General features: G+C 45.5%; 1 protein-coding gene across 1 annotated transcript; it reads right to left on the reverse strand.

Annotated features, from left to right (window-relative positions):
• Positions 1–18,648: 18,648 nt before the first annotated feature.
• On the reverse strand, positions 18,649–164,578 carry COL8A1 (collagen type VIII alpha 1 chain). The gene is made up of 4 exons (XM_069637210.1): positions 164,444–164,578; positions 90,682–90,803; positions 24,703–25,030; positions 18,649–21,984 (listed from the first exon to the last, which is right to left on the reverse strand). Exons 3-4 carry the CDS (start codon positions 25,025–25,027, stop codon positions 20,069–20,071), a joined length of 2,241 nt encoding a protein of 746 aa, XP_069493311.1. The 5' UTR covers positions 25,028–25,030; positions 90,682–90,803; positions 164,444–164,578; the 3' UTR covers positions 18,649–20,068.
• Positions 164,579–288,358: the final 123,780 nt, after the last annotated feature.

Below are 288,358 nucleotides of genomic sequence, written 5' to 3' on the forward strand. Positions count from 1 at the left end.
GAAAGCGCATTGTCAAATTGGCCCGACTCGTGATCACGAGGCCTGGTAGAAGAACTCGAAGTGTAGCCGTTGAGTTCTTCCTACCAATGTGTCCCTTTGTATTTCTAAGTAAAATTACAAAGGAACCAATTAGTCAAAAAATGGTTCTACTGTTGCAGCTAGAGATGGAGACAGACGCCGTGGAGCGTAGACAAGCAGGTGATCAAGGAACACTGTAACGATGGCTGATGTACACTGAGAATAGAGGCTGTAGGGGTTAAACCATATATCAGAAGACTCAGAGCATAGAGCGGAAAACAAACAATTTCAGGAAAGGACAAAAACGACAATCAGGAATCAGATAATAGGCAGTGAGACTTACCAATGGTAGACAAGGGAAGGACACTACTGAGCAAACTCTGCAAACCCAACCTATCCTAAGTCACGACGAAACAAGGACGATTAGACGAAGTTTGGCAGTCTCAAGTCCACAGACTATCCTGACGAAACGAGGATGCCTAACGACCTGAGCGCCGGGAATCAGTCTCTAGTTCGTTGAGCTATTCTTTCGGGCATGCAGATTTGCTCAGGTAGGTGATGATAGTGCCACAGTGTAAAAACAGTTGCTGTTCCTTAATCCGGCGTGTTGAATCCGAAATGTTGAAAAGGACTTTGCTGGAAAGCCGGTGTGAACAGTAGAGGCAGAGCAGGTCCAATAACGTTCCGGGGTTCGGCAGCGTGCGGACAATAAGGCAGGACAGAATCAGCAGGCAAGGCAGGTCAAATTTCGTTCCGGGGTTTGTCAGCGTGCAGACAGAGATGCAGATCAGAATCAGCAGGCAAAGCAGGTCAAATAACGTTGCGGGGTCTGGCAATGTGAAAACAGTTCAGGAGGTAACAAACAGTAAATAGACAAGGAAGCAAGAGTTCAAGAAACAGAGACTGCGGTCAAAAAAGGCCAAGACGTGGGTTTGGGAGCTTGCAGCGATTTTGACGAAATTCAGAAGCAGCGAGTACAGCTACTCGGAAGCGTTATAACGGGTAGCCGTGAACTTGATTGGCCCCTCCTCTTCCTTAGCGCGTGATAGTTTGTTTGTGGAGAGGACGCCATAGTCGCCATGGCAACATCGCAGCACGGGTTCGGAAAGGGTGTTTTGGCTTTTTAACAAAGGAACGGAATTTCTTTGAAATGGGCAAGAGCCGTCGTTGAACACTTTGGGTTGGATGTTTTGCGGTGATCTTGACACGCATATACCCCTGAACTAGAGACTACCGTTCACCCCATGGTTAGATGCTCCCAAGTAGCGGATGCAGCCACAGCAACGCTGGTGCAACTTGACCAGTGACAAACATTGCTCCTTGCTATTCACCTGCACCTGTAAATTACAAACTGCCACCTGAACCAATTCTGCCCACTTGACAGCTGAGGCACGATATATGACCTAAACCTTCTTCTGCACATGCAGGATGTGGAGTAGTAAATCATATTGCACAACAACCGTACCATAATTTAATCCCTCTCTCTATCTCTCACATATGCAGGTTGTTGCATATATTGTTAGAATTGTGTAGGGAATTTCCTTAATGTTGCCCACCATTGACCACTCTGAAGCACTATGCAACCAATTTCTCCACTCTATAAGAAGACCCAGACATTTTGGAGCACAGGTCGGGATGGAGAGGCATTGCCATAATTTTGTGTCCGCCACAGCACTGGAATAGCAGAGGCGGTGCAGATTTACTATGGTGTCTTTTGGTTGAGCCATGTGCATCCCGCAGCTGAAATAAGATAGCAGGTAGTTATGGGCCAGACGTAGGGTGCATTGCATAGCAGCATTAATGTGGCAGAGCTGTGGCTGGTGCCACCTCTGGATTAGAATGTGGGTTGCAGATTAGTTGTGAGCTTTGTATGCAGGACTTTTTTTTGGGCGTGTTAGTACTGGAACAGCAAAGGAAGCCTCAGTGGGTGGAACAGTTGGGATAGCGATAGGTAGGACCAAAGCACCTTAGGCATATGGCAATTTTAGTGCAGTGGGGCAGATAGTGAAACCTGTCGACACTTAGTGTGTTGCTCTGTCTAGCAAGGAGAAGTTGAACGTAGATTGATGCTTGATTTATTTAGATGATGTGCTGGTATTTCAGTTAATGTGGGTAAACATTCTTGTTTTATCAAAGAATGCTGTCAACTATTTTTGTTTTTGTGTGTATATATTAGTCAGCTGCCATTTGTTTCATGCAACATGTGCTTTATCAAGGCCATAATCCTGTATACCATACATGTTTAATTCCACTGTCTACTATAAACATGTTTTCATTAACACTCTCTTGCTGCCTGTCTTGTGTCTGGCAAGATTTGCCTTGTCACATATGATAGCAAAGCCCACTTTCCCATCTGACAAGTGGAAAGAACACTCCAAACATATGACCGATCACACTGGCATGAACAACAGTGATCTACAATGCCTCGTAGGGACACACAAAGAATTAGCTGTAGCTCTGTCAGGGGATTCACTACTCATGAGAGTAACAAGGCGTGTTATCCCTGCAGCGCAGCAGAAAACCATAATAGACATTGCACATGAGGAACACTGCAGAACAGTAAATATCAAGAGACTTTTACGTTGTCAAGTTTGGTTCCCCAAGATGGATGACATGATGCTATCAATGATACAACACTATGAAACATGCCAAATAAAGGCTCAAGTCAAACACACCAACTTCACTAAGACTCTGTAGGGCACACCCTGGCTTCGATTTCTATGGCCCAACATAAGAGGGAGTGTACGTACTAGTCCTCATTGATGAATATTCCAGATTTCCTATCATGATAATACTGTCCACCGATTTCAAAATGACAGCACAAACATTTGATGAGATTTTAAGTGAATGGGGTATTCTGGCAATAGTCAAATATGACAATGGACACCTTTCAACAGCCATGATTTTCAGAGAGGAGCAGATCATCTGGGTTTTACATAGCAGAAAATAACACTGCTCTGGCCACAGGCCCCTGGCATGGCAAAGAGGTATTATGATTAAAAGGAGGGCTCAAAGAGCATAACGTGACAACAACAAGTGTTGTGCAAGCTACTGCAACAATATTGTGAACCCCACATGATGCTATAGGTCTGACTCTAGTGTTGACCATGATAGTCTGAGCATTAATAACCATGTTGCCCCACCAGTGTGTTTTTCAGCATGCCAAGGACAAGGACATTGGTGAGAGAGATGCAAGAAGACAGTGGCTGAAGAATATCCAGACGGACATGCAGCTGACAAAAATGTTGAGATTAGAGATGAAGTTCTGATATAACAACGGTATATGCCTGACCTTGCCTAATAGTATCCCAAAAATGTACCATGGTTACTGCCATTTCAGATTGCAAAGAGGAAACATGTGTTGCATTTCAGACATTTTAGAAGATCAGAGAACGTCAGAGGAAATTACAACATCATACAGCAAACTGGAGAAGAAAGAGACAACCTAATCACGAAATGCAGAACAGACTCTACACTTAGCAAAGATGCGAGTCAAGCACATCAATTCCGATCAGGAAGAAAGATATGGACATGTCACCAATGGATGGAGGAGATATAGACCTGGACAGATGGGAGAGTGGAAGATGCTGTGTCCTCTAATAGCTACTAGCACTTCTCCTCTCAACTCCTCCTAATGGGTAATCTTAACATCCATCTGGACTCTCCTGACTCCTCAGCTCCTTTCTTCAACCTTTGCGTCTCTCTTGCCCTTTCTATTCTTCCCTCTGCCTCCACACACACTGCACGCCATACCTTGGATGCTCTCATCTCTACTGACATCCCCCTCTCTATCCCTCTCACTAGATCCCTCTCTTGGACTGACCACACTCTTCTCTCAATACACCTGAAGCTCCCCTCCCCTCTTGCAGCAATACATCTGGTGCAGCCACTTGACTTCAAAACCACCAGATCCATGAAAAAAAGTGACAGTGGCTGCTTTTACATCCTCCTACTCTCCTCCACCCACTCCTTCAGCTGACTCCCACCCTGATACAGCCATTGCTAACCTTAATTTCTCTATCTCTTGACATTCTTGCCCTGTCATGAGGATCCAACTGAAGCCTTCCAGAAAGTGCAACTTTTTATACGACTCTGACCTGACTGCCCCTAAACGCAAGTGTAGGGCAGGTGAGCAGAAATGTAATGCATTGGGAGAACCATTTGACAAACTGACCTGCCACCTCCTTCAAAGGCATTATTGACTCTGCATCCGCACAAATTGATATTGATATTGATATTTTATTTTTATTGCGCTCGTACACAAGTGTTCCAGAATAAGACAAGGAAAGTGAGGGGAACTAGGGAGAACAAAACAATGATCTTAATAGGCCCAGTGACATTGAGAACGCGCAAGTGCATGGGAGAGGGGGGGAAGTGCAGGGAAGGGGGGAGAAGTGGAAAGTGCGGAGCAAAGGAGAAACAGAGAAATAATAATAAATAATAAAGGCAACAAACAGTGGTAGTGCAGCCAGCAAGTGGCAAGTGCTGGGTTTAAGGCAGCAGACAGGGTAGGTCTGATAAGTGCAGGAAGAAAAGGGGGGGCTGTATGGGTACAGATACAGACCCCAGTGCAGGGGTGGCCCGGAGGCAGTGTGGGAGGGTGGCAGGGTGAGCAGGTACCTGGGCCCGGAGGACAGAGGGTGCCCAGGTGCACGGGCCAAGAGAAAACAGATCAGCAGGGGGTAGGGGGAGCGAAGGCAGAGGCAAGGAGGAAGGTTTTGAGGTGCTTCAGGAACTGGAGATGCTTCTCCTCAAGCTTTAGAGTGGCAGGGAGGTTGTTCCAGAGGGGGAACCCAGCCGAAGTCAGAGATCTACCCACGGCTTGTTTCTTTGAAAAATGGCTGACCCTGAGAGAGTTAGAGGTAGAGGAGTGAAGAGCTCGAGAGGGGAGGCATTTGCGGAGAGATAGCTGAATTTTCTTTGGACCCAAACCCCAGAAAGCCTTGTGGACATTATAGAGGGTTTTGAATTTAATCCTTGCATCCACTGGGAACCAATGGAGAGATTTCAGAGCTGGAGAGATACGATCCCAGGGCTTGAGGCCAAGGAAAGTCTCACAGTCCTGTTCTGGATTAGTTGCAAAGGGCGGCGAGTAGAGGCAGGTAGATTTAGAAGAGGCTGTTACAATAGTCCAACCTAGAGAAAACAAGAGCTTGGGAGACCATGAGCTTCTGGGGGAAGGAAAGACAGAGTAAATCTGAGGTGGTGCAGTAGGAAGTTTGTCTTTTTAGAGACATCAGAGATGTGGGTGGGGAAGGAAAGTGTGGAGTCAAAGATGACCCTGAGGTTCTTAGCCTCGCAGGTGGGGGTAGGAGGAGGGCCAAGGGAGGCTGGCAAGAGAGTGAGGGGAAAGGATGGTGAAGGTGTGCCGATGAGGAGGATCTCCATCTTGTTGGCATTCAGACAAAATCATGGTGGCACACCAATCGTGAATGGCAGTTAGGCAATCAGAGATGAGAGAGGGAGAGGAGGTGGCAGAGGGCAGCCTGAAAATGAGTTGACTGTCGTCAGCGTAGAATTTCAGATTTGAGCAGAAAATGGCAATGCAGTGGGCAAGAGTTGCCAGGTATTGGTTGAAAAACCAGGGCGAGAGGTTAGACCCCTGGGGAACACCACAAGTAGAGAGGAAGATAGATGGTAGATGATAGGAAGGACCCAAGTTGGGAGTGTTGATCAGAGAGGAAACAGGTCAGCCAGGCCAGAGCCTGATCAGTGATACCAAGGTTATCTCGAGACGGTTGAGCAGGATAGTATTGTTGACTGTGTTAATGGCAGGCGAGAGATCGAGTAGGATGAGGACAGAGGGAATGTTAGAGTCAAGGTTGGAGAGCAGATCTTCACTGATGTTCAGGAAAGCAGTTTCCGTGCTTCTGGCAGAAGTTTGCCCAGAAAGGGAGTAATGGAAATTGAGCAATGGTTAGCCGGACAAGAAGGATCAGCTGTGGGTTTCTTGACAAGAGGATGCACAAGGGAGGCTTCAGTGGGGAAAGGAAGGATCCTGGGGCAAAGGAGTGGTTGCAAAAATCAGCAAGGGCCAGAGCGAGGGTGTCAATGTGGTCCTTGATGGTTTTAGAGGAACAGGGATGAACCTGTCATGACGAGGCTTTCATAGATCGGACTTGTCTAGCGACCTCATCAGGGGAGAAAAGAGGAAAGGATGTGAAGGAGGTTGGGGGGTGGTTGAAGGAGGGTCAGCAAGCACAGACGGAGAGGGGAGAGTAGGGGGAGGGGTGGAGAGGGTGCACAGGATGTCCTGGGTTTTTGAGATAAAGTGAGTGGCAAGGGCATTGCAAAGAGCCTGGGAGGCAACAGGAGGGGTAGAGACTGCAGCAGGGATCGCCAGCTTCTTGCAGATTTTAAAGACTTCGGCCGAGTTGTTAGAGGCCGCAGAGTCACGAGCTTCAATGTGGACTCTCTTCTTGTTGAGGACAGAGAGTCGGTATTGCCTTTGGAGCAGGTGACAGGCCAGTTTGTCAGAGGATGAACAAGAAGCCCTCCATTTCTTCTCAGCCACCCTACACTTACGTTTAAGTGTAGCTAGGTCAGAGTCATACCAGGAATTGCACTAGGCTTTGGACTTCAAACGGATCCTCATGACAGTGCAAGAGCATCAAGAGTATCAGAAATTGAAGAGTAGAGCAGAGACAGGGCTGTGTCAGGATGTGAGACAGTCAGAGGTAGATTGGGGCGAAAGCCTCAACTGACACACGTTTCATGGGCCGTATGTACGAGAAGGTAGGTGGCAGTGTTGGGGTATGCTTGGCTTGGGGGGAAGAGAGGGAGAGATGAGAGGAGAGGAGAGAATGATCGCTCCAGGAGAGATGAGTCGTCAGAGGGATGGAGAGGGGGAGGTCAGAGGAGATCAACACATTGCGTGTGTGCCCTGCAGAGTGAGTCGGGCCAGAGGGAAGGATGGACAGGGAGAGGGAGTCGCAGAGGTCACAGAAGAGTACAGAGGAGGAACAAGGAGAGTCTAAATGGATATTGAGGTCACCGAGGAGGAGGTGTCCTTAGAACGACTTATGAGAAGGTGTATGGTTTATTTGCACCAAAATAAAAAGCATAAAAAGCTTTCAAATAATCATAAGCACAGGTAATTTGGTCCTTTCTGTCACCCCAAAAAGACAGTCCAGACGTACCTGCTAGGTCACATTCTTTCTAATATGTTTCTCTAACTTGGTATTGGTAGGAGTGTGCAAGTCTGTGGTAAGAGGTCATTACTTTGTTACAAGATGTTAGTAAAGCTAGACCACCTCACCCATCGGTCTAGTGCCACTGGTCTTCTACAACTGAACGGACAATTACCGCCTTTTGAATTTTCCCCACTCGATTGTCCATTCTGATCTCACATACTCCATCACTGCATTGCACCCCAGAACACCTACCTACGTCACCATAGGTTTCCACCTGGCATTAGTGCTTGATGAGACTCCTTTCATATGGCTTCCACTCCTGCAGTTGGGAGGCCATGGCCAGTAACGGCCTGCCAGCCCGAGCCTCGGCGAGAGCTGTGGGATCTTACAGGCCATGGCAGGCCCCTCACTGCGGGGGTGTAAGCCATATGAAAGGAGTCTCATCAAGCACTCATTTTGGGAGGGGTGGGAAGGCAGCAGGGAGAGGCTCCCTGTTGCCTCCCCACATTGAAAACAAAAAAAAAAATGCCCGCCAGTCTGGGTCAAACCTTGAGTGGCTGGAACGGCGGGGGCGGAGAATGTGGATTCTCACCCGCTGTCCCAGCCACCTGATCGACTAAACTGTCTTCCCTGGGTGTGAATGTAAAATTTCCTCAATTCTTGAGAAATAGATAATCTAAATCGTTCTCGTGTATTTTCCTCATGTAATGAGATCTTTCACAATCACAGTTTTTTAAAATTCCACCAGTCCATGTAGGGAGCATTTTTCTAATTGGTCCCTCAGTTGAATGTATCCATCTTCTCCCAAAAGCAGTGGCAGGTGTGAGTCAAACCTTCCTTATTATATGGAGCTCTCTTCACTCCCATGGTTGCCACTTGAAGAATTTCTTCTGGATCCTCAGTCCCTGCTTTTGCCATATTGAGGCTTCCAGGCAGGATTGTGGTGTGTCTTTGTACAGGGGGGCAGTCCTGTCCGCAAACGTTTACTCTACAATGAGTTGTTGCTGTGATAATTCAAACAGACCTCCATATTAGTTCTTATACATCAAAACAAGTATGCATTATTGGAAGAAGGTTCTGATCCAGATACTGGAGGAAAACTACGGTGTCCTTTATTAATTAGGCCACACATGTAGGAATTGAAAATTGAAAAGGATTGTGGTGTGTGGCATATCCCAGAAGTAGGCATTAGCATGCATCAAATGCTGGTTGAACATGTCTTCAAGTCAGCGGTTATGTATCATGATCCATCCTAAGTTTGGGTTCAGTAGTGCCTCTAGAATGTGTTGGCTTGAGGGCAGTTGGACAGCTTGGTCTACCTTGTTCTGGCCCACAGTGTCTTGTAAACTGCCCACAAGCACGTTATCAAGCCACTAAATACGACTAAAACCGCAATATTTTAGATTTGAGGCTAACCATGGGAATCCAAACTCTTGTTTGTCCCTGTGTGCCACTGTGGGATTTGAGCCTCAAGCCTTACATTTATCCTAGCCTATTTAGCATCTTGGGTATAGTGAAAACTCACTATGTTTGGCTGGCATTTATGGAGGTTGCACATTAGCTAAGGTGAGTAAGATGGCAGTCACATTTAATGAGGCCTGCACATGCTGCCACTGTGCCTGTTCCATTAGTGGCCTATCAACCTATGCTCAAAGGGTAGAGGTTGCAAGGCAGGTTGAAAAAGGAGGTGGAATATCGGGTGCTGTCCTCTAGCCCTTTCCACCCTGAACAGATTCGTGACCCTGCCTCCGCAGTGAACCCTGACAGTAGGTCGATGAACTTGGGGGTAATGGCCCAAAATGTCACCCTCACAATTATGACGGCCGAAAATGACGACTTTACGACTTTTTTTTACCCCCTTACACCACCTATATATGTGGGGGGGTATATGATATAATATTAATATGGGGGCTATGGGGGTCTCCCCCGAATCTATATCTGGTGTAAAGGGGGTTTTAAAAAAAAGACGCAAAAAAAAGTTGCCCTTTTCGGCTGTCGTAATTATGACGGTCGCAGTGATCACATAGATCCAACTTGGGGGCTATGTCAAATCTAGGGAAAGCTCTGTACAGGTTCTCAAAGACCTCTACAGTGTCGAATGATGGGATGAAGCTAAGATGATCCTTTTCCTGACGGAGCAAGTTCTCAGTCCTGCCCAGGACCCTTGTCTACAACCTGCGAGATCATGCTTCCTAATCGGTTTGAACAAAGCTTCCCAAATAATGTAATGCTTGGATTAATAAACACATATTTACCTTCACTGGGGCGTTTAGTGTGTTCTCTGCTGGAGTTTTGGAATTGCTTCTGTACATTTTCGCAAGTTGTCTATTGTGGGGTTGGACAAATATTGACGAGTTGATATTCTGATGGTCTCCCAAGATGGGGTTGTGCAGTCTTGAACTGCTTGCTCTTCTGTGCCACAGTCTGCAACATCCTGGCCTTGGCGCAGTCCTTATATGCAGCCCGTTATATATCCATATGTTGTACCGAAAGCATATTCATGTCCAAGTAATGCTTGCAAATATCTCTTAAAGTGTTTATTTGTCTATGGAGTCTTCTAGACAATGCCATGCATTCTCCTTCTGGTATATTTGGGCCTCTTAATGAGGGGCATATTGCCATTAGAACTGTGTAGTTCAGTGAACGGGCGCTAATGGTGTCTTTTTAAAAAAAAGAAACGTACCTTTTCTGCACGGCCCGGCGCTGCATCTGTGGTTCACAGTCCATTTTTAAATGTTGATGAGTGTGACGTCATCAACATTGACCACGGAATCCGGGAACCACAGTGCAGTGATGGGCGACATAGAAAAGCTAAGTTTATATTTTTATATTAAAAAATGACACTCTTAGCACCCTCGTAGGTAACTATGTGGGTGCTGAGAGGTGAGCGGGAGGGTGGGGAAAGGAAGGAAGAGCAGGCAAGGGAAGGGGATGCTGGCCAACAGCACCCAGGCTGCTCAGAAAGCAGGCTTGTATCATACAATACAGCCTACTTTTTGAGCATCCTGATTGGCTGGTGCTCCCTTCCAGGGTGCTAATGACTACTATAACTACAGTGGGTAATGGGTCATGGTCACGGCCAACAGGGGAGCAGGTCACTTTAACGCAGAAATGTTTCACTGCAAACTTACTTTGCATTCCTTTTTTAAAAACAATGTTTTAACGTCACTGGTGTGTCTGCCGTGTAATGGGTAGGGGCGGAGTGACAAGTAACACCCATTCAAACAGGGAAGGGAGAGGATGGAACAGGAGCAGAAAAGGGGGTTGTGAAAAGATTACACACGACATAGTGATCCCAATTCGTTCTATGTCATTATGATAGGAGCAGTGAGCTGGCATTTGTCCAGTCCATTCTTTTTCATGAAAACAAAAAAGTAGAGCGCCTGCTACCTTTTTTGAAATATTTGCAAGGAACTTGGCGGTGGTCACCCTGAGTTACCTGGGGGAAACCAGACGTGGACTCCCTGCTTACTGTGCTCAGAGAGGCTCAGCTTCACCTCACTGATGAGGCCCAACAAGGCTGAAACATGTGTATAGGGTTGCTGTTGGTACTCTTGTTCAGATGGGATTTGCCATAGCATTTCAGGACTGGACTGCCCATGTGGGCGGGACAAAGACTGACATGCAAATGGATATTTCCCATCTGTGGAAGGTACAGTGAGCAAAAAGCGTGTGCTGTAAACTCTCATCTCAGAACAGGTTATCATGTTCTTTCTGGAGAGAAGCGCCGGCTACCTTTTTTGAAACATTCTTTTTCATGAGCTTGCTCTACCTTTACAAAAGGTGAAAACATTTTCAAATCAGTCTTGATCTCACCCCAAAAGGGGCAATGCAGACTGAACACCTAGCTCACATTCCTTCTCATTGCCACAGGAAACCCATGACACGTTTCAGCCTTGTTGGGTGTCGCCAATGAGGTGAGGATCCTAGACATACCTGGGGTTTCCTGTGTTCCCATGCACGGAGTACTTGTTCTAGCAAAGCTGGGCACGACTGCTCCCTTTGGGGGCGGGACTAAACAGATTTACATATTGCTGGTTCCTTCTGTAATCTCACAGACAAGCTAAAGCACAATGGTGGTTACTTATCATGAAGGTACAGATTGACATTCACAGTTATTAAGGTTAATTCAAAGCTTTCCATCCATCAATGTTTGAATCTCTCTTAATGGAAGAAGATACTGTGACACAGTCACTTTGGAGAGGATAGAGGGGTGAGTATTGGAGAATCCGGAAGCCGAGAACAGCTGCCTGCTCTGCAATGTGACCAATGAGGCGGTAAACATAAGATCTCGCATGACCTCTATCCTGACCGTAGCACAATGTGTTGTACCACCCGTAGTGATGGCCCATGCTGCAGGTTAGAAGATAAGACTGTGGAGGCCATTATACCCGGATTTTAACCTCCTTCCAAACTTAACACTATCTGTTTAGCAAAACCCTAACCTTCAAGTTAAAGAAAGTGAAGAAACTAGAGAATCCGAAACTAGTTTCAAGTTGCCTGTGGATCCCTTTGGCCTTTACAGTACACACAGGCATGATTTGCTTGCTCACTGTGCCTAAACAATGGAGATGCAGCTCACTGATGAGGCGCAGTGTTAGGGATTTTGTCAGTGGGCTATTACATAATCTTGTGGTATTTTCTTATGGTGGTATAGTGGTATGGCGTTATTCTGATGATACCCTCTATCATGTGACAAGAGTTCCCTCTATCACCTGTATTCTATTTGGGTTCAACTCTGAATACAGATTTCTGGGCCTCACACACTTGAAATGTTGACACTGCTAACTGTCTGTCCAGCAACTTATTTACGAGGCTGGACAACTGTCTTTGACAGATCTGCTCAGCTGTAAGCATGCACAGCCAAAACAACACACTCACATTCTATCTATAAAACGCACAGTAAATCAAATGACACAACCCGAGCACCATGAAGAATGTATCACGACATGCAGTAACTTTTAAAATGTGCATTTATAAGTGAACTTACCGATCATAGAACAGCAACATTGAATAGCGATACAAATAATAATGTGAATGTGATTCAGTAAAAAAAAGCAGCAAGAAAGAACATTTCAACATGAGCTCAGCTCACTGACACAACATGTGTTTCACCCACTTCGACCTTTGGTTGTGAATATTTGGCAAGAACCACGCTTAGTACAAAAATGTAATTTCTCCAAATAACATTTGAAAGGTGCTGAATTCTTTTACATAAAAATAAAACTTCCCTGGCTGTCTCAGAAAACATTTGCACATGTGCACCTGACTTATAACAGATATCCTCACATTATATATGAGTGAGATTTCGGCCCTGTTATCACAGGAAACCCTTCCTTGTTGTCCTGGAAGCATGCAGCAGTATCGCAATTCCCACACCCAGACAATCCAGATAGAAGGCCACAACCTCCCTCCGACTACGGCTCATCTTCTCAGTCTGCTGCTTGGGGAAATCTTGCCCCTCTGCACTGCACGATCCCAGCCAGCCACTCGCTCATCTGTCGATCAAATCCCACACCACTTCTGTCTCTTGAATTTATATGCTACAATTAAAGGTATTCATGCTGTATTTCTGATGTATCTATATTGTAGCCGATGGTCTCTGGGCATTTTCATTGCAATTGAAGTACATTTTCAAGTGTAAGCGAGTGAGGGCTAGCAGGGTTTACTACATGAGAAATTTCATATTCATGCCTGCCGGTTTTTCATACATGCGTGAGATCTCTGATTGAGAAGCTTGCTGAGGTGAAGTCGAGCCATCTAACAATGCCACCAGCAACATGCAAGTGTGAGGCTCCCCCTTTGGCTCTTTATTTCATGGGAATGTGTCCACATGCACTGAGGAAGGACTTGAGTCTCCCATCAAACAAGGTAACCACAGTTCGATCAGTATACTGTGCTATCTGCTGCACTCTGGCATTAAGGTATGATATAATATGATATAGCATTTATAACGTGCCTATACACAAGTGTTTCAAGGTGCAACAAGGCAAGGGAGGGGGAACAGAGGGAAGACAGACAAGAATCCTACTACGCCAGGTGTCTTTCAGCTCGTGCAAGTGCATGGGAAGGGGGAATGGGGAAGGGGAAAGTGCAGGAGGGATGAGGGAGGGGACATTGCAGTACATGGGATAAAAGAATAAATAATAATAGAAAAGTACGGCCAGCAGGTGGCAAGTGCAAGGGTAAATGCAGGCATCAGGTGTCAAGTGTTGTTGCTGGGACTGTAGGGATACAGAAAACAGTCCCCAAGTAAGGGGGTTGTTGGGAGGGCAGTGCAGGTGTGCGACTGGCGGAGAAGGGGACCTGGGCCTGGGCTCAGAGGGTGGCCAGGTTAATCAGTGCAGTTTCAGTATCAGCCAGGAAATCAGCAGGGGAGAGGAGGAGAGAAAGCAGAAGCAAAGAGAAAGGTTTTGAGGTGCTCCCGGAACCAGAGATGGTCCTCCTCAAGTTTCAGGGGGGCAGGGAGGCTGTTCCAGAGGGAGGAACCGGCTGAAAAAAGTGATCTACCACCAACTCGTTGCTTGGAGAAGCGACTGACCCTGAGAGAGTTGGAGGCAGATGAGTGAAGAGCTCGAGAAGGAAGATATTTAGGAAGAGAGAGTTGAAGGTATTGAGGCCCCAGGCCCGGGAAGGCCTTGTGGACAATCTAGAGCGTTTTTAACTTAATCCTCGCAGCCACTTGTGTTACCTGATTGGACCACTCACATGTTCTACTCGGGTTTACCTTGCTCTGCTGGGAGACTTTTCCCTCCTGTTTGGTGGGTGCAACCTGAGGGCGATTAAGGAAAGGACACTTGACTATGCTCTTGGAAAGGTCAAAGGAAGGTCTGAGGGTTTGCGATCACTTTCCCATACGCTATAGTTATAGCTAGATAGTTATATGGTTAGATGAAAGGGCATGGAATAAGAATTTTGAGTTTCACAATGATAATTGGTTTTGGTAGCAGGCAGCGAGATAAAGATATCGGAAGGAAAATGCCTTCTGAATGTTGAGCCAGAGAAGGCATGGCAAGGCCAGCCTGCCAAGAACACAGATGGAGTGACATTGTTTAGGATTCTTCTAGCACTGCCTGGAGGGAGTGGCTAACCAGTTGGCATAGTTTTATGGCATGGCATGCTAGATGATGCAATTTGGAGATGGCGAACTATCTGTTGGCAAGGTGCCCTCATGTCCTGAAATAATTTCCTATGCTAGATCCGCCTCCTTCAGTCTGGCCAATCTGACTTCATACCCAGATGCAGCACAGAAATGGCTACCATCAAGGTGATTAACAATTCCCTTAAAATCCTCTATGATAGTCATCTTTACTGCCTGGTTCTCCATAACCGTTCAGCAGCATTTGACACTGTAGACCACCAGACACTCTTCGACAATCTATATTGCAGCACAGGGGTCAACAAGAATGTCCTCAGCTGGTTCAAATCCTACCTTGCTAATCACCCCCAATTCACACAAATGGATTCCTCCAGATTACCAACTCTACCCATCACCTCTGAAGTCTTGCAAGGATCTACCCTCTCCCCTTTAATCATCAATATATAAATGGAGCTGCCCAAAACCCTTCGGGCTCCACACAGCATCCATATCCACCAATACACAGATGGGACACAGCTATATCTCAAGATATCCTCTATTGAAGGCATCCACAGGCTTAAGGCCCGCCTCACATTGATCCACTCCTGGATGTCCATTGCTCACTGCGTCCTGCCCGCTAGGATTTGTAAAGTGCTCCATTGCTTCCCAAATTAGGTACATGCTCAATAAATACCCTAATAATAATCATCATTTGATGCCTCAAATTTGCTTTTTTCTGCTAGATTAATGGTTTGATAGAATTGATTATTTTATTGGCAATGTATAAGGCGCGAATACCGTTGCTCCATAGCACCCAAAATGGAAATGAGCAAAAAGGCTAGGGGATGGTATGTGGGTAGGGATCTGATCATTCTTATTCTTGGAATGCCCCGGATCAGTTAAGTGGTGACCGGGGGGTAGTAGTAGAAGTGCCAGTTCATACAAGTAGGAAAAACACAATGTGCCTCATTACAAGTCTGGCAGTCTGGAAATAAGGTGAAATGATCCTCCTCACACAGGAGGGCAGTGAAGATTATTTATTTAGATAAACTTAAGATCTGCAATATGCCTCACCGGCCTTGTCCACAGCTCCTTTCAACCCACCAGATAAACACTGACATTCTCATTCCACCCTTGTCTGTTCCATATTCCACATTTTATATATACAACATTCCCAGTAGCATCACAGGATGCTACACATCTCCCTTTTTCCCTTAACAGCAAAAATAATAATAAAGAAAAGCAGAAAATGAAATGAACAGCTGCCTGAGCATTATTAAAAGCAACAACATAAAATGAAGAACTTACCTAAGAACATTGCATTGGAACTGAATAACTGCAGTGATGCACAGATAGGTAAATAACTAACAGTCATGAATACTGAGAGATACTTTGTGAAAGCTCATGCAGATAAAGATCATGTTTTTCATTCCTTGATGGCCTTCATGAGCCATTTCAAGAATTTTCTTCCTAACACCTGTTGGGGTAATATCTTATAAACATTTAATATCAAACCCCCTTTTATGCATATTTCATCGAAAACATGCCTAAAGAGATCACACACCACCCCTTTTCTTAATTCATCACCTTTCATACCACACTCCAAACTTTCCTTAACATTGATGAGGACCTCATCAGCCAACATAGCCTCACACCATTCACTACTGCCTGGTCTATACTCAAAATGTGTTAATTTTTTTCCTCATCATCTTTCTCATTCTCAACCACATTAGTGAGCCTGGGTAAACAATCTACTGCCTTATTCTTAACACCAGGTAGGTACTCAATATACCAATTGAAGTCTTGTAATCCAGCCACACACTTGCGAATCCTGGATGACACCTTATCCAATCCCTTAGACATAAGAATTTCCTTCAAAGGCTTATGGTCCGATTTAATGACAAACTTTATCCCCCACAAAAAGGGACAAAACTTCTTTATTGCCCATTTTATGGCTAAATGTTCTTTCTTTATCGTGGAATATTTTTTTTCAGTAGCCCTCAACACCCAAGATGCAAATACAATAGTGTGCTCCTCTTTCTCACCCTTTTGTGACAGCACTGCACCCAGACCATGGACACTAGCATCAGTGCTTATTAAGGTACTTCTCCTAGAATCAAAGTTTTTCAACGTGGGTGCCTTGGTGAGAGCAAGCTTAATCTCTTGGAATTATCTTTCACACTGATTGGACCAATGGAATCTTACTCCTTTCTTTACTAATTCCCTCATGTTAATGGATTTCCTCGCTGGACCTGGCACAAACTTGGAATAGTATTCCACCATGCCTAAAAAAGGTACTATTTTCTCCTTGTCAGAAGGACTGGGAAAATGTATAATATTGTCCACTAGCTCAGCCTTGAGCTCATGGCCCCTTTCAGATATAGCATGTCCCAAATATTGGATAGCAGTCTTACTAAACTTACATTTGTCCTTACACGAGGTTAAACCTGCTTCCATAAAAATATGTACCACTTTCTTCAACCTCTTATCATGTTCCTCCTGATCTTTAGCATATACCAACACATTGTCCTGGAAACACAGAACGTCATTCATATTGTGAAATAACTGGTATATAATGCCTTGAAAGACTGATGCAGCTGAAACTAATCCGAAAGGCATGCATTTCCATTGGAATAGGCCTTCCGGCATAATGAATGCTTTCATATTCCTGGAAGAAGGATGGAGTACAATCTGATGATAGGCAGACCTCAAATCCAGTGTGCTCATAATCTTTGCTTTTTTAGCCAACATTTCTGAGATGCTGGGTAAGGATGTCTATCTGGGATTATACAATGATTAACAGATCTTAAATCAATGCATAATCTCAGTTATCCATTAGGCTTATTCACCCCTACTAAAAGAGAGACCCATTGTGCTTCCTCTAGCCTTTCAATAACATCATTCTTCTCCATGGTAAGCAATTCCTCTTTAACTGCATCCCTGGTGGCTAGAGGCACACACCTGAGTTTATATACAATAGGAACAGATTCTGGTTTTAATCTTATTTTGTGCATAAAATCCTTGAGGCTGCCTAACTCATCACGAAACACAGCATGTTGGGACATATCAACATTGCCTTCTACAGCATACACAGTTTCCTCACCATTAGGATCTAATGTTATCTTAAGCTGTTTCTGATGGTACCAACTTAGTAGATGATTGCTACCTCTCTTAGAAATGCACACTTTGCAATTTGCTGACCTGTATTTGAACTTCAATAAAGCCCAGAACCAACCCTCCCAATCTATTCTCTTTCCACTATAGGCAACAGGGCGGATATCAACTGCATTGAGGGATATGGAACTTTGAAATGATCCTTCTCACACAGGAGGGCAGTGAAGATTATTTATTTACATACACTTAAGATCTGCAATATGCCCCACCGGCCTTGTCCAGAGCTCCTTTCAACCGATCAGATAAACACTGACATTCTCATTCCACCCTTGTCAGTTCCACATTCCACATGTTACATATACAACATTCCCAGTAGCATCACAGGATGCTACATAAGGGGGTACATGTGTTTATCTGATTGGTTGAAAGGAGCTCTGGACAGTAGCAACGTACTGGTACCCTTTCCAGACCGCCAGACTACGATTATGCCTGAAGGGCCCAGTCCTCCGGGCATGTCTGACCTGCCGGGAGCACCGGCCCCTGCAGGCATGGTTTTCATGGAAGCACCAGCACTGTTAGCAACGGTGCCTGTGCTTCCGTGTCCCAATCCCCTGGAGTCCTATAGTATGCCGATTCATCCCCTTCTTTGCGACGGTCCCGCGCCCCCGTTGGTATACCATTTTCAATCAATGGTATCTACCTAACTGTCTGAAACAGCCTTTACCTGGCCCTGCCTGCTACCCATATCAGCCAATAACAAGGTGCCTAAAACACAGATTCTCACTATGTGAATCATTCTGACCACTGGGATCAAGGTGGTCCTCAAGGTCTTCCATGGCTCCTGGAGTGTCATTTTTAAGTCCCTCTGTAAGGCCCTTCCTAACGCTGCAGCAAAGTTTGCAGTTCCACTCTGTCACACTGCCTCTGCTCCTCTTCCTACAATTCATCAGTGACTTATGGCATCCTCGTGAAAAACAGGGTCAGGCGAGCACTGTGTGTCCCATCCCCCTGGACCTTCTCCAGCCTTCACTCCTGCATACTGAACATTGCTATGAATGTTGGTGACAATTAGAAACCTAGCTGTTCAGTTAATAATCTCCCCCCACCCACAGTACCCTCATGCATCTTGTCTCCAGCACCCGGGTGGCACTTTGGTGGCATGTCCTTTCCAGAGAGAAATGCATGTGGGACAACATAATGAAAATGGCAAGGTGAGTCTGTAATCAAGAGGATATCGAAAAGATGTTAACACAAATGCTGTGCGGCGAGACTGTATCAACAGAAGAGACATAAACAGCGGAGAAGAAATCTTTTCATATATTTAATGAGATACTTTTCAAATCAGTACAAAAACTTAAATAATAAACAAATGTTTCATTATCGTGTCAATTGTATCGCTAGCCAACTGTGGTAAATTGCTCACATTCATTGGGGCATCTCTTTATAATCATCGTTGCCTAGCGATTGATGCTGTATTCTGAAATGTTCTACTTTCTTTTATAATTCAACCAGGGTACTAAATTCAGCACTCCCTAATATATAATTTGGTTAGCTGAAAAACAACCAAATATTTTTTAAGGGGTTTTGTCAGGAGTAGCTACCATTATTTTGGAACATATTTGCTGATGCAGTTAAGCCTGCTACATTTGGTACTTAACAGCATTTGACAAGACTAAATTAGTCAGATTTGATTTCCTTTGCTAAAACATTTTCTTTGAAAATAAAAAAGGTAGCTGGCCACAGTGTAACATAATATGAAAAGGGAACGAAAAGCATTACACTGCGTTTTTCTTCTTTAAATTATATATATTTCAGCAAATCGATTTACTTCAAGTTTAGCACCATGTTTATTCATACAGTACCTTTCATATGTTTCATTTGAAGCCAGATATTTGTGCAGATTTAGGCAGTCTTTAACAATAATAAATTACCATAAGTCAATGAATATCTAGTGAGATGTCATGATAGAGGTTTCCACTGTACTGTTTTCAAAATGATTGTGTGGTTTGGTCCTCCAAATTAATTGTGTTGCTCTAAACAGATATTCTGTCCCACGCAATCTTCACTTAATTTGATCCTAACTTGTGCTCCATAATCTACACACATATGCAAATCTACATATCTATCTACCTTTGATACAATACGCCTGTTTGTCAGATAGACATCGAGATACAGCAAATGTACATACATATATATATTGAGTTTCCTTATTCCTCTGGGGGTAAACAGACAAAAATATTTCACACAAGACTATCCTTCACATTGAAATCTGAACAAAAAAGTAGTCACAATTGTATATTTGAAAAACGGAATGTGCAGATCCACATGAGGTACACAATATGCTGTTCCCAAACTGTAGTGCGGAAGAGACCAACCTGAAAAAACAGATGACTATATAGTGTAGTGGGATAGAACACACACCACGTGATTATGAGTTCTTTGGGTCATTCCTTGGCTTGTGCAGGCCCATTCATAAAGCCACCGTGGACTGGCATAGATGTGGTCAGGCTATGTGCGGATATTGTTCTGACCTGAATGCACAGTGAATCGGATCCTCAAACTGTTCACATAGCCCACTGTACACATGGTAGTTGCTCAAAGCGATGCCTCTGTTTATAAAATGCAGATCAAACTTTTCTGAACCGGAGTTTTCATTGATATAAAAGTATGAAGAAATACATGTTCAGAGTTTTGCATGTTGCCTTTTTCCTCTTTTTTTTTTTTTTTACATTGGATACAATAAATATCCAGAGAATGATGAATGAACATATTGCCCGGCATATAGTCCCGATGCTTGCTCCGATGGCATCTGGATATACACGTTGTCTCCGTGCATTAACTGAAGCACTGCACTCCCAGAAGCTTGGTCGAGGAAGCCTTTCTTGTATTCGTCATAAGTGTACATTAACGGGTCATTGTTTTTGTAAAGAGCCACCCACACATTAGCGCCTTTGCAGTGAACGTGATAGGCAAAATAGTAAACGCCGGGAATTTCACAGGTGAAAATTCCAGTGTGTGGGTTGTAGTTTTGTCTGCCATTGTGCAATAATTTATCAAACTTCACAGGTGCACCAACTGGTGGGAAAGGTGTGGTTAGTTGTGCTGTAAATGCTGGCATCTCATACATTGCCCCTACATTTGTGCCTTTCTTGTTTTTGTAGTCCTGGGGTGTTTTCACTCCATCAATTGCCGGTCCCATCTCTGGCAAGTATTGCCCCATGCTTGGTGGTGTTGGTGGAATAACTACCGGAAGGCCGGGCATGCCTGGGGGTCCTGGGGGGCCAGGTGGACCGGGCTGTCCTGGAGGACCCAAAGGTCCAGGTTTACCAATTGGCCCTTCTGGTCCTTTTATGCCAGGTGTGCCAACTCCAGGAAGCCCAGGGTTTCCTGAAACGCCCTGTTCACCTTTAGGTCCAGCGGGGCCAGGTTCTCCAATTGGCCCACCTGGTCCCACAATTCCTGGAATTCCAGCTGGGCCTTGTGGCCCTTGGTCACCTGGGATTCCAGAATCTCCTTTAGGTCCAGGGAACCCAGTACCACCAGGAAGACCAGGTAAACCCTTGTGACCACCTTCCCCTTTTGGTCCAATTGGTCCTGGTTGACCTCTTAGACCCTCAGGTCCTACCTCACCGGGAAATCCTTGTTTTCCTGGAGGTCCTGGCAAACCTGTCTCCCCTTTAGGGCCAAGTTGGCCCTGAGGACCGTCTGTTCCACCATCTCCTTTAGGTCCTGGGAAGCCATTTACACCTGGAGGCCCTACTAATCCTGGTTGTCCAACTGGACCTGGCTCTCCTGGAGGGCCACCCATGCCAGGTTCCCCGAGGTGACCTTTCTCACCTTTTGGTCCAATTACACCAGGTGCCCCACCTAAACCTTGGTCACCTTTTGGACCTGGTAGTCCTGGCTTGCCGAAACCTGGTATGCCAGGTGATCCTGGTAAACCTGGTGGCCCTTGCTCACCTTTTCCACCTGGAAATCCATTTTGTCCAGGAAGTCCATCTTGTCCTGGTTTTCCAATTCCTGGTGGGCCAGGAGGTCCCTGAAGTCCTGGTTGACCAAGTGGTCCTTGCAAACCTACCAACCCTAGTGGTCCGGGTTTACCTGGTGGCCCTTGTTGTCCTGGATTTCCATTTGTTCCAGGTGTGCCAATTCCTGGAAGCCCTATTGGTCCAGCAGGACCAGGCAACCCAGGCGGGCCTTTCAATCCTGGTAATCCTGGTAATCCAATTCCTTTGTCTCCCTTTGGCCCTGGAAGACCAGGCATTCCTGGATGTCCTTTCAATCCTGGTTCACCCCTTGGCCCTGGCTGTCCTGGCAAGCCTTGGTTGCCTGGTTTACCAATTCCAGGATGACCAGGAGGCCCGATCGGGCCTTGTAACCCTGGCAATCCCATATGCCCTTTCTCTCCCTTCATCCCGGGTTCGCCCTTTGGTCCTGTCATGCCCATGCCACCAGGCTTTCCTGACATTCCTGGCATTCCTGGTTTGCCAACTCCGGGATAGCCTGCTGGACCTTGAGGGCCTGGTTTTCCTTTCTGTCCTGGAATTCCATGTCCTGGTAGACCTGGAGGTCCCGGTGGCCCTCTCACTCCGGGCTCTCCGGGGGGACCTTGTTCTCCTCTTTGAGCAGAGAGTGGAAGTTCTAGAAGAAAGCAAAGAAAAAAAGTTAACTACCTTATTGAAAATATATACTTCAATGAATAAATTATAATTCATCCGCTGGATTTAAAAGGAATGTGAGACATTTAAGTTGAGCTGGATGTTTGTATCATTTACGTTTATTGTGGTATTACTCTTTCATTCTTTGCATAAGCATTGGTCATACTCCCAGCACAATAGTAAGATAAAATGAAGTACATAAAATAGATTGTTTCTGACCTCTTACTAGTCACTTGCATTTTGTCAATGGGAGCAGACCTTTGAAATTGCACTGGTTTCTTTAAAAACAGAACAAGGGCATGGAGTTGGGTTACTTTATTGTTTTATTTTAAGTCTTCTAATGCGACTAAATGCTACAAGTACACAAGCAAGATGGACACACAGGGAGGAGGCAAGAAGAAGAGTTTAAGGATTAGCTTCAGTAGAGCCAGGTCTTCAGAATATTTCTAAATGTGACTATGTGGTTTCCAAGCAAAATATGGTGGAGATAGAATATGTGGTTAACACTGCCACACTTTTGGCCTATTTCATGTTGCACAAACATTAAAACTGGTGCAAATGCATTTGCATAATTAATCTGGATCCAGGTAGACAAACACATTGCCTTATGGAAAAGTGCACGAAGCATGGCCATCGCAAACACAAACAGTTGGCTTGATCCTTGGTTTGTCCTTGGTGACCATATCATTTCTGAGACCTACCTTCATAATCTAAATTTTGGTTCTCAATGTTTTTCAAAGAATCGCACTTTATTTAGATAGTCGGTGAAATTTACAAATGCTATGATCCGATTCGTCCTTGAGTGCTTGAACCCCAAAACCCTTATCTGACCATGACATATTGTCCACATTCCCCCATTGTGCACTCGGATTTGCTCTGAGAATTTCTGCTTCTGTCCACCTCGATCTGTCTTACTTCCTGGTCTATTATATTATCATTACCTTTTCATCATTCCAAATTCGCCCATATATCCACCTGTGCAATCCTTAGCACAAGTATAGATAGAAATGATGTTGTCCAAGTTGGCTACAGGTAATAGGCCATGCCAAATGGAATGTTTTGGAATAATGTGCCCGGGCAAATATAATGCTCTTAAGAGGGGGAACTAAATATAATTTAGCAGGAAAATATATCAGAGCAAAGACAATGTTTGCTAATACTGGGTGCGAGCAAAGACAATATGCTGGAAAATATGCAACATGACGAAAAAATCAATAATGAGGCGATATGCTCCGAGCCAACCCGCTCAGTAACATCAGTGCCGAAAGTGTCAGCCGCCGCCTCGGGGCATATCGCTGTTAGCACCTGTGAGTAATTACTTGCAGCGCTAAAGGTGATGTCAACATTAAGAAAAGGGAAAATCTTATCTTTACTCCATTCTGCGACGCTGGGTTGGGACAGAAATCCGTCTTCAGTGTTGAAACAACACTGAAGACGGACTTCAGTTCCCGACGCAATGTCGCTTGATGGAGTAAGCTATGCCGGGGTGAGGTGCGCACTGCCGTGGTGTGGGAGAGCTCAGAAGGCGGACTTATACCAAAAGATTCAGCTAGCTTTCCGAGCTCTCTGAGTGGCTGGTGTCTCCGCCAAGGGTGCTAACCGCAGTTATTAACATTTTTGTTAACAAATTAACACAATACACCAATCCATCACGTTGTGACTATCGTTGCTTACAATATAGTATACTTTACAGTGATGTTACCTGGGTGCATTCTCCGGATTGGGGAGGCATGAGCGACTACAGTCAAGGCCCAGCCTGTTTCCCTATAATCATGATGCCAGTCTCAGGTGGCTACATTTTGAGACTCTGTGCTTGCACCCATGATTGAATGGCCTGCAAACAATCAGTAAAGGATGGACCGATGAATGTGTGTGCACCAGAGACAAGCAGAGGGAACATTCCATCTTAGTGGAACATCAGCAAAGGCAGCTCGCACTAGAGAACTTCAGTGGGTGCCATTTTGCTTTCAACTTCCTATCAGTGCAGTGTACGGCGTCCATTAGCCGTGGTGTTGCTGCATTCTGTTCTACCAGCTTTTGAACCAACACACTAATGAGCGAGTCACTGTTAAAGGAAGCATCCTCTGCAGTAAGTAATAGCAAGAAGTTGCAGCTGAGACATCATGGATAAGGAGGGTCATGGCTGGAGTGTGGTTATGAAATTAGAGCACCATGGATTTTCTGGAAGGGCCTATTATAAGAGTATTTAGGAGAAGTGACTCATTGGAAATGACTGCCCCATGTTTGGAAGGTGGGTTTACATTTTCAGTGTAGTGCATGAGAATACCAAATGTGTTTTGGAAGTTGAAAGGCACCTGAGGAAGATAGGTAGGCAGGGAGGGGACTGGGAACCTGAAATACCCTGCAAATAATGTTCTAAGTACCCCCATAGTCGACATTTTCAGCAAGCCCAAACCTTTTCCTATGAGACCATTTCGAAATAAAATAGGTCAGCACACAAAAGAGGCCCGGGGTGCAGAGGCCTACCAGGAAATCTCCAGAGTTCCCTGTAGGCCAGCCTACCCCTGAGGTAGATAGGAACTAGCATGTCAAACACCATGGGTCTGCAACCTTTGGCACTCCAGACTACAACTCCCATCAGCCCTATACAGCATAAACCATGCTGAGGGATCTTTGGTGCTGTGCAGACAATCCAAAATAACCACAGAGGTATAAGTGCTTTTAAGCTATGTTGCCATACCTTGGTTACCTTTCCCGTCTTTCCTTGGCATCATATCCTTCCCGAGCATAGGCATTTGTGGAAACTCCTTTCCGTACTGTGGCATGTGGGGAATTTCCTTTCCATACGGCAAGTGGGGCATCTCCTTGCCCAGGCGCCCCATTGGAGGGCCTTCTTTCCCCAAGGGAATGTGCGGTAGGTGCTGGGAATGCGCCTGGTACTGAGGAACTTGCGGTTGCATCTGCTTCATCCCATAGTAGGCTCCTGCTTGGATGGGTCTCACCAGTGCCAGATACATCACCACAATCAATGCAAGGAGCTGCATCTGGGGTGACGACAAAGCCATGACCTGCAGGGACAAAAGGGAAGAGTGAGCAATCCTCTACCACAGCAGGAAAACACATTAGTCAGCGCTTTCAGAAAGGAAAGGGTTTGTGTGATTGTTTGTTTGTTTGTTTTATTTGCTTATATAGCGCACCAAGCCCGTAGGTATCTCAGCGCTTTTTCTTCAGGTACATGGTTACATGGATTATATACAGTGCACATATAAGAACATTGAGTTACACAGTGGGGAGATAGCAGTACATATATACAGGTCATAAAAATTTACAGGATTTACAAAATGTTACAGAATAAACAAGAGAAAGGGTCAATAATAGTGCCTAGGTAGGAATACACTTGGCAATGGGTGGCCTATGTGGGAATCTTACCAGAGCACATGGCAAAAGTCAGGGGAGTTGCTGAGGTCTTGAAGTCACGATAGTACACGGTGGATTTAGTTGGCTTGCGCAAATAACCAGCATTTTGTTTTGTTCCTGAACGAGAGGAACACAGGGTCACTTCTTAGTGCAAGTGGAAGTTTACTCCAGGTCTTGGCTGCTAACACTGGGAAGCTTGAGCCTGCTGCTTTGTTTAGTTTGAAGGATGGGATGTTTAGGCAGTGGGCGTAGGAGGGTCTTGTGGGTCTGGTAGATTCTTTTCTGGAGAATTTGTTCATCAGGTACTTGGGGGCTGAGTTGTTAAGGCACTTGTGGGTGATCATAAGAGTTCTGAAGGTAATCCTGTCTTGGATGGGTAGCCAATTTGCAGATTGTCTAATTTGTGTCATGCGGTTAGATCGGGGGATGTTGAGGGCTGCCCTAAGGGCATTGGTTTGCATAATGTGTAGTTTGTGCAGATTCCTTTGGCTGGAGCCCAAGTAAATTGTCCTGTCACACTGATTCCACCTGTCTCAAATTCATGGATTATGCCACCCGTCAGCCAGAACCAAAGGGGCTTGCAAAAGGCTATGGTGAGCTGTCCTGGTTGGGGCAGATCAGTCCATTCTTAGTCCCATCCATTTTAGTAAGGCTGAGCATGAAGGTAGCAGGGCCACCAAACTATAGACTTTGGGTTACTAAAGGGTAGTGAGAAGTCAATAACAATTTTGGAAGGAAGGAGCCAATCATGTAATCTATATCCCTGATCATCCCTTTTTCCTGGTGTTTCTTGCAGTCTAGTTCAGCTATGAAGGAATACATTCCATGTGAAACGTTCACAGAGGGAGGTTTCTCTGCTTGAATCACTATAGAACACCAGTCTTCAATCTGGGTCCCTCCACATGTTTGGACTTCAACTCCTATCGGCCTCATCCAGCATAGCCAATTGTGAGGGATTGTGGGAGTCGTAGTTCAAAACATTTGGTGAGCTAAAGCTTGGAGGACCCTGCTTTAGAAAGTAAAGTGTACCTTAACAGAAGCACATGATTAGGACAGATGTTTATCCAACTGCACTCATCCTTCCATGGCACTAATGTAGCCCCCCCTTTAGACTTTGAGGATGAGCGCACCCGAGTATTTTAAATGCTTACCTTGTATAAGGGTCAGGGGGCTTGCACTCAGGGACATGTTGGATGCCATCCCTCAATAAGCTGATGCTCCCAACTCTTTCAGGGTTGCAATACTTTCATAATGCCCCATCGCCCATAATCTGTACTAATGCCTAACTCATCAAAATTCAAAGTGGTGGCTGTATTTGAGGAATGTGCACATGCCTGCAGTATCCTCTATGGGTACTGATGAGCTAAAGGGGTATTTAATAAGCCCGAGGCAATACATTCTGCCAACCCCCAAATTACCCAAATTGTATTCAGATGGCTCATGTTCAGTCAAACTCTTCAGAGATGCGGGCAACAGATTAAGGTTACGGTCATGGCAATTGGTGCTGATGAAATGGTGCTGTAAACATTGGGTTGAATGGGCCGACCTTTCCCTGTCAGCACATGATCAAAGCAGACAAAGTTTACACTTAATGGAATAGGTCAGAAGATCGGAACCTTTCCTGGCAAGGACCCGCAAAGAAAGCAGTGTCTCAATGACTAATGGCTTGCACTTGGCTGTTTCTCTAATATCCATACCAAAATGGACCCTTTCTTTGGAGCTGACAAAAACATTAAAATGTTTTTAAATCAAAGCAATGCTGAATTCAGACAAAGTCATTTAACTAAAACAATGCACAGAGGATATTTTTTTGATTGCATTGCTTTGAGAAATGCTCGGGTCACTTTATTCTCAAAGGCGCCCGCACGCTTCCAGCGGGATGCGCGCAGCATGAAAGATTCCCTGGCCCGCTCCCTTGCACACAGTAGTGCCGGGAGCAAGTATGGCGCTTCCCACATGGAGGCTGGGAGTGCATTTCATCTCAACAGGTTTTTGAAGGGCCTGTTATTGTGAAATGTGCAGAAAAACCCCCTTATTTGTGCAAATGTGCAAAAGGGATGAAATGGGGACTCTGGATGTGTGCACCTATCATGCACACGTTCAAAGGAACATTATGAAAAAGGCACATCTTGTTTGGGTGCAAGCGATTTTCTGCACTAGCACATCACTTGCGCCAACAAACGTTTTGCAAAAAGGCCTCTTACTGTAGATATTTAAATGTCTGTCATGTGACTGACTCTTCTTTGGCCCTATTGGCATTTCTACGGTCATTGCCATGCTGCTGTGGACTCCCCTTATCATTAAATAAATAAGCACAGCAGCAGTCCTCTTGGAAACATACTCGGCAGGATAAAACTTCATGCACCCCTAATACAGGACTGGCACTACCCCAGCCCTATAGGCTTTTCCAGGAGTCCATGATTGTCATGAATGCCCTGTCTTGCAACATAATAAAAACTCAATAATTCTCACTGTATCGACCCCTGAATGATGAAAAGTAGACTTGGGCATTCCTGACATGTGCCTGACTCTTGGTCTGACATGCAACCCTTCAAATCCCAGCTTCAACTTTATTAACTTGATCAACTTCAGAAGGATGGAAGACTGGGTCTTCTTATCCAGAGGCAAATCTGGCACCTGCAGGTTACACATATATCGCTGTGATAGGTGCATTAATCCACTGAGATATCTCACTGCATAGTTGAATGTGCTTTCCTACTTGGAAAACATTCAAAGATGCACAAGACCCAGACTCCCCCAGCCCTCTCCTTTTCACCTATCTTTTCTCTGCATTCTTGAATCCTTTTAAGGAAGTTTGTGTATGATTTTCCCCAAGTAACGGCTCAAACCTGCCCAAACCTCTCTAAACTTCCTTGCAGGTGTATTGCTCTTAAAGGCGATTCCAACAGATTGGGTCTTGAAGAACAATATTCGAAAACCCTGCAAACCTCCTCGAATCTCAATAGGAGGATTGCAGGAGGCCCTGGGTAACTTTTCAAAATGTTTGCTCTGGCTTACTATATAGGACCTTTAAAGAAAAGCAGGGCCATTAGGTTGCACATAGGCTGTATTTGCGATTATAGTCCTGTCCTGTTGTTTCAGAGGCACATATTCTGGAAGAGCAATATGCTGTTGCACATTGTAACTCTCACCCCATCAATGGTTGCACCAATGGCTGGGATGTTGACAATTTTGTTGAGTCATCCTCAGGCAGAGCAGTAATCGGGTGCAAAGTGTCCTGGCCCAGTTCGCTCATATGTCCTCATGCAGGCATGTGTTTTTCCACCCGGCGTGTTTGTTTGCTTAACTGCAGGAGTGGGTGGAGCCTACAATGACTCCTTATGGGAATTCAGGGCAAACATACACGCCCTTAGCACTCAAGAGGTTAAAAGTGCATGTGTAATAGAGAGCAGTTTTAAAAGAGGAATGAAGCCTGGTCGGACCTGGCGGGCAGAAAGGCACCCACGAGCACAGCATGTCGGATGCACCGGCCCCGTTATAAACGGTGTCGGTGCGTCCAACCTCCCCATTCCCATTCAGTCCTATGGGGCCGAATGGGAATGGGGAGCATCTTTTTTCCGGCGCCCTCAAATGGGCAATTACCGGGTCCGGCAGGGCCGTAATGACCCGGTAATTGCCCATTGGCGGGTGCCGGAAAAAGAATTACACCGGCGGCAGCCGTGCCTGTGTTACGTCATAATGAGGCCCATTGTCTTGCTTCCAAGACAGACTTGTTGCCCCTGAGCTATTCTTCCCGCCGGTAATACCGGCACCAGTAAAACCAGCAAATCCGCCATGGAGTCCTATGGGGCGCCATGAATGGGGATTTACATTCTCACCTGACACTACTGCTGAACTGAGTGCCAGTAACAGTTATTCCCTTTGCCGGTATCCTGGCCGATTTACCGCCAGGATACTGGCAAAGTTGTAATGAGGCCCATCTGCTCCAACATAATTTGAATCACAAATTGAAGTTTATATAATTTTCTGGCCATGCACTTCTTGTCTGACAGGCAAAAAATGTATTCATCATTTTTGTGGAACGTCAAATTATGTTCATATCATACATAGCACACTAGACACTTGTATAAAATTATTGACCTGGTTCATCTAGAATTGCACCCGCTCAATCCGAAGACCCCTGGGGCATCTCCGAAATGCTCACGAGTAAACGTTTTTCACAAAGATTTGGTGCCTTTTTTCCCAAAGATTTGGCGACAGGCATCTCAGAGATGTTCCAGGCGTACGAGATTTTCTACAGTCTCAGGGCCCGATTCATGGAATTATTTGCACGGTTCAAAGTGACTTTGTACTGCTGAAAAGTGACTTTGAACTACCAATACAATCCCTGATTCATGAAACTGCGCAAAGTGTATTTTTGCTGTGCAAAGTCAGTGCAAAGATATTTTGTACTGCAAAAATGATTTTGCACTGACTTTGCACTGCAAAAATACACTTTGCACAGTTCCATGAATCAGGGTTTGTGTCGGCAGGACAAAGTCACTTTTCAGCAGTGCAAATAATTCCATGAACCGGGACCTCAGGCTTCATAAATCAGGTATAAGGGGACATGTGCAAATCTGAGATGCTGACTGACACCTCCTGATCTGCTCCAGTGAACATCTTTGTAATTCAGGCCCAGTGACTACTATTTTTTTTCTCGCAAAGGCTCTTCTGGGCTACGTATAAATCATGTAAGAAGTAAAACACATGGTAGAGTTTCCAGAGATGCGTGTTGTCCCGCATGTGTGAGGTAAGCAGCCAGTCCTGGATGTAGCTCATCTTACTGCATTGTGATGTGGCAAATCCATGTCCAATGTGAAAACAATACAGGTTTAATAGAAGAATGCGTTATGCGCTGCCATAAAAAACCATGGGCCTCATTACTTGTGTTGGTAGTGGTAAAAAAGGCGGTATTTCCGAATACCACCTGTTTTACGACATCAGCTGCTTACGGGCTTGGAAACGCATCTGCCAAAAAATCTGCTTGTGAGTGGATGATTTGGGAGGCCATTATAAGTTTGGTGCTGCAGTAAAAACTACAGCTTTGCCAGTGGGGGTCACTGATTTACCTCCAGCCAAAAGTTGGAGGTAAATCAGGCCCCCACCGGCAAGAAGATGGAGGAATTACTGGCACCGGTAAGACCTCCTTGTCCTGGATCCCTTTTGTGATGGAAACCTGCACTCCTCTTGCCTCTGCTGGACCTCTTCTCTGCATAGGGAGTGTGTGCATTTGCTGTTGCCCGGATGTACCTGCTCGGTTGTGCAGTGCAGCCGCCAGTGCTGTTCCTAGTATTGCAACGGGGATTTTAGCAAAGTAGATTTCTAGAAACTGGTATATCATTGAGTGCTTAACTGGGCATGTGAGGTTGACCCGAGGCATGTGACGCTATTTCTGGCATGCAGGTCCGTTCATGGCTGTACCTGAGCATTCAAGGTTGCAGTCATTCATGCCAAGTTGCACATGGGTATATTAAACTGTTCCTGATCTATGAGACTGTATGCAGACATGTGGCATTGCGCCTACTAGGCCAAAGCTAAAACTGTGAAGTTGCTCTGGCGTGTGGTGGTGTATCTTCGAGGAGATGCTGGGGTAATAAATACACTCATTCAACACAGCATTGTAGGCTGAGTCTGGGCCTATAGTGTGTTCCCAGCATATGATAGCGCTTGATGGGCATACCTGTGCGAACCTGGGCTTCTGAATGTGCTCCAGGTGACAGTAGGACAGCATGCAAGACTGATCTGAGATATGCTGGCTGGGGCTGATGGGTGTTGTAGTTCAAAACATCTGGAGAGCCGAAGGCTGCCGACCCCTGGATGAGAATGTTGTGCCATAGTAAATGGCAAGCCGGGCCCGAGAGTGGTATTGGGTAATCACTCAGACTCCCCTTTAGTGCCACATAAAGATGGCAGGCTGGAGAACACTACTGATGTGTGCAGGTGATCGGCCTCAAAAAGGACTTGTCAAATTGCTCACACTGGACATTCTAAAGAAATATGAGCATTGGGAAGTTTGGGCTGTTTCGATGAAGGGCGCTTCAATGAATCTCCATTAAATGTTGTCAACAAAAAAAAGTAAACCGACCATCATTAGGACCTGGGCGACAGCATATGGTATCATCATCTTGGAAAGGGCTCTTCTCTTTGGAATGGGATGTGAACCTTACTAACCCATGAACAAGTAGGATTAGAATTTAGTTGTTTAAAAAAAATAACAGATAATTGCAGCCTTAGACTAGGTATGCTATTTATTTATGTATTTATTTATTGTAGTTGTTCGTAGCGCCCAGACATGGAGGTATCACGGCACTAAGAAGCCTGAAACTTTTAAAACATGTTATTACATTGCAGTGTACAATAAACAATTTACTAACACGATGAAATATGCAGCAATTTTGTTGTGCTAATTCACTATAAATTTAACAGTTATTGTAAAGTGGATTAAATAATCTTCAAGTATGTCTTTACTAGCAAAGATATCTATCAAAGGACATGTGTTTATAAATTACACTGGGATTGATCGTGTAGGGTTCAAGGAGGGCCTGCAATGCCGTAAAACGGACGCTAGGTGGCAAAGGTAGCACAGAAATGATTCGTATAATCTATATTGACTTCTGTATGCAAATTCATTATTGACAGTACGCTGAAGGCAAATTTATATTCTAAATTTATTAAGAAAGCAACATCTATCCTATATGCACTCACACACACGACTTTTATGTAACAGAACATACATATACCAAACGAGCATTAACCACATTTCCTTAAATATGGTGTACAGAGTAAAAGCGACGAGATGCTTCCCTATTCAACCTATAGTGATGTCTTATCACAGTAAATCAAATGATTATAAATGAAGGTATAGAACTTGCCAGCGATATTTGCAAAATTACTTGACATGCGATATATTCTTTGCGTGCAATAGGATACTCTGCATGTATCTCACCATCGATACACCTAAAAGAAAACTCGCTGCACCTCTGCCCTCACTGCACCTCCGCCCTCACTGCACGTTGTGGAGCTGAAGGAACACTACACGGATGTTGCACAAGCGCTAGCCGTAAGCAACATGGTGCAATATCTACTCTCCTGCCGTTTAGGAACTGAATCCCATCCCTGGCGCATAGTAGCATACCTTGTTGGATTTAAGGTTATACATACTTGTGCACACTTTCCAACCACCGCATCACCAGTGTAGAGGATTACGCTGGGATCTGAGAAGAAGGTCCGACAGGAGTAACGTTTAGCACATCCACTGCAATTTTGTTTTGTAACCAAGTCTCAGACATTTTTCTGCTGGCCTTGTGTCCATCGCCATACCCATGTTATCAGAGCAGGTGCTCCTTGGGGTTATGCCAGTAGCTATCAGATCCTTGGGGGTGCCTAATTTCACCACCTAAGGCATTCTGGGATTCCGTAAATGACATGGCTGACATGCACCAGCCGCTTCATTCTCTTGCCTGGACCTGGCACGGCTGACCCGTTTCTAGTTTTCTTTCCGTTATTAAATTGCCTGTCTCCACTTCCCCTCTGATATGCGTCCCGGGTTGACTCTGCTTCTGAGTGGGAGATTCCATGGTCTCCCCCTTCTAACTGTTGCCTATAATAACCATATTTTCCCCGTCCTAGTCTGTCTTCGCTTTCCATGTGGTCTCCCCCTTCTAACTGTTGCCTATAATAACCATATTTTCCCCGTCCTAGTCTGTCTTCGCTTTCCATGTGGTCTCCCCCTTCTAACTGTTGCCTATAATAACCATATTTTCCCCGTCCTAGTCTTTCTTCGCTTTCCATGTTTTCGAAAGCCATGGCATGTGCATCTTGCAGTGATGTCAGCCGCTCACTGCTACTTTAGAGGACTGTAAAGCACCACTCCTGGAGCAGGGGTGGACTGGGAACCAATAGAGGCCCTGAAAATTGTTTTCAAAGTGGCCCCGTTTTACACATTTTCAGCAAGTCCAACCCTTTTCCTATGGGAACATTTGGAAATAGCACACAAAAGAGGCCCAGTGTGCAGAGGTCTACCGGGAAATTTCCAGAGTTCCCTGTAGGCCAGTCCACCCCTGTCCTGGAGGAATTCTCAGCTTCATTGCAGTCACTTTACACACTCGACTCGTTTCCTTTTTTTCCAGCGCGCCTGATGATTCTTGGCCTCTTTTAGTTTAGTTTGATTTCATAATGCTTTATTTCGACAGTAATGTCATAAACACCAGCAAGCATATTATACAATACATAAACAAGACGATATACATTAAGAAATATAACAGAAGAAATCAAACTCGCAGAACTAAAAGAATCTGCTAAAAGGGAATAAAATATCACAATATGATTATCAATGCATTTATACCTTTTATGCATGTGCCCTCTGTACCCATAAAAGATATTGACAGGTAGCAAAAACTGCTAAAACATTGCTAGAGTTAGAGCAAATCTGCAGGGCTTCATCAATCAAAAATAAAGGCCTTTAAATTGCGTATCCAGCAAGGCAATGTGGCCGGGCACATTAACAAGAAATGAATCACAGTTTCATTTGTCTAACCACACAGCGGACGCACGGAAGGCACATTGATAGTTTAGTTTCCATTTTGTTCATTATTTCTAACAACTTTCTCAAACTGCACCTATGAAAACTTAAATTGTGACTATCGCACTGCAGTCTCCTACAAGTGCACCGTGCGTAGTATGAAGCAATTTGCCCATCTCCTTATTTTGTGTTTGAGAATCATTCTACCGCTACGGGATGATGAACTAATCATGCTTAACCCCTAAGCACCGCCGACTGAGCTACATACGAGTCCATTCACTCTAAACCGTCCATCTCAACTCCCAAGCTACCCATTTCCCCTTTTACACTCTAGTTTTTGAACAAACGCGGCCATCTTAGTAAAGGATCGAATTCCTGTTTTGTTCCTCTTTTCACATTGTCCTGACTTTATTTGCAGAATTGAATCTTGGCTCTCCTCCTGCTCTGGCCCAACACTGGTGCAAGCAATACATGGTAGTAATGGATTTACAACTGGGTGTATTTCCTCTAGAAAAATTGAGGAATTCTTCAAAATTCAATGGAGCCCAGTGGACTCCATGATGGGGATTTGCACCGCCTACCACCAATCATAATGTGGTGGATTTATCGACAAATATGGTGGCAGTAACAATATGCAAGATTGGTGGAATTAACCCCGGACAAGTCTGACAAACGCGCAGTGAGGCCTATCATCTTTCAGGAATTCCTTAAAGCAAAGCTGATCCACTTGTCTTGATCTGAAGCCATGATGGACCGTAGGTTTGCTTGGTTTCGGACCTCCATGTCAGATTGCCTCATTTTTTATTGATCGTATTCTCGTAGTCTCCATAGCCCACCCTATGCCCCCTTACTTGCTGTAGCTTTTGTTTCTTCTACGCTGGACCTTGTTTTCAACAAACTAATCACAGTAGGAGATTTTAACTTAGAGGTTTACCAAGGCTTAACTCCTGTACTATCTGCCCTCCAATCCAATTCCGACATTCTTGGCGTTCAATGAATGTCCATGCATCGCAGGCCGTTTGTTACATTTCATTTTTTCACAGCATCATTCATCAACAGTAGCTGTTCCTTGACCTCTGGTTTCACCCGGTTACATGCGAAGAATGCATTTTTAACGAATCCAAAACAACGAAAAAATATTGATTTCTTTTTTTAATTATTTTTTTAAATTTAATTCTTCATTTTCAATTTGTTAAAATCACTGCATACAGTTTCACCCAACCTTGTGCCTCTTAACTTTTATCACATTTTTCCATACTGGCGTCTTCCTCACCAGACACTAAACGTGTACCCGGTGTAACATGTAACCTATGAAAATGGACCCAGGAAACACACGGGTGACCCACATGCACTCCAATATGGGCACAGTGCCCTTTCTGAAAGTTAGTCATGAAAAATACAACTGAGTCAATGCAACGTAAATATCAAGTGCATGCACCTGTATATGTAATCACACATTTATGTTGAATGTCAAAGAATATCAACCTCCGCGATTCCGCCTCAAGGCTCTCAATGTGGTTTCACAGTAGCCTATTGCTTCTCCATGCGTAGTTCACAACTTAGATAAACAAGGATACATTCAGTCTGTACAAGGTAAAAAATACTACATGATGTAAGATCCCAAAGGACCGATCTAACAGACAGTGTCAGAACCAAACAAATAAGTTGGATCGTCAAAGTGATTCCTGAAAAAAAACAACGTGTTTCGGACAGCAAATCCTATCCATCTTCAGGGGGTACACCGCTGTTATTTAATGGTATCCTACAAGAGACATTTTATAAGTTTTAGTGATTCAAAAGTAGTACTTAAATTTGGGATCATTAGGCTTAAGGTACTAAATAGCCCATCAAACTGACTGTGCTGAAGTCCAAGTATCCCAAGGCACGTGGGCCTAAAACCAAAAGTGGTATTGGGTGATCACTCAGACTCCCCTTTAGATCTCTGTTCACTTCCACTAAGCATCTGCCGCTGCCAACAAGTTTTCCACTCACCCCATTCCCGCCACTCCCGCTAGCAATTCTTCCAACAATCTTTCGTCCGAATTGGCACTTCAAAGGATCTAAACAAAAAAGGGACCAATCACTGTAAAGTACCGTCACCTATCCTTAAGCCCCATTACCCTACTCAGTGCGGTATCGGCCTGTCACCTACTTGAAATCCTTTGTAACGGGACATGGTAGCGACTAGCTCCATGCTCCGCGCCCGGAATATCCACTCAGCTATTCAGACCCACCCTCAGGGTCTTTTAGTCCCGGTGTCTCCTGATGCCTTCAACAGACTTCAGACCCGCTGTCCCGGGCCTGCTCTGTTGCCGCTGGGTCAAGGGAAATGCTCCGTAAACCCGAGCCCAGCGGGGGCACGCCCATGGCTGGCAATAGGGTGGTGTTCCCCCCCCCCCCCCCCCCGTTACTTTTTGGGACCCTTCAGGCCCCCTGAAGGTAACAAGACAAAAGAACCGAAAAACATATATTTATATTATGGAGCGAGTGATTTTAACTTGATGATGTCAATGTAAATGTACTATTTGCATTTACAAAGACTCTAAAACATTTTTTATAATTTAAATGTAAAGACTGCTGGTGTCCCTTATGCTTTATAAAGAACTTCACATGGGTGAAGGCAGGTGAATAAAATGCTCATGTGTTCACTCAGGTAACTCTCTAGGAAAGGCATTCCAGAGACCACGGGTGACGTTATGCCGTTCAGGATGCGTCATGGGTGCTGGAAAACCAGTGCATTCTGAAGGCATCTGAACCCTTCTCTCTGCCTCCCTGTCTCCTGGGAGTGGGGGGCGAGAGGGGGGCTCAGAATGCTGAACCTGCCCTCTGCCTGATACAAGGGTAGGCAGGAGGCGGGGTAAAGGGTAGCTCCTGATCCCTGACCGCCTTCCTCCAATGGGATGACCTCTGGAGGAAGAGGAAGGAATCCCAGGATGAAGAAAAGACATCACCACTGCAGCCACCCATGTCCATTTTAAAGTGTGCGAGAGTGTATGTTACAGAGTGTATCTGCATGAGTGAAGTGTTCTGGTGGGTCCCATGTAAATGAGTGAGAGCGGCTGTATGGGGGTACATGACAGCTTGTGTGATGGTGTATATGAATGTGTGTGTGTATCGGTGGGTGCCTTGTGAATGATTGAGAGAAGCCGTATGGTGCGTATCTGCTTGTGTGATTGCGTGTGTGAAAGTGCATAGCTGCGTGTGTGAAGTGTTCTTGTGGGTACCGTGTGAATGATTGAGAAGCTGTATGGGTGCGTGACTGCTTGTGTGACTATGTGTATGGATGGTTGTGTGTGAGAAGGCTAGGGCTTGCAAGGGATATTGGTACAGGGCAATAAAAAGGTAATATTACATGCTCTTGCTGGCTGCATGCAGTGCACGTATTCAGCAAGAACATGTTTTCTTACTATGTCATGGCATTTCTTTCTGAACATCTATGATAACTTAAGCTTGATAAGTGTTACTATGTGGCTAAACTGGCATATTTTGCTGCAGCATGTATTGCTATAATTTTCACTGTAGAGTGGTATTTTTTTAGTAGGCATCTACGAATAAGCAAACATGATAAGTGCTATTACGTGGCTAGACTTGCATGTTTTGGTGCAGCCAGTCTAGCTTTGATTACTTAATGCGGCATTGCATTTTTTTTTACTGGGCATCAATTTTAAAGCAAGCATGGTAAGTGTTATTAATTGCCTAGGCTGACCTACTAGTGAAACCAGCTTGGACACTTTTTTTTATCATGTGAAGGCATTTTTAATGGCAAAGGCATCATCAGTATTTTCTTATGAGTGGATACTGGCATTATGTGCAAAGCAAACATGAGTATATTGTTACATGGGAATACTGGCATATATTGCTACCGTGTGCATGGACATGTAATGGCACAGCCAGAGTGAAAATGTTTTTTTATACTGGCATATATTGTGGAGGAAGGCATAGTGAACATTTTTGGGGAAATACTCTTGTGCACTGTTGGTGGTTTGCATATATTGGGAAGAGTGCTGTGTAATACACCATGTTAACCCATTATGCAAATAATGTTCACCCACATATGCACTTTCCCCAGTACCCAATCCTTGAGATCCTTTGTTGTTATTGGCTCCCTCGCTATGTTCGGTCGTTCTCACAAATTTGTGGGGACTTTTTATGACCCTCCAATTAAAAAAAATCACTAGACACCAACACCTCAAACCTGCGCTCCCCCTTGGCCCCATTAAAAGCTAGCACGCGGCTGCCATCAGTCTCTTCACAGGACATACGACCTAAGAACACATCTCTCCAACCTTCCAAAGTGCTGCATTGGTTACCAATGAAGCAAACTATAGATACAAGGTGCTGAAAGTTCCAGTCCTCGTGGCAGAGCAACTCTAGACATCTCTTCAGCCAGAAGCCACAACATCATCAGAATAAAAGATAGGAGAAGCAAGTAGAAAAGAACCTGAAAACAGGCCTTCTCCTGCAATTCACCCATACATGGTATGCGTCATATTGGTACTATCTCTCCAGCACTTCAGGAGGGAAGTGAAGACCTTGCTTCTCAAAGGTCACCTCATCTCCCATTGACTCCGGAATAAGAAACACCAATTCCCCCATTACCTTTCCCCCGCTATCCGTGCCATTTTCCATCTGTATTTTCCCAGAGTTTTGACTATTAAGAGGTTGTTTTCGCACCATCTGTAAGCTGAAACTATTGAGTTGGAATATGGATAGAAGGGAGAGGAAATATGAGGAGGGTCACACAGCCTGCACACTTGGTTTGGTTATCTACCCACCTATTGACTGAACATGGTCATGCTAATCCCTATGTCCATACCCACCTACTATCTGCTTTGTCCCACCTACACCAACCCCACTCCTGGGATCTTTTTGAGGTTGCTCTTTCATGCAGTAATGTCAAACGTCGTGCTGCATAGAGCATGCCCGTGTTATCTCTAGTATTCTACTGAGAGTTAATGTTTAATTGTCAATGGTGTACTAAACAGGTCTTAAACTAGTATGCCTTCAGCCACTGGATGTAAAGAAACGTGGATGTCCTCGCCTGTGCTCCTTTCACTGAGTTTGTTTTAAGAACAAACACTGGCAAAGCCAACAATTCTGGCTTGTGTGTAGATAATAGGTAGGCATTTGCCAGGCACTGATATGATATGCCAGTTTCACGTGTTTTAATCGTGGCTTTTCTCACTGTGGCTATTTTCACAGTGGTGTTTTCACCTTGGCCATTTTTGGGGATTTATTTTGTTTGAATGTGGGGGTTCCCCCTCCAGCCCCATCTAACCCACCCCCACCATCTCACCCTGCCATCCACCACCCCCAAATCCAGTACTGAAACACATAAAACATATATATATATATTTTTAAAGCAATCGCCAAAAATGGCCGGGGTGAAAACACCATGGTTAAAATAGCCGCGGTGAAAACCGTCGCGATTAAAACAAGTTAAGTGGATATGCCCAGATTCTCACAGCATTTTGCATCTTTTGCCAAATTATGGCTATGGACCGCTTTGTTGGCACTTGACAAATGACTATCCTATGACTACACAAAATCCAAAACTGTTGGCTTTGCCATTGCTTGTTTATACATGGCTAGCTAACATGAAACTATTTTGTTAAAGAAATATGTGCCTTGCATGCCCCTTAAGGAGTCAGGGGTTACATAGGCGCCATCCATGCTCATTTGTATTCTACTATCCTTACATGGACTTGTTGTTTAGCAGGTGGGTGAGGGAGGAGTGAGGGAGGGATGAGCAGTAAGTGGGACCTCAACTATAAGCCTGATGGTGGTCACCCATCTCAGGTCACAGCAGCATGTGGAGCTGCCTGGGTGCATGCGCTCTGGACCTGCAGCAGCCACGCGTGCACACCTCTAAGCAGGAAGCATTCACCCAGGTCAAGCTGCCTGTTAACATATAGGGCCTCATTACAACCCAGGCGTTAAGGGTTTAACGGCGCCGTCGGCGCCGTTAACCCTTAACGCCTGATTACCATTTTAACGCCTGCTTTTAGCAGGTGTTAAAATGCAAGGCGCTAACCCGCCTTGGTGCTAATTACGGCACCGTAATTTACGGTGCCGTAATTAGCGCCTTCCCCACTCACATTATGCCCTATGGGGCAAAAATGGGAATGGGGAAGGGTAAATGGGGAATGGGGATTTACCGCCCCACTCACCTTGGAATGGGGCGGTAAATCCGGAGTTTACACCATGGTGGTAAAGTAGGGAACTTACCGCCTGGGTTGTAATGAGGCCCATAGACTTTGAGGCAGTGGGCCTCCTTACGACCCTGGCGGAGATCCATGGTGCAATTTGCACCATGGTCCATGGCGCTAAGCTGCCAACTCCGCCATGGTGGTTGGCGGACTTACCGCCCCATTCCGACCTTGGCGGGGCGGTAAGTCCCCAATCCCCATTTACCCTTCCCCATTCCCATTTTTGCCCCATAGGGTATAATGGGAGTGGGGAAGGCGTTAATTACGCCACCGTAAATTACGGTGGCGTAATTAACAACAAGTCCCGTAGCGCCATGGATTTTTCCGCCTGCAAAAAGCAGGCGTAAAAATCACCATGGCGCTACGGGAACTCGTAGTCAGGCGGAAAGGGGCGCCATGGTTTACGCCGGCGTAAACCCCTTTCCGCCAGGGTCGTAATGAGGGCCAGTGTCTTTTTCTGTCAGGATCACATTGAAAGAGTAGGGAGAGTGTGTTTCAGGGTAGAGCAATCAAGAGTGTTCAAACCTGCAAGAATTACAGACCAGACGAATCTTTACCTTCAAGCACAGGATGCATGGACTAATTATAATGATACATTTGATTATAGAATGTCACCCCCTAGAGATATGTTAGGCACTTATTACTAAAAACAAAACAATTTCTATGAAATATATGGTTCTTTTAAAGATTAATTCTTATGAATGTATCAATCCATGTTAAATGTTTTTGTTCCATTTTGAGCCAAATGGGCATTTTATGCTTGTAGGCACAAAAGTCAAAAGAAATATATAATACCAAAAAGTTTATCATCATAAAACTGTTAAATAACAGCCAGCACTACTGCAACCTTGAAAAAGCTGGGCAAAAATGCTGGACGTGTGCTGGTGGCGAAATCTGCAAATCACCTCAAATCACCGGGGGCCAGCTGGTTTGTAAAACGGTGATGCTCTTGAAGTCAACAGCAAGGTCATCCTAAAATCATCCCCAAATCATCAAGCAGCCTTTCTGAATCATTGCTGGTGGCTTTAAGAGCAAGTCGATGTTTGCTGATGTGAGAATGACTGATGAAGCCAACATTAGATACAAGTACTGAAAGTTGCATTCCCCATGGCAGAACAACTCTGGGCTTCTCTTCAGCCAGAAACCACATCATCACAAATAAACAGGGTCTGCAACCTGTTGCCTGCCAGATGTTTTGGACTACAATTCCCAAGCAGTTCAATAGTCATCTAATGGCCGCAGGATGGTCTCTAAAGTCATCCTTTTAAGCTAGGCTAGGTTTGCACTATGCCGTGATGCCATACATACTCTCTGGCACAACTAGACTTGTGAAAAGAGCTGTCAGTGCCATTCTGCATGATGTCATTGAATCCATCAAGGCCCGTGTTTTTTTTCCCGCCAGGATTTAAGAGGATGCAAGTAACTGAATCCATGATGATTTGTAGATGGTGGATGACCTCTGATTGGCTTCTGACTCGAGCAGCCTGATTATGTTAGGCCTGTGCCAAAAACTGTCAATCACAGGACGCAGGAATCACAGACACTGCTCTTGCATAGACCCCATGTAGGTGTTTTGCTTCTCTTTTTTTCTGTTCTGTAAACGTTGCTGTTCCTTGCTTTATCGGTTGCATTCGAAGCCTTCAGCATGACTGATCCCACCCGATTGTCCTCTGGTATTAATCATGTGTGGGCGAGACACAGGTTCTCATGGCACTTGAAATGGATGCGAGAAATTATACTTGTTGCTTCTGTGAATGCGTGAGTTCCCTTGAATTGTGGATGTTGTGTCACTGGATCAAACTCAACTTGGAAAACCTATTTTGGTCGCTGCCAGCCCACATTTTTTCTTGAAATAATAATTTTGGGTTCCTGGTATAGGAGACCACCATTCACAGGAGCAACTCTTTCTGATCCTGGTTGTAAGTTTGATAAAGCACTGCCTCGATACTGACGTCATGGGGTAACAAGCCCGTGTTCCTACCGGATCTGTACACTCCGAAACATCTTTTCGCTATTTCCACCTGGATGAAAAAGCCTCATTGTGAGAGCCACAGCATCGTTGAGAACCTGTTATGCCATTTCGGACAATCCAAGTCTTCCAGAGTTCCTTCATCTTCTGCAGCTGGGGCAAATGCCTGACTGACCACTGACCTAGCTCATGGAGACCATGTGACATTTGCCATGCGCTGTGTGCGCCTGTGGATACTTCTCAAACACCGTGCATGGCCCATCGTGCTTTTTGTTGGCCAGTTCTGTCATTTCACCTGGACACACAAATGCATCATACTCCTGTCTGTACCATTCCATCATCTAACCTACTTATAAAGGATGTTCCTGTCCACTGTTTGATACATAGGAGAGGCAGTTCCTTTTCAATCCTGGCACCCTTCCTCCGGAACTCTCTTCCCCTCATGATACCCTCTCTGCAGAATTACTTGGCTTTTAGGTGGGCACAAAACACCTGCTTTTTCCTCCATTATCAAGAGTGACTCTTCTTGTGTCCTAGCCAAATGCCACAGCCCCAACATGGCCCAAAGTGAATGCTGTGCGTATAGTTATGAATATTCAAATATACCTTGCAATTATGTTGAAATATGATGGAGCGCGCGTGGCTGTCTAAATGGCACAACGGAAGTACACCAACTACCAGGACGCTTTTGGAAAGGGCAGCTACTCACAGAAATGTGCAGGAAATATGTAAATCTTCTTATGATCGGAGAAAAGGGTCAACACGGTGTCATCTCTTTTGAGCAGCGTGTTTTTTTTCAACTGTGCATCAGGGGAACGTGTTCGGGGCTTGCAATGCCAGATTCATCAAGTTAAAGAAGCTTCCAACTCTGCACTGGGGGGATAGTCATTAGTTATGGTTCATTTCCCTCTTTAGTGCCACCTGCTGCGAGCCTGGCATTGACAAATTGATATAAATCTGTGGCGTGCTTTGCTGGGTATACAGTGTTTATATCGAATCCTTCAAATCATTTACCTTGAAAGCCTTTATAGTGGCTTTGCTGTGTTCTAGCTGTGTCCACATTCATGTAACAAATGCATTAGTGTAGGGTGACCAGATTTCCAAAACGAAAAACCTGGACGACCAACAACATAAAAGAGGGACTACTCCATTGCAGCCCAACAATTACCACCCCTCCCCCAACACGCCCCCACAACCACCACCTAATCATATTTCCAGCCCTTCTCCTTTCTATAAAGTGTATTTGAACTCATTTGTGCAGTTTTGCCCTTGAACCTTGCTATGTTAATTCAAAACAAGCGTTTGCTCTCATTGATATAACATGGCTTGCTGTACAATCACTTCCAAGCCAGTCTCTGTGGCACAGCCAGTAAGTGTTGTGGCTTGACCCTGAAAGGTTGGGGGTTTCCAATCCTCCAACTTCAAAATTTTGAAAGGTTGTGAAAAATAACTACAATTTTAATTACAGTAGCCAGCCAACCATGCAAACCCCAGACGGAGTTTCTAAACTGAACAAACTCCCGGGACCCCGGGCCTGAGGGTGATTTCCCCGGACAGTCCCTGGAAAACCGGGACGTCTGGTCACCCTAGATTAGTGGCACCTGTCACAAAAGGATCTCGGCGCTACGGTGTGGGATCCTAAATGCAGCATTCCAGTCAAAATGGCAGCTGACATAGTCACTGCTTATCCAATGATCCTGGCACTGTCCCTACTTCCTGCAGCCTCTAGACCTCTAAGAACCACTTGCTCTGTAAGTACCTCAATGCCCCATGAATGAGAGACTCCTAACTTTGCTAGGTGGTTCCACAGAAGGCGAGAGGGTGTATGTGGGAGAGGTACACCAGATTATGGAAGCACATACAGAGCGCCTTGTCATCCCGTACCTCACTGATGTTTGGTTCCTCTGCTATTTTGTATCATGTCCCCACTTCCTGGTCTCCCCCATGGCGCTTTGATATTGCACTTTCCAGCACCATTTACACCACATTTCTCATGCTGGAAATGGAAGGCATTCTGCATCCAGTTCAGGAATATGTTGGCGTTCCTGTAGGGTATCTACCCAGACAACCACTGCCTCTTTCAATCACTTTAGCAGGAGACAGACTGGGCAGGTAAATCCTCCTGCCTCCACACTTTATTGCAAAGTAGCCTCCCTGTTTCTCTTAGTTCACTCGTATGCTCCCTGTTTCTCCTACTTCACTCGTCTGCTCCCTGCACAGGCTCACAATCCAGTCTCAGCAGCTCTCCGTGCTCTCTGCACAGGTCCAGGTCAACCAATGGCTGACTCTGAGGGTGCAATCTCATTACTGCTTGGGGTGCCGTCATATCGTGCAACTATACTTAAGCGTTTCCCCTCTCTGTTTCCATGACACGGCCACCACTGCACACAATGTTGGTGGGCAACTCTGGATCTTCTTTTTAATGTGGCAGAGCAAAAAATATATCCAGACTGGCCCACCAATGTAGGCCAGTCTTTCCACATAATACCAAAATGGACATCAAGAATACAGCAAACATGAATCACGCTTGATTTGTATTGCTTTATTTTTGGTGCCCTTAAAACATGCCATGCCAGTTGGCATCAAGAGTAAAGGAAACATGGTTCATGATTGTTTTACTCTTGATGCATATTTTACTATTAGTGGCAATACTGGCCTATGTCGGTGGCCCAGGCCACTCTGGGTATAATTTTCCCTCCATAGTAAAATATATCCAAGCTGCCGACCAACATAGGCTAGTTTTGCCATATAATCACAAAATTGATCTTTTTTGTTATTCTGTGGAAAGAATGGCCTGCGTTGGTGGGCCAGTCTGGATATATATATTTTTTTTATTTCGCACTGTTCATTACTTCAGTCTATTGGGTGTTTTTACATGAGTTGCCCAACAAAAGCAAGTGCAAACACTGTGGCTTTTTACCTAATTTATCCAAAATGTCTAATGTAAATGGCACCCTTTTAACCTATTATTTTAAAATAAATTCTCAGGGGAGATGTACCCCGTACTGCCCTATGTTGATTCAGGCTCCCTGGCTTCGCTTGGTTGCTCACACTCAATATTGTGGGAAAGATGTGCGTCCCTCCAGTTAAACAATTCACCAGCTGCCACTGCACAGGGTTAAATCATAACATTTGGTGAATATCACAGACTTGGGATGCCAATCGGCAGGCTTTTTGAGGCAGCTCTTGTCATGTCTTGGCATCACCTAGACATGTAGGCCATAACATATGTGTGGTAACTAACTATAGCAGGCATATAAAGATATTTTTGGGGAATTTAGGCTCCACTTTTGGCATATGATGGCAGTACCTGTGAGCTATAAGTTAAATATGCCCCGCCCCCACATCCAGCTCCTTCCCACTGCACATACACTTTCACAATGTGCAATAACCCGCAAAATGCACAGTCTGACCCACACAATAAAAATACTCCCACAATCTGAGCATACACGTGCACCTGCGAACCCAAAAAACATGCTGTTACAAAGTCACACAGTTTTGGAGTTGTCAATGCCTTTGTTGTTGGTTAACATGCCCCAGTTGAGTTGTGTTCACTCCGATACCTCTGCCAACCAGGCTGGCCTCAAACAGTTCATGTAAAGTATATTGTTTGCTTTCATGGACAGAAAGAAGTTCTCACTGGCCAATCAGATTGGTTCTGGCTTTCTGAGAGTCTCTTCTTAAGCGTGCTAAATGGGCCTTATCCACCATCAATCATCTCACCACATCAAGCTTCCGGCTTATTCGGTATTTGTGTAGCATGCGTACTGCGTTTATTACCTACCGGAATGTTGCGTGAACCATGGAACCTGAAGAACCTGTAGGTTCTAGGTTTGACGGTTTACCTGGACTTTCAGGATGGGAGCTAGACCTGTGTGGGTGCCACCCTACCAACCTCCTGTTCCCCAGCTATTCTATACCCTGCAACTAATAAAACAAGTTTCTTTTGTACCCCCTGATGCCAGCCTCATTCACAGCCCCAGTGGGAGTTACCCGAGGAAGTATGATACTTCATTTGGCGACGAGATTCATAGTACCCACGGAAGAGAAGCTGAGAGGATGCTCAGCGGTGGAAGGCTGGAAAGAGTAGAGGCAGCTAAAGCCAAGTCTGTTCTGGAAGGCGGGAGTGCAAAGCAGATATGCAGTTTCCTTTAGGAAAAGCCACGTGAAAGTCCATCACATTCATTGACTTGGGAGGTGCTAAATACCCAGTGGAGATGCCAGGAGGAAGAGGTGTTGGTCCTGCATTGAGACATCATAGAGATTGGTGGAGGGCCACAGCAACGCAGCCCCCACCGCAGCAGAGGAAAAGAGGTATGGTGATGAAGCGCTATTGCGCTCCGGTGGCTGCATCTTGTGAGATGCAGCCACCATATAAGCGGTGGTTCAGGGTGCCAGCCTCTGCATTACGCCCAATCCCCTTTGCTCTGGAGTGAAGTTGGAGGAGAGCAAGGAGGGGACTAGCCAGGGGTGAGCCAGCAGCAATAGAGCCCCCACCGCAGCAGAGTAATGTACGCTGTTGTGCCCATGTAGCTGCATCATGGGACATGTAGTCCCCCCGACCTTTGACTCAGGCATGCAGAGGTGGTACAGCCAGACAAAAAAAGAAGAAGTATGAAGGCACTTGAGAATAGGATCTTGCAACGTGATGTGCGTGTGATGTGAGACACACACAAGTTTTGAATGGAGTTTAGAACTGTGGTCCGAGAAATAATGATGAGGCATTGATGAAGTGGGGGCTCTACAGAAGGGAATGCCATGTGTAGGAGTATCGATTGTTCGGCTGCATGTTCTCAGTGTTTGTCGTTTTGACATGGATCCTGCGGGGTGGCAGGCTGGGCTGCCAAACATCATTGACAGTGGACATCTGATGAACGGCGCTGGGCTGTTGAGGTGTAGGGGGCAACAGTGGTGTAGCTGTTAAATGTTAAATACATTTGTACCGTGCAGCGTCACCAACGGAATTGGTCCCCAGGCGCTCAGGCAGACCTGCAAACAAGAAGGTCGTGTGGGCGGGGGGTAATCGGGTGAAGAGGGAGTAGTAAAGTGAGAAAGGTGATGTCCTGTTGGCAGCTTCAGTTTGGCTTTCACTGTGCGCTGAGCTTGTGTGTGAATATCCAAGCGATGTAAATCCTTGAGTTCTGTTGGTGCGAGTTATGTGTTGTTTGTTGAAGTGCGGGCGGTTTGCCGTGCGAGAAGGCTGGTTGCGTGGATTTTTGTGTGAGTTAAGTATGCAGAAATTCGAGCTTTTGGGTTAGGGGGTTACATGTCTCTTAGTCCTTATAGTTCGTGCTCTATGCATCCTGTTGTCCTATGGGTAGGCATATTCTTTCTCTCTTTCTTTCCTGTCCGTCTCATTGTTAGAAGTGATGGCGTGGCAAGTTCCCAGCTGTGTTATTTCTGACCTTTGTGTACCAGGTTGCGTATCACAAGTATCAGTACGCGCGGGTATTGCGCTTGCCCATTAGTGAATACGCAGCATCTAAGCCATACTAGTATTTCAGTGATTGTGGGCCATTCAAATTGCATTGATATTTACTCTTCAAAAAGGGTTTGTAATTAGGGGACACTGGGAGACATTTTCCTTATGGGAAGCAAGTTTTTAAAATGTGTAATGCGGTTTTATGCTGCACAAAAGTGAAGCAGTGCTGGGATGGGATTTGTTCAGCGTTCGAGGTCATTTCACTTTTGCTGCAGACTTTCCTTGCAGCAAACATTTTTTTTAAAGTGCATTTTGTTCTAATGCTGTAGTCTTAGCTTTCCATATGCTGATAGGCAGTTAGGGAAACGTTAGGATGTAAGTGCTAATGAGAGCACGTGTGAGTGATAGTAAGTCATTTGAAATGCATTTTTCGGTAGCAGTGCACATACCAAATGCAGATAATGAATGGGGATTCGGATTTGAGAATTTCTAAATGTCATTTTGATGCCATGGTTAGATATGGCATTCATGAAATTGTGTGGGGCAGCGCTATGTGAGTGATGTATGTAGTATGTTGGCTATATCTTATCTGAGTAATGGATGGTTGATTATATTCTGACTGTCTGTACAGCTGGTCCCAGGATGTCCGTGATTATTTCGATTATGAACATTTTCAATCTGAAAATTACACATTCAAAATGTTCGAAATCGCAATAATATCTAACATCACCCAGCAGCAACATGGCACGCTTGTACCCCGTTCCCCTTCCCAACCCCTTACTTGCCTTTTGGCGCCACACTTTGCTGTCTGCCGCTAACTCCCCTTCTCCCTGCAACGCCAGTTCACTTACGTGGATGGGAACCGGTGCCGCAGGGTCCTTTTCTTTTTTAAATTTTCTTTTTTTAAACTTTGTTTGCCCCCGCTTTCCTTTTTATGGAAGTGAGGGACACCCCCCAAAAGTTCCACAATGTCAATCAAGTGGAATGGGGGACACCCCCTCCACTCCCTTTGATCGACATAATGGGAATTCATTCTTTTTTCCAGTGCCGAATTCAGCATTTTCGGTGATTCTTTTTATTTTATTTTAATTGTATACAGATACCCTGGTTCCCTACTAATAGTGGGGATTGATCACCACTGCTAATGGAAGTAGTTAATGCATTTCTAGTTTGTGTACAGTGTGTTGAATGCAGAGTGGAAGCGTTGTATGGATATTTGATGTTGGGTGATGAGAACGTGAATGATTATTGAGCTGTTATTATATAGTGCTTTAAAGAATTTTAACATTTTAAGCACCCTAGAAGTTTGAAAATATAGACACATATTTTGTAAAAGGTTTTTGCCCTGAGTGCTTAAGCAGTCTAATAATACACTATGGTGAATGGGTGTGGACAAATTGAAACATTACAAAGAAATATTTTCATATTATAGAACGATAGGGCACACTAAGTGCATGTCAAAACTGTAAACTGCATGCACTAAATGCTGTTGTTCCATTAGGACATTACATATGTATATTGGGAGTAGCTTACCCATGACTGTACATTTACTGATGCACTAATTTAGTGCAATTTAAGGATGATTAATTGAATTGTGAAAGGTGAAGGTTTGCTGAATTGCATTTGGACTTCCGACACTGGAGGTCCAGTGACGTGTTTGTGAGTGTAAGGATCCAGCACTAATGGTGTGGAAGAGTGGTTGGATATATGTAGTACATTTAGGTTGTGCACACTTTGGAGCTGATTCATGGAATTATTTGTGCGGAAAAACGGGGATTTGTGCGCCATTCTGCCCGCAAATCCCTGTTTAACAAATGGGGATTTGCGGGCAGAATGACGCACAAATCCCCGTTTTTCGGCACAAATAATTCCATGAATCGGCCCCTTTATATACTGTTAAAAATGTATAAGGTGTATGGCGGTGCAAATAGGTGTTTTAAATACCAAAGTGGAGAGTTTCCATCTTACACATTAGCAATGGATTAATTTTGTTCACCCATTGTTTATGTGCTGTACTGTGCAATCTTGATGCGCATGCGCGAATATGCGCCGCTTCCATTGGCTTCTTGTCCGTGTGACGAGCGGAGCTCGCCTTCTAATTTAACGGTACCTGTAAGGACACAGTTAAATTAGAAGACGAGCTCCGCTCGTCACACGTACAAGAAGCCAATGGAAGCAGTGCATATTCGCGTACGAGCATCAAGATTGTACCGCGCTCTGCAGTTCGCGGGCGTGAGGGAATAAAACTGGTCGTATTACAAGCTGTCTCTTGGCCTTTTCTTTCCCGTTCACTTTTCCCCTCAATGCTCCAATGGCACGCTCTGTTCCCTCTACCCAGGGAAACCCCTTTTATAACCATGAAAATGGTGATGAGGATGGGATCGGAGATCCCACAGCACCGGCTGTGAAGCTGCGAGCAAGTCCAAGTGCAAGTCACTGCATATCCACACAGGGGGGCAAAAAAACTTTAACAATAAAAAAAAAGAACACGTGAGACACAGAACAGACTGAAGATGATGCGCCCAGTGCAGCTGCGTTCCGCAGGGCAGTGTCTTTTGACATGATTGATCAGGAAGCCCTTTGATCGCGATCGGAGCACTGGCTTCGATGATTTAGGAACTACCTGGCAGCCCATGATGAGCAGGCACCCGAAGAATTTGCCAGAATACTGCTGGTAAACTTGGTAGGAGTTGAAGATCTAATACCCATTTTCCTAGGAGATGAAGTAAAAACTAAGTGGAGCTCAAGGAAGCGATGAGCGCTTATTCCAACCCAAACTAAACATGGACCACAAATGGTACACTTTCAAAACTGCAGGCCAAATAGTGGTGAATCCATGGACGCCTTAGCAATCCAACTTCACAAGATAGTGGCACCTTGTGACTTTCATAAGTTTACGAACGAAGAGACAATCAGGCTGAGAATCATTGGAGGCTGCCTGCCATCCTTGTTCCAAAAGAAATTGCTTGGTGAACCGCTCCCTTTGGCAACCATATCAGTTATGGCCTGAACAGAAGCCAGAGCAGAATTCCAAGCATCGCAATTTGAAATGAACAAAATGCCTGCGAAGGAGCAAGTATATCAAATTACGCATTGAGACAGAGAACGAAACATTGCAGGCAATCCTTTGAGAAGATACTCCTCGACAAGAAGATGCTACCGGTGTGGTCTACCATTCCCTCATGAAGAAGGTTCGAGATGCCCTGCATTTGGCTGCAAGTGCACCAACTCTGGCAGGGAGAATCACACAGCGACTGTTTGTAACGCTCTACCCAGCAGAATGCAAGGGAGAAACTTCACGCCTGCCCGACAAGAAAACGACATGCGCGAGTCAGCCCCAAGAATAGACACAACTGTAAGAAGAGATCTGGTAAGCAATGTGAGACAAATTACAGGATGATCTCCCTCACCTCCACAATCCAAAGAAAGAAGTCAAAATGACTATGCATACATGAGGCAGGATGTAGGAACAGCAACTGAAAGCAATGTCGACATTCAGATAGGGGAACATCAACCCAAGTTGGTCATTGACACAGGTGCAATGCTGAATATTATGTGCCTGTCAGAATTCTGCAAAATGTTGCATCCACCACTGTTAACACCATTGAACCTGCAAGTTTTTTAGTGGGCAGCGAAAGGTCTGGTAATAATAAATCATGGGAAGTTGCCATTGCAGAACTCCATGTGCTATAAGGAAAGGTCCCTGGAAGCAAGCTGCTAGGCCACCCCACAGCCATTGAGATGAACGTTGCAGCAGCGACTTATGCGATGCAGCATGAGAGATCACACAAGCCTGTCCTGAACTCTTCACTGGGCCTAGGATGCCTCAAAGGAGATCCAGTCACTCTTCACATCAATGAATCCATAGATCCAATTGCTCTGCACCCGAGGAGGATCCCCATTCATCTCCAACCTCAGGTTGAAAGGGAGATGCAATGCTTACTAGACGCTGATATCATTGAACCAGCCATTGGTCCAACAAAATGGGCATCACACATTGCGACGGTACCCAAAAAGAGGACAATCGACAAAATACACATCTGTGTAGACCCGACACAAGCAAACAGAGCAATCGGGCATGAAAGAAAGCCTACTAAATGGAGCCAAGATATTCACGAAGCTTGACTTGAACAAGGACTACCACCAGATCAAATTATACAAACAATGCTGATACATCACTATATACGCCATGAACATTGGTTTATTCAGATACAAGAGACTTAGTTTCAGCCTATCCTCTGCCGCCGAGATCTTTCCAGAAAGGTTTCGGAAGGTAATTAATCAGAAACAACATAACCAAGTGCTGCAACAAGTATGCACTGCACTAGTGGAGGCACAGTTAACTCTAAGCTTTGAGAAGTGCGCATTCCACAAATTGCATCTAACATTCTTTGGGCATATTTTCTCACACAACGGAATGAGTCCTGACTCTGAGAAAGTGGCTTCCATCTCTGAGATTTCATCACCATAAAACGTCAGCAAAGTTAGACCATTTCTAGGAATGGTATATTACTGTAGTCGATATCTCAGGGACTTTGAACCACCAGTACCGCACTCAAGATTTTCACCAAGCAGGGGATGGACTGCAATTGGTCTCCTGAGTGCGTAAGTGTTTGAGCAAATAAAGACTAAAATAAGACCTCATTACGAGTTTGGAGGTAGCCTCCAAAACTTGAGTCTGGGTCCTTGGTCCCTGAATGGGGAAATACCGGGCCATTACGACTGTGGAGGGCCAGGTATTTCCCCATTCAGGGAACACAGACCCGGACCATTCCCATTCCCATTTGAGCCCCCATAGGGCTCAATGGGAATGGGGAGCATGCTAACAACGGGCCGTTAATGACGGGCCCGTTGTTAGCATGCTGGTCCCCACGCGGGACCCGCAAAGGACATCTGGTCTGACCAGACGTCCAGAGCGGGTCCCGCGAGGGGACCTTGTAATGAGGCATACAGGGTTAATGGCGCTGGCACCTTTACCGGTGCCGTTAACGCCTTACCACCTCACTTGTAATGAGGCTCATAGTGTCAGATGAGCATATGGCATATTTTGACCCCACTAAATACACCGAGCTAACGGTTGACACCACTCTGGTGGGGTTAGGAGCCATTTGAGCTCAACATCATCCTGGGCGAGAAGCGCCCAGAACAATAGTCGCATAAACCAGCAAGAAATGATCAGATGTGGAAAGGCAGTACTCGCAGCCCGAAAAGGAAGGTCTCGCAGTTGTCTGAGCCTGCAAACATTTTGAAATGTTTCGCTTAGGAAAACCTTTTACCATCGGCATGGGCCGCCAGGCCCTTGTGACCATATATGAAAACCCTCAGTGTAAGATGCCACCAAGGATTGAACGATGGGGGCTGCGGTTGCAGGATTTAAACTTCACAATTATACACAAGACAGGAAAGGAATATAATCCAGACGATTTCTTGTCACGACAACCAGTTTCAGATGGTTCAACCACAATGTCCATGGCAGAAGAATACGTGAACTTTCTCACTTAGCAAGCGCCTCTAAAACCACTCACACTAGAAATCGTCAAAGAACACAGCATGAGAGACTGGATAATAAGGAAAGTTCAAGAACTAATTGAATGCAGAAGATGGAGAGAGATGGGTTTTGAAGGTACTGGAAGTGAGTGACCTTGCACACAGGAACTGCAGGCATTTAAACAAATGATAAATATGCTCTTGGTGACCACTGAAGGGCTCATCATGAGAGGTCATTGACTCGTCATACTAACCAATCTATGAAAACAGGTGGTGGACCTTACCCACAAAGGTCATCGAGGAATGTTGGCCACCAAGTGCCAAATCAGAGATTCCATGTGGTTTCTCGGAATAGATTCAATGGTAGAAAGCCCGATTGAGATATCATCTGTGCCAGAGCACCTCCAAGGCCAATAACCCAGAACCCCTCCAAATGTCTGGCATGCCGGAGTCCGCCTGGACTCACCTAGCCGTCAATTTCTTCTCACCCTTCGGGGGTGGAAAATACTTGATGGTCGTGATGGATGAGTACTCTCGATTTCCTCTAGTGCAAATGATTTCATCCACGTCGGCCGGCACAGTCATTCCTGAGCTGGACAACATGTTCTCAGCTTGTTGTATTCCAGAGGTAATAAAAATGGTCAATGGCCACCATTAAGCAGTTTGGAATTCGCTTTTTTCATGCAGTATATGGGAATACAGCAAAGGAAAATTACCCCTCTATTGCTTCAGGGCAATGGCATGATGGAGAAATTCATGGGTTGTATAAAGAAGGTACTTCAACAAAACGAGCTGCGCTCCATGTCCTTGAATCAAGCAGTGTGCAGCATGCTTTGTGACTACAGGAACTCACCACATGGAACAACAGGGAGATATCCCTAAGAACTGCCCTTGGGCCGAATGGTGAAGAAAAGGATTCCCCACTTGGCGAGTCCCCCCGGCAGGGAGAGTGAAACTCTTCTATTTATGGACGCCTATAAGAAACAAAAGATGAAGAGCTACAATGACACAAGATGGAAGGCAAAAAGTTTGGCATTTCAAGCAGGAGAGTAGGTTCTCATGTGCAGGAGGCAGGAAAGGAAGTCAGACTCCAAGTTTGATTCCAATCACATGATTGTCTCTCATGTAAAGGGGTTGATGGTGGCGGCCCATTCCCCTGGGTGGGTCGTCACCCGGAATGTTTCTCACTTCATATTGTATAGGGAAGAAGAAGACAAGAACCAGGAAGAAAATATTTGAAAGATGGTCGTGAGAGTGTTACAAGGAGTGAAGACTCAGAAGCAGCAGACACGTAGACCTCTACGAGGCCAACACGATGCATCAGGAGACCAGTAAGGTTGATTGAAGAAATCTAGAGAGAGAAAAACTGTGAGTAAAGAAATCTTTTGCCCAATGGGGGAGTTGTTGTGTCCTGGCAAGGACACAGTTAAATCAGGAGACCAGCTCTGCTAATCACAGGGACAAGGAGCCAATGGATGCAGCGTCTAATTGTGCATGCGCAACAAGATTGTATCGTGCTCGGCAGTTCGCCGGCGTGAGGGAATACAACTGATGGCATTCCAAGCTCTCTCTTGGTATTTTCTTTCTGGTGCCCTTTTCTACTCCAGGCTCCTACGGCACACTCTGTTCACTCTACTCGGGGAAACCCCTTTTATTGTCAGGAACACGAAAATATGGATTTAGATTTTCTTACAATCCCCCAAAAGGTATGAATATGAAAGGGTGCAATGCTTGCAAAGGAAATAATGTTAAGACCACCAGTGGTCATCCGGTATCTCCCCAAAGTTTAAGCATTGGGCATTGCCATCTCACCACATCCAGGATGAAGTGGGCCATTGTTGGACACAGGTTAACTTTAATTTACTTTATGCTTGATACGCGCCGATAGCCCGCACAGGTGCATTTGTAGCATGCTCTTTTTATGGACCTCAGACGTATATGGGGCTGAGTAGATATGCCACCATTCACACCTGTGCAAAAAGAGGGGAGGAATGTATTTTTCGGCACATGTAGACACTTAGGGCCTGATTTACAGTAGCATTTTATAATGGCACAATCCCATAGGAAAACGTTCTGTGAACCAGACCCTATCCTTGCATTGTATGGCTTGTCTCCTTAATTTGGTGTTCCCTCATATCTCTACTTCTTAAGTGACTCCTTTGCAAATGCCTCCTTTCCCCTTGCATTTAGATTTAATTTCTAGAATTCTACAATTAATGTCAATGTTTCATTGTTTATTCCTGGCATCTACATGTATAGACCCCTTTTTAGTTTTGGTTTATGGAAGGCCATAGACAGCAGCATAAGAACAAAGTATTGGAATCGTAAGTATATGTGGGCACTGCTTTTTGTTCTGGCATTTGCGGATGGATACATTTTCACCAGTGCCAGGGTCAGTAGCAAATTCTCTGTTACCTACATTTTTTGTCACATTTTGGTGATTTAAAACAGAAATTCCTACCTGTCAAAAAAGTTGTCTGAAAGATAGTGGGTTAAATACAGCTGATCGTTGTCAAGATTCATGTCACATACAGGTGATTTAAAACAGCATGTTTTGCCAGCTAAAGCAGCTGTCTGAAAGTCAATGGGCTGATTTCAGATATCAATAAGCTTCTGGTGTAATACAACTCCTTAACAAGTGTGCCTCCAGACACTTCATTTCTAATCATAACTTCGTCCAAGAAGTCTGCCCTGAGTGATAACTACGCTTGTCTATTTTTTGTTCACCTGTAATGTCATGTAATGTGGTTTTGCATACTGCAACCTCTGCCATTTCGGTGCACTCTTTCCTCTAAATAGAAGACATAAAGACTAGTACTGTGCTAACATGTTGTTTTGTCTATAAAGAAGAGATTAAGACTGGAAATAACATGTTATTGCATACAGATAATTGTGAAACATGTGCTGTATGAAAGTTGTAATGTTGAAGATATCTGAATAGCACCTCTGCTGTGTTTAGCTTCTTTGCGGGCCCCATAGTAGTGAACGAAAGCTAGCTGGGGAAAGACTAGGACTATAGTAAGGGGGTAGCTTGGTCAGTATTATTGGGGGCAGAGGGCGAGTGTGTCTAGGATCTCCCAACAAGCAACACACTGTACCTAACTAAATAGTGCATTCCAGGGTTCCTTGTTAGCGCTATTAGGGAAATTAGTACAAGAAGCATCGTCAGCAGCATTAGGACAAATTGTCCTGCTGGTGATGAAAATGACCCCTGTAACACAGGCCAGGCCTTAGTGGGGTGCGAGCCGGGTGACCGAACGGGGTGCCATGCCCCCCAGGGCACCTTAGCCCCCCCCGTGCCAGCTCGGGGGAGTCTTTCAAGGGCTCTCCTGAGCTGGCGTGATGGGAAAATGCACGTGGTTGCTGTTGGATGCGCCTGCGGCGGCGGGTGCATTTGGTGACATGGGTGCTCAGCAGCCTATTGTTATTCGGTGCGCCCCTCCGCCGCTCTTGATAGCAAAAGGCGCCATTAGCCCCAACCGTGCCAGCTCGGGGGAGTCTTTCAAGGGCTCTCCTGAGCTGGCATGGTGGGAGAAGGCGTGCGGTTGCTGTTGGATGCGCCCGCGGCGGTGGGTGCATTTGGTGACAGGGGTGCTCAGCAGCCTATTGTTATTCGGTGCGCCCCTCTGCCGCTCTTGATAGCAAAAGGCGCCATTAGCCCCAACCGTGCCAGCTCTGGGGAGTCTTTCAAGGGCTCCCCCGAGCTGGCGTGTTGGCAGAAGGCGTGGCAGGCGCCTCATTGTTGTTGAATGCGGCTGCGGCAGCGGACCGCATTTAACAACAATAGGGTGCTAATGCACCTATTCATATCATTACCTCACTCGCCGAAGTGAGGAGGCTATAAAAAAAATAAAAAAGTTGCACATCCTGTTGACCAGGGGCACGCTGGGGCAGGGGGGGCGCCAATTCGCCCAGGGCGCTGCTGCCCCTAAGGCCGGCCCTCCTGTAACATTAGGCGGCTGAGAGCACAGCTTGTATTCAAGGAGATTCTGGACCACAAACAAGCGGGTGGGGGCTCAGGGGAGCCTGCCCAGCGGGCACAATAGTATTCTGATCAACGCGTGATGGCTTGCCTTCACTCAAGTGGCATGTCGCATTGAAACACAGCCACATGCTGCATGACTGACAACAGAGTCGACCCAAACATGGGCACCCGCCTGATCAAACAAAGTCTGACTGGAGTGTAATCCCGGGAGCAGTGTGCCGCCCTCCGTCGAAAGGTGCTCTCATGGCTATGTTCAGAAAAGTTTCAGAAGGGCAGACAAATTACTCACGGCCCCCCGTCATGCTCTTGCCCCACGCGCTGCATGATATTTGGCTTTAGGGGGTTTATTCGTGACGCACCAGACGGTGTCGCTGCTACGCCATATTTCTAACCGTCTGATAATGTGAGCCCGGTGTAATTTTACTCAGTGCGCCTGAGGCTTTAGGTGTTTGCTTTCAACGGACATCATGGCCGGGCTGCGTCTTTTCAAAGAGACAAGTGCCGACCCCCACTTGCTGTTTCCTTTGGCTCGCCTCTGATGCTTTACTGAAAAGGCTGCTAATATTATGAGACTCGAAAGCAAACTGTCTGGCAAATGGCTTGGTCACAAAATAAAACAATGACAACCCGCACGTGCAAATCTCTTGCAGACACTATGAAGCCTTCCCTCTGCGTTTTCTTAGCAGGCGTCCCTCAATGTTTTTAAAGCGACGGCGCTCCACGACTGTATTCTTACTGCCGCATATGTTGTCAATGTTTACGTTTGTTTTGCCCCTACTGGGCATCCATCTTGTTCCGTCGTCATCTCCATGAGCATGCAACAATTCACCTGATTGTCTAGATCCCTTCATGATGCTGAAGCTCGCACTTAGTAGACACACATTGTACTCATTACCCGACTGCTTTTACCACTGATAACAGTAGGAGACCTTTCACTACCGAATACAGATTCTCAAAGAAAAATAAAATCCAGAACTAATAACATAAACTAGCAGATAGAAGTCAATGTTGACCTCTTCTTCGCCAATCAGAATGCACTCAATAATCTCTATTGCAGACCTCGTTGAAACCGATATGCCGTTGTTTCTCCAACAGGCATTTTTATGACTGCCTTTCTTACGTGGACACTATTTGGATAAAGTATTCGAAATTTGGGGGGGGGCAGATAAGGGGTTAGGGGAGTCAGGAATAGTTAAAAATAGGTGGGGGAGTGGTGGCTTGGGGGGAAACCCTCCCAAAAAAAACATTCAATGACTTTTTTCGTAATAGTGTCCACGTAAAAAAAGGCAGTCGTAAAAACATGCAACCGTTGAAACCATCCTGACTTCAGCAGTAGCCTAGCAGCTGTTTGTGCATGCACTTTTGAATTTGGCCACAAAGTGCTAATAGCGCTTGGGATTATGCCTTTATCAAATGCAAGCCCTGAAGCAGGAGCAGGCATTATGCCATTATGTTGGCCCCTCCCTTGATCTATAAGGCTTATCCAGGTGCTGCTTTATCTTTACCGTGACATCTTTAGAATCAGTTTCACAGGTTTGTTTTTTTCCTCATACCTTTTCATTATGGGTATCCTGAAATCCCATCTGGGTATGAGTGTCCTTTGTCTCAGACCTGTTCCTTTTGCATCATCAGTGCTGGTTGTGGGGCCAGCCCACTGAAGCAGCTTCCTATGGCGGCAACGGCAGTACACCAGCAGGGGGCACCAGACAGGCCCTACAAACAGCTTATCTCACCCACTTGCCAGGGAGTGATGCCATCACATTCCTTCCCACAATCCTATCCATTGATGTGCCCACGTTCGTTCAACTGCCAGGCTATTATACAAGTCTATGCAAAAAGGACAAGCATACTCGTCCTTGGCACTTAAGGGGTGCCATGTCGGTGTTGTGTCAGTGCAGAGCCCAGTCGATGCAATCCTTTTCTTCACATACACACACTCTGCTGCATTTGTACGCGTAAATTCATCTCCTTGCATAGGGCTGTTCAAGGTATCCATTTCACTAAAACAAGACGAAGAAACCTTAGTTGCCGAACTTAGTGTAATTGATTCAATTTCAGTATTCAACGTAATCGGTTGTGACAGACTGCAATATATTTTTGTTGGAACCACATCCTTACACTAATGAAATCTGACTGCCTGGTCAAAAAAAACTCTCTTCTAACCCACACTGAGACATGTCAAGGTTCACAGGAGTGAAATCCCCTCTCATCCTAGATCAATCAGTCTACAGAGGACGGGAACTCAACAAAGCCGGTCAACATTCCCACAGCCTACTGCGACCAATGGCATTCATGCTGGAAACAGATGCAAAGGTTGGTTGTCTCGAAAGGGGACCCGATTTCCCTTGTCATCAGTGCGCTTTTCTGAGAAGATCTCAGCGAAGGAAATTCCCGGGCATTCTATCTTGGATTGTTACTCTGTCTGGTTATTTGAAACCTCTTACAAAGCCATCTTTTCATTTGTCTGTGCACATAATTATTGGTGGGGCCTATACACTGAACCATAGATCTAAAACCAAGAAGGAGGAGGGAGGATTAAGACGGGTCTCTTCAACCTTTGGCCCTCCAGATGTTTTGGACCGCAACTCTCATCAGCTCTAGCCAGCATAGGCAATGGTGGGGGATCCTGGCAAGCCTAATCCCAAACATCTGGAGAGTTCCAGGCGGCAGACCCCTGATTTAAGATAAGGCCAGGCCTAAAAAGAACACTACATTTGAATTAAATGCTTACAGAAATATGTCAAGTGATGGATTCATACTGTAAATAAGAGATAAGGGTCTATATTTGGCGAAGATCACAAGGCTGCACTGCAAAGCAATCATGTCACCTGCCAGTGGGCTATGGGCTAGGCTGCTTCAGACACATTCTGGAGTGTATTCTGATGTGGTCTGTCGCGTGCACTGTATGGATCTTTTCCTTATTTTGGTGCAACGTTAAAGTTGTTGGAGCCCAGCAGCTAATCTTGGGATAATGGTCAGCTATTGGCAGATTCCCTTGCCTGCAACTGAAAACGTAACTTTTGGTTGTAAATGTGCCGCTGAGCTACTCCAAATGCTGCACCTAAGCTGTGAACTTCCTTGTAACCTCTGCACTCTGATACCTTTGGGTCTGATGCGCAATACAAATAAACAAACAAACAAAACAAACAAACAAACCTTCTAAAGCAAATATGTTTTGCATTGATAAACAATTAATGCACCCTGATGGTTGAATAAATACCTTCCTGCAAATGTGAAGGTTCTCCACAGAGCCGCTCCTGCAAGTGCAGTCTAAAGTAATATAAAATATTTGAGTTCTTACAGTGCCATCATGTGCTTGGAATAGATTGGGCCAGCAGGTGCGGGAGGATAGCTCAGGGGCAACAGGCACGCCTTGAAACAAGACGACATGGTGCAACACAGGTTCGATCCCCCAGGTCCGTGCGTTAAAAATAACCAATTACATTAACTTCGATTACAGCACTAGTAAAATGCTGAAAATTGAAATGAAAATCCGTGCATAAGAGCAGGCTGAAATGCAGTGGTAAGAACTAAACAAGTCGGAATGAGAAAAGGCCTGTATTTTTGCAGAATATGAAAATTACCCACCAATTATTAAACCGGTTCTAAACCCTTTTACAACACAATTGTAAAACTGCATGACAAGTAGTGACATAGCAAGGAGGGATGACTGTTTCAGTGAAATGTGTTTGTGTATCACATATGAAGATGTGTTGGCAACTGATCCAGGCCATGGCCAGCAGGAAGCGACCGCTGCCGCACGTGGAGGTTGAGGCACGCAACACTACTCATAAAGGCCCAAGATATGGTCATTTGCATGTTGATAGACTAGGCCCAAGCCATTTTGAGATCCATCTGTGAATGGCCGCTTCCATTGTCCACAGAGTGGACAAGACATCAATGTGCCAATCAGCAGGGGACAAAACACCATTTTTAAAGTCCACCACTGAAACAGAGCTTACAGCAGGATGCACTCATTGTGTATTACAGAGTGGCTGACTGACAGCAGATTACCTCTAAAGTTATATCTGCAAGAGCTCTGGCAGAGAGTAGTTTTCTCTAGCCCGACCTAAAAAGAGTCTTGCATTGAACAAATCTTGCTCTTGATGTCCATCTGTGAATGATCGCCTCCATTTACTTCTCCTATGCTGCTCCTGAGTTGTGGTTGTGTTCTGTGCACCACATCCCTGCAGCTGTCCACAACATAATAAAAACAAAGAGTGGACAACACATCAATCTGCCAAGCAGCAGGGGGCAAAACACAGTTTTCAAAGCATTGTTTCCAAATCGATCACCTTCTTAGACGGTTCCACGCACTACTACAAAATGCCCGCCCCTAAAACAGAGATTTCAGCAGAATGCACTCATTGTGCATTACAGAGTGTCTGACTGACACCGGAGTACCGCTACTTTTATACCTATAGCAAGATTGCTGGCAGAGAATAGCTTTCTATAGCCCGACCTAAAAAGATTCTTGCAGTAAACACTGTTTAAGAGATATCTACCTCTCCAGCAGCGCACAGATTAACCCCTGTGCTTTGGAACCTATTGGGTCTCTCAAACCCCATTTGCCCCATTGGAAGTGGCTCTCATGGGACTGGCATGGGACATGGAACTGGCAGCCCGGCTGTTTTTCTACATTTTTTGTCTCTTTTAGACATACAATTAACTTCCCTGATATAAGTGCATTAATCAGGCCAGCAGGTTTGCTTATACCAGCAACATCACTGCTTTGTGCAGACAAGACAGAGCACCACACGTGAAATGGGCCGACAATCCGGGAAACCTGTCCAAGCAGGTACGCCGTCATGCGTGTGGAGTAAAATAAAAGCATCCAATTCAATGTGGACAAATCTGCAGGAATATTGCAGGTCAGGAGGGACCTGATTGAATGCATGAACCAACACCGACTGACCCCAATGCATATCAACCAGGTTTAACTTGAAGAAGGCCCTTGCATTGCTGGATTCTACCTTGGCATAGAAAGTGGTGAGAGAGAGAGCTATCACCACCCAAGATTTGGTACACTTAGGTCTTCCACATGACCTTGACCATGTCCACAATATCTCCACAGTGAAACACTGCAGAAAAAAACAAGCCCTTCCAGTTGTTGCTACAGGCCGGTATGGTAGCTGGGATTCACGACCCCCTTAGTAACGCAGAACGTGACCTAGTGTTGCGATCCACCCAATTCCTCTAGCAGGTCTTCTATAAATGGGAAAGAACATGGAAATGTTGACCTGTCCATTTGACTGTTAAAAAAGTGACAGGAATGAAAGTAGCTTTCACAGGCAGCAGGGACCTACGCGATGTTGCACCTGATTTCGGATGGTCATACCTGACCCCTTTGGTTCTGTGACTTTAAATCCACCCTAAGACCTATGTCTTAGCATCTGGGTAAAAGCATCATTGCAGTGGTATCTTTTTGTTTAAATGCAGGGCAAGTCCACTTAAACCATTTTCTTTTTACTACTCCTTTTCCACTTTTTATGTCTGATTTCTTGTTCCCTGATTTACTTTCTTAAAAACTGTTTTTATGCACTTATACTTTCCCCCGACGCTAAGACTTACCCCTATGTTAGCACAGATGTTAAGACATGACACAACTCCATATGTCAGGTTGACTACTCCTAATTACTCGCTAAAGTCACTGATGGCTGTCAAGAGACTGCAGCATGACGTTCCAGCTTGAGTCCTTCTGACTTCTCTTGCAAGATCAGCCGGGTCTTTGGGCAGTCGAAGCGCCGTGCTTGGATATCGGTGACACATGCTGCCATTATTGATCCAGCAGAGCACGGCACCTCTTCACATTCCCATGGGATCGCTCTGATGTAGGGCCTGAATTGAAGTTACCCCTTAATGGATACCATTGTTATTTGAGCATCCGTGGTGCAAGCCATTGTAGAGTGGAATGTGTCCACGGGGTTCTGCGGAGAGCAACGTGTGTTCTGTTCAGGCACACTTTCACAAATACGCGTCTAAGTCTCCAAACAAAGACTCTTGTGCCCGAGCTTATGAAATCAGATTTGGCGAGGGAGACTTCACTGGCTCTACTCTTCATACGTACCCAATGTGCATGCCTGACGCACTTCCTTTGTGCCAACAAAACCATCAGCAAGGCATGGTCACGTGACCTCCTACCAACCAAGTCTAGCCACAAATGTTATAGTGAAGAATTGACTTTGAGACAAATAACTTTGCCCAAATAGATGGGATTAATCATTTGAAGTTCAGAGAGGGGTTGCGTCTGTGCTCTGTTCTATAGTCTGAGGGGGATAGGTCAGGGGCAACGTGCTCGCCTTGGAAGCAAGAGGACACGGAGCAAACACAGGTTCGATCCCCGGGTCCGTGCTTAGAATATCATATCATATCATATTTTGATTCTCAAATTAGTCAGTGGCAAGGTAAGCCATGGAGCAAAAGCAATCTTTTCTCTGAAGGGTTTGGATACAAGGAGAAAGTGGAGAGTGCACAGTCTGCACCTCAAAGGTGGGATCAAGAGGAACAACGAAGCCCTAGGATTGGGGACACAAGGACCTGCCATTAACAATGTGCCTTTCTACTGGAATCAACAGGGTCCGCCAATGTTCTGTCGGGAGGAAGTGCCTCTTAGGCACGAATCAAGTTGCCATTGTATCATTGGAGTACTATTGAAACAAGCACATCAATAAAATAAGTATTGGATTACGACAATATCTGGACCACAGGAACCAAGAAGAACATTATGTTTCGATCAAATAATGTTCCCTGCTAGATTACTTCTCTACAGATTTGCCTCTAAGCACTAATATGAAATTCATTGTTTTAGAGGATATTTATTTTATAGGAAGGATTTAAAAATTCAGTAAACATTTTTTGACATGAAATCAAAATGAATACTGACAATACACAATGTTCAAAGATGAAAATATAACAACATAACAAAAATTCAACAGAAAAGGGATTGACACAAAATTACATAAGAATAAGGTACGGCTTCCAGATGGTCTAACATTTAGAAATCAATTCAATGTATGATTTCAATGTTTTTTGGAGCTCCTATGCACAGGTTCATGATGTCTATTTTATAAGATGAATTCATTTCTGAATGTGAGATCATCAGCCTGATGCAATGAGTCTCATTTGTCAATAGATAGGACTGTTGTTGTCAATGTCCTATTGAATTTCTGTTATGCTTCAATAGTGTTAAGGAGAGACATGCCTCATTCCAAGTTTGGCGGTGCAGTGAAAAGGTGGTGGCAACTCTATTGCCGCCACTTTTGTGGGTGGTAACAGAATTACTGTTGTTTTTACCGCAACACCAAACTCTGAGTTTGACCTTAAAGTAGAGAATGTACCTCCAGCACCATGCTGGAGGTGAATCCTACACTGTAAGGTAACACATTGGTGGAATTATCACTGTGGAATCACTGCAGTCCTCATGGAGTGCTATGGAATGTGGATTATCACCACCCTTTCACCGCTTGCAATCCGGGATCAAACATGTGGGAGAGTTTTGGAGGTGCTATTATGCGTGTGTGCTTTTCAGCCATTTATGCGAGGGTGGCCAAGACCCTGGTAGTCACCCATGTCGAATTATATAGTATATGGGTGCAGCGATGAATACTATGGGTTAAAGCGGTGGGGGGGTAAGAAGATATAGATGTATGTGGGCAGCTACAGCAATGTGCATATGAACAAGAGAAAACACCATTAACATAAGCAAAATGATCAGAGCGCAGGAGCAGGTAGTAGGGGGTCTTTGCCAATAAAATGTGTTAAGTATTCCCTACCCTACCGTATAAGGATATTGCGGGTCAATGAGGGAGTCCTGCTTAGAAATAGAGGAATGAAGCTAAAGGATGAAATCCTTAATAAGGTCATACAGCTCAGAGGTGACTTGCAGTGCACTCTGTATTTGTGTTATGGGGTATTATGCGGTTTATAATAAGTGGGGACATGGACATAGTTGACAACACTCCTGTCCTAAACTTCAGCTGTGCACTAAATAAACATTCTGCCATACCTGCCTCCTTATCAACTAATGGCTCTGCATTGTTGCAGGCCGTTCAGATTAAAAGAATTAATCAGATTAAAAGAATCGTAAAAGTCGAGAAGGTCTTCGATTAAATGCTTCACTGGCAGATGCATGTCTGGGCTGTGCTGGCTCAGGCAGCAGCATTGCAAGGCCACAACTAATTTGTAAAAAGGTATTCAAGTTGAGAAGTGATGTAATTTTCTTATTACAGGTGAGTAACTGGGAGGTCAGAAGATAATGTTTTGCAGATTTTTGAAAGGCATTGCAAAATTCCATGTGCTATGAATAAGGCTTCCGGTTCTATGGCATTTATCTTTCCACCATTTGCATCTGTATTTATCCATATTTATTTTTGGGCATTTTTACTGTATTTATCTCCATTTATTTTTTGTCATATAAAAAGATAATCTGCAACCAGCATTTTTCTGCATTTATTCTAATTAGAAAAGGCATTTATTAAAGCCCACATGCAGCGATATAGGAAAGAAATGCTAGCTCGATTTTTTCCATAACCACAAACGGTTGCTCCTGTGACTGCTGCTGCCTTAAGATTTGTGCTGTCAGCAATTTGAAGGACATAATGCTATTTTTATACAATTTTTACATTCTCCATGCTGCTAATTGCAGGCCAATCGCATTGCAGATGTATGATGACATCATAGAGAACCAAACAGAAAGATCTGTTTTTCCGTTTTTTTCCATTGTTATAAATAAATACAGACAGAAAGAAGATTCTGTATTTAAGTGTAAAAATCAGTAAAGACGGAAAACTGGTAGCCTTCGTTATGATATAATAACGTCATGCTGATTTATATAGTGCGCTTCGACGGATTCTTCCCTCGTCTGACCCCTCGGAGAATAGATGGTGCTATGGCCAAATGTAAAGATTCTCTGTTTATCTACCACATAAGCATGAAGGGCTGAGTCAGCTCTGCTGGGTTCATGCAAGTTGAACACGGATGACTGGAATGGGTGCTTAACTCTCTGATTGATCAAATTTGAGTTAATTCTACCACTACTGGCAGCCCACTATAAGAATATGCATGATAGAATACAGAGTTCATACTTCCAGAGGTCTCAAGGTTCCCATTTCCATGCTTCAGAGAGCCACCCAGTCCTGTTTTTTTTCTTGTCTTTTTTTCCTTGGAAATATGAGACTTGCAGTTTTGTCTTTAACATGTTAAATTTAGGACTACAAATTCCAGAATGCCAAGAGAAAATGGGAACTGGATGGCTTTCTCACTCATGGAACTGGGAAACCTCAGTGCTCTGCTCTTTTAATAACGACGCACTTATAGACTTTGTTCTCCAGGCATTACTGTTCTATGAATTCAGCATTTTTCTCTAGCATTGCCTGGCTGCAAACGTCCCAAAACATGTATTTTTGGCTGCTTTTGGGGGCACCCCCACCCGACTTTTGAAGGTCGTTGGAGCTAAGCCCCAAGATCAGATGCTGCAAAATAACAGAGAGTGGTTGCAGATTGTATGCTCTTTTATTCGTGATTCATTATTTCATTGTCTGTTATTTCTGGTGTTCCTTGGAGCTGATTTTTGGTTACTGTGGGCGACAAAACATTGTTATACATGAAATGAAATGTGAGAGGATGTGCAGTTTTCTCCAAATCCATCCTGGGCTTCTATAACACAATACAAGCAAATGCTGGGCTGGCTGGTAATGGGACAGTTGGAAAACCATCACTGGATCTCTAGGATGGGATGCTAGGCTGCCACAGCTCCTGGGAGCACCTTTGTACTCATTGCAAATTAGGTTGTATGGACCCACGAGCATTCCAATGACAATGAGCCTCATTACGAGTTTGGAGGTAGCCATGCCGTTTTTAGCAGCATGGCTACCCCCAAACTCAGGTCCGGGTCCCGCAGAGGGGACTTACCGGGCCATTCCGACCTTGGAGGGCCCGTTAATTCCCTTTCGCGGGACCCGGACCCAGTACGTCCCCATTCCCATTGAGCCCCCATAGGGCTCAATGGGAACGGGGAGGATGCTAACAACAGGCCCGTTGTTATCATCCTGTACTGCTAGAGGGTCCCGCTCTGCACGTCTGGTCTGACCAGGCGTACAGAGTGGGACCCTCTGCAGACCTCATAATGTGGCGGCCCGGAATGAACAGTGCTGGTGCCTTACCGGCGCCGTTCATTCCGCAGCCGCCAGCCTCACAACGAGGCCCAATGTCTTTACATTTGCATCCCCTAAAAGACAGGTCCAACAAGTCAGTGGTCATATTGTGCGATGATGTGCAGTGAGGCAGCTCTCACATAGGGGAACGTGGGATAATTTGAATGTTTTCTGCTTCCTAATGTTGTTATACCAGTATTGTCAGCTTAACCATAAGTCGCTCAAGAGTTTATCCGTTGCAGAAGAATAGTTTAAGCAGTTTAATAAATTGCACCTAAATATGTTTTTGTTTTGTGCTTTAAAATAAGTAATGACATACAGATTCATGGTCTCACGTGTTTAGCTCCAGCAGTGCAAAACATGCTACCATAAACAATTCTTTATCAGGTAATGGCTGTAAAGTTTCACAGAAAGCTATTTTATGACAAGGAAATTTGAAAAGTTAGTTACAGTTGTAATTAATTGCTGCATTGGCAGTTGGAATTCTGCTCTCTGCGGGCTCAAGCAGGGAGCAGTGTGCTGGCATAAATGAATTGTAATGACTAATTACTACTTTGTTAACTGATTACAGCGCAGTAGTGGTGTCATTTTCTTATTAAATGTCAGCAATTATGCCTCAACTAGCCTGTACTAATAACATTATGTACATGTTTAAGATATTGCAGGCCGCCATGAGTGATCGAAATAGTAGCACCCATTTCATATTTCAATACACTGTTGCTGTGGATACATTCAGGACTGGTCATTGGGCTGGGTTTTCCCAGATCTGGAATCCAGCAAAAAATGTCTCCACAGATCTGGGAAATACATTTGATTTGCACCCTTCACCCTTTTGATTTGCTTTTGTTTCCGCTGGGGGTATCAAATCTCGGTCCTCTAGACCAAAGGCGAGATACTTACCCACTGCAACACCTGATCAGGGCCCTTGTGAATACGCTTGTTAGTCTTGTACTCGGCAGAAAACATTTAAGCACAGCTTTGTATTTTTAAAGACGTATTATTGGTGAGAGTACTGAAAGGCTGACCCCATTATGTCAACCTTACATTGTGTGTAAAACAATAACAGAAATGCATGGGACTTACTATCACATGTCACGGACAAATAACGTTTTAGTGATACAAGTCCATAGCCACTCTCAAGCCATACGTGTCGCCTGATTCTATGCAAGTGCCAACACTGAAAGAAATTAGAAACCGATTGAATCAAAAGAACAATGTCAATCTTCAAAATAGCCGCTAGATGGCAGTGTCGGCCCGTCTAAATTCCGATGAAAGACTGCTAATTATAATGATGTGTTTTTTTTTTTATATGAAACTAAAATATATGGCACTCCATAGGTAGGGGCACTTCAAAGATGAATTTGATATATTTTTCCATCCACATCAATCCAGGGTAAAGCAAAGAAAGTAGATGAAGTTTTTATGAGTCTACTGAAAAAACTGAGTTTGGAACAAAAAAGAGGACCTTCTTAAAGCCCACCACATTCTGGCAGCTCCATCTTTGAGGGATGATTTCACCTGTCAGGATTCCATCTCGACTTTGATTCACCTGTACGTCAGAAGTCTGCGACCGTCGCTGTTTGGCTCTATATGAATACACCTGACTGCAATGTGTAGAGAATCCCGTTCCAGGGTGGACCTAGCCTTGTTGATAATCCGAAATCGCGTATCAGTGGCAGGCTCGTAAATACACCGAGGGCCTGATTTACAAAGCATTTTGTTAATGGGACTGCGTCATTGTACAGCACGTTTGTAAATCAGGCCCCCGCGACTGTTACCAGGACGACTGGTCTAAACCTTCGTTTTAGTATAAATATAACGTTATAGGTTTAAGACAATCTGACTGAGAGATATTGCCACACTTTAACCCTCGTGCCAACCGGATTACACCTTGCCCGAAATTTTCTCTAACGACCTTGGGCTAGATTACAGAAATGTTGCACTGGTGCAAAGTAGGAAGACCAGATTAAACAAAAATAAAACCACGGACCGGGCTACTAACATAAAAGTAGGACTAACTTTCGAAAGTGGCTGTCAAGGCACTAAACTTCAGTAGCAGTTGGACAATGGGGTTAAGTGTTACTGTTTGAATAAACACATATTATAATTAATTTATCACAAACTACCACTATCTTAAATTGTAAAATGCAGCATGTCTTCTGTGCGAGATTGTGCTTTTCTGCCTGCCAGCTATGAAGACCTACTACCAAAGACTGGAACCACTGGGTTTTCCAATGGAAAAATAATCTTGAGAAAGGGGGACAGAGCACCCAATTACGGGACAGTCCTGACAAAACCGGGACGTCTGGTCACCCTAGTGCAAGTACAAGGTTGCACCGCATTAGCACTAGGGCAAACATTGGGGCCCTATTTGAAAACATTTACACTGGTACATTTGTATTTCTTCATGGGATGGACACCAGGGCAAACATTTCCCTAGAGCAAAAAATGTGCACTTTTTTGCACCTGTCAATGTTGCCCTAGTCCTAATACGGTGCAATTTTGCACTTGAACTGGTGCAAAGATTCTGTAATCTGGCCCCTGGACTTCTCACCCTGGATCCAAATTCTACAATGTATTGCCACAGCTCTTAACATCCGGGACAGTCTCTGTGTGAAAAGAAGAAAGAGGCGCAGCATTCGCCTCTCTCCTGAACTACGTAATGCAGACGTCTCCAGGCAGACCTGGGGCTTCTTTCAGCTCTGTTGCCTGGAAGGGTTGCTTCCTATTGCTTAGTTCATCTGAGTATTCCTCTACCCGTATCCCCCTTGTTAAAAGTACCGCACAGCGCCTGCAATTGCGGCTAAAGGACGCTTGGCCGCATGGGGGCGCTATGCGCCGGCATGCTGCAGTTTTGTATTCAACACGTCTCTTTCCCTCTGTTCCTTTGATATAGTGATAGCCTTCCCGCATCCTTTGCTAACTGCATATCTCGCGGAGCCCAGTCTTTTAACGTCAACCAGCAACTTAAGCCCTGCTTCTTGGATTGGCTATCCAGAAACCCAGCCTTCCGCCTCATGGAGCCGTCTGCTGTTTACACTGCGTTTCCGGTATTTTCTCTATGAAGCTAGGCTGCCAGAGGTCAACGGGAAAAGGGACATTCCTGCTGTGGGAGTGACCCAGTCACCCCATTTTTGACTGAAGGTCAGGGGATGAAAGGGAACCCGCCCTCGCACTCCAAAAGTTGACTGAAGACATAAAGTTTACAGCCGACCTTTGACGCCTGTCACCTTTACGGCACTTCTCGCACCACGGTGCTCTTTTTATGAGGAAAACTAAGGAACTTTCTCTTCTTGTGTTCTCTTATTAGCCAATGGCCGTAAATCAAAGACTACCTACATGCACGGTAGGGCAGGGCAAACTGAACTCATAAAAACATAGATGAACTTACTCCTCACCAAGCCAGACTCAGGGTTCTCCAATCCTGCTCCTTGAATGACCAATGGACACCGGGTTTTCAGAACAACCACTAACCTAGTGAGGAGCTTCCATTGAGATTCACTGTACTCAAGCGCTTTCTGTGTGGCTATCCTTAAAACACAGAGTGGATATCCATTTTGGGAACCTGTCTTGAGACACCATGCCTACATTCCACTCACCCTAAATTCTGCTGAACCACAATTGCAAATGTTATGCTATTTGGTGATCTAGTTTAGATCTAGTTATATGAACCAGGAAGCACTGGAACCTTAACTGGTACACTCAACTGTACAGTTGTTTTTCTATGAAGTTGCATTGCGCACCTCTTCAAATTGAGGCACGGGTTGTTATTTGCCCAAAATAAGACAAGTATTTGGCCAAGTGCTTAAACCAGGGTTCGAGCATATATCTCAGTTTCCAAAGTAAGCCAAAGGGTTATTACATTTAATTTGGTGATTTTATATCACTCTGCTGAGAGAAAATACTTAAGAAATGATAAAATCAAGGTAAACATTACCAGGTTTGCATCGTCTTTTCAGAGATGTAGATTGAGGACTGTTTTGAGATGCATTGCCCCTACAGACTTTGAGTTACACTAGTGAACTCTCACAAAGGACGATTCATGTGCATACTGTTCACCATTAATTGCTTGTTACCACACATTTTTCCTAGATTATGTTAGCATGCCCGTAATGGAAAGGCTTTGACATCCCTGTGGTAATTTCATTCCACAGCTTGATAATGTGGGTGCTTCTTTCTTTCTTTCTTTCTTTCTTTCTTTCTTTCTTTCTTTCTTTCTTTCTTTCTTTCTTTCTTTCTTTCTTTCTTTCTTTCTTTCTTTCTTTCTTTCTTTCTTTCTTTCTTTCTTTTTTTCTTTCTTTCTTTCCTTTCCTCTTGCTCGCTTTCTTTCCCTTTCTCTTGTCTCTTTCTTTCTTTTTCTCTTGTCGCTTTCTTTCTTTTTCTCTTGTAGCTTTCTTTCTTTTCTCTTACTTTCCTTCCTTTTCTTTGTTCCCTTTTCTTTCCTTCTACCTTTCCTTCTGAAATAAAACATCCCGACAAGATATAACATAATGACGCCGGTTGGGAACTTACTGGCAAGCCCTGAGGTTCACCACACCTCGCTAGAACCACCCCCACTCCTACGAAATGATGGTTCAGACTCACGCCCAGTACCCATAATGCACATTCCGGGGAAAGGATCACGGGGCATATATCAGTATGTTTCTGGCATGTTCAGGGAACCCCTTGTTGACTCCACTGGAAGCATGGTATACCGATCCAGCGGTATGCTCAAGAAAGCCATCTTTAGCTCGGCGCAAGAGTGTAACTTGACGTCACTGTACGCATAGAGCTGGAAGGATCACCCTTAGCTGCAGTCAATCCCTCGAAAACAAGTACCCGGTCTGCCCTCAGTTCCCCTTCACCTCACCATCTTAAATGTAACCTCTCGGCCGTGGGGGATGCCTCAATTCTTGCTGTCAAACCCCCTATGCTTTTTTCTAAATAGTAAATTGCATCTTAACCCTCAAATCAAAATATGATATGATATTTATAAAGCACTTAATACCCAGAGGTTTCTAAACGCAGACCCGGGATCGAACCTGTGGTGCCCTGTGTCCTCTTGCTTTCAAGGCGAGCATGTTGCCCCTGAGTAATCCTCCCGAGAATTTAGTGAAAATGTAGTGAAAAGGACACACTTTCAATGGGCGCCCCAGAGAACCGAAGCAAAGTTAATTCCAGAACGACCTGCCTTCAGTTGTGCCCGCACTGGTGTTGCCCAGGCAGGACTATGGCAGCACAGAGTCGATTGGTGAACCTTTAAAGTACCGAATCATGAATGTTGTCTCTGATCTGGCGCAAGAGGCTCCAAATCCACCCAGATATCCTGGCACATAATACAGGCCAATTCATTGGTGCAGCTCAATGGCAACGTTATTAAGAATAGAATTGACAGTTTGCATGGCAGAAACAACAGGCTGGCTTGATGTTGTCACTTGAATAATTGGCCCTGTGATTGTCCAACTCAATGGCACTACTTTTTTCACCTCGGAGGGATGATAATACTAACCCTATGTTGATTTATATAACATTGCATGTTGATGTGAGGATATAAGAGTGAGCCAGTCTACACGCATTCATATCTGTGACTTTTCAAATTATGACCGATTTCAGTAGCAGGGGCTTGATTCGATCACCTATTGGTCCAAAAGTCTAATCCCTCATTGGGAGGTGGGTTTGAAGTTTAGAAAAAATCCAGAAAGACAGGGCAAACATGTTTCTGCAGGGCTGCTTTGCCAATCCAGGCGTTATGGCAGAATGCTCATTACGATCCTAGTGGGGGGAGCCAATCAGGTGGCTAGGAACGTGGGCTTGAACCGCCAGTAAAAGCCTGCGTTCCATCCCGCCTGATGGCCAGCTCCTCCGCTGCCATCTTCCCCCCACCCTCCATCCTGTTTTTTTTCTTCCCCACCCCACATTGATCATATTTCTGCGGTGTCAGTACTCTGAGCCGCCGCCGCGACCTTCCTCTGCGCTCCTGCAGGCCGCCATGAAATGGGAAGAGAGGCTCCATATGGAGCCCTGCTTCTCTTTCCATGGCGGCTATCTTGGCAAAGCATTTTCCTTCATTCAACGGGTCATGCGTGGCATCCCGTTTAACAAAGGGAACCATTTTCTTTTTTTATTTAGCCGCCTTGGTTACCACTTTGGCATCCCAGTGTGCTAATAGCCTTAATCCCCCATTCCAAGTGCTGGAACGGGGGTAACAGCCTGGTGCCCTTGTTATATGCCCTCGCTTTACATGGGCTGACAACTTTGGCTGCTGGGCCGTTAACCCCCGTTCAAGCCCTTGCTACAGGGGATTTATGCCATATTAGCAACCAAATAAGAAGCAAAAGGCAAACAGTGAAGACAAAGTTAGGAAGATGCAACCCTAGCTGCAAACATAGGCGAAGGTTGTGATTGAGTGAGGATTTACTGGAAATTGACAGCAGCTTCAATAAACACTGACCTAAGAAACTTTGTGAGTGCATGCTTCCGATTGGTCAGCCAGCTAGTAGGCCCATTTGGAAAATGGAAGATGATGATGAGGTTTGAGTGGATAGAAGGCGATGGAGGAGGGAGCAGCACAGCCATAAAGGAAACTCAGGAGATGAAATGAGGTAGGGGGTCAGGACACAGGGAAACTCCCAGTATCCCACCGGTAATTTTTGACGGGATACCTGGTAATTACCATACTGTCTCTGCCACCTGATATCCCGTGTTACTGGGATATTATGATATGATATGATATTTTATTTGTATTGCGCTGGTACACAAGTGTTTCCGAGCGCGGCAGCGGAGACAGTGACAATGGTAACACCCCATTCCATGGAATCACGTAGAACTCCATGGGATGGGGTTGCCCGAATTCCCGGGACCGCTAGTAACAATGTCAGTGATTCAGGCATTTGTCTGCTGGTATGGGCCTGATCAGAGCCCCTACCGGCAGACTTGTAGTTTGCCGATCTGGAAAGGCAGTGGTCGGAGTGAGCGGGAGCGGTGCTCCTCTACATTTTCAAATTAAGTTTGACCGTTCCTATACTTTTATTTGAAAAAGAAACCTTTCCGGAATGGTTTCGTTTTTAAAATAAAAGTATAGGAAGAACTTGAAACTTGCACTTTAACTGCAACTGACTGAATGTTTCCTTAAGCAGCAGGTGCGTGTGTTAGGGGTTTGTATTGGTGACGGAGGGGGCGTGGTGATGGGATTTGTGGGGAGTGGGTGCAGGCCAGCAGGGAACATACGTCCACTACTTCTTTTTGTACACTTTGACCACTGTGGAAAGGTGCCAGTATACGTTATTATCAGGACCTTATTTCCAGACCGGCAAACTTGTAATGAGCTAATTTGTGTGAAAGTGAGGGTGAGCGGAGTTACTGGAAAGGTGGGCGAGCCTATTTATAAGAAGTGTCTTGGCCACTTTCAAGCAGAAATTAGGTCTTTATTGAGTGAATGAACTGCAGCCATTTTGAATTGCTCAAATTCTTTTCTTTGGGTGTATATGTGAGTGCGCGGCTGCTTCTGGCACTGCATCTCTACGTGGATGCTCATTCCCTGACAAGTTATTGACAGGTTTGCTGTTGGGAGAAACACACATTTTCATAGGTTCCTGATAAGTGCTTCGAATGTAAAGTGCATAACACAGAATGGGGCTTTCTGATTGCATCTGTCTTTGCACCTAAGATAAAAAACAGAGGGCGGTTGGAGGGACACAAATGCACTTGCGCAATCTGAATGACACCTGGCCTACTAGGATCGTTGTCTGTCCTCCCCTTGTTTCCCCCCTCCCTGCCTCGTCGCGCCTTGAAACACTTGTGTATAGGCGCATTACAAATGCCATATCATATCATATCATAAAGTGAATCAGGGATGATTTTCAATGCCTCATTTTTGGACATGTTACATTAAGCATTTAACGGATGTTTCACAAAGCTCTTTCCAGGAGTAAGTTTGACTTAGCCTTGGAAAAAGTAGCAACGTCGAAGGGTAGAAAACCTCTGAAAACCTCTCTCTTCAACTAACTCACCACCTTCCTCTGTATCTAGGCCTCTGTAACAAGCGCTAAACCCGACCATGAATATGTAACGTAGCATTCAGCTCATGTAAAAAATTGCTAAATGGTCGCCCCGTTATTTAACTAAGCTAATCTTGCATGTAACAAGCGCCACGTTGCTTACGGGCTGCTGTGTGCTCTACAAATGTAAATAAATAAATAAAATAAATAACGTACTAATGTGTTAGTTGCTCTGAACTCACAAACGGATTAGAAGTGAATCACACACGGATTTGTGTATTTTTTATTGGTTTTCTGTAAGACCAGTAAAAGGGGATGCTTCTAGCGTGTGTTTTGGGGAGTCCATTTGTGTGTCAACAGGTGTCTGAAGGGGGATGAAGGGCACGCCCAGAAAAAAGCATCTTTACATGTATTCGCAAAACTTCAAAGTGGTCTGAGAACCTTTTATCAACGCACTTAAGCTACACATGAACCTTCTAGGTTCAGCTGTTGGAGGTGAAGTGTGAACGTGAAAGAAAATGTGTGGGATGTGTTGCGCTTATAGGTGTATCTGGAGCAAATATATTTTAGAGTAATTTGAGTAATGTTAACTTTTCTCCCCTCACCCCCTGTCTGACTTGGAACAAGTTACTCAAGAGCAAGCTACTCCACCTCGGATCGCCAATTCGGGGCGCACGTGGGCCTTTCTTTAGAATCGGGTGTCTCTTGCACATTCTTTCCAACAGTAGTTAGCCACACCTAGTTTCTTAGTGAGTGCTGTTTTCAGGAGTGAGTTACATCCACATTTAGGAGTGACTTAGACCTGTTGCTTACATCAAAAAGGGGATTCTTTGTGAATGTGGCCCTTATTTCGTGCTCATTTAGGGCCTCATTCATGGAATTTCTTTTGCAGTGCAAAGTGACTTGTCACTGAATTTGCACTGGTGCAAAGTCACTTTGCACTGTACAAATACACTTTGAACCAATCAGGGTGTTCATTGGCAGTGCAAAGTCACTTTTCACCGCACTAAAAACTGTATGAATCAGGCCCTTAGTCTTCCCAGGCTGCAAAAGAATGAAAGTATATGACAGCATTGTAATCGCTTCTTATTCTCCTTGCCCCTATTGGCTATAGTGCCTCTGGTAATCATTCAGTGATGTCATTAGTGTGAGACAGTATTTGATGACGACATCCTGTCACAGCATGAGATCGTTGACTTTCCACGTTTTTTGAAGGTCAGGATTGTTCATATACATCCTAGGGACATGCCAAGTGGGCAAGTTGCACCCATGTTTGGAGAAGATGTTCTAGGTGTGACTGTTGCCCAAACCATGCAATTTCTTGGCATGCTGAGGGAGAAGAGGCTGCCAAGCAAGCACCCAAGGGTCAAGCACAGGTTTAGGCACAGGCCTGAGGCCTCCCTAACCTGCTGAACATATGGATGTCCCCACAATAGTTACACAGAGACTAGCAGCTCACACTCTCTGGGAGAGCACCAGCTAGTACCGCCTTGCCCTGTGCGCAACTAACACCATACAAACTCTACACCTCTCCCACCAGCTTATCGCAACGCCCTCAACCTCGTCCCGGGAGGATAGCTCAGGGGCAACGTGCTCGCCTTGGAAACACGACGACACAGAGCAACACAGGTTCGATCCCCGGGTCTGCGCTTAGAAACCTCTGGGTATTAAGCTTTTTATAAATAACCTATCATATCATATCATATCCCCCCAACAACCCTCGACTCGTCATGACTTCCAGGGGAGACTGTGCAGGCTACCTATACTTGGGGCTCCCTTCTGGATTCAGACATCCTAACTGCCCTCACTCACTGCAGCGCACTTACAATACTAGTACATGGAGCAGGGGTTCTTCCGGTCTGCGCCCATCAGCAATAGGGCTTTTCGCTTCTTGTCTCTCCTTCTCCGTCCAAAGATTTTCTACTACCCCAGCTCTTACAGGCGATACAGCGCCAAGAGGCTGCCAAAATGGCAGAAGTTGTGCTATTCAAGATCCCTTTACCTTACATTAATAGCTGGGCGAGTTAGCGTGCATAGAAAAACGGAGTTGATCAGTACTGGAATTGCTCTGCATGGGTACAGGTGGGCACTCGAATGGAGGGGCGTGGGGGCGGCCATCAGTGTTCATGCACGACAACACATCTGCTGAGCACCAAACCTTTCTGTCAGGTGAGGACCGTGAGCCTTGCAGACTTTCTGGCAACGCAATGTTTCTAAAGATGCTGCGTCGGTCAGAAAATGTGATACGCTGCGAATTCCTGGTTTATTCTCACATGGCCAAATCACCGGTTCCACAGCGGCTGCACCTTGTGCAGAGGATGCTCTTGAAGCGTGGTGCTTGGCCTGCTTCTAATTACATAATTCTGGGCCATTCCTTTGCGGTGCTGGAAAAGTAGGGAGCGAGTGACTGGGCAATTTCTGGCAATTATGGTCACAGTAAAAAAATGAAAATAAAATGACGATTCCCTGCCAGACCTCAAAAGCTGTTTGGCTTGAATGTATGAACACCTTCAGAAGCCAGTGAAATGGGATGTGATATGAGTTGGCGAGCCATAACCCGGTTCTCACAGCACTAGATCTTTGCGTAACCCTGGTGTTTTTTATCAGCTGGGCCATGCTTTTCAGGAAGTATCCAATTCACATCATTACATGCACTCAAAATGTTCCAGTGGAATAAACCATTTTTTAGACCTCATTCCAAGCCAACACCCACATCATCAAAAAAGGGGCCGCAGAGTTCAGGTTGCGCAATCCTTTGTGTGGGGGAATGGTTGATGATTTGTGAGGAGGCCCCAAATCTGGAAAGAGAGAGAGGAATACATTTTTGCTGATTTTGCTCTTTTGGGGGGATTAGTTTAGGCTGGCAAAAAAAACAAAGTTCATATGTTGCTGGCCATATGAAATATGAGCGTCCTGCTAAGGTATGGAGTTCATACAAGCAAAATACAATTAAAAAAGAAATGTAGCCTACAAATGTTATTGCACAGTGAATAGGGAGGGGATTGTGCCCGATACCCATGACTTGCATATTACAATGTACCTCAAAGGTTCCAAAGCTCATTCTACAAGACCCACCAGCGGTCCCTACACCAACCGCCTACTTCCACCCAAAGTCAAACGAGCCAAAGCCGGTGGCTCCAGTTTCCCCCACATCGAAGCCCAACAGTGGACTCTCCGCCCCACCTGCACATAGGACAGCCAAATCTTATTTGGTATTCCAAAAAGCGCTAAAGACACAGCTGTTCTCCTAATCTGTAACACCTATGTACCTGCTATCTGTACTTTGCTCACTCGACCAAATGCAACATATGTTTGAACACCTAATGCAAACTCACATGTACCTGTAACAGCGCCTCAATGCCTTCGGGCTGTTTGTGCACTTTACAAATGAAATAAATTAATAAATAAATAAAGGTGCATTTCCTCCAAATGTTTAATGTATTTAAACTGAACTTTAAACTATAAAAAATTTACTTTCACATGTCTGTACAGAACTCCGCAACTCTACTAGCCCACGAGCATTGGTGAGTAATTTGTACGAAGGGCGAGTATCATTTGAATGATACTCAACCCTGCTGGCGAGTATGGGGATGTTAGAAACGTATTTTCATTTACTGCAAAGACACTTTGTTTGCAGGAAATGACAAATACAAGTTTCATTGTGCATCCTTGACAGCGTTGCAGCAAATATGGAGTGTGCTTATGGAGACAGACACCATTTTACTGGTAAATATGTTGTCACCAGTCACCTGGGGCAAGTACATTTCCCTTAGGTCGAGTATTTAAACTAAGAACTCACCCTGCAGGTCTAGTGGGATTTTTAAGACTGTGCAAGGCCTGCTGTACATAAAGTGCCTAAAATGTAAAGGCTGCAAGCGTGTCAACGTTAAAGTTTCCACAGTCTGTCCAAATAAGCCATGTCCCAAATATGAGGTCAGACTTTAGCCGGGCATAGGAGACTGATTTCCAACGTCTCCTCCATCTGAACTTTTATCCTGTGTTTTCTACACTCATTGGCATGAAACATTTTTTCTCACTAACAAACTGCCAGTTAAAATGTACAAATGAATGCTGTATTTATCATGCCTTTGACTTTTACATTGATGTCATAGTGAATGTTTAACTATGCTTCTGTGTTCCACAATGAACATTATAGATTGTCATATATAAAAAAATCTACTAAAATGCTTTGCACAAAGAAAATAAGCATCAGCTAAATTAATAAAAAGCTGCAAATTTTGTATAAAAGAATTGGAATTTTGTACATGATTACTGTATTAGAGATATCTGTTAGACAGCAGCAAGCATGCATTTTCCTCCAACGGTTGCCCAAACTGCACGGGCACCCATAAGGGTCTAAAACCAGTGTGCACTGAATCCACCCTGCGCACCCCTAAGATCCATAGAGGGTAGGACAACCCCCCTTGTTATAACGTTAAAGTTTCCATAGTCTGTCCCAATATGCCATGTCCCCAATATCAGCAAAGTTAATCGGACTACAAATCAAGCCATAACCCACACTACTGCACAACTTTCTACCGCTTAATGATACTGTAGTAATGACGTAAGCTGCCTAATGTTTAAAGTGAATGCTGTGACATAGTGCTCTAGTGTGAGTTAAAGTTTGATAGGTAATCTGATGGACTTCCTGTATAATTGGGAAATAGTACATGTGGACTGACTGTTGTAAGCTTGCTTTACACACTGCCAAAGTTGCCAGACTTGACTTATTATAGGTCATGATCTCAACTGTTTGAAAAAGAAATCAGCTAATTCCCTCCTTTTTCAAAATTGTAAAATGTCTGTGGTCATTTTCCTATGCCCAGATATTTTCTTGTTGTGCTGCTGGAAAGGTTTTCTGCGTGTAGTGCGGATGGCCAAATTGTGTGTTTCATTTGCTGATTGGTGAGTGTGCATGCACAAGCATGTTTAGTTTTCAGATGTGGTTCTGCTTTTCCCTTACTGTTTCCTTTTCATAATTTACACCTCTGTGTGTGGGCGAGGGGAGGGTTAGGTGGGTGCAGGGTCCACATGAGGTGCACATGCCCGAATTTTGAGATGCCAATCACATTACGGTGTGTGTTTTGTCTGTTAAATGTTTGTATTTTCCGCGTATGTTTCTGAAAATGACTTTTACGCGTGTTTGCACATGACCGAATTGTAGATTATCTGTAATTGAATGGCGTATGTGGCATTCTTTTATTTTCCCATTAAACTTTGGCCCTCATTATGAGTTTGCCGGTCTGGAAATTACAGACTGTCCTGTCGCTCCAGGTGTGTGTTTCTGATGATATCACACACACTGGCTGACACATTGGAGCCAATTTTCAGTAGGTAAATGAACAGCATTAAATCAGTGGTCTATCCATTCACATTAAAATTAGGAAAACGATACTCTTTACAGCACGTAAGTGTTGCAGATTGAGAAAGAACACGTGCACATTTCGTAATTTGCAATACGACGATGAGACCTCATGCCTTCCTTTTAAAATCAAAAAACGAAGCCCCACACTGGGGAGGGCCACATGACCTTAGCTGCTGTAAAAGAAATGAAGGCACGCTGGATAGGGTACGGCACTTGGGCACCAATATGACAATTATTATAGCTGGTAAAATGGCTCTGCTAGTGAAGCGCTTGTTGCTGTGATCTGTGTTTGATTTGCAGCTCGCCGGTTCAAATCTGGTAAGACCAACTCAGCCTTTTATCATTCTGAGGTCGATAAATGAGTACCAAGTTCGATTGGGTAATAATAGTAATGTATGTAAATATATCCTATCTAAAGCACTTTAGATTAAAGCGCTATATAAAAAAAAACATATTATAATGAAAGTAGAATTAGGATCTAGCTTCTTACCCCTCTGGCTGTAGAGACCCAGAATCTAGACTCTGGCATGAAGGGATTCAAAGACCCTGCAAGGCAGTAGGGCCAATTCACAAGGGCACAAAGGGTGGCTCACATCCGTCGGGGCCAAATTGTTCCTATCCTTCATCCACTAAAGGTCTGCATGGCCTTTAGTGGATGAAGGATAGAGACTTCAACAGGCGCTGGGGACCCACAGCCAACCCCTTCATGGATACCGAAGTGTTGGGCACTTTCCTGACACTTAGGTGTGGTTCGGCTGACTAAAGTGTACTCAGTGATAGCCCTACTTTATAATTTGCAACTGTTTAATTGTTATACCAGTTTCGTTTTGTAATCCTCCAGAGTCGGTATCTGTTTATGTTTTTCCCCTCAGAGATTTGAAGTGGGTGGCAGAGGGTTAACTTGTCTGACTTCCTGGACTTCTGTATGACATCACTAGTGTTTCACTGGACAGCCAGCGTGAAATGTGGGGCGGGCTATTCACCTTAGTGAGAGAGTAGTCTCCAGAGATATTGTAACATGGAAGGACCAATGGCTACAAGCTTGTAAATGGCAGGGGATAGGACCAATTGACTGAAGGACACAATGGGCCTCATTACGAGTTTGGCGGTAACCCGCCGGTGCTACCAGCATGTTGCTGTCGACCTCTTAACACCGTTTCCTTTGCCTGATATCCCAGTGCCCCCGGGATATTGCAAGTGGCGGCGGATCAGGATGTCAGGCGGTGGAAAGCAGCAAGTCCCCATTCCCGTGGAGTCCCACGAGAATGGGGACACGGAAGCACTGGCACCATTGCTAACGGTGCTCCTACTTCTGTGAAAACCATGCCTGCAGGGGCCAGTACTCCGGGCAAGTCAGACCTAGCAATCTCGTAGTCTGGCGGTCTAGAAAGGGTGCCGGTACTTTGCTACCGGCACCCTTATTTCCGGACCACCAGACTTGACTGGGGGACTTTGTTGTCAGGCTACCGTGAGCTAAAACCTGACAGAGTAACAGGCAGGAGAACTCAGCAAGCGGCATTTGATAATCTGTTGTGAGAGTGGGGTCCATTAGTAGCAAGTGCCCTGAAGTTGATTAAAGATCCCCCTCATTAATTCTCTCATATTTGAATGTACCACTTCTGTAAATGGGCCAGTTAATTCCAGTCTGGCTGGAGTGGGGTGTTCCATAAGTTTTGGTTCAATGCCCAGATACATTTATTAGTCACCAGCATTCCTAGACCCACATGCATATGAGTGGAATGACCCAACTGCCATGCAGATACGTGTGGTTGTCATGTCTGTGGTACAGCCTTTAACCAGTTATTATGCAATGAGATCTGCTTTTTGTGCATGCAAGAGGTCTCACAGTCATTTTAGAAGTAATTTCCGTCTAGGGCCACTATAGCCCCGTAATTTGGTATGGGTGGAGCCGATCATTCAATATTGGAGGACCTGGGATGCGAAGTTGCCTGCCTCCCCAGGTGGTGTGAGGCATGTGGCCTTCAGGTTTATGACAATGTAGCATGGGCGAGGAACACTAATACAGCTCTGTGAGCACCTGCACCTGCAACAGACCACAATCAAAGCACCTTGGTTGTTATCAGAGAGATGAAAAAATCCTAAATGCTGCTCAGAAAAAAGGCGCAAAGAAGGGCGGTGGGAGGCATCAGAGACACATACAACTGCATTGCTGTATCTTGGGACCTTAGTTCACCAGGTTTATTTTATTTATTTATTTATTGCATTTGTTACATGCCCAAACCCAAAGGTATCACGCGCTGATTACTGGATCACTTAAATAAATTGGCCGCATGAAAACCCCATTCCCGTGGTCCGCAAAAGCCGAGCTCTCTGAGATGAACTTTTCTATTTGCATAGTTATCGATTTGAGTCCTACCTAAAGGCACCCTGAACACAATAAAGTTCTGTCTTTGTGTATGAGTCGTGCAAGTTTTAGGGGACCGCAGCTTTGCCTGGCAACACCGCAGGATGCACACGGGGAATTTGGAAGGTTGCACGGTGCGCATTGAACAGTACGCCATGCATTTGTGTGCAATGCAACCTGTGTTTGATATTGAAGTGAGGGGGGGTTGAACGCCTGTTAGTGCGCCACTGGTTATGGGTATCGTGGTGGGAGGACGAGTCAAGCTCACCTAAGAAATCCTGGACATATATGTCTTACAACCCCTATAGACATAGCATAATTAACATAAGAAACTGTTCCAAGACTAGCGCACTCAATTCTTATTTTCGTCGCGAAGTTTAATAATTATGAAACTCAAAATCTGTTGCAGTTGGTTATGTGCTCTGATCTTTGCTAGTAATGCTCGTGGTACGTTTTTTCCTGTTTCAAGTATAGCTCATAATAATAATTTAGCATTTATACAGCACTACGAACCCTGGGGTATCTGAGCGCTGCTTATTTCCCACAGTGTGTCGTGCTCATTTATCAACCTCGGATGGATGAAAGGCTGAGTTTGGCTCTGCCCGGATGCCAATGCGAGCGCTCTACTCGCTGTGCTATCTGACTGGCTAATTGCTTGCTTCATCATTAAGTAAGTGATTTTATGTCATAGAGTATCCCCTTGACCAAATCAAATGGATATTCTATAAATCACTTACTATGTTGTGATCTTTGAGTAAAAAAAAAAAATCAAAAAACTTACATAATACAAACAAAAATTGTTGTATGAAGAATAAATCTCCACTAGTGATTGGCTTATCTAGATGTCTGTAGTATAGCCAGGGCTCAAGACGAGGGTACACACGGGTGGACAGAGTCCCCCTACTTTTTTCAGAAGTCCACCGCCTTTTTTCAGAGGGCATCTTGATATGCTAATTTCTTGTGACACCACATTCAATTGGTATGTTAATGAGTTCCCCAACTTTTCTTTAGGACTTGTCCCCTGAGTATAGCTTATTTAACGATCTGAAGCTAATCTGGAGATTTGAAGATTTTTGCTTCACCCCAAAAACATTTTAATGTAGTAATTTGATGTGTTTGATATGGGTTTATATGTAATTCGAGCAACTGCTCGCTTTGAGAAATGCTGCTTGAAATAGGGGCAAATGAACACCGTGAAAAGCAAAATAGTCTACATGTTTCAGCCCACGGCAAGACAATTAATCAACACGCTACTTATCTAGATGCGGCTGTCCTCAACAGCGTGCGCAAAGCTTGCAGCAAACGGTCTGCTGCTACTTTTTTAGCAAGTCTCTGCGGGTTGCTGCATGGAGGTGCGCTTCAACACATCTAGATGCAGTTGACCGCAGCAGCTTGTGCAAAGCTTGCAGCAAACGGTCTGCTGCAACTTTTTTAGCAAGTCTCTGCGGGGTGCTGCATGGAGGTGCGCTTCCACACATCTAGATGCAGCTGACAGCAGCAGCGTGCGCAAAGCTTGCAGCAAACGGTCTGCTGCTACTTTTTTAGCAAGTCTCTGTGGGTTGCTGCATGGAGGTGCGCTTCAACACATCTAGATGCAGTTGACCGCAGCAGCTTGTGCAAAGCTTGCAGCAAACGGTCTGCTGCTACTTTTTTAGCAAGTCTCTGCGGGGTGCTGCATGGAGGTGCGCTTTCACACATCTAGATGCAGCTGACCGCAGCAGCTTGTGCAAAGCTTGCAGCAAACGGTCTGCTGCAACTTTTTTAGCAAGTCTCTGCGGGGTGCTGCATGGAGGTGCGCTTCCACACATCTAGATGCAGCTGACAGCAGCAGCTTGTGCAAAGCTTGCAGCAAACGGTCTGCTGCTACTTTTTTAGCAAGTCTCTGCGGGGTGCTGCATGGAGGTGCGCTTCCACACATCTAGATGCAGCTGACCGCAGCAGCTTGTGCAAAGTCTGTAGGGCAAGGGTTGCTGCACTTTTTGGACAAGTCTCAGCTGTCTACTTCATCAATGTGTGCTGGTGCTGCTTCTTTGAAATCACAAAAGGTGCGAAATGCAGCATCACATGAAATCCTTGCATGGCACTATGCAGCCCTCACCCCACGTAGAGCCAAAACAATGCAAAGCACGTGTTTGTCCCCACTCCATTACACCCTCATGCAGTTGACTGCCGCACAGGCTACTTCATGAAAGTGACACTGATGTCCATTTCCTTGGAGCAGCACTGTGCTACGGAGGTCTGGGAGAAGGGCCACGTTTTGCACAGCCCTCCTTGGGTAAAGTCATATTTTGAATACTTCCTTCCAAATTGCTGACTGTTTGTTAACAACCTCAACTAAAGTTAAGACCTGTGGAGTAGTTATTGACCAAGAGCTCTCCAGCTTAGTTTGTCTTATTACATCAAGCTCTTTGCTCAAATTTGACCATGTCTCAACCCATCTACCGTGCGACTCTCCTGCAAGGCGTGGGAAAAGGTGAACTCAACCGCCTGCAAGTTGTCCAAAACAATGCGGTTAGGGTAGTCCTGGGTCTGCAAAGGACCGATCATGTGTCAGCAGCCAGGAGATCTCTACGCTGGCTTCCTATTGGGAAAAGGATCGTGTTTCGGACTCTGTTCATCTCCAAGGCCCGCCTTTATGGAAAGAGGCCTACTCATCTCTCTGATCAGTTAACCTGGCTTCCTGATAGGCGCACACGGAGATCTAACAACTCAGGACTATTGCAAACACCTAAATCCGGACTATCTCTGGTGAAAGAAGGGTGCCTCCCCGTAGAAGCACTGCGGCTCCGGAATGCACGTCCCCCTGATCTGAGGGCCTGTTCCTCATTGTTAACTTTTAAACAAAAATTGAAAACTATTCTTTTCGAATGATTTCTTGCCTGCGGCTGATCCCGGTTCTCCTATTTATGTTTTTTGTGAGTTAGTCAGTCCCAGCGCTTCAATGCCTACGGGCCCTGTTCAAGCGCTTTAGAAATAAATGAAAACAAAATAAATAAAATAATATACTGTCCAGCCCTTAAGCAAATGGAATAAGGCTGTTTTCTGTGCCATGCCCCTGTTATGACTTAGCAACCTCCAATGCATTGTGGCATAGTGAGGCATAGGTATGGGCCACCAGCCTGAGAACTTACAATCTGCACCTTGATGTTTGCTCTCCCATGTTTTCCATAAAAAGGCTCTGAATAGACCGTTTTGAACATCAAAAAAATGTGCAGGATGGGTATGAACCACTTTCGATTGGGTTACACCCTCTTGTCTTGTTGCACCTTGAAACACATTGTGTATAGGCGCATTATAAATATCCAATAAATAAAAAATAAAAAAAATAGTAATGTAGGCAAACTTGTCCTATGTAAAGCGCTTTAGATAAAAGCGCTATATGAAAAACAAACACAGAAAGAAAAACAAACACATTCTGAACACTATCTATTTGTACCATCAAAACAAAGTTGTAAATGGATAGGAAAATATTTTTCAAAGTGAATGCATTTTCTGGAATACCACCAGTAGGATTCCAGGAAAACCATTACGGATGCACCAGTGGTTATGCTGTTACTGGGTGCGACTAGTCACATTAGCAATGATGGCATTACTTTTTTCCTTCAAATGATTTTCTGCAGGTAACGCCTCCAAAGCTGGCATAAAAAAATGTTAATTGAAAAGAAAATCACAAATCAGCCTGGAAGGCGTGAAGTAGGGATATATTGAGGTGGTGGTGGATATACCGAGGTGGTGGGCAGCCCCTGCCAGTTCGTGGGTCTTAAAGTTGGGCGGCCGTGTCGTTGGCTGTGTGGTCGGCCCACCACCGAGGGTTGTATCGTCATTAGCACCGGCGAGTAACCACACGCAGGTGCTAAAGGCGAAGTAAACATTTTAAAAAACCAACAAAAACTGACCTTTCTTCAGTCCTGTGATGCCGCGTCGTGAACAGTGTTGGCTATGAATCAACACGGGAAATTGCCTTTTTTCTTTTTCCTTCGCCTTTAGCACATGTGTGTGGTTATTCACTGGTGATAAAGGTGGTATGGGGGAACAGGACCGGCAAAGGAGGTACAGGACTTGGGGCGCATCGCTGTCAAGGAGCTTGGAAACATGGGCTCATGCCAGAGTTCCGAGCTCCCTGATTTTCTAGCGCCTCACCCTGGGTCCTAATGGTCAGCCATGGTTGAGTGGGGTGACTTAGCATGAGACTAGGACTGGGAGCTCGGAACACAGGCTCATGCCAGAGTTCCGAGCTCCCTGATTCTCTAGCGCCTCACCCTGGGTCCTAATGGTCAGCCATGGTTGAGTGGGGTGACTTAGCATGAGACTAGGACTGGGAGCTCGGAACACAGGCTCATGCCAGAGTTCCGAGCTCCCCGATTCTCTAGCGCCTCACCCTGGGTCCTAATGGTCAGCCATGGTTGAGTGGGGTGACTTAGCATGAGACTAGGACTGGGAGCTCGGAACACAGGCTCATGCCAGAGTTCCGAGCTCCCTGATTCTCTAGCGCCCCACCCTGGGTCCTAATGGTCGGCAGGGGTGTTGCTAGGTCTGGAAAAGACCCGGGGCTACGCTGATGTCGGAACTGTTGGGACTGGGGGCTAGCTAGCCTTTTGGTTGTAGCTCCTGAGATTCTATCCGGGGCTACAACCAAAAGACCAGGGGCTATAGCCCCTTAGCCACCCCCTAGCAACGCCTCTGATGGTCGGCCATGGTTGAGTGGGGTGACTTAGCATGAGAATGGGACTGGGAGCTCGGAACACAGGCTCATGCCAGAGTTCCGAGCTCCCTGATTCTCTAGCGCCCCACCCCGGGTCCTAATGGTCAGCCATGGTTGAGTGGGGTGACTTAGCATGAGACTAGGACTGGGAGCTCGGAACACAGGCTCATGCCAGAGTTCCGAGCTCCCTGATTCTCTAGCGCCCCACCCCGGGCCCTAATGGTCGGCAGGGGTGTTGCTAGGTCTGGAAAAGACCCGGGGCTACGCTGATGTCGGAACTGTCGGGACTCAGGGCTAGCTAGCCTTTTGGTTGTAGCTCCTGAGATTCTATCCGGGGCTACAACCAAAAGACCAGGGGCTATAGCCCCTTAGCCACCCCCTAGCAACGCCTCTGATGGTCGGCCATGGTTGAGTGGGGTGACTTAGCATGAGAATGGGACTGGGAGCTCGGAACACAGGCTCATGCCAGAGTTCTGAGCTCCCTGATTCTCTAGCGCCCCACCCCGGGTCCTAATGGTCAGCCATGGTTGAGTGGGGTGACTTAGCATGAGACTAGGACTGGGAGCTCGGAACACAGGCTCATGCCAGAGTTCCGAGCTCCCTGATTCTCTAGCGCCCCACCCCGGGCCCTAATGGTCGGCAGGGGTGTTGCTAGGTCTGGAAAAGACCCGGGGCTACGCTGATGTCGGAACTGTCGGGACTCAGGGCTAGCTAGCCTTTTGGTTGTAGCTCCTGAGATTCTATCCGGGGCTGCAACCAAAAGATCAGGGGCTATAGCCCCTTAGCCACCCCCTAGCAACGCCTCTGATGGTCGGCCATGGTTGAGTGGGGTGACTTAGCATGAGAATGGGACTGGGAGCTCGGAACACAGGCTCATGCCAGAGTTCCGAGCTCCCCGATTCTCTAGCGCCTCACCCTGGGTCCTAATGGTCAGCCATGGTTGAGTGGGGTGACTTAGCATGAGACTAGGACTGGGAGCTCGGAACACAGGCTCATGCCAGAGTTCCGAGCTCCCTGATTCTCTAACGCCCCACCCCGGGCCCTAATGGTCGGCAGGGGTGTTGCTAGGTCTGGAAAAGACCCGGGGCTACGCTGATGTCGGAACTGTTGGGACTGGGGGCTAGCTAGCCTTTTGGTTGTAGCTCCTGAGATTCTATCCGGGGCTGCAACCAAAAGATCAGGGGCTATAGCCCCCTTAGCCACCCCCTAGCAACGCCTCTGATGGTCGGCCATGGTTGAGTGGGGTGACTTAGCATGAGAATGGGACTGGGAGCTTGGAACACAGGCTCATGCCAGAGTTCCGAGCTCCCCGATTCTCTAGCGCCTCACCCTGGGTCCTAATGGTCAGCCATGGTTGAGTGGGGTGACTTAGCATGAGACTAGGACTGGGAGCTCGGAACACAGGCTCATGCCAGAGTTCCGAGCTCCCTGATTCTCTAGCGCCCCACCCCGGGCCCTAATGGTCGGCAGGGGTGTTGCTAGGTCTGGAAAAGACCCGGGGCTACGCTGATGTCGGAACTGTCGGGACTCAGGGCTAGCTAGCCTTTTGGTTGTAGCTCCTGAGATTCTATCCGGGGCTGCAACCAAAAGATCAGGGGCTATAGCCCCCTTAGCCACCCCCTAGCAACGCCTCTGATGGTCGGCCATGGTTGAGTTGGGTGACTTAGCATGAGAATGGGACTGGGAGCTCGGAACATGGGCTTATGCCAGAGCCAAACTCCCCGATTCTCTAGCGCCCGACCCAGGGTCCTAATGGTCAGCCATGGTTGAGTGGGGTGACTTAGCATGAGAATGGGACTGGGAGCTCGGAACACAGGCTCATGCCAGAGTTCCAAGCTCCCCGATTCTCTAGCGCCTTACCCTGGGTCCTAATGGTCAGCCATGGTTGAGTGGGGTGACTTAGCATGAGACTAGGACTGGGAGCTCGGAACACAGGCTCATGCCAGAGTTCCGAGCTCCCTGATTCTCTAGCGCCCCACCCAGGGTCCTAATGGTCAGCCATGGTTGAGTGGGGTGACTTAGCATGAGAATGGGACTGGGAGCTCGGAACACAGGCTCATGCCAGAGTTCCGAGCTCCCCGATTCTCTAGCGCCTCACCCTGGGTCCTAATGGTCAGCCATGGTTGAGTGGGGTGACTTAGCATGAGACTGGGACTGGGAGCTCGGAACACAGGCTCATGCCAGAGTTCCGAGCTCCCTGATTCTCTAGCGCCCCACCCAGGGTCCTAATGGTCGGCCATGGTTGAGTGGGGTGACTTAGCATGAGAATGGGACTGGGAGCTCGGAACACAGGCTCATGCCAGAGTTCCGAGCTCCCCGATTCTCTAGCGCCTCACCCTGGGTCCTAATGGTCAGCCATGGTTGAGTGGGGTGACTTAGCATGAGACTAGGACTGGGAGCTCGGAACACAGGCTCATGCCAGAGTTCCGAGCTCCCTGATTCTCTAGCGCCCCACCCAGGGTCCTAATGATCAGCCATGGTTGAGTGGGGTGACTTAGCATGAGAATGGGACTGGGAGCTCGGAACACAGGCTCATGCCAGAGTTCCGAGCTCCCCGATTCTCTAGCGCCTCACCCTGGGTCCTAATGGTCAGCCATGGTTGAGTGGGGTGACTTAGCATGAGACTAGGACTGGGAGCTCGGAGCACAGGCTCATGCCAGAGTTCCGAGCTCCTTGATTCTCTAGCGCCCCACCCAGGGTCCTAATGGTCGGCCATGGTTGAGTGGGGTGACTTAGCATGAGAATGGGACTGGGAGCTCGGAACACGGGCTCATGCCAGAGTTCCGAGCTCCCCAATTGTCTAGTGCCCCACCCCGGGTCCTAATGGTCAGCCAGGGTTGAGTGGGGTGACTTAGCATGAGAATAGGACTCCTGTAAAAAGCAACCAAATGAAACACGTGCATTGACGTCACACAGCCCAGTAGTTAACACAAACGCTTGTGTTTCATGAAGAAGGAAGGGTGCTTGGGCATTTCTGGAACAGTTTCTGCGTTACATTGACCAGCAACCATACCCCGTACCACAATGAGTTTTTATGTCACAAACATTATATGCAATATTTGATCATAAAAAACACTTGGACTATTATTCTGGTCCACTAACAAGATCAAGGCGCCCTTTTGCCTAAGCGGTTAAGCTTATACTCACATGAAGTCTTTGGGCGCAGGACAGAATGACGGATCGGCGCGCCTCTACCACACCTGTGCACGCCTGAGAGTTACGCAATGTTCAGGTAGACGATGAGTTGTCACTTGCTTCTGAGGCAGCGCCTAGAAGAAAACAGAGGAAGCCATGTTACGCTAAGTGCCCTTGGAAGTGTTTCATGCAGCTAGGGAGAGGGTCAAGTGGGAATGGTGGAAGTTGCTTCTGCATGGGTCTGGAAGCCAAGGAACTTACCTTGGAAACAATACTTTGGAATTAAGACACGTTTGAGAAGGACTGACTATAATGTGAAAATAGAATGTTTGCACACCCGTCAGAGATCCGAAGAAGACTGATCTCAAATGCCCTGCTCTAAAAAAGATCCATATGATGGATTTCATTGCTTGGGTCTGACTGGTGCACACAATTGGCTCAGGTCCCAATGAAAAAGTGTCTCACAGTTGCAAAAGGTGGTGTGTTCCTTTTGTGACAGACTGTTTGAGTAATACACCCGGGGTAGTTTTTGGGTAAAATGTACTGCAAGTAGTGCATTAAAAGAAACATCTCTTCAGCAAGACTGGTCAAACCTACCAGCTGCTCTGTGAAGTAACTTAAACTGGCTTAAGCTGCCTAAAACACTTGGCCGCTTTCACCAAATAACTGGCCGCCGCTAGCAAGTTGGACCTGCACTTCGGGCATTGACCTATTGCCCAATAGGCCAGTCCAAGCCAGCACACCACGCGTTTGGTGGTTATTCCAGAGGGATTACACCCAAACTTGATTACGTTTGCCGCCGCGTCTAGATGGGCATAAGCCTCCCAATTACAAGTGGCAGAATGACAGAGCTAATCCCCATTTTTCATATCCATAGGACTCTCTGCTGATTTTTGAGGAATTTGGGGGGGGTGGAGTCATTTCGCCAGAGTAATTCCTCCAGATATTGGTGCTAATGTGAAGGCGATACTTCAAGCCAAGTGCTGGAGGCCTCTCCTCAACATTATCCCCAAACTCATAATATGGCAGTGCAGTAGAAGTGGCAGGCATTCTGTCACCACCGCTTTTTTTCCTCACCACAATATTCGTAATACGCCTTCATGGCTGAGATTTGGGAAAATAACAATAAAGCATGGCACCCTAATATGAATAACAATGCACAGGTTTCAAATGCATGCTTCGATGAGGTCTTCACCTTCTAATAGGCACATGCTATGAAAATCATATATATTTCTTTACTCTAAGCATAGAAGCTGACAGAATTCTCCAGAACTGTGAAGTCACTGGTACAACGAGTTATGAGACACTCAACTAAAATGTTGCTTTAGTGCCTAAAACAGGGCGTGTGTGTATTTTATTGCGCGTTTGGTACATCACCAGACCACCGTCTTTACACACATACTATCATGACGTGGGGTGTCGTCAGTGGCACCCCCACACATTTTTCATAAGAGCGGCCTGATGAGGTCACTGGGGTGGCACACCAAACCAAACACATTGCTGAATTTCAGGCCAGTGGCGGGGCAGCGTTTTTATAAGGGTGGTCGTGGCCCAACTTGGCCACCCCTTGGTGGCGCCTCTGGGTGTTGTTCTGTGGAAGAACGCCACTCTGAACGCCCAAAATGCCCGTATGAGTGCCCGTATGAGACTGAGCCTACCCATTGGGAAAGAAAAGCTTGTTGTCCCAAACTTCAAGAGCCCTTTCTGGTCTGCAATTCCTAAACTATGCTACGTCACCAGCCATATCAGGGACGGTTTGTTATTGGCATGCTATTTACATTAGGATGTCAGTATGTTCCTTCCAACTGGGACACCACATGTAAGCTTCCATACAGAGAAAGAAGATCCAGAAATGAAGTTTCGACATATTCAACAAATTAGAGGGCAAGATTTGGGACTGATATTTTTGCCGCATTAAAAAAAGAATCAACCTGCTTACCCGGCCTTTCTTCCTGATCACAAGCGTGCATTTAATATTGCCCACCCCCTGCAATAAGACTTTCCTGCTGCCCCCTGCATAGCTGATTATCCGCTAAACACCTGCTGCATGTCTAGTTACACCCTCCATGCGTGTTTTTCCTTTTCCTTTGCATGTCCAATTCAGTTTTGTCACTCTACGCCAGGGGTGCACAACTGATTTTGACAGAGGGCCGAAAGTACCTTACATGAGGGCTATAGTGGGCCGAAAAGGAAAAGTGGGCAGGGCGGTGGGCGGGACATGTCAGGAGGCTTTTTCAACCCCCAATTTGTATTAAACACATCGAAAAAGAATATGTTTTTGAGGGATAACGATTTTTATTGCATTTCAAACTTACATTTTGTACTACACATTTTCCATTGTTATCATTTATTTCGATTTAGTTATTGTATATCGTTCTGTTTAATTAAATTATATATATTTTATTGATCCTTGATTGGACATTCCGTTACTTTGGACTGCTATAGTTTGCTGTTTGGGTTGCCCAAGAGGAGTATGGCCTTCGTTGAGTCAGGTTTCCTCAAAAAAGCAATGGATGTACATCTCCTAACTGTGCCTGTTTTAGCTTTATTATTGGGTTCACTCTTGGAGTGCAACACTATGCCCCATGGCTCCCACCCCCAACCAAACACTATGCCCCATGGCCCCTTCACCCCCAGCCAAACACTATGCCCCATGGCCCCCTCACCCCCAACCAAACACTATGCCCCATGGCTCCCACCCCCCAACCAAACACTATGACCCCCTGTCCCTCACCCTCAACCAAACACTATTCCCCATGGCCCCCTCACCCCCAACCAAACACTATGCCCCAAACACACTCAAGCATGCACCCATACAGACCGGAACCCCCCAACTCAGCACACACACTCTCAAGCATGCACCCATACAGACCCAAACCCCCCAACTCAGCACACAAACTCTGAAGCATGCACCCATACATGCATCTCAACATACACAACACAAACACTCAAAAACAAACATTCATACACATCCGACACGCCGCCCCCACCCCCCATCTCAACATAAACAACACAAACACTCAAAAACAAACATTCATAAACATCCAACACGCCTCCCCACCCCCAACTCAACATACACAACACAAGCACTCAAAAACAAACATTCATAAACATCCGACACACCCCCCCACCCCCAACTCAACATACACAACACAAACACTCAAAAACAAGCATTCATACACATCCGACACACCCCCTCAGCCCCCCATCTCAACATACACAACACAAACATACAGCAGAACAGACCCGACACACAAACACAAACTAACAGACCACTTACCGGACGTTCTGGAAGGCAGGTAAGCTGGAGCACTGGCGAGGTGAGTGGTACTACGGCTGGTGTGGCCAGCAAGGCTGAAATGCCTTCCGGCATCTCAGCCTTACTGGCCACGCCAGCCGTAGTGCTGGCACTCCATTGGTGCAGCACACACGCACTACGTGGCTCGTAGGAGTGATGTGGTGCGTGTGTGCTGAGCCAATGATGGCCAGTGTTTTGTCCGTCCCGGAAGACAACAAAGACTTTCCTAATGGAGGGCGGCCGATGCTGCTTGCGGGCCGCCCTCCATTAGAAAAGTCATTGTGCCTCGCGGGCCAGAAAAAACAGCATGGCGGGCCGCAACTGGCCCGCGGGCCGTATGTTGTGCACCCATGCTCTACGCCATGTCAGTTTCTCCGGTGGGCCTGCAAGAGGTCACCAAACTGTACACCAGGCATCACTCACCTGCTGCTGCCCTGCCTTAGCGGGCAGCTGAGGATGCCTGATGATTAACACCCCCAGCTGAGCTTTTATTCTGAAAGTATTGGGAGCCACTCTGGAAACCCCCTTGCTGAATTAGAAAATGTGACATGCTCAGGTGATTAAGGGCCTAATTCGCATTACCTTTAGCGAGGTGCAGAGTGAGTTTGCACAGCAAAAATACACTTTGCACGGGGCCTAATTCACAGAGCGGAGCAAAGTGACTTTGCACTGCAAAAGTACTCTTTGCACTGCGCTAAATGGGCCTAATGCACACAAAAAAGCACTAAGTAGCGCAGACTTAGTGTTTTTTTTGTGATTTACGCCCATTTAGCACAGTGCAGAGTCCTTTTGCAGTGCAAAGTCACTTTGCTCCGCTCTGTGAATTTGGCCCAGTGCAAAGTGTTTGTTTGCAGTCCAAACTCACTTTGCACTGCGCTACACGTTCCCTGAATTAGGAACTTTCCCTAAAAAAGAAGTTAAAATATAAGTCAGGTGGGCAAACAGATGAAAGCAGCAGCAGTGCTATCTGTCCAGTGGAAGTGAGGACATGAAGGTAGTCCAAGGGACTCGGATTTTAAGCCACCGGATCCGGTGATAAGGTGCTAAAGGCAGGTGTTACACATTATCATCTGTCTGAATACCTTTTTCTCCAATCCAGAGGATTTGCTTCGTTTTTGCAGGTGGAGCGCGCGGTGTATGTTCCCACAATATGTTCCCACTCCACCTGTAGACACGTTTGGTTTGACAGAAGCATGTAATTTACAAGTTGGGATTAGGCTCATGGAATCTAGCTGTCTTTACACCGGCTGAAAGCTGGGTGATTCCATAGTGATCCATTGTAAATGCCTCCTCCAATAATGATCATGATCTGTTATTTATATAGCGCCTTAATCCAAAGTGCTTTACAGAGAACATATTTACATACAATTTTACCCAACTGAAATTGGTACTCATTTATTGACCTCGGAAGGATGAAAGGCTGAGTTGGCCTTGCTGGGATTCGTACCTGCAGATCATGCTCAGATCTCAGCAGCGAGCGCTCAACCCGCTGAGCTATCTTACCGGCCGATAAGTACTACAAGAGAGACTGTGTTATCCAGGAAGCCCCAGGTTAAACAATTTTAGTTTACACTACCTCTTGGAAAGGAACACATTGGAAGTGCAAACATAGCCGGTCACCTCTTTGCAAGGACCATCATTAGGAATTGACATTTTTTTTTATCTGTCTTGGTATTTTTATAGAGCACAGTCCTAACCCTCAGGAGGCGCAGCAGAGAACATTGATGTTGTAAACAGGAGAATCGTGTTCACGAGGTGCTGCATGTGTGCTAACACGGCGTGTGTAAGGCCTGAATTGGGACCAAGATTATGCCACGGTCGGTTATGGAATGACATAGAGGCTAGACATGTCCATGGCCAGTTCAGGTGACAGTCGCAGTTTCTTCACACGATTCTTTAGGGAAGTGGAATTACACCCAGGTGTCTGCTTTCCAAGATGAGCAACTGAACCACTAATCAAAACTCCTCAACCACCAGAAGGAAACCTCTCTATAACGTTAGACTATTCAGATGGAATGAGGCATGACGTACTGTTCAGCCGAGCTTCGCTCTTATGGCCATAGCTCTTCCCGCTACCACAGGTAGGGAGAAGCTTGAAGCTATGCTTCACCCTTGAGACTTCTGGCAATGATCACTTCACATGTGCTAGAGGTTTCAACACTACATGAGCAACCAGACTGTAAGTGTGATGTGACATTGTCAAACCACACTGAACAGCACATTTTTAGACCCTTTTTATATGCAGGTGTGGGCAGGAAAGACAGATGTTGAACAACATTCTCATTTGGGATCAACATCTGCTTCCAAAATGCCATTGTGTGTGCCATACAAATGGTCACACATAAACCAGCAGAAATGACACTCAATGATGCCCCTACAAGTACACATTGCGCATCCATTGTGTCTAAAGTTTATATAGGTTTATATATGTGCTGCTCTTCAAAATACCTGAATGTGTTATACAATTTAAAGTTAGAGTTTTCTCTTATCGCACCTGAAGGATGCTCCACTGCACATACTTCACAACATGTGTACAACTTAGGTAGAGCAACAATTGCTTACATCTTCAATCATATACATTTGTGAACCTTGTCATTTTACATGTTTATTTTTTTATGTATATGGGAATTCTGTTCTGGATCCAAATTTATAGGCCCCTGTGGGTTTTGTTGATGACCATTTTTAATTTACCAGTGGTCTTGGTGAAAGTAGCTAGTTCATGATTTTTTTTTTATATAACACGCTTAATACTGGAGACCAGGCTCTAAACACGGGATTCAAACCTGTGCTGCTCTGCATGGCCTTGTTTCCAAGGTAAGCACGTTGCGCATGGCCTATCTTCCCAGACAAAGTCGACTTTTTATTGTTGGTGCCTTTGAGACGGTAACCAGGGAATATTGACTGACTGGTCTCTTAAGATCATTAGTACCCGGCACGCGTGGCTGAACAGCAATACTGTGTGATGATTGGCTCATTTGCGAGCCATACCACACGGTATTCCATCCACGGAGTGTGTGCCGGCTACTCTGTTCCCGGCGGGGGGCGTGGCAGCCCCTCAGCCAATGAGGAGGCTCGAAACGGGGCAATCCCCGCTCCGAGCCTCCCCATGGCTGGAGGCTTCCTTTGTCCCCCGCCGGGGACTCAGGTAAGAATTTTTTTTCCCTCCCTCCTCCCACCTCCCACCCCACCCGACTTACCTTCTATCCTGCGATCTCCGGCGGGGGCGATGGAAGGCTCCAGCCGTGTGGAGACTCGGAGCGATCCCCGCTCCAAGCGTCCACACGGCTGGAGGCTTCCATCGGCCCCCGCTGGAGACCGCGTGACGTTTTTTTTTTCTTCCTCCCCATCCCCTCCCTTCCGCCCTCCCGACCCCACTTACCTTCTTTTTTCTTCTGCTCTTGGAAGCGAACGCGCTGGGAACACTTCTGTTCCCAGCGCATCTGCTCCCGATGGCCGCCATGGAAAGGGAAAACGGACTACGTTTTCCCTTTCCATGGCGGCGGCCATTTTTTTTGCCGTTTTCTTTTTGTTTGTTCCGAAACGTGTTTCGGAACAGAAAAAAAAGCAATTAGTACCCCGGTCTAACGGGCTGGGGTACTAATGGCAATAAGCCCCTCGGTGGCGGGCCAATACTGCCCAAAGTAATGCCCCCGGGGCACCATTATAACTCGCCCCAGGGGCATTACCTGGGGCGGTATTGGCCCGCCACCTCGTGGCTTATTGCCACAATATCCAATTGTAGAACATGTACGTGTTTACTTGGAATTGTACGAAGTTGCCTTCTTTCGTAGCTGATCGGTTTAACATTAGATTTCATACCTGATTTCTTGTGCCTTGTGGCCAATCATGATTCTCTATGTACCTGTTTAACTTCTTTAACTACTTTGTCCAAACTGTCTACCTTATAGCCACATTTCAAGAGTCTATGGTACATCAGTCTCTATTCTTGTTCATATATCTAGGGTAATGTGTGTGTGTTCCTCAAATGGCTGCCCACTGATTGTCTTGCCAGCCAAACCACATACTTCAAATCCCGCCCACCGATCATCCGCACTGTGACCCTTTCTTCGATTCTAGTCCCCTGACTCGCCCAGCTCGGTCTTCCTCCCTCTTAATTGTGGGCGATGCCTCCCATAGCCCTCTCCCACGTTCCAACTCCTCTTTGTCACTCAATGTAGGCTTCAACCCAAGGTGCCTGCCCCTTTACCCACCCTGCACCCAGTGCTTTAAGTGGGGTAAGAAATTGAGGGGGGGTGGCTCGTTTGGGGGCGAGTCTTCCATTTTGGGCGTGGCCTAAAAAGTGCTGAAATCATAGCAAGGTGCACAAACAAATATATAAATGTATGTGAGCATTTATATGTTTGTATGCGTACTACTTTGCTTTGTGTACTTTTCAAAGCATCTTTTATAAACATAGCAATGTTACATATGTCTATGTTTATAAAAGGTGGCTTGAAAAGTGCACAAACCATGGTAAATTATGCACACTTTGTGTGCTTACTTTAGTATGGTTTGTGCACTTTTTAAAATGTGGCTTGAAAAGTGTGCAAACCATAGTAAGTTACGCACTATGGTTTGTGCACTTTTTAAAAGGTGGCTTGAAAAATGCGCAAACCATAGTAAGTTACCCACACTTGTGTGCTTACCTTGCTATGGTTTGTGCACTTTTCAAGCCACCTTTTATAAACAGACATTTGGAACATATTTCTATGTTCATAAAAGATCGCATGAAACGTACACAATTCAAGGCATCTTTTATAAAGCGTTGAGGACGGACACATCCCACGGTGTCTTTGTCCGTCGACAAAGCGTTATAAAAGATGCCTTGAATTGTGCACGTTTCAAGCCGTCTGTTATAAACATAGAAGTATTTCTACGTTTATAAATGATGGCTTGAAATGTGCACAATTCAAGGCATCTTTTATAAAGCTTTGCCAACGGAGATAGGCGCCTCGGGCTCAGTGATCTCTGCTCAGAGCAGATAGATCACAGAGCCCGAGGTGCCTTTCACCCTCTGTGAACCCGCGGACTCCGTGATCTAATCTGCATATTAGATCACAAAGCCCGCGGGTTCGCTTGTGTCAGTGACCTGGGGAGGGCAAACAAAAGGACAGTAACTTCCTCTGATGACCCTGATGAGGGGTCATCAGAGGAAGTTACACTGACTGACTGAAGTGCCAGCCAGGCTCAGTGTCACTGTGGCTGGCTGGCACTTCTGTCAGCTCGCCTGACTTAATGCGGGCGCATCTCCCGTCGCGGCTGCAGCAGGATAATGCGTCCCGCCAATGTTGTGTGGGACCGGGTGCCCCGGCAGGGCCCCGGCTCAGCTCCACTTTTCGGAGACTGCCGGGGCCCAGCCCCGGCAGGCCCCGGCCCTCTTAAAGCACTGCCTGCACCATGCTCCATAACCCTAATCCTTCCCTCTCCACCACCGTTAGCTACCCCTTCCTCTCTAACCCAACTACCATGCACACCTTACCTCTCCGAAGAGTACCTCCTCATGGTTTGCAGCTTCTTCAGTATCCAGAACAACAGACTGACTGTTCGCGGCCAACACTGCACATAGAATGAGGACCATGCCTTCTACCACCGTTTGATCACTGTGCAGGCCAGATGGCGCGACAGGCTTTTGGTTCCGTGGGATTCAGTGAATCCATCTTTGACGTAGATAAGAAAACTCATAATGATCTGAGCATTTCAGTTTCACCCTCAATATTACTCCTTTGAGATGTTATTTATCACCGTTTGTGGTGACCAGTGGATGCATAATAATAAACTGCATTTACGGCAGTCAACTTCGGATGAATCCTGGCCTTTATCGGGTTATCTTTAATGCATATTTCTAAATCCAGAAAGTTTATACTTGACTGACTTGCTGTCATATTGAGCTCTCATTTCAATGGGTTGGTGCTAAGCCTTATATGCCATTCCTGTGTATTGTGTGTGATATCATCAATTAATCTGATCCACATGATTACGTGTAGGGATAGTTTGTGTGATTTTCGTCTGTCCGTAGTTAACCATAACCCATTGGGCGCCATTGAGAATATGCTCCTATGTTATGCGAATACCACACCATTTTAGAATGCAGTTCACGTTATGACGAGGAAACCGCTGTGGACTGTGGTTTTCTTTGCCTCCTCCCATATTAACCAATAACCCATACATGGGTTTACAAAGGTGGCTGCACGTTGATCCAACATTGTGTATATCCGAAATGCTTTCGATGTACATGTTTACTTAATTAATAATTAACTCAATAATAATGTATACAATGACTTTTATAAGAAGGGTTGAAAACGATTTGAAAGGAGTGCGGTCATGTTTTTAAGTTTACACTTATTTTGACGTTGATTTTGCAGAGCAATATTACACTTAGACTAGATAAACAAGCCTACTGCAAAAGCACAACACTAAGCAAGTAGAAGAGATGGGGTTGGCACAAACACATGGCACGGCCATCAAGCAGTTCTGCAGTGGTATCAACAATGTTGCATTAATACTGAACCCACATTTGCATTGACTGACCAGAACAAAGATGGCATCTGACTAACTGGGCACATGTAGGTGCATCATTGGAAAACCTTCACAACGCTGTTTCAAGATTGCTCAGGAAGGGGGAGGAAACTTTGGAATGTACAGAGCACTGCCTGCAGATGTACACACAGGGAGAGGAGGGATGGCGCTATGCGCAGAGAGGGAGAAAAATAACGACTGAAGCTTTCTTCATAGCAGTCCAGTATTGGACAGAGGCTCACACATGCGCAGCTAGATCTGGTAGGATCCACTTGGAAGTAGCCGATTGAACTTGATACCAGTTCATACTGTCCCAGGTGAGAAACATGAGCCAGAAGAGGCTAATACAGCACAGGCGGGATATCTCAAACCACTCCTTGCGAGCATTCACTAAATAGAGTTCTGGCATTTGGACTTTAGGATGATGCATTGAACACAGAAGACTTGGTGGCCACACAGCCTGAGCCTGGAGAGATAGCATTCAAAAAACCAGAGGCCACTAGGGAGCAGAAGATATGATTAATGTAAATTAGCCATCCGTGTTTACAAAGGATGCCAAGTCCTTTGTCAAGGAATTATTTACATATAAAATTAGAGAGACTGGAAGAAAAACCACCTTCCAAAAGTGTCTGCACTCAAGAGGAATGTTTTCTTCAATTGAAGACTACAAGGCTCATCATTTTGTTTGTTTCCCAAATGTCTGGCTTGCATGGATGGCACCAGCGAACTGACGCGTTTCACCCCTGTGGGCTACCGCAGAACTCTCTCAGAGCTTTCTCTCTTTTATATATAGATTTGCAAAACAGAGCGTGATAGAGAGGGATAGAGAGATAGAGAGGGGAGAGAGAGGGAGTTACAGCTGCAATAATCACTGGAACCTCCTTCAAAGCATTTGAAAAGATGTTCTCAAATCCGTAGGTCAGCAATTGGATCAAGTGGAATCCCACCAAGTGTCCTGCAATCGCACTGTTGAAGCTGATTTCAGGGAAGCGAGTAAGTTTGAGCATTCATAGCCCTTCTTTGGAATCTAAGTAAAGAAGCCGTACAACCTTCTCCTCGGTGGATGAAAATAATGGAGAAGCCAAGACTAGTGAAGAGAAGCCAGAGAGCTAGTGCTCTCTAAAATTGACTATTGTAACACTCTCTTTCTCGGCACCTCAGAACGCAATTTGAACAAACTATAGGTGCTCCAGAAAAAAGCCCTTAGAGCTGCCCTGAGCATCCCACGAGACACTCACATCTCCTGCATCAGACATGATGCTCACTGGCTCCCTGTACGAGACAGAATCATTCTCAGATCCCCTGTTATTGTCCACAAATGCCTCTCTAATGACGCTCCCAAATACTTGGCAGACAAGTTCTCTAAACAACACCTCAACTAGACCAACCAGAACGCCTTATACACACTGCCTCTCCATCCCCAAATTCTCCCTAAAAAAAGCAGGCGGCTCCAGCTTTCCGGTCCTTGCCGCCAAAGCTTGGAACGCCACACCACTGAACATCAGAGCAGAGCCCTCCTTTTGGACTTTCAGAGCCAAAACTAAAGCTTGGCTTGCCAACAAGATTTTCACCGCCATCTGATCCTCCTCTTAAACATACTCGGCTATTGCCGATCATCATGTAACCTGGTCAGTCGCACTTACTGTTATTTTTACTGTATGTATATACTACGTTGTAACCTTACCTACGTCTCCGGCACCCAGTTACCCCAGGGTCTGGCACGCGGTATAAACAAAGAAACTAAACTAAAGACACTCCGGGATTTTACTCAAATGGAGCCACTCTCCTTTAATCCTACATCACCAAAGCTTGCGAGGGATAACGTTGGAGCGCTTGAGCCTGACATATATATAAAAGAGAAACATCCAAGAACTTCGTCAGAAAGCGTGGGGGTGTGTAGCTCCATTGTATGTGTTACCTTTTGGTCCCTAAAGGACTCTGCCACTCAGTCCAGCTCTTCTTGGGTAGGTTGAGTGGAGAGGGAGGCAGAAAACACGTGTAAATAACTGTGCTCAGGAGCTGGAAGCCCTTGTGAGATTGCGTGAGGGGTAATGCGTTGCAGAGAATCAAAGGAGCATTTATAGAGACTTATCTCTGTCTACTGCCTGCCAGGAACTCATTGCTCGTGTTCTCTTTTTAGATCCTGGAATCGCCCGCTTATGTTTTCCCTGTGAATGTGGTCATTGAGATGTATCGGCTTCCATTACGTCCACTCGCATGGGGCTGGGAGCTCTTTCAGGACAAATTAATCATCAGGCATTTATCAGTCTACGATAATACCCCCCCACCCCCCCCCCCCGGGGTATTATGTCACCTCCATTTGCTTGACTTGAGACAACTGGCTCTTGCCTCTGTGTATTAAAGCCAGATTAGTTCACTCACAAATAAGAACCTGGAACAGACTCGGGCTTTGCAGATGTGCCTGGAAACTGAAGGAGTTTTATTGGAGTCCTGTCCAGGGAACAACACGACTCTTGGAATGCAATAACAAATCAAGGTTGCAGTTAATCAATAAAGCTCTTAAAATGGTTTGCCTTTTTATCTGGCTTAAAGTTAAGTTCTCTTCTGTAAACCATTGTCACCCGTTGGACGAGGAAAGGCAACGCATGCCAGACAGGAGGTAAGTCATATGGACCAGGCTGTGTCTGGCGGATTGATTTTACAACTCCAGCCTCAGCCAAACAGAAACATGTACAAGTTTGAAAAATGTAGACTATGTGTATGGAGTCACCAGTTGGCCTACTCAAAGAACCTCAAAGCATGTTTTTGAACGAGACCGTGTTCTGTTCTCAGAAAAAGCCTTACACTTATAAACTTATGTTTTTGGAGGTGTGTGGGATGCGCGGCAGTGGTTCCAAGAAAAATGTGACCCCCATTTTTTCCATCTGCGGTATTAAGGTTGCCGTCCAGTCCTGTCAAAAGAGTCAACTGTTCCATTCAGACCATAGCCAGGTGCTTGCTGTCGGCTAAGAGAAGAGACACCAGGGAGCTGAGAAACACCCCACTGCTGGTTGCTACAAGCACCGCCACTGCATTCCAAATACTGAACAGGGCTTTCAGTGCTCCCTCTCCTTAATGTGCCGCCTGGCTGTACACAATAGAATTGGCGGATTAATGGCTACTGCAGTTACCAAAATGGGGCATTTGCTCAATGCAAGTACCATGCACGCACACACCTGCGCACGTGCACGCAAGCGCACACACACACAGCCACACGCCCCCTTCCCCAAAGCAACCATAATGCAGGAACAACCAGTATTTTGTAGGTGCACTTGGTAACACCGCAAAAACTGGCAATACATGTATGTGTTCAGTACAGCAGGAATACACCCAGTACAACTGTATGAAGCGCAAAGCTTGACAACACATAGCCGAGAAAGAGGGGCGGCATTCACAAACCATGTTTGCAACGAGAGCCTGATCCATGCCTGTAAACACAGAGAAAATGTGCAATCTACACTCGCCATGAATCACAAAGCACAACTGAGCAAGGAATGCTCTTTGTGCCTAAATAACTTGGCGGGTGTGCTGTACGGCTTGTGCAAGAGAAGTCAGCACGGACCCCCTACTCCATATTAAGCATGTAATCATCACTTTTGCAGGGGTGACCGGGAAACATTTACACTCGGCCCTCCCACACAACGGTAACCCGATTTCTCGTGATGATGTAAGTGCAACTCGATGATACAGAGTGATATTGCAATTCCCTATATAACCACAACAAGGTTGCCCTGAAGACGGACTCGTGGCATTACCTCGTGGGAGACACACTGTGCTCCTCATTGATTGAATACATATCGTTTTGTGCAACTTTTATGACTACACGAGCCATATTTATTTGTCCACAACATTGTGTTCAATTGTATACAGTATAATATTGCCATTAGCTCTTTTTGAGCACACAAGGTAGAGCCTGTGGTTTCTTTGGACCGTTTTCCTCTGAATCCTCTCTTGATTATCCTTAGGCCACCCAGTTCCTGGGAGTGCTACAAGCCCTTGAAACCCACATCGAGTAGAAACCCCATGCAGCCTGGTACTCTCATTCTCGCGCCTAGGGAAACTCAAGTCCGCATGCCCGCCAGATACACCAGAACCCTCGTTCAGGAACCTTTCTTTTCTATACGGGATTTGGGAAACACTTTGCTGACCGCTACCTGACCTCCTTACTGGACCCTCTGAATTCTTTGCAGCATGCCACAGAACATTTCATCAAAGGGCTGCAGAAATACATCCAGATCCATCTACCTATCAGGGAGCTGCACCGGATGCCCCTCCTATGCTCCATCATCTTTGAAAGGGGTTGATGCACAAACAAGACTATTCTACCTGGCTGAGATGTTCACCATCTTTGGAGGCCCCCAAAGCACCAGAAGCCACTACATCACCAGACAAGATTCTGAGATTTCAGAAAGTCAAGAAGGAAAGCATCAGAAAACAGGCCTTCTCCTGCTACGTATCCTGCCTCTGGAATGATGTACAGAGGCACATCCAATTGGCTTCATCTTTCTTGCAGTTCAGGATGGAACTTAAGACCTACTCTTCCAAGGACTATCTTGCCAGTCACTGACACCCTGATAGCACCCCTTTCACCTGCAATTTCCTCCACTCCTAAGCTCTGCCTGGTCTTTGCTCTCTTTGGTCTCCCATTTTTGCTTGCGAGATTTGAGCTATATAATTCCCACGCATGCACAGGTACAGTCCTTCAGCTTTTGCAGGCTTCTTCGTGAGCACTTAGATGTGGGTTCCGACCTTGAATACAAGACATCACTCGCGCTGCTGTCCTATCTGGTCCTGGTAGCCCCCTCTCTTTGCATAAAGTAGTAGACATACCCATTAAATGGCGGTATATGTATTGCGCATGCTCATTTGAAGGGCACAACATCTTGCTGTTCGATATGGTGGTGGAGCTTCACAAGGATACCTGCTAGGGATACCCCCAGGGTATAGATGGTTGTAACTCAATATATTTCATGAAGGCTCAGGGTATTTTCCGATCCACAGACATCAACATAATAGTAAAGTTTCCTGCATGTTACCTCTCTCCCCACTAGCCTCGCCTACCCCTTCTTTTACAGATCTTCTAGAACACCTGGAGGCCATGAAAATGGTAGTGATGGGCAGTATAAATCCCACTGGCACCCTGAAGGGGGGCGGCAGCCAATCAGTATGGTACAAGCCCACGTTCTGAGCTGCCTGGGCAGCCAGCACCGCCTTCCCATACCCCAGGGATCCCCAACGTGTAGCTCGGGAGCAACATGTTGCTCGCGGCACCCTAAATTGTTGCTCGCCAGTTGCTCTGGGCCATGATGTGGAGGCCTAGAAGGAGGTGCTGAATGGATGAGACCTCAGTAGCACTGTGCAAGAATGTTGGCCAATAAGCCCCTGTGCTTCCAGCTGGCTTATTTTTATACATGCAAGATTTGTGTTTGGTGCCACCATGCACACAATTCTTCAGTAAATATCCTTACTTGTTATGGTAGTGTCATTGCTAAAACCCTGTCATCACCAGTTACTTTGTCCAGCTGACACATGTATTAATGAGTACAATATTTGATCCATCTTTGTGTCATGGAGAAAATTGGCATATTATTTTCCTTGGTACAGCTAGTATGAGCATATTGGACAAGGAAGTGGTATGCATACCCAACATTCCTTTATTAAATAATGTGCATGCAAACTTTCTGTACAAGTGAGGTTTGTGTTTGATGCCACCATGCATATTTATCGACAATGTTCATTTTGGTGTCACCTGTATTTATTACTACATAGTGTCCTAGTGGAAAAATTGTCATCGTTTGATACTCTGCCCATCTGGCACATGGTTAAGGGGCAGATATGGTTAATGCAGGTCACATTTTTCATAATTAATATGCCCTGTATTCTATATTTGTCTCAGTTGTTTAAACTAACAAGCCAATTAATTGGTTCAAATCCCAGATGTGCTTTTAAAGAATAAGGAACATTCTTAACTGGCCTGACACTTTCAAATTTAACACCCCCAATTTAGCTCACAAGGCGCTAGCAGGTGTTTCTGCAAGGAGACCTGCTATTTGGTACAGGAATTTATTTAGCAACCCCTCCAGAAAATGACAGTTCTAACCACTCTAGATTTTGCGGCCTTAAAATCATGAAGACCTTTGTGTTATATATCTCCACTCGTCCAATCAGAATGCCGCAAACTTGAAATAACATAAAAAGCCATTTAATCTTTAATGATGCCTTTTCAGCTATCTTCTTAAAATGACTGACGCAAGCACTGCTCTTTCAGAAGAGTGGGCTCAAATAAAAATGAGACTGCCCCCTCATCTCTACATTCATTTAAAAACTAGCTACAAGGTTTCACCCTTTGCCTGAACACCATAATTTTTGTTTTTATTATATCTAATTTCAAACTGTAATTCCCAAAATAGGAACTTGTGTTTAGCAGGCCCTGTTGGAGACCTGCTTGGGGCAAGTCCAAAAAAGCTGTGTCTTCTGCATAAGGAAGCATGCTATACAATGAACCCTTCAGGTGGAGGGTGGATTAACTTTCCTAAGAGAAGTACTAGAATCAACATCCAAAAGGAATACATTGGGACCAACTGACATCCCTGCTTGTCACCTTTATTGGTGTTGGAAAACAATGTATAATTCCACAATCTTGTATATTGGACAGATGCTGAGATTTCAGCGTATCACATTGGATAAGACTTAAAAAACCATTAGTGACCTGTAAGAATGTAGAAGTAGGACTCAGACACAGTGGGCTCATGTTGTTTGACATATACTTTTATTGAAAGTAAAAGGGTGGGGGACTGGGGAAACTCTTGCCTTTCCCTAAAGCTAAGAGGGGTTTCTTTTCCTCAACCAAAACTAAGGAATCTGTCAGGATGTCTTGTCTAAAGTAAATAGTCCACTGTCACAAGTCCAAAGCCTATTTCCATCCCTCACACTATTGACCAACCTATAAAAAACAAAAGATCTTCTTAATTCAGAAGAATAGGTTGTAGATCCAATCAAAGAGTTCCAAGTAACAAAGGTTCCAAACCCACAGTTCTTAAATGTAAAACAAAGTTCTTAGATATTTCTCTGTTGCACAAACTTCGCAACGACTCCCTTGTCCCATTTCCTTCTCTTGGCAACTCTCTATTTATTGGACCACAACCAGGGGCAATGACTGCTTTGCCCTGGTTCCTTCTCTTGTAGGTCCCAGTTCTCTGCTTCTCTCTCTTTCCGCTTGGGCCAATTTGGTTCACTTTCCTGCAAAGTATGGTCCTTAGTAAATTACTCTGTGGTTTCCCTTCTTCTCATGGGATTGGGCCCTAGACCCCTCTTTATGTCCGGGAACTGGGAGCCCTCTTCTCCCAAGTACCACCATGAGGAAGAGGACTTTTGTGTTTCTCGTGTAGTGGGTCCCAAACCTCCCTTGCGTGAGGATACTTGGAGCTCTCTTCTCCCATGTACCACCACAAGGAAGATGACTTGTGTGGTTCTTGTGTAGTGGGTCCCAGACACCTCTTCTTTGTGTGTGGGTACTTGGAGCCCTTTCCTCCCAAGTACCGCCACAAAGAGGAGGACTCATGTTGCCTTTGTTTGGTGGGTCCCAAACCCTTAAGTTTCTCTTGTTGGGGGACAGGCATGGTCCACATGCCTGCCTGGTACTGTGACTATTAAGATGCTGATTGCACCGTCTTATTTTCCCACCAGTCAGCCTGAGTGCTCCCCCCCTTTGTAGTGGAATCTGGTCTGCCCGGGAACACTGCAGTGTCAATGTTTGCCAGGGCAGCGTGGTCTTCCTTTCACGTGCTTCCCTGTCTGCAGGAACACCAAGAGATTGTCTCTGCTAGCTCGCCTTCTGGTCCTTCCACTGTGGACTGGCCCTTGTCCTTCCAGCTCCCTTCTTGGCATCCTGGTGTGCTTCCTTGCACCTTCCTGCACCGTGCTGGCTCCTGCATGGAGGACTAGACAACCTCTTCCTTTTCTACTCTGCATTGACCAATGAGCAGCCAGCAACAACTAGACTGCTCATTGTGGTTCTTAGGAGAACTCTTCATGCCTCCGCTCCTCCTCTTCATACCAGTACTTATTCCAAGTTGTCTAGAATGCTCATGTTGGTTATGCGGAACACTCTACATTCCTCCATTCATCTTCTTTGTCTTAGTGGTTGTCAATAGCATATCTTTCAACTCTTCCCCATTCTTCGTCTCAGTATTTCTACCCTTGATCTCCCTTGGGTTGGTTGTGCTCTTCATAGTCCCAGTACTTATCTAGGGAAATGGCAGGGCGACTATAGCTCATGAGCTTATTAGGGAAGGGGTTGTTCTTTGGGTTATAGGAAGGGGGGAGTAGGGTCTGGTGATTGGTACGGATATTGCGTTCTCAGGGTAGGGTCGTTCCTAGTCACATGAGGGGTTTCCTCTCCCATGTGATGCTCTCCCTGTGCACCACCCTCAGGGGAACTATTGTACCGGGGAAGTACCACCCTGGCCCCATGGGAATGGTCTCCCCAATAGGGTAGAAGGGACAGCATCCACAGATTTGTCACAGACGCCAATAAAATGTAAATTACGCCACATTAGGTTTCTAGCAATCAAATACCGACTAAATCCACCCTGGAGTGCTATAGACTCCATAATTTGGGACTAGCACTGCCAAACCACCGCTTGGAATCTGGCAGTGATACCACTGGACCAAATGGCAGTAACGGTACCGTTGAGATGCCACCAAACTCGTAATGAGCCCCAATGTCCATTAAGGGAATTGGCCTATAATCGTGAGGGGCTGGTGGTCCAAGAAATACTTGTCTACGGGGATGGCATAATGCCTGTCTTGACAACAGCAATCAACATAAAACGATTTGGTGTCCTTCAAAAAAGCTCCCATTGTTTCTCAAATTCTTTTTTTGTCTTAAGCCAATTTTTTATGCCATTTTGAAACTATAAATCTAACCAGCAGTGTACACACCCCTCATTAAATCATGGTTCAGTTTTCTTTTCGAGATTCTACATTCTGCATCGAACCATGGTACATCCCTTTCTATAACCTGGAACTCCTGAACTTGGGGGCACGGTTTGCCAATAGCTCTGTCCTCGATAGTTTCTCCTAAAGATTCAAACAAACTGACGCTTTTCTTTGTGGCCTCTGAACTGTTTAACAGTTTTAAGAGAATATCTTAATTTCTTGTGAATTAGTAATACTTTCCAATGCCTCCTTTTCGAGCATAGGCATCGCCAACCAGCCTCTCTTGCTGTCAGATATCTTCTTCGTGGTGCCTACCCTGGCCATTGGAAAATGTACTCAAGAGGATTGTGCTTACTCTTTGATCAATAAGAAATGTAACATTTCATAACATTCCTGAAGAAAAAACCATCCACAATACAGTCATCAATGACTGTGGAACAGTATTGCCGATTTTGCATGCTCATGAATGCACCATTTGCCATTAAAGATCCCATAAAATCCTAGGCAGAATCTCAGTAGACCTGAAAAATCAGTGCTCCGTTTGTGGCCATTTTTACTGTCCATACATTTGCACTAATATTTTGCTCGGGAACCTGAAACCCCATGTAATGTTTATTTACTCCTACTCTATTTTTGAACTGCTGGACTGGTCCTATATGTATAAAAATTTACTACTGACCACTCAATTTCCTCAACATTTCTTGTAAACAACCACGTCAAATGAAGTTAAAGGCCTTGCACATTTCCTTGACTAGAATAACACGTAGTCTAGATAACTATTAAGTACTGCAAATTAAATGTTCCATACACAGTTTTAACTTTGTTACATTTCTAATTTGTGTTGCAATCATTTGTCCGCCAACTGTGCACCGATATGTTCTGTTGAAAAATGGATGTTGCTCACCATTTTATTTGATATGCCAATGTTGCTCATTGCGCGCAAAAGGTTGGGGACCCCTGCCATACCCGCTCCCCCTTCCCCCTCACCCTGGCACCCGTGTAGTTTCCTACACGGGTGCTAATGGTGTCTTTAAATAAAATTGAAACATACCTTTCCTGCGTGGTCCGGCGCCGGGAGTGCTGCTGTCCCCACAGTCCATTTGCCATGCTGATGACGTCAAAGGCAGCGCCACAAGATGAAAGGTATGTTTCCTTTTTATTTTAAATTAAAATGTTAGCACCTGCATAGGGAACGCCGAGGTTACTTATGGTGATCTGGCCTGAGGTGGTGTGCTGACCCTTTTGGTAATGGCCCACCACCCTCATTAAGGGAACCTCGCTGTGCATGGGTCCTTAACTTGGGCGCCGGGCTGTTACCTCCGGGGTCAGCCTGCCATCTCAGGGCATATCGCCTCAGTATAACATAGCATAATGGGTGGAGCCACAGAGATAGCAGTGTGAGTAGACTTATAGGGAAACATGGTGCCTTGGGACACCCTAATCTTAGGAGGCCTAGGGTCTCTCGGGGGACACATCCTGGTTTTATGCCCTTGATGAGGCCTTGGGTGATTACATATCAGGGGAACAGGTGAGTGAACTAGTCAAGAGAAGCGAAAAACACAGGGGTTTTGTGCGAAAGGTACAGTAAAGCTCTTATAACTCTCACCAAATAAGCACAAATGCACTTTTTGTCAGCAAGGACACCCCCTAATGTTTATTTTTTTAGGCACCAGAATGTAATGCTGTGCAGTAATGATGGATGCATTAATTCATGCATATACATTTCAAGTAACAAAAGTGAGTAAGGATCCAACAATAATTAACTGCATTGTAAATACTGTGAAGTGCGGACATCAGGCAATCTATGACAAGAGTGCAAACTTCATGAGAAATAACATGACAAACATGAGTGTGCAGTTTGCTACACTTCTCTTGCATTGCTGCTGACTTCTGTCTTTATTTCTTTCTTTATTGTTCATTCCGAAACAGTGATCTCTTTAGATCAAAACCTCCACCCAGACAATCACCTCGCCTATCACCATGCTCACTCTCTACTCTGCCCTCTACGCAACCACTCCTTTGCCTCGGGATCCTTCCCCTCCCCTCTGAAGCACTCCTTTGTGCATCCTCTTCTCACGAAACCCACAGGTGATCCTTCTTGTCCAGCTAACTATCGCCCAATTTCCATTACTCCCTTTCTGGGCAAACTCCTGGAAAAGTTTGCCATCTCTCAGCTTAACCTTCATTCCAATTCTGTTGGCTGTCTCCATGACCACCCGTCTGGCTTCAGAGCTGCCAGAAGCACGACAACTGCTCTCCTGAACATCCGTGAAGATCTGCTCTCCAACCTTGACTCTAACATTCCCTCTGTCCTCGTCCTCCTCGATCTCTCCTGCCTTCGACACGGTCAACCATACCATCCTGCTCAACCGTCTCCATGAAAACCTGGGTATCACTGATCAGGCTCTGGCTTGGCTGACCTCTTTCCTCTCAGATCGACCCTCCCAGGTCCAACTTGGGTCCTTCCTTTCATCTATCCTCCTCTCTACCTGTGGTGTTCCCCAGAGGTCTAACCTCTCGTCCTGGCTTTTCAACCAATATCTGGCAACTCTCGCCAACTGCATTGCCACTTTCTGCTCAAATTTCCAGTGCTACGCTGACAACACTCAACTCATTTTCAGGCTGCCCTCTGCCACCTCCTCTCCCTCTCTCATCTCTGATTGCCTAACTGCCATTCAAGATTGGTGTGCCGCCAATGATCTTTGTCTGAATGCCAGCAAGACGGAGATCCTCCTCATCGGCACACCTTCACCATCCTTTCCCCTCACTCTCTGGCCGGCCTCCTTTGGCCCTCCTCCTACCCCCACCTGCAAGGCTAAGAACCTCGGGGTCATCTTTGACTCCACCCTTTCCTTCTCCGCCCACATCTCTGAGGTCTCTGAAAAGTCAAATTTCCTACTGCACCACCTCAGATGTACTCTGCCTTTCCTCTCATTCCCCCAGAAGCTCATGGTATCCCAAGCTCTGGTTCTCTCTAGCTTGGACCATTGTAACAGCCTCTTTCTAGATCTACCTGCCTCTACTCTCCGCCCTCTGCAACTAATCCAGAACAGGACTGCGAGACTTGTCCTTGTCCTCAAGCCCTGGGATCGTATCTCTCCAGCCCTGAAATCTTTCCATTGGCTCCCAGTGGATGCAAGGATTAAATTCAAAACCCTCTGCCTTGTCCACAAGGCTTTCTGGAGCCTGGGTCCAACATACCTTCAGCTATCCCTCCGCAAATACCTCCTCTCGAGAGCTATTCGCTCCTCTACCTCCAACTCCCTCAGCGTCAGTCGTTTTTCACAGAAACGAGCTGGGGGCAGATCTCTGTCTTCGACTGGGGCCTCCCTCTGGAACAGCTTCCCTGCCACTCTAAAACTTGAGGCGAACCATCTCCGGTTCCAGAAGCACCTCAAGACCTTCCTCTTTTCTTCTGCCTTCGCTCCCCCTCTCCCCTGCTGATCTGTTCTCTCTTGGCACCGTGCACCTGGCCACTCTCTGTCGTCCGGGCCCAGGTACCTCCTCACCCTGCCACCCTCCCGCACTGCCTCTGGGCCCCTTCCACTGGGTTCTGTATGTATCTGTACCCATACAGCCCCCCCCTTTTCTTTCTGCACTTATCAGACCTACCCTGTCTTCTGCCTTAAACCTAGCACTTGCAAATTGCTGGCTGCACTACCACTGTTTGTTGCCTTTATTATTTATTTATTGTTATTAATATGTTTCTCCTCTGCTTCGCACTCTCCCCCCTTCCATGAACTTTTCCCCTCCCCCTCTCTCACTGGGCCTAGTAAGATCGCTGTTTTGTTCTCCCCTGTTCCCCTCCCTTGCCTTGTCGCGCTCTGAGACACTTGTGTACCAGCGCGATAGAAATAAAATATCAATATCAATATACCAACACACAATTAGAGTGCAGCTACACCCCTCGATCAATTTCGGCCTAGCTGCTTACATGCGAACAATACTCATGAACACCTCAACCTCCTGATAAAATGCAGCCCTCCCCCACGAAAATTGGCCTAGCTGCACACTTATGCATCCTACACAGGCCTGACACAGCCAGAACCCAGTCTTGGTGAACAAGCTCCAGATTGCACACATTCAGCTGATATCAAATACCAACACACCTGATGTTAGGATGCAGCTACCATCAGGTAATCGCATCAGCTGTGCACATAATCAGGCCACCCAAGCACCCTATGACACCTTACTCTCTAGACTGACCTGGACTATGGTCCCCGAGGGCGTTCAACCTACTAGAGCTTTGAGGTCATACCAATGATATGTAGAGTGCTATATAAATGGCAAATAACATAACATAACATAACATTTGTGATGCGCCAATACACAAGGGTTTCCACTTCATCCAGATCCTGTCCGAACACCACGCTCCCTGCATCACCATACAAGTCAATCAATAAAATCAAATTTCGTGTTTTAAACCGAAAGTGAACATTTGAACAACAGTATACAGATAACTATGTGACTTTTTTTCACTGGACACTTCACAGCTGCATCACCGCTAAGGAAATAACCAATTTTCAGTCCTTTGATTTCAAATATATATTTGTTCCAAGTGATTTTTATGTAGCGCCTATCATGCAAACAAGAGCAGGGACACAGGGCCTCATTCTATGGTTGCCGGTATCCTGGCGGTAGATCCGATAGGATACCAGCAAATGTTATTACTGTTGCCGGCACTCAGTGAGGTGGCATTGCCGCCAGATTATGAGTGCCGGAACCCTTATTCACAGAGTCCCATAGGACTCCATGAGGGGATTTTCCATCATTCCCATCATCCGGCAATACCGGTGCCGGTAATGACAGCTTTTTTTGGCGGTAGAGGTAACACAGGTGGCCCACCGGCAAACCTTTAGTCGGTCGGTCTGGTAAAGTGCTGGTATACTTTGCTTCCGGTACTTTATTATCGGACCGTCTGACTTATAATGAGGCCGACAGTATTTAATTAAGTCCAGGGCCCTTACATTCATCTGTGGTGTGTGTGAGCTCCTTTCTGAAGCGGATCTGCACAAGGTCGAACATTACAAAGGGGTTCTTGACTGAAATAATGTCATCAGCCCTCACACAGCTGTCTTTCCTGCTCGGCAATTGGGCAAGACCTAGAAAATCTGCTCCACAAACGTATCCTTCTAATAGGAAGGCGACGGCTCAGCAAGCGCCACCAGTGGTTGTGGGTCCGGTAGGGCTGAACTGAAGAGTCTTACAATGCCTTTGTCTCTAAAGCTCAATTTAAAGTATGGTTGAAGGAGACTATATCGTGCAACTGCCGCATTTAATAGCTTTACCTAACATAGAGTGTGCTGAACCTTTGGTATCTTGACCTCGGCCCCACCTCTTGCCTGGTTCGGCTAAAATGAATGGGGGCTGGGGAGCGGCAAGCGCTGATAGATTTTGATGGATTGGACTGAACTGGTGGTTGGTAGCGGCATTAATACTGACAGTCCAGTTTGGACCTAGTGGTAGCCGCAACCTCAGTGGACTCTCTGTATTTTCACCTCACCCAGTTGCACATGCACCACTGGTTGGGGGTTAATCCCCATTAATGTTATAAGGGCGGTGAAGTGATGGGAGGGAGCCGTGGCAGAGGCAGCTTTTGGTGCGGGGTGGATAATAGGGCACCAACGGGAGGCTGGAGGACACATTTGTCCCAAGGGGGGAAAGAGGGGGCAACCGCCCCCTACCATCTCCCAGGCTCCGTCAATGGGAGGGAGGCTTTACCCGCTGACTCTGTGTTGGTGGATTGCTGCCCTGTCCAGAGCCTAGTCGAAACACTTCTGCCAAGTAGACTCCCACCTAGGGGGCACCATGGGCTGTTCTTTGGTCTTGTCACCACCCAACCTAGTGTCCGAAAGAGGGAAGATCTTAAGAAGTCTGGTGATGATTCTAGAACACCGCCAAAATTGAGGTCTAAGAGTGCAATGGGACGCAACAGAAAAGTGTTGGTTCGCTCCAGTGGACCTAAACGATTGGTGTTAGTTTTAATTGAAAGGTCTTGCACCGCACAGAGAAGGCACACAGACGTGCATGGGACATATACCAGACTATCGGGCTGGCCCTCTGTGCACTGCCCGGTTGTCCTATCTTCTAGGCCAGTGTGGACATGGTAGAAACTCCCTGACGTCTAATGCAACTTAGCCGTTTGCCAAAAGGTTATGAACGTGGCTTCTGCGGCACCGTTTTGGCAGACGCTATCCTTTCCGTCAATAAAGCGGAATGACCTTTACTAGCCGACTGCCCCGGAGTGTTTTGATTTCTACTGACATTACACAATGGCAAATGTCGGAGGAAACAGGCCGCCACATGCGCGGTGTGTTTACAAGATGCTATCGACAGGCCTCGTGGTCACATCAGGCAACCAGAACGCAGCCTCCGGGCCCAGCTTCAATCTGGAAGCCATTACCGCGGCCCACTGCGAGGACGCACGTGGCGAGGGATAGGCCGCGCGCCAAACAGCAGAGGCTAGACAGGGCGGTTACGCAGGACATTCCTCACCCCTTTTCATGGCCTATAAAGCATGTTATTCCTTTTATTTAATTTTTTCTTTTGATGATCGCGAAAAAACAGACATCTAGTGTCCTCTAAAACAGCTCCGTGCGGTTTTAAGCTGTCAACAGAAAACCATTGCTCGAACACGCGCCTTCGAGGTATTTTTACAATTTTTTGCTTTTCTATCCGTCTCTTTTATTATAATTCTTTCTCAGCCCTGCTTGGTTGACATTGTCACGCCATTTGCTTTATTGCTCATTGACAAAATCAAACATTTTCATTACAAAAATATTTGATTGTGGGCCAGTATGTGCCAACAAATGTTCCAAAAAAGGGATTCTTGTCAGTTTTTTGCAATGCGACGCAAACTGCGGTTGTGAATGTGGACACTTATTTTAGGTAGCTAGGTACTTTTTCATTGGCTGAAAAGTGATAACTGGCTCCCTGCTGACAGATCTAGCCAAGGCACATCAGACCCGTGTATGCATTCCATGTGAAGGTGGTGAGAGGTGGGTATCAGAGATGCCCACGTTCTGACCCCATTCAGTGACCCCATGGCAACTGTTTTTTATTATTTACTTCAGGTGCTTGCCCACTGATCTTAGCTCAGTGACTTGTGTTGAGCAGGGTTGCCTTCCTGCCACCACAGAGAAGAATGTGTTTACCACACTATGGCTGTGCAAGTTGACGGGGTCACAAATCAAAGTGTGTGCTGCCTTAAACTTGGGCAGCTGACATGATTTACATATATTAATATTCAAGGAAAAAAAACTTTAGTTGCAGGGACAGGGGCGGAAGAGACACATCAAATCTGGGGGGGGCAGGGGACAACTTGGGGACTTTGCTACAGACCCAAATCAACCCCTGGTCAAACCAATATAAGGCAAGTCCAGCCGAGTGCCGAAGCATTCGTAGCTCTACAAAAAGCAGGTGTTACTGTTGCCCAATTCACTGGTACTTAGTTCTGGCGCTTGTTCATTATTTTTTTTCCATTTACACACACTGTGTGGTCACTACACAACCGTACAATCTGCATGTACCATATGCATGCCGTATTTACGCCTCTTCACACATTGTGCGTGCACCATTCCAAAAAGTCTGCACACACAATGTGTGCGCCATACCAACTGCTTTTCACACACGTGTTCATAAAGCTTATTCCTCTGCACACATTGGTACAACATATCAACTGATTTACACCCCCACCCCTTTGTGCACCACAACTACAGTTCTACACGCGTCTGCGCTATCTGCATCAGGTACACATACCTATTTCACAGCACAAACCATGTATGCATTATACCCACTGCTCTACAAACACCCTGTGCACGATTCCTACTCCTTATTGCGAACAGTGCTCACCTCTGCCGGATCCTATGTGATTGGTACATGGAGATCTCTGAACAATTATCATGTGCACCTTGCGATTCCCCACACACAGTGTGTACCACACCAACCAGTCTGTACATACAATATGTGGGCAGCTCATCAACTGCTCTGCAAGCAGCGTGCATGCAATATACACATCTCTCTGCCCACATTTTGTGCAACACATCAGCTGCTCTGCAATCAGATTGTGAACCATGTCTACCACTTTTGTATAGCTTATGTGCCTAATATACAACTACCACTCTGTGCACACAAAGTTCACCATATTCATACGTGTACACTCGCCATGTGTGCATCATACCTACCACGATGCACAATGAAATGCCCCATGCCTACTCTGCACACAATACAAAAATAATATTTGTTTATTTATATAGTGCTTTTGCCAAAGTGCTGCACATAAATCATTTACATACAATTACTAGCACCCAACCAACGTTGGTACTCATCAATCCATCTCGGAAGGAAGAATGAAAGACTGAGTTGCCTTGCAGGGATTCCAGCCTGCGACCTGCAGATGCCACACAGATTTCAGCAGCGAGTGTGGAATCCTCTGAGATATTTTACCAGCCATATACCTACATTTATGCAGACACCAAATATATACAATACCTGCCACAATGTACCTGCACCTTACCTATAATGCTATACAGACATTATGCATCAGACCTACCTCTCTAGCTATTCAGACGCATTGTGTGCACCACCCATGCCACCTTGCTGCTCAGATTGTGTGCATCACTCCCCACCTTAAAAAACAAGCACCACACGTACCATGTGTGCACCCTCCCTACCCCTTTGTACACCCCCTTGGGTGGACTATAGATGCCACTTTACACAATATATGTGTGTATCGTCACTCAAATGTGCAGGCGCACAATCCCTGGGCAGAAAATGATGATGTACCATGCACCAGGTAGTCAGCTGCAGCCAGTAGGATGATGAGCAAACCATCCAGGCTGGCCTGGATGTTTGCTTAGAGTCCAGCCCTGATTTTATTTAACGCTGCCCTGCTGCTTCTTCGCTTCACTTGGGAAATATAATCCCCCTACTTTCCCTCACCTCACCTCACTTCTGATTGTGGGGGGATACATGGCATGGCCAATCCCCTCTGCCTGGAATTGTGGGGGGATTTGTTCACCCTCTATCCCCCATTTCCTACACCCATGTACAGGGACGCTAATGTGAGAACTTAATGCAAAACCCCTGAAATTCAGCTAAAGCCACCTTAACTTCACGCCCCCTGTTGTGCAGCCCATGACCACACTGATGACATCACAGATGACATCCCTGGTGGCATCACTGATGACATCACGGGTGACATCACTAGTTGCATCATCTATGACATCACTGATGGTATCACTGTTTACATGATATAGAACATCACTGATTTCATCTCTGATGGCATCAGACATAATACAATGTATGACTCAGCTAATAAAAGCTTTGATTAAATACATAACCGTCTTATCCAGACTGGACTATGGCAATGCCCTACTATTGGGGTCCAGTAAACAATGCCTGACAAAATACCAGCACGTTCAGAACCGCGCTGTTCGGATAATTAAGCAGAAAGCAAAAACTGACCATATCAGTGAAGCACGACAGGAACTACACTGGCTTACGGTCGAAGACTGTGTCATTTTTAAATCTATGACAATTACACATAAGTGCCTATACAGTAAAGCTCTGGCGTACCTGAAGTCCAAGATCGTGGGCTACACTCCAACCCGCAGACTAAGATCTGAGATGCAAGTACTTATTACAACAAATCTTCATAGGAAAACAAACGGGTTAGGCAAAGCCTTCCCCCAATCGATCAGCTCAGCAATGGAATAAACTGCCATTGAACTTGAGAGCAGAATCCAGCCTCCTCAGATTCTGAAAGCAATTAAAAACCTTCCTATTCAAATGAACTAGACATCCCTTAGTAATACTTGTTCTTTTCTGTGTCTTGACATTCCAAGCATCTCGTGATCTGTACTTACTTTGTCAACATGTTATGTGTAAGTCAATGGGCCTCATTACGAGGCAGGCGGTAGCCGTGCCCTTATGAAGCGCACAGCTGCCGCTGGTAATAATTTTTTACTGGCACCCAGAAAAGGCCAATAACCGGGTCATGCCGACCTTGGCAGACCCGGCAATTGCCCTTTTCTGGGCGCCGGTAAAAATTGATTCCCATTCCCATTTAAACCACATAGGGCTCAATGGGAATTTGGAGGATGCTAATGTCGGGCCCGTTGTTAGTATCCTGGTCTGCTAGCGGGCCCCGCTAAGGACGCCTGGTCTAACCAGGCGTCCTTAGCGGGACCCACTGCAGACCTTGCAATAGGGTGGCCCGGAATGAAGGGTGCCCGTCCCTTACTGGCACCATTGATCCGCGGCTGCCTGCCTCGTAATGAAGTCCAATGTCTCTATGTGGTGCCCCGATGCCTGCGGGCTTCCAGCGCCTTACAAACTAAGAAATAAAATAAAATAACAATTTAGGCTTTGGCCTTTGCCACGGCTAAGACTGGGGACACAGTGTATAGCTGAAGCCCATATTGACTGGTTAGTGTGTACAATATACAGTGGCCGCGGCCGAAGCAATAGCTCCTACAAGTGTCCTTTCCTAACAGGCCTTTTTCAAATTCTGCTCACAGAATAAATAAATCGCAACAGTATTGTACCAACCAGAGACACTCATAGGTGCAATCACCCAGTGCCAACCACAACCCACTCAAGACAACTGGTTTGCAGACATAGAAAATCTGTGAACTGAAAAGCTTAATCTGTCTGCACATTCATGCACTTATGCAGGAGGAGGCAGAGGAATGCTCATTGGGCTTGAGAGCTAGGAAAGAGATATGAGCAAAATGTGAACCGCATGGAAGGCTGCAGGTGTGCAAGGGGTGGAAGGAAGCATTGAGGGGAGTGTAGGGAGCAGCCAGATGGCCTCAGAAGTAGAGAAGAAGTTCCTGTCCCCCAGCCCCTCAGTCAACCTACCAAAAATATGACAGATGCAGCCCAGAGTGTTCAGTGCAACTCTAATGACCTCTGTCACCCTGATGCAATGGGAAATAGGGGGTTGCCTGTGGGGTTCTCTCATCAAGGCCAAGTGGCACAGATAGGGAGGAAGGGGTGGTGGTCACTTCTCCTGGGCCACTTCTTCATTCCCAGAGCCGCTCTACTGCTCTACTGCCTGTTTCATATGGTAACTAAAAGTCATTGCAATGACACATAAACTGCATGTAAACTGCATGGCATGTTGATCAGGTGGATTTGTGGAAGACTCCATATACTGTACATGAGTGAGAAATTGTATGATTTAGAAATTGGGACATCTCTGTGTTTTTGTCTGCAGATGTTCACTCCTGAAGAAGAGGGATACATCAACGAAACACGTAGAGTATCACTGGCTGATAATTGAATATGTTAAAGAATACCGAATAAATAAAGAATATTGGAAGACTCCAATGGAATTCGTACCATGAGATTGTGTTTCAAACTTATTTTGAACACATTTGAATATTTCATTTTGAACTTCATGTATGAATAAATTAACCATTTGGCGGATCTTATGGCATGCAGGGGACGGGAGTGCCCATAGGGTGGACACTTTATGTTTTCTAAATGTGTTACGGCTTCGTGTCAGGGTGGGTATTCCTCCCTTGGACCCATACATTAATTGATTTTTGTCTACTTTGCAAATAGATTTGGTGTGCACCGATTGATGTACAATTGTAATTATAGGCAAAGCCAACTTGATGAGTATCTTACCATTGGCATATTGGCATACATTGGCATAGTCAGTATGGACATGTTTTCTTACAGTAGCATGACCCCTTTTAATGGCATTATGCGCAAAGTCAATATGATGAGTGTGGTTATGTGCCATACTGGCCTTACTTTGGTGCAGCCACTATGGGCATGTTTCCTTACAGTGGTATGACCTTTTTACTGGCATCATGGGCAAATCCAACATGATGAGTGTTCTTACGTAGCCATAATGACCTTCCTTTGTGCATCCAGCATGCCCATGTTTTCTTACAGTCATTGGCATGGCATTTTTTATTAGCATTATGGGCAAAGCCAACATGATGAGTGTTGTTATATGGCATTACTGGACTATTTTGGTGCAGCCATTATGGAAATGTTTCCTTACAGTGGCATGACATTTTTACTGGCATTATGAGCAAAGCAAACATGTTTTTTCTTGCCTCCGCTACTGTCTGGGCCTAGAGACAAAAGGCTACATTATGAGGACTATCACGAGCAAATGTAAAGACCACACAGGATTGTGCAAAAGACAGTAATTCCCAGTGAATGAGCGGGCCGGGGGACTGGGACATTTAGACTATTGAGATATACAACTTTTGTTTCAAACCTAGACAGAGCCATCTGTATGTTTATTTGTTTTGCGGGTCCACCTAAGGGCAAGATAGTCCTCTTTATTGTAAAGGTGAACCCATTTCTCTTGATCACTAGAAATAAAACCCACTTAAATTGTATTCAATGAGAGAGTTTCTCACTTATTCTATGTTGGTTTTTGACAGGGGCTGCAGAGCAAAATCAACAAGGGGCTCACTTGTTATGCTCACACAGTATCTAGTAGCCTGGCAGGACCAGAACGTCAAGCCTAAAACTGATTGGGAGGGCCATTACAATAATGGGCAAGGGGAGTGTTGTAAATATGAAGATTTCATGGAGACCTGCAAAAGGTCTGTTGCGGTACCCCACTGTGAGAGAACAGGTAGGGGACTGTCACATCTCAGAATAAGCCCCAATAACGTCAGCACAGGTCTCAACTGTTCTGTTCTTATGCAACAAATACAATGGAAAAAAACTGAAAACGTAGCCAGGATATTCACCCCAGACAAGCCACACAGCATATATAAACAGACCACTATATCGGGATTGTCAACAACAGCAATGGCACAGCTCTCACGTTTGCATTTGTAAGCAGCAAATACACTAGAATGCAATCAAAAATAGAGGCATTCTTCCTCAATCTCACCCCAGCAGCACTAGTACAGTCACAGAGTAAAGTTGCAAACATCACAAAACGTCACAACGTCAAAGAAGTAGCAGGTTGTCACACGCATCATAAAACTGTGCAAACATTGCATACAGTTGCAAACATTACATGACATAACACAGAACAGCATAGTATGTCATATCAAATCAAAACATTGTGAAGTTCCATGTGCCTATCAACTGCCTATATCTTCTTCTCTCGTCTGTCTGTCTGTCTATACGTATATCTTTCAATTAGATACAGAGAACACGCATCAAGGACTGACGGATGAACAGGAGCTCGCCTGCTTGAGTATGCCCGTGGTCCTGGAAGGTATGGACATTTTGGTTGAGAGAAAGGACTCTCAGATAGATGAAAACTACAGGCCTTCCATTTCTCCTGCCTTAGTGTACAAGGTGCAGAAGGGAACATTTTGATGCCACACTCTAAGTTGAACAGTGTCTGTGGCCAGTGAGGCCTCCTTGGTCTTTTAAAGGCAGTCAGGGCAATGATCTGCGTTTGTCAAGCCGCCCTCGCGCAACCGGCCTAGGACCTGGCCCCTGACCTCTGGCTCTTTGCCCCTCGAATCTTCCTCTGCGACTACTGCAAGCAGAGCTACTTTCGTGTTCTGAGGCAATAGGCATTCAATGCATGAATGTAAGGCTGGCAATGGACAGAGAGGTTGTAGTATTTGGGCCTATCCCAGGTGTTACAGAGGTGGAGAGTTAAATGAAAGCACATATTATGAGGCCCAACATAAGTCCTTCTCACACAGCACCTAGCATCCAAAAACAGAAGCACATGCTGCCAGAGATCCAAGGACCCCGTTGCTGTTTCCATAGTTCCCAAACTCATCCGCGTTTTTCCTTTTGGGGCTGCCGTTCAGAGAGCTGATCTCTTCTTTTCCCCTGACTTGCAGGGACATCACTTCAGTGGTCATTTTCATTGGATAGCTGTGCTATGGGGGTGGAGCGTTCTTTCCTGCAGGCCGTAGAGCCACATGCCGTAGTATTATGCAACAAGTGAGTGCTTCAGTGACTGACAGGTGTCAGAGCCAATGCGGTGTCGGTTTCTTGACAGGGAAGATGACAGGTTTCTCCTGAGTGTCGTTGGCTGTGAGGAGTCTGGAGAAGCCGGGGTTTTTAGTAAGGGGGTAACACTAGAAATTCGTAGGGCTAGGAGTCTTATATTCCTGAACTCTGGGGATCCCTCCTACAAATTTATAGGGCACTTTATAATTTGTGTCCCAGAGCTTTTTATTTCAATGAAATGAAGATTTCTAATTCCGTTTGTTGAGCTGTCTCGGAAAATGTTTCAATAAAATTGAACAGTGTGTTAAACATTATTAGTACCTGGGTGCTAACGAATCGAAACCTATCTGCCTTTGAGAGTAGACGTTGGGCCTCTCGCTTGTCCCAGTCCAGCCTATAAAACATGGGGCCTCATTATAAGTTTGCCGGTCCAGAAACAAGGGTGCTTCCTTCTGGAAGTGTTGTGCAAATAATTACAATTATAATTGTTTTCACCTGCCCTTTGCCCAAAACCGGGACAGGGTTTCTACATTTAAAGTGTTGTGACTTATACCTTAAAGGTTTGGGGTCTAAGCCAATCCTCCAACTTCAAAGTTCTGGAAGTGTTGTGCAAATAATTACAATTATAATTGTTGTCACCCGCCCTTTGCCCAAAACCTGGACAGGGTTTTTGTATTTAAAAAACTTTCGGGGGGACAGAGGGCTCAATTCCGGGACTGTCCCAGCAAAACCAGGACGTCTGGTCACCCGAGTGTCCTGCCCCCACTTTCAAACCTTGTGAGACACAGTCAACAATCGACTCATCCCTGGAAGCAGTCCAGCACCATCAATATTTTAATTATGAAAACATTTTGTCCATGCTTTTAAGATTATTATATAACACAGGTTTACAGGTTTTCCTAAATATAAAGCATCGAGTTTAAGGAAGACCTATCAAAGTTGCGCAGAGCATGTTGCCAAGATGTAACTCTTATAGGGGAGGAAGGATAGTTCAGTGGCAACGCGATTGTCTTGGAAGGTGTGGTTCAGCGTCTTTCCACATGATATGAGAGTACCATTTAGATCAGAGGTAGCCAACCGGCCCCCTTCCAGATATTTTGGTGTTTGACTCACATCAACCCAGTTAGCATAGTGAATCGAGAAGGATGATGGGAGTTGTAGGCCAAAAGTCTGGAAGGTGACAGGGTGGCTACCCCCGATTTAGATAAGACCATGCAACACACTTTTGTATGCATGTAGGCACTTAAAAAGTAACACAAGTCGTCACTGCTGATCAAATGGTTCGGCGTCCACACTTTGGTCTGTTTGCAATTTGTCCTCCGATCCAATAAGGGCTATTATCAAAGGGCAGTTTCAGACAGTCCAAAAGGTGCTCCGACAGATGTGTGTGTGGCATCGGTGTAGGAGGCCTGACTCCTACTTTGCCTACTGTAGGCCAGGGCATTGTTGCAGAGGGCCCGTTCTTGGATATGCCACGTTAAGAGTGCTAAGCGTATTGTTAATGAACACATGGCTTTGCTGAGAGCATCTTGCATGCCACGAAATATATATTAAGTGGGTCAAAGATAAAAAAAAACAGGCATTTCGATTTTTCCGAAGGTGCAATGAAAGGCTTGTTGGCTGATAGGGGGTGCGGGGGTGGGGGGGTTAATTAAGGAAACAGAAGGTAAACGTTTCCAAGTTTCTAGGGCCTGATTCACAGAAGTGTTTTATGAAGGCACAATCCCACATGAAAACGCTCTGTGAGTCAGGCTCCAAGTCTGGTTTTAAGGAACTAGTTCCTATGGCGTCCAGTAGCCTTTTGCCGCCTTTCTTTTTAACGCTAGAAGAAGACGTCAGTGTTGACGACGCTCCGCTTAAACATGCGTTTTTTCTCTTCCAGGGTGAATGCAGAAGTGACATCTTGAAATGTGTTCAGCTGCGTTGACGTTCTCAGTATTTGTTGACAAAGCAAGATAGATGCGTGTGTTTCTCTGATTGGGAACATGTGGTTCAACGCTCTCTTACCAGCAGTTATTTAGACAGTTGGAAAAGCAGACCGCTGGGGTGGGCAGGCCGATCTAAGGTGAACAGCTCATGTCTGAACAGCACGAGGCCGGCAGCACGTCATCATTGGGAGCAGCAACCTCGTATTGGGTCACCAGACAAATCTCGAAGGCAGGATGGTATCGGCAATGCAGCACTGTAATCAATCTTTCTTTCTTTCTTTCTTTCTTTCTTTCTTTCTTTCTTTCTTTCTTTCTTTCTTTCTTTCTTTCTTTCTTTCTTTCTTTCTTTCTTTCTTTCTTTCTTTCTTTCTTTCTTTCTTTCTTTTGTTCTTTCCTCCTTCCTTCCTTTCCCCCTCCCTCCCTCCCTCCCTCCCTCCCTCCCTCCCTCCCTCCCTCCCTCCCTCCCTCCCTCCCTCCCTTCCTTCCTTCCTTCCTTCCTTCCTTCCTTCCTTCCTTCCTTCCTTCCTTCCTTCCTTCCTTCCTTCCTTCCTTCCTTCCTTCCTTCCTTCCTTCCTTCCTTCCTTCCTTCCTTCCTTCCTTCCTTCCTTCCTTCCTTCCTTCCTTCCTTCCTTCCTTCCTTCCTTCCTTCTCTTCCCGTCCCATCTCTTCCCTTCCTTCCTGCCTTCCTTCCTTCCTTTATTCCTACCTCTCTATTTTCTCTTGCTTTCTTTCGCCAGCTCCCACTCTTTTACCAGTTTCCCCATGTTAATTTCTTGATTCGCATTTTCTTTCTCCTTTCTCTGTACCTGGCCAGGTAGCTATATCCAACTAACCAGTGGCCTCTAAACCCGAGGTCAAAGTAAATGGCGCCATAGCAAACATGCTAAAGTGATTTGGATGTATGTCGTTGACAATGGCGCCCCCTGACATTTTTCATAATATTATCAACAGTGCAGCGGAAGTGACATCACATGTGTGATGAACCAAAGGGAGTGCCATCACATGATCTTTGACGCAGTGGGTGATATATATGATATCACATGACCTCTGACCCTGATGACATCACAGGAATTGTCATCACTCGTGCATTTAAACACAAATCTACAATCGGTGAAAGGTTAATAAAGTAACAAAATAGAACAAAAGCAGGCAAACGTTTTAAGTTTCCAATCACATGTTAAGTAGGGTCCTGCATTAATATGCCAGGGGAACACCCAGCATAAAGTTTTAGGCAGGTTGCACTGACGTCATATGTCAGTTAGCCTCATGGTGCTAGCCACTACCATTTCATGCCAGTTATCACCTAACATGTATGCTCTTGGCAATGCCTGGGCAGAGAAGGGGGCCCCACACATAGAATAACAAAGGCGTAAATAAATGAACGTGGACCGTGGTTACATTGGATATGTGGATTATTCAGAGGCAAGTCCGTTGTGTGGGTGTCAAGCGCTGGAACACCCTTTGGGCCTAATTCAACGTGTTTGTTGTCAGTGCAAAGTCACTTTGCAATGCGCTAAAAGTTCCATGAATTAGGCCCTTAGTTACTGTGGTAATGCTTGTCTATCTGCTGTGCCACCAGAGGCGAGATTATAGAAACCGTGCACCAGTGAAAGTGCAAAGTGTCCAGGTATTAGCACTAGGGCAAAGTTTGTGCTTGCACAAAAAAATATACATTTTTGATTCATTTTTGCACCAGGGCAACGTTGGCCCTAGTGCTAATATGATTCTGTATTAGCATTAGCGCAAACTTTGCCCTGGTCCAAAAATGCAATGGACATATATCTTTTTTGCACTAGAGCAACTTTTGCCCCGGAGTTTACAACATGCCAAACTTTGTTTTGTTTGTCCCAGTGTTTTTAGAAATAGGGCTAACAGTGTCTTAGTGCTAATACCGTGACACCTTGCACTTGCACAAGTGCAAAGTTTCTGTGATCTCGCCCCAGGTATTCTTGGTTTCACTTGTGATTTCTTTATGCATTGCTGTACTCTGCAGGGACTTTTCCCAGGCTTGGCATGTCTCTGTGAGCGGCCGATTTCCTTGCGTGAGATACCTCAGAAAGCGTGGGCATGACCTCCACCTAGACTAGAGTAGTGGGCGAAACTTGCAAAATAGGGAAGAACAAGGGAAAATGTGGGTGTTCTGAGGGACGGCCCCTACGAGCGATCCCACGCCCCCAACTGAGCAGGTAAAATCGTATTCATGGATCTGACTGCGCAACCTCACATCAGGGAAATGACCATGCAAAGCTCTCGATGTAACCGCCACCCGAAGGCAGGTGTACAGACACTTGCGCATAGGAATCACTGTGCAGAGGTAAGATCGCATGGTGGATTTATGGGTGCTTGCACACAGACGTGGTTCCGATAGGCGTTAGAAGTGTGCGTAAGCAGTGTAGCCTGGTGCAGGAAAAGTTTACGGGGGTTCACACACCGATATTCCAGAGCTTTAATAGAGTTATGAAAATGCGTACGCATGTTGTTGGAGTGCCGGTAATAGTTATAGCATTACTCCCAAGTGCAGACCTGGATGCGGATGACCGCACACACTGTTTCAAGGGTGCATGTGTTCATGCCCAAGGAGCACGCAAAGCTAGCTGTATCTGTTTTATTCTGCTTTGCGTGTGGGTGTACCGGGTGTTCTGGCCACGACTTGTGTGTACGGTCACTTTGCACAAACAATTCCATGAATACGCGCAGCGCACAAAATGACATCTGTGCATAGGCTTGTATAGAGGCGTTCTAGGCGTGTGACCTTTGTGGGATCTCTGTGCACTTTTCCATGAATCGGGCCCATTATGCTCTTTTAAAGTCCCTGTGGATATTTGACAAACCAAACTTTCATGTTCTGAGACCTTGATGGGTGAATATGCACTCCTATATTCCTTCATGTGAGACTCTGCATCGCAATCATAAATAGTCATGTTGAGTATTCTTCACTAAAAATTAAACATGCTGCAGATTAATAGAGGGCCCAGGCAGGGCTGTAAAGTAAAGAGCGCTCTCGTACGGCCAATAGATGTGCTTCTTTCACTCCCAGACACCACGCCTTTGACCCAGGCCTTTCAAGGGCAGTGCTAGGCTAACCAAAGGGTGAGCCAGGGGTTGCAGCTGCTACCCATTGATGCCCCAAAATGACGTCCCTGGCATTCACCTGATTCCACTTTTCCAATGTCTAACCTTGATTGATGAAGAGTAGGGTTTATTTAAGCAACAGGACACTGCCAAGGTGTGACACATACACGTTTAGTGATGATCAATATTACACCAGAGATCATGGGTGCTCTTGGAGCCTTGTTCAGGTCACTCGGTTGCTGTCGAAGAGTAATTAAGCTTCTAAGGACCACAATGACGGGAGGCAAACCAGGAGTCAAATGGCATTCTGTTGATAAGCAATGTGCGGTCCCTGGACCCGGACAATTTCTGTGAAGGCAAAACGAACGGGAAGGCGTTCCCTTTGTGAAAGTCCACATATCTGCCCAAAAATATCACAGTGGAATCTGCTATGGTTGCTGGCATTTTAAGTTTAAAAAACCTATAACGCTAAAATATCAGGCTGTATCACACTACCCTAATGGTTCCATGTCATTTTTCTGATTTCTTTAATTGTTCTTGTGGGTGTTCCCCCCCAAGTCAAACTTAACTTAATATTTGTTTTAATTACCCCCCCTCTAACCTTTATTTAACCGTTCCCACCCCCAGAAAATGTTGATGGGAATTTTCACCAAAACTCCTGCGGCAAAACACCAGTCGGAAAAACAGGTGTCGGCAAAAGGACGCAATAACCACCTTAATATTCAGAAGCATACCAGAGCGGTCGGTCCGCAGGTTCTCTTGTCCTCTGTGATAATAGGTTTTCCACAATGATGAGGTGGTCGGTGGGTCTTTTAAATGGATAACATTTTTATATTAGCACCTGGGGTAGAGGCGCTGGCCAATCACGAGGTGTACTCCCACAGTGAACACCCGCGCTCTCTCCAAGACTCCTGTGCGGCTCGGTCAGGCTGGCGTGTTTGTGTCTACCGTAGGCTCCAACTAACATTCCCGGCCCTGTCCACGCCCATATGCGGGGGAGATACATTGGGGAACGTGGAAATGAGGAGAAGCCAGATAATACCACAAAACAGCTCAGTGTCACTTTTGGGACCGCAGCTCCTTCCTGGAGAGCACTCTATTGAAAAGGAGAAGACGGCAGCTGCTTTCAAAACTGTGTCCCTCTGACTGTTTCATGTGGGTCTCATAAAGGCAGATTTGGGGGATCCTTCCACTCCCCTTCTGTCGACTATTAGGATGATATCATAGATAACCTTAAAAATGGCTACATTGCCTTAAACTCTACAGATGGAGCCAGACCGTATAAGTACTGATGCAGAGTTGTAGTTGTGAATGCAGTGCAGTTGTGTAGGCATGACTGTACTATTTTGTTATTATAACCTGCTGTATTACGCAGTAAACGTATTTGGAGCCTTCAATGGAAGCATTCAGAGATATATACAATAAATAAGTCAAGCAAAGTGTAGAGTAAGTAATCTACAAATACTCTACATCTTTGACAAACATCAGAGCGTGGAAGTATATTAGTGCTTGATGCTTATTAAAGCAATAGAACCCAAGGAAGGGGGGCATTACCGGTCGCATAATGCCCCGGGTTGAGAATTACAAACCCGAGTGAAGCAAGGGCTTTAACTTAGCACCAGGGGCATTACCTGACCGGTAATGCCCCCCTCTGAGGGTTCTATTTCTGTTAGTACCCCAGCACATTGTACCTGGGTCCTAATAGCATTTTTTCTTGAGTTGGGAAATGGCGTGGAAACCGTTTCGCGCCTCGAGAAAAAAATGGCCGCCCTGGATCGAGGAGAAGGGACAACACGTAGTCTCTTCTCCCTTTCCATGGTGGCCACAAAAAAGATATTAAGAAAGTAAACAAAGAAAATGGTCGCCATAGAAAGGAACGAAGCGACTACATGCCGTCCCTTCTCCCTTTCAATGGCATCCTATGTCTTTAAATCCACAGAGGAACTACCTCCACACGACTTCACGTTACCTGGAAACCTGCCTGCCGCTTTTCAAGCCGTCCCATCTTTGTGCGTGGGAGTTTCATGTCCAAGCGTCTTGTCTGCTGACCAGTGGTTTCCAGATCCGTAGCAGCGCTGGGGAGCAAGATGGCGGCACCAGCCATACACCCGCTTCAAGTACGTCTTTGGTCTAATGCTGAGGAATGCCATATTGCAGTTTCCGTTCCAGACTTCCGCACATTCCTGAAATACTGCATCCAGGATTTTGCATGATCGAATGTCTAAATTTGGCTTACACGTGAGACTAACGTATGGCCAATATTAACTTCAGACATGCAATTCTACTTTTTTTAAAAAACATTTTTTTACATTTTCTGCAGTAAATATGCTTTTCGGTGCTCAATAAATCTCCCGACTTGCCAAAATGTAATAACCCTTCCAGCAAAATCAGCCGCCCCATCAAGGGAGCCTTTGAGTTAATGAAGGCGATTCCTTTTTAGACCAGTCATCTGTTTGGGCAGCCTTTCTCCGTTCACATCAAAGCCGGTCAAGCTGCCAAGCCTTCCAGATGTATGAATACGTGAGAGCTGAAAAATGGAGAGCAAAGAATCCCGGAACCGTTTCTTGCAACGCAAGTCAACTCCCTCCAGTGTAGGATACAGCAAGCTGTTGTCCTCTCGAGCCAAGACAAAGGAATCTTTTTCCACAAATGATCTCCAGTCGACAGATCTGGAAAGTGTGTCTCTCTCCCACGAAGGCTTGTTTCCACTACCACTGGTCCAAAACCAAGGGGCCATGACCTAACCCCAGGTTAAAGACTTTCCGAGACTAACAGCAAATATATCACGGGAGGGTTCAAAAGGTATTCGGCCAGCTTTTATGGCTCGGGCCTTCTCGTTTTCCTGTCGGTGCACAACAGCCTTCTAGATGGGGAATGACGCAGCAAACTCATTTTTTTCAAGCTCTAAAGATGTATAGAGATGTTGGACAAAGACACTTTAAAGATGTTCTTTTTCTGAAAAGGGGCGCACGATCTCAGACCATGTTATTAAAAGGCGAGGCTATGTAATTTGAGGCTTCTGTGAGGGTCAGTCGCTCAAGGTTCACGCAGTAGGTGAGTATATGTTGAAGATAAGAACCATCCACTCACAGTGCCACAAAAATAGTCACTGACCAAATCAATGATGAAAAGACCCAGGACTTGATACTGCAGTGATTGCTGTAACCAAGTCATTCCTGCCGTCGTTCTCCCCAATGCTTTCCCTTCATCACCCGCTCGGCCATTCCCATAAATACTGTCCCGGATCATTCCCGGGAGTACTCTCAGCCATTCCCCTTATCCTGTTCCCTTGATTTGCTTTGATTGCTCTTCCTTTCCGATTCCAGATTCTTCTTCTCATCCATTCATGTGAATACAATCCCCATGAACTCCGATGCCGGTTTTCCTGCACCCATTCCTTGGCTAAACCCTCCGAACCCTCTGGGATTACTCTCTCACACATTCCAGTGATTACTCTCTGCCCATGTTTCTGTGATTATGTTTCTCATCCATTCCTGGTATTCCAATCCCCACCCATGATCTCCGATGATCACTTTTCTGCACCCCTTTATACCCAGAGATTTCTAAGCGCGGACCCGGGGATGGAACCTGTGTTGCTCTGCAAGCACATTGCCCCTGGGCTTTCCTCTCGAGACAACCCTTCCCATCCATATACGTGGTTACTCTCCTCATCCATTCCTGTCGTTGCAATACCCATGATTAACCTTGCTCATCTTGTCTTGTGATTCCTCTCTCCAATCCATTTGAAAGATTACACACCCCATCCGTTCCTGTAATAACCCTCCCGCATGCATTCCTGCAACTATTCCCCTCTCTGTACAGGTGATTACTCTTCCGGATACATTTCTCTGATCGCTCTCAGCATCCATTTCCGAGAATACTCCTCCAGGCTATTCCCAAGGCTGGCTGCACCCATCCTTTCCCTCGATTAGTCTCTCCCTGGGTCTTCATATTACTCTTACCGTCCCGGTGATGACTCTCGCACATCTAGTCTCACTGACTACTCTGCCTCATCTACTGAAAAATTGTCGTGAGCTGTCACGCCTCGTCATTTTATCTTCAAACAAATGCTTTGTGCATCAAGAAAGAGACCATGATTGGTTTGTGCAGAAGAATTCTATTTATCATAGACATCCCACTAGTCAGGCAATCCAGACCTACCGATTAGGCACATAAATACAATACGTATGAGGAGAAGCGAATGAGTGACACTTAAAGTTTAGTTTAGATAGTTTACCCTGTGATGTTTGTTTGGAGATCCATATGTATTGCGACGTTCCTTCTCAAATGATATGATATGGCATTTATAACGTGCCTATACACAAGTGTTTCAAGGCGCGATGAGGCAAGGGAGGGGGAACAAAGGGAGGACAGACAGCGATCCTACTAGGACAGGTGTCATTCCGATCACGCAAGTGAATGGGATGGGGGAAGGGGGAAAGTGCTGGGGTAGGGGGGAGGGAGAGTGCAGTACATGTGCATAGAATAATAACAATAAGTAAAGTAACGGCCGGCAGGTGGCAAGTGCAAAGGTTAAGTGCAGACATCAGGTGTCAAGTGCTGGAAGTGGGACTGTAGGGATACAGAAACAGTGCCCAAGAGTGGGTAACCAGTGCAGATTCAGTTTCAGCTAGGAAGTCAGCAGGGGAGGAGAAAAGGCAGAAGCAAAGAGAAAAGTTTTGAGGTGCTTCCGAAACCAGAGATGGTTCTCCTCAAGTTTCAGGGAGGCTGTTACAGAGGGAGGCCCCAGCCGAAGAAAGAGATCTACCACCAACTCATTGCTTGGAGAAGCGACTGACCCTAAGGGAGTTGGTGGCAGATGTGCGAAGATATTTAGGAAGAGAGTTGAAGGTATTGAGGCCCCAGGACGCAGAAGGCCTTGTCGACAATGCACAAATGTAGAAAGCAATGGCAGCTCCCATCATGTGGGCCCTGGCCACCGATCACATATTGTCAATAATTTAAGAATGGAAGAAAGGATGTGATAGGATATTTATAACGCGCTTAATACCCAGATGTTTGTAAGTGCAGATCCATGGACTGAAGCTGTGTTGCTCCGTGTCGTCTTGGTTCCAAGACGAGCATGTTGCCGCTGAGCTATCCTCCCAAGACTGGAAACCGTGTGCGAGAAGAACTACTTTCCAGATGTTCTGGACACCGGCAAGTAAGATAGCTGACGCAAAAGTTGGCCATTGAAAGACCGACCAAACGCCGAAGATCCTCTGCTGAGATCTTAGAAAGTAAACAGATGACTTTACTGGCTTGCATGGCCAGACTTCTCCGTCCCCCATCCTCAATGCAAGAGCCAAAATAGGAAATGAGATATTGGCCTGTTATGAAATGCATTTTTTACTACTTGGATCAATGTCTCAACTTGTGATCCCCAGAGGATATTGCAACATGCAAGGTGCACCTGTTCACAGGGAAATTCAGAGGACACATGCAGACACTCTGTGTTGACCCAGATCTTATTGTAAACACAGTCTTTGCATCTACTTATAGTATCTTTATTGCTGCAGGAGATGATACAGAACACATCTTATAGTGGTCTTTAACCATGCACAAATCCACATTTCCTAGAGGAATTTCATGCTGACAAATTCAGTCAACACACTAATATGAACCTCTGACCCTCTGATGTCAGGGATGTCATTTGGACTCGCCAGTGGTCGCAGCTGCAACCCCTGTTGTCTCCCTTGCTACCCCTGTGGTCTCCCTTGTTACCTTGCGACTCTTTGTTTCTGGAGTGTCTGGCTTTCTTGTTCAGGCTTCTTAAAAAAAACAGGGGGTTCCACAAGTGTAACACTTTGAGCAGTGACCCTAAATAAGAAAGAATTGGAATAACATATCATTTGTCTTTCTGGAATTCTATGCAATAATTGCTAGACCCATTAACACACTTCAGGGGATGAGTCACTGATTTAATCTGTTCTTAAACACCTCAAATTCACAATGCAGACAACAACCTCCAAAAAGCATTTAGAGTAGAAGAAGCATCCATTTAGGACTATGTATTTTGATTTTCGCAAGTTGTAGTTATAGCATGTTTTTTTTTGCCGTTGTCTCTGTTACGATCATCACAAGACATTCCATCTCGGTGTCCTCGGTCATTTGACAAAATCCTTGTGCCTAAAAGCTTGTGTACAGTGCAGAAATGTTTGACCATAGCACATAAAGTGGCCCTTCATTTCGTTGTGCCACAATTAATGCTTTGTTGAAATGTGTCTATCTTTTCTATCTCCCTGGCATGCTGCTCAGGATGTTTGTTTGCATATATGAGGTAACAAGTGCTAAAGTTCGGAATGCCGTGTGAGTGTGCTGCTTTAACTGGGCTATTCTAAATTATTTAATACACAGTTATGAACCCTCCCAATGGTATGTTTTTTGCCAACCTCTGAAGCATGAAAAGTAGATCCACACAGGCTTGACATGTGGCCAACTTTGTATCAGACCTGCAGATGTACTGGCCTACTGTTAAATCTCTGTTACCAGTTCAATGGTATCCACTACATTGTCATTTGCTTTCTGACTTTGAGAACATTCAGACATGTAATTGCTAATTTTACTATAGCCGGTAAGATAACTCAGTGGGTTGACCACTTGCTGCTGTGATGTGTGTGTGATCGGCAGGTTGCAGGTTCGAAACCTGGCAAGGCCAACTCAGCCTTTCATCCTTCTTAGGTTGATAAATGAGTACCAACACAGGTTTGGTGAGGTTTTATGTATATTTGTTCTATATAAAGCACTCAAGCGTAAGTGCATATAATAACACACTTAATCATTTGGCCTTGGACGTCTGCTTGCATTCACAGTCATTTGGTAACATGGGCCTACACACACTGATGTTAAAGATACATATGGTGATCCATTCTTGCATGAAATGTACGTTCCATTACAGTGATATCGTAATCATATGTTTTGTAGTGTACTTAGCAACAATGCTATGTAATGCTACTTCCTGTTTTGTCAAGGGATTAAAGGTTGTGTTCCATCGCTTCCCGTGATGTCACTTTGTGGTGGGGTCAAATGACATAACTTCCTGCAATGTCATCAGAGGTCAAGTGTTGTGTGATGTCACTTCCGCTACCCCTGGTGTTTCGGTGAAGTGACGTCCATGTCTGATGTAAGCAGTGAACTCTGAATTGGCGTTATACCACTCGTTACCACCCATGCCTGTCATTCAGTTGAGTGTTTCTGCACCTCATGCACATTTCCCATTGACTGATTCAGCACAATTTCAGGGAGGGGTATAGTTGATGGATAGATTGGCTGCCAGTGATTCCAAGAGAGGTGGTTGTGGTCAGCAAGAGGATTAGGTGCGGTTCAGATCCAACACTTGACAGGAAAAATGTGTTTTTATATTTGTTTATTTATTTATTTCTTTATTTATTGTTCACTTGTTAAGCACTTACACAGCAAGTAAAATACTGTTTCAAAGCGCCCACAGGGCAAAGGGAGGGAACAAGGGAGTGAAACACATTAAAACACAATATTTAGAAGTAGCGGAGGGAAAAAGGAAAACAAGACGAACCTACTATGCCTTGTGAGTATTCAGAACGTGCAAGTGCAACAAGGAGGAGGGAAGGGGGGGGTAAATGCTGGTGTGTCTGGACTCATGGATGAGCCACAGAGGAAGTGTGTTGTATGTAGAATGCTACACGGCTGGAGCCACGTTATATTTAGGTGCGAACCTCCAGGACGGAGGGTGTGCCAAGGCAAGTGCTGAGGGTAGACAGGAGCTGGGCGATTGGGTGTAGGAGGTCAGGGACCTCGATGATGCATAAGGGCCCAGGACACCAATCACAGCAACTGTGAGATTAGCAGAAGTGAGAAGAAGGGAAGGACGAGGTAAAGAGGAAAGTCTTGAGGAGTTTCTGGAATTTAAGAAAGTCCTCCCCAAGGCGTAGAGGGAGGGGGAGGCTGTTTCATAGGAGGGAGCAACCTGAGGAAAGTGATCAACCACCAACCTTCTGTTTAGAAAAACGCTTTACACACAAAGAGTTTGTGCCAGAGGAACATAGTGGTCTAGCTGGAGAGTATTTAGTAAGATAAAGTTGAAGATATTATGGTCTCTGACCCCAGACAGCCTTGTGGATGATGCAGAGGGATTTGAATTTAATCTGTGCAGCAACCCGGAGTCAGTGAAAACGTTTTAGGGCAGGAGAGATGTGGTTCTGGGCTTAAGGCCAAGGATAAGTCTTGCTGCCCTATTCTGGATTAGCTGGAGAGGTCGCAGAGTGGAAGGAGGTAGATTCAGGAGGAGGCTATTGCAATAGTCAAGCCTAGAGAGAACCAACCAGGGCTCGGGTAACTTTGAGCCTCTGGGGGAAAGTGAGAAAAGGGAGCAATGTCCTCAGTGTGAGGGAGGAAGAAGAGAGAGAGGAGTTGAAGATGATTCCAAGGTTTCTGGCTTCAGAAGAAGGAGCAGGGGTAGAGCCAAGGAGGAAGGCCAGAGTGAAGGGAAGAAGGAGGAAGCAGGGGTCCCGATGGGAAGGATCTCAGTTTTACAGGCGTTGAAGCAGAGATCATTGGAAGTGCACCAGGACTGGATGGCAGATAGGCAGTCAGGGATGGTAGAAGGTGCAAGAGAGTCAGCAGGGAGTTTGAAAAAGAGTTGTGTATTGTCTGCAAAACACTGGAAGTTGGAGGAAAAGGAGGAGTTGAGTCGTGCTAGCTGAGCAAGGTAGATGTTAAAGAGCCAACGAGAGACGATAGAACACTGGGGGACACCACAGGTGAAGAAAGAAGTAGGAGAGGAAAAGGTGCCCAGGATGACTTAGGAAGAGCCGTCAGTTAGGAAGGATGTCTGCCAGTCCAGTGTCCATTCCAAGATACCAAGGGTATCGTGGAGCCTTTGTACGAGGATGGAATGGTTGACTGTAAAAAGGCAGAGGAGAGGTCGAGAAGGATGAGGACAGCTGGGGAGTGCAAGCAGTTCTTCATGGGTGTTCAGAAGAGCAGTTTCTGTGCCTCTGGATGCTCGGAATCCAGATTGATGGTCGTGGAGACCACCAACAAGTTTGGTGTGTGAGTTGAGTTGGAGCAATGGCACATTCTCCAGCGTCTTCCCCAGGAAGGGGGTGATGGAAATAGTGTGGTAGTTGGCAGGACAGGTAGGGTCTGGTGAAGGTTTTTTCAGGAGGGGGCACACAAGGGAGTGCTTAAGGGAGGAGGGGAAGATCCAGTGGCAAAAGAATGATTGCAGGAATCAACGAGTGCTGGGGCAAGAGAGCCAATGTTGTCCTTGATGGTCCTGGATGAGCAAGGGGATACCTGTTTAGAAGAGACCTTCATGGAGCGGACAACTCGGGTACCTTCTTCAGGTGTGACAGGTGAGAAAGAGGAGAGGGAGGAAGGTGAGGGCCAAGGGCCAAGGGGGTGTGGGATGGGTTGGGAGGGTGGGTAACAAGGGTGTTCAGGATGTCCTGAGTTTTGGAGGCAAAGTGAGTGGCCAGTGAGTTGAAGTGGGCCTGGGAAGAAGAAGGGGAGGAGGATACTGCGGATGGGTTGGCTAGCACCCCCTCATATCTTTGAAAGGTCAGCCATGGGCTCTTTTCTTAGCACAGATGGAGTCTGTAGTGCCTTTGGAGCAAGTGGCAGGCCAGTTTGTCAGAGGATGAGCCTGAGGTTTGCCACTTCCATTCCAACACCCTGAACTTATATTTCAGGGCCGAACATTTGGAGTCGTACCAGGTGTTATGCTTAGAGGCAGGTTTCAGGCAGATCCTCATGACTGGGGCAAGAATGTAAAGAGTATTGGAGAGGGGAAAATGTAGGTTGCTGAGAGAAGAGTGCAAGGTAGAGTGTGAGGTAGGGGGTGAGGGAGGGATGATGGTGGAAGCGAAGGCAGCAGCTGACACTCGTTTCATCAGGTGGATGTTAGTGAGCGAGGTTGGCAGGGCCTTAGGGGGAGCGGTCAGAGAGCCAAAGGGACCCAGGTGGGTAGAGAGGAGAGAATGGTCTGGCCAGGAGAGAGGGGTGACTAGTGGGGGGAGAGAGGGAGGTCAGAGTGTATGAGGGTGTCCAGAGTGTGTTCAGTCGAGTGGTTTGGACCAGAAGGGAGAATAGCGAGGGATAGACAGATGAAGAGATCGATGAAGAGAGTGGAAACTGTGGCATGGGAGTCCAGTTGGATGTTGAAATCACCCAAGAGGAGGAGGTTGGAGCTGGATGAGAGTCGGGAAGAGCAGAATTCAGCCCATTCAGAGAGGAACAGGGTGGTGGCACTTGGAGGCCAGTAAATGGTAACAAATGTCAGGGCAGAGATGGGATAGATGACCAACTTGCATACTGGGCTGTCAAAGGAAGTGTAGAGCTGGGAGGGTCTGATGGAAGCAGGAACCCATTCAGGGAAGGTTAAGGCAACCCCACCGCCAGTGTGGAGAGGTCCAGGCTTGGAGATGATCTTGAAGTCGTCAGGAAGGAGGGAGTCAAAAGCAGTGACCGAGTTGGCATTGAACCAAGTTTCGGTAAGAGCGAGAATGTCGAGGTCAATGTCTTCAAGAAGGAGGCAGATGTCAGCATAGTGTCTGTTGGCTGATTGGGTGATAAGAGTAGCCAGATGGAGAAGGACTCTGCCTTTGAAGGTTTTCTGAGGTGGGGTGCAGGGGTGTGGTACACCAGTCAGAGGAGAAGGGATAAAGAGAGTAATAGGGGAGGTGCAGGAGAATGAAGTACGTTAATGAGAGATGGCAGGATCTGGCCAAAGAGAAGCATGTTAGGTTGAGGACCCTGAACCAGGATAGTGCCTGTGTGATAGACATTAACGAAGAAACATGACAATGAGAAGCCGGTCAAGAGGACTTCCCTTTGGTGCCACCATTAATGGGAGAGAATGTGGTAGGGGAGAGAGTAGAGATGAGATGGGTGGTTCATAGATCTGGAGCAGGGACATAGAAGAAGATATCTATGAAGACCTCTCTGGAGGAAGTGCTAACAAGTGTCTGCGATGGGAAGGCCAGGGTTTGCACTCAATATATCTTTTTGGTGCTTTTTCCTGCCAGACTTCATGAGATGGGGGATAGATGATAGTGTAGCAGTTCGAGAAGATGGGTGAGATGGAGAGAGCCATAGGGGCTGGCAGAGGTTACTCGAGGAACAATACACAGCTAAATTCAATTTTTTTAAAAGGAGGCACAGATGCAATGCAAGAGGTGCACAGATGTAAAAGTACACACAGCTACATTTGATCTTTTAAAATAATTATAAATAAGGAGGCACAAATGAAAGGATGTGGGATATTTGAGGCAAGGAAGGCAGAGTACATAGGTGCAGTAGACAGTTCAGGAAGATTAGTGGAGGAGGCAATGGAACAGTTCAGCCATCACTCACTTGCAGATCTGCAGGGAGAGTAGAAAATCCAGAGACATGGGGCAGTAGTAACTAGTCTGGAGGCCGAGTCATAGTTTGTGTGGGGCAGGTGGGTGGAGGTGGAGGGGGGAAGAATGCCCTCCAGGCCCTCCTTAGCCCAGACAGGCAAAGACAGGGCCTTAGATGTGGGCCTTTTGGTGAGGAGCCAGTTAAAGCCTACCTGAAAGGCCAAAAACAAAAACCAAAAGGCAGCCCTGCCCAATCACAGAGTGGGAGGTGGGAGCTGGTGTCCAACAAGGTGCCTTTCTAGATGAGGAGTCCTCTCCTTCCTTCCTCTCGTGTTGAAGACTCAGTTGTCAGATTCCGCGGGGCTAGATGTGGCCCTTTGGTGAGGGGCCAGCTAAAGCCTTACGGTTACCTGAGAGGCCGAAATAAGGCAGTCCTGCCCAATCACAGCGCAGGAGGCGGGAGCTGGTGGCCAACAAGGTGCCTTACTATGAAGTACTGCAGGTGGCGGCCATACCTTTGAGGAATCTGACAAAATTGGATAGAGATAATGGGCAAGAGTTTCATTGCTTTGAGCCTTTTGTGTGTAGGGTGCTACAGTTGAAGCATTTGAAAGTCGTCTCACTAGAGAGAGGGATAAACCTTCTAGAGGGAAAAAAATAACAATATCATGTTCTTATATATAGCTCCGTGCCAGACTTTCCAGCTTCGAAGCGCTGCAATAAGTGGTGTTATCATGAGCTCATTTTTAGTGGTACTCCATTTATCATCCTCAGAAGGATGAAAGGCTAAGTCAGTGATGATTGTATTCGGTTTTAGGGTCCAAAAAGTCCGCCGTGTTCAGCTTTACACAATTCCTTGGCGAGCCTTATTTTTCCATTGATGTTTTTATTCTTGCTTAATTGGTTGCTGGGCAGCACTTGTGGTTAACCTTGAGCCTGAAGCTGATCAGGCTATATGATCAATTCAATAATGTTGTCTTTTCATAAAGAAAGACAGGAACCAAATGTCTTGCGCCCTCAGCGTACTCCATTTATCATCCTCAGAAGGATGAAAGGCTAAGTCAGTGATGATGCAGGATTCAACCTTATAAAGTCTAGGCTGCCCTCACCTCAGAGGCCAACTCTTTACTCGTGTACCTATCTCAGAAAGGCTATGAACTTTGCATCCCGAGACAAACCTGCCATGTAGTCTCCACAGTAAAGACATGGGTTTTGAATCCTAAAAATGAATCCACTATGTTTCCTATTTATAAAGGCTCTATTTTGTAAATCTTTCAAATAATCCGATATAATGCTACTCAGCAAGGCCATGGTTTTGGAATTCTAGGAAAAAACCGGCTCTATCCAAATTCTACAGAGAATCCTCCATATTATAATTGGAAGAAGTACATAACTTTGAAACCTTAACAAAAGTCTTCCGGGCTGCCTGCTAAACAAAGCTACAGATTTCAAATCCCTGGAAAATACTATACATAGTTCCCTGCTTTGCAAGGCACTTTACTGGCAGGGGAATCCAGTAAGGTTAGCTTTGATGTTTGTGGGAAGTTCTTCGAGAGCGGGCCGGCAGGAAGACCACGGTATGTAACCGCAGGCGCAAGGTAAAAGATGACGCAGGCCTGCTAATACCAATCCTTCAGATGCAGGTGGGGATTATGGATGGGATGCAAGGTGGACATGGGCCCTGGAAACTCCCAACACATAGCAGAGACTAGAAGCTGGGAATAAAGCTTAGTCTGGCTGAACCTTTCCCAGACATGGATTCACGTTCATGCAGTGAGGACTGTGACAATACATAGAGACAAAGTTGTAACAAATATTTTATGACGCACATACTGTGACTTAGCTGCGGGGGTAGAGGTGCCTCCCAATAAGGTGACCAGAAATGCAGCCTTTACCATATGATGAAACCGAGCTTCCATGCAAGCTTCCGGCATCACTCCCCCAGGCTGCCATTTTATATTTGGTTGCCCAACCTCTGCATTAACTCTCCTTGACACCCTCACCCTCCTGCCTGCTCTTAACCCACAGTCTCTTGCCTCGCCAAACGTCCTTCACTGCCACAAACCATCGTGGACATAGAAAAGGGATTGACCTTTCTATGTCCATGGGGGGGTAGGAGGGGCATCTTTTTTTAATCACTTTTGTCGGGCTTCAAACTTGGGCCTGAGCACAGTCACGAGACAGGAAAGCCCCCTCTGCTCAGTGTTTACTGCTCAAATAACCGTAAGTGAAAAGCTTTTGAAAACATACTAGTGCCATACGTGATTCCTGAAATGTGTTCCCTCAGCTATATAGATATTCACATGCATTAAACGTCAGACTGCAAAATAATTGATAAGATGGACCGTTATTGGTTTCTGAAATTACTATTCGTAAGACAATGCATTTTCAGACACATCTTAATAGATCAACACAGGTGTTTCTATTTTCTCCCGAATCTGGAATCAGACTAGAGATGCTCAAGTAAGGATTCTGTCAGTCTGAGGAGTTGCGGCAGAGATTTTCTCCAATAAAAATGTACGTTCCTGAACTTCATAGAAATATGTTTACAACACAGGTTTTACATAAAAACGTATTTATTTACAAGTAACTCAACGCCCAGTGTAAACCAATTAATTCCAGAAGCATACATTTATAATGGTGCGAGTTACTGAATAACTGGTCTTAACCAGTTTATAACAAAATAATAAGAAGGCACAATGAGTCCATAGGGATACATCAGACCGGGGCAAACTGGTTGGATATTAACAGCAGGCTCCAAAGAAACAGGCCAAGTAACTTGCAGAATGTGCATTATAGTTACATTCCTTTTAACCATATTTCACATCGCATAAATTGTCTATATTAAAGAAAGTCTTATCTTCTAATTGCCTATGTTATATTATGTTAATTGGCTTTTATACGGCGCAGATCAACACTGTAGTGGTCTTAAAGTGCTGAAACATTGTCTGTGTGGGTGACCTGTGACCCCCACCCCAGGAGTAAACCAGACCTTGGTCTGTGGGGTGAGAAGGAAATGGGGATAGAGGTAATCATGAATTGGCACCGCGGGAGAAAGTCAGAGAAAGAAAACAAGACAATGGTGCCAAAGAAAGATGAAGATAACATAAGGATTGAGTGGTGGCATTTGCTTCGATGCATTTACCCTAGTATATAGGTTTAGACCAAAACGGTCATGAAAAGAATCAGGATCGATCCATAATGGACAAATTAATTATCATGTCAGTTAGGAGTGCAATGTGTTGTAGGTTTAATTTTAAGTAAGGTTATGGATGTGTGATGGCGTTGAGATGTGCTCAAGAGTTCCTGGATGTTGTGGAGGCTTAGAGACCAGATATTCGTAGCTTGTCCCTAATGAGGAGTCCTCCAGAGACCTTGTGATAATGAGCCAGCTGACAGAGGTGTCTGAGGGAAAAGTTGGTGGACACAAAAGGGTGAAATGAGAAACAAATCTCCCCCCATCTGATAGCATCCGTGGCCGGGAGAGAACGAGTGTGAAAGTTATGTAACAGAATGACCTGACTTATCCTATGCTATAAGTGGACCATTGGATAATATAATGAAAATGGTGTTTCACTGTGCCGTGTTCTGGCTGGATGCATCAGATAATTACATCGGACATCCTGTGCTCATTCTAGCAACAGGATCTTTTTCGCTGGTAGCCCATAGTACAATGTCCTTATTAGTATTCCTTGCATTGGCATTGACATATTCTTCAGTTGGAACATAATATAGAACTTTATCGTATCCCAGCTTTAAAAGGCAGAATGTTAAGCTAGCCTAACCTAAGAAGGGACAGTCATGCCTAGTCCCTCATGCGACAGCATAACACAGGGCTTCGCATTGGTTTGGGAAGCGAGGCACGAGGGGAGCCTGCAAAGGTGCTAACAGGCAGAGGTTGGCTGAATGAGTAATGCAGACGTACTGTACCAGCTGTTTTGGCAAGTAGTCTGTTATAAGTAAGTGGGAGAATAAACATAGATATGTTTATGGAAATGTGTGTGGTGCTCTGCATGCACCTTTGAAAGGAACACTCACCTTGGCTGCTGATGCTGATGTACGCGTACCAGGTTTCTGCTTTGAATCAAACTAAAGGCTGTTCTTGGTCAGTTTTTACCAAGAGAGTACGCTGAGGTCGTATTCCACTACGGATGATAACAAGACATATTTGGGCGTCTCTAAATTGCACTTAAAGTAAGTAGGCCCAGCCGCCTGTGATATGCCCCAAGTAACCTTCTTTCAAGGGTAGGAAGAACCAATTACAGAGTTTCATGAGAAATGCTAATTTAGGTGGATTCCAGTAGAGCTGTTTGTAAGGACAAGAAGGCATTCCTATGTCTTAGTGCAGGCCTGCGTCACGCCCCATGCCGAATACCCGTCTTCACTGTTTCTCCTCGTACCTGGCATCAAAGTACTTTTTCCTAGGTTCGATGTGTGCTTCAAGAGATTGGTACATAAGCATGCATGCATGCGTCCTACTTAACACCACCCTATTGGTTCAAATTGTTAGACCCAAAAAAAAAAAACCCTTTAGAAATTAGGTTGAGAACAGACATTCACTTAGCGAAGGGAATGCATTTTAGATTGTGTAGCATACCATTGGTACATTTGCTAAGAAATTGCTAGGAAATTGAAAAATGCCAGGCCCTACCCTGCACTTACGCCCCTTTTCACCATGCCTTCAAGGTGGATGGATTGAGCTCCATGGAGCGTGTGCCTCCCATGGCAAGGATTTGCTGCATGGACAAGAGAGGGAAACCCTGTTCGGCCGGCTCATGCCCAGTGCCGGATTATCCATTAGGCCAAGTAGGCACCGGCCTATGGGCCACACTCCTTTTAGAGGCCCCGTGACAACGGATCAAAATAAAGCGTGCAGAAAATTAAAAACATAAGAAGATCATTTATGAAGGGGGGGTGCCATTTCGCCTGCCTAGGGGCCTCAACAGGGTTTAATCCGGCCCACATGCCTTCCTCCTTCTAAGGTCACACATTGAGTACCACAAATGTGGGTAATAATGATGGCAATTGTAACACCTGTGACCAACTGTAATTTCCGGTATGAAGCGCTAAATATAAAACCAAATATATTATAAAATAACTATACAGAGACAATTTGTAGCATCTGTTTGTGCTCTATGCTTCCTTGTGATATATGTTAAGAGTAATTTGTCTATTGTGGGCTGGTGGTGTGGACCCAGAACACATGGAAGGTTGCATCATAACGCCAGTGCAGGCCCGAAAGTCCCGGATCTCGAGACAGGCCTGGGACAGGGGACCCGGAATCCACATAAGGTTACATTATAACGCCAGTTCCGGCCGGAGAATCCCGGATCTCTAGACGGGCCTGGGGCAGTGGACCCGGGATCCACAGAAGGTTGCATCACAACACCAGTTCCGGCCCAAGAATCCCGGGTCTCGAGACGGTCCTGGGGCAGTGGACCCAGGATCCACAGAAGGTTGCATCATAACGCCAGTTCCGGCCCGAGAATCCCGGATCTCGAGACGGGCCTGGGGCAGTGGCCCAGGGATCCACAGAAGGTTGCATCATAACGCCAGTTCTGGCCCGTTAATCCCGGATCTCGAGGAAGGCCTGCGGCATTGGACCCGGGATGCAGAGAAGGATGCATCATAACGCCAGTTCCGGCCCGAGAATCCCAGATCTCGAGACAGGCCTGCGGCAGTGCACCCGAGATGCACAGAAGGATGCATCATAACGCCAGTTCGGGCCCGAGAATCCCGGATATCGAGACAGGCCTGGGGAAGTGGACCCGAGAAGCAGAGAAGGATGCATCATAACGCCAGTGCAGGCCGTAGAATCCCGGATCTCGAGACAGGCCTGGGGCAGTGGACCCGAGATGCACAGAAGGATGCATCATAACGCCAGTGCAGGCCGTAGAATCCCGGATCTCGAGACAGGCCTGGGCCAGTGGACCCGGGATGCACAGAATGTCACTTCATAACGCCAGTGCCGGCCCGAGAATCCTGGATCTCGAGACAGGCCTGGGCCAGTGGACCCGGAACGCACGGAAGGTTGCATCATAGGCAGATAAATGGTCATTAGGCTGGTGAGTTGCAGCGTCTGTGCTGTGTGCAGAATCCGCATATGTGTGTATACTGTAATCGGCATGCATATTGTGCATACACGATTACCAGTTTGCAAGACTGTGGGTTGGGTGTTTTCCCCCATGATTCTGAGCATTCACCACGTGAGATAGCAATAGGTGGAAATCTTACAGCTTCTGTCTCCGCAGCACTGAGGGCTCGGCCATTCGGGCAGACTCGACTCACATGCAAATGAAATGCGGGAAACACAGCATCTGAGGCTAAACTACTCCTAGTAGGAAAAATTAACTCGGTCTCAAGAGTGATAATGGCTTGTTTTTAGGTGCACTTTCTACCCCACCCGTTCTGGTTTCGTGATGGTGTAAATAAAAGGTGACACTATACCCAGATCTCAAAAAACAAGAAATCATTGACATCAGACGGATCCCAGCCTGAGTAGGTACTACCACTATTGAAAGCTGTGATCGAAATGGTGGACCCAGAGTCTAGCATGGAGCACGTCTTCACTTACTGAGCTATCCATCCTGCCTGCGTACCTCAAAATAAAGTCGATTTCTGCATGGATTTGTTCTATGACTTGGAAGTTGCGCTTGGTGTAGTAGTTGTATTATCATTTGTTATTTTAAAAAAAGATGTGAAGAATTGTACGGATGTACACACCTCTTATTTGGAAAGAGACTCACGTTATTCAAAATGGCATCTATTCAGAGCCAACCTATGGCATCATTAATCATTATCCACTAGATATACACTAGTTATATATTAATGTAAGTGTGGGGAAGATGACCTTCCACTGTATGACCCACACAGTACTGTGATATTAATACAGCTGCACTTAAACTTTCCTTTTTTTAAATTCCTTGCACAAAAATAAAATGTAATGTTTTGATAACCAGTCGACCAGGCAATTGTGCATTTTACCAGTCCTACTCTTGTTCCATACATTTCTTAAGAGATTGAAAATATAATAATTTTAACTAATAACGTGGAGGCATTATTGGTTTATCGGGATGCTGTGATATACTGGACGTGGCTTGCTGTACTGATGTACTGACAAAAAGAAGGGATTGTCACACACCGAGTAAGGGTCATTTCCTTGACCGAGTCATGGGAAACGATACCCATTTTGGCGGACCGGCCAACCACAACCAATCCATGCACGACTCAAATCTGCCCCAGAAAGGAATTAATGCACAGAGGCAGAAGTTTCAATTAATGGACATGATTCAACTGTCCTGTACAGACTGTTGCCCGGCGACCACCCTATAACCTGTCTACCTTGTATCTCGGACGGACTTGAGAACTCTGCTTGTTTTTCACACATGCTGCCGGGCGGGGCGGAGAGGGGTCCAATTCACACAAGGCAGATGTGGAAGTTTAGCTGCAAAATTCCTCAGGAAATTGACTCAGACCTGCAGCTGTATGAAGGCCACACCAGAGGCTCACATTCTGCACCTCAGAAAACAGTCCAGTAAAGTGGCTCTCATACAGGAAGACCGGGAGTGGGGCGGTTTCAGCGGGGTAGAGCCTGAAGGTGGCCGGGGCGCTACATTTCTGAGAAAGTCTGTAAGGGAGAACAGACTCTGCAAAGGAATCATTGATGGGCGGCATTTACCAGGGGAGCGGCTGGGAAATGTTGGTGTCATCCAAACACACTAATTAAATATCAAAAGGCCCCACACTAAATGGACTATACTAGTAATTTCTTTGTGCATTACATGTACACCGGGGATGATAGGTTGGTATGATAGGTTATTTATAACGCGCTTAATACCCACAGGTTTCTAAGCACGGAGCCAGGGATCGAACCGGTGTTGCTCCGTATCGTCTTGTTTCCAAGGCGAGCACATTGCTGCTGAGCTATCCTCCCGAGACAAAGGGTAAGCATATGCACAGGTACCATTCCTCAGGAAATTATATTTCAGCTATGTCCTACACTTATCCCATAGAAATGTGCTGTATCCTCCAAGTAAACTTGCTGGAGGTTTGTCTGTTTTAAGAGAAACTTAAACAAGCAGACCACAGCTCAGTGGCCATCTTTGGTTGGGAACTTGTGTCAGATATATCATTTAAAACACTGGTGCCTCTTTATGTGGACATCACTGCCCCTGCCCCTGAGAGTGGTGTTGATGCCTCCTCCACATGCAATAGCAACATGGATACCAAACATCTTTGCTTAAATACTTTGAAGACTGAGATTTTACTGCTGGGCCCCGGAGACCCTCCCCATCTTCCCTCGTCCATCTCTTTTTCCCACGGCTTTCTGAGCTGGGTTCATCCACCACTCAAGCGACTCAAGCGTCTAATCTGGGGGTGATTTTTGAAAAAGAAGTGTCTTTCATCCCACAAATCAATGTGATCACATAGTCGGCCCAGTATCATCTAGAGCGGTTAAGAGTGGTCCTCCCTCTCTTGCAGAATCCCCGCCGGATTGATGCAATGATCACAGCCGTCATGGCCCACCTGGATTACTGTAAAGGAATTATGTTGATTATGTTGCTAAATAATACAAAACCTAACGTCAGTCTCAATTTTGGGCTAAAGAGATCTGATCGCATCGCATCACATGAGCTATCAAACTCCTACACTGGTTTCAGTCCAACAACACATAGATTCCTAGATCTGTGCCTGACACACATAGCGGTATATGGCAGCTCATCGCACTACTACTCCAAAACTCTATCAGTCTACAAGGCAATCGGCTGCCTCAGATTGGCCTTCCATCGTTTACTAGCTCCGAAACAGTCAAAGTACATCTGTTATTGCTGTAAATCATTGCACCATCATGCCTCTGGGACTCTCTTTTGATACATCTATGCCTGAAGAAGAACCATGTGCAATTCAGACACGCTAACAAGACTCAGCTGACTCTCTCCACCTAACTTCATTTCATTACTTTTTGCCATCACCCTTTACTTCTGCCAAGAATCTCCCTCCTTCCCTGATCGCACTGTGAACATGTTGACAACCAACCGGTGGAATATAGCACGGTACAAAAACACCCAAATAAATTAAAACGTAGAAGGTTAATTTAATCTTCGCACTGTCAACAATACAGACTGGGAAAACCTCATCAACTAAAACTGCCTCCACTCAAAAAGCACCGGTAGTATAGCTCAGTGGCAACGCGCTCCTCTTGGAAGCAAGAGAACCCAGTTCGATTCCAGGGTCCACGCTTAGAAACCTCTTCAGTATTAAGCACATTATAAATAACCAATTATAAATTATAATAATCAGAGAGCCACACTCTAGGATTCTCCATCCCATGCATCGAGGCTTCTCAATGGTCCCTTAGAACACTTTCCAAAGCAGACTGCCCGTGCAAGTCATCCCTTCTGATCACCAGTAGATTCGGTGGAAGTACCTCCTTCGTTCTGGATTTCTGCCTCCATGACACCCTTGTACCCTGTCCCCGAAGCAACTGCTCAAGCCAAGGTGAGCAAGACCTTCTCTGCAGGATGACCCACGCACCATCACCACTCTGGTAATGCGTTCTTCTCCTCTTTTGCAAACTCTCTGCTTGTTGCACAATCCAAAGAGGGGAACATCCAGCAGTGATTTTCAAGGAGAACTTTCCACCCTTTATTCGTTGCATCAATTTTACCTGGTCGCTCGATCTTGCCCCTCCATCAGAATGTCTCATAAACCACCTGGCTACAGCCCTGCCTCAGGGAGCCCCCAGTATTCTCTGCAGTTTACTCAAGGCCTTCTAATTCCTAGTAAATACACGGAACACCTAAAGATTTTTGTGGTTTTGCCTTTGGGACAGCTACGACTTCGCCTAGTCCACGCCAGGGAAAGCGAACCTACTGGCCAAGATGTCTGCCATCTATGCAGTTTGTACGATATTTACCATTATCCGCAATGCATGTTTTAAATGTGCAATCATGCCTTTCGTGGTTGCTCTACGGATCTGCATCCCTGGGTTAACCTGGTCGCCGTGCCTCAGGCTCCCTTGTGCTACCCATGCAGCAAGGGAGATCAGCCTGCCTGTTTTACGTCGCTACCGCCACCTCCATGCACATTCCATGCCCATCCCTCTTGCTAGGCCAGACCGATTGCCACTCAGTCCCGCTTTCAGTGCAGCACTCTTTGCTTCGATTGCAAATTATTAACGGTACGCCGTTGTTTCATCGCCAGGCTTTTTTTCGCAGAGTTTATTGCCGAAAATCTTTGGCCGAATAAACTAATTGAAAAATATGTGGGAGAGGGACGAGGGGATATAAGGGGAATGGCGGTGTGGGGAATAGGGACTAGATTTAATTGGGAAGGCAGGGCTTGTGGGGGAATTCCCCCCAAATACAAAATAAAACAGTCAATCAGCTTTTTCAGCCGGAAATATATGGCAAAAAACTCAGCAAATAAAAAAAAGAAACTGGCGATCTGAGAACATAGAACCTCTAGTGCAGTGGCCAGGTCCACAATGAGCTTGTGTGTTGTGAAGCTGGTTCTTTTGACATCCACAACCTCCTCCATTTTGAGACTTGGCGGTCATAAGAAAGTTCAAGGTTCCTAGCACTGCGGCGGCATCCAGACAGGAAGCCAAGCTTACCCTTGGTCACCACATCTCATCCATTGAGCACTGCTGCGCTGGGGACGCCCAAAGCTCCCAGAGGTAGCAGGCAGTGCCAAGAAGTGGAAGCCCACAAGTACTAAGCCCCTGAAGTTCTAAAAACTGTGTCCTGTGCAGCAAAATAAGGGGTCGTGCGGGGACAACAAAACGGGGTTCAAAAGTGGGCATCGCTGATGCCCACCATCTTTGCACTTGGCAATTTAATGTGAAAAAGTGTCAGAAATGAAATGTGCACCGTACCAGTATAATGTGCTGCTGAACACATTATGGACCTGATTCATGGATTTTTTTGCATGGTGCAATGTGTATTTTTGCAGTACAAAGTCACTTTGCGCAGTTAACAAACATCCTGCTTCACAGAGCAAAGTGCATTGCTAACAAACACCTTGATTCACAGAGCGGTGCAAAGTGCATTGCTAACAAACACCTTGATTCACAGAGCGGTGCAAAGTGCATTGTTAAGAAACACCCTGATCCACAGAGCGGTGTAAAGTGTATTGTTAAGAAACACCCTGATCCACAGAGCGGTGTAAAGTGTATTGTTAAGAAACACCCTGATCCACAGAGCGGTGTAAAGTGTATTGTTAAGAAACACCCTGATTCACAGAGCGGTGCAAAGTGTATTGTTAAGAAACACCCTGATCCACAGAGCGGTGCAAAGTGTATTGTTAAGAAACACCCTGATCCACAGAGCAGTGTAAAGTGTATTGTTAAGAAACAGTGTATTTTGGCAGTGCAAAACTGACTTTGTACTGACTTTGCAATGGTACACTTTGCACCGTTCTGCGAATCGGGGTGTTTGTTGGCGGTGCAAAGTCACTTTGCACCACGCTATAAATTCCATGAATCAGACCCTAAACAGCCCTCTTCCAAATGAGGGTGGAAATTGTGAACAAATAAGAAACAATGACGAATGCAGATTTCCAGAAAGTCTCCATGTAGTATTTATGGAACTAAATCTGTTACTCTTAACCAGGCGGATTTTGTCTAATTAGGCATATTCCCAGAACTACTGCACATGGTAACATTAATTACTCCACACAGTATTTCCATTCTAAATTCTACCAAACTTATAATGTAGAATTAGGTGTCAGAAAAAACGAAAACGTCTAACGAAAAGAAGGAAATGAAAAACGGATCAGCCTGGCCCGAGTCTAGGTGTTGACCAATCGCAGCCCAGCAAGAGAGAGTGAGTGTTGACAGTGTCGTCCAATAGGAAATTGGCGACATCTCAGTACTTTATCACAGTGCAGCTAAACATTCTACATGCGAAGCGCCATTAAAAAAGTCCCTTTCAGTTGAAACTTTACAAACCACCAAGATGCGACGAACATTTCCCTGAGCATTTTGAATACCAGAGAAAGTTCTCAACTAAGCGTCACATCCTACGGTGGTGTATTTTAAGGGCCATGACGCACAGGGGTACATTCTTCCAGAAAGTGTGAGATGTTTGGGGACGGAAGGGGCAGCATACTTGGCAACATTCTGTGACCAAAAAGATGTAGGATTTTTCAAGTTTCAAAAATAATACTTCGCATGACAATTACATCCCAGGAAAACACAAAACATGCATTGTTGACACCACTGGAGCATTCTGAAATGCACAACCCATCAAACAGCACACAACATGGAAAGATGTTCAAATGTATGGTAAGTTAACACTGAATTAAATTACCTAACTTCACAGAAGGTAATCACACAGAGCCGGTAGGCAACGTGTGCCACTGCTCTGTAGCAGCAGCCTGGGCAATACATATTTATTCCTGCAGTGCAAGATGAATAACTGAACAACATGGAGACTGATACCCTCCTCAGTTTCATATGCAGATGCTGTGTGAGGGTGGTATGCTCTGCCACTTGCCTTCACTGGTGGTTCACCTAAGGCCTGTCATGGCCAGAGTGCAGGGCCGAGTCATGTAGCTGTGAGGTCACTGGATAGGTCTGAGCCCATCACTCAAAGTAATCACTTACCCGCCCACCACACAGACAGACTAATGTGTTGCATGCTTTTCCCTGCAGCCTGCCTTAGAGTCACATAAATTACCTGCCCCTGTAAAAAGCAGTAGCATCTGTCATCCAAATCTGCAGGCGGTCAGACTGCTTAAAAATCAGTAGCCTACTGCCTAAATCAGTAGGGTTGGCAAGTACGGTGCAGGGCATAAGTCACTGCCAACAGGCTCTCTTACATTTTATTGCCTTAAAAATATTATGCACAAATGTGTTATGCTTTGGAGCTTCAGGCGCCAGCACCCAACGGTTAGTGAGGAAAGGGGGATTATGGGGAGGATTGTTCAGGGGCAATCCACTCAACTTGGGAACAAAACAACACCGATCAACACAGGTTTGACACAGTAGAGTAGACTTGTGATTTTACCAGGTAGGGGGTGGGGGGCAGGGGAGTGGCAGGTGCGGAGGACAACATTTTAAGACCTCCCATTGAAAGTATAGGGACTTTCAGCGCAGATGGCCTTTCCCTGGGGGTTCCCGGGTCCCGGAGCACCTGCATACTAGGCGCCCCTCGTTCGATACCCGGTCCCGCGCTTGGAGGCTGGAGTCCGGCACGACCTGCACTCATTTAATTTTTATACCGTTAGTAGGCAAACTGACCTATGTCTCGTGTTCCTTGAAAGGGAATGGTTGCTTTCCAATAACTTTAGCCATTTCCTGTTCTCTGCGTGGAGGGGTGGTAGTTAAGGGGGGGCAGGGGAGTGGCGTGAGCGGCGGACAACATTTTAAGACCTCTCATTGAAAGTATAGGGACTTTCAGCGCAGATGGCCTTTCCTTGGGGGTGCTCAGGTCCCAGAGCACCTGCATACTAGGCGCCCCTCGTTCGATACTCGGTCCCGCGCGTGTAGGCTGGAGTACAGCATGACCTGCACCAATTTAATTTTGATACCGTTAGTAGGCAAAATGACCTATGTCTAGTGTTCCTTGAAAGGGAATGGTTGCTTCCCAATAACTTTAGCTATTTTTTGTTCTGTGCGGCTGCATGAGTTTCCCCTTGGTATAACGTTCACTTGTTAAGTAAAGGATAGTCTTGTTTCGTTCAGAAGACACGCTGTTTATTAACATCACTGCTAGTGTGGGATATGTCAATGCAAGTACATAGTTACCAACATGTCCCATTCCAATCTGTAGGTGCTTATCCAGTCCTGTTTTTTTATTAGTATTCTGGGACTTGTAGTCTGAGTTTTAAAATGGGAAAAGTGGAACTACAATTACCAGAATGCAAAGAAAAAAACAGGAATGGATAAGCACCTACAGATTGGAATGGGTCATGTTGACAACTATGCAAGTACATTAATCATCCTGTGCCCTACCTGGTCTTCTGGGGTATAGGAAATGATCTCGGCCTTCGAGATATCAAGTAAGGGGCAATAATTGCGCAACAGTGAGTCAAGCGCAAGCAATGTTTCGAGAATGCGCAGCAGAGACGTGGTGGCCCCATGGCTCCAAGAATAGCAGACAGGCACGAATGCAGTGATGGGGGAGTGCTGCCTACCGGTGGGACCAAGCACACAGGCGGCCGATTAAGACGAAAAACCAAACACGTGTACAGGATCATAGAATACTCTGGAATGAAGGTGTGGGGTCAGGGCTGGCTTTGCATACACATGGGGTCCATGTTTTTGTTCTCGGCAGCTTTCTGACCATGGGGGGCCCCCATCTAACAGGGTCTGGAGTACACATGTGGGAAGAGGCAATGAACCAGTGACATGTAGGGCATGATATAGTGACTCACATGTTTGGGTGGCCAGGGACTCAGACATATGGAAGTGGATGCCCGAGTCTCCCATACACACATTACAGGTTGCTAGAGTTCTGCTGCCATTGCCTCGAGACTGCCTCCCGGCTATTTCCCCTTAGGACAAGCTGGCAGTGAACATTCTCCCACTTTCTGCCCCCAGGGTGGTACACGTGTGCTCTACTATGCGGGCTGATAGTCTGCCTTTGGGAGGTTCAGGCCCACTCTAAAGTTCAACATTGGACATCAACGCCTTTACTTAATGTGCGCCTTAAACATGTGGGAGGAACCCCAGTAGCCTGCAATGTATCAAGAAAGTATTCATCTGGGAATGTCTCGTCTCGGGAGGATAGCTCACGGGGCAACGTGCTCGCCTTGGAAGCAAGACCACCCAGTGCAACACAGGTTCGATCCCTGGGTCCCTCTTAGAAACCTCTGGGTATTAAGCACGTTATAAATAACCTATCATATCAATGAGTTCTACAGTATCAAACACCTTGAAGGCAACTATCCTTGCATTAAACCATACCTTGACAAAGTATTGGCGCAATGAGGGATCAGAATGTGATTTTTGCAACAATGTATTGTTCAAACATATTACATAGTAGGATATTATTTTCCTACCACACCCAGAGAGTTACATTTGTGAAATGTCGAGCATATATCTGGTTGAAGCAATTATCTTGTTCATTTATTATTATCATTATTATTATTATTATTACTACACAAATTAACAGTGCTGTGCAGTATTTTTTGTGCAGGCAAACATCCTATGTGGTGGTGCAGGTTGAGGGAAGACCTCAGCTTTAGGAGGTGGTGTGAGCTGATATCATGCAAACAGCCAATGCTACAAATAACAATAATAATAATTTGCATTTATATAGCGCTACGAACCCTCAGGTATCTGAGCGCTGCTTATTATTACCCACGGTGTGTGGTGCTCATTTATCGAGCTCGGAAGGATGAAAGGCTGAGATTGGCCCTGCCTGGATTCGAACCTGCGTTAGCGGTCTACTCGCTGTGCCACTTGACCGGCATACAAAGACTATAAATAAAAGAATGTCCAATCAAGGTTCTATAAAATAAATAGACTTTTAATTAAACAATAAAATGCAAGTAGCTAACTGGAAAAACCCACCCTTAAAAAATTAACTCAGAGAATGCAGCGCTATGGAAGGATCTGATCAGGCAACAATGTCATTGTTCAATCGTCTTGAAGAAAAAGGTAGTAAAGAGGGTTTAAAAGTCGCTAAGGTACCAAAAGTGACCCAGGGTGACAGGGCCCCTTCACGGTATGTTACTGTTTTGTCTTGGGTGCTTAAGAGCATCGAGTCGGGCTTCTATGCATTTCCCTGCTGTCGAATTGGTGTCTAGATGAAACGAGTCATGTCGTTTCAGCGGCAAGTCGGCATCACATATGATTTGAGATGGAGCTTCCGATGCATCTAGCTGACTCATAAAGTAGTGAGGGTCAATGGATCCCAAAAGTTCAAGAGAAAAGATGGCTCACAATGGATCGAGTTACTTGTTGAATCGGATCAAAATTATATTTTATTGGGGTGAGCAGTGAACAGAATGTGGTGACCTGTATGCTTCCACAATGTCTAGCGGGCACTCAAGTCATGGGGGCATTGCTCTTCACTGGGGCTAGATGGTGATAAGACTGCTCGAAGAGGCAGGTAAGCAGCTAGAAGTTCGTAGTCTATCAAACTCAGTTTCACTGTTACTGTGTCGGATTGAATGGAGTCGAGCATGATCGAAGTAGCTCAAAGATGTCTGAAGGCTGAAGGCTGTGAAACAGGATTCCAACTGCTCTTGGACAGTGTCGAGTCAGGCTTTTATGCTTTTTCCTGCTGTCGAGTCTGTATCAAGAAGGATCGGGTCGCCTTGCTCCAGCTGTGAAATTGGCATTGAATCTGCTTCGAGAGGGGACTCTGTGTGGATCAATTTGTCTCACAAGACGATGCTAGTTGATGGATCCCAACAGCTCTGGTCAGTATTTGAGTCGGGATTAAATGAGACATCCACTGAGTTGAGACAGGATGAGAAATGATGGCTTCTAGTGTGCCAATTCAGAGGTCGAGTTGGGTTGAGGTGATGTTCTGTTTGATCAAGATGGCGAACGGAGTGTGGCAAGTCGGATGTTTCCACAGTGGGTAACCAGCGCTCGAGTCATGGTCATTGGTGCTCTATACTGGTATCAGGTGACATTGAGCTAGCTCAAAGAAGAAGGTAATCAGTTTGACGTTCATAGTGTGTCAAAAGCAGCACCACAGATCTTGTGTCGGCTTAAAGGGAGGTGAGCACAGTTGAAGAGGTCTCAAGGCAGTTAAACCGGATTCCAGTTGCTTTTGGACTTATGGGTTGCTAGGAACCCCAAACCAGGGGCTGAATGAAAAGGTGAGCCCTTGTGCTATGCACTCCCACTCCAGGGTGGACTATCTGACTGAGAAATTGAAGTGGGTCAATGGATCCCAACAGTTCAAGCGATAAGATAACAAGTCGAGTGAGTGGTTGAATCAGGTCAAAATGATATCTTATTGGTTTGAGCAGTGAACAGAATATGGCAACTTGTATGCTTCCATAATGGCTAGCTGGTACTCGAGTCATGGTGCCGTTTCTCTTCACTGGTGCTAGATGGTGTTCAGATGGCTCAAAGAAGCAGGTAAGCAGCTAGAAGTTCGTAGACTGTCAAACTCAGTTCCACGGGTCCTGTGTTGGCTTGAGTGGAGTTGAGCATGGTCGAAGTGGCTCGAAGAGGTCTCAGGCAATGAAACAGGGTTCTAGATGCTCTCAGACTCATGGGTTGCTAGGAACCCCAATCCAGTGGCTCCATGACACGGTGAGCCCTTCTGCTCTGCACTCCCAGGATAATCAAAGGGGCTGCATCCTGGCTATGGATCCACGTGGCTGGAATGGAGACACTCAGACCAAATCCTAATATGCATAATTCCTGTCATAGATGCAGTCCCACTCACAGTTCGTTCATTCATTCATTCATTCATTCATTCATTCATTCATTCATTCGTTTATGTCATTTGTTATAGCACCTTTCACCATAACTATGGTCCCAACGCGCTTTTGGTTAAACACCCTCAGAGGCACTGGAGTCCAAAAATGTGGGAGCGTTTGGGAGGTACTATTATGTGTGTGTGCATGTCAGCCATTAAAGGTGTTCAAGGGTGGGTGTAGTTGAGGAATACTACGGGCTAACGCGAGGGATTGTGTTTAATGAGATAGAGATTTATGTGGTACGCTATAGTTCGAATTTCTGTCGTTAAAAGTAGCTTTATTCTTATGGCAGAGGTGATGTGCAATTGTGTTTGTGTTGTTTGTGTGTGTAGAGTGTGTGGAGTGAGAGCGTGCCTTTCCGCTAATTTGCGAAGGCGCGGTGTGCAGGTTGAGAAATGGGTTAGCTGTACAAACAACAATGTCTATTTCCTAGGTTTCATCTATGTACAAGGGGCAGTGCTGCATTTCACAGGTGACCTAAGTGCTCGATGAATGTATAATACTCACCCTCAGTGCTGACACAAGTATGATATCAAATTACCCAGTCTTTATAATTGTGTAATTCTATTAGCCACCAACGCAGGCATGGCTTATAGCTACAAATTTGCATGCCACCAGACTAACTAGATTAAACAATTATTATAATATATACCCAGAGGTGCAGGTAGTTAAAACGTAATCTCTGCCTGCCGGACCTTTGTGTGCCAGCAGTGGACTGGAATGCGCATGTGACCTTTGACCCTGCTCTGTGCCACTCCAAAGCTGATGCTGAGGGCACCAGGAGACGGTTTAAGCGCATTGTTTCATTATCATTTGGCAAGGGAGCATTTATGAAGTGGTCATTACATTAGCAAACCTCCCTTTCAGAGACAGAATTCCCCATATAATTTTACATTAATAAAAAGCACAAAAGGTTGGGCAATCTTGCCCTTGCCAGATGGCATTCTGTCACATATACTTTCAAAATGTCAGATGTATCCCAAATTCCTAGTACCAATACAAGCGCCTTAGTTCCAGCATTGTAACTAGCTGCCTCATGCTGGGGCAAAGGATTACGCTTGCCATTTGGACTGAAAAACATAATAGAACAAGTGAGCAGGGAAGCAGTGCTTAGATGCTGCCCATACAGTGTAATGTCCAGCATTGCTCTTACACAGTTTTTCCAGGCATTCATTTTGGAAAACCCTCCCAGGTACTAGCACCCTAGGCATTGTGTGTTTTTGCTTCTGATCCCCTGGAGATGGAGATTCGCTATGATGCCAGAGCTCTGCAATCTTTGCTCACCAGATGTTCTGGACCACAACTCCCTTCAGCCCTAGCCAGCACTGTCAATGGGGAGGAATCATGGCACGCGTAGTCCAAAATATATGGAGAGCCCTCTCCCAACAAAATGCCCTTCCTCTGAGTGAGAAAATGGGACCCACTGTTGGGAGCGTCCATCATTCAGGACCATTTTGTGAACTGGCAAGCAAGAAAGTGTGCCCACTGGCTCTGCAGTACCTTTTTTGTCACAAAGATGAACACACTCAATTATTTCATCACTTAAAAAAAAACAAGCCAGATTAGTCTGAGTGACATGCTCACAGCAAAACATATGGAGCACTATCAAATATCCATTAACAATGACCATGGGCAAAGCCAACAGTTTTGGATTATGTGTAGGCATTGGATGGCCATTTTCCAGGCGCTGCTTCAATGGTACTACCGGCCCATAAAATGGCAAAAGCTGCGACATGATTTTTAGTACTTGGACATTTTATGGCAGGGCCTATCTAGTGTCCATGCACTGTTGTCTTTGCGAATACTGTTTTTCACAGGAATTCAGTTCAATGCACAGATGCAATAACACACATATTACATCTATTACACCAGGAGCAGGTTTATCAATGCATCAAGCGATTCGCTTTTAGATGGCTGCTTAGAGATAACATTGGCCTGCCCTTAACAGGACAGAGCTAGCTCAAAGCGATCATACTGGGAGGGAAGAGTGGAGTAGGGAGCGGGTGGTTTGGGTGGGGATGAGGAGGAGTGTGTGGTAATGGACACGGGGACTTGTATGGGCACTCAATGGGTGTTTAAAAAGCCATCCGACACCCACATTCTGCTTGTACTGCCTCACATTCCATCTCTCTCCTATCTTCACTGCCCATGCCAATAGTTTCAGCTCATAGGCAGTGCTAGCAGTTTTAGCGCCACCTAGTAGCCAACACTAAAATAAAACACTCCTGTGCATTAGTCTCATAGTTCGCCCGTGCAAAAACTTCATCAGGACGCGCAGCATCATCACCCACGCAGACACGGCTGCCCAACCTTTAGGACTGTAGAAGCTTAACCTTCGTCTAGTGACTTCTTCAAGTAGGAAAAATGTTTCCTACAACTAAAGATGCCTTTTTTATCTTTTATTTTATTTTGTTTGGTTTGCAAAAAATATTTTACAAAAGTAGTTTCAGATGAAAAAACATTATGCAACAATCAACCACAAGTAAAACACACAGATGTCTTTTTCAGGTTCCAGTTTTCCCTTTCGTTCCTGTTTCAGGGGCTTGATTGCTATGTGTATACCCATTCCCCTCAGGATTCTGGGAATATTTGATTTCAGTAGCTCACACCACCTAAGGGCCCGATTCATGGAATTTTTTGAGCAGCTCAACGTGACTTTGCACTGCTGAAAAGTGACTTTGCACTTCCGACACAAACCCTGATTCATGGAACTGTGCAAAGTGTATTTTTGCAGTGCAAAGTCAGTGCAAAGTTCGTTTTGTATTGCAAAAAAATATGATAACGGAACATTTTCGAAAATATATATGCATGGAGGATGGGGGTAAAGGGTTAAAAAGTGTGGGCAGGTTCGGGTGGGGTTGGCAGCTGTAAATTTTTTTTTTTTCAGTAGTTCAAATGCCATGTAACCATTGGAAATGTGTCAAGAAACTTCAGAAAAGAAGGGGCGAGGTCCGAGGGACAGACTGCAGAGCTCCCCTGCACTCTGAGCAGGTGGAAGAACAGACCATCCCTTGGCCAATGAAGGAAGGTGACTTTTCTCACAAGGCGCATTGGTTCTGTGTCCTTATATGGGTGATCAGTATGAAGCCAGTCTTTATAATGGTGCAGTCAGTACACAGTCATTTTTGCAGTACAAGATGACTTTGCACTGACTTTGCACTGCAAAAATACAAATCAAAGGGGGGGTCTGGGAGTCTCTCTACCAGCACGAACACAGCCCATTGACCTTGTTTTGCACTGCAAAAATACACTTTGCACAGTTCCATGAGTCAGATTTTGTGTCGGCGGTGCACAGTCACTTTGAACCGTGCAAACAATTCCATGAATCGGACCCTAAGTATCTAACCCTGTCAAACAAGATATTGGTTGTGTGATTATCTGTCTCCTCCATAAGAGTTTGCAATAATCCATCAATGATTTTGGCATCTTTCATTGCACCAGTATGATTCTGACCAGATGCAATGCATAGAACCTCATCCAGAGGAGTGACCTGCATGCCGCATTCGCACGCAAACCAATCCCTCTTTTGGACACCTGGCACTTACCCCACGCCCTCATTCCCTCTCCCACTCTGCAGTGGCACTTTCCTAATCCTCACAGGGACTAGTAGGTCCGCCTCTAGCTTTCATTGTTATATTTGCTTTCTTTCCTGTGTTCCCTCCATGCTGTCCTGTGGGCGCTTTGAAACACAATTTACTTGATGTGCAAGGGCCAGACAATTACAATTTATTTATTTATTTATTTATTTTGCATTTGTAACTTACAAACACACATAAATAAATAAATAAATGTGTTGTTTTTCCTCTGTGATTTTGGTCATGCCATTGCCTGATTTCTCTTTCCTGTCACCGCCTCCCCAGCCCTGCCAGTCCTCCTGCCCCTCCTTTCCACCGAGTAAGGTCTGTCGACCCCCTTGCAGGTTCACAGCATGCCACCTTTCAGACAAGGCCAGGTTGCTGTTAGGCCACTACAGTGGTCGCGGGCACAGTATAAATATTGGATAGCATACCATAACATAACATGTGATGCTGAGGCGTTTTTAGGGCGGGGACAGGCGGGGGCTGAGGGGGCTATAGCCCGAGTCTTTTGGTTGTAGCCTCGGATAAAAGCTCAGGGTTTACAACCAGAAAGGCTAGCTAGCCCCCAGTCCCGAAAATCAGCGTAGCCCCGGATCTTTTCCAGACCTACCAACACCCCTGCTGTTTAAGTGCAGTGTTCCAAGAGAGATCTGTGATTGGTGTAAGTGAAAAAGCACGCTCCGATTGGTACAACATAAAGGCTTAGGAAGGGCCATAGATTTCTGCCTCCCGATACCGATGGCGAAGTCTAAGAGAGTTCGAAATCTCATGCCTTGTACCACCCGAGTCGGTTCGTCCAATAGAACGGCATGAAAACTTGGATTTTTGTAACGCTTATGGAACCAGGTATCACATCACATCATACACAGGCAAAGTTCTTTGTAGGGCAAAGACAGTCTGAGCCAACCTTTTCCGGCAGGTTGTGCCCTAGACCCATATGTTTGCTTCAGGGTCCGTATTACAGAAGCTTTGCACCAGTGAAAATGCAGTTAGAACTAGGGCAAGAATTGCTCTAGTGTAAAAAAAAAAATAATGAATTTTTTCCCAGGGCAATGTCTGCCCACGCCCTAGTCCCTTACCCTGGAAAAAATAAAGGCAATGAGAGAATATGTTTTTGCATTGCGTAATGTTTGCCTCAGCACCAATTGCTCTATCAAAAATGCAACGTGACTGTACTGCCAGCCCTTATGTCTATGCCTAAAAATGACCTCTTCTGCCTGTCTCTGTTAAGAGGAATCCTGCATTTTCTTGCGCAATGTATCATCATAGTTCGCCTTTCCCAAAATCCGAACCCTTGCACGTTGAGCAAAGCCCTAGGCCTTGTTAAGTGAAAACAAGCCAATAAATACGACGCGAGCAGGCTTTCGTTTGGCCGCGTGAGCAGTCGGTATGTAGCAGCTCGGTCCAGCCGCTCTGTATTTGCTCAGCACACAGGCCCGCACCCTGCCTTCACATGTTGCACTGCTCTGCTAAGTCAAAGAGCTCCGAGGAATGTGAGCCCAGAACAGATGCAGCTGCAATGCCCTAGGATTTCTTTCGCTCCCAATCACTGGGTAATTGATTCCGTCTGAATACATAGAAGGCCAGCAGATATGTGCTTAAATATTCCAACTACCGGTACACTACTTTAATTTTAGGAATTTGATGCAGTGTGGAGTTAGCGTCTGGGTGAATAGCTCACCAGTTAAGTACTCCCCTCTGACATGGGGATAACCACACTTTACCAGTTTGAATCCTGCGGGAGGGCTGACTCAGCCCTTCATCCTTTTGAAGAGTGATACATTGATTACAATTAAATTGGGCAATCATAGCGCCTGCTCTTTGGTGCGCTTAGAGGTGGGACATATCTAGCATAAAGCACTTTATATAAAAAGAACAATCATTAATATTAGCTGCAAAGAGAAGCATAGTGCTAACTGAGAACTTTTTGGTGTGTTAGGGGTATCTCGAACAGCAGGTACTGTCCATATATAATAGTATGTTATATACAGGTGGATGAATACTTAAATACATAAAAACTTGGTCAGATGGGGGCATTTACTTGGTACAGTACAAGGCACCACAATGTGCAGTCGAAGTGCATATATTTCCATTACAGTTTACATGTTTACATTTTCACGCACATTGATATTAAGCGATTTGACCAGAATCACACATTGCTTTTGCTCATGTGTTGAGGCCGGGATTGCAACCAGGTGGCAAGCTCAGCCATTTAGCCAAAAAGACCACATACCGAGATGTGCACATTATGGGGTTAATCACTACATCATCAAGGATCTGCCAACTACTGACCTCGTCTTTTCCTGAAACTAATTACCCCCCCCCCCCAACTTCGCCTCAAAATCATTACCGACTCACTTTCACCTCCAACTTGATCATATGAAGATCAGGGGAGCATTAGAGATCTACTGGCTTCTCACTGCCTTTGGATCTTCTCGCCCCTTTACCTTTCGCCATCCCACTTTCAATTTAGCGCTCTGAAGCGACAGATAGGTGGCCTTTGCGCTATACGGAAACCCTGCATAAAATACATGAATAGGATTACAATTCACAACGCTCTGTAGGGATGGAACCTGCTGGGTTTCCTAGGGCTGCTTTGCTGAGTGCCCATATTTTAGACAGAACTGTGTGAAACTTGACAGCAAATATTTAAATTATATTATTTATAAAATTAGCCACGCAAATAATAAAGAGGCTACCATAAAAAACCTAACATTGTTAATGGGTGTTTCATCACCACATGATTAGAATTCAGCACTAATGCATGGGTGCCTTTGAAAGGCTTAAAGGAATACACTGCTTTAAAATACTACAGTACGAAATGAGAGAGGACAGGAACACCCCATGTGTACACATTTGATTTTCCAGCCCATTAGTTCCTGCCCGATTGTAGGGCTGTCCCTTCAGTTACAGAGAGCAAATATTTGATAGCAGTAGTGCAGCAATAGTTTACAAGCTTGGTGCGCTATATAAATGCTGAAATAAATAAATAAATAAATAAATAAATAACGCACTTTTGATACTAGCCGATTGTGCCATTCATCAGATGAGCATATATTAATGAGAATGGTATATAAACATTATGCACGTCCTTCGCAAAGTGAAATGACGGGTGTGATGAACAGACTATACCATCCAATGGCACTGATTTTGACATTTTGTTCACAAAAATACAAGAAGCCACAACGGCGCCAATCTAAATTGTATGAACATGTCAACTAACCATGGACACGTATTTACGCTATACAACTAGCGTGCATGGGCCCACATCGTGCATTGCTCATTTTAAAAGAATGTTTGCACAGGGTAGTTTGGTCTACCTTGATGAGAAGTACACCTTGGAGTGCAGGGGCTTTGGTGATCAATTGAAAACGGGCCAATCATTTGTATTGTAAACGAATTGCAATAAAAGCCAGGCGAGACCTACATGGAACGTTAAGCCACTGACAACATGTCTGAAGCTTGGCCGGACATTCAAGAACAGCACATTTCTCATTTGTTTTAGCTAAAAGCACAAAGTTGCTGTAAACTTCAGGCGATGAATAATTCAACGCTTAGAGGCCCAGAGAAATAATATGACAGAACCCCATACTCTCCAACTTGCGAGTAAAAACTGCAGTGTAATGCATGGTCAATAGCCATCCATAATGGGGCAAGATTAGAGCAATGTCGCTCAACCTCCTGCCATATCAATGGAGATGAAGGGATTCACAGTTAGGTCGACAGAGAAAGCACGTTGACATCTTCTTATCAGACTCTGTGAGGCAGCGGGGCACGAGAAAGAGAACCAGTGGGAGCCAGAAGCCGGAAGAGGAGTGCACTTACCTTGCGTCTGGCAGATTCTGGAAGAGGAGCTCGCGCAGGCCAGCAGGGGAGGACTGAGGACGTTTTCTGATCGGCAGCTGGTAACTTGCTCTTGGTTTTTATGAGCAGGTGGGAGGAGCTGGCCCCCCACTCCCCCTCACCCTCCCATAGAACAGTAGGTGGGCTGTCAGCAGAGCACATGCAGGCAGGCAGCCACGGTGGGCTTATATGTTTGCTACACTCGCTATTCCTGGGAGCCTACATGTACAGAAGGGAAGGGTGGCAAGGGGGGAAGAGATAACGATTTAGAAGGAAAAAGAGGACAGGATGTAAAGTAGAAGAAGAGGTGCAGAACCCCTGGTTAGAGAAGGAAGGGGGCTGCGTGGCACGTAAAGTTATATTTTTAGATATAGCAGTAGAGAAAGAAACAACAGAAAGGGGGTTTAGAAGGAAATAAAAGTAGATAACAAGGGAGAGGAAGGGGCTGGGGAAGTGAGGGCAACAGCAAACTTCAGTGTCGCGCGAAGTAGAGGGGATGTCGTGAGAGAAAACTGTAGCCGGGGGAGGGGAGATGTATGCAAGTGACAGAAAAGAAAACACGCAGCTATAGAAGGGGTGTTAGAGAGAAAAACGAAATGGCATACATGGCGCCCCAAGGCCAACACGGTGGTGATGGGCGCAGTATAAAGTCTTATTAACATGACGTGTCATATGCATTGGGGTTGGTGCAGGGCAGGGGAAAGTATGGGGAAAACGCAGCGATGTTACATTGGTTCGTTTTCTGGAACGCTCTCAACAACTGCCGGCGTGGATTTTAAGGAATGTTTGGCACACATTAAGCCTTCCGGTACATATGGGTTGAGACATGTGCACGCACATACGAAGAGTCCGGTGATAAGGGGGTGTCATAAATATATATTAATACATCCATTTACAAACACAGGCACACAGAACGTGTTACATGTCGATGGACAGATACGCACTTGAAAGCAGATTGGGAAGAGTGCCAACGTGTGAGAGGCAGCAGGAGACATGTATACATCAAGGCAACATATACTTTACGTCACCAGACTTTCTTCACATCGTTAAAAACGCATTTGGGTACAACATGAAGGGCTCAAAACATCTGTGCGCAGCAAGTCCTCGCGCAGCGTCAGTATTGCCTACTTACTCTTATTTTTTTCAAACTACGTCTTACGGAAGAATGGCAAAAGCGCCGTTTTGAACACTTGAGGCCAGTTTGTGCTTGGTTTCCAGTCACCAGAAGACGTGGTAGCGAAGGCCTTTACGCAAGGATGTTTCTGGAAGGCTCCCAGCATCCAGGACTTGTCACATTCCACGCCCACGCCCAGAAAAACCGTTGGTCAAGGAATAACACGCCTCTCTTGTTGTAGTGCAGAAGGCTCAACTGCCATTAGGAAAACAAATATGTTGGGGTTCCCAGGCAATCCTTTGAATTACGTTTCTGGGCCGTTTCAGGACATGGGCTTATTGTAAGACTGGTGGTGCGCTGATAATGGTACTGGAATTACTGCCATTTTGCCAAGACTTTCCCCCACCACCAAATCTGCTGAAGGTCTTTCCTCCACTTTGCCACTAAAAAATGGAGAACTTATCGTGGGGCGAAATTTCCATCTATGATAATTCACCCCAAACTGCCCTGCAGTCCCAAGAGCTCTAAAAATGGACATCAGCACTGCCCTTAACCCGCTGATGATCTGAGGGGAACGGTAAATGAGTTTGGGGGTATTTACCACTGTAAATACTGCCAAACTCGTAATGAGGCTCATTCTCCAAAACTTGAACAACAACCCAACGTAGTAGCGTTAACTTCTAATGGATGCAATCTTATTGCTTTTGAAGTGATAGTATCAGCAGAATTAGAAACGTTACTGGGACACGAAAGGCCTGTATTTTCTAGTTAACCTGCAACATAACATGTACTGTTGCCCTAACATACCCAGCAGAAGGCTAGGAGAAACAGAAGACTACTGCATATTCACATTTCACGTCGCCTTCTTCTATAGTGCTTCTATAGTGCTTCTGCTGCCTTAAAGCTGCTCTGCAGGGGAGTTGAGGACTAGATGAGGCAAAGTGGGGGAACATGATCGGGAGCAGTAAAGAAGGAAGTAGTGTTTTGGGCAGTCGGGGAAGGATGCATGACGCCATGTAATGTAACGTTTTTGATTCTGACCAGTTTGGCGTTCAAATCCTCAACTTCTCAGGATTTATATTACCCCAGAGTGGCTGGCAGGGGTCCAGATGTACGTAGGACTGTGCTCAGGTGGATTCTTAACATTTCTGTGGGATATTTACTTTCTAGGGTCTCCTGGAGTGCTGCATTTAACGGGCTTTTTCAGAGAAGAAGGTGGCACTGCAGTGGTTGGGTTGCATCAGCACCCAGCTCCATAGTCTGGTGGCCATGACTATGAACGACAAGCCTCTTTTAGCATTCCATGGAATTGCCAGGGGGGCCATGTACTTGTATCATAGTCGTCTTGTTTTAGAATGTGCATTCTCTTTCGGGTGAGACATCCAGTACATGGCTAGTACTACCAGTCTGATTTGATCTGTTTTGTACAGTCATAGCAGACATCTTGTAGATGTATCCTGTTTTCTCTACAGCTGTTACAATAGGTGATATGAGATGCCCAAGCAGATGCTGTTCAGATAGGCCAGTCATGCTGTGACCAGAGAGATGTCCGTCAACACTTTGTTTGAAGGTAAGAAAAGGCTGGATACATCCACATGGTCGGAGAAGAAAAAATAATTTCCAAAGCAGTGCCTTAATTCGATGCTACAGTCTCAGTTCTTCCAACCATCATAATTCCGATATTAAATGGCCAATCAGTCTCATATCTACTCTTGTCAGGGGATCCGTATTGAACGTATATATTTAGTTGAACAAATCATGATTTACATATTTTTAGAATTAGATCATCCCGTTCTTGGTCATTTATGAGTTCACATGTCTGAGACATCTGGTGAGCTCAGTTGTAATGACATCTATCTCTGGAAGATATTTACATTTCTAAGGATTTAATTTTGGGGACGAATGACACAAATTCCCCTCCCTATCAACAATTATACTACAAAATCTGGGACAAGATACCTGTTGTTTTAATCTACATATTTCATTTTTGTTCAAATATTAAATCAAGGAATTAAGGCTGATCCCCTAATTTACAATGCCGGGGAAGTCACCCACAATATTTCAAATGTTAACTGGCAGGTTGTTTACAGAAAGAAAACTGCAACTATCTGCCGTTGCCTCACTAATATTTTCAGTTGAATTTTCAAAAAGATCCATCCATCAAAAAACAAACATCAATGATTAGCCTAAATTAACAGAAATCGATTCACACAATCTACAACATATACTTACAGTTGTCTAACTGATCGGATTCCCACTTGAAATGAAAAGGTGAAGCAGCTCACAGAATAAAGTCAGAAACAAAGCAAATTGTGTCATTTTCACTGAAACTACTAACAAGAATTGCACATGATAAACATGTTGCTCGTCTACAATAATAATTTATTTAATGTGTTACAGTTTAGTTAATAAACTTTACACATACAAAGTAATACTTAGACAAAGATTAATTCTAAAATCAAACTAATATGAGATAAGATAATAGCAACACCATAGAATAACAGTAAATGTCTACTTTTAGAAAAAAGTAAGGTAAAGAATTAAAAATAACAATACAACCTAAACCTTAAACATGTCCAAAGTATATCACCTTAGCTAACAAGGAGTAGAGAGTTAACATAAGTTAAAAACACGATTCAGAGTATCAGCACATTATGGTACACTTATGGCCACGGACTTCATGAACCTTGGTATAGGCAGAGTCAAAGGATGTGATATGGACAACATATTCAGATCTTGATGCCTAGTTTGCCCTCTAGCCAGATGTTGTATAGGGCAATCAAGACTCGAATGTTCTCCGAATTTAAGCAATGGTGCCAAAATAAAGAATCAGAGATTGCTGCCAGATTATGCGTATACTTTCCAATATGGTGATGAATTACGTCAATCATACTTCCACAATGTGTCAAGACATGTTGAGCTGACTCCAAAACATTGTCAATTTTACACAATCGGCAGATACGTTGTTCCGACAGAGTTCGCTCTCCCCTCCCCGTGACCAATAAGGTCAGGAGCTGGTCCAATCTTAATAGAAGTACAAAGCGTTGCAGTCTTTTGGAGGGGCATAGGTTGAGGTAGTCTTGCGGTTTCATGAATGAAGAAAGCCTAAATTGCACAAATTCGTAGCTTTTCAATGAGCTAAGGTGGGCAAAGTTCTCCAGCCAGTCCCACATTTCAATATGCTTGTCAAGAGCCTTCTGGACCTGGTTGGAGTACCCCCCTTCTCGTCAAGACCATCCTATGTCTGCAAGATATTTTAACATTTTGACAGCAGGTGAGAGGGGATTTTGCTTCTTGCCTATTTCCTTGTTAACTGTACTCAGTAAAGGATTTGTTGTACCACTACGCATTTTCACGAATAACCCAGATATCGTTTTCATGACAATAGCTTTCAATGATGGTATTCCCAATTCCAAATGTATAATGGCCATTGGAATTCCTGGTGCTAGGCCCAGTACCTGCTGCAAAAATTTCCCCTCTATGACCTGAAGCCAGCTGAGATCTACATCAAAAAGAGCCTCTGGCCTATAGGTCCTCATGGATATGAACACTTGCAGATAGAGTTGGCGAGTGCCCCATAGCGTAAAGCCTCCTTGCTTGTTTGTAAAGCTAGCAATTAACGCTGTGACCTGCGCTGCGCGCATGCTCCGGTAGTGTTTGCATGGCACATATTCCCCGGTAGGCTCAAAATCAATACCCAAATAGCGATATTGCGGCGCATAGGGGATTATGATATTGCCCACCATAAGGTTAACGCGTGATGCTCTTTTATTGGTGAATCGCAAGACCTTCGTTTTGTCAAGATTTATAGTAAGGCCATTGCATTTAGCAGAATCCCACAGTGCTGTAGCCGATCTACGCAGACCACTGATTTTATGATCAAAAATGACCAAGTTGTCTGCGTATGCCAGGACAGAGCAAACCACCTCCCCGATTTTAGGAGGGCAATTAGAAGCGGCAGTTATAGCCACAGGTATATCATGGACATAGAGATTGTATATCAAAGGGGCGGTCACACATCCCTGTTTCACCCCCCTGATTTTCTGCATTTTATCAGTCAGGTGTCCCTCTTGATCTAATGTTAACCTCACTGAGGTGTTATGGTGCAGCAGTCTAAGGTAATACAGAATGCCAGCTGGGCAGCCTAGGACAGTAAGTTTAGACCAAAGACGTTCTCTATGGATCGTATCGAAAGCTGCTTTAAAATCAATGTATAAAGCATATAGCGGCGGTTCACCTTTACTGCGAGCCCTAGATCTCAGCAAATTCATGACCATAAGATTGTGACTCGTCGAATAGCCCTTCCTGAATCCGTATTGGAAATTGGACAGAATATCGGCCCCATCAACCCATGATTGAAGCTCCTTAAGTAATAGTGAGGCAAACAATTTACCTGTTGTATCCAACATGGAGAGGAGCCGATAGTTATTGGGATCTAACCGGTTACCCTTTTTGAACACAGGTATCAATACTACTGTCTGCCATGAGCTTGGTATTGACCCCTGCGCCATTATCTTCTCAAACAGTATAGCCAACACACTCACCCAAAACTCGGGCTGATTTTTAATGATTATGTTGGCTAGACCATTAGGTTCTGGTGCTCTGGTGGATTTAAGAGTCTTTATCTTATTAATTATGGCCAAGTATGATATATCAAAGGGCTTATTGGGTGCTAAGGTTATCTGAGGGCAAGACTCTTCTCTCTGTGGCCTTGTAGGAAATGTACCCATTCCTGCTCTTTAATGGGGTTAACCAATTGGCCCTTTGCTGGCTCCCTGGTTTCCCCAAGGAGTGACCAGATGCTACGCGCATTTTTAGAGCAGATGGTCTGGACTAATTTCTGGTGAGCCAAGGTATTTTCGGCAAATCTTATATTTTTGATGATAGCTCTATGTTGGTTTTTTATTTTCCTCGCAGACACACCTAATTCTTCAGAAGGGCCTAGCTTTTTCTTACTAATACTCAGTTCCCTTCTCAGCTCCCTCTTGGCATCTCGAATCTTCTTGTTAAACGGGGGTAGCCCACCCACATGTCTAATCATACTCATAGATGGAACCATGGCATATGTACGAGAAAAGTCCTTTATCCAATTTTCTATTGATTCAATGGACATGAAGTTGAAGTCGGGTAAGTTCGGCCATTTGTCTATCTCAAGTGCTAATGAGGGCTGGTTTATGTTCTTGGCCGACCACCTAATGTTTGTACCTGCTTTATTTACATATGTTGTGCCCATATTGCTCTTATCAGGTACTCTCTGTTGGATGTTTAATACGCATCGAAGTGCAGAATGATCACTCCATTTGTTTGATGAAACAATCATATCATCAACGTCAAGGAGCATTTTAGGGCACATGAATATGTAATCGAGCGTACTGCTATATGAACCATTGGACCAAGTGTGTTTCCCAGGGTAGTCACTGATAGTATGACCATTCAACATTTCCAGGTCCCATTCATCAAACAATTGGCGCCAACGTGGCCCCTGAGTGTCAGTTTTTGTGTGGATCAATAGACGTCTCTCTCTTAGGTTAGGATTTTGTGGGTGTTTCCCTCCCTCAGCAGGCATGCAACAATTAAAGTCGCCCACAACAATTACTGCTTGCTTTCCAGGTAGGACCGACCAAGAGGCTAATAATTCATGAAGGGCTTCTTTGATTGGTTCACTTATCAAGTCATGAGGAGGATTATATACATTTGTTAATAAGAATTTCCCCCTATTATCCTTAGGTCCATATTCAATCTCAACTGCCATCATATTGTCGTCTATATTACATGGTATCTGACTCGAGGACAGAGAGCTAGCCACTCCTATCAGAAGCCCTCCAAATGGTCTACCTTTTTCACCCCTTTTGGCAAAGGATTGATAGTTTGTATAGCCATCAAGTAGTAAGATGTCCATTGCCCATGTCTCTTGTAGGCATATTAAACTATGTTTCACAACAAAGGTTTCGGATCCCTCTGGAACTAGCAGATGTGCAAATCCTCTACAGTTCCAAGACAGCAATGTCAAATTTCAATGTTTAGGTAGCACCTCAGGGAGAGATTCTGCCAACCATTTTAAGACCAGCTGTACATCTGTGACTTCTACGTTCTTTCCCTAAGGGATCAGGGGGAACTCCACCAAAGTGACTGACCCACCTATTTCCTCATATTCAGTGCAGGGGTCAACTTCATTCAAGTCTGCATCAACCTCAACATCCACAGCCCACAGCTCTTCATGATATTTCCTAATCATCTGTGCGGTGGATAAAAATTTACAGTGTAGGGCTGAAACACAGGGATTAAGGCCTTTCAGTGGTTCCACAAACTGAAAGTCATCAGATTTTAGGACACGTAGTTCCGGGACTGAGTGCAGACGGATTAAGAACTGTGATCGTGGTAGCCATCTGTGTTCGCCATTTTCATACAGATTCTTGATCAAGCAGATCCTATTTGCTGTAAGATCGCCCCGGCCTTGGCTAATCTAGTAGGAGGGTTGCCGGCAGCGGCCAGGGCTAACTGAGGTTGAGGTAATAAGTCAGGACCCCTGGTCTGTATTTCCTCCACCTCTCGGGCATCGTTCTCAAGTCATTCCCATTCGTCTGCCTGTTACTCTAATTCATCCTTGGTCGGTATTCTTCGTTCCTCTGCGCTCAGGTCCACCCTCACTGGTTGTTCCAGCTCGGCCGGCAGATCTTGGTTCTTATCTTGATCAGTGATAAGCCAACTGGAGAGGCAGCCTATTCCCGAGCTAATCTTTTTCTTAGCTCTGGCTGCCCTTTTTTTAGCTTTCTTTGAGCGGCCACCAATATTTGGTGTCTCTCCCCCTGTAGTACCTTGTGTCATGTTTTTCTTGCTCTTTAATGCTTTCTTGGCCAATTTGCGTTGCTTACGGGAATAGAAGACCACCTCGGTCTGATCCACAATTACCAAAGTTTCTTTATCAGATGTGATGTTTATCTCCTCAGTGATAACAATGGCTTCAGATAGATTGATTTCCACCTCTGCTTCCTTGTTTCCTTCATCTATTCGGGTAGTGGTCAATAAGTTTGTGTTTGTAAGAATCAGCCACATCATTTGTAGCAATATTTTGAGAGCAAATTGAAGAGAAGCCACAGAGGATTGAATTTCTGCCAGTTCCTTAGCCCCAGGGAACAGGGTGGAGAGATCTCCTTCCTCCAAATCAGGTGCATCCTCCATTGAAACCATTACCATGTTTGGAGAAGCTGACAGTCGGCTCCTAGGTACCGAATGGCCGATAGCATTGGCTGATGGTGACATAGGATTATTATCTTGTGGCAAGCATTTGTCTTCAGGCAGCCTAGGGATCTGGGGGGTCATCCCTCGCTGGATACTCAGACACAGATCTAATAACGAATTGTTGTCAATATCATCAAAGTTAGTAGAACTCATTGGGCCACCACCCCCATCTCCCGGTAGAACAGGATCCTCGATGATTGTAGAATTAATTTCTGGTATGGGAAGGGGTGGGGGAGACAGTTATTGCCCCCTGTCCCTGTCAAGGAGTTCCCCCCTTCTCACCTGAGTCCGATCTTTGCTGGATTTCTTGGTTGATGCCTTCTTGCGGACGGATCGGGTCTTGAATAAGGCTGCACGAGTCTCTTCCGACTCCAACGTGCGTTCAAAGTTCCAGGATGCAACGATCCAGGAATCCGGGAAAATAAGAGGGTGCACTACACAGCACACAAGTCCAGGAAGTAAGAAGGAAAGGAGAGGGACTAGGAATGGAGTTTAGAAGGGACATAATCAGGGAAAACAATACCGCGAGCTACGGAGCACACGTCTGGTCGCTACTTCGCAATAGCATTGAGACGCGCGGAGCCGCGGGGGGCGTGGTCTATTAATAGAACACGCTACGTCCAACGTGTGGAGCGAGGAAGGTGTTTCACGCTGGATGGCCATGTTGGGAGTACCAGCGAGTGTAAGCCCCGCTGAGACAAGGACCAGGAAGTCCAAAAGGGGCGCGTTCTGTAGGTCATGACAGCATGCCTTCTCCGAAGACCCGTTCCTCCAGGTTTGCCCGGGTGTATGAGGTGAAATTCTTTGAGCAGTTGAGGGGGTCTTCAGATTAGAAAGTGGTTCGCAGGTTCTTTCACTAGGATGATATCCCTTCCATTCAACCAGGTATTGAAGCTGACCCCGTTTATACCTGGAGTCGCATATTCTGGACACTTCATATTCCAGTTGATTGTCGACCAGTAGAGGAGGCGGTCTGCAGGATTTCTGGGAGGATTGGATGTAGGGTTTTAATAAGGATGTGTGAAAAACTGGGTGAATTTTCTTCCAGGAGTCTGGTAGTTTGATCCGGTATGAGACTGGATTTATAATTTCTTTGATGGGAAATGGACCATAGTACCGAGGGGCCAATTTGTTTGGCCGCAGATGTCGGGGTAGTAATTTCGAGGACAACCAGATTTGATCACCAATTGCATAAGAAGGCCCTGGTCTTCTTTTGGAATCCGCATGCCTCTTAGTCTGTGTTCTGGCCTTCTCTAAGTTTTCTTTGGCCTCCTGGTGTACGTTGATGAAGGTTTTGATCCAGGAGTCGACAGTAGGAACCGGCGGGGTATGAGGGAGAACAGAGGGTAGAACCAATGGATGGAAACCTTGGCTACAATAAAAGGGACTGGTTTTAAGTGCTGAATGATTGGAATTGTTGTAGGCGAATTCAGACACAGGTATTAGGAGCGACCAGTCATCCTGAACCTTGGTGGCGAAACATTGAAGATACTGTTCCAGGGTTTGATTAGCACGTTCGGTGGCCCTGTTGGTTTGGGGATGATAACCTGATGAGAAGCCGCGTTGGATTCCCAAAATGCGACAAAGATGTTTCCAGAATTGTGAGACGTATTGAGGTCCTCGATCAGAAATGATCTTGGAAGGAAGTCCATGTAGACGGAATATGTGTTCCAGAAAGATTCCAGCAAGTTCCGACGAGGATGGTAACTTACACAGGGGTCTAAAATGAGCCATATGAGTGAACAAGTCAATGGTAACCATGATGGTCGTGTATCCTCGGGAAGGTGGTAATTCCACAATGAAGTGTGTAGCAATGAATTCCCATGGCCTTGTTGGCAGTGTAGGTTGCAGTAGAAGACACACCGGTCTCTTGTTATCATGTTTATTTTGACTACAGATAGCACAAACTTGGACGTACTGCTGTACGTCGGTCTTCATTCCAGGCCACCAAAACTGTCTTTGTATGAGGAGGAGGGTGTTGGTTATGCCACGATGTCCGGAATGAATTGTATCATGACAGAGGCTAATTATTCTTTGTTGTAATTTCTGTGTGGGAATGACCAATGCATTGTCCTTAAATAAATATCCTTCCTTGACTCTTAGGTTCCATTGATTCTTCCTTGAAATATCCTTCCACAGATCAGAGGATTGGGTTTGTACTCGAATTACTTCCAGGAGATTGACTGCTTGAGCTACAAAGATCGTGTGGGGAAACATCTTAGGGTAGGCCCTATCTTCATAGTTACATAGTCAGGACGTCGAGATAAGGCGTCAGCAATCAGGTTTTGTGATCCGGGAACATGAGTGATGTGGTACTGGTACTGGGCAAAGAAGTAGGCCCAACGCGCCTGACGACTCTTCCTTCACTCCAATGACTGTAGAATTTGAAGATTCCGATGGTCCGTGCGGACCTGAACTGAATGTCTAGCACCCAGAAGTAGATGTCGCCATTCAGTGATGGCTTGGCGGATGGTTAATAGTTCCTTTTCCAGGACGGAGTAGTGTCTCTCACTGGGAGTCAGGGTTTGTGAAAGGTAAGCAATGGGGTGTTCCAGTTTATCCTCAAATTCCTGCTTCAACACCGCTCCTATGGCATAGTTAGAGGCATCCGTTTCCACTAGGAATGGTCGATTTTTGTCGGGTTGGGCTAAGATGGGGGCTTGCGTAAACTCTGCCTTTAAACGTTGGAATGCCTTATCTTGTGGTGTAGACCAGATAAAGGGGGTGTCTTTCTTCAAGAGAGCAACGATCGGCTGAACGATCTCGGAAAAGGTGGATTTGAACTTCCGGTAGAAATTTGCAAGCCCCGGGAAGGATTGAACTTCTTTCACAAACGTCGGAGCGGGCCATGCCAGTATGGCCTTTACCTTTGAAGGATCCATACCAATTTCTTTTGGGCTAAGGATGAATCCTAGGTAGTGAACAGAAGTAACGTGAAACAAGCATTTTTTGGTTTTGGCTAAAAGTTTGTGTTCACAGAGTCGTTGCAATTCTGCCTTTACATGTTCTTCATGCTTTAGAAGGTCCTTGGAAAAGATCAATATATCGTCCGTTAGACAATGACGAAGAGGAATAACATGTCTGAGAACACCCTATCCATGAAACGTTGAAAAACTGCGGGGGCATTAGCTAGTCCAAAGGGCATGACTAGATATTCATAGTGACCAAAGGGTGTTCTAAAAGCTGTTTTCCATTTGTCTCCTTCCTGGACACGGATCAAATGGTAGGCACCCAGGAGATCCAACTTCGTGAATATTACGGCGCCTCTCACAGCTTCCAGGATATCTGAGATCACGGACAACGGGTACCGGTCTTTGAGGGTGCATTGATTTAAGTCACGATAGTCGAGGCAAGGTCTGAGTTCCTTGGTGTCCTTCTTGGGAACAAAGAACAACGAAGCACCCGCTGGAGATTTAGAAGGTCTTATGGTGCCATTTTCGAGGTTGGTATCCAGGTATTCTCGGAGGACCTTCTTTTCAGGTTCGGAAAGGATAAACATTCTGCCGAAGGGAATCACTGCTGAGGGAACTGTATCTATGGCGCAGTCTTCAGGTCTGTGAGGGGGTAAGGCCTGGACTATGGCAGTTGAAAATATATCAGCATATCCTTGATAGGCCTCAGGGACTTGTATGATATTGGAAACCATGAGTGGTGTTTGCTGGTCTCTTGGTGGTTCTTTAGGGGGTGTCAAGGAGGGATCCAGGAATAGACAGTGAGACACACAAAACTCTGAGCCTAGGAATAGTGATCCTGCTGTCCAGTTGATATACGGATTGTGCTTCTGTAACCAGGGCATACCCAATACCATGCGGTAATGAGCTGACTTAATGATGTCGAATCTGATCCACTCTTGATGATGGTTTATAGAAAGCTGGATCTCTTTAGTCTGCAGGCTTATGGGCCCTGAAGTGAGGGGTCTTCCATTGATTTCTTCCACCGGCTGCATGGTGCTTCATGTCTCGTATATAATATGATGACTATCAACCCAATCTTGATCAATGAAAATTCCCATAGATCCGCAGTCTACCAAGGCCAAGATGGAATCAGTCTTATTCTTGTAGGGCGATAGGAAGGCCTGCAGTATCACCAAATTGTTTTGTCCAGGAGAGTTCAAGGATGGAATTGATGTGGAGCAAACATCTCTCTCCCAAAGCTCTGCTCCATCTAGGATCGGGAGCTGGCGTTTCCCGAACGCCGAGGAGGGACTAGAGGACACTCCCTAACCAAGTGTTCATCTGAGGCACAATGCATGCACAACCCCGTATGGATCCTTCTCATCCTTTCTTGCGGGGATATAGGTCCACGAAAGGCTCCTATCTGCATGGGTTCTGGTTCAGTGACTGAGCCTGGGTTTGTGTCCGTCTTGGTGGTACTCTCAAAGGACACTTTCGGAGGATTTTCCCTGGATTTCTTCTTCTCTGCCATCCTTTCCTGGATTCGAAAGTCTATTTGCATGGCAAGGTCCATTAGTGCCTGGAATGAGTTTGGGCGAGCCACTCGGGCCAACTCATCCTTAATCTCCTCATTCAGTCCTCTCCTGAAAAGGGTAAAACTCGCCTCAGGGGACCAATCAGCTTCCTTAGCTAATTGCTTGAATCGGGTTACAAAGGTGAGCATATCCTGGGATCCCTGCTGGAAGTCTAACAGGCGTTCCTGGGCACCTGGGCACTATAGACCTGCTCTGGGCGATCAAACATGGTTTTAAGGGCCTGTATGAACCCATCATAATCATCTAGGAGGGCATCGCCGGAATTAACGAGGGCGTAGCCCATGTTAATGCATTTTCTGAAAGGTGAGAAATTATGAAACCCACTTTAGCTCTGGGCGTCAAAAAGTATTAGGGTTTAAAGGTAAAGTGGACCAAACATGAAACCAGGAATCCACAAAGGGTTTTTGCCGACCCATCGTATTTGTCAACTATGCCGCCCAGCAACACACTTTCTTTTGTGGCAGAATCACAGGATAGAACCAATTGCTTAAGAGCGGCGTTTTCCGCTTTGAGATTCTGTACCTCGGTTGATAGTTCTTGCATGCCACGCATCAGGTCCTGAACGGCCGCTTCCATGTCCATATCGAGTTCGGTTGGGTGGCGTCTCAAAGTGTCAAAGAGTTCTCCCCTTCTCACCTGAGTCCGATCTTTGCTGGATTTCTTGGTCGATGCCTTCTTGCGGACAGATCGGGTCTTGAATAAGGCTGCACGAGTCTCTTCCGTCTCCAGCGTGCGTTCAAAGTTCCGGGATGCAACGATCCAGGAATCCGGGAAAGTAATAGGGTGCACTACACAGCACACGAGTCCAGGAAGTAAGAAGGAAAGGAGAGGGACTAGGAATGGAGTTTAGAAGGGAGAGAATCAGGTAAAACAATACCGCGAGCTACGAAGCACACGTCTGGTCGCTACTTCGGAATAGCATTGAGATGCGCTGAGCCGCGGGGGCGTGGTCTATTAATAGAACACGCTACGTCCAACGTGCGGAGCGAGGAAGGTGTTTCACGCTGGACGGCCATGTTGGGAGTACCAGGGAGTGTAAGCCCCACTGAGACAAGGACCAGGAAGTCCAAAAGGGGCGCATTCTGTAGGTCATGACAGTCCCAAGGGAATAGGCATTTTGGTCTTTTTCTTGATGTTTACTTTAGGGCTTCCCATCTCTTTACTCAGCAAGGCTTCTGCTTCCAATTGTTTCTTTGTCTTGCGTAAGTTGTATTTATTTAGTGTCATTTCTTTCCCTGGAGCCATTTTAGATGTGTAGTTTACTCCGTATTAGAGTTGAAATTAGTTCACCAGATAACCTAGGCGTTCCTATTAATGGAGAATAAATCACTTCTCTACACTCCAATCTAAATCTTAGGGAGTGTTCTTGCACTAGATGCTATAACTGGCCCAATAGTCAATCCTGACCCGGTCAGTCAGAGGTGCCAGTATGCCACCCACCGGGCGCAATTCGACACCGTCTGTTCAGGCTATAGTTCTTGCTTTGATTTACTGGACCAGGTAAAGCCCACCGTTGCCCATGCAAAAGCAGCAGGGGGTGATGACAAGAACAAAAGGGCGGATGGCGATAGTTATAGGTGAAATTCTAGGTACCCTCTCCCTCGCCGGGTCGCCAGATTCTACACACCACACAACCGCACCTGGGTCTCCTGCAGCACCCCAGTGCTTAGAGACAGAATACCCGGTGCTAGGTGTCCTAGCAAAAGAGACAACAAAAGAAACCCACTTACAGCGTGGGTCCCAGTACCACTGCTCCACTCCTAGATATCATAGGCACAGCGCTCTCAGCACTGGCTCAGTGCCGGAAGTCTCTGCAGGCAGCCTGCTGCTCCCCTACTTGACAGCGCAGGCACAGTACCAGAAATCACCTAGCTCTGCTGTACACAGAGCATGCACAAATCTAGCTGTGCCCATGCTCTGCTACTCACAGGGCAGGAAAACATGCGGGCTATCCCCACGTTCCGCTATTCACTGCTAAGGCATCCAGCAGGGTATGCCCACACTCCACTGCTCCCGTCCGGACTCACCTTGAAGAGGCCTTTAAGCTAGCACCCAGTGAGCTGCAGTGTGTGTTGGTCCGCGGGCGGGGGGGCTCAGCTGGTGTACCGGCAAGGAAAACTCCAGGCAGATCCCGCAGTCCCAGCACCTCGGTGGCCGGCAGCCACTCCCAGACTTGCCCCCTCAATCAAACTGCTCCACACACCAGCCTCAGCCCCGAATCAAATGCGCAGAACCTTGTCGCATCCAGCGTTTGGCGCTTGGCCCACGCGAGTAAAGGACCCAAAGGCCAAATAGACAAAGGATAGTCAAGCCGCACTGCCACCAAAAGCACCTTGCAGCCGCTTCCGACTCGTTCCTCCACATTCCTCCACATCCTCCACGTTCCAACGCGCCTCTACAATAGAACATAACACATCAGGAAAAAAAAGAGGAGGATGCTTTAATCTTATTGCTTACATATTCTTGGACTAACTTAAATTTAATATACTTAAATAACTATTTTTGACAGAGTGTTGGCTACTAGAATGGCCAAAGATACAATTTGATATCTTTTTTGATATTGAATTGGTTGCAAATAATTTTAATGTCTTAAATTCAGAAATTCTGTTTTCTTTTGGAAAGAAGGGACAGCAATGCATGACTCTCTCACTTTTCTTTCTAAATCAGGATCACAACACCCCATTTCTATGTGTTCATTAAGGAATATATTTCAGCTACTTAATTTACTAAGGCAGACACCATTCACAAGACCTTGTCATTCTACATTTCCATTTGGGATGACTAAGGCCTCCAGAGATCCCAACTTGCTGGAGAAAAGCTTTATTAGGGGTTCAGCTTTAGATATTAATTACAAGCATGTAAGCCATGCACTATATTCCCCCTTTCTGTGATATGGCTTGTAAGCAGGGTTTCCCAAAATACTTGCACTTACTAACTGGGATTTAACTAATTCTTTGGACATTTGTCAAAATGTCCTGGTATACTTTTCCTCACTTTTGGGTTGTCTTTCAAAGGCCCAGACAGGTAGGAACATTAACCAGCTCCTAGCAGTACTGCCAGGTAAGCCTTTCATTTCAGTTTTACCACCCAATCCCAAAATCCATCTGATAACATTTGGTTCTGTCTTGGAAAAGGCCTCTACATTCATCCACACCTGGAAAGGGCCCTCTGAAGCTACATTTAGTTGGAATCCCAATCTGTGTTACTTCTTTTGGTCAGGCTCTGTTGCATTTATGCTTTTGCAAACCTCCTTCGTATGTGTTTGAGTTTAAATACTCAGAAGACTCCACCCAGGTAGTATCATTTGCCACAGCCATTTTGCATTTGCCAGAGCATATGATAGGCTCCCTTCATATTCTCACACCCAACAGGACACTCCTCCTGACTTTTATTGGATTGATACATTTTGATGCTTCATAAGGGGACATGTTAACTACTAATTAGCCCTCCTCTCAAGCATGCAACATGAAAATCGGACTAGAACATTAATTTATCTTATAATTCCCTGTATGAATATGTGATAATGACAATAATTATATATTCAGGTGTGTAAGAATATTCAGAATCCAGAGACATTCTTTATGTTTTTGTGAATGCATGCATAACATATGTATTACAATATCTGAATTATATAAAAAACATACATTTTAAGATATCCTTTTTATATGCATGTGATTTGCCTTTTTGTTCTGAATTGGTTTTCATATTGACAAACAGTTCAAAAACTAAAGCCAAGAATGTATTTCACATCGTCAATTGAAGTGCATATTTTTGGTGCACATGTTGCTAATTTAGCTTGGATTATATGTGCACTGCTTCCCCCTTGCATCAAGAGAACCAACTGTTGTTCTTAAGAAAGGACTATTTGAATAGACTGCTTCATGGGACAGATGGGTAATCTTTATTTAGCGTTATGCTTGAGATGTTCAGGGCCCAAGGTCTGTGCATGCATCACCTTCTTTTGATGGTGTACCTAATTGTCAACAAGCACACATCTAGTCCACAGGGTGACTTTCCAAATTAGCTTAAAAATATAAGACCAGGAAAACCCTGATTCTATGATTTCATTTTGATGTTTATTTGTATTTTGAGAACAGGCCTATAATCTAAAGTAAACACAGTTGGGCCATTGCATCTTGTATGCATTGATCAATGGGAAAGTTATATCGGCCTCATTACACGGTAGGCGGTAAAAAACGGGATTTACCGGCATGGCGCTATTAGCGTGTCCGCCCTCACAGGAGACCGCCAATAGCGTACCATTACTAGTAAACTGACACGCGCATAGGGCCATGCCGGTAAATGACCCTACCGCCATGCCGCAAAAGCACCTTACCGGGGCCGACCAAAGTGCTGATAGCACCTCCGCCCTCACTCTACATGCTAATAGCGGTCACTGCTAATAGCGGTCACCGCTATTAGCGGTCACCGCTATTAGCATTGACCGTTAAATTGCGGAACCGGAAATAGCGTCATCGCACCGGAACTGGAAAGAGCACGGCGGCCATCTTTAAAAACACAATCCATTGCCATCCTCTGCCCCCTGGACCATTTTGGAGTTGGGAGCTGTGTTAAATCATCCGTGACACCTGCATCATGCCCAAGGCCTTGAAGAAAACCTGTGACAGGCAGCGGAAGGAAAAATATACTAATGAGGAACGGGTCATGTTAACACAGACCCTTGCAGAGCATGCAGAGGTAGTCTTTGCCAATGACATGCGCCACGCTACCTTGCTGAAGAAGAAAGCCATCTGGGAGGAAGTGGCTGTCAAAGTCAGTGCCGTGGGCACCAGCACGCGCACTGTGCGCGAATGCAGGAAGAGGTGGGACCACCTCAGGCTGCGGGTGAATGGCATCCTGGCTGAGAACCACCGCATTGCCAGTGCCGGTGGAGATGGCTCACCAATACGCCTGAAGGAATGGGAGGAGACATGCGCAAACATGATTGCCATCGAAAGCATCGAGGGAGTGGGCAGCATGGAGGTCGGCGTGGCTACCACTTCCGATGGAGGTGAGTGTACACATGACATGATGCGGTGTGAATGTACAGTCACCCCCATATGTGAGCACAGACCCCACTCATGCATGGACACACATCCACACATGCATCCATCCATCACCATGTTAGTGTCAGACCCAAACACACACACATGTACACATCACCAGAGACAAGTCCCAAACTCAACCATGCATGGATGAGGCACTGAACTGGAACATCACCTGTATCCAAAACTGCTAAGTCCCAATGGCCACAACTGCATCATTCCTGTAATTTACATTGAGTATATTGAAACGCAACCAATGCCATCCCCCTTCTCGTCCCTGACAGGCTCACATACAGATGGGGAGGATGCCGCTGATGCATCAAAGGCACCACCTACATCCAAGAGGCCAAGGGCACAGGAGCCGGAGGATACCCCAGCAACATCCAGGGGCAAGGGGGGAAAGCCACACCTGAAGACTGGTAGCCTACGTCATAGTGCCACTGCCAGGGCAGCAGTAGCTGCACCACCAACTGTGGCCCCACCACCGGAGGCAAACCCACTGGCAACAATGCCAGACACCCAGGGCCCACCATCAGCTGCGGCAAGCTCCGCTGGCCCCCTATCCGATCCAGAGGACACCCTAGTCCAGCACATGGAGATGCACACCCCAAGCCCCCCAGGAAGCCCAGAGTCAGTAGCATCCCAGACCCCTGGTTCTGATGGGACTTTCGAGGACACCAACCCTGCAATCATGTCACCCATGCTACCATCACCTGTTGCATTGCAGCCATCTGAGGGCACGGCATCCAGCACTGACCTCCAAATTTCCACCATCCTGCAGCGCCAACAGGAGCTGACCGTGCTGGTTGGCCAGCATGTCGCTGAGGCTGCCAATCTCAGTGAGAACATTGTCCAGACGGTGAGGCACTCCACTGAGCGCATGGACGCCAACACGGACAGGATATGCAATGAAATTGCAAGGCTTAGGGAGGTGCTTGTCTGTATGACAGACACAATGGACCGCCACTTTTACCAACAAGGCCAGTCTGCCCCATCCTCGTCTTCTGCGTCAACACAAACAAGCCCCCTCAGGCGCTCAATGCGAACTACCAGGCGCACGTCTGGCAACCCTCAAGATCCTTCCAAGGACAATGGAAATTAGGGGGTTGATGGGGATACCTCGGTGTGCATTGGCCATGGCAAAAATGGCAGACACATGAGGGACTGTTGTGGGGGGTGGTGGGAAGGGTGTTATGGGTCTGTTGTGGGGGGTGGTGGGAAGAGTGTTATGGGTCTGTTGTGGGGGGTGGTGGGAAGGGTGTTATGGGTCTGTTGTGGGGGGTGGTGGGAAGGGTGTTATGGGTCTGTTGTGGGGGGGTGGGAAGGGTGGTGGGATGTTGTGGGGCTTGCACTTCTTCACCTTTATGTTAGTCAATACACTGGTTTCTGATGAAAACACAGCCTTGGACATCTTCATTGTGTGTGTGTGTACTTCATTGGCGACAGGGTCCATTGCGTGCTCTAAGACATACACCAGTGCATTCCTCCCCATATCCATGTGACAGTACGACAACATGTTCCGCAGATTGATTGGCTGATCAAATGCTGTCTCACAGCACGTGCCTCCTGGCCATCCCCTCTTGCAACACCTGCATCCCCTTCACCTCCGTCCTCATCAACATCATCATCCTCATCAGGTGCTTCTATTCCAACATCAGGGGGCAGTGGGCCATTCCGTCTGTCACACATATTGTGCAGCATGACACATGCCATGGTGATCTTGGCCACCTTCTCATGACCATACAGGAGAGCAGCACCAGACCTGGTAATGCACATTCAACGTGACTTCAAAAGTCCAAAGGCCTGCTCGATCACGATGCGGGTACGGGTATGTGCACGATTGTATACCTCCTCGTGCCTGTTCTGTGGTCTCCGTACAGGTGTGAGGAGCCAGGTTTTCAGGGGATAGGCCGCATCACCTGTATGGGGGGATGAATGGGGTCCTGTTACTGTTCACCTCAAGGGCGGCCTGTTCACATCACACAAATTGACATTGCATTGTGATGCAAGTGCTAAACTGAGAGCATACATGCAGATGGTCTGTGTGACAGCAACGTGCAAGTGTGTGGCCGACCCTGCAAGTAGAAATGCCACAATAATGCCTACAACAGTAATTTTGACATGTCCTGGGTGACGCCAGGTCTTAGATGTCCCTGGCCCAGGCAAATTTTGTACCACACTGCTAGTGTACTGACATTCTGACACCGATGTTGCCATGCTCTGAAGCATCACTTCAGTGGTGCTATAGGTGTGTGGTTCAGTGCTATGTCTAGGGGTGATCCCTTTGCATGCATTCAAGGGTACATTGCTAGATTGATGCTGTGATGCGCTGATTCTGTATTACCATCTTGACGCCATGTTGCTGATTTGTGTAATATGTGGCGTGGCATGATGTGAAATGGGGATGGATGTGTAATATTTTGCAACCTGCATTGTTCTCATAGTCGTGCACCTTCAAATTGCATGTGGGTTCTTCTCAGGTACATCGTGGCCTTCCCTGATGAACATTGGCGTACATATGTATGTCCATTTTCCGTACGGACGCCAGTCAACACCCACTTTGAGTGTGTGTCTCCCCCCCCAAATCACGTTGCCATGTGCTTGCCCGGCTACTCACCAAGTAGCCACGTACGTTGTCCGATGTGTCGCTCCATGTAGCGTGGGATATTTGAGATCCGCAGAACCATGGATTCATGTGTAGTTCCAGGAAATCTGGCACAGCAGTGTGTGAATATCTGGTTGGCGTCACATACCATTTGGACGTAGATAGAGTGGAATTGCTCCCTGTTTCGGTAGACTACTTTATTGTGATGTGGGACCACCAATTCAACATGGGTACAGTCAATGGCCCCGATGCAACTTGGGATGCCTGCCAGTGGATGGAAGCCAACTTTTGTGTTTGCTATCTCCTGGGCAGTCTGTGGCATGGATATGTGTTCAGGTGCATGCTTCAGGTGTGCATCGGGTACCTGGTTCAGTGTGCGTGGGAATGCTGGTTGTGAGATACCATGCATCTGTCCCACTGTATGCTGATAAGTGCCTGTGGACAGGAAGTGGTGCAAACTCACCTCCTTCAGTAGCGGGGGATGGCAGTTCTGTGTCTATGAGGCACACAATGTCGTCGTGGATCATGTCCACGATGCTGGTGATGGTAGCCGTGTCCAGACGGTACAGGGTGTGTATGTGCTCAGGGGTTAGGTTGAATGGTCTGGCTCTGATCCTGGGGATTGGTGGGTGCCTCTGTGGTATGATTAGGTGCCGTGATGGTGCTTGCTGTGCCTGTCTTGCCCTCCTCCTCCTCCTCCTCCTGCGTCTCCTTTGTGCTGCCTGTTGTTGTTGCAGCTGCACTGCAATGAGGTCCTCCAGGCCATGTAATGCTGCCAGTATTGGAATCATCTTGGTGTGGGAAGGGGTGTGGGAAGGGGTGTGGTGTGCTCCTTTAGAGCTGCCACTGTCTCCATTGCCTCCACCTGTGCTGATTTTGTCCACCTGTGGCAGGTGGGAACATTGCTCAGTTCTCTTAACGGGTGGTTCGCGATGCCGGTATTAGCACCATGGCGGTAAGGGGTTTGGGGGGCTTTACCATGCCGCTATTAGCATGTCCGCTCGCCTTGTGATGCTGTGCTAAAAGCGGCATGGGGTAATTTACGGGAAGGAGGGTCGCGCGCACGCGGCCTGCCCGCTTTTAGTGGCACCGTACTTAGCGGTGCCGCTAATAGCGGTGAGCCAGGTCGTAATTGGCATGGGGATTTAACGTTACCGGTATTCCATTACCGGTAACGTTAAATCCCTACCGCATAACGTGTAATGAGGCCCTCAGGGTCTGGAAATTCTTGCTTTCAAAAAAGCTGACTTCTGCACAAACATGTGGTGTCAGTAGGGTAAACTGGAGTTCACAGAATGTCAAAACTATATGAGATATAATTTGTCCCACCATGCAGAGGAAAAATGCACAATTTAAACCGTTTGTGCTTGTAATAAAAATCAAACAATGTGTTGCCTGGTCATATTTATATGCTAGACCTCTCATGTGACTTATAATAACTTTCTGTGTATCATTTTCTTGCAGAACACTATAATTCAAGTTGCTTAATTGACAATGTTACTCTTTTCATTACTACCTTATTTTGTTTTCAGTTAAGACTACAACATAATATGTTTCCTCTGCTTATTTTGCCCCGTTATGTTTAACATAAATGGGATTTCAGTGGAAAATGGCCATCTGACCATATATCATTTATTTGAGAGCATTATATTCAATCAAATAATACATGGCAAATCCTTCTCTTCCTTGACTCTATGTTTTGGGAGGGGAAACCGTTGGAGACATTGGATTTCTGAAGATCTCTGTTTTCTCTGCTTTTTAAGAGCCCCAGTTAAACTCTGGATAAGAGTTCAACTTGTATTTATTTTTCTATACATTTTATAATGTTCCTTTCTGGGGGCAACAGGGTAATTCTGTTTCTGGACTTGGTTTCCTCATTGTAGATCCTCTTTTTTTTCTTCTTGTCATTATGTTCTTCTTACTGTTCCACTCCTCACTCTGGAATTTCAGCTTCATCCTTTAGTTTGATCTTGAGATTTCTTTAAACGTATGGATTTTTCTTTTGGGGATGGTATACTCCAATCTGGGAACATGATCTTAAGAGAGAGGGATAGAATGGTCTGTTTAGTAAAGGCCGTTGACACATAGGATATATTCGGACCTTACTCTCCATATTATTTATTTATTTTAACAATGTAATTTTAATAATACAATTCAAGCATTCTTCCTTTAACCTAAACATTTTTATCCACTCTTCTAAAATAGATTCCAATTTCAATAATTCCTCAGGTCATTTGAAGATCGTAATTCGAGGTCACCACAAGTATGGGCTTAAATAATTCCTCTATTGTCTTAGAGTTGAACGAGGAAGGCATGTCTTCAGCTGGTTAATGTGTGCCCATGGTTGTTGGATCAAAAACTTTATTTTATAGACAACTAGAGACACCTTGTCTGTTATTTTAAAGGCTAATTTCAGGAAGGCAGAAACTTCCACTCCATTGATTCATTCCTTTGGATTTTATAGAGGTAGACTTAATCACCAATTTTATATTCCTGCTTTGAGGTCTTAAGGTCTTCATACTGACCAGAGATGTATCCAGGTTTCATTGGTCATTTGCAAATGCAGTACAATCAGAAAAGGCCTACTGTCTCAAGTAAACACAAATGAGCCATTACATCGTTTATGCATTTATCATAGTGAATTTGATGGGGTGTGGAAATTATTGCTTTCAAAAGAACTGACATCTGCACAGACATATGGACAAACATATGGTGCCATGTGAACCATAGTTCACAGGTTATGGTCACAGAATGTAAAAATTACATATTCTGTCACATGTAACTGTAAATATATCATTTAAATCATTAGCAATAAAACAATGTTAATCTGTTCATAGATATACTAGGCATATGATATGATTTTCAATAACTTTCTGTGCATCATTTCAATGCAAAATAATACAATTCAAGTTCCTCAATTCATTATGCACCACTTTCAGCATAAATACAGAAGCTACATTGCATACCTTATTTTGTTTTTAACAAAGACTACAATATGGCATGTTTCCAGTGCTTGTTTTGCCTTGTTATGTGCAACGCTATTACATGATACTTCAGTGCAAAATGTCCTTCTGAACTTAGAGAGCATTATGTCCGTTCAAATAATTATGAATCATTTGGGGCATGGTTGTTGTCGGTAGTGAGTTAATGTCACCCTAAAGCTGACTCAAAACATTGATTCAAAACAATGAAGTGATGCAATAGATTCAATAAGGGATATGAGAAGTAAGGAGTGAAGAGGGGAGTGGAAAGAGGGACTTTTTACATGATGAAACACACTTGTAGCTGGCACACTATAAAATAAATGACCTACAAGCACAGCTCTAAGGCAGCAGCCCTGAGCGCAAAGAGTGGGTGGGGGTGGGGGGATGGTAGAAAAGATGCACTTCACTTCCAGGAAGCTTCTAGGAGCTGCTGATGCGAAGACCACTGAACACTGGAAGATACATAGATCTGTCCAAGATAACATGCAGGGATGTCATTTCACCAACATGCCTGGGGTAGCCGAAGTGACATCACATGACCCTTGACCTCTGATGACATCACAGGAAGTGATGTCATTTGACCCCAGCCAAAGTGACATCACAGGAAGCAATGTAACACAACCTTTCACACCTGGAAAAAACAGGAAGTGGCATCACATAGCATCATTTCTGAGCACACTACGGAACATATGGTTACGATATCACTGTAAAGTGATATACATTTCATACAAGAATGGATCACCATATGTATTGATAATATCGTATAGGCCCCTATTATCAAATCACTGTGAATGCAAGCAGACATCCAAGACCAAACAATAATGATGTGTTATTATACAGCACTTACGCTTAAGCGCTTCAAATAGAACAAATACACATACAATATCACCCAACCTGTGTTGGTACTCATTTATCAACCTCAGCAGGATGAAAGGTTAAGTTGACCTTAATGGGAGTTGAACCTGCAACCTGCAAATCACACACACATTGCAGCAGCCAGCACACAACTCACTGAGCTATTTTACCGGCTACAGCCATCAGAAAACCAGCCACTCCAGAAACAAGGAGCTACATGCTGCTGGCCACAGCCCATGATCCTCAATGTAAAAAAAAAAAGGAAAACGTTTTTTGTGTGTATTTTGTTAGGGGTAGCAAGGGAGACCACAGGGGTAGCAAGGGAGACCTCATGGGTCACAATTGCGACCTCTGGCGACCCCTAAATGACGTCCATGATAACATGCCCCATCAGAGAATACATTGTCCATTGATAACTCAATTTCCAAACCTAATCACTGCTCTTATTATTGAGATCCTTTCCAGTAATTCAAATGGTATGTCCTAATGGTAGCGAAGTGAGGGTAAGGGTTTTGCCAATCGAGGGTGTGTGAAATGCAGTCTGTTGCAGTGTGTGTAAAGCCACCATGTCCATTAAATGTAACTGCAAATAGGCTCTTCTAAGAATTTTTTTAATTTAAAATGAAAGCTCTCATTACTCTAACATGACTGATCTCAAAACCCTGCTCATACAGTCCCACCCCACAATTATTGGTAATACACAGGCAGTTTTGCGAAAAATCAAATTTATTTAAAGAAAATTAAAGTCAAATCCAAACAAAGAGGTTCTCTAGCCTTATACAAGGAAAGTCACCAAAATGTTACTCAATCACAGACAGATTATGTACAAAAACAACATTGACATTTCTGCTCAACCCTCTCTATTTCCATTGCAAGCACTCACACACATACAAACTGTCACTCCTTCTATATTGTTCCTGTTTAAGCAACACAATATACTCCAATAATAACATTGTTGTTTATTGGCCAGCGTGTTCACATATATTTATATACCATTTTTATCAACCATTGCACATGTATTCAAAAGTTCTTGATTTTCTCTAGTATAATAACAAGTATAGGATCAGAGAAAAGTTACTTGGCCAAATCAAATGTTGATGGACATAGTAACCCCACTTGGCTCCTCTATATCAGTGTGGGGCTGTGAATGTATAAGTCAATTTAAATGTGTGCAACAATACATTGCATCTGACTCCTACCGGTTTCAGTTAGACAAGCAAAACTTCCATGGATTGTACAAAACATTGGTTTACACATCCAATGTAAGAGAATGTTTCTTGATTTGATTAAATGGATGTAAGTGCTCCTACCCCTTCACTTCAAACATGAGTCCAGCTGTGCATTTCAGAATGAGGGGGTGCATTAGTTTCATTGTGCATGATTTTCAGTGAATATAATAAGTTCTCCAAGCTACTTCTCACCCACAACACTTTTTATGACAAAGTTTCCCACCAGCAACACATTGTAGATCATATTTTGCCAGGTGATGGAGATTCATGACTGCACCATCGATGAATCAAGGATTGTGCCACTAGGACACACAGATTCTTTTTTTAATTTGGTTTATTTCTACAGGAACACATTGCAGTTAAGTTACACAAAATGCTGTCAGTTTTAAACTGTGTCTCTCAATACAAAAATGCAATGGGCTTCATGGAAATTAAGTCTCACTTTGCACTTCACTACAATGCAACACAAAGTACATTTTATCTTTACAGTGCACCAGGTTCTCTTTTGCTCACAGGCCACCGAACTCCCAGGCAGAACTATGGAGCAATCTGGATTTGCATTGGAGCTTACTTATTTTGCAATGTTGCTTTCCATTTTTGGGGATCAGTCTAAACCCTCTCAGTTTGGACCTCCACAAACAGCAAGTTCTGCAAACTGTTCTGTGGTTACGTTTTCATATGGACTGCTCCTCCCCTTAGAAAGGGGACAGTCTATTTCTATCCTTTATGGAAATCCCAGCTTGCACAGTTAGTGTCACTGCAGCCAGCTAGCCATCTCTGTTGGTTAATATTCAGAGTCATTATGATGATTTGTCTCTCTGTGTGCATAGTATTATATAATCCAAACTCCTCTTCTATTCTTATGACTAAACAGTATGGGCGATTCACTCCCAGTCTTGTGACAGGCAAGGTGGGGCTATCAGCCCCATGTCTTGTGACTTAAAGGCTGGAGGGAATGTTGCTCCTCACATGTGGATAGGTATTATTATGTTTAAATACAACATTGATGTCAAGATGGTAATTTACTAAAATAAAGCTATTTAAAATCTACACACCGGAACTACTACTCAAAAAAGTATGCAAGTGGCGGTGCAAGTGGCAGTCGGCAGAGTTGGTTTTGGTGCTGAGTGCTGTGAATGTTGTGTCCATTATTCACAGCGTATGGTGCAAGAAGGCTCCACCTCTCACCATTTAAAAACAATAATGCCTGCGAAGAGGCTGCAAAGTGGCAGTGCAAGTGGCGGTCAGCAGTCAGCGGTGAGCGGATGGGCAGAGGCGGCTTGGAAGTGCGATGCAGCACCCTCACTAGCTTGAGGGTCCATAGACAAACAACAGCAGAATGCATAGGACGAGGAGTAGGCTGATTTGGTCCTCCAGCGGTACTGACTAGGAGCCACAAACTTCAGGTACAACTTCAGAGATGATTGTTACGATTTATAGTGTACTGAGTATTTCTCAGTGACTGTTAGGTCATTTTGTATCATGGGAGAACCTGGGCACCCCAATAAAAAAACTAACTATGATCTACGAAGCAGGGCAAAAGGAGCTGGGAGTAATAACACCTCATTGTCAGACGCATCTGCAATGTAATAGTGTGAATCTAGCTAGTAATACAACAGCGGCACTAGTGCAATCTAATGAAGTGCCCATTACAAAATCAATAGCTGCATACTTCACCCCAATTCACAAAGTAAGTGAATTGGATAAGCTGCAGCCGGGTCCCTCAGGGATTAAGGGCGTGATCATGGAATCCAATAATTCACAGTTTTCCAAAGTCCCGCTTGTATCTGACCTGGAATAGTAAGCAGTGACTGATGCACATGGTCCGTACAATATTTGTATTTTGTATTTATTTGGGACTTATAGAGTGCTTTAATCCAAAGCGCTTAACATAGCAACAATATAAGAATGGTACAATAGTAAACAAATAAAAGGCTGACAAAAGGAGCCTGAGATCAACCCTGCCGGATCAGATGAAGTTTCAACAATTTGCAAAATAAAAAATAGGTAGTGATAGAACATAAAGAAAGATGAAGAGCATTCCAAGCAGGGGGGGCAAGGTGAACAAATGTGCAAAAGCCTGATTGGGCACAGAGGGGGGCTGGTACTACAAGACAAAACTGAGAGCTAGAGCTAAGCGAGCGAGGTGGAGTATAGAATGAGACCAGTGAGGAGAGGTAATCCGGGGTAAGGCCGTAGAGAGATTTAAAGACAAGCGATAGAAAGCTAAATTTGAGCTATGCATGGAAAGGAAGCCAACCAAGAGTGAGAAGAGCAGAGGATATGGTGTCACCTAAGGTCAAACAGAAAAGTACTCAAATACTAGCATAGCATAGAAAACTGATTTTAGGGGAGCAAGTTGAGAGGTTGGGAGACCGAAAAGTGTAGTGGACCAATAGAAGAGATGTGAACAAATGTGTGAAGATTTGAGTAGATTAGTTGCATCAAAAGTTAATAAAGAGCGAACTTTGGAAATGTTAAATAGATGATAGCGGCAAGCACAAGAAGAGATAGAACTGCGATGTTTAAATGATAGGGCAGAGTCAAAGTAGAGTCACAGATTTTGTGCAGTAGTTACAATGGAAAGTTGAGAACGGGAAATTAGATAAATGGAGGAGGGAAAGGGGAGGCAATGGTAGGAGAAGGGAAAAAGAGTAATTCATTTTTTGTAGTGCTAAGTGTGAGGTAGTGGGAGGATATCCATGATGTTATGGCCGAGAAGCACGAGGACAGCTGAATGTGAATGCCAGATGAGAATGAAGAGAAGGAAATAAAAATCTGGGTGTCTTCAGTACAGAAATGGTGGGATAGACCATAGAAAGAAATCACTTTAGTTAGAGGAGAAGTACAGAGAGAGAAGAGAAAAGGACCCACAACCGATCCTTGTGGGACACCATGAGCAAGAGGATGGTGGTCTGAAGTTGTTCCACCCCAAGAAACAGAGAAAGTCTGTTGGGACAAGTAAGATTTGAATGAGGAAAGAACAGAACCGGAAACACCAAAAGATGAAAGAGAGGCTAACAAGAGTGAGTGATCAACAGTGACAAAGGCAGCAGAAAGGTCTAATAGAATAAGAATGGAAGAGTGCTTAGAATGACGTTTCATAAGTAACGAGTTTAGGACTGAAAGAAGGGTGTTTTCTGTTCAGTGCATAGGACGGAAACCAGATTGAAAATTAGGAAGAATTGAGTTATTAGAGACAAATGAGGAAACCTGTAGATAGACTAGATTTAAAAATTGGTGACAAGACAGGCGCTCTGTTGCCAGTCAAGATTTCCTGCATTAGCTTCTCCTCCAAAACCACGTTTTCATGACTCCATCAATCTTCAGGGAGGCTGTGTTTCTTTACTTTTTCAGGCGTGTCTTCATTTCCTTTTCAGCTGTGGCAAGTTAATTGACTCTAAGGATTCTGGTACCTTTATTTTTCGCACTTAATTTTTCTTGCAGGTAGTTGGAAACAGCTCCCTCCAAAGCACAAATCTTCCCCTTGATTGGGGCAGGGGGAAAGCCATGGTTTTGGCTCTCCATTGTAAGGCATGATGGCCCTGCTGCTGCTGCCTTTTGAGCCCGGGACTCCTGGAACATTGTTTAAAAATTGGTGACAAGACAGGCGCTCTGTTGCCAGTCAAGTTTTCCTGCATTAGCTTCTCCTCCAAACGCACGTTTTCATGACTCCATCAATCTTCAGGGAGGCTGTGTTTCTTTGCTTTTTAAGGCATGTCTTCATTTCCTTTTCAGGTGTGGCAAGTTAATTGACATCAAGGATTCTGGTACTTGTATTTTTTGCACTTAATTGTTCTTGCAGGTGGCTGGAAACAACTCCCTCCATAGCACAAATCTTCCCCTTGATGGGGGGAGGGGGAAAGCCATGGCTGCTGCTGCCTTTTGAGCCCGGGACTCCTGGAACAATGTTTAAAATTGATGACAAGACAGGCGCTCTGTTGCCAGTCACGTTTTCCTGCATTAGCTTCTTGCCAGGAATCCAGGCTGGCAAAGGCGTGGAGTGCTAAAATATGCCTATTAAGACAATTGAGACTTGGAAACTACAGTTCCCAGCATCCTTAGTGCTTTCCTGTAGTTCTGCACGTGCGCGCACTGCCAGCTGTCTTAAATTAAGAACAGCTTATTAGCAGGCAATGGCAGTGTGCAGGTGTGGCTTATTTTGATGCAGTGTTGGAGGCAGGCGGCTACGTGCGGAGAGGAGCAATGTAAGTCCAGGAACTCTGAACTTTCCACGGCCGCGGTTCGGAAGGAGCAGGAAGGCTCGAGGTGACAGATTACTATCACGGTGGCACGTTCATCGTCTGGGAAGTCCCGTGGGGCTCCCCAGACCAAAGATAAGTACTAGGGAAAAAACAGTGTTGAATGGCATTTATGGAATGTTGTCGGGAGTGATTTACAGCGGGCCATATTTTGTCTGGGAAGTCCCGAGGGGCGGAGCACGCTCAGTTAATTCAGTTCTGTGTGTCAAGGTAAAAGCTACGTTACATGCCGTAATAATAATGAACATGCAAATGTAGTATCTGGCTGGGCATTCTGGTATTTGTATCTAAGTGTAAAGAAATATCCATGGACAAAAACTCTACATGACATGGGAATGACGTTACTCTTCACTAGTGCAGTGAAATAGTGGGGGGTACCATTTATGTTTTATGTTGCTTCCGCTGCCCAAAGGGCCATGTGTCTTGTTTGATCATTATGGGAATTTCTTCCTTCTGTGTGTTTCCATCATGTTGCTTGCTTATGTGTTTGCTGTGAACCATTAGGGTGTAGTACATGTATCAAGGTGTGCTATTGAGGACTCAGCAGGGTTTAGTACACATATCAAGGTGTGCTGCTTAGGAATTGGGCAATATAAGTAGCGCATATGGTATTGATGTTGGTTGTATGTTAGGCAGAGTAGGGTTCTTCCCTGGTGCTTCCCCTGTCCCATCCAAATTAGGAGTTCCTTACCCTCTGTCCGGTGTTCCTCATTCCCTCATCCTATCCACAACCTCTCCCTAACCCCTCTTCCCCCCATTGGCTGCCACGTGGCGACCTGTTTTCTATATCAGTCGCCTGTGCCAACCACGGTGGGAGGGTCGAGTTCATTCGGCTTCCGTAGTTCGGGGGAGAGTGCCGATCTCTCTTCCTTTCCAGTCAAGTGTGATGGTGACATAATAAGCCACCCCCATATTGGGATACTCACAACCACCTTTAGCGGATGTGCTGAAGGCTTTACAAGATATTCAGTTGGAGGTAGCGCACGCTCAGTAGGAGGCTACTACGCTGAAAACACAAGTACAAGGATTGGTAGCACAAGGTACACCTTTGGAGGAGCCCAATACATCCAATACTGGGGGCACCTCCACTAGTAGAAATCCTACGGTCATTGTTCAACCTCCTAGTAGTTTACCCTTGGCAGCACCAGAACATTTTTCAGGGGACCCTAGAAAATACATGACCTTTCTTACAAATTGTAGACTCCATTTTCTTGTGCAAGCCTGCAGCATTCGAAACTATCCAAGCCAGAACCGCCTTTGTAATATCATATCTGACAGACGATCCAGCAGCATGGGCAATGCCTCTGGTACAGAAAGATGACCCATTTTTATATAATTGGGATAATTTCTTAGCAGACTGTTTGATAGATGGGAAGTCTCCCTGGCACAAGACAAAGAGTTGTTAGGGTTAAGACAGGGGACACGAGATCTGGTAACATATGTGACACAGTTCAATAGATTAGTGATTGAAACGGAATGGCCAGTGGCAAAACAGACGGTACTGTTTTATCAAGGGTTAAGGGAGGAACTGAAAGATGCAATTGCGCAAGTAGAACCGCAACCAAGTACCTGTACAGCCATGATAGATCTAGCCCTTAGGTTGGATCATCGGATGAATGAGAGAAAGGAGATAAGAAGAAACCGGAAGCTGTCCCGTTTCTGTGATTAGATAGGAGTAGGGTAGGAAGGAGTAGCGAGGTTGAACCAATGCAAATTGGTATTATAAGAGGACCCTTAACAGAAGCTGAAAAGGAACAGCGGAAGCTTAATAAATTGTGTTTGTACTGTGGACAGGCAGGCCATTTTATACGCACTTGTCCTAATACTCCTCAGAGAAATATAGGAGGAGAACAGAGCAAGAAGGAGGCGGGAAAAGAGTTGGGCCGACCTTAGGGGGAACTCAGGTGACAGGCCCGAAGGAAGCAAAGTTCCCCAAATTGGTGGCAAATACAGTTGGGAGCAAGACATCTCAACCAAGAGTGGAAGGGGTGCAGTCGGTGGACGGGTCTCCTTTAGTGTCAGGTCCTATAAGACAACAAACGCAAAATTTGCCGATGTCATTTGCATCAGGTCACAGAGAAGAAATTACTTTTGATTTGATAGCCGCACCATAGTTTGGTTTGATTTTGGGAATGCCTTGGTTAGTGCAACACAATCCCAGGATTGATTGGGAAAAACAGACAGTAGAGTTTGAAGAGCAGAGGTGTCAAGAACTCATCGTATTGGAAGTAGGACCCACGGCTGGGTTGGTTAACCAGGAAAGAAGGGATCAAGTGGTGGGAGCTGTGGAATCAGGAATTCCCCTGCAATATCAAGAGTTCGCAAAGGTATTTGACAAAGGTTGAGCAGAGCAACTACCGCCCCATCGACCATACGATTGTGTCATTGAATTGGAGGCTGGGGCGAAGTTGCCTTGCAGTAGAATCTATGCCTTTACAGAAATAGAAAATAAACACTTAAGAGAGTATCTGGATGAAATGTTAGAGAAGGGGTTCATTAGACATTCCACATCCCCGGTCTCCTCCTTGTTTTTTGTCCCAAAAAAGGAGGGGACATTACGCACCTGTATTGATTACCGCGTCTTAAACAAGGTAACCATTAAGAATAGGTTTCCATTGCCTCTAATTTCAGTGTTACTGGATCAGGTGCGAGCGGCAAGAATTTACACTAAATTGGATTTAAGAGGGGCATACCACTTGATAAGAGTACAGGAGGGGGATGAGTGGAAAACAGCATTTTGCACAAAGTTTGGACTATTCGAATATTTTGTTATGCCCTTTGCATTATGTAATGCTCCTGCGGCATTTCAATTCTTTATGCAAGAAGTTTTGAGGGACTTCATTGATGTGTTTGTTATAGTGTACATTGATGATATTTTGATTTATACAGTCTCGCCAGAACTGCATGTTCAGCATGTAAGGGCAGTGCTTCAGCGGCTGCAGGAGTATCAGCTTTGTGTAAAATTGGAGAAATGTGCTTTTCACACTAGGCAAGTGGAGTTTCTGGGGTTTATGCTCACTCCAGAGGGTGTCGTGATGGATGCCAAGAAAGTACAAGCTGTGACAGATTGGCCATCTACACAATGCATCAAGGACATACAATCATTCTTAGGATTTGCCAATTTCTATAGGCGTTTTATTAGTAACTTCTCGGCAATAGTAACACCTATTACTCGACTACTCAAAAAGGCAGCACCATTCCTTTGAGGACCCAAAGCAGAAAAGGCCTTTCAGGAATTAAAGGTTGCATTTACTACCGCACCTGTGTTGAAACATCCAGACACAAGTCAACCCTTCCAGTTGGAGACTGATGCTAGCAATTTGGCAATAGGGGCTATTTTGTCACAGAAGGATAAGGAGGGAGTATTGCACCCGGTGGCATTTTATTCCAGAAAGCTATCAGTGTGTGAGCAGAATTATTCAATAACGGACAAGGAGTTGCTGGTTATTCAATCAGGTTTTTTTAGAGTGGAGGCATTACCTATTGGGGGCTAAGCATCAGGTGGTGGTAGTAACTGACCACAAAAATCTGCAATACTTTAAGACTGCTCATAAACTTAGTCCCAGGCAACTCCACTGGTCCCAATATTTCAATGAATTTGATTTTGTGGTGACCTTCAGGCCAGGAAAGAATAATGGCAAAGCAGACGCATTGTCCAGGCAGCAAAATTTGGATAATATGGTGAGTGAAGTAAGAGCAATTATTCCCCCAGAAAAAGGCATTGGGGCTATTACAAAAAACTTAATTGAGGAGGTCAAGAGGGCTCTTTCACCCCTGCAAATCCATAAGTGGTGGGACAGTCATCCTGCACGGAAGGTGCGGCAGGGGTTGCCGTATCATCAAGATCGATTGTTTTTACCTACTAAGGAAGTACACTGAAAGGCCTTCTACTGGTGTCATAATTCTCCATTATCTGGACACGCTGGTCAAAGGAAAATGCAAACCATGTTGGAAAAATATTTTTGGTGGCCTACTTTGAGGCAGGATGTGGGTAAATATCTATCACAATGTGAGAATTGCATGCACAATAAAGCAGATCATGTAAAAGGAAGAGGGTTACTACACCCATTGCCTACTCCAGTGAAAGTATGTACTCACATTAATGGATTTCATTACAGACCTTCCACCTGATAAGCAGTTTGATACCATTTGGGTAGTGGTGGCTGTTTTGTCAAAACAAGCTCATTTCATTCCTTGTGAAGGAATAACTGGAGCAGGCAAGTTAGCAGAGTTGTTCCTTCAACATGTGGTTAGGCTACATGGGTTACCAAAAAGTATTGTCTCGGAAAGAGGACCACAATTTACTTCAAGGTTTTGGCATGGTTTCTGTCGCATGTTGGGAATCAACTGTGCCCTTTCTACCAGTTATCACCCTCAAACCGATGGTCAGACAAACGGGTAAACCAAACATTCAAACAATACTTGAGGGGCTATTTAGGTGATCGCTGAGACTCTTGGGTGCAGTCACTATGGTTTGGGGAATTTACTTATAACAATACGCTGCACTCTTCCTTAGGTATGTCCCCCAACGAATGCTTATTTGGGCAAGAGCAAAACTACCAGAACATTTACCTGAAGTAGAGAATATACCCGTTGTGCAAGACCGAAAACAGGAGCTTCTTAAGATCAAACAGAAAGCGCGCACGCATTTGGAACATGCTAATAAAACCTATAAAAAAACACTGACAAACACAGATAGGAGAGTCCCTGCTATAAGGCGGGTGGCAGGGTTTGGTTATCCACCAGAAATCTGTCTATAGTGGAATCTCATAAATTTATGCCTAGATTTATTGGACCTTATGAAATCGTTGCATGTGTGTCATCTACAGCAATGAAACTGCGTTTGCCTAAGACTCTACCTATACATCCGGTATTCCATGTGTCTCTGCTTAAACCCGCAGCTCCAGGGACGACTACGAAAAAACCTCCAGCCATAATGAAAGAAGGGCAAATGGAATACGAAGTAAAACGCATCGTGGATTCCAAAATAAGATATAAACAATTATGGTATTTGATCCAATGGGAAGGTTACAGTCCTGAGGATTGTTCTTGGGAACCAGCAAGTAATGTCCATGCTCCCAGGTTAGTTAAACAATTTCATTTACGCAATCCGGGTAAACCGGGTCCTGGGAGGAGCCCTGGAAGAGGAGGTAATGTCAGGAATCCGGGCTGGCAAAGGCGTGGAGTGCTAAAATATGTCTATTAAGACAATTGAAACTTGGAAACTACAGTTCCCAGCATCCTTAGTGCTTTCCTGTAGTTCTGCACGTGCACGCACTGCCAGCTGTCTTGAATTAAGAACAGTTTATTAGCAGGCAGCGGCAGCGTGCAGGTGTGGCTTACTTTGATGCAGTGTTGGAGGCAGGCGGCTGCGTGCGGAGAGGAGCAATGTTAGTCCACAAACTCTGAACTGAACGGCCGCGGTTCGGAAGGAGCAGGAAGACTCGAGGTGACAGATTACTATCACGGTGGCACGTTCATCGTCTGGGAAGTCCCGTGGGGCTCCCCAGACCAAAGATAAGTACTGGGGAAAACACAGTATTGAATGGCATTTATGGAATGTTGTCGGGAGTGATTTACAGCGGGCCATATTTCGTCCTAAAATAAGTAGCGGAGCACGTTCAGTTAATGCAGTGCTGTGTGTCAAGTTAAAAGCTATGTTACATGCCGTAATAAGAATGAACATGCAAATGTAGTATCTGGCTGGGCATTCTGGTATTTGTATCTAAGTGTAAAGAAATATCCATGGACAAAAACTCTACATGACATGGGAATGATGTTAATCTTCACTAGTGCAGTGAACTAGTGGGGGGTACCCTTTATGTTGTATGTTGCTTCCGCTGCCCAAAGGGCCATGCGTCTTGTTTGATCATTATGGGAATTTCTTCCTTCTGTGTGTTTCCAAGATGTTGCTTGCTTATGTGTTTGCTGTGAACCATTAGGGTGTAGTACATGTATCAAGGTGTGCTATTGAGGACTCAGAAGGGTTTAGTACATGCATCAAGGTGTGCTGCTTAGGAATTGGGCAATATCAGTAGCGCATATGGTATTGATGTTGGTTGTATGTTAGGCAGATTAGGGTTCTTTCTTGGTGCTTCCCCTGTCCATTCCAAATTAGGAGTTCCTTACCCTCTGTCCGGTGTTCCTAATTCCCCCATCCTATCCACAACCTCTCCCTAACCCCTCTTCCCCCCCATTGGCTGCCACGTGGCGACCTGTTCTCTATATCAGGTGCCTGTGCCAACCACGGTGGGAGGGTCGAGTTCATTCAGCTTCTGTGGTTCGGGGGAGAGTGTCGATCTCTCTTCCTTTCCAGTCAAGTGTAATTGTGACACTTCTCCAAATGCACGTTTTCATGACCCCATCAATCTTCAGGGAGGCTGTGTTTCTTTGCTTTTTCAGGCGTGTCTTCATTTCCTTTTCAGGTGTGGCAAGTTAATTGACTCTAAGGATTCTGGTACTTGTATTTTGCGCACTTAGTTTTTCTTGCAGGTGGCTGGAAACAACTCCCTGCAAATCTTCCCCTTGATGGGGGGAGGGGGAAAGCCATGGTTTTCCCGGCATTTAAGCATAGCCAATTCAAGGCCTTACAATTTTTAATAACAGGTAGATATTATTTAACCTCTCCTGGTCCTTTGCATAAGTTCCATTGATAGCTGAAAATCATCAGCACAATTTCTGAAGAAAAACCCCAATCTCTCCAGTTCCAAGCATAGGGGCTGGATATATATGTTAAAAAGTGAGGGAGACAGACATGCCCCCTGCGGGACCCCCCCAAACAATGGGTTCTGGATCAGACCAGGCATCTCCCAATGAACCCTGGATCTACGTCCCTCCAGAAACGACCTCATCCACCTGACGGCCTCCCCTGAGAATCCCCCTGTGACAGCCAATCTCTCCAACAGTATTTTATGGTCCAGTAGATTGAAAGATCAGCAGCCCTGACCCACTCCTCTCCAACATTTTCAACATCTGTGTTTGGAGGTCAACCAAGGCACTCTTTGTGCCATAAAACCTAATTGTTTCTTGTGTAACATGCCTACAGCCTCCATATATCGTTGGTGCTGCATGGTGGCCACCTTGTCGATCATTTTAAGAAAGAAATAGGTATTGGATATGGGCCACAAGTTTGCTGCATCATTAGGATCCAACCCTGTTTTTTCAAAAGGGGCGTCACTGCAACATCTTTGATGATTTGAGGTATGAAGCAGTGATTAGAGGAGGCATTAGCAAATTTGCACAAGAATGGTGCAAAAACACCATGATGTTCCAAGATGACCGTAGATGGTAATAGATCCCCTGGGTAACTTGTGGGATGCATAGCCCTTAGAAGTTAGAGATCGTTAAAGTTGAAAAACTAAAGTGCAGAGAAGGCCCCACCTGCTTTTGGTCCCTGGGATCAGAGGGCATTTGGTCAGCCACCATTTCTTGCTGCCTATTCCCTGCAATATCACCCACTGTTACAATCTTCAACCTGTCCAGCGCTTTACAAATCTTGACCTGACCAAGCACAAGCTTCTCTGCAAATGCCTTTTGAACTTGTGTGCAATCTTCCTTTTTAGGGTTTATATTTTGATTTAGTACTTTAGGCTTTTGCTATGTACTAAACAGTTTAAAGAGTTCCTTCGTTTCATTTACTGGCCTGCTTATTTGTTCATTATAATGGTTATGTTTGGCTTCTATGACCTTGTCTTTATACTCCTTCTCCCTACATTTCCATTCTTCTTTATTTTTAGGAATCTTTTCCTTAAGCCATATATGCTCTCCCTGTCTTTTCCATATCTTTAGCTGGACCATTTCCGGGGAGTACCACTTTTGATGATTGGGAGAATCCCTAACGCTTCAAGACTTGTTAGGAGTAAGCCTGTCAAGCAAAGCTGTCATGTGACTATTATAACTCTCTATCAGCACGTCTGGGTGATCCAGCTCATTTGTCTGTGTCATCAGGGCATTTATACATCCTGCAAGATCATCAGATGTAATGGCCCGATAGTTTCTCCCTAAAACCTTACGTGGCAACTCATGTTGCTGCCTAAAAGGTATGGAGAGTTGAATCTGACACATAAGCGAAGAAAGATCTGAACACACACAGGAAATTCACTGGCCAGCCAGTCCAAATTATTTACCTTTATGTGTGTTGGGTCAGAGTTATGTACGACAATGTTTCCATTATTCAGGAGTCTTTCTAATTCAAGTGCTTTCTTATTGCTTGGGTCTCCTCTCCAAAGATTTAAATCACCCAGAAGGATTATAGAACTGTTAGCTTTTTGCATGGAGGATAGCAGATATGTGAGATCTTCATTAAACAGAGGGGTCTCACCTGTTGGACTATAAAAAGCTCAGTGGGTTGAGCGCTTGCTTCTGCGATCTGAGCATAATCGGCACGTCGCAGGCTTGAATCAAGGCAAGGCCAACTCAGCCTTTCATCCTTCCGAAGTCGATAAATGAGTACCAATTTCGGTTGGGTGATATTGTATGTAAATATGTGCTTTGTAAAGCGCTTTGGATTAAGGCGCTATTTAAATACCACATCATTATCATTATAAAGCAATACAGAATTAATGCAAAAACTGTAATTAGGAATGATCTTCGTGTGTAAAATATCACATCCTTCTCAATCCGCCTTCACCTCATACATCCCAAGTTCTTTTTTTTACATATAATAGCTACTCCACCCCATGAACTGTTTTATGATTTTTCACAAAAAAGGCTTAGTTGTTGGTGGGGGCTGTTGAGAGGGAGGGTCACTTGCGGCATAACTGGGCCATGGGCATCTGTGAGCCATGTTTCTGTTATACACATTATGTCCACATCTTTTTCCAAAATAAATTTATGAACATCTAAGGTGTGCATCACTAAGGACCTGGTATTAAGAAGAGCAAGGTTAACAGAACTAATCAGGGGCACCTCCGTAAACAACTTGTTCAATTGTGGCACATTATTATCCATCATAGGAGCAACTTCCTTAAATTCACCCGAATTTGTGGATGGTATAGTACATTGTGGGTGTATGAGGGACTGATCTGCTACTGACAAGAACTGCCTCGTTGACTCTTGCACCTCTTCATTCTGGATTGTGGGGACTCCCCTCTTGTGGGCATTAAAAGCATCCACACGGGGGGAGTATTTCCAGCAATTACCAGATGAGAGAGGTGTATCAAACACATTTTGAATTGGGTGGATACATGTATCTCTGAAAGGTTCTTAGTCACAGGGGGTGGACTAATTCTTCTAGGGGATGAATCCACGCGTGTGATATGATATGATATGATATTTTATTTATATCGCGCTCATACACAAGTGTTTTAGAGCGTGACCAAGCAAAGGGAGGGGAACAGGGGAACAGGGGAGAACCAAAATACGATCTTACTAGGTCCAGTGACATTAAGAACACGCAAGTGCATGGAAAAGGGAAAAGGGGGAAAGTGCGTAGAAGGGGAGAGTGAAAAGTGTGCACAGAGGAGAGAACAGAAGAAATAAGTGGGATAAATAAATAAATAAATGCAGACAAAAAGGTAGTGCAGCCAGACACTTGGCAAATGCATGATTGTTCAGATAGGGTATATTTGATAAATTCAAAGTAAGAGTGGGGGACTGTATGAGTACAGATACAGATCCCAGTGCCAAGGGTGGCCCAGAGGCAGTGCAGGAGGGAGGCAGGGTGCTCAGGTACCTGCGCCCGAAGGACAGAGGGTGGCCAGGTGCACAGTGCTGAGAGAGAGAAGCAGATTAGCAGGGGAGAAGAGGGGCAAAGGCAGAAGCGAAGCGGAAGATCTTGAGGTGCTTCCGAAACCAGAGATGGTTCTCCTCAAGTTTCAGGGTGGCCGGGAGGCTGTTCAAAAGGGAGTTTGGCATTTAGACAAAGATCATTGTCAGCACACCAATTTATATGGTGGAAAGGCAATCAGAGATGAGGGAAAGCGAGGAGGTGGCTGGAGGAAGCCTGAAAATGAGTTGGGTGTCATCAGCATAGAGCTGGAAGTTTGAGTAGAAATTGGAAATGCAGTAGGTGAGAGTTGCCAGATATTGGTTGAAAAGCCAGGGCGAGAGGTTAGACCACTGGGGGACACCACAGGTAGTGAGGGAGATAGTGGATAGGAAGGACCCATGTGTTACCTGGGAGGGTCGTCCACAGAGGAAAGAGGTCAGCTAGGCCAGAGCCTGATCGGTGATACCCAGGTTGTCACAGAGACGATTGAGCAGGATGGTATGGTTGACCGTGTTGAAAGCAGAGGAGAGATCAAGAAGGATGAGGACAGAGGGAATGTTCAAGTCAAGGTTAGAGGCCATGTCTTCACGGACATACAGGCAACAACAGGGAAACCAGAGAGTGGTAATAACCGCAGGAAAGATGGCATGGTCTGAGGTGGCAAAACTGCCTTGAAGATTTGGGGCTACATGAGTTAAATGGAAAATTTGAAGGGGATACCCCGTGCTTATACTTGTGGTCAAGAAGGTGTAAGCAGTCTACTTTGGGCTATATGTTTGCGAATTAATATTTATTTTTAAGCAGCAGACAGTTTAAAGTTGTTTCTTGTGAATGGAGTGATCATAAGATGATTACAGTTAAATTTGAGCTCCCAAGGCACTGGAGAAAAGACATAGTAGTGTCTGGGCTGATGATAAATCAGGGCAACAATCGTGTTGTGTGGACCCAGTGAAAAGCTGGAAATTTAATAAGAGAATTGGTGAAGTTATGCTTGCAGCTTCAATAGAGTGGAAGTTGGACACATTTAATTTGAACAACTTTGAGCAATTTGTCGAGGAGCAACTGAAGTTAATTGTGTAAAAATCTAGGCTGTGACCTGTTACGCATTGTCACCAATTTTACTACAAGGTAATGCAGGAAAACAACTATTGAGGGCTAACATTAGGGCAATCAAAAGTCAGCATGAACTGGATAAGGTCTTGGGGATGAAAGAAGTGAAAAAGTAAAACAAACCTACCGCAACTGGTTTCAATTTTATCGAGGTCAGTTTTTACAGAATGACGCAGAGGTTATGCTAGAACTCTTTCGCAATAGTGACACTGTCTCATTTTGGCAGAGTGTCAATGAATTAGTGTTAGGCAGAATCCTGTGCAGTGCCCTTAGGGACCACTACACACAATTAAGACTACGGGTGGCAATACAAGTTTTACCTTTGGTACAAGCCTGTACTACTATGTTAAAGTGGTAGCAGTAGTGGAGCAGCCAGGCCTATCTCAAGAGCATATGAGCAGTAGCAGAGATAACACAAAGGGACCACAATTACTGTGACTCAAGCAAACACCGACTCATGGTTTCATGTAAAAAAAATAAGTACATTTATTTTTAAACCATTTGTTATAAACACGACACTTCTATTAATTCGAAGACTACACGAAAAATATACTACAACTAACCAATTCGCTTTGTATGGTATACTTCAAGGTAAGTACCCTGTGTTTTAGCGGACCGGTGTTATGGAACAAAAGACGTTACCGGGAATACACTTGCGATCACTTTTTGACAGTAATGACAGTTCGGTCGAACTGAAGAAATGTGTATCTGCGGCAAGAACTGTTACCGGGGCGAAAACACACTTAGCACCTGAGATACCCAGACAGAGTTGGGGGCAAAAATCATAGGCAATACCTTTGTCAAGGCAGACAGAATCAGAGAACACTCTTAGACAGAAATGCAAAAGTCAATAGGCCGGAGCCAGTGTCAAGTGGAACCGGGTTCCTGTTGTCGAGGATCACACAGTCAGATAGTTCACAATTCGGCGGAGCCAGGAGTACTTAGATATTGTCAACAGAGGAAGCAAAAGTTATAAGAAGGAGGGAAGACAAGGGCAAGCCTTGGAGACCAAGAAAAAGGGATTCAACCAAATTCCTTGAGCAGAACACAGTACCTTAATCAATGAGGAAGCTGGTGTCACAGCAGTTGTTCCTGGTAGTTTCCTGCAGACCCTCGGTTCCTGGAGCTTCGATCCGAAGGAGGACGTCTGGAGGGGTCTGCAACACACAGGGCTGAAGCCGGCAGCAGCAACGGGGAATAAAAGGTGTGCTCCTTAAAAACAGGAGAGGCTCTTCAGATGGCTATCCTGACCACTACAGCAGTGTGCAGTGATTTCGACCATGAAGAGGATCCTCTGGCTGTAGAAGATGAGCTGGTTATCCCCCCCAAGCTCAAGGGAAGAAGACTCCGGACTGGATCTTCTCTGGTCTTTGAAGGGTAGATAGCTCAGGACTGCAGCAGGGCTTCAACGGGACGGGATAGTTGCAGCAGTCGACTTCTTCTCCGCTTCTCTTCGGTTCCTTGTAGTTCCAGTGGCGACTCTGTCTTCTAGACCAAGAGACCTGCCTTTTATGCAAAAATCCCCCATTCACACAGCCTGGCTGTCAATCATGCAGCAGCGGGGTTGTCCGGCCCGGACAACCACCTCAGCCAATCGTGGCAAAGTGCAACTTGGGTTTCTTAGGATACCCTGTGCAGGGGGTGACTACACCCCTCCCTCACATTTAGCCCACCTAGACACCCAGGTGCCTAGAGGAGGGCTTCTTGGCAGAAGCCCGCCAAAAGGTAGTGAACAAAGCAGGCAAACCTGGTTTGCCGTGCAAAGTAAAACACAAGAAGGACTTTAACAAAAAGAAATGGCGAATAAACCCAACCACAGCCAAAAGAAAGAGCATTTGGTAAAGCGGGTTTAAGTTTGAGGCTAATATAATAGCCTAAAACAATACCACGTTTATATAGTATAATCGCGGTAGAAAAGTTAGTGTAGATACCACTGCCACCAGCCAAGTCTAAATGTTAAAAAAGCAAAACAATGCTCTAAGAGATACAGATAACAAGGGCTAACAATTAACCATGTAAGATGGGGTGTACTGGATCTGTAGTTAAATGACTAAGTAAAGTGAATGGCAACTTTACCCTTTTCTGGGGACAGGAGTCAGCCTCAGAAATGGAGTCGGTGGGAAGTCTAAAAGACATCCCTGTGTCACTGCACTGAAGGTGCTGTGTAACACACAAAAGGAGGGGGCTACTGAAGTGAAATACTCCAGAGTCCACCATCACAAAACATATGAAATGCACATGGCAAAACACAGGTAAGGGTGGAGAGAAAGCGGTACACTCTTACCAAGTGGAAAAATAAACTCCAGAGATCCAGCAAAGCTGCTGGGGGACTCACTAGGTAAGGGAAATTAGCCATTGAATGAGAATTCTCCCTAACAATTAGGACATGCAATTGAACCCAGTGAGTGAACTACTCTGGGTTAATCACCATGACACTGTTTTTGAGCAGGGAAACTTAAATGACGATACTGACCATGCAATAGTTGGGATAGAATCGAGGAATTGGAATCTTCACTTTGACCAAGACTATATTTATAACATCATACAAGGTATTAGCTGATCCCGGGCCGCTGGCCTGCACAGGCTACTAACATTGGGCCTCATTACAAGTGTGTCATTCTGGAAACAAGGGTGCCAGTAAGCTCACCGGTACCCTTGTTTCCAGACTGCCGCACTACCAGTCTGCCTGCCATGGCCGCTGCACCTGACAGGTCTGAACCTGCTGGGCGCAGCTGCCGCAACAGGCAGAGTTGCCATGGAAGCACCGGCACCATCAGCAATGGTGCCGGTGCTTCCGAGTCCCTATTCCCATGGTGTTGTATGGAACTCCCATGGGAATGGGGACTTACATTTTCCGGTGCCTCACTTCCCAAGCGGCCAGAACTTGTAATGTCCCAGTGGCACTGGGAAGTTAGGTGCCAGAAACGGTGTTCCGAGGTCGGTGGCAATGAGGCCTATTGTGTTTAAGGAAGACCCCATTACATTGACACAGATTTTGACTATATATTTCAAGCAAGTGGTACATACTCAGCCCCTTCCTCGTGGAGCAGGAGCTCCCCAGCGTAGCTGCCATGTGCTGCAGGAGCAGTACACACCTCTCACTTGCTCCAGTGCAACGGAGGTAAGCTGCACTGAGGTCGACGCCTTTGCTGGAACCCACGTCTCCCGTGCGCGTTATGCGCTGCCTTTCATGCGTTCTACCAATCTGTGCTAATGGTGCATAATCAGGCAGCACCTAGCTACAGATCGTGTGCTTTTTTTGCATTTTCCACGCTTGAAGCACTGAAAATGCCTCTAGGCAACCTGCCCAAGATGGCCGCCGCCCCGACCCTACTTCTCGCCTGACCCAGTCCGGCCGTGTGCCTGGCCTCCAGTAGCCCGGATTGGCTATTGTCCTCCTCTTTGCTCACATCCAATAGCTGGCAGGCTATTCAGCCGGCCTATGAAGTAAGGCCTTGAAAGAAGGCCTCTACGCTGACTGAGCTGACAGAGCGCAACAGGTGCTGGCCAAAATCCTTCGGCTCTCAGAACATACGAGGTGAGTCCTCCCTCAGACTGCAAAGCCCCCTCGAACCTTGCAACAACCTGTTACCTGCCCTGCACTGCTTACTGCAAGTGCCACTAACGTCGACTTTAACTCAGAACCACTCTGAACCCTTTGAACGCTACATACCAGAAGTTGCTTCACTGCACCTTGCTTTGTACCTCATGGTAATAGACTTTACTGATATGCATTATGCCATATGATCGCCATCGACCACACTGCCCAGTGTTGTGCCTCTTGGTCGCTATAGACCGCTTTGCTTTACATTAGTCGCTTTAGACCGCATTGATCTGCATTATGCCCCATGATTTGCATTGTTCATCATGGCTGCTATTGACCATTCTGATCTGTTCTGTGCTCACGGTCGCTATTGACCACACTGACCTGTGCTGTGCCTCTTGGTCGCTATAGACCGATTTGCTTAGTCACTTTAGACCGCATTTAGGTCGCTTTAGTCCGCATTGATCTGCATTGTGCCCGGTGTCGCATTGATCCGCATTGTGCCCTATAATTTACTTGTGCCCCATGGTCGCTATTGACCACACTGACCTGTGTTGTGCCTCTTGGTCGCTATAGACCGTATTGATTTGCATTGTGCCCCATGGTCACTATTGACCACTCTGATTTGTGCTGTGCTTCACGGCCGCTATAGACCGCATTGATCTGCATTGTGCCTTATAATTTACATTGTGCCCCATGGTCGCTATTGACCACACTGATCTGTGCTGTGCTCTACGGTTGCTACAGACCACCCTGATCTGCATTGTGCCCTATGGTTGCCATAGACTATACTGACCTGACCAGATATTGCCCATACTAGCTTGCACCTACTGACTACTGCTGCTGTCATAATCTGCATCTAGCTGAACCTGGTCCATGCATCTTCAGCCCTAGCGTAAACCCAGTATCTAGGTGTACCCGCCTGCGGTTGCATATGCATCTCGCATTCCTGCCACTAACTAGCATGCCTCCCCTGCTCAGCAATTACCTTGCCGGCCCCCCTTTCCTCTTAATTACCATTATACTATCCAACATGCCACCTCAACATCCAACTACCATGTACACGACCTTACCTAATTCCAACTCCTCAAACAATTTACTGCCAATAACAACTGAGGCACCTATAGTGCCTATGATTAGCCTCCCGTGCCCCATTGTAGACAGGAATACAAGACTTAGAGCTAGACTAGCCAAAATTCATGAGCCACTCGCCCGCTCCATGCCTACTAATAAGAGATCCAGATCCACTCTCACTAGCCTTGACAACCTCAGACCCAAAATATCTCTGAGCCATCCTACTAAATACCCAACCACTCCTACCATCCAGAAAAGCACTAAACCCCCTCAGAAACCGTCGGCCCCTACCGCACCTCTAGTGAGCCCACAAATCAAAGGAGCTCTAATTAACGCCAGATCACTAGTAGCTCACGCAACTGAAATTGCAGACCTACTTATTAATGAAGACCTGGACCTCCTTGCCATCACAGAGACTTGGCTCCACCCGGCAGCAGGACCTATGCTTATGCTAGTGAAGGCAAGCGTCCCCAACCAGCACGATCCTCCCCGCAATGAGAGACAATGAAGGACTCTCCCAGAATGGGAATAAGGCCAAGACACAGTGCGGGTGAGCGTAAATGGGATTTTATCAATCAGAATAGGGCATGCAAAGAACTCTGCAAACTGCGAGAGCACTCTGTCTGACAATAGCAAAGACAGGCGTATATATTTACAAAACACGTCATCAGAACCTACATGCTATAAGGGGCACAAGTTCAATGGGATTGGGTGGCGATGACTAGCTATAGGCGCTGCTGCGATGTGGTTGGCCTTGGCTGGAGGACGTCACTGGTCAGCCTCATGGGTTGGGCTGGGCCTGGCAGGTCGGCTGAGTTCATCCGGGCGGTGTTGTTGTGCCATTGTGGCCAGTGTCAGAGATGAATGTCTTTTCCTGACTTATTTGCCCTAGGCCATGCACACCGCAGTCATTCAGTTATTGCAATATTATCTTCTTTAGTAAATCTTTCAATAGGTTATTCTACAGGTTAATGCAACACAGGAGGAATGCACCTTGTGAGGGGTTTGATGGTGATTCATCAGTGCGTGGTTACCAGTGTCCTGTTGACCGGTACCATAGGTCGAGGGGCTAAGTCCCAGGGCATGGGACAGGCGGTACATGTCTTTCTGTCTTGTTAGAAGTCGTTATGAAGGAGCTGCTGTATGTTACCACAGTATTGGGTGTCCTAATTGTACAGGGGCCATAAGTCTAAGGTGATCCGGTGGGTTGTGGGGTTTAAGAGAGGGCGCCTTTGGATTTGTGTATTCAGGCAGAGGTTTACTGCTGTGCTGAAAATAATGTAGGTGGCAGGCCGTGGCCTTGGGTGCTGCAGAGGGGACTACAAATCTTTGAAGCGGCTCCAGCCTAGTTGGGGGAGGTGGAGCAGTGCGGCGCGGGCCTCTGCTCTCTTTTTTGGCAGTCTTCGCAGGGTGGGAGGGGGAATGGCCATGCACATATTCACAAAGGTATCTTCCTCGTGTGTTGCCGACTTTAGGTGAAAACATCATAAACATTTGAACATTCTATAATACTCATTTGGATCACTCGAAAACATACATTTTAACTTTGCTAAATGTCTCTCAAATATAGCCAGTCTGAGCACATTATTTGTACACTATGTTTTAACAACTACAACATTTAGTTATATGCATATACATTTGCAGTAAGTGAGGTAGTAGTGAGGTTGGTGGAGCACATAGAAAATGACTCGCCACCGTACGTGACGGTAGTGGCACATAAGGGGCTTAGACATACACGCATGACAGGTGCATTCTCGCGCGTCCTTCACATGAGCCCTCTGTATGGTTACATTCGTCTTCCCTTGCACTCTAGCAGCATTAGTTCGGTTATGGCGCGGGACCATAGGGTGTAAGCTTTTCAAGGATACACATAACGAATAGTCCCCTGGAACGCTCTTTTATTATTAGCACACAACTGCAGTGGTGTGGGTACTTCATTGCTAATGTCATGTAAGCATGCATTCTACCATGTTTATACATTTTACAGGTTTCCTTAATAGAAGAAGTTTTGTGGAGAAATGCACGCTTTCAAGTAGTCTTGTCATTAATATTTGGGAACTTTTGCTTTTATCCGAGGACTGTTTTACAGTTCTCTTTTTCACCCAGGCCTCGCTGGCCGGGTCATGCTGGGAGCAGTGATACACAATGCGGAAGGTGAAATGTTACAGTGTTAGTATCTTACACTAGCTCATGTCGTCTTGTTCGTGGGAACGGGCTCACAGCGGATCTGCCAGGGAGCTGCGGCCACATGGATAATTGAAACTCTCCGAGGGTGGGGGCCGCGCTACAGTGCGCTGAGCTCACACCATCTTTAATAGACAAAATGGTTTCTGAGGCCTAGCTAAATTCAATACGTGTGGGCAATGTCTTCAGCAGGTGAGCCCTCCACCACCTGGGCCCTGGTGGCATGAGGGTCGCCCGATGAGCCATGGCCCTCACCTGGGGAAGGGATGTAGGCAAGGTGGGGTCTTTTGGACCAATCCTCCCCTACATTTCCCCCCTTTCGTTACTTAAGTAACAAATTCTTTAACTCTTCCAATCTCCTACACTCCTCTTCGTCAATGATTGCGTCATCCCATGCTGGTGTGCCTTTTATGGGCATCCACGCTCTGCACACCCCCCTTAAGCTCTCACCCCTCCTAGCATATTCATCTGGGGTACAGGTCAGGTATATACATCCGCCCTCTCCTTCCAAGTCTACCCACACCTCCTGGTACCATTTTAGTATACGGGGCTCTCTGATGGTGGTAAGCCACAATGTGTCTACGATATCCTTGTCATGATACCTGGGCACTAGCTGATACCTGGGTGTGTCATCAGTTCCTGTTTGTACCTGCACTTCCTGCATAGTTTGTATTGTTCCACGGGTGTTGCCCATTGTCACCATCATCATTGCACCATTAGGTACTGCGTTAGCGCAACATCGAAGACCCACCTGGCACAGGCAAAACATAAAGAGGAGGAACACCACAGCTGGCATCAAAAATTTCACAGTTATTCCCAGCCATGAGGGAACCCAGGAGAAGATGTGTCGAACCACGTGCTTTCTTCTGCTCCACCTTCCATTTTCATCCTTTCTCCTAGGTTGTGTACTGCTTCGATCACATGGGACAGGGAGCCGTTGTCTGCGTCTTCAGAAGGTACGAAAGTGCAGCAGGCACTTCCGATTTTTCGGCAAACACCTCCATCCATCGCTGTCAACAGGTCCAAGACATACCTGTTTTGCATGGTCATCAGCCGTAAAGCTCTTAGCTCCACTTTTATTACATTGAACCCTTCTTCAGTGTCATTTGCCAGCTGGATCAGCTCCCAACGTGTTATCTGGAGCCATTTTGCGTTGGCTCTGGCCTGGATACTTGGTATGAGTGAGGCAAAGAAGGTTTCTGCCGAGCTGAATAATCGATATCTGTCTGGGATCTGTGCCAGCAACTCTAACGATGCCTTTGATATGTAGTTTGATGCTCGTCTGTTTCGGGACAGCACCTCTTCCTTGTTCCCGGAAGACAGGACATAGATTTGTGACTCTGCAGTCGGCTGGATCGCACTCTGTTGAATGTGTTCTCGTGTCCTCTTGCTCCCGTCAATGTGGCTTTCTGGAATTACCATTAGTGCTGAGTGCAGAGTGGCCATTGAGCAGCTGCCACTCCATGTTTGGGGGAGGTGCAGGTATGCCTGGTTGCCGCATACCCAATACGTGTCCATCAGGGCCGCTGTCCCTTTTTTCAGATCTGGGATGGTGGGGGTCTTGTTACAGTTCCTGTTTGTCCCCATGGAGGTTTTCCCCTCTCCTTTAAAACATAGTTCATAGTCTATTTCGTTCTGCAGCTTGAAGGGTTTTTCAATGGCTGTTACCTAAGTTAGTTTTGAAATGTGTTCCTTCCATACTGGTGTGCACGTTTCTTCTATCCATTGCAATTTCTCTGGTGCCACACCCCTCAACGCTTCAGCTTTACACATTACTTCTTTGTCCTTCCACTTGTTGTCCGAAAAAAGTGTCCCTTGTATCACGAAAAATGGTTCTTCCAGACATACCACTCCTACCGTCTTTGGGTAGCAAGTTTTCTCGTTCTGCAGCATTCTAAAAGTAACTTCATGTGCCTGGAAGGTGTTCTTAATCCTGCACAACGTGAGATGAAGGAGACATTGGGCATCTACAATAGGCAACTCTTTGGGTAACAATACCTTGGGTGTGCCTGAAGCATGGGGAATGAGGGAGCAGACATAGCAGCTCTCATTTGTTGTTTGTTTAGCTGTTGCACTCATGTCCGCATACCATTTATTCGTCTGGTGGGGGTGTCGTGGGTCTTCCATTTTATCCAGTCCTAACCCATAGTACTCATCATACTTCCTCCTCCCCGCTTCCCTTTTTCGTCTGTTATTCTTGTTCCTCATGTACTTCCCAGCCTCATGGGTGATAGACAAAATGGGCCCCCCTTTCTCGTTTCCGCCCCCCTTTGCCCAGTAATCATATAATATTTTGTGTGTTGCTCTCATCCTTTCCTTTTTTTCCTTGACGTTATCTGTCAGTGTGCGTTTTGCTATCGGGGCAGCCTTGCTGGTGGGGGTGTTATACAACCAGGATATAGCGGACGGGTTTCGGTCATTTAAACTGCGAGCATTGTAATTAGATATTTTTGGCGGAGACAATGTGTTATTTTGCATTTCACCCTGTAGCCCTTCATTTTTTGAGATGAAAGCATTGGATGGTGTGGTATAATAACCCCATACAAGTTTAGTTCCGTCCCATACGAAAAAATCACCTTCCTTAGTATTTACACTTGTGGTTGCATTGATCACAATAGTGCTGTTAATCCCTCCCCCTCATTCATCTCGATAGAGATGAACGCTATGAACCAATATGTAACCAGACCAAACATTATTGTAAAAAACAATGTAATACACACAGATAATCCACACTCATACGAATATCTGCATCTCTCAGTTAACCACTCTCTAAATCTAGTAAATCTATCCATTGCAGGCTGCCCGTTAGATGCCATGGTAGCTCCTGTTTGAGATATAAAAGTGCATTAAGTGCATGAATGTAAACATTTTGTTGGCACTACCAGTGCCAGTATATATTGAAAGGGAATGGAAGCGGGTAGGGTTGTAGGGATGGGGATGCACAGACAAGGTAGTAAACACTTCATAATGTTATCACATCATTAATTGCATATAAGTTCACACGAGAAAAAATGTTTTTTGTTGTTTTTTTTTTTTTTGTAATATCCTAAAAATGCAAGTATACTTGTCAGCCACTTTTTCATTCAGGTGCATTACTGTCACACACACACAAGTTCATATTCAGACATTCTGCTCATTTGCATTGTTTGCTGTTGTCTGTGCCTCCTCATCTATCTCTTCCTGCACATTGTTATATGCCCTTCGTACGTCGGTCAAATGCACCCAATACTTCAGGCCCTTTACTTTTACTGCCGTGGGCGTGCAAAACACTACCTCGTATGGGCCATGGAACCGTGGTGCATTCCACCGACGCACAAAACTCCTGACATAGATGAATTCACCCGGCATCAGCTGTAGCTGTGGTTCAGGCTCCGTAACAGACTATGTTGTGTTTCCTTCCTCTCGTGTGAAAGTTGGAGAGAGCTGCTTTGATATTGCGCGCGCTGCCCTTGTTAATTTTTTCAAATAGTCTGTGAATTCCTCTCCCAATATCGCACTCCTTCTGTGTGCATCTGAGTGTTCGCGCAGTGGGGAGTGTGCTGTGTGCATTCGTCTCCCGGTCACGATCTCGTGTGGGGACAAATGGTGGTCCTTGCTTGGCTGATTTCTCAGCTCAGATAGCGCAAGGGGCAAACAGTAAATCCAGTTCTTTTTTAATGAAAAGCATAGTTTTGATAACCTCCCTTTTAGCAATCCGTTCATCTTTTCCACTACGCCATTACTTTGAGGATGATAAATCGAGCACAATTTATGCTTTATTCCCAACAATGTAGTTACTTCCTTGAAGAGCTCGCTTACAAAGTGAGTGCCATTGTCCGAGCGAATCACGTCACAAATTCCCCAGCGCGGAAACACTTTCCTCACTAGGAATTTTGCAGCGCTTTTAGCATCAGGTCGTGCACATGGGCCTGCTTCTACCCACCTTGAAAATGGGCATACAACCACGATCATGTAACGTGCCCCATTGCACCTTTCTCCCATGTCCGCGTAGTCGATATGTAGCTCTCTGAATGGCCCAATTGGTTTTGGAATTGTTCCCCGGAGTGTACGTAATGTCATTCCTGAATTGTATATCTGACATGTTGTGCATTCCAGCGTTAATCGAGATAGGTGCTCCTGGAGACAGGGCACAAACCACTCCTCCTGTATCTCTGCTGCAATGTGCTGTTTCGTATTGTGTGCTGGGAAGTGTAGTTGTTGGAACGCAATTTCCAATAATTTTACTGGCATTACCACTTTTCCTGAGTTATTTTGTCGCCACAGTAAGTCTGTCGCCGATTGGCTGCACCCTCGTTTCGTCCACATCAATTTTTCATCTGCACTTGCTCCTTCCTGTAATTCTAGTATTTGTGATATAGGCATCATATTGTAGCCTTCTGGGAGCTCTTCGTTTATCTTGTGCTGCAGCATGTACTCACCTGCTTCATATTTCTGAAAGTAGGAAGCTTCCTTGGCGGCAGCGTCCGCTGCCGCGTTTCCCAAAGACACAACATCTGTGTTGGATGTATGTGCTTGGCACTTCACTATTGCTACCGCTGTGGGATCTTGTAGGGCCTCAATCAACTCCTTCAGCAATTCTGCATGCTGCACTGGAGTTCCATCTGCTCGTCGGAACCCCCTCTGCCCCCATCTTGCTAGACCCCCATGTACTGTTGTCGTCATGTAAGCTGAGTCTGTGTATATTGTCACTGCACAACCTTTAGCTGCATGTAGTGCTTCTATGAGTGCAATCAGTTCTGCTGCTTGTGCGGAGTAATGTGATGGGAGGCGGTACTGCACTAGTGTCTCATACTCACCGTCTTCTAATCTCACCACTGCCATACCCACATGTTTCTCTCCCGTGTCCACGTCAATTGATGCTGACCCGTCTACGAAGTACACTTCCCCCTCGCTCAGAGCATTCTCACACACCACTGTGTCCTCCCCTCTTTCTCCTGTGTAAGTTGCACAATCGTGTTCCTGCATGTCCTCTAGTGTGCACGCTTCTGTAATGAATGTTGCTGGATTCACTGTCTTGCATCGCACCACATGGATGTTGGCGCTGGACAATATTATCCCGAAGGCGGTTGCCCGCTGTGTTGTCAGTGTGCTTTTTGACCTCTCAAGTATTGCAAATAATGAATGTTCCACAAACAGTGTCACAGGGCATCCCATTACTATTGTTGCACTTTTCTCAATTGCGAACGCGGCTGCAGCGAGCGATTGCTCGCACGCGAAATGTCCTTGCATCGCAGCATCTAAAGTGCCACTATAGTAAGCCAAAGGTTTGTGTCCTAGGGAAGTCTTCTGTGTCAGTACAGCTGTCATGAGTGTTCCCTTGCAGTGTGAGAACAGGTAAAACTCGCGTCCATAATCAGGATTTGCAAGCACTGGAGCGCTTGAAATCAACTCTTTTAATGATTTAAAGGAGGCGCTCATTTCTTCTGACCATTCTATTTTTTTGTTCTCCTGTTGTGCCTCCTTGAGCGCTTGTAGTAAGGGTCTGGTGTATGCTGCATAATCTAATATCCATGCTCGGCAATAGTTGCACATTCCCAAGAATTTCTGCATGTCTTTCACTGTTGTGGGTTCTCCTACTGATCTTATTGCTTTTACCCTGTCGGGATTATTCTCTTTCCATCTTTTGATATTAGCTGTCCCAGGTATAGAACTTCTGTCAGACAGTACTGTAGCTTTCCCTTGTCTACTTTGTACCCCTTATTGGCCAATAGGGTCAGGAGTGTTATTGAATCCTTTCTGCATGTTTCTTCGTCCTGTGCACAGACGAGTAAATCGTCTACGTACTGAATGATTGTACTCTCAACTGATAGGTTTCCTAAGTCTTCATGTAATATGCGGTTGAATATGCTCGGGCTCTCACAGTATCCCTGCGGTAATCTGCAATGTTCATATCTTTTTCCCCTTAGTGTAAATGCTGTCAGGTATCTGCTCTCTTCAGCCAGGGGGATGGAGAAAAATGCGTTTTTCAAGTCGACCACCGTGAAATGTGATGTCGTTTTTGGGATGCTGCATAATATTGATGCAGGGTTCGGGACCAAAGGGAACTCTTTCTGAATTACATCATTTAGGGGGCGTAAATCCTGTATCACCCTCCAAGACCCTCCCTTTGCTTTTTTGATTGGGTAAATACATGTGTTACATGGGGAGTTCGAAGGCACTATTATCCCTTGTGCTAGTAGTGCATTTATTGTCTCTTTTATCCCTTCTTCAGCTTCACGGGACAATGGATACTGTTTCACTCGGGGTAGAATTGCTCCTTGTTTTAGTTTTATTATCACAGGTTGTACTCCATGCAACAACCCTACATCATGGGGGCCTGTTGTCCACAAATTATTTGGTACGAGCCTCATGTCATCATCGAAAAATGACGGTGGTGCTCCCACCACTGCCATCAGCTGAACAGGGATTTCCCTAGCTTGAATCAAAATGTCACACGGCATTGCTATTTCCATTACTATTTCACCATCCCCCTCTGAATCTGAGAAGAGATCCTCATCAGTTAAGTGTCTTAGGCCAATATTGGCATTAGTACACAGTACTGTATGCCACTCACATCCTTCTATATCTATTCCAATCACAGAAATCCTTTTCGCAGATACCTGTACAGCATGCAAATCTAATGATACCACTGACCCTGGTGCTGTGTCAGGGCACACTATTGGGCGGAAGAGGAACTCCGCTGGAATCCTCCAATCCATTCTTCTTAGCTCAGGAATTATGAGGGCCAGTGTCTTTAGTCCTTCAATAAACATTTCCTCGTTTACTGGCAAACCTCGTATTTCTTGTGTGGTTGTGTGAGCCTGTACTACCAACATTACACGTAATGGGCATATTCCGGGTGTTGAACACACTATACCTCTCTCAGTGAAGGATATCGTCATGTTGAGTTTGTTAAGGAGATCACTCCCTAGTAAATTTATTGGCGAGTGTTCATAATACAGTAAGGGTGTCTTTACAGTTTTGCCCCCCACTGTTACATCCAATGCTTCTGTGTAAGGAACTTCAATTACAGCCCCAGAGAACCCCTGCGTCTCTAACTTCCGGTTAGATAACGGGAACCGGCCCTCCCTAATACATGATTTCTCCACTCACCAATCCACCATGAATATGAATTGCTTGTCTCCTATCTGCGCCCCTACCAATGGTTCCTCTGATGCATCGTAGGTGGTAGATAGAACTGGACACGCAAGTGTTCTCTGTGGGCTGTCCTATGCAGGGTGTCTCATTGCCCCCCCCTGGTTGAACACGCTCCCTGAAACCACTGACACGCCACTATAGGGGGCTGGTGCGGGGGCTCCGTTTGCTGTTGTCGCAAAAGGGTTGCCTGGCGTGTACTGCATATTGTCATAGTTTTGTGGGTGGTTCTGTGTTCTGTACTGATGCCCCTGTTGTTGCTCATTGTACCCCTGGCCTGGGTTTCTTTGTTGCTGTCCCATTGGGAGACCATATGGGCTCCCCCGATGGGGATGGCCATAATGTTCTGCCTCTTGAAACCCGTTGTTGGGTCTGCTTCTGCACTCCCTAGAGTAATGTCCCCATCTTCCGCAGTTCCAACAACTCCCTTGCGCTCCTCTGGGACCCTGCCATCCATTTCCTCCCATTCCCCCGTACCCGGTCCACCTCCTCTTCGGCCCCTGTACCCACCTCGTCCCCCTCGAGGGGCCCACTCTTGCCACTGCGGACCTCCGCCTTGCTCCTGCTCGTTCCACTGCCGCTGTCCTGCTCCCGCCCAATTAGTTGCCATCCTTCCTTGTATTGCTACCAGCCCCTCCTCCTCCTCATCTCCCTCCCTGCTGTGTGGGAGCGCGGCTACTGCTGCTGCAACCTTCACCAACTTTGTCTGCACTAGTTTCGCTTCATCTGCCAATCTTTTCTGCGCCACCTCCTTCTCCCTTTCTTTTATTCGCTTACAGTGGTGCACTATTATGCTCTGAATCTCAGGCCATCCTTTCGCTTCAATACCTGCTATCTTGTCGAGTGCCTTTTGCACCTCCTTTGGCAACCCCCTCTTTATAATGAAGTAAAATAAAGATGTAGATTGATACGAGGGCGTACCCGTTTCTGCTCTCCACATCTCTTGGACCCGAAAAATGTAATCCATAGCATCTTCCCCGTCATTCATTGTACACTGCATTACTGACTGTAAGTCTGGGGTATCTGGAAACGTTTCCCGCAAGGCATCCCACACCCTTGCACGCACTGTGTTAAAGGAGGCCCCATCATGGCGGCCGCAGTCTAATGTTACTCCTGGGAAACCAGCCTTTACCCATACTCTATCAGCCTGATCCCCCACTGCTGATACAAGCAAGCTCTTCACATCCCCTATTGCTAGGGGTACCGCGGCAGTGTGTTTCTCAAAGGCGTATATCCACTTGCTCGCCCCTTCCGATAATGGGGGCAATAACTTTAGTAAGTTGGCCTTGTCCATCTGAGCCCAGGGTATATAATTCGGCCTCCCTCCTCCCCTATGTATTAGTGGGAGCTGCAACTTCCCTTTCATTGTGCCATCTGTACCCGTCTTCACTCCGGATGTTCCCAATGATGCCATTTTCCCCACCCTGTTTCTTAATCGCCCCGTCCACTCATCATCCAGTGTTCTCATTGAACATGCACCTTCCAACCCTTCGCTTCCCTCTCCCACTGCCATGCTCAACCTGTCGCTTTCCTCCAAATCGTCTCTTATATCACATAGTAACTCCTCCCTGTCCCCTATAGGCCTTTCTTCATTGTCAGTACATCCCTCTCTTGCCCCTAGTTCAATTATTCGAGTTGGTTCTTCTTGAATTCTGAACAGTATCTCGCCTTTTTTCCACCCTTCTTCAAGTGTTCTACTCTCGCTCGGCGCTCTAGACGTGTGCTCTGATCTCGCTGCATTAAGTGCTGTTCGCTCACATATGCCTTTTATCCTCGAGAGCTCATCTTTGGCTATCGAGAGTCTTGACTCTAGATCGTCTGTTAGCTTTTCTATGTCCACCCTTGGTGTACTCACCTGGGCTCGCTCCCTAGTACTCTCGTATGGCGGGGGTGCCGTTAGCCTTTGGGTTGTAGTAGCTGTCGGGGGAGGCACATAAGTGGGGTCACTGTACCACTCTGCGGGCACTGGCTTGTTTAGTATTGGGAATAAACTTATTACTTCTATTGGTGGCTCTGCGTCGGGCAATGCTTTAGCATCTTTTTGTATCATTAGTGGATTGTCAGTGGTAGATGGTAGGTCAGGATTTAATTCTGGTGCCTTAGGCGGCGGTATCTCTTCAAACAACCTCCAGAGATCTAATATCTCTCTCCTATTATGCAACTGCTTCCCTTTGTATTTCAAACAAATGCATGTGGCTACCATATCTAGGACACTTTTGTCAAATGACCCCCCTTCGGGCCATATCTGGGGCATCCCCTCTCCCTTCAACTCTGTAATCCATTGGTCATGATATTTCTTAATCCGCTCCGCGTACCCTGGCAAGTTCTTACAAATATGTGATATGGGTGTTTCTGCCCCCATACTTCATGCCCTCCTAGTACTTATGTGTCTCTATGTATCTTAATATCGTAATGTAAACGTATCACCATGTGAGTCCTCGTATTTTATGTCTTACGCAATAGTGGGGGCCTTCGTGTTCTTTCCCCTGCCTGCACACCATAAGAATGGCTGTTCACAGTCTCTATTCTATTCTCTTTGGGGGGCACGTACAAGAGCAAACAATCAGTAATCTCGACAATGTTAACCCAGAAATCAAAAAGGTACACACTCACTTCACCTTATTACTCTTGTCTTTATAGGGCTTTGTCTGGCCACACTTACCATGACCACTCAATGGCTATACATTTATGATCATTTTTACACACCCATCACACCAAATTATCTCCTGACGCATACAATGTGCACACACCTCTCTGTAACACTCTATTCACAGTTGAATTTGCCCTCCCTTTCCTCCCTGGCCGGCTGTCTCTGTCCGTCTTATTCAGATATGTGTATATATATATATATATATATATCTATATATATAGGTTTGATCTTCACTCTTATAGTAGAACTCCCTGTCTCTTATTTTATCTCTATGGTCTTGTATTAATTTCACTTTTATTTTTCCCCCCAACCCTAAAGAAAAGAATAGAAAGAATAGCAGTCACTAATATATTCTCCGTGTCTCCCTTTGCCAGACACTTTTATCTTATTATCCACTTCTTCATATATTCCCAGTACTAGTCAAGATAGCACTATGCGGCGACCGCCTTCCACCCCCTCTCGGAGCTAGGTTCCCGTCACTTTTATCTCTTATTCACCTCTTAATCCTAATGGCCATATGCAAAGAAAAAGTAAAGAAAGTATAAGATGGTTCTTAGTAGACCTACGTGCCCCCTTTTTTACCCCGCTTCGTTTCCTGTCCTAAATTCCCTCTTCTCCTCCCTTTATGATCGCTCGCACTCAATACTCACGTGCCCGTCTTGAACCGATAGTCTCCTAAACTGGGTCCGTCCAGGCAGTGCTGCCGTCCGCTCAACAGTCAGCCCCGGCTCCGGCGAGCGGTACTCAAAGGGGATTTTTCAACCGGGATCCCGTACCCTTTCTCTGTTGAGTGCGCACTTCTGAGCGTACCGGTCGCCGTTGGCGGGCAGCCTCCCGGAGCCGGCGCACCGTGCGTATCCCTTTTCGACCGGAGATTTTCGTGCCAAAAGGGGACGGTAGTGATAGGTTGGGAAAAAATAATAATAATCACGCTTTCGGGGTCACCACTGAAGGCAAGCGTCCCCAACCAGCACGATCCTCCCCGCAATGAGAGACAATGAAGGACTCTCCCAGAATGGGAATAAGGCCAAGACAGAGTGCGGGTGAGCGTAAATGGGAGTTTATCAATCAGAATAGGGCATGCAAAGAACTCTGCAAACTCCGAGAGCGCTCTGTCTGACAATAGCAAAGACAGGCGTATATATTTACAAAACACGTCATCAGAACCTACATGCTATAAGGGGCACAAGTTCAATGGGATTGGGTGGCGATGACTAGCTATAGGCGCTGCTGCGATGTGGTTGGCCTTGGCTGGAGGACGTCACTGGTCAGCCTCGTGGGTTGGGCTGGGCCTGGCAGGTCGGCTGAGTTCATCCGGGCGGTGTTGTTGTGCCATTGTGGCCAGTGTCAGAGATGAATGTCTTTTCCTGATTTATTTGCCCTAGGCCATGCACACCGCAGTCATTCAGTTATTGCAATATTATCTTCTTTAGTAAATCTTTCAATAGGTTATTCTACATGTTAATGCAACACAGGAGGAATGCACCTTGTGAGGGGTTTGATGGTGATTCATCAGTGCGTGGTTACCAGTGTCCTGTTGACCGGTACCATAGGTCGAGGGGCTAAGTCTCAGGGCATGGGACAGGCGGTACATGTCTTTCTGTCTTGTTAGAAGTCGTTATGAATGAGCTGCTGTATGTTGCCACAGTATTGGGTGACCTAATTGTACAGGGGCCATAAGTCTAAGGTGATCCGGTGGGTTGTGGGGTTTAAAAGGGGGCGCCTTTGGATTTGTGTATTCAGGCAGAGGTTTACTGCTGTGCTGTAAATAATGCAGGTGGCAGGCCGTGGCCTTGGGTGCTGCAGAGGGGACTACAAATCTTTGAAGCGGCTCCAGCCTAGTTGGGGGAGGTGGAGCAGCGCGGCGCGGGCCTCTGCTCTCTTGTTTGGCAGTCTTCGCAGGGTGGGAGGGGGAATGGCCTTGCACATATTCACAAAGGTATCTTCCTCGTGTGTTGCCGACTTTAGGTGAAAACATCATAAACATTTGAACACTCTATAATACTCATTTGGATCACTCGAAAACATACATTTTAACTTTGCTAAATGTCTCTCAAATATAGCCAGTCTGAGCACATTATTTGTACACTATGTTTTAACAACTACAACATTTAGTTATATGCATATACATTTGCAGTAAGTGAGGTAGTAGTGAGGTTGGTGGAGCACATAGAAAATGACTCGCCACCGTACGTGACGGTAGTGGCACATAAGGGGCTTAGACATACACGCATGACAGGTGCATTCTCGCGCGTCCTTCACATGAGCCCTCTGTATGGTTACATTCGCCTTCCCTTGCACTCTAGCAGCATTAGTTTGGTTATGGCGCGGGACCATGGGGTGTAAGCTTTTCAAGGATACACATAACGAATAGTCCCCCGGAACGCTCTTTTATTATTAGCACACAACTGCAGTGGTTTGGGTTCTTCATTGCTAATGTCATGTAAGAATGCATTCTACCATGTTTATACATTTTACAGGTTTCCTTAATAGAAGATGTTTTGTGGAGAAATGCACGCTTTGCAAGTAGTCTTGTCATTAATATTTGGGAACTTTTGCTTTTATCCGAGGACCGTTTTACAGTTCTCTTTTTCACCCAGGCTTCGCTGGCCGGGTCATGCTGGGAGCAGTGATACACTGCGGAAGGTGAAATGTTACAGTGTTAGTATTTTACACTAGCTTATGTCCGTCTTGTTCGTGGGAACGGGCTCACAGCGGATCTGCCAGGGAGCTGCGGCCACAGGGATAATTGAAACTCTCCGAGGGTGGGGGCAGCGCTACAGTGCGCTGAGCTCACACCATCTTTAATAGACAAAATGGTTTCTGAGGCCAAGCTAAATTCAATACGTGTGGGCAATGTCTTCAGCAGGTGAGCCCTCCACCACCTGGGCCCTGGTGGTATGAGGGGACGCCCGATGAGCCATGGCCCTCACCTGGGGAAGGGATGTAGGCAAGGGGGGGTCTTTTGGACCAATCCTCCCCTACACTAGCAATCCCAGAGAACTACACCATCCTGAGACAAGACCGACCCAATTCCAGAGGAGGCGGTGTTGCCATCATTCATAAATGTAGCCTTCCAATAAGATTAGCTACCCCCATCAATGTCCCATTCTGCGAACTACTCTCAGCCAAAATCCCTATTACAAATACCCAAACCCTCAACGTCCATGTGATCTATCGCCCTCCAGGCCCTTTAGGCACCTTCGATGAGGGTCTCAACACCATCCTATCCACTAACCTAAAAAACGCCACACAGGTGCTAACCCTCGGAGACCTCAACATGGGCTTTAATGACCCTGAAGACCAAGCCGCCATCACCTCACCGAATTAGGATTTACTCAAAGAAGCCTAAAACCTACCCATGACAAGGGCAGAATACTTGACTGGGTAGCTGATTACAATTGCCTAGCTAACATCACTGACATCTCACCCCTAGCCTGGACTGACCACCACCTGGTATCATTTGTGCTGTCCACTACTAGACCTCCACCCATATTACCGCACAGGGCACCACCCACTCTTACGAGAAACAAAAAGAGTATTACATTGGAGAGACTCATCCGCAACCTACTCCCCACACTTAACTCACTCCCTGACAACTTGGACCCTGAGACCTTGGTCGAGGAATATAATAAAATCATGTCCACCTCCTTGGACTTAATAAGCCCTCTCAAACTCAGGCCAAGTAAGTCCAAAACTCACCTCAACAACTGGTACACACCTTTCCTTAAAAACCTAAGACAACAAAAAAGAAACTGTGAAACTATCTGGAAAAGAGACCCATCAGCAGCCAATAAAATCAAATTTACCAAACTAGCGGCCCTGTACAAAAAAGAAATCCTCTTAGCAAAACGTACCTACTTTGACTCTCGCATCTCCCAAGCCAGTTCAAACACAAAGGAATTATTCTCGATTCTAAAAGAAGTAGAAACCCCCATAGCACCACTAGACACCTGCATAAAAGACAAGAACTGGTGCACTGGCATCCAAAATGCCCTAGCCAACAAAATCGCTACGCTACAAAATATAATATCCTGTAAAAAAGCTTCCTTGAACAATCCTGCCCTGTTCAAGCCACCTGAGAAGCGGACCACAAGTGAATATACACGTTTTAACTTTACCAAAGTGACCATACTCGAAGTGGAAAAAATCATCTTGTCATTAAAGCCTTCTAACTGCCAGGGAGACTTATGTCCAGCACAGCTCATAAAAGATGCTGCCCGTGACCTCTCCCCATTTATCACAAAGCTAATCAATGCTTCCTTCTCCACCGGCTCCATCCCAACTAATCTAAAACAATCCTGGGTACTACTCCTACTAAAAAAACCTACTCTTGACCCAGCCACATCTACTAATTACAGACCTATAACAACGGTACCATTCCTTCTGAAAATTCTGGACAAGGTCGCCTATGTTCAAATACAGAAGCACCTGGAGGAACACCACTTGCTAGGAGCCAGACAATCAGGCTTCCGACCCCAACATGGGACAGAGACAGCTCTCATTGATCTTAAAACACAGATCGATCTGCTCAAAGACAATGGCCAAGCAGCTTTACTCCTCCTCCTCGACCTTTCCGCAGCATTCGACTTGGTCGACCACTCGGTCCTCTGCACTCACCTTCACACGGCTGCCCATTTCTCCCCCGAGGCCATTATATGGATTAGATCCTTCCTTGCTGGCAGAACCATGAGGGTCTTTTCGCCCACAGATGCGGCAGACCCCATACCCATCACCTGTGGTGTGCCTCAGGCATCCTGTGTTTCCCCCACACTGTATAACATATTTATCAAGCCCCTTTTCGACGATCTGGATCATCTCGTATCACCTACACTAATTATGCAGATGATACCCAGATCCTCCTTCCGCTTTCTGGAGATTATGGAAAAAATTTGGCCTTGGTGAATAGGGTTTACATCATCATCCAGGCATGGATGGCCACTCACGGTCTATGCCTGAATGATTATAAAACGGAACTCATCACACTGGGCACCACAGCCAGCCTAAAGAAATTGAGCCCAGCCTACTCATCATTCATAATCGATGGTAATACCATCAGGGTGGGACACAAAGTCAAAACACTGGGCTTCTACCTGGACTCCAATTTCACCTTTAGCAGACAGTTGAACTCACTAGCCTCTTCTACAGCTTATACGTGTAAATTGATCCGGACAGCCAAACCTTTTCTATCCGATACTAGCTGCCTGACCCTGGCCAGAGCCCTCATACTCTCCCGCTTAGACTACTGTAACGCCCTTTATCTTGGGTCTTCCAAGGACGTTACTAGCAAGCTACAAACCCTCCAGAACAACGCACTCAGAGCGGCCTTAGGAATCTCAAGAAGAGTCCACATTACAGTACATAGCCAGCAACAGAACTGGACTCCCATCATAGACAAAATCTCCTTAAAAACTGCCTCACTTACCCATAAGTCCCTTAACAAAGCGGCCCCCACTTATCTGATCAACAGATTTCACAGACTAACATCCTTGAGACCGACAAGGACAGTGTACAGAGACTGCCTCTCCGTCCCTTCGTACAAACGATCAACTATAGGTGGTAATAGCTTCCCAGTGAAAGCGGCCAAACTCTGGAATTCCCCACCACCCACTCTTAGAATGGACCTACCCTACCAAAACTTCCACTCTAAGCTGATGTCTTGGCTGAAGACAGCCATCGCCTAGCTCCCCGTGCCTCCCACCTTTCACTTGGTCACACTGGATACACAACTGTTAATTGTACATATGTATATATTTCCCGCTTACTGTTATTATTACTGTGTTCATACCTGTACGTATTGTACTGTCTGTAACTAAGTTTCGCAAATTCTTGTATCTGCTGCGCCTTGTTACCCTAGGTTATTTCGGCGCATTACAAATAATAAACAAACAAACAAACAAACAAACAAACAAACAAACAGAGACCCAGATCATGCCTGCCTCCTGGGAAACAGCTTTTGTAATACATGTATTTAAAATAGGAAACTGTAAAGACCCCAAGAATTATAGGCTGATCTCCATACTTGACGCCAATGTCAAGGTCTTTGTGGCCTTGCTTCTACAACATTTTATGAGGTGGTTACACGAAGCTTCAAAAGAGGCAGACTGGATTTAGACAAAACCAAAGTACGAATCTGAATGGTTTTATACTTAGATCTAAACAAAAGCTTTCTTGGAGTAAAAATGTCAATTCCCTTTATGTTGTAACAATTGACCTTACAACAACATTTGATAAAGTTGACAGAAATCACCTCTGGTTGCAAGTTAGGCAGTGGGGTATACCAATGGATTTGCTGCGATTAATCCCTGGCTGATATTCTCACTCCTGCATTAAGGTTAGAAAATACCAACGTATACGAGCAGAAGGCTGGGGAGTATTTTTGCCCCCTGACTTTTCAACATTTATGTGTTTGATATAGGAGAGTCGCTAGATAAGGAGGCCTTTGCATCACCCACATTTAACAACCAAAAGCTAATGTCTCTCTATGCAGATTATTTTTTGATGTTTGACTTGACTCCAATTGGTTTGCAAAGACTTATTGGTGCTTTGATTTTTATGCATTGGAAAACAGCCTATCTATAAAAACAAAGAAAAGCAAGGTAATTCATTGTACAAAGAAAACAAAGGAGAATGGGCATGTGTGGTGGGTCAGAAAAAAGAAACTGGAGACTAATAACCTTTTTATATATTTGGGGTTTCCCATCTTTAACAAACCCAATGAAGCTGAAGTGTAGGAATGCTTGCTAGTGAAGGCCATGGGATTAGCAAATCAAATGTGCTAAATTGATGGGGAACTTGATACGTTTTTCATTCTCCCTGTCCTGAACTATTAGGAAGGCAAGATTTTGATGAAATTGAGCTATTTGATCTCTCGATATTGAATCTCTTGCCAGGTTTTTAGGTCTTGATCTGGAGGAGAGTGTTAAAATTGCATATATCCTTTCCAGTTTTGGCCATTCAATATGAATTGGGTGTGCAATCTTTAAGAAGTAGGGGGATATATAACTGCCTAAGTCTATTTGGAAAGATTCTGAATGCAAATATCAACATTTTATATATAGATTTGTATGAAATGTTCAACTGTAAGCACCCTGCGGGAATGGCAAACTTTGTGATCACTTTTAGTACCATGTGTGACAAGTTGCTCAGTGAGATTGAATCAAATATAGAGGAGCTCATGAATAGACCTGATAGTACAAAAGGTAGTTTGGGAAAATGGGGATGGATTAAGAAATGCATAATTAGTCCTCATTGGCTCATTTATCAGAGGTTCCCAAAAAGCTAGGAGTCCTTGCACCATTTCTTTCTGTCGATCATAGTCATCTATTATGGTGTGAATTTCTTACATTTAGATGGAATCTGAAATGTATGAAAGAAATTATGTTCAAATACAAAATAATAGAAATGGATAATGTTTCTTGTAGATTCTGCAAGGCACTGAATGTGTTTGAAACGTTAAGGCATTTTGTTTTGGAATGTCCTATACATCAAGTGAATAGAGTGAGATGTTTTCTATATTTCTTTCATTTGCTGTGCTACATTGATCTGGGTTTCCTTTGGAAGAGATGCCTCTGTGGTGACACAACTTGAGATGTTATAACAGTGGTGGGATGTTTTAGATAATTGAAACTTGAAGCGTGTTATGAGGAACAAATGTGAAAGCCAGTTTTAAATTTTGTAATTGAATTGTTTTTGTTTGCCTTTTTGTTAAGATTGTACATTTATTGTTTTTATAGTTAGGAAGAAAGTTTACCTTTCTTTTTTACTTTTTCTTTTCTTATTTACCCTGTATAATAAGGTGTTTGAACAAATAATGTGTAGTTGTTTCTTTATGGAAGTGTGATATTGTAATCTTTCTTGTTGTATTGTGTTAATGGTTATTATTAACCAAAAACAACATAAAAAAAACATTTGTTTTAAGTTTACAAACCAGGACAGACAATTTGAGATGCTACATGACTTTGTGGCATGTATATTTACACAGATATTGTTTTTTAATTATTTGCATGATTTTTATCATAGTAAACTTGGCAAATTGTATATCTGCTGAACAAACATTTGTTAAATTTACAAATGACAATTTATCTGAGACTTCCTGCATTTTACACTATAAAGTTATGGATTTTTAATTGATTACATACTTTAGTTGTTTGACAAAACATAGCACTTTCTGTTAATTTGTCTCTGAATAAAATACCATTTCTGGCACTCAGGGTGCCCAAGGTTACATCCTAAACATGCTCTTTTCCATAATACTGATTAATACAAGCTAAAAGCTGTCATTTTCCTTTGAGATAAACCCGGTCTTGTGATCAAATCCTGGAAAACTGGTTTAAATGGGCTGCAGGCAGTTGCCTCTTACTGTGGAGAAGCAACTCATGATCTGGAGTCTTATGAGACATTCCTGAGGTTCGTGCTAATTGCTGCAAGCTAAATACAAATGTATATGTAGGTATGCACCATTTCAAGTAAAACAGAATGCACCGTTATTCAAAATAATAGTACTTTAAATGATTGTTTCTTTTCTTCATTTATGTTATGACTCGAATCCCCTACTTGTATCCCCTCCTCACCTGGATATGAAGAGGGGTCTTCTGAGGGATCCTCCCCGGTCTTCTTCTTTCCTTTCTCAGCAGTCTTCTTCTTCCTCCCTTTCGGGTCGTGAAGATATGGACGCGATCCCCTGGAGGCCACCTTGCCCTTGTGAATGCAACACTGAAGGCAAAGGGGGAACTCCGGGGAGCCAACCTCCTTATAGTCAGGGAAAAAAAGCATTTTGGGCAAAAGAAACCCTGTAACGGCTTCGAGTACTTGTTTGCTGCTGTAAGTATGAGGAGGACCATAGGGCAGAAAGCTGAAGGCCTTCTGATGAGACAATTCACTTGAAAGGGGCCCTTAGGGGTCCCTCGCGATATGGAAACAAGGCAATAACCATACACGAAAGGATGCGCCAGACATGAAGTTCAAATTCCCAATGCTAGGGTTTATTGCAAGCAAAATAGTCCCAATTGGCCAACTGTGGTCTCACGCCCGCGACGTGTATTCTCTAAACCTCGAGGGACGCAAGAGAGCGAATTACGTACATCAGTTACATATATACAAAATTCATATCATACAATCAACTATGACATGTTTAACACCCCCCTTTTATTAAGTTTCTTTGAACTCGGGATGATGATGGACATTTTCGACGAGTATGACAATTATGACACTTTCGATGTCTATTCTAGTAACAATGTGCAATTTAGAAAGTGCGGAGGCATCTTCTAGTTGTTGAACAGAACACAATGCTTCTGTTCTTGGAAGCAAGCTGCACACGGGGGAAGAGCCACATTCCAAGCTTTGCTCTCTATGAGGTGCTATTCGTGTCCTGGGAGCCGACACGCTCTAAAGGGTTTTGTGAAGGGGGGCCGTAAGAAGAGCATAATTCAAGCCTTTAGCTGCTTTATTTTAACATATTCTACCACAGTACGAGACTGGCTGGCAGCTGTGAAATGATTAAATGCCCTGCAGCTCTCCCCCAAGGCTACAGAGTGGGAGCGTGGGCATTTCTTTCTGAGCTACTCATGAGGAGTTTCAACAAACTCCTCAGTCCCGCAACCTTGCCCTTTCATATTCAGACAACAATGTTAACAGTTGAGCAGAGTAAGCAGAATTCGCAAGAATTGCAAGCTGCAAAGCAGTTTAGACAGAAAGCAATGAGCAATGGTTAACAAGCAAAATGGCGATTCTTGCTACGTTTAAAATGGCCGCTTGTTGGTCAAGCATAGCAGTCTGTATTTCTATAATTCTGTGCATAAGACGGTTGGCCTTCGGCCATCAAGATACGCCTATTCAAATGAAGGGTATTCACTTTTACAGATTGACAAACCCTCCTTTTGGCTGTATGCCAAATGTCTTATTCATTCATTATATGCTCCTCTGATGAGGATAAGTCTGGGGTATCTATGTCTGAACCTTTCATGCTATCATGAGCATCATTTTCATCATTAATGTCTATAGCCATGAATTGTTTTACTGTTTTTGTTTCATCAGTGTGTCTATTATTTCGGCCATGCGTTTGTTTTCCTCTCGACACCAGGTGCATACATCCCTTAGTTGTCTCAGTGCAAACTATTGGTAGGCATTGTATGCAACAGCAACATGTTATGAATATACCAAGTACCACCATTAGTATCAAAATTAGCTTCCATCCCCAGGACCGCAATAGTCCCCACAACCAGGATCCTATCCCCCAACCCCCTTCTTCAGTAGAGAGTGTTGAACTTAGGACATGCAATTTCCGGATTGCTTTAAATATCGTAGGGGAGTAATCATCTATAAACACACAGCATGCAGTTTTTACGAGTTTGCAAACTCCCCCACGATCAACTAATATTATGTCAAGAGCCATTCTGTTTTGTAGTGCCATTAGTCTTATTCCTTTCTCTTCTAACGTCATATTGAATAAAATATCCGTTGTTGAATCTATTGTATTTTTTAATATTCTAGACACTTTTCTTATATTATAGGAATTTTCTATTTGGGCCAAGAATGGTATAAACGATTTGGCTACACCTATTTCTATCATTCCATCTTCACTACTCCTTTGAGTTCTACCTTTTGTTTGTCTGGCTACTTCTGCTGTCTCCAAGAGGAACACTCCTGGAAACAGTAGACCTAGGTAGCATGTACCTCCCCAGTTCCTAGGTAACCATGGATATGCTTTTGCCCCACATATAAAGTAAACAGGGTCCCCCACGTACAGGGGTTCTATTTCGTGCTTTAAAACCACTGTGTTCAGGCAGCTGCTAAACGTTCCTACTTTATGGGAACCTTTTTTCTTTAAACATAGGGGAGCAGTTTTTGGGCTGTGATCCACTGTATAGGCAGGGGGCACAGCATCTTTATTCCATTCATCCCTCATTCGAAAATGTCATTACTGATGTTTCTTCTGCTGGCGGGGTCGGTCTATTCTGCCTATGTAATCTATCTAGTCTTGTTGTCTTTCGTGTATTTTTACTTATGGGATCTGGTGAAAACACGCAAGCTTTGTGGAATATGGAACAACCCACAGGTCTCATGATCACTTCCTCAAATTCATTCATATTGGTCTCATCTAGCTGACCTGTATTACTCTTGTTCCATTTCCCAAAGAACATTGCACTCAACGATACTTCACATGAATAAACCAATGATAACGGTTGTACATACCAGCCTATCCCTTTCCCACCGTGCTGTGGTAAATGGGCACAAACCCAGCAATCTTTTTTCTTTAAAACCGCATGGGTCATGTTCATGATGAGCAACAATGTATTGTTGCCATATCCTTCTCTATGTCTTTCTTCCATTGGGGACAAAGTACCAGTGATTACATGAACCGGGCTTTCAGTAGCTGCTTTTGGCAAAAGTGTTTCTAAAGGGTGTGCGGACTCCAGGAACCATAGTGTAATAGCTATTATTGTTGGTACTACAATACTTAAGAAACACAGGACCAATGTCCAAATCAGTACCTTATTCCTTTTGCCATGCTTTTTCCCTAAATTTACAGTCTCTAAAACTATCATCTTTTCAGCAGGGGTGCAGGAGAAGGCTGAAACCGGTCTTGATTTGTTCTTCATCGTCCTTCTTCCTGCTGGCAAAGTTCGTTGCGAATGTCTCTCGTTCTTGATGCCAGAAAAGTTCAATGAAAATGTCACAGTTCAATTCTGCCAGCCCTTTCACAGCCTAGATCACTTATCCACTCCGAGCAAGATTAGTTGTTCTTTTCTCCCACTGCTCAGACGACTTCTGAACAGTTCTTTATTGATAGAGTACTATGTGCATCCAGCTTGTCCTGCTCTGGTTTAGGACACATGTACTCTATCAGCCTTAGTACTTATGTGCGTCCAGCTTGTCCTGCTCTGGCTCCTGACACATGTACTTTATTATAAGCGCATCGAGGAGCCGTGAGTCTTGAATTGTCCGACTTGCACAACTCTAACACTTCTCTCCTCTGCACCCCTGGTTCCTACTCCGTCCGTTAGTGGAACCAAAGGCAAAAGAAAAGCACCAAAGATCTGTGGATCACTTTGCCTGTCGAGGCCGCAAATTATACCGTTTCACTCCTGGGATTGTATGATCCGTGAATAGTGCCGTTGCACTTCCAGTATCAGGCTCAGTGTCAGCCTGCGGCACAATGATGGGTAGCGATGAGCGCCGTGACAATGATGTAGTTTCTTTCTTTGGCTTTGGTGCGTTTGCAGAAGCTGATGGGCGCCAAAGGGGTACACGCGTTGTTTCTGCTTGTGTTTGCAATGCAGAGTTTGTGTCGCTCGGCAGTGATGTTGTTTCTGCTGAGCAACGTTGGGGCACTTTTCGCCCTTTCCCCTTCCTGGTAGCCTCTTCAGGCTCTGTTTCGAGTTTCACTTCTCGCTTAGGCTTTGTTTCAACTTTCACTTCTCGCTCAGGCTGATGCTGTGGCAGTGGATTGGCAACAGTTTCTTTAGTTTCCGAGACCGTCTCCTTTCTCTGGTCGTCAGAAGTTGTCAGCAGTCCTGGGAATCTATTCTATACATGGCAATGACGCATGGGCTTCTGAATGGAATGAAAAGGATTACCCTTTGGGTGCTATTCTGTCCAAATGTCTGTTAGGCCTAGTGCGTGTGCTATATAGGGCCTCATTACACGGACGGTGGTGGACCAAGGTGCTATTAGCACCTTGGTCCATGCCGGTAAAATACCGGCACCGCCTTGGTGGAAAGGGTAATTACCGCCCTATTCCAAGGTTGGTCGGCGGTAATTCCCCCTTCCCCCATTGCCCTTCCCCATTCCCATTTTTGCCCCATAGGGCATAATGGGAATGGGGATGGTGCTAATTACGGCACCGCAAATTGCGGTACCGTAATTAGCTCCCTGGGCCCTTTGCGGGTTGGTTTTTAACGCCTGCAAAAAGCAGGCGTTAAATTCTCCAACCCGCAAAGGGACCTCGTAGTAAGGCGGTAAGGGTTAACGGTCACCGGTACCATTAACGGTGACCGTTAACCCTTACAGCCATCCGTGTAATGAGGCCCATAGTCTTGCATTCCTAGGTCCCCTTGATCTTGTCACACTGTCCTGTCCTGCCCTACGTTCATAACCTCATTAAAAACATCTCCAATCAGCACTATATTAGTTCTAGCCTCCAGAATTGCATCCCTAACCTCCACCATTAACCCCTCCTTCACTGGGGGATCAGCGTAAACATTAACAAGTGTTACAGTGATTTGTCCAAGTGTCTCCAAACACACAAATATAGCATCCCCCTTAGTCCAATGTAGGTTGTCTCGCCGTCCAGGGGACAGACATTTTTTATCATTATAGCTACCCTCTAGAACCCTTGACAAATCCTCCATGAAACACAGTTCTATATTGGTATCTTCCCAAAAATCGACAATTGGTACCCCCCCAAATAGGTTTCTTGCAACATGATCACCTCAGAGTTATATCTTTTCAGAAATTGAAATATTGCCCCATTCTTTACTCTATCTCTGAGCCCAGTTACATTCCAAGACATACATTTCAGTGGTTCTTCACCCACCCTGTTCTCAAATTTGTATCCATAATTCTTGCCACTTGTAACTTCATGAAGTAATGCCCATCTCCCTCAAATCTCCTTCTCTTACCTCTGGTGCCTGGTATTCGCTTCCACCATCACTCATAACAAATATTACACCCTCCCTACCCAACTCACCCTACCCTATACTTCCATACTTTGGAAGCATCTGTTTCCTCCCCAGACTCCAGCCATTGCCCCCCTCACCTTTAATCTAGAATGCAGTTGCCGACATGGTTTAACAATACTTTCCCATAAAAATAGACTGTCTTGTTCTCGCTCTGGAAACCCCTCATCCCACCACAGGCCCCTTTATCCAGTCCATGTACGTTGCCCCATACAATTCCCCTATAATATATTCCATACCTTTATTAAGTGTATGGAGAGGTGACTCTGAATTTCAACAGTGAATCCACATTTTAGCTAGGGCTGCACATTTCATCAGGGATGAAGAACTGATCCCAGTAGTGAGCAAGACTGAATATATTACATGTCAATAGTGTGGATGTGCAAAATACATGCCTGCTAAAAAGGAATTAAAATTTGATGCTGCACAACATGGATTTTACTCCATATCACGTTCATGGACTGAAATGTCGTGGACCATAAAACTAACATATACCAATTTACCTTATCCATCTAACTTATAACATATTCCCTATTAACATTCAGAGCAAATCTGTTCATGATTCTTGTGTATAAACTTTAGTGCAGATTGATAACTGAATGTTCAGGCATTTGTGATGTGATAAGTAACTTTGAAATGCAGGAAGAATAAACATGAAAAGTAGATCCATTTTGCTGTTTTCATGTGACTTTAAATGAGCCCATTGTTAAGTTTGCAAAATTGGAATGCAGTACAAGGGAAATGTAACTCTCCCATCCATTTTGCTGCCATTACAAGCAGCTTAGAATAATCATGTGTTTGAGGATGATTGACAAAGAGAGGTGGTTCTGATGGAATGATGTCACTGGAAGAGGCAGGAATTTCTATATTTTATGAAAGTAAGATTAACATTATGGGCAGTCTTAGAGGGTTAGCACAGTGCAGGAGGGCTGGCTATCTCTCTTGGGATCCTGGCCTGGCAGTTATCTCAGAATATTTGCAGTCTCAGGCACTCTTAATCTTTGACTGACCCTGGAAGAAGCGTGTGGCAGAAAAAGGCGGAAAGGCTGGCAGAGCTTTGTGGGCTCTTTCCAAGAGCAGAGGGAGTGAACCAGATAAAGAATTATTCTGTCCAGCATCTAGACTGGGGTCATGGGTAGTTCGGGGCACATGCACAATCAACTATTATTCTTGGTGAGTTCAGTTAATTGAGGTGCAAGGGAGTGAATGATTTGTGATCAGATAGCATAGGGTGGGTAATTCATTTTTTAGGTGCTGTACTGTATATTTTACATGTAGAAAGGAGTGGTCATGTTTCTCCATTAATGCAATACAATTCAGATGGGACAGAAGCTTATACTCTGACAAGATTAGTTGGAAAGGTGAAGGTTTATTTTGGAAGAACTCTGGGCATTGTTGCAAATAGAATGTTTTGGAACCCATTGCAGAAAAGGCTTAGTTTTATACAAAAGAGCATTTTGAAGCCCATTATTCATCAAGGAGAAAGTATCTGCAAAAGAGTTGTGTTTATTGTGCCACCTTTCCATCTTTCAAACACACGTTTAAAATGTCATGTGTATATCGCTAATTGCACATGTTGTTCTGCATTTTGCATATTTTTAACTTCTGATAAAAAAATCCAAGAAAAAAGGTGAATAGCCTCAGTGTAATTATACAGAGTTCAGGTTTCTTCGTTTGGCAAACATATTGATGCAGAGCGGGTGGTAAATTAATTTTAAGGCAGGAGGCAATTCATTTTATCACATGTGGTAAAACATTAAAACAAATTGATCACTGTGAAGTGAATCCTTCTTGGGGGCTCTGGGGGAATGATAGTATTTCATGTACATGGAAAATGTATTCTGAGATGAAAGCCAAAAGGGTATAATGTGGTATTGTAAATAAAATACTCATTTGGCATGACATCATCAGTTAGAGTGTACTAAGTCCAGTCTTTGCTTACCATTAGTGACCCCAATATAAGAACAATTGCTAGGCAGCACTCTGAAGTTAGGCTCACTACTAAACCACAAAATACCAAAAATACTGCCAACCAAAAATAAAGCCAAAGTACCTCTAACAACTTGGCGCATTGGCCGCAAAGCGGTAAAGTAGTTACTGGGCATGGCCTTGCATCATAAAGTACAACCATATTGTGCACTCATTCTCTGAGTTAGAGCTGTGAGGTAGTGCAGTGCTGTGCACACATTTGACTTTTGTTATAGCGTTATTGGCAATAGTACCACCATGTCTCAGATTCAGGCTGAAATTTCAGATCACTTACGCAACCTTGGTCATCTGAAAATTTGATAACATGGAAAAATAGGATTAGCACTGAAGTGGAAAAAGCGGCATCTGAAGGTATTTTTGATGAAGAAAGTATTGTGCAAATGTGCGTCCTTAGACTATTCCGAGCGTTGGAGTGCAAGGAAGAGAAGATTGAACCATTAGACTGTATGCAAAACTTTGGTTTCTGCTAGACAGGTCCATAAAGCTGCAAAGGAAAGACTGTGAGGTCATTAGCAAATTGCAAGATGATTTAGATGTAGAACGAAAACCGTCGCTCCAAATGGAAGAAAATGGGGGATTAGACATGCAATTGCAGGCCAATGGTAACAAGTTTACTGCTCAGCTGGCTCAGAGAGATAAACAATTTGCTGAAAGTGAGCAAGAATTAATCAATTTAAAAACAGTATTAGATGATGTAAGGCAGGTCAAAGAGGGTGCCATTTCAGAAACACAAACACTTAGAAAAGATAATAGTGAAAAAGATAAGGAATTCCATGCCATGGAGCAGGAAATATATACATTACTGGATGAGAATGAAAAAAAAACAGTTGACTGTTGTCAGGCACAGATTAAAAAAATGCAAGAGATAATCAATAAAGTCAGGGATGAGAATTCTAATTTTTCTCATGAAGTACAGCAGCTTCATGCACAGTGCAGAGAATTAAAACAGCAAATCTTTGATCTTAACTCTCAAGAAAAACAGTAATGTACCAGGTCCACTGAAGCTGAATTTGGTCACAGCCCTAACCAGGGAAATGTACCTGCAGCTGTCCACATGGCCAGGACTTGGAATGATGAAATGTTGGGGTCTGAATCACCTGCAACTGCTCACACACATTCTCACCCACAAGAAAACAGGAATGAGGGACAAAATGGCACATACCAGAATGCACCATGTAGTCCTTTAAGAATTAGGAAATCTATCAACACCTTGATTATACTATTCTAAAAAGGAGGGTATTGTTGCACAAAAGATCGTTTGGAGGCAGTCCATGATATATTCAAGATACTTCAGATCCAAAGGGAACAATATGGGTGGTATTTTCCCCTCACTTTCGATGCAGCTTCTGCTAGTATTATCCGTGGTCTGAATGAAAAGGAAAACCTGTCATGGGCAGACTTTGAGAAAGAAATTAGACACCAATTCTTGCCTTATCAGTATATACACCAAGGCAAGCAAAATGCTTATAGCATGGCTGCACAAAAAAATGAATCCCCTTGCCAGTTCTTCTCAAAACTTAAAAAGAGCATTCTCACGTTTTCATGTGATTTTTAACCCTAACTCAGTAGAATTTTAAACTGCGTATTTCTATGGAATTCAAAAAGAAATTGGGCCTCATTACGAGTCCGGCGGTAACCGCGGCGGTAAAATTGCCTGGTTACCGCCGGACTCGTATTACCATTCCGCCTCTGTGACTCCCGGAAATACCAGGGCATTACGACCCTGGTGTCCTGGGAATCCCAGAGGCGGAATGGTGTAAATCCCCATTCCCATTGAGTCCCATAGGACTCAATGGGAATGGGGAAGTGGAAACACTGGCACCATCTCGTGATGGTGCTGGTGTTTCCAGGTCCGCCTGCAGTCGGAAGGTGTTCAACCCGCCAGGTCAGACCTGGCGGGAAGATCACCTCCCGCCAGCAGGACCCGGGATCGGGCGGTCCGGAATTAACAGTGGCGGCGGGTTTACCGCCACTGTTAATTCCGGACCGCCCGACCTGTAATGAGGCCCAGTGTCTTCCAATTCATTAATTTATCAGGGAAAAACCATTAGAATGAATAATTGAAAAGGCAACCAAACTCTATGGGGTGATATTTAATCAGAAATAAGGAGATAAAATCAAAGTCTAAGGAATCCCCACTAGGGATTTCGGAAGTCTGTTAAGGTGCTGCTAGAATCAGCCCAAATTCAGAAAAAGAATGACATGACGCATAATCAAATTGGAGTGGCTCCACAGAGAACACCTCCCCAGGTTCCTATCTTCCAATCCATTGATCCCTTGTTACCTTGGTAATTCTCCCTGTGTGGCGTTTCGCCAAGATATGTCAGGCCTAAATAACAACCAAAATCAGATGTACAATGTCCCATACCAGACATTAGGAGCCAAGAGTAGATTTGACCCAAACACAATGGTGCATGGCCACAAAGAAAGACCAAGTTATGTGGATAGATTCATTGCAAATGGAAATCAGCATAGGGAACAATTTCCACTAAGTGAAAGGAAAAATATGAATTATGCACCTCGTCAATTTAGTTAGTCCCCTCCATGGGTTGACCATGGTCAGAGGATGGTCACCCCATGTTCTCCACCTCCTGTGTCACAAGAATTCAGGGGAAAGACAAACAGAAATCAATCTCCTGAATGGTACCAGAACAGGCCTGATCAGGGGAAATTTAACCATTACCGGCCCAGACACCAAACAGAGGAATTCAGAGACATGGACAGGTTTCAATGCTTAGAGGCCCAAGTTAAAACGTTGCACTTAGCAACAATTGGCTAGCTAGTCACCTCTGCCATGATGAAAACACAGATGCGCCGGAATCATTTTAGAATAAAAACACTGAATTGCTTGCCAACTTAAAAACAAGAAAACAAGCGAATTAAAGTGAGACAGGGAATTATAATACGCACAAAAAGGGAGTGTGGTTTAACTTGGAGTTGAACCAGACCATTCAGATGTATGAAGATGAAGAGCAAAAAGGAGAAAATAAACACGAACAACACAAAGAACAGAGAGGTAGTATTAATAAGAATATGAAATGTGAAAATGAGACACAAAACAAAGTGTCAGGATCAACAGTTTACCCTTACCTGATAATCAAAATACTGTTGATACCCCCATAGAAATAACAATTCCCCAAAAAGGCAGGTGCATGTCAGTCACCTGAGGAGTATTTTGTACCACAAATATTCCAATAGATAGAAAATGACAGGCACCGTGCAAAATGCAGATAAGTGTCATACACCAGAAACTGACATGCTGACACAGGACACTTGTGAAAAGATAAAGCCAATAGGTTCCACAGTGGAGTTAAGTAGAGAGGATCCAGACAATGGGGAAGGAACAATGGGAAATCGGGGTGTCCCAAATCAGGGGGGCAGTCAGTGGCTAAACTTCCAATGGGTTCTGAGCCCAGAGAAATAAACAAATAAATTCAAAAAGAAATGGGCAAAAAGGATGGTAAAATGTCATTTCATATGCCCCTTTGCCTAGCAAAAAGTCAGGTTGATCTGAGAAAAGTATGTGCTGAGATCTGTAACAATTCACACTTTCTATGCATACTAGAAGACATTGAGGATAGATACTATGTTCCTATTACTAGTCAAGAGAAATGTAATACGTTTTCTATGATTGACACAGTTGCCCAAGCAACAATATTGTCAAAAGAACTGATGCAAAGTATCAATGAGGGGAGATCCCCACAAATCCATGTAAAAGTGAAGGCCCCTGTGCACAACTGCAATAGGGAAGAAATACCTATCAAAGGTGTCATAGAGGTTGACATAAAGATAGGGAAGCATAGGATGAGATAGGAAGTGTTTACCACACCCACCAATGAAATACCCTTCCTCCTAGGGACAATTTGCCTGTCACCCCTCATTTACTCATGTATTGTGGTCCTTAGCCCAAACACATTTTAAACCTAAGCAAATAATGACCCAAAGCAACAGCATAAAAGAATGACACACCATGGCTAAATCAGAAAGTGCAGTGGAAGTATATCTTCATAATGACTGTGTGCCTAGCATCACTGTCGTTTTCACGTGCCAGGATGAAACGCGAGGAGATTTATTTGGACCCTAATAAAAACTGTCAAAAACAAAAATAAATGAAAAAACATTGCGTTTTTATCTAAACGAAAAAAATACAAACCAAATGTTACTCTAGGGTCAGTACAGGAAAATGCATTTCAACATTTGCAGAGATACACATGGGAGAAGGACAACCATGGATCCCTATCCATGTGAATGGTCCTTCTGAAATGATTGAAGCCTCTTTGGCGCTTGAGCAGGAAAGGCGTTTCATTAATGAAAAGGTACTCAGGCAAATACTTGACAGAGAGGAGATCCTACATTTTAAAATAAAAAAGCAACACATCTTTGGCCTAGATGACCCTGAATTGGGGCAAACAATTGTAGGAAGATGCATACTAAAGATCACAACTGGCTCTAAAAGCATTCACCGCAATGTGTGGATTGTGAGCGGAACACAAATCAAATTCAGTCTGGGAAATGTCATCAGGCACAGATTGTGTATGGTGATAGACTTCCTAAATCAAAAGGTCTGGCCCAGATTGGGGGGCGCTGCACCTGAATTTGAAAACAAGAGACAAGCTTACCATTGTGCCCAAATAATGCCATATGCAATAGAATTTCAAGTGAAAAAGGATGTTACCGTTCCCGTATTCACCAGAAAAGTTACAATAGCATTAAAATACAGGAAGGGACAACAGATGAAAGATCCTGATGCATTTGTCTGCCTAAATGAATCCATAAACCAGCAAGGTTTAGAATTTCAATATACACCATTGGTAGAGATTGGTGATGGACCCATTCAAGCGTTAGGAATAGCAGTACAGAAATCTTCCTACACTTCTGATTTCAGCAATCCAGTGATCGGGAATTTTCCTGAAAACTATGTGACTGCACAGGATGACTTACCAGAATGATTGGATTCAAAGCCAAAGGGAATCTTTAAAGTTCAGTCTGTGTAGCCTTATGAGCCAAGTGAAATGATACGCTGCCATCAGGATGATTGTGTCGTATTTGAATTAGGTGAATCTAAAAGTGAAACGCAGCATATCGAAGTGGAAGTAAATATTCCAAAATACCTGAGGGTAGCCGCTCACCCAAAAGACGCTGCTGCCAGGTTAGAGGAAAGTACAGAGGTCCCTCCTTTGGAGGATTTCTCAGAGTTCTCTAAAATGATAGAGGAGCAGATTCAAAGCACAGATTCTTGCACACATGAAGAAGAAAAAGACCAATTGAGGAAAATATTTATGGAGTTCAAACAGGTTTCTGCCAAAGATGCCTATGACTGTGGGCTGATCGATTTGCATGTTGCCACACTACCAGAAGGACACGGTAGGGAGCCGGTATTTGTGTGACAATATCGGTTACCCCTGCCATGTCTGTAGTCACTGACTGAAATAATTAAACATTTAAAATGTAGAGGCATCACTAGGCCTATTCACAGTACGTCAAATACTCACATATTAGGTGTGCGAAAAACCCAATGGCCATTTATTGATTAGGGCCTCACACATGTGCATAGATCAAAGGTATTTTCCAACTTGGCTCTTACAGCTGGATACTGGTGTGTGCCACTAGCTGAAGACATATGTATTGAGTTTAAGATCCTGTGTGTTGTTTCACCGAGCCATTCACAATGTGGTCCCTCACTTTTTGAAAAATAAATTTCAAAGATATTGTGCAATGAGAAATCTACGATCGGGCTCTCATCAGCTTTTCAGGATACCCAAATTCTGCCGGAAACATTTGGGCGCTCGTTCCTTTTCAGTGCTGGTGCCCAGCCTATGGAATGCCCTCCCGCTTGGTTAAGAATCCTGGTTGACTATTCTTACATCAGGAAAGCCCTGAAGACACATCTGTTCAATCTTTTTCTCCCTCTGCGCTAGAGCATTTGGCACATGAGTACTCTGAGCCTGCACCCTCCCCCCGCTCAGTGCCTTGAAACCCTATGTTGCGCTTTAAACATTTTAAATAAAAAAATACAAAATGTATTTGCATTTTCATTTGACAAATCACAATATGCATGGTACCATACCCCGTTTGGGTATGTCAATAGTGGGAGTGAGCTTGGGATATTCCTGAGGAAGGCACTGCCAGATGCAGCTAAAAGAGGAACAACAGTTTGTGTGGATGTGCACTAATCAAAAATAAAGATTTGAAAAGCCATGTCAATGAAATTAGACATGTACTATCCAGCTACAGAGGGCTGGGGCAAAAGTATCTCTACAGAAAGCAAAGTGGTGTAGAAAATGGGTAAACTTCCAAGGACATGAAGTGACAGAACATGGGTGAAACCCACAAAAGAAAAAGGTCGAAGCAGTTCAGAAACTAAAAGATCCCACTAATTTGAAAAATTTAAAATGTCTACTAGGAATAATAAGTTACAACAGAAAATGAATTGAAAATTATGCAGAAATTACACAACCTTTAACGAAATTACTGGAGCAGGGTGTACCCTGGACATGGGAAGCAGAATAAAGTGAGGTAGTGGTCAAGTTAAAAGGTTGTCTGATGAAAGTGCAATGTTTGGCATATCCAATAAAAAATTAGGATTTCTTTGTAGAAATAGGATTCACAGATCAATGTATGCCAGCAGTGTTATACCAAAGACATGATGCAGATAACAAAACCTTTGCATATGGCAGTATGCCAGTAAGACATTGTCACAGGTAGAGACAAAATTTAGTTAATGTGAAAAAGCACTTCTGACTACTGTCTGGGTGTTACAACATTTCCGTCCCATAATTCAATGGAGCGAGTAATTGTTTAAACAAATCACCACCCTCTGAAAGTTTTCCAAAGTAAAAGGATCAGATCAGGGAATTTGGCCCAGTCAAGAATCACTTCATGCGCTTCAGGGATTTCCAGTGGAGTTGAGATATGGACAAAACAAAGAGAGCCCAGTTGCGTAAGGCTTAGCAGATTTACAGGATTGTGCAGCTGTTTGTGCACCCGAATACACAGGGCCTCATTATAAGTTTGCCGGTCTGGTAACAACGGTACCGGTAAACTTGCTGGTACCGTTGTTACCAGACTGGCAAACTACGATTTCTGCTCGCGGGTGCCTACCCGCCCACCAGGACTGGCCATGGCGAGCGTACCATCACCTGTGAGCAGAGCATGTCTGTTGCACTGGCATCATTCTGAGGTACAACGTCCTTTCATCGCAGGACGTATTTCTCAAGGTTTTTTACCGCACATTTTTTATTGAAAAAACCCATCAAATTTCTTTTTTGGGGGGGGTTAAAAAATTATATATATGGGATGAGGGTTTTTTGTAATAGATATAAACTGAAAGGGAATGGGGGTTGGGGAGGACCCCCAAAAATATATATATAAAAAATGTGATGGTTTTTTTAAATAAAAAATTTGCAGTAAAAAACCCCACGAAAAAACATCCCGCGATGAAATGACATGGAACACATTCTGAATGGTGCCGGTGCATCCGAACTCCCCATTCCCATTGAGCCCTGTGGGGCTGAAGGAGGGGGAGTCCAGTATATATAAAAGACAAGAAAGGTAAGACTGATAAAGGAAAATGAATTAGAACGGGGAGTAGATAAAAGAGTTATATCCAGATGGAGACAGGAAAGCAGATGATATACTGACCGAAGCCCGGAAAAATTGTAACCAGAAGTAAACAAAAGAGATAGTCAGAGCCTAGATAGTGCGGCTGAGTGGGTAACAGAAACTAGAGGGGAAACAACAACATAGAGCAGGTAGTGAAACTAAGGGGAGCAAGGTGCCCTTGAGACACTAGGAATGCCGGTACAACTAGAGAGAAGTATAGGCATGACGTCAGGCTTCGAAGAACAAATACAACTCACCAGTAACAAAGACACACCAACAGATATACTGGCGGTGGCCATCTTGGAAGAAGACTAGACAGCGTTGAGTAGTTAAGGAATGAACACAGTTCATAACAGTTTCCATCGGTCTCAGCACTTCCATTGTTGGTGCATGACAGTATGCCCCTCTGTCTCGGCACACCTCCCGGTTTACCAGGATAAAGTAAACATAACTGATAAACCAACCGAGGGGCATGGATTTGACATTAGGGTTCCCAGGTCCTTTCTGACGAAGGGTACCCCTTCCAGTGGACAAGATACTGTAAAACTCCCCTTCTATACCAGGAATCCACTAGTCTGGATAGTTCATACTCCTCTGGTTCTGAAGGGGTGACACCCTTGTATCTTTGGTACTTTCGTAGGAAGGGATCTTCAACATATGGTTTGAGGAGAGAGGTATGGAATACAGGATGAATTCTCTTCAAATGGGGTGGTAGTTTAAGCTTGAAAGTCACCGGATTTATCTTGGCACATATGGGAAAAGGACCAATGTAACGGGGGCGAACTTTCCCCGATGAACCCAATGAGGCAGGAATTTAATAGATAACCAGACTAATGATCCCGTCTCCCATTCCGGATTAGGTCTCCTCTTGCGATCAGCTAATTCTTTGTATCTCTTTTTGGCTTCCCCTAAGGAAGACAAAGCCTCTTTATGAATAGATCTGAGATTGGTGAGAAGGCTGTCCACTGCAGGGGATTTGGTAGCTGAGAACCCGGTGAATGGTAGGTGCTGGGGATGATAGCCATAAGTACACAAAAACTGGCTCATGTTAACGGAGGAGTGTTTACTATTATTGTAAGCAAATTCTTCCATGGGGAGGTATTCCACCCAGTTGTCTTGTTCCGGATTACAAAAACACCTTAGCTATTATTCTAAGGTAGCATTAAGTCTCTCTGTCTGACCATTAGACTGTGGGTGGTAACCCGAGGACAATGTTTGATGTATACCTAGTTGTTGGCAAAGTGAGGTCCAGAATTTTGAAGTGAATTGTGTACCTCGATCGGATACCAACATTTGGGGTAACCCATGTATTCTTACCACATCTTTGAGAAACACTGCTGCTGCCTCAGGTGCTGAAAGTACTCCTCGTAGGGCATAGAAATGCGCCATATTGCTGTATGTGTCTATAGTCACCATAACAGCAGTGTTATTTCTAGATAACAGAAGGTCGACAATAAAATCTGTAGAGACATGTTCCCAGGGTCTCGAAGGAAGGTACTCTTGTTGGAGCAAACCAATGTTTTTATGTGAAGATAACTTGCTATAGGCACAAATAGGACAGGAAGCCACATAACTCTTGATGTCTTGAATTATAGGGGGCTACCAAAAACTACGATAGATAAGGTCTTGTGTAGCCTTTTGCCCTTTATGACCGGACAAGGCTAAGTCATGACACCACTCTAAGACTTGAGGTTGTAACCTTTTAGATGGAATGTATAGTGCCTGGCCATTAAATAGCAGGACTCCCGTTTGTGATCTCATGTTCATGCGGAGAACACTCTTCTGGCAGTCTTGGGTGGCTGCCTGTACCACCTGTAGAAAGACATTTATAGTCGTCAGGAACCTCTTGTCATGTAACAGTAGTTCATTTCCTTGATAGGTTCCAGTATCATTCCCCAAACTACGGGACAAGGCATCGGCAATCACTTTCTGTGAGCCCGGAATGTATGTGATCTGCGCCTTGTAGAAAATGTCGCCACTCCTCACACGCCTGTCTGATAGCTAATAACTCCTTTTCAAGAACCGCGTAGTCCTTTCACTATAAACTAATGTTCTTGAGAAAAAGGCGATCATGTGTTCCAGCTCATCCTTCTTCTGGATAAGCACCGCACCTATGGCCCCACCATATGCGTCCGCTTCAACTATAAAGGGTGTAGTCTGGTCGGGTTGAATAAGGACTGGGGCAGCAGTGAATAATGTTTTGAGTGGTTGGAATGCTTCTTTAGCTTTGAACCCAAATTCAAAGTTCACCTCCTCTTTGCGTAAAGAGGTTATAGGTAAGACCACCTCTGAAAAGTTAGGGATGAATCGCCTGTAAAAATTTGCTAGCCCCAAGAACTTCTGTATGTCTTTGACGGAAGTAGGTTCTGGCCAGTTGAGGATCGCCTTGACTTTGTTTGGGTCAATTTTAACTCTGTCAGCGGATAGGATGAAACTCAAATAGGACACAGATGATTCTTCAAAAAGACATTTTTCAGGTTTGGCCAACAGGTGATACTTCTGGTGGCGACTAAGTACTTCCTCTACCTGTTTGCTGTGTTCGGTTATTGTGGGTGGAAAGATCAAGATATCATCTAAATAAACTACCACTGACATGAACAATAGATCCGAAAATATCTTGTCCACAAACCTTTGGAATACTGCAGGGGCATTGACAAGACCAAAGCGCATTACACAGTATTCATACAACCCCAAAGGAGTCTGGAATGCGGTCTTCCATTCATCGCCCTGTTTTATTCTTAGCAGATGGTAGGCTCCCCTGAGGTTTAACTTGATGAATATCTTGGATCCTTGAACTGCTTCCAGTATGTCTCTGATAAGAGGCATGGGGTATCGGTCACGGACCGTGAGCTGGTTAAGGCTGCGATAATCAATGCGGGGTCTTAATTCTGAAGAACCTTTCTTTGATATGAAGAAAAGAGAAGCCCCCCTGGGGACTTAGACTCTCGGATAAGTCCAGTCTGCAAATTGGCCTCTAAATAGATCTTGAGTGCTTTCTTCTCTGGTATTGAAAGGGGATACATTCTACTGAAAGGGATTGGTGAATCATCCTTGAGGTCAATCCTGCAGTCTTAGGGTCTATGAGGTGGTAGAAGCCGAGGGAGTCTGTCTTCAAAGACCTCAGCATAAGCTTGATACTGAACCAGTATATTAGATACCGTAGGTTTAGATAGGCCAATTGATTCTGTATGTAAGGCCGGATTTTCAGGTTCCCCCAGACAGTTCTCTTGACAATAGGTAGAGGCAAATCAAAACCGGTTAGCTCTCCAGTCTATCTTGGGGTTGTGCTTTCACAGCCATGGGATTCCCAGAATGATGGGAAAATGGGCTGCTCTGATGACATCGAACATTATCCTCTCTTTGTCTTCTCCCATGTTCATCTGAATGGTTTGGGTCTCGAAAACAATAGGACCGGAGGATAAGGGGGTGTCATCTACACCCTCCACAGGAATAGGTTTATTCTTCTCTCATAATGGTATGTTGTTCTCCTTCGCCCAGGTTACATCTATAAAGTTCCCTGCTGAACCACAATCAAGCATGGCTAGGACCTTGAGAGTACTGTCCTCTCAGACGGAACACAACTTGGAGAATACCATTAAACGACTGTCTTCTTCTTCTATTGGTTGAGTGTTGTTGCAGGGGGCTGAGTGGTGTTTCCTGTTATTTTCCCTGCGTAATAACGGGATGGTGCGTTTCCCTGGCATCTGGGTGGTACTTCTGGACAATTACGCAATAGATGTTTTGAAGACCCGCAGTATACACAGAGACCCAGCTCTTGTCTGTTCTTGCTCTCTTCGGTAGTCAGGGGTCCTCTAGTAGCTCTGATTTGCATAGGTTCTTCCAAGTTAGCTCTTTCTCTTGAAACCAGAGGCAAGGGAGGTAAGGGGGGGTTACTGCGACCTCTACTTCGTTCATGTCGTCTTTTTGTGAGTCAAAAATGTGTAACGCTGCAGTAACTAATTCCTAAAAAGAGGAAGGACGAGCCATGCGGGCAAGTTCATCTTTGATCTCCTCGTGTAAGCCTTTTCGGAATAATGTCTGCTGAGCTGAATCAGGCCATCCTGAATTAGTTGATAATCTTTGGAACTGGGAAACATAGGTCTATACATCTTGGGTTCCTTGACGTATGTCCATCATGGTTTCAAAGGAGGAAAATTGTACTTCCAGTCTATCAAATCTGCTCTTGAGATTCAGTATGAATTGGGAGTAGTCTGTTAGAGAAGGATTGGCATTTGTAACCAAGGCAGTGGCCCAAGATAGGGCATTCCCTACTAGATTGGAAATTACAAATCCTACCTTTGTTCTGTCAGTCTCGTAGGCTCGAGGCTGAAAGGAAAAATAAACTTGGCATGCATCTAGAAATTCCTTAAGTAATTTGGGATTACCATCATATTTTCCGAATGGAAATGGAAGTGAGGGAAGATCGCCACAGAGGTCATCTCTGAGGGTCATCTGTTGCTGGAGAATGACATTTTCAGTCTTCAGGGTCTGAACCTCTACTCTTAATCCCTGTATGGCATTGACGAGCTCCTGGTACTGCTCTAGCGAAGCCATGGGTTCGGGTAGGCGGTGTATGCTGTGAAGCCTCTGTAACCCCTCCTGTTCCTCCTCCTCACCTGATACCTCGATAGGTTCCTCTTGGGGTACCTTTTATCCACTTGTCTTAGTTTGTCTTACTTTGTCTATTACACTTCGGTGGTATTTCCTGTTTCCTTATCCATCTGCATTGCTTTCTATTTCTTCATTGTTGAGCTCTTCCTATTCTTTTCTGGCCATATTGTCTTTACAAACCCTCTGTGTTCTTAAGGCTTGGACATCTCTCCACCGTGTTGAAGCTCTCATACTTCATATCGCTACTGGAAGGTCACAAACAACATTGGATCTTGTCTACCCAAGACTATATTGTCGGCTGCCACTTCATTCAACTCCTCTTGTCAAACTTCAACAGGTTTTTTGTGCCTTAGTGACTTTTTCCCCTGGACTTTTGGGGGCTTGCCCGTTGGGGTCCCTCGTGGCCTCAGTACTTTCAAGGGCCAAGGTGTTGTCCGAGGGGCCTCACTCCTATATACATCAGAAAGTCAAAGGACACCAAGAGGACCTGCAGAAAGAAGGAATCAGAGACCCACCCAAGAGGAACCTATTAAGGTATTAGGTGAGGACGAGGAACGGGAGGGGTTACATAGGCTTGACAGTATGTAGATGGATATGTATATCATGTGGAAGGTGATTGTGAAAAAGAACTAGTGACAGGAATAGGAAACTGGTGGATTAAATGCGATTGCATCCCAAGAGTAAGCATGAGGCTGGGCACCAAAAGCAGTCACTTTGCAGAATTGGCCACCATTTATAAGGCAATATCTACAGCAGTAGACAAACTTAGAGAGATTGGGGGCATTACGAGTACGGCGGTAAGGGGTTAACGGCACTGGTAAGGATGCCAGTGCCGTTAACCGCTTACCAAGGCATTCCAAGGTCCCTTAGCGGGTCCCACTAAGGCCTGCTGGTGAAACCAGCCGTCCTTAGCGGGAGCCGCTAAGGGACCAGGGAGCTAATAACGGGCCTGTAATTTACGGGCCCGTTATTAGCTGCCTCCCCATTCCCATTGAGCCCTATGGGCGCTCGAATGGGAATGGGGAAGGTCGTTTTGAATGGGTACTTACCGGGTCCTCCAAGGTTGGAATGACCCAGTAAATCCCCATTCAGAGAACCCGGAACCGGACACGACTTTGGAGGCAGCCATGGTGCTAATAGCACCATGGCTGTCTCCAAACTCGTAATGACCCCCATAGTGTTAGTAACTGATTCTGATTATGTACAAAATAGCTTTGTGGAATATTTACCTAGCTGGAAAGTGAGTGGGAATGCCCTAGGGGTCTAAGCTTTCTCCCTGGCTGTTCAACCAATACCTGTCACCTCTTGCCCACCGCATCGCTGCTCTCTGCTCCAACTTTCAGTATTATGCGGATGACACCCAGCACTCTTTCAGGCTCCCTTCGGCCACCTGTTCTCCTTCCCTCATTCTAGACTGCCTTGCCGCAATTCAGGAATGATGTGCCGCCAATGATCTCTGCCTTAATGCCAGTAAGACTGAGATCCTCCTCATCGGAATACCAACTCCCTCATTTCCTCTCTCTTTCTCACTCTGGTCGCCCACTCTGGGTCATCTTCCTGCTCCTACATGTGAGGCTAGGAACCTTAGGACCATCTTCGACTCCACCCTCTCCTTCTCTTCTCACATTTCCGATGTCTCTAAGAAGTCAAACTATCAGCTGCACCTCCTCAGTGGTATTCTTCCTTTCCTCACTCTACCCCAGGTGCTCACTCTTTGTAGAGCTCAGGTCCTCTCTAGGCTGGACTACTGCAACAGCCTCTTTCTTAAGCTTCCTGTCTCTACTCTCCATCCTCTACAACGTATCCAGAACAGAACTGCAAGATTTGTCCTTGGCCTCAAACCCAGAGATCGTATCTCTCCAGCTCTGAAATCTCTTCATTAGCTCCCAGTGGCGGCAAGGATGAAGTTCAAGACCCTCTGCATTGTTCACAAAGCTTTCTGGGACTGGGATGGCACTACCTCCAACTCTCTCTTCCTAAATATCTCCCTTCTTTAGGTCTCTGCTCATCCACCTCCAACTCTATAAGAGTCAGTCGCTTTTCCAAGCAGAAAGTTGGGGCAGATCTCTATCTTCGGCTGCAGCCTGCTTCCGGATCAGCCTTACTGCCCCTCTCAAACTTGAGCAGAACCACCTCTAGTTCCAGAAGCAAGTCAAGACGTTCCTCTTTGCTTCTGCTCTCTTTCTTCCTCTCCCCTGCTGATGCTCCGACTGATCCATGCACTGGTCGCCTGGCCACCCTCTGAACTTGGGCACAGGTCCCTGCATGTCCAGTTGTACCTCACACTGCCTCTTGGCTCCCCATCACTTGTGGTCTGTATCTGTAACCCTACAGTCCCTTCTCTCTGCACTTATGAGCCACCAGTTGGCTGCACTTCCTGATTTACCTGCACTGAGCCACCCGCTGGCTACACTTTAGATTTACCAGCACCCACCCTCGGCACTTCTCCCCTTCCCTGCAGTTGCGTGATCTGAATGACACAATGCCTAATAAGATCATTGTTTTGTCCTCCCTATTTTTCCCCCTCTTTGTCTTGTCGCACCAAGAAACGCTTGTGTACAGGCATGTTATAAATGCCTTATCATATCATATCATATAACAAGAAAACACTGAAACATGGCAACATTATCCAAGCCATCGACAAAATTGTTTCAGAAAATAACCTGATCATCCATTGGAGGAAGATATGTGATAATTTGAAAACACCATGGATTTTTTCTGCAGTGATTTTGGTTATGTCCCAGCAGAAAAAAAGGAGGGAAGAGTAGGGAGAGGTGACTCCAAATTTCAATGGTGACTCCACATTTTTGCTAGGGCTCCACATTTCATCAGGGAGGAAGATTGATCCCAGTAGTGAGCAAGAGTGTGAAACTCATGTGTGAGACTCAGGCTGAATCTTGTAGATGTCAATACTGTGGATGTGCAAAACACATGCCTGCTAAAAATGAATTGGAATTTGTTGCTGCACAACATGGACTTTACTTCACATCACTCCATATCACAGTCATGGACTGAATTCTCGTGGACCATAAGACTAACATATAATAATTTACCTTATCCATTTAATTTATAAAATATTCGCGATTAACATTCAGAGCAAATCATTTAATGGTTGTTGTGTACAAACTTTGCTGCAGATTGATAACTGAATGCTTAGGCGTTTGTGCTGTGATAAGTTAATTCAAAATTCAGGAAGAATAAACATGAAAAGTAGATCTGTTTGGCTGTCTTAATGTGGCTTGAAATTAGCCCATTGTTAAGTTTGCAAAACTGGAATTCAGTGCAGGAGAAATTTAACTCTCTCATCCGTTTTTCTGCCATTCCAAGCAGCTCAGAATAATCACATGCTGGAGGGTTTTTGACAAAGGGAAGTGGTCCTGATGGAATGATGTCACTGGAAGAGGCACGCATTTCTATATTTTATGACAGTAAGAATTGCATTATGGGAAGTCTTTGTTCAGAGGGTTTAAGTATCAGCAGGAGGGCTGGCTCTCTCTCTTGGATCCCTGGGCAGGCAGTTGTCTCAGAAGAGTTTTGTCTTGGGCACTCTTACGGGGTAATTCATAGATTTCAGTGCAGAGGCAGCACATGCGAGCAGTGCAGAGAGGGAGCGTGCACCAGCGTGCGCCAGCCGTGTGCGCTAAACTGCATTCTGGCGCACCGCGCATTCATGGAATTGACAAGCCATTCTGAGCGGTGGTGCAGAGAACATCCCGCAGTGCCAGTTAAGCCTCCCAAGAATGCCCCTTGCGCGAGGAAAAACCATTGAAATCCCCAATGCAGCGCAAAGGGCCGTGCTAACCCTGGACCAGCTAACAGGGCCACTATACTGCAATCGTGCAAGCGAGGAACGACTATTTCTGGGGTGCGCGGGAAGTAACACATGTGATTTTGCTGTCTGGGCGGGGTACGTGTTGTCTGAGGGTTGCGTGGGGAGTTTCACACGCGATAGGGCTTGGGCGAGCGGGGTACGTGAATATCTGGGGTGAGCTGGTACATTCACACGTGATTTCGCTTGCAGAGCGGGGTACATGTATCTAGTGTGGTGCTCGGGGAGTCCCACACGCGATAGGACTTGGGTGAGTGGGGTATGTGAATATCTGGGGTGAGCGGGTACATTCACGCGTGATTACGCTTGCAGAGCGGGGTACCTGCATCCAGTGGGGTGCGCGGGGAGTCCCACACTCGGTAGGCCTTGGGCTATCAGGGTACATGTATTTGTGCGTTGCGCGGGTACTCCAACACATGATATCGTTTGAATAGCAGGGTATGTGTATCCAGTGGGGTGATAGGCCTTGTCTGAGCGGGGTACGTGTATTACTGGGGTGCGCGGATACTACCACACGCGATTCCACTTGCAGAGCTGGGTACGTGTATCCAGTGGAGTGCGTGGGGAGTCCCACACGTGGTAGGCCTTGGGCGAGTGGGGTACGTGTATTTGTGGGGTGCACGGGTACTCCAACACGTGATTCCGTTTGAACAGCGGGGTAAGTGTACCAGTGGGGTGCGCGGGGAGTCCCACACGCGATAGGCCTTGTCCGAGCAGGGTACGTGAATATCTGGGGTGAGCGGGTACATTCACACACGATTTTGCTTGCAGAGCGGGGTACGTGTATCCAGTGGGGTGCGTGGGGAGTCCCACACGCAGTAGGCCTTGGGCGAGCGGGGTACGTGTATTTGTGGGTTGCGCCGGTACTCAACACGCGATACCATTTGAAGAGCGGAGTATGTGTAGCTAGTGGGGTGCACGTGGAGTCCCACACGCGATAGGCCTTGTTCGAGCGGGGTACGTGTATTACTGGGGTGCGTGGGTAGTACCACACGCGATTCCGCATGCAGAGCGGGGTACGTGTATCCTGTGGGGTCCGTGGGGCGTCCCACATGTGGTAGGCCTTGGGCAAGAGGGGTACGTGTATTTGTGGGGTGCGCGGATACTCCAACACGCGATTCCGTTTGAAGAGCAGGGTACGTGTATCCAGTGGGTGCGCAGGGAGTCCCACACGCAATAGGCCTTGTCCGAGCGGGGTACCTGAATATCTGGGGTGAGCGGGTACATTCCCACGTGATTTCGCTTGCAGAGCAGGGTGCGTGTATCCAGTGGGGTGTGCGGGGAGTCCCACACGCGATAGGGCTTGGGCGAGCGGGGTACGTGAATATCTGAGGTAAGCGGGTACATTCACATGCGATTTTGTTTGCAGATCGGGGTACGTGTATCCAGTGGGGTGCGCGGGGAGTCCCACATGCGTTAGGCCTTGGGCGAGCGGGGTATGTGTATTTGTGGGTTGCGCGGGTACTCCAACACGCAATACCATTTGAAGAGCGGGATCCATGTATCCATTGGGGTGTGCAGGGAGTCCCACATGAGATAGGCCTTGTCCGAGTGGGGTACGTGTATTACTGGGGTGCGCGGGTACTACCACACACGATTCTGCTTGCAGAGCTGGGTACGTGTATCCAGTGGGGTGCACGGGGAGTCCCACATGCGGTAGGCCTTGGGCGAGCGGGGTATGTGTATTTGTGGGGTGCGCGGGTACTCCAACACGCGATTCCATTTGAAGAGTGGGGTACGTGTATCCAGAGGGGTGCGCAGGGAGTCCCACACGCGATAGGCCTTGTCCGAGCGGGGTACGTGAATATTTGCGGTGAGCGAGTACATTCACACGCGATTTCGCTTGCAGAGCAGGGTATGTGTATCCAGTGGGGTGTGCGGGGAGTCACACACGTGAATTGGCAGTGTGGGTCCTCCCAGGTGTTCCCTCTCCCCCCTCCACGGCCCCTGCAGGCAGCCCACACCACAGGGGACTACCCTGCACTCCTGGTCATGTCCTGCAGGCACCCCATCCACCATGGGCATGCCCCCCAGCCAGGCCACATGCCACCTAGCACTAGTTATCACCAACTCATGTCCCCCTGCACCCCACCCCCCCAGCAGTGAGGGGCACCTGCCAGGAGGCCCCGACTCATGTCCCCCTGCACCCCAACCCCCCAGCAGTGAGGCGCACCTGCTAGCAGGCCACGACTCATGTCCCCCTATACCCCCACACCCCCAGCAGTGAGGGGCACCTGCCAGCAGGCCCCGACTCATGACCTCCTGCAACACGACATGAAGCTGCACAATCATGGGCCTCATGTGCACCAAAATACCACAGCACGCCACCCCAGTCTTCACATGCAATGATTTTCCCAATCCACCACACACTGACATGCCTATGTCATGACACAAATCAAACCATGTCCGTCACACACACACACTGGTTACCATAGATCGTGTAAACCCACATTTTGACATGCATGAACCCAATGAGCGAATCCCACACATGGAAATAAAATATCAAAATGTATTATGAACAAAATCAATGTAATGAAATGAAAGCATAAAAAAATTACAAACATAAAATGAAATGCATGTCCAAAAATATGAAAAAGGAAATGTAGAACCAATCCAAAGAAATCCTAAAGAAAAATGGTCCAAACTCTCCGTCCACCAAAAAAAATCCAAAGGAAACGTAAAATTTAAAATCCATTGCTCCATGGTGAAATCCAAAGAAAATGTACACATAAATCCAATGTCCAACTATGTACAAGCAATTTTCAAAGGGTCCATGAGCCCAACAAAATAAATGAAACCTATCAAAGAAACTACCTAAGAAATAACTATATACAAAAGTGGGGGGCATAGTCCAATCACCACAAAATAAAGGAAACCGAAAATGAAGCCTAACACTAAAAACTATTTACAATTGTGGCGGGCTAGTCCGACAGCTCACTTTCCAATTTCCCGGGCCAGGGCATCATCGAATTCCTGCTCAATGTCCTGGAGGAGGTCCTCTTCCATGGCGCCAAGGGTTCGCAGCGACGATGCCATGTTGGACTCCAACTCCCTGCGAATAGCCTCAAGGCACTCGGCCCGCCTCAGTGCCCTCCGCATGGAGTTCTCCACCCTGACCATTGTGAGCCATGCCTCTTCCGCCCGCCGCCGCTCCGCACCTATGGCCTGGCCCAACCGCTGCCACACAGAAGACACTCCCAATCCTGGGTCCTCCTGCCCTCTGGCCGATGCCTGCTGATGTTGATGGCCCCGAGCCATTGTCACTCCCACCTTGATGCTGCTGCCGCTGTGCCTGTGCCCTGCCTTCTGCTGCCTGCATGTCCTCCTCGGCTGGGGTGCAGTTCTTGTGGTGCCCACCCCTGCTGGACGTCCGACTCCCGACTGTGGCAGGGATGTGTCCTCCACCAGCCTGGCCGCTGGGTCAGAGGCAGCTCCACAGGGTACCCAGGTGATACATGGGTGGGAAGATGGCATGGAGGACGACTGGCACATAGATGGTTCAGGTGAGGAGGGGGTCGGAAGAAGGTCCAGCACACAGAGGAATCCAGCACTGGTGACCCGTCCTAGCAGGTCAACGCGGTCAAAGAGGCATCCGAGATGACATGCAGTGTCTTCACGAAAACACTGCAGGTCAGCTCGCATGCCCCGTTGACGGAATGCTATCGCAGACAGGACAGGCTACACCCGGTCCCGGATTGCCACGTCTGCAAGGAGAGGAATGCCAGTTGTTGTGTGCTCATCCCCTCCCTGAAAATGGGTCTGGACATAGGCATCCCTGCTGGTGCAGGATGATGCAGTCACAGGATCGGGGACAGGATTACACACAGGCACCTCTGCGGTGGCCTGTGCTGCCTCCTGTCCCTGCCCCTGCCCCTGCACTGCACCACTAGCACCAGTGGAATCCCCACCTCCAGACCCTGTGTGTGTCCCCTCCACAGCCTCCTACTCCACCAAACCCCCCACCAACCTGGATGACTCCGTGCCATCTTCCTCCATTCGACCATGTGGGTTCTCAGCTGCCCCTTCTGCTGCCGAGGAGTCCACTTCCGACCTCCGCCTCTTGGACCTACCCTCGGCAGCTGCGGCCTGGGACGCGGCACCACACTCCTCACTCCCCGACGAGATAACAACCTGGGAGGGGAGCCAGGCCTTGCGTCTCCGGCTGGTGGTGCGATCCCTGCTGCTTTGCTCCACAGCACCCTCTCCGCCGTCTTCATCAGTTGACGCTACAGACAGGGAGAGATAGAACACAGGCATCAGGGCACTGTATAATGGACTGATACACACATGACAGTTGTACATGAGTGGCAGTGTCAAACTTCAGACACGGCATCACCCTCCCAACACACATGTCATTTCAACTCACACACATGAGCAAATTAACAGGAATGTTGCACCAGACAGCACCATCCATACACAAACAACAGCACGAGCAGCCGAAGGTGAGCCTGACGTCACATGCAACACAGGGAGTGCATAACACATGCACACACGCTACCGGACTAACATGCATCTGTACATCTGCACCACTGCAGTGATAATGTCACCATCCATGTCACAACTGGCAATCAGCCACTTACATGTCAGTGTCACACGCATCTATGTTGCATCACAGTTGCACACTTGTCAAATACACACACATGCACATGTACATAGTGCAGATACATGCAGCAGGAACCAGCATCCACGTTTGACACCACAACCATGCCACAGTACATGCACATAATATTCACATGTGTGCACCCACACATGCATTTGCCCAGCATGCTTGCCAACACATACACCATCGATGTGTCTCACACATGAGAGGAATCACATGTGACAGGTTCACTTCCCTGTACATACGCATCCATACATGGCCCTACATAGACACATGTTCAACCTGCACACTCTTGTCACACCACAACACGCACAGCGTCCAATCAATAGGCATGTACACTTACCGCTCAACTCCAGACGGGTCTGCCTCTCAAGGACCTGGACGTGGATCGCTGGGTGTATACGTTCCAGGACCCTCATTTGGATGGTGGATAGGCAGACCCGGCACCCCTTCGCATCCGCTGCCTTCAAGAGGCGCCGGGCCTTGTTGAGGGTCCTGGACCTGAAGTCCTCCCAGCACTTCCGGACGTGTGGAATGTCGTGGACTGCCACCCCCTCCTCGTTGATGGCTGTCACGATGTCCATCCAGATCCTCTTCCGTCCTTCATTGTCGGCGCATGAACTTCCAAAGAGGGTATCATACTGCCCCAGGACGTGCTGCACCAGGACACCAACTTCACTGGCACTGAAGCTGGTGACCCTCTGCCTCTCTGCCTGGGGGTTGCCACAGGTGCCAGATGGTGTAGTGTCCGACATGGCAATGACCTGAAACGCAGAGCAAAGAACAAGCTGGATTCCAATCATGCCTCTACTCTGGTGACTGCCAGTGGGTCTCTACCAGAGGACGACCAACTCACTGAACATGAGTCTGTTGCTGGAAACTTCGTCACAGAGGAACAGATCCAAGGCGTGGTAGACCTACCAATTATGAAGCATTGTCCGGTGAGTGCCCATGCATGTGTGTGTAATCCATGTGTATGTTGCTTGGGTGATGTGTTCTGATTGAGTGCCAGGTGAGGGTGTGTACTCATGAGTGGCATGGGTCACCCATGTGCTTCCTCCAACCATTCACCGGCCTTGCATTTGGGTATGGCAGTATCCCTTCTAACCACAGTAGCCAATTAGCACCACATTACTGCAGTTGCCCTTGAACTGTCATCTTGCAACAACATTGTTGAACATTTTCAGTGTTCATTCAGCCTGATTGTTTCAATCCTCCCATTTTTACAACACATTTTTCTGCCCTAATGCCACATATGTGTCATGCTTCTGTCATAGATTACACCCCACAATGGTCCACATTTATTACCTTGTTATGGGAATGATTTCACCATTCAGGCTGATTGAGTAATGGCCTGCTCACATTAATTCTTGGGCCCTGTATGAATGTGGGACATGACGGTTGTCTCCTGTCATGTTGAAATGACCAACCATTGATGTATCCATCTGCCTGCCATAACTGGATAATTGAACACTGGATGTGTTGCAGGGTGTGGCACATGTGTATTTTGTCACACTATTTTGCATTTTTCATCTCATCATGCCCATCTCACATGGACGGGTGACAGTACTCATTCACTAACATATGGCTGTAGTTGTCAAATGTACCATGGCTTTGCTATGTGCCATCTGTGTGCTGGCATGTGTCATGTATGTGTATTGGACATGCCACTCACAGGCTAATGTGTGATGCCAGTGCTATCCAGCATACAGCAAATGTGTTGCTTTTCCATCTTGGAGTCCTCAGTGTCTGCTTTTTGCCCCCGCTTCAAACTCATTGACAGTGCATGCATGCCAGGGTTATAGTCATGTGGGACATGTGTAATTCATGTACTGGATCTCTGGCTTGTCAGGCCTATGCGTGTGCTATGGTGCTCATGCCTGTTTCCATTTGTTTTCTTTCATGTTTTTGCAGGTGATGAGGCACTTGATGCTGTTGAGGTGGAGGAGATGGTGCAGACCCAGGGTGAATCTCAGCCACAACCGGGCACCAGTGGAGGACGTGGGGTGGTGGTGGGTGAAAACCCAATCCTCCTGCAGACCATACTGTCCACGGGTGTCTCTGGGTAGACCTCTGCAGACCTCTATGATTCAGGTGCTGAATCAGACAGTGAGACATATGTGCTGTCGCAGGTGAGTGTTTCTGGCAGGGATGCTGTTTTGTCCAACCCACCTGCACCGGTGGTAGACCCCTCTATGAGGATGTCAGTGTTGGTAACTCTGCCTTTGGTGGTTACGGATGCAGGGTCACACTCCACAACATTTGCTCCTGTTCCTGGGCCAACAGATCAAAGGGGGAATGCAGTCCTGCGGCCTCAGGCAGTGCCAGCACAGCAAGGTGCAGATCGCCTTGCCCGAAACAGGTGTGGTGCCCGCCGACGTTGTGGCCGTGTGCCACCAGGCAATACCATATGGGAAAACTCCATGTACGGTATAGCAGCACAACAGGGAGCATCGTGTGAAATGATGGCTCAGGCAATGGATAGGGTGACCACTTCCATTGTCCCCCCTGAAAGGCAGATGGAGCTCCAGCAGCAGGCAACAGACTCCATTTGCCACTCATACAGGGAGGACATGTTGGCGTCCAACAAGGACCGACGGGAGGCACTGGAGACTCTGCGCGAAGCCATATCTGTAGAGTCACAGGCCGACAGGGAAGCTCTGAGGTTAGAACACCAGTTCCTCAGGGATACTCTGGGTGAACTTGAGGCTTCCTGAAATTTTAGGTCAGAACAGCAGCTGGAGCAGCTCACACATTCACTCTCAGCAGAGCTCCAGGCAACCCGTGCGGAGATCCGGGCATCACGCGAGGCCATGCAGGTAGAAACGCGGGCTACCCGTGAGGTGCTGCATGGGGATCTCCATACCATCATCCTCCAGAACGAAACCTTCCACACCCGCATGCTTGCTGCCATGGAAAACCATACCAGGGCTTTGCGTGGGCTGCCTCCCATAGCACTGCCCCCTCCTGATGTAGGAGGAGATCAACGGCAGTTCTCCCACAGTAGCGTAGCCGTGCAGGCCATGAGCCCATGGAGGTATTTTTTGTTCTCAACATCAACGCATGTAGGTGTCGGGTGCACCCTGTCCTCGAACCTCCTTGGTGGCCTCCCCCGCCCTCCCCTGATCCACACATGGCCATTTTTGATTTTTTTAAAATCTTTTATAGTGTGTTGCCTTGTGTGGCTCCAGTGGGCATCCACTGTGTATTCCAGCTGGGCACAAGCAGGCTTGTCTTGTCTTTGGGTTAGATGCTTGGGTTCCTGACACACACACCCCTCCTGCTTCCCCTTTCCATGGGCTTGCAAAGGGTGTGACCAAGTGACAGTAACTTACACAGTGACATTGGGCTCCCATGAGCTGTGTGGGCAGTCTGTAGTCAAAACTGTGTGTACATCCCTAGTGGGGATTGTTGTTGGATTGAACACTGCAAGGTGTATTGATATGTGCTTGTGCATCCATGTCTTTCTACTTATTCACGTGTACCTTCTTCATGTCTTCACAAGGCCGTCTCCTTTGCAGATGCAGTTCATGTTGTATGCAGTACACTGACACATTTGCCTGACAGCAACACTCTGCAGTTGGAAGGGGTGGATGTGCTGGTTTAGTCAGGTTGTGAGACTTGATTTTGGACTGTCATATATTGCCACTGTTTCATCCTGTGTTGCTGTTTTGTGTTGCTGGTAAGTATTTGTTCATGTGTGCTGTTTCTAATTGATTACTGGGAGCATATTGTCTGTGGCCCGGGGTTGGGTGACATGGCACTATTTTCATGTGGTATTTTGCAAGGGGGTAGTCATTCATTTTGCATGAATGTGTGTCTTTTTATCACACAGCATTGGTTGTCTTTAAGTAGGTAGGGATGCACACAATGTAACACTTCCAGGTGACCTATCTCAGGCTGGTATGGTTGTGACAGTTGTGACAGTTGACTGTCCCTTATGTCATCATCATTGATTGTCAGCTGCTATGTGCCAGGGCTGTGTGCACTCCACAGGGGTAGGATTTTAGGTGAAGTAATTAGCCACCAGCTGGGTACGGGCTGCCTCACCACGTGCCCTTTCACCTCCTATGCGCAGCGGCCGTGCATGTGGTTGGGGATGTGGGGGCACCACCATGTCCACCCGCAGGCCCCGGCAGGTTGCAATGTTGTGCAGGACACATGCTGCCACTATGATCCTGCACACTACTGGGGGCGCATATAGCAGCTGCCCACCAGAAAGGTCAAGGGAGCAAAAGCGTGACTGGAGCACTCCAAATGTGCGCTCCACTATGCCACGGGTTGCAATATGGGCTGTGTTGTATCTTACCTCAGGTGGTGTGGTGGGGTTCCGAATTGGCGTCATCATGTGGGTTCTCAGAGGGTAGGCACTGTCCCCTGGGGAGGTGATGATGGGTATCATTAGTGGGGTTGTCACATTACTCAGTATCTGACATGCATGGATGTACAGAGGGCATTTATACTCACCAATCAGCCATGTATCGCCATGCCGCCCAGCTTCTAGGTCCCGGTTTAGGGGTGACATTCTGAAAATGAAACTATCATGGGTGGACCCTGGAGAGTTGGCATATACTGAGGTGATGATTCCCTTGGCATCACATACTACCTGCACGTTGATGGAATGCCAGTGCTTGCGGTTTCTATAGATGTGCTCAGTTGCCCTGGGAGGACATTGAGCCACATGGGTGCAATCAATGGCACCTAGCACTTTGGGGAAGTGTGCCACCCCGTAAAAGTCCTGGACAGCAGCCTGCCTTTCTGCAGGTGTTCTGGGCATGTATATGTGCCTACGGACTGAGGGGCATGCAGTCATAATGGCCAACACCTGGTGTAGGCAGCGTGACTGCGTGGCCTGTGACACCCCCCTACTATGGCACTTGTCCGCTGAAATGAACCAGTAGCCAAGAAGTGCAGTACATTGAGCACCTTTTCCAAAGGGCTCAGTGCTTGGGAGCACAGGGTGGGTGATGTGAGGTCATCCTCCCACTCACTCACCAGGTCGAGTATTATGTGTGGTGGAAACCTGTACCTCCCATACACCTGGTCATCAGGCATCCCAAAAAGGCTGGTTCTGGGTGAAAAAATGCGTGGCCTCCTCCTCCTGCGGTGTCCAACGACCACTGCTGCGAGGAATGGTATATTCATCGTAGCGTCTGAGCTTGTTTGTTGTTTGCGTGCACTTTTATGCTGTGCGGGGCCACGTACGCCTGCTTCCTGCTGGCGTACGTATTTCCGATTAGTGCATCTTTTTTGGCGCACACCATTCTCCTGTTCGATTCCATGAATGCGTGTTGTAGGCGCGCGTGTGGGCGTTGCTTGCATTTACCTCCTGTACTTCCCCCGTAACGCCCACATTTTTACGCGTTGTTCCCCATTCTGCGTGTTATGCCCCGTGTCCGCCCACTTTTGTTGTGTGCGCTGCGCTATGTGTGCTTTCGCTGTGCGTGTAGCGCACGCCGTTTGTTGACTTGTGCGCCCGCGTCCACCACCCACGATTTTAGCACACATCCCAGGATTTACACACGCACTGACTTCCATGAATCGATGTGCACGGCGTTGGCACGCTTGCGCTGCGATTTTCACGCTTGCTCTGCCATTTTCGACGCACATTAATTCCATGAATCGGCCTGTTAATCTTTGTCTGACCCTGTGAGAAGTGTGTGGCATAAAAAGGCATAAAGGCTGGCAGAGAACTTTGGAGACTCTTTTGAAGCGCAGAGGGAGTGAACCAGATAAAGAATACTTCTGTCCGGGAACTAGACCAGTGTCATGGGCAGTTCGGGGCACACGAACAATCAACTATTATTCTTGGTGAGTTCAGTTAATTGAGGTGCGAGAGAGTGAATGATTTGTGATAAAATAGTGTAGGTTGGGTAATTCATTTTTTTAAGGTGCTCCATTGTATATTATAAATGTAGACAGCCGTGTTCATGTTTCTCCATTAATGCCTTAAAATCAGTTGTGACAGAAGCTTATACTCTGCCAAGATTAGTTGTGGAGATCAAGATTAATTTTGGAGGAACTCTGGGCATTGTCTGAAATATAATATTTTGAAACCCATTGCAGGAAAGGCTTAGTTTTATACAGTCGAGCATTTTGAAGCCCATCATTCATTGTGGGGAAAGTATCTGCGTTTAAAATGTCATATGGATATTGTGCATTGCACATGTCGTCTGTAGTTTGCATATTTTTTACTTCTAACAAAGAATCCAAGATAAAGGTGAAATAGCCTCATTGTACTTATTCTGTGTCAGGTTTCTTCGGTTGGCATACAGATTGATGCAGAGGGGGTGGTAAATTAATTTTACCGCAGGCAGTATCACATTTGGTAAAAAAATAAAACAAAATGATCACTCTGAAGTGAATGCTTCTCTGGGGCTCTGAGTGAATGATAGTATTTCATTGACATGGTAAATGTATTCTAAGATGTAAGCCAAAAGGGCATAATTTGGTATCACTTAGAGAGTACTAAGTCCAGTCTTTGCTTACAGTTAATGACACCGGTATAAGAACAATTGTAAGGCAGTACTCTGAAGTTAGGCTCACCCCTATACCATGAAATACCAAAAATACCACCAACCAAAAATACAGCCAGAATACCTCTAACATAGACTCTGTTGTTCTCATTCCGGAAACCCCTCACCCTACCCCAGGCCCCCATTTCTATACCATGTACATTGATCCATAAAATCCCCTATAACATTCTCCTGTTCTTTATTAAGTCAGACTCACTGGGGTTGTTCTCCTGTCCTCGACTCCCAAACAAATATTTCAGGTCCCTTCCCCTCGATGTCCCAAAGTCAAGGTACCATCCTCCGCCACTCTAACTCTCTCATTTGATCACTTAAACAAACTAATATTGATCTCCCCTGAGTTTGAATTATTGGCGCTCGTGTCGTGAGGTCCCCCAGGACGCACTTCTCCCATCTATTCCTCCCTTCGGTTCTTTCCTGTCAGTCCCAGGCATCTTTTGAAGTGCTATACAATCACAATATTTCCCTGTGTAATACTTTCATCTTTGCCGGGAAAAGGATCATGTATCTTAGATCCGTCTCGTCAATTTGCGCTTCACTCCTTCATAGGATTCTCTTTGTCTCTGCACTTCTCTAGAAAAGTCTGTGAATTTTAAGACTTTTGTGTTTTTCACTGTGACTGGGCCCACTTTCCTTGCCTTTTGGTGTATGGAATCCTTATCTCAAAAGTTCAATAGGCGGGCTATTGTCACTCTCGGAAACGCTCCAGGAGATGGAGGACTAGATGGGACTCAGTGCACCCTTTCTACTGAGAAGAAGGAGGAGAGCCCTTTCTTGCCAAAACTCTGGACCAGCCTTTGGTCCAGATAAAATTCCTTTGATTTTCCTTCCACTTTCTCCAAAAAGACCCACTATCCGCACATTATTATTGTTATTCTTTAAATTATGATATTGGTTGTACTATGATAACCTTACATAAAACCATACAGAATTCATTGACTTACAAGATATAATTATCATACAAAATTTGTCATATAAAAATCTCACACATTTTAAACACAACAATTATTAATCACACAGAAATTCCCATGTAAACATCATATAGGGAATCACATATACGTATCGCCTTTTAGCCTATTAAGATAAAAAAATTCAATTAAATAATTTAAGCGTAATCTAGTTAAGAGTTTGAAAAGACAACTTGCAGGGCTCACCAGTTAATTCTCAGCACCCCAGAGCCACGTAATAGTTCCACTACAGCAATTGTCAAACTCATCTCTTCACTGCTTGGGAGCCGATGAAAGAACTTCTTTGAGTTTAAGTAAATTGCGTTATGAACATAATATCCCAGCAACAGCAATCAATATGTTTGCAGCTGTGAACAGTCAACAAGGATGTGCTCACATGTTTGTAAACCCCTTTCGTCCTTACATACGTCACATGCCCCTGTGGTCCCATTCTTTGTGCTTAATCTAATCTGATGAATCTCCCCTGTGGGTAACAAATTCAGCCTCCATCTTAAGAACTGATTGCGCCAGTAGGAATTTGGAAAATTCTGGAGGTGTACAGGGAAAGATCCTAGGGGTTTATCCAAAAGTGATAGACTTTTAGAAAACTTAAAGGACCTGACCTTGCCCATGGTTATCAGTGATTCCCATTCCAACAACTTCCTTTTCACGTAATTTTGGTTACTAATCCAGTCCCCCACCCACTGATCGGTGTTCTCCAGAATAGCATCTGCACACCATTTAAAATGACTCATCGAGCCATATGACATCCGGATCATCACATACATTACGTCCTCGTACAATGAGCCTACCGGGGGATCCAATAGCTTCTGATATAGAACCAAGATCTTCCAATCATGGAGACATTGCATCGAAACAAGACCCAGCTCATTATGGAGTGCATCTATGGGTAAACAAACAGTCTGGCAAGCATAACGTCTTTTTCCATATTCCTGCTTCCACCTTATCCCAATCAAATGTGCTGCCAATTTGGCTGGCCTCCATGCCATACAATATGGATGGTATAACTATCATTCTATAAATGTCTATCAGAGGGCAAATAGAGAATCAACGAAATGTGCTATTCATTATTTTGGTTCTATGTTGTTTTACTGAAAGGAATGCCACCAAAGTATTTAAATTCACTAAAATTCTGCTGAAAAAACGTATTGCACCTTTTTTTTCACTATTTGGAGGGTGTTGCTCCAAGTAGCCCTACCCCAAGCCTCTCCCCAGCCCTCTTAGCCCATTTCCACCTTCCCCGGTATATTTAATTGTGTTTTTTTCATGGAACTTCCGCAAAGTTAAATACTTTGGCTGAAATTCCTGTCAGCAAAACAGCAAATTTGTATAATTTGCACTGGCAAATGGCCGGCCGCACGTTATTTCTCCTTGAGCGTCCTTCTAATTCCTCCATTGGTCTTTCAAGTTTAGTGTAAGAACTTTGTAGATGCTGTACCTGCTCCTTGACCGCAGATCACCCACTAATGTCAAAATATGATCTTCAACCTCCTTTGTTCTATCTGACACTTTTCTCAGGTCCACCCTCAACAACAATATAACTGTTCCTATTTTTCCCAAAAAGTTTCCAGCGCCATACGGCTGCTCCCTATTTCTTCCAGCACTAATGACGATGAGGGTTCTCCGGACCCTAATGTCTTGTTGGGTCCATTTACCACACTCTTATCCTCCTCATATCGACCTACATGTTTGGGCCAATGTGGACTCAATTATATCCCCTTCGATAGGGTCTAGTTCTCCATGGTGTTGGTTTATGGAATTCTTTTATGTCTGCCGCTCGACATCCGCCACAATTTACACTGCCATTGATAACCATTTTTACTATGCCCCCCCATCACAAAGTCTAGTAGGGAGCCCACTTGTTTCAATGGCCAGAATTGCTCCTGATAAGTGTCAGTTCCTCAGCAGTTTGAGCCACTGATCTGTATCTCTTTGTGCTTGGACTTGGTATATGTCCGTTCAATCTTTGTGTGGATAGCAGTCAAGCTGTTTCAGGTGGTTCGTCTGTTGATGGGTATCAAGAGCTTTACATAGTTGGGGTATGTTGCGCTATGGCTGCATAGTCTGCGTTCCCATAGTCTTCCCTTAAGTGAAGCTGTTCTCCTCTTCGAGTTTGTTCTGGCGAGTCTTCAATCCCACCTCATCCAGACGATTGCTCTCTTTGAGATTATATCAGACTTCCCGCCAAACAAAAGGGGAGCTATCCTCTCTCACTTTTCATTCCTCTGCAACTTGCCTGGGTCTTCCACGTCACTTGCTTGGGCGTACCAGTGGCCATCTTGGATCGCTGCTGTGCTTTGATCATCCACTTCCATTTACCGATTTATCCTTTTTGGGAAATCAAGGAGGGTTTTTTTGACAAACTCCCCATATGCTGGACAATATACTTCTCAGCGGCATCTGTAGGAGAGATTAAATCAGGATAATGCTCAGATCCTCAGGGCATGCTGGGAGCCCTTTAAGGTTGTTTCCACTCCATGAAGCTTTAAACAATGCACCCCTATCTGAGTTATTAGGTACAATAGAGAACTTTACAGAAGTAGTGAAATCCCTCTGGAAAAAATCCTGTGCAAATGTACTGAGGTATAACAATGGGGTATCAAGGAGTTAAGAAAAGCATAAAGATAATAATACATTTATTGCACAATGTTTTTCAAACAACAATCTTCTATGGCAGTGAAATCCAGGGCCATGCCCTAAAGCAAACTTCCACATGTTGGGCACCAATCAACAAGACAACATGAAGCTGCTAGTTAGTTATCAAGTCCTGAAGGTCCACAGATTACCCCCAAAAATGCATGCTTGGCTGAGCAAAATGAACTCATATTATTTTTGCTATAGAAATGCAGGCCCCACAATGTTAGATACATTAGAATAAAAAGATCAATTATTTACAGGTCAAAGTACTATAAGTTCAGCCAAAAAAAGGCAAGGTGTAGCATGGACTCGGAAGGATAACACCACAGACCATTGGCCTAGGCACAATCGGATGTATGTATTTTAGTTACCTTTGCATTTATTTCAGCGCACAAAGCCCTGGGGCATCTAGCTGCTAGATACAGTAAGTGCTTATTACAGTTCATAGTTTCGAGAAAAAGCATTAGTATTGTAGCGTTGTGGTGGCTGTTGAAGGCATACTCTGACATGCCTCACCTCATGGTACGGGGGCCTACATCAGGCATGCAGACATCATAAGGGCAAAATAGGTGCAAGTATACAGACTGGTAAAGCCTCACCTCATGTTACGGGGGGCTACATCAGGCTAGCAGACATCATAAGGAGAAAATAGGTGGAAGTATAGAGACTGGCGAGGCCTCCCCTCATATTACGGGGGTCTCCATCAGGCATGCAGACATCCTAAGGACAAATAGGTGCAAGTATGCAGACTGGTAGAACCTCACTTCATGTTAAGAGGGTCTACATGAGGCCAGCAGACATCATAAGGACATAAAAGGTGCAAGTATACAGACTCGCAAAGCCTCTACTCATGTTATGGTAGGCTACATCAGGCATGCCAACATCATAAGGACAAAATAGGTGCAAGTATACAGTTTGAGAAACCTCACCTCGTGGTACAGAGGGCTGGATAGGGTAGGGAGTTAAACATAACAGCATGGTAAAAGTGTCAAGGTAAGTTCACCTTACGGCAAGGTGGCATCTGAGTGGATGACCTAGCAGCTAGTTGACATCAGAGTTCAAGAGTCAAAGTGGGTAAGCCTTATGGCAAGGTGGCATCTGCGTGGTTGCGCTAGCAGTAAGGTGATATTAGAGGTCAAGAGTCAAAACGGGTAAACCTTATGGCATCAGAAATCAAAAGACCAGTTAGATAAGCCTTATGGCAATGTTGCAAGTGGGAAGCCTTGCAGCAGGGATATGATGTGGCATTTATAACGCGCCTGTAGACAAGTGTTTCTACGCGTAACAAGACAATGGGGTGGGGGTGACAACGATACTACTAGGCCTTGTGTCATTCAGATGGCACAAGTACAGGGAAGTGCACAGGGATTAGTGCCGGGGGGAGAAGTGCAGGTAGCTCAAAAAGTGCAGCCAGCGGGTAGCTCCGTGAAGCTAACTCAAAAAGTGCAGCCAGGGGTGGCTCATAAGTGCAGAGAGAAGGGACTGTAGGGTTGCAGATACAGACCACAAGTGCTGAAGGAGCCAGAAGGCAGTGAGAAGGGCAACTGGGCATGCAGGACCCTGGGCCCAAGTTCAGAGGGTAGCCAGGTGAACAGTGCAAGGAGCAGTCGGGACATCAGCAGGGGAGAGGAAGAGAGAAAGTGGAAGCAAAAAGGAAGGTCTTGAGTTACTTCTGGAATCAGAGGTGGTTCTGCTCAAGTTTGAGAGAGGCAGAGAGGCTGTTCCAGAGGGAAGCCCTGGCCGAAGAGAGAGCTCTATTCCCAACTCTCTGCTTGGAAAAGCAGCTGACCCTCAGAGAGTTGGAGGTGGATGACCGGAGAGCTTGAGGAGGGAGATGGTTAGGAGGTCCCAAGCCCCAGAAAGCCTTGTGGATGATGCAAAGGGTCTTGAACTTAATCCTGGCTGCCATAGGGAGCCAATGAAGAGATTTCAGAGCTGGAGAGATACAATCCCTGGGCTTGAGGCTAAGGACAAGCCTCGCGGTCCTGTTCTGGATAAGTTGTAGAGGTTGGAGATTAGAGGCAGGAAGATTTAGAAAGAGGCTGTTGCAGTAGTCCAGCCTAGAGAGGACCTGAGCTCTGGAGATGGTGAGCTTCTGGGGGAAAGTGAGAAAATGAAGAATACCTCTGAGGAGGTGCAGCTGATAGTTTGACTTCTTAGAGATGTAAGAGATGTGAGGAGAGAAGGAGAGGGTGGAGTCTAAGATGACCCCAAGGTCCTTAGCATGGGAGGCCTGCATGGGAGGCCAGCGTGAGAGAGGAAAGGAGGGAGCTGTTGTTCGGATGAGGAGGATCTCAGTCTTACTGGCATTAAGGCAGAGATCATTGGCGGCACACCATTCCTGAATTGTGGCAAGACAGTCTGGAATGAGAGGACAAGAGGCAACTGGGGGGAGCCTGAAAGAGAACTGGATGTCATCCACAAAACACTGAAAGTTGCAGCAGAAAGTAGCGATGCGGTGGGCAAGAGATGCCAGGTAGTGGTTGAAAAGCTAGGGTGATATCTTAGACCCCCGGGGAACACCACAAATAGAGAGAGATAGAAGAGAGGAAAGACCCTATCTGGTCCTGCGAGGGTTGTCAGTGAGAAATTAGGACAACCAGGCCAGGGTCTGATCAGTGATACCCAGGTTATCACGGAGGCGATTGAGCAGGACGGCATGGTTGACCGTATCAAAGCAGAAGAAAGATTGAGGAGAATGAGGACAGAAGGAAGTTTAGAATGAAGGTTAGAGAGCAGGTCTTCACAGGTGTTCAGGAGAGCAGTTTCTGTGCTTCTGGCAACTCTGAAGCCAGGCTGGTGGTCGTGGGGACAACCAAAAGATTTGGTGTGCAGATTAAGCTGTGAGATGGCCAGGTTTTCCAAGAGTTTGCCCAGGAAAGGAGTGATGGAGATTGGGCGATAGCTAGCTGGAGAGGAAGGATAGGCCGAGGGCTTCTTTAGGAAGGGGTGCACTAGGGAGTGCTTAAGGGGGAGGGGAAAGTTCCAGTGGCAAAAGAGTGATCGCAGAAATTGGCCAAGGTTGGAGCAAGGGTGTTCATGTGGTCGTTGATGGTTCTGGATGAACAGGATGGAGCAAAATGGAGCAGGATTCTAGGTTAGCAGGTCATGTGGTGTGTACCAGTGTATAAGTGCCAAATGTAAAATTTGCATCCATTAGTAATAGAAGCGTAGGAGTAGGGATTGTGGGGCAGGGTGCAGCGCCCTTACAGAAGTGGTGGAGGGCATGGATTTATGGAGAGTGATGTCCTGTGCTACGGTAAAGCTCTAGGTCAGTTACAATGCTGAAACAGGATCTGGAGGGGGCAAAGCGCAGTCAGAGGGTGGCTATGCAAGTATGTTGAAAGTGTGAGAGCCTGTACCTGGGAAGAAAAGGGGTGAGATAAGTGAGGATCGCAAGTGCACTGTTATGGAGGAACAGGGCGGTTGTAATGAGGCAGGGTAGGTTGGCAGCTTAACGCATACAGAAAGGAATACTTTGACACTTGGTGGAATTAATGTTATGTTAGGCTGGCCCTGACATCAATAGGGAGCGTGACATCAGTGACATGAAAGGTGGTGGAGAGAGGGACGCAGTAGGCTAGTTGGTTGGATAGGTACACTGATTTGTGATACAGATGGTCAGAATGCACATAGGGCACATAAGACGCAGGCGGATGGTAAGTTTAGTATGGAAGTGGAGAATCTGTGCAGCAATAGGTTTTGCAGTGCAAACCAAATCTCAGTGAACAGTGAGCAGAAATAAAACAGGTTTTCATGATATAGATGATATGGCGGTGAAGGGTTGCAGGACCCACCAGGACAGGCCAAGAAAGGCAGGCAGGGAAGTGAGGCTTACTAAAGAGCCTTTATTAAAGGCCTGCTGCGCCTCACGCCTCCGGGGCTCCAGGATCATTTCAGGTCCCAGTGTCCAATGGGAGAGCACATCAGTGGAAGGTGGTTGCAGGGCTCTTAGGCCCAATTCAAAGCTGGATATTTCAGTGTTGGCCATCTTGATGTGTCCATACTTTGTCTGCAGGCATGCTGGAATTGCTGCAGGGGTCTCCAGATCGAACTATTCTCCAGAGCTGGGGGCTTCTGAGTGAGCCACGATAGGCAGTAGTGCCTTTGGGTTACAGGTGAAGGGAGAAGCAGATTATCCTTCAACACACCTTGAAGGATAATCTTCAAGGTGTGTTGAAGCAAGGATTAAATTCAAAAACCCTTTGCATTGTCCACAAGGCTTTCTAGGGCCTGGGTCCAACATACCTTCAGCTATCCCTCGGCAAATACCTCCCCTCTAGAGCACTTCGCTCCTCTACCTCTAACTCCCTCAAGGTCAGTCGTTTTTCAAAGAAATGAGCTGGGGGTAGATGTCTGTCTTCAGCTGGGGCTCCCTCTGGAACAGCCTCCCTGCCACTCTAAAACTTGAGGAGAACCATCTCTGGTTCCGGAAGCACCTCAAGGCCTTCCTCTTTTCTTCTGCCTTTGCTCCCCTTCTCCTTTGCTGATCTGTTCTCTCTTGGTACCTGCTCACCCTGCCACACTGCCTCCGGGCCACCCATTGCACTGGGGTCTGTTTCTGTGCCCATACAGTCCCCCCTTTTTCTTCCTGCACTTATCAGACCTACGCTTTCTGCTGCCTTAAACCTAGCACTTGCAAATTGCTGGATGCACTACTACTGTTTGTTGCCTTTATTATTTATTTATTATTATTTATCTGTTTCTCCTCTGCTTCGCACTTTCCACTTCTCCCCCCCTCCATGCACTTTTCCCCTTCCCCTCTTCCATGCACTTGCACATTCTCAATGCCACTGGGCATAGTAAGATCGCTGTTTTGTTCTCCCCTGTTCCCCTCCCTTGACTTGTCGCACTCTGAAGCACTTGTGTACGAGTGTGATAGAAATAAAATATCAATATCAATATCAATACCTTGTGCTATTGGTGACACATTTACATGGCACTCACAGTGTGTGGAGGTTACCAAACTTCGGAGAGGCAAGCGATAGCAAGCTGTCAGTGTCCGCCTTGAACGGAATGAATGGGGCACATGCCCATGGGTGACACTCAAGAGGAGCCTGGAACCCCTCACAGTGCTTTGTGCTATTGTTTATATGCTCATGTGACACTTGTGGTGGGAGGAAGTTGCAGACATCCAGGGAGGCAGAAGGTAATCCTCAGTGTCCATCTCCTGAAGTGAGGGAACAGTGCAAGTGAGGACAATATGTCTGGAGTGGTTTATAGTGATAATACCGAAATACAAAATCTCGAAAAAAAAAATCTCGAGTTCAAAATCTCGAAAAAAAAAATCTCTAATTTTTTTTTTAATACGTTTTTATCTCGAAATGGGGGGGTTCCCCCCCCAACCCCCCTTTTTTCTATTTTTTTTTTTATTTTAACCTTTTTTTTACTTACCTGACCCCAAAAACACATATAACTAAATAAATAAATAATTCGAGATTTTTGTTTTTCGAGATTTTGGATTCGATATTTTTGCAGTTCGAGATTTTGTTTTCGGTTTTTTGACCGACCACCGTCTGGAGTACTGAAACGATCTAGGGGGAGAAGTGATGCTCAAGGTCTCTTTACACCAGCTGGAACACTTGCTGTGCATGGTGGTGACACCAGACTATCGCTAGGCCAATTGAAGGAATCATCACCTCAATATTCTATCCCAGCTCATCAAGTCATTGTACATGCACAGGTATTTCACCGCAACGATTGCACACCCAGACTTTCAGGGGAGGTTGCACTTTCTATTCCATCCACTATTGCAGGGGCTGAGGAGCAGATCTCATGTGATGAACAGCGAATCTGAACTTAGGTTAACATTGAAAGTTCTCCTCAACTTCTATTTGCTAAGGACGAGCCTGACAAAAATGAACATGTTTGGGATGATATGGGTGATAATGATGATGATGATGATGATCATCATCAGCATCATCATGACAAAGATTTCAATCCATCGTAGTCTGCACAGGAAGGTTTATTGTTGCTGGACAGCAGCGACACTAGAGGTGAACAGCAGGCAGGGGCGTTGCTAGGGGGGGGCTAAGGGGCTATAGCTCCTGATCATTTGGTTGTAGCCCGGATAGAATCTCAGGAGCTACAGCCAAAAGACTAGCTAGCCCCCAGTCCCAACAGTTCCGACATCAGCTTAGCCCCGGGTCTTTTCCGGACCTAGCAACTCCCCTGACAGCAGGAGGAAATTGTGACCACAGACTCAGAAGCAGAAGTAGTAGAAGCTTGCCCCCCCATCTGTGTACAGTCTCTTTCAAAATCAGGCTTGCTGTTGCAGATCAGATAGTGATATCCTTCAATGGGTGCCACCTAAAGGTGCACCACCACCACTCCCCTCGTCACCTCTACCAGCTCAGCATTCAAAAGAGCACAATCTGTGTGCTGTTACCCCACCATGAAAATCCAATGTTTGGCAGTACTCCACTCAGAATAAAATGCAAATTAATCTGGCCACTTTCATGTATGCTAAATCTCTGTGTGTCAAAGAAAGTCAAGGGCCAACTTGGCCACCACATTTTTTCAGACCCATTTAATGTGGCACCATGCACGGACATGGTAAGAAATTAAAATACCCAAAGTACAGCCTTTCCCATATCAGATGAAAAGCAGGCACACCAGCACCTGCCCACCCAATTACCCCCAAAAATACTAACACTGTTGCTTTGCTTGGGACACCAAGCCTGTCCCCCTAGAGCCCCAATGATGCATACCAGTAGCGCACCAGTAGCACCCCATGCATCAGGCCAGTTTTGTGGAAGCATCTCTGTGTGGACACAAATATCACATGTCAAATGACTGATAGTGTCTACTCAATGCAAATCTTGTCATTATGTTGGTAACTGAGCTCTTTCCCTACACTTTCGCTGAGAAACCTGATTCTAGCAGCTTTAGAGAATAGCCCCTCACTTATGATAAGTTGCCAGCCACTGTTTTTCTTATGCAAGGTAGTACCCAGATTGTACAACAATGGTATGGTCACTGTGGGTCAGTGACCAAGCAGTCAGAGCATCCAAAATTCATCTAACTATGTACATGTGCACCAATGGTTAGAGCACTGACTACATGGCCATCACTATACACTCGGTCTTCATTCCAATCTTTTTTTTACTGTATTGTGCATTTAGTTCAAATAAGAAAAAAACCTTGAGCACATTTAAATAAAATATACATAGAATCACGTTTCCGTATATTTAAAAAGTGAAAGAGCCCAACAAGATAATCACATTTCCATATCTAATTTGAATCTATACGTTTATATATGAATAATTTCAGTGGGGAAACAGTTTGTAGTTCATAATATGTCAAATTTAAGATTAGAAGAAATTCTATTTAATAAGGCTTCTCCCAATCCTCAGGAGACACCCGACACTAAAGTCAGCGCCTTCTTCCATACATGGAAGGCTGTGGCTGTGATCACCAGCAATGACGCTCCGTATATGGTACTCCAGAATTGATCAGTTCTAATGCCATCAATTTGGTGTACAAATTTCCCATAATTCTTTCTATACAAGTTCATAAGGACAGGACACTTTATCAGTATGTGTCGGTCTGTTTCAAAATCCTCTCCACATAGGTGACAAAGGGCCTCATTCCGAGTGCGGTGGTAAGGGGTTAACAGCGCTGGTAAGGATGCCGGTGCTGTTAACCCCTTACCGCCGCATTCTGAGGTCCTTTAGCGGGTAAAACCAGCCGCCCTTAGCGGGAGCCGCTAAAGAACCAGGGAGCTAATAACGGGTCAGTTATTAGCTCCCTCCCCATTCCCATTGTGCCCAATGGGGGCTCGAATGGGAATGGGGATGGCTTCCCTGAATGGGGAAATACCGGATCCTCCAAGGTTGGAATGACCCAGTAAGTCCCCATTCAGGGAACCCGGACCCCAGTTTGGAGGCAGCCATGCCACCAACAGCGGCATGGCTACCTCCAAATTCGTAATGAGGACCAAAGTCTTAGAGTCATGGGTATCTTATGCCACGCCTCCTCATATTTCAAAGTAGGCAATATGTTGAGGCGAAAGTAAATTATAAACCGTCTCAGGTCCGGATCATAGGGCTTCATAAGATAGCCAGATATCAGGTTAGGTTTTAAGCCCTGTGAAACATAGAGATGGTAGCGCTTTTTCCCTGTGAGTTTTTCCAGGCTGTGAATTCTGTCCCAATCTTTTGTTTTTGATTTTAGGATGGTTTCTGCATTGGGTAGGGCAGTGGCAAGATTCAGTGGCATATCCAACGATCTTAAGATGTAAGTTGCTGAGTGTTCTAGCTCATGAATGAAAAGCGTGCCCTTGTGAGCCCGATGGTCAGCGCCCAGAACGCCATGCACTTTATTAGTGATCTCTTTCGGCGCAATTATTCTAAGGTATAGAATGGTGAGCTGGACCAGCCAAATGGAGGTTGGGAAACATACCCCAAATTCCATTCTTAGTGCTTCAACGGGCACCGAGCTCGTCAGGTTCATGATGCAACAGAGAATGTTTGGCTCCAACCCTTCAAGCCATTTCATCCGGTCGCCTGAGAGTGCCTTTAAGCCTTAGCAGATTGAGGGAATAAGGCTCGTAAGGTAAAGTGTCAGAAGACCCTCTGTGTTGTTATCACTCTTGGAACTAACACACCACTTAATGGCAAGCCATTTCCTTCATATCTTGTTGCTTACGTAATCCCCTATAAACTGAGCTGAGGGGTGTAATTTCAGAGGAAATCACAGATAGACAAAAGAATCGACTACTTACAAGGGGGCCTGGCCCATCGTCCAAGTGAATCCTGGATTGTTCGTTATGGACCCACCTATTTATTATTATTATTATTATTTATTTATTTGTTTATCATGCACCATAGCACGCAGCCATCAGGGCGCAATACACAGACGACACTTACAATGCAACACTGTAATGAGGAGCCAGACACTTAGTTAAACAGCAATGTTTTGAGCTTGCTTCTAAATTGGACAAAATGTTCTTCCTTGCTGATGGGCTTGGGAAGGGCGTTCCATGCCATGGATGCTTTAACCCCAAAGGAGATACATTTACCTCTTGCTCTTTTTACCAGCGGAACTACAAGCAGGTTTGCTGTACTGGAGCGTAATGCTCTAGTTGGCACATGTTTGGTTAACATTTGTGTAAGATATGTAGGCGCCTTGCCAAACAGGAATTTATGAGCTAGAGCGAGGATCTTTATCCAGATCCTCTCTGCCCCAGCAGCCAGTTGAGATCTCTCCTATAGCCAGAGATATGTTCCCTTCTGGGAATGTTACAGACCATTCTCACTGCATTATTTTGGACAATCTGGAGTCTGAATATACTCTCCTTGCTTGCACCCCCAAGGAGTGCGTTGCAGTAGTCCAGCCTTGGCATGATAATTGCACGGACTAGGTTCTTGCAATTTCTTCAGGAGAGAAGTGGGTTTACCTTGCGTAACATTTTTTACGATATTGTTTACATGCACATCAGCACTCATCGAAGCTTCTACCACTGTGCCCAGGTTTTTCACTTATTTTACTACTGGGATCTTGGAGCCATCAACCAGAACTCATCATATGCTATATCTAGCTTGTTGCATGCTAGATTTGTACCAAAAAATCATAAGCTCTGTTTTTGACCCGTTTAAGCACATCCAGTGTTTTACCATCCATTCATGGATCGATGCGTAGATGGCAGCAAGATTCACTTAGTCCACCTCATGGTCCCCATTAAGGTCCATAAGAAGATGGAAATCATCTGCGTAATTAGTGAATTGCAGGTCCCAAGAATCAAGCTGGTCACACAAGGGTTTAATGTAAAGGTTGAAGAGAGCTGGGCAGATACAGGCGTCCTAAGGAACTCCATATTTCATTTGGACTGTCTTGGAGCATGCAGTACCCCAACAGATTTTAGATTGTCTCTCACTCAGGAACAAACGTATCCATCTAACAGCATCACCGGAGCAGTTGTCCATGGTAGCCAGCATTTTAAGTAAGGAGGAGTGATCCAACAGATTAAACTCGGCTGATGAGTCCAACAGGATTAGCAGGCCAGTTTTGCTCCCATCTAGTCTTTCTAGCATTTGTGCTTGTAGATTAAGCAGGGCACATTCTGTCCCACGATGGCTCCTAAAGCCTGATTGATTAGGATGTAGGATGGCAGAATTTTCCAAATGGGTCTGAAATTGATTGTAGGCAACCTTATCCAAGATTTGTAGAAGGAATGGTGCATTGGTAATTTAACAGGCTCCTTATGGTCCAAACCCTTGTTTCTTAATCAAGGTGTGACAACCACCTCCCTGATGGAGTTTGGTACATTCTTGTGTTTAATAGAGTTGTTGAAAAATCTAGTCTGAAAAGGGGGAGAACAATTTATTATTTGCTAGTAATATTTTTGATGCTAGTAATTCTCCTGAACAGGACTTGGGTCTCATTTTGGTAAGGGTGTTTGCCATTTCCATGATGGATATATTTTTAAAGGAAAAACCTAGGTCTGAGCCTCCTCTCCTGGGCTCTGATTCGGGAGCCTGATCTGCCGATATGTTAAGTAGATTGTGGCAGGCTTGGATTTTATTTCATGTCAATAGCACTTTGCTTTCCAGTGCTTTCTGGACTATTTCACAATGAGTATCATCAAGAGAGAAGGGTAGGAATAGAGCTACTAGTTTATGCCAGTTCCTATAGATTTCAAACAGCTTGCACGTGCTGTTTCCAGCGTTTTCCACTTGCTCATCACAGAAAAGTCTTTTTTCTCCATAATTTTTGTTTCATAGCTTCTTTATAGCTGTTTCCATTTCTCTCAATTTTCCAATTAACTGTCTTTGGCCTATGTTTGTTCCTCCTGCCTTTTTTCCTTCCTTAGGAGATTACGTTCCAGGGAGAACCAATTCTGCTTATTAGGGCAGTGACATACTGTCAGGGATCTAATAGGGACTTTGTATTCTAATAGAGTGGACACATGTTTTTTAAAAACTTCCACTAGATGCTCTGGCGGGTCTAAATCTCAGGAAGTTGCCATAATGGCCGACAGGCGGGTGCTTAGGTCAGCAGCAGTCAATTAGTTGAAATTCCTCTTAAGGACTTTTTTGGTGGGTGTTCTACGTGGCCCTATCCTATTTGGGAGGTTTATCCTGAAGCTTATAATCCTGTTGTCAGACCAAATACACAGTAATGTGTTTACCGTGCTGGTGGGGATGTTACGTGTATCGACCCAATCCAAGATATGCCATTTAATACGTGTTGGTTCATGATTGACAACGAGGATGTTACAATTAGCCAGGATTAGCTCCAGTTCAGTAACTCCTTTGTCTTGTGGGTCTCCTTTCCAACGGTTCAGCTCTCCAAGTAAAATGGTTGAGGTTTTAGGTCGGCCAGTGGGTTTAGGAGGTTCAATAGCTCCTCTTTAAAAGATGGCATATCTACTGGGGGCCGGTAAATGAGGGTGAAATGTATGCATGTGTTATTTGTTGGCGATAATTTGGCATGGAGAATTTCACAGCTAATATAGTTCATGTTGGCTTCAAAAGGTCCCAGTTCTTTCTTACTTACAATAGCCACCCCATCTCCTATACCCCGTAGGCGATTCTTCCCCAGAAAGATATAGCCTTCCGGTGTTGCTGTATCAATATCTGCGTCATTTTCTTTTTGTAACCAAGTTTACGTAAGGAACATGTTATCAATCTGACTTTCGAGGATGTAGTAATGAATATCCAGTGCGTGTTTTGGCACTGATCCTGTGTTCAGTAAAGCCATTTTTAGTTCTTTAGCGTTCTTTAATCCCCTTTCCCCAGGATCTGGTAATGATTGTATACACATATTCCTGGTGATTTCTTTAGGGACTGATTGTAGGTGTGATTAACTGTTCTAGTTTCTAATCGAGATTTCAGGCATGAACATGTTCCAGGTGTTTTAGAGCCCGGAAATACAAATTCGGCGAAGGAGCACTGCACTGGTCTCCCTTACCGTTAGTTAGTTTCCCTGAGGGCTTGAACACACAGTCTAAAGAGTTTGCCCAGTATCTTGGAAAAAGAACACAAGTACTCTGCCGGAGGACCTAGATACATGACTTTGGTTTAGTTAATGTTAATAATCATGTGATTGGCATGTGCAAAACGTCAGTAATGCGTCAATGGAACACTGAACCCTGATGGGGGTTTGGTCAAAGAGGACGATGTTGTCTGCGTAGCCGAGCCAAGGAATAGAGACACCATGGGCCTCATTACGACCCAGGCGGTAAGTTACCGCCTGGGTCGTACCTTTACCACCATGGCGTAAACTACGTTTACGCCATGGTGGTTGGCGGACTTACCGCCCCATTCCGAGGTTGGCGGGGCGGTAAGTCCCCAATCCCCATTTACCCTTCCCCATTCCCATTTTTGCCCCATAGGGCATAATGGGAGTGGGGAAGGCGTTAATTACGCCACCGTAAATTACGGTGGCGTAATTAACATCAAGGTCCCTTAGCGCCATGGATTTTAACACCTGCTAAAAGCAGGTGTTAAAACCTCCATGGCGCTAAGGGACCTCGGAATCAGGCGGTAAGGGTCGGCGCTGTTTACGCCGCCGTAAACCCCTTACCGCCTGAGTCGTAATGAGGCCCCATGTATCTTGAGAGGATAGTTTCTTGCTGCTTCTAAGTAGCCAGCCATATCGGCTGTGTAGAAGTGATATAGTAGGGGTACGAAAACACATCCCTGCTTCAGGCCCAGATTGCTTTGTATCCACCCAGTTGTTATGCCATCTAGGCTGAGGCGCACTGTACCCTGAGTATTAGTGTATAGGGTTTTTATGAAATACAGTAGGTGGGGCCCAATGTTCCAAATGTTCGACCAGAGGAGTGAGCGTGAGACCAAGTCAAAGGCTTTGCTAAAGACAGCAATAAAGGTTTGGGCTTGTATGCCAGGAGGGGTCTGTCATAAGGGATTGTAGTGCGCATATGTTGTCTAGAGTTCCATGTGATTTCCTAAAGCCCGTTTGAAGGGGTTTAAGTAGTTCGCTTTCATGGGCCCAATGGTTTAATTTTTTGAGAAGGATCGTGGAGAATATGTTCATGCTTGAGTCCAGCATGGCTAGTAGTCTGTAGTTTGAGGGGTCGTCCCTGCTCCAGTTTTTGTAAACTGGTATCAATACAGACTTCTGACAGCTTTCAGGAACTCTACCAGTGCATTCTGTCTGGCAGTACAGATTAAGCAGTACCCTCACCCAGAAAGTTAGGTTAGCCTTCAGGGTGACATTTGCCATCCCGTCGGGTCCAGGTGCACAAAATGACTTAAGCCTCTTTATGATATGTATTATATCCTCAACATAAAAATTTGCCCCGAAAAAGCAATTGGAACGGGCGTAGGGGACAGCAATGGTGGAGAGTTATCTGTCTGTGTGGTGTGACTGTGAGATGTATTTCGTCCATTGGGCTTCAAATATGGGATTTAGTTCAATTGGGTCATTACCAGCCATATGCTCTCTAAAGTGCAACCAAAATATGAGGCTATCATTGGTTTTAAGTACTTGTGACATGGTGATCCAATTAATTCTGTTCAGTGAGTGTCTATGCTGCCCAAGCTAGTTTGTGTATCGAGTTGCTATGGATGGTAACATGGTCTGTTTCTCTTTGGTGTTGAGAGACACTTGACTTCTGACCTGTGCCCTAGACTTACGGTACTGCAACTTTGTGTGATGAATGAAGGGGTCGAAGGTATTCAGCTTAAACCCCTTCATTTTCCCGAACGGACAGTTGTTTTGGGTGGTTATTGTCGGGTCTAACTTGGCTGTCAGCAATTCAATGTCCCAAGCATTTGATGTGAGCCAGAACTCTATGTCACCTTGGTTGGTTAATAAAGCATCGTTAAATTCTGCTGTTGTTCCTACTGACCAATGAATGCAGTTCCCGGGAGGGTTTACCCTTACTATCGAAGATCATTCAAATCTCTACCAGGCAAGAGGGGTCCAAGAATAATACAAGGGAGCAGCACATGCTTGTCCGACACCATTCAGCACTCTACATGCAGGGATATCAGGGCAATAGACACAGGGGGGTGGCTATCTTGGAGAAGGTTGAGGAGGTAGAGGTAAAGTTGCACACACCTTGTAATTTGCAGTTGGGCTTTTCCACAGCAGACAATGGATCAAATATCATTGCTGACTTAAGAATTGGCAATACTATGCACATCTCCTGCTTTGCAGGTTTACTGGACCTGGTCTTCACACGCTTGTTAACAAATGCCAGCCTGTAAAGGAAAAGGTTGCAGTAGCAGAGAAGTTCAGCTCCCTTTTTAGCCATGCTTACCATGTGCATAATGCTCTGCACCAAATGCAAGTGCGTCACAAGTTGCCATAGCATAACCTGAAGACCTCAGTGGCCGCTCCATGAAATTTCACTTTGCACATGTTGGAAAGGCTGCGGGAGCACTGCAATGCCATCTCAGGGTTTTCTTAACATCAAACCAGGGGTAGCTGCTGTTCAATTTCTGCTTTGTGCTGTGGCTTTTGAGGAGGCTACCAAGAGGATTAGTCCATCACTCAATGAGGTTCTCCCTCTGGTTTTACCTGCTTGAATGAATCTGCACCAATGTGGCGAAGACCCATGATTTGACAAGTGATGACGAGGTAGCACGACTGGTGAGGGACCTGCTTACAACGGTGCATGGTGATCCATGGGTAGTCTGGATTAAAGGTAACATTAAGTACCTAAAAGCTTCCTTTGTTGACCCACATATCAAGGTAGAATTAGCAACATTTAGTCACCCCGCATCAAGGGAGGATGATTTGCAACAAATATCAAAAGTGGGAGGCACCTTGGAAACATACAAGAATGCATTGCTGCAACATTTGAAACATAAATTGAGGGAAGAACGCAGGCAGCAAGAAGAGCTGCAAGCACCCCAATGTTTGTCAGCAAAAATGAGAATGTCCAGATTGACAGCAGCAAGTGCCACAACATCACTGCACTGACACCAGATGAAAGCTTCATGACCAGTGCAGGCAGAGCCCATCGAGAGGAAATGCTGTGAGAAACCCTTCTCACAGGCTCTGGCATCTTGAACAGTGATAATGACTCTACAAGACCAGGCAGTGGTCAGCTGCATGGATACTTGATGCCTATCAATAAACCCTTCACCCGTGGAAGTGATGACAACCTGTTACATATTGGAACTGCAAGTGGTCCATATGGCCAGTGCCAATTGTGAGAGTTGCACTGGGATCGCTAAGATGCCCCCTGCAAGTCTGCAGTCTGAGGGAGTTTGCATGGTCTCCAGGCACTTAGGCAGATCTGAAAAATAGAACACGGGTTGTGTTTGTTAGTTGGAGGAGCGGGAGAGAACGCAGGAGTGTTCTGCTGTTGTAGTGATAGGTACAGTTAACAAAAGGTCACTGTGTGTGTTTGCTTCTAGGTGGTATGGGTTGGTAGGTGTGCAGGTGCTTGAGTCCATATGGGGGAACCTTGTATGCTTATGTTGTAGGGGTACATTGATCGTGTTGCGGTTGTTTGAGTGTGAGTTGCTGAGAAGTGAAGTTTTGCTGTTTGATGCTAGTGTGCATGTGTGGTGTTGTGGTTGCCGGGTGTGGGTGGTGTAGTTGGTTGGTGTGCAGTGTGTTTGCCAGAGTATAGAGAGTTTTCGTAGGGTTAGTGGGGGAGAAGAGGGTGATCTTCATACCAGCACACAGGGTTGAATCATTGTTGCAAGCTTGTTTGTTGAGTAAATTAACACCCAGTGTTTAGTAGTTAACAATGTTAGGTCTCTTTTTCACTGGAAGGCCAATCTGCTTGATCACTTGACCCGGAATCTTGAGTCAAGACCTGGTACTTTGTGAGGAATATATTTGCATTAGATCTGCATGCTTCTTTTTGACCATGGCCCATAGTTTGGCGAGTTAGGTTGGCAAATCAAAGAGCCATATTTTTAGTGCTTTCCTGAAGGTCAGGGGTTCCTCTATTGTATTTTTGGGTATTTCCTTTGGGACGGTGTTTCATAGTTTCATTGAGATGTTTGAAAAGGCTTATCCACCATATTTCATTTTCGTATATAATTTGTGTTCAAGACGTATGCCATTGCTTGACCTTAGGGTACATTCTGTCCATAGATGGAGTTTCTTTCTTGCAGAAATTCTGATCCTTGGCCGTGAATTGCTCTGTGAACAATGCAATGTGTTTTGAAATAAATCATTTTTTAATTGGTAGCTTGTTCAAGGATCTTATTGCTGGTGTGATGTGTTCTCTCTAGCTGTGTCTTAGGAGGAGTCTTTCTGTTGCCTTCTGGATCAGGATCTGTTCAACCTTTATGGTGATGACATCTGGTATTTCAAGATACATACAGCTGGCGTAGTCTGTTCTTGATATGGCAAGAGAGATCATGGTGTTCTTTGTGGGAAGGTGAGAAAGGGTAATATCTGCCTTATAGTATGTAGGTGGAAGAAGCATTTATTTACTACTGCATAGAGTTGAGGTTCCAGTGTTAGGCTGTTGTCCATCAAAATTCTTTTAACTACTTTGGATGATTCAGATCTGGTTCCCACTTCAGTAATACAGGTCTACAGTTATTTAGCTAGCAGCAAACATTGTCCCAATTTGTCGATTGCTTCCTGAGACTAGAGGTTGTCAAGATTAAATCGTATTTGAAGGACACTACAGCAGTGCTTAATCTCATGAATGACTTACCCTTTGATCCAACTAAACACATTTTGGTAACCATGGACATAGAATCTGTATATACTAGCATCCCACGGGAAGCTACTCTAGTGGTGATCGACAAGATTCTGAATGAGAAACAGCCACCTCTAGAGGCCCCAGTGACGTTCATAATGCAACTTGCGGAAATTGGATTGACCAAGAACTTCTTCATTTATGAAAGAGATTTCTTTTAGCAGTTTTCCGGGACAGCCATGGGGCGATTTTTGACCCTAGCCTAGCACAGCTCTATGTGGCTGAATTTGAAGTAAAAATCATCTATGACCAAGACAAACTATTTTAAGAGAAATATTAATCTATGGATGTGGTATATAGATGACATATTCATGATTTTAGAAGGTGATTATGAAGAACTCAACACCTTTGTGGGATAGATTAATACCTAAAATGAGTTCCTTAACGTCACTAAAACAAGCTGTCATAGTGAGGTTAACTTTCTGGACCTGGCTTTAAAAGCACAGGGTGGGGGTATTACTAGCATTGTTTACCATAAATCCACAGATAGGAACACCCTTTTATTGTTCAAAGTTACCAGCCGAGGAGCCTTCGAGAAACCTCCCTTTTGGGCAGTTCCTATGTTACCAGAAGAACTGCACAGCCTTGAGACACTATGATGAACAAACTATGGGTTATCCCAAAAGAACAGTGCTTCATGTGAGAAAGAGGGCTAGGAATATCCCTAGAGAATGACTCTAGAACAACATGAAAAAAGAAATCACGAATAGGACAATATCACTGCAGTGTTTAGCTATTCCCTACTTATTAACCCCTTGAAGAAGACATGTAATAAACTCTGGCATATTCTGAAAGTGGGCAGTGTGATCCTTAATCCTCCCAGGTTCGCTATTAAACAAAGATGAAATCTCTGAGACTCCCTTGTCAAAACGTACAATGATTTTGCAGAAAAACCTTCCAACACACTCTGGGGCACCTCTAACCCAATGGTGCATGCCCCTTGTGGGCAATCTGTAGTGTGTCCGCTGACAAAAAGAAGCACATCGATTGATATTGGCTGGCATTACCCGTGGCAACAAACATCTCTCTCTCACTACTTTCCTCATCCACTAAGACTCAGAGTACACTTTTTGGAAGTCAGTTGCTTTTATTCTTATTGCTTCCAAACGGTGTGACATTTCTCACCAATGGTACCAGCTGTCATTTGATCTATACCATCACGTGTCCTTGTATGTTGAGATACGTGGGTTTGACCACACTTCCTATTAAACCACGCATTGGGGAACATAGGTCCTGTATAATGACCAAAACAGTCAATGCCCCTATGGTGGCACATTTTCTACAGGAAGCGCATGGCCAATCAGATTTCACTTGGACAGTCCTGTAGAAGATTATTGTCCCAAGACAGGGAGGCAATGTACACTCTATTCTCTTTAAAAGAAACAACTATCGATTTATTGCTTACAGACAAATCAAATTGGTCTAAATGAGCTCATGTGATGGCAAACCCTGGCATCCATATGAATAACTCCTAGTAATGGGACCCTTGAAGAATGGTCAAACATATTAAGTTGGGCAGCATGCGTGGCGTACCTGCGATAACCTTATAATACACTTGCTATCGCAAAACACTTGAATAAAACGTGAGGCTCCTGCATTTATTTGAGAGAATTAAATGCACGAACATCCTAGTAGTTGTGGCTGTAGCCAGACAATAGACACCAGCGGACGCCCTTCAGTAACATTGGCAGCCCATAGCAACTGCGCGATATTCATGTTGTGAAAATTATAGCGCACGCTGAAGCCAATGGTGCGAACGGCCTCCAAGAATACGAGAGAGGTTCCGTAAGAATAAATGCAACATCGTTTGAGACAGAACATTAGAGGCAATAAGGGCGTTAATAACAGGGCAGTGTATTTTATAATATGCAATTGGTTATTTCCCACTTTGTAGTATCTCGAATGTCAATCGCTAGAATTGTTGCCCAAATCTTAAAGTACAACACCCATGATATGTCAAGACTCCCGGGTCTTGATCCACATAAGGAACGTGTGGAAAACGATTGATGGCCATAGACTAACAGTACTAATATGGCTGCCTAGATTGTAACACTGGCTCTTGTGATGGCCTCTGATTACATGGTGCCCGCCATTTCTGTAAAAAGCAAAAAATATACACGCATCAAAACATAATTGAAGAAATACTCTGTTATGTAAAACCCTTTCTGAATCTGACACAGTCTTTCCTCCATTGATTGTGTGCAGGTCCAGAAATCAAACTACATCTAAAGTCCGCCCTTCTGCTAGATTATAATTGTGAAACTCTGCATTGGGGGTAAGCATATATATTTGGGGTAAGTACTTTAATAGCACCTCAGGACACAGGGATAATGCTTTAACTCTACCCTTTGGTGTCCCCCCTCCTCTCCTGTCTCTCTACAGGCAGCAGACTCTCCTATGTCAATCAGAATACATAGGACAGCACATCCAGCAGTGACAGAAAGTATGTGCTACTAAACCAACAGTAGCCGAGTAGGTCCTGAAGAAAGTGGCATCAACCTTGTCAGCCACTGAAACCGGTCAACTAGCCTCAAAAACAGGGATGTCCCAACAATGACAGGTCACCTTGTATAGATAGATATAGAAATATTATGTGCACCCTTTTGGTTCACATATATTCTTTTTTATTAACCCTTGTGATTAAACATACAGGAAGATTAAAAGTAATTGTGATTTCTGGTTTGAATACCTTTTAATATGTTTCCATTGATTAAAATGTTTTTTTATAGCTGAGCAATAGGGACAGCCTCTTCCCTGTCCCCTCACCCTAGATAAGCAGCACACCACCAATATCTAGGGCAATTACACACTTAAAGGAACAGTTAGTTTGGTTGGAGGGTCAGTGAGTGCTTATTGTTTGTTGCTGTCTAAATAACTGTAGTCCTGTACAATTGCATGTGTGAAAATACGTTGGGAATTTGTACTGGTTGCCGTTACCCTCCCCAGCCCCTTGTGTGTATACTGTCCGACTTCAGTAGACCATGTTACATGCAGCTACATAGAGATGTTGCTGGGCATGATCAGGATTTCAGTTTTGTCAGGGTGAGTTTAAGTCTGTTGTTGCTCATCCATACATTGATTTGTGAGAGGCATTTGTCAAGGTTTGATCCATGTCCTCGCTTTGTAGGTGATTTGTTTATCATCTGCAAAGTTGTGTCATGTAAGTCTGTGTCCATTGATGAGTTTCAGGGGGGAATCATGTAAATGTTGAAGAGTAGTGGTGAGAAGGATAAGCGTTTTGAAACCCTTAAGGTGAGTGTTTGTGATGTTGACCTGAATGATGGTAGCACAGTGGTTTCCATTCTTTCTGTCAGGAAGAATTTAATGCACTGCAGTGTGGTGTTGCTTATCCCTGCTACCTGTATCCTTTTTATGAGGGTTGCATGGATGACTGTGTCAAAAGCCACTTAAATGTCTAATAGTATCAGGGCATGAGTGATGTTGGAGTCTGAGTTCATTTTAGGGTCATCCCAGATGAAGAGCAGTGGTGATTCAGCTCCACTATTAGGCCTGAAGCCAATTTGTGCCTGCTCCGGTAGGTGATTGGACTTCACGTGTGTCAGGATTTGTCCAT

The sequence above is a fragment of the Ambystoma mexicanum genome, chromosome 7p (genome assembly GCF_040938575.1).
Source record: "Ambystoma mexicanum isolate Mex_15411 chromosome 7p, UKY_AmexF1_1, whole genome shotgun sequence".
Lineage (NCBI taxonomy): Eukaryota > Metazoa > Chordata > Amphibia > Caudata > Ambystomatidae > Ambystoma > Ambystoma mexicanum.

Bases quoted from the DNA above. Each gene is read 5' to 3' on its own strand.
- COL8A1 (XM_069637210.1), bottom strand. From the start codon at position 25,027: ATGGCTTTGTCGTCACCCCAGATGCAGCTCCTTGCATTGATTGTGGTG. The intron at 21,985-24,702 runs GTATGGCAACAT...GCTTTCTTCTAG, and splicing joins AGACGGGAAAGGTAACCAAG to AACTTCCACTCTCTGCTCAA.